Here is a 288,358-nt window from a genome sequence, read left to right as displayed (position 1 = left end):
CATCCACAAGGTTCTTAGTATGTGTGGAGACATACGTCTATCAAGTTAAGGACTGCATATATCTAAGTCTAGGTCTGTGACCTTTAACATGAAAGCTATGGAAGTGATTGTCTAGAAAATTTCAGGAAAATGCTGAGGCTTGAACTGAGGCTCTCAGCTATTGAGGGCTTTCAGCAGTCCAGAGGCAACTAAGTGTTACCTTCTTCTGACCCTCCTGAGGGTTTATGAATACAAAAGAAAATCAAACACATTTCAGCCTTCCTTTGGGGACAAATTCTCTTTCACTATTTCTGGATGTTACCTCAAATGTGTGGTTCTTCCCAGTAAAACTTTCTAACCCAAGGTAAGAGCTGGAATCTTGGGCAATGGGCCAAGCCTGGTGACAGACTCCAAGAGAAGTGTGTACCTGGAACAAAGACACCTGCGGGCCCTGGCTCCTGGCCAACAGGGGACCCGTGCACCTGTGGCTCTTCCCACACATCTTCCACACAAACTCCTCCCCCGTGTACAAGAGGACACTTTAGACAAAAAGAGACCATTCCATTACATATGAAAACCTAGAGAACATAAGCAGAAATAAAAGTGGTGGCAATACACTTCATACTATCCTATCCCACTTCTTCCCTTAACAAGAGTGAATGACAACCACGACTCCAAGTCTATCTCTTCTTTGCTTGTGAAATGAAGGGTGTAGAGGTGTGTGTCAAAGCAAATGAAATAGTACTTAGTATGAGCCACTTCACTTCAATTCCCATCTAATCCTCATAGGAACTCTAAGGAATCTACAACTATCCCTTTTTCACAAATTAAGTAATAAGGTTCAGAAAAGATTAAGCGAATTGACCCCAGGTCCTCAACTGCGAGACTAGTGTCTGGGAACTGCTGACTCCCTTCCACCAAGCTCAAGGTCTGCCATGGTGGATGGGAGGTGGACACGGAGTGACAAGCACATGTCACAACCCACATGTGCACTGGGATCACCAGTTCTCGTAGCCACTAAAGTGATCTTTTCTAAAACAGACGTTATTGGTCCTAACAAAAAAGGACACAGCAACCTTCTGTTCACTATGTAACCGTGAGACCTAGTCTTTCCATTGCCCCGTCCCCACCATACACACCAAAGATAGCAAAAAGCTGGAATCAGCCTTTACTCTCTGCTTTTGTGCAGATTCCAGTTAAGCAAAAGATGCCAGGTGGCTTAGAGGTGCCCCCTGCCAGAGAGACACCAAGGAAGACAATATATTGCCACAGTGTGTGGGAAATCCCACTTCTCAGCGGGGGAGCACATCGTTTCATAACATAAACGTCTGCTTCTGCCCACATCCTTTTCTCTGGCAGGTGCTAATACATGCAGAGCCCTCCAAGGGCTCTTCACATGGCGGCAGCCACAGCCATGGCCAGGGGACACCACATGTGACTAGATGTTTAGCCAGGTACCCTAATGAGCCACCAACTCTTTTACAACATCACAAATAGGCAGTAAAACAGTGCTTTCAGGGCTCTACCTGGATCAATCATTTGATTCCTATAACAACCCCATAAAAGAGATACCATTCCTCCTACTCCCCCACTTACAGATGGGAAAACTGGAGAACAAAGAGGATGTGCAAATTGTAAACTGTCCAAGGATGCACTGCTGGTGAGTAGCAGAAATGGAATTTAAGAGTCTTCCTAAAAGGTGGATAGCTTTGGTGGGGCAGGGAGCTTGAAGAAGAGCTGGTTGTGCTTAGATGGTCAGAGGAAGGAGATGACAGTAAGTAGAAAGAAAAGGAAGGAAGGTATAAAGATTTTTAAAAAATAAGATGGTAGGAAAGAAGTTTGGCTAGACCGCTAAGGCCACCTGAGTGAGGTAAGGCCAGATGGCAAATTCTGAAAGCAAGGGAGAAGCATTTAGAACTGAAGTATCTAACAACTGTCAGCATAGAAACTCCAGGCTGGAGCCACCAGAACTGAATGTGATTAAGTGTAGAAATGCTAATCGTTATGCTACTATTTGTTTTAAAGGAACAATGGCTGGGAGATGAAGGCCTAGGATCCTAACTTCCCAGGGAGCTCCAAGATGCTTGCTACGTTGCAGAACAGTGGTGATTTTAGAGAAACCAAGTCCAGAAGAGAGAGAGAACCCAAGAGTGGAAGGTGCTGGACAGTCGCCTTGCTGAACTAGTAATAAGAGGAAAAATTAATGGCACAGGAGGGAGATTATCAGGAATGGGCTGATCCTGATCCAGAAAACTAAGGCATGCTGCTTTGCTCATGGAATAAAGGAACAATTACTGAGACTCCTCTGATGGCTGGGAGATCAGAGTGTTGATAGGCTGATGAAGCAACAGAACAGGACACTAGCTACAGTCGAGACGGCAACCTTCTCAGATCAAAGAAGCCAATAACCCAACTGGAGCTACAGAGAAATGGTTGATAAATTTGCAGGCAGTGACCAGGACTTAAAGGGCCAGCCCAGGAAGGAGAGCTGGAACAAAACTGAAAGCAGAAAGTCTGGAACGTACACAGGACCTCATGAATGCTGAACCTGAGACTGGACACCGTCACTTCCCCCACCTGCATGTAGTTTGACCCTTGAGATTCTTTCACCCATAAGAAAAGAGCCAGGTGCTTCGAATGACCATGGACCTTGGTCATTTTGCTTGGCATGTGCAGCAGCAGATAACTGGGCAGAAACAAGAAAAACCAGGGTCAACATGGATATGGCCTTCTGAAAAAAATCCTCCTCCCTTACTCCTTGAATTCCTTGGGGGATGAAGGCCAGAAGTTATCTAGGAAGGGTTTGGAGGCAGTCTAAGGAAGCCTTTTGTCTGCCAGCTCCTCCCTAGGGCCAGACCCCCCACACAGGGAGGGGGCCACATTCTGGAGACTCCTCCACAGCCCCAAACACATGAAAGTTACAGATAACAGACACTCGAGTGTTTCATGTACATGGAATAGCAGCTTAGATTATGAATGGCCTGAAGCAATAAAAACAGATAAAATAATGCTTTACTTTTTAAAAGGCCAATAAAATATATCCTACGCTCACTATTTTTCCAAGATGTTATTTTCACAGTTGCCCACTTAAATGCCCGCAACACTTTCTACCTGAGTTCAAAGAAGTAACTGCCCCAGGCCACAAAGCTGTGCCCAGAGAAAACATTTCTAAGTCAGTGACGCAACAAACCCCACAGTTGGTCTTTTCTCACTCTCAGCTCCATTGCATTCAGCTAGCGTCTCATTCTATTTTCTTAAGGTTATTATCATCCTCCAGCCATTTACCAATGATGTTTACTAGAGTCAAAAAATTTGGTTAGATTCCCACATGAGCTGTGGAAAGCAGCCCTGGACTGAAACCCAGGCAGGCCACAGAACCAGGCTGTGATCTCCGCTGTTTAAGGGGCCTCCATGAATTCTCACTTCCCACTAAGAAGTGAGAAGCCAACACACAGTCTGAATGGTTATCACTGGGCTCCATCCATAGACACCCACCAACGACAACTCCAAACAGAAAGCTCTTTCCCACCTTTGAAAATAGGATGCTTAGGCAAGTGTGGGTGGAGAGATAACGCTGGAAGAACTAATGCCGTGGCCGCAAAACAGCAAACAGAATCAAAACACTGGCCTAGATATTACAGCAGGGATGCCACACAAGTTCAAGTGTTGAAAGGAATACTCTGACGTGGTTGCAAATGGAAATATTAACAAGGTCAGGACACAGACATCTTTAGATGGAAGCAGGGCATAAAAGCCTTGATTTTTTTCCAAGGTGTCAGCATTAAGTGCTACACACACAACTTGAAATGGAAATAATCCTTGTTGCTACTTGGTAACCACCTTCCCACCATCAACTGCTTCTTTCTAAATCAGAGGTGTTACTGGTCTGAATTCATTTAAAGAGCTCCCCAAAGAGAGCCTGCCTTTCTGTTTTAGAGATTGCCTAGACTGAGAAAAATGAGATGATTCCTAAGGAGGAGACTGCTTACTGTAAGAATGACTCAGTTTACACGTAATCCACAGGGTTTAAGAGCTGACAGCCTCCGGGTTTCATCAAAGGCTGCTTCCACAGGCTACTTTACCATCTAACTCTCCAGCCTACAGCTTTAAACAGTTGTCCAAAAGGAAGACCTCAGTCAGCTAAAAGTCCTGTCTAATCACTAGCAGCTTCCCTGCCCAGGCCTTATCAGGAAAGGGACAAGCAACGCTTAGTTCCTCAAATGTCACCCTTATCATACGTTAGACCATAAACACACCCCATTCACAAGTGTCTAAGTGTGAGCTGACCTCCATTTCAGAGCAGATGCTAATGACGTGCATAGTTCCATCCAGGTTTTTGTTTTGCATGGATCCTTCCCTTAGGAGTTGGCATTCAAGTTGCAGGTTCCGGGCCTCCAGGTACTGCGCATAGCAGCAGCTCATGTCTAGCATTCATCAAGTAATTAATGTGCTGTCACCAGACAGCTCAAACACCTTTGACTTGAATGTTACTTCCTCTTGCAATTTCACTCAAATTTTAATTGTTGATAAAACTTAATTGTTGATAAACTGAGTCCTGGTCCCCTGCCAGTCTCAGAAGATTTTATCAGCAGTTCCTTGAAATTCTATTGCCTTATGATTATTCTCTAAGAAACTATTAAAAAAAAAAAAAGAATGAGCACTGGGCTAGGAATCCAACACCACGTGTTTTAGTGTCAAGTCTGACGCACAGTGTGAATGACTGTCAGTAAGTTGGCCATAACTGACTTTCCTTTCACTCTTTCAAAAATGTGCATGCCTACTATGTTTCGAGCACTGCTCCAGGAGCTTGTGATGCACTGGGAAGAAAGAGAAGATCCCTGGCCCTGTGGAGCTTATATCCTGCTTCCTACTCTCCTTCCATAACTTTGGGTTGTTAAATCTTGCTTCCCACACATGCAGAATCAGAACTTGAGAGTGAAACATTTTTGCTGATGGTCTAGACTTGTGCTGCCCAATACAGTAGGCACTGCTGTAAGTGCAAAAACACATACTGGATATCAAGGTCTCAGTATGATAAAAGGAATGTAAACTATCTCATTTAGATTTTTTATATTGATTACATACTGAAATGATGAAATTTGATATGGTAGATTAAATACACTTATTAAAATGAATTTCACTTTTTTTTGATACAGGGTCTCACCCTATTGCCAAGGCTGCAGTGCCGTGGTTCGATCGCAGTTCACTGCAGCCTTGACTTCCTGGGCTCAAGCAATTCTCCTGCCTCAGCCTCCTCAGTAGCTGGTACCACAGGCACGTGCCACCACACCCAGCTAATTTTTTAAAAAATTGTTTTTATATAGATGGGGTCTTGCTGTGTCATACAGGCTGGTCTGGAACTCCTGGACTCAAGGGATCCTCCTGCCTCAGCCTCCCAAAGTCCTGAGGTTACAGGTGTGAGTCACTGCCCCTGGTCAAATTTCACCTACTTCTACTCTTTAATGGGACTACTAGGAAGTTAATCGTGTCTCTCATATTTTTACTGGAAAGCACTGATCTAATTTATTGTCATTATATAATGAAGAAGCTGAAGGCTGAAGAGGTAAAGGCTCTGCCAGGACCAGAGCCCAGGTCTCCCCACAGCTAAAGTCAGCCTCAGAAGCAGAGGAGGTAAAAAGATGACAAACAGCCTGGGCACAGGAGATAGCAGCGGTGCTAGCTCTAGCTGAGCAGCTGTGAGCAAGCCTCTAGACACATATCAGGCACTTGATGAGGGTACACGTCATCTCTGCTTCTGGATCAGTCCTCTTTCTGCTACTGCCGTGCTGCAGGTATTCCACAGGAATGACAATTGAAACTGCCCAAGTCCATATAGCACTGGCTAGCTGTGGAGATCCTAATGCCCATCTCTAACTACGACAAGCAGAGGGCAACGATGGACAGAGTATGTTTGGGGATCAGGGGCAAGCAGCCAGGAAAGGTGGAGGGTTACCTCTTCTATCTTCATAAGGGCTAAACAAGTTGAGAGACGCTTACGGCAACGTAAGAGGGCGTGGGCAGTTCCAGGTTCATGGATAATTTTCTTCTCAAAATGTTTTTATAGGAAGCTAAGTATGGTAACAGTATGGGACTTCGTGCTTATTCAATCAAAGATAAAAATTTAAGAACTAGAAAAGAAGGTAGAAGGAAGAACTGTAAGAAAGTATTGGCCGGGCATGGTGGCTCACACCTGTAATCCCAGCACTTTGAGAGGCTGAGGCAGGCGGATCACGAGACCAAGACCATCATGGCCAACATGGTGAAACCCCATCTCTACTAAAAATACAAAAAATTAGCTGGGTGTGGTGGCGTGCACCTGTAGTCCCAGCTATTCAGGAGGCTGAGGTAGGAGGATCGCTTGAACCCACGAGGTGGAGGTTGCAGTGAGCAGAGATCGTGCTACTGCACTCCAGCCTGGCGACAGAGTAAGACTCCGTCTCAAAAGAACAAACAACAACAACAACAAAGTATTAATGAATCGAGGTGTGAAATGAGCGGGTCCCCAGATGGAATAAGGTCAGTCAGAAGCCTGTGGGAAGGGCCTGAAGCTGGATTCAAAGTTTGGTGAGAAAGGAGTATCATTCCTTTGTGCAGATATAAGTATCTGTTCTGTGAGGCAAAGAAGGGCAGTTAGGGAGACTCTGCCATGGGGGGTGGGGGGTGGGTCAAGAGTAAAGAGTCAGAAAGGCACGGTCTTGAAGAGGAGGTTCAGCTTCCAGAGGTGCAGGCAGTCCCTGTGCGCTTGGATGGAGTTCCAAATGCACAGATTGTAGAACTAGCCAGAGGCAGGGGAGGCGGACTCACTTACTGCCCTCATCAAGTTGCTGTCTACGGGCCCCTAAACCAGGTCAGTGATGACAGTGGGAAACAATAAAAAAGAGAAAGAATCAGCAGAACTAGCAACTGAGTGAAGAGAGAGAGAGAAAAGGCTGAGTGAGCCATGTGAGGCTGGTGTCAGGGAGGGTGGGAAGGATGGCAAGTGCTTAAGGGAGTGGGTCTGGAGCTCAGCTTGAGGAGTTTCAGCTGTTGGTCAATTAGCTAGTCACTGCCCCTCAGCTCCAAACCTATACCCCTGTGGCCTCTACTTAAAAGAGGACTCAGCCATTGGCCTGCCTGCCTAGGTCCACCAAGAGAACACCCACTTCAAGTACGCCTCCCTCTTTGCAAGCCGCCAACCGAACATGTATCCAAATGACAGAACACCTTCTGTGTGCCAGGCCAGCTCTATAAGCAGGCACTGGGGAGTCAGCAGTGAGCACAGATTCTGCTTTCCGGCGCTCATATGCCAGTGGCTGAGACTAATGAGAGAAATCCGAGTGCCTCGACTGCATGATAAAGCCAGCCCAGCTCCTCTCGCATCCAGAGCTCTTCCAGAGGCATTTCCAAACACCACTGCCTTGGCGTCCTCAGCACCTGGCACTAGCTACTGCCTAGGAAGCACTTAACTACTTACTGACTCAATCACGGTTCTCCAAGAAATAAACAACACTCCATGCAGTTTTGTGACCAAGACTCCAGGACTTTAGTCTCAAGCTCCGACACTAAAAAACATCCTACAGGGAGAGAGTTGCTTAACATCAGCAATTTTTTTTAAATATTTTTTTTCTGTTGTTCCAAGAAGTTTTCAAACAGTTCTAGAACAGACTGTGGGGGCCAGCTGTACAAAATCTATTAATTCTAAACAATTCTTAAGGCTTCCTTACCTAGTTGAACTATATAAAGATGCTTCCTCTAAACTATTTGAATTCCAAATGCAAGCCTCTTTATGAGGCCTGCAATGAAAGCGTAAAAACGTTTTGAGAGATCTTATGGCCTGAAAACATCACAAGAAATCAGCAGTACTAATGTACCCAAGCAGCTTTAAACACATGAACATTTCTTTAAACACAGAGGTGTCTGCTTCATTGTAATACAATTTATGCCATTTTAACGTACTATAGTCAAAACACCAAGATGGCAGGAAGCATTTTCCTACAGTGCCTTGTTTACCTCAATGACAACACAAAAAGCAACAGACCTTATCTAACCCAAGTAATGTTTTATTCCAAGTAACCTCACATTCCACATTACTCCTTAACTCCTAAACACACACACATGCACACAAAATAGCAGATACACCCAGAGACAGGTGTGAAACCAAGAAACCCCAAAACATAAGTTTAGCTTAACTCATGAAACTAGTTTTGGGCTTCCACGACTTCTCTCAGTAATGCAAAAAAAAAAAAGGTTCAACTCATCCACTGAGAGCCTTTGGGTTGCCATTTCTTTAGTAGGTAACTCCATGAACACAACATTGATCAGAGACAAAAGATGAAGACAAGATCCTATGTACTTGAGCAGTAAAAACAACAAAAAAAGTTTTTTAAATGAAGTTTTTAAATTTTCTATCAAATGTGTCTGGTTAATGGTACTGTGAAAACAAGAGCACTACAGCCCACTTTTAAGTTATTTTTACTGCTGCACTGTTCCTTGGACTTTCAGAAATATGAGGAATTCTGTTCTCTGACCGGCAGCGCAAGATGTGCATGATCTGCCCTGGCCTTGAACACGGGGGAATGTGGGCTGAATGTGTGCACTATGGGGAGATACAGCTGAGGGGGGACGGGCCTCTGGAACTCGGGAGATTTCAGTGGCTATTGTGCTCACGGTAAAACAGAAGAAACCAGGTAGAGATAGCCACAGGTGCACAACTAAGTCATGCTCACTCTGACAAGCAGGCTAAGAGCCAAATCCTTTCCTTCAGAATTACATGAATTTAATCCCTGGATACAAGGTAGGTATTGTGGGAAACATAGCGTAAGAAATATGGCTGTTAATTCTATGTGCTCACTGAAGTTGCTTATGAAATTAGGGATCTTTGTTTTGGTAACAATTTAGAGGCCTCCTGGCAGAGTTTTTTTTTTTTTTTAAACTTTGTTATGGGAGCCCCCTACCCCCGCATAGCTACCTGAACAATTATATACAATATACCAAAATCTTCCTAAAAACTCTTTATTGAGAATATATGTACTCTAAAGCTATGGGTATACCTTAAGAGAAAAAGTTTATTATCTGAAATAAACTAAGCTTGACTCAAGAGGTCATTTTCCATCTTCACAAACAAGAATGTCAAAGGACAGAACCCCTGCAGCCCAGCTCAGAGGTTTCCCTAAAAGCCCAGAGAAAAGTCAGCATTCTTTACTCCCCATCCCCCTCCCCCTTTTCCACTGCAGGGCCTAACGTGGCTGGTCTCACACCCTCAATAATACCCTTGGGGATTTAAGACAGTAAAATTCTGGGTAAGCTCTCCTACCACTCTTGCGGCTGCCCAACTTACTTCCTGGCTCATTTCCTTGCCAATTTACTCACGTTGAAAGGTTGCTGTCGCCAACAACGGTCACCCTCTTTCCTGCACGCAGAGGGCAGCTGAGCCAGCCAGAAGTGTACTTTGGGAGGATCTAATCACCCTAACTTTATTTCCTGGGCTGGTTCAGTCTCCTAACCCACCTACAAAGTAACCTGAAGACCAAGTTGTCACAATACAAATAATTATGCACACAGTATTTATAAAAGCTTTCTTACTATAAGTGCATTTTAAGCACTTCATTTGTATGCACTTTATGTCTCCGTAAGAAAGCAAAAATGTTAAAAAGGAAGCAGGCCCCTACTTAATTAAGCCAGGGAACTGGTTAGAGCCCTACCAAAGCCTACCTACGGACAAAAAAGGGCGAAAGGGAAGGGAGCGGACACTATCCCTCCCGCAGGGTCCAGCCCTAATAGTGGGTTCTCCAGAAGCTCGCCAGGCATTCATTTCTCCAGGGGAGCGCCCTTACTTGGAGGTAGCGCTGCTTGGTTTTCTCGCCCGCCAGCGTTGAGTTCAGGTGTGCAGGCTACCAACCTGTATTCTTCAGGTAAGTCACCCTCCTCTGACTCGCCTCCCACCCTGCTCCCTCCTGCCTCGCGACCAGTGCGAAGGGAGTCCCCGAACTGCGACACCTCCCGGGGCAGCCGCACCGGTATCCGTCCGAGTCGACCCACTTGCCGTGGCTTTTCACCTACGCAGTAAAGCAAGTTTCATTTTCAAAAGGAGAGGAAGCAGGTTTCACAGACACCGCATTCCCAAGAAGTTTCTGAGAGACGCGCAGCGCACAAGTCACTGGCTTGGATCCCTTTGCTGCTCATGGTGTCCACAGTCTGATGTGAGCGCATTAAATTTAAGGATCTCCGCCCTTCTCCTTAAAACTCAGGACTTGGCAATGAGCCTAGGAAGCGCCCCTCCCCTCCCCAACCAGATCCAAGCCCCGGACCGCTGCGTCTCCAGCTGCGCCTAGTGAAACCGCCGAATTCGAATTCACACTCGGCGGGCCGGCGAAGGTGTGCGCGCCCGCGGGAGCGCCGGGGCGAGCCCGAGGGACTGCAAGCCAGGAAGGGAGGCATGGGTGGCGGGGGGCGCCGTCTGATCCAGGTAGGAGCGGAGGCGCCGATCACACACTCTTCAGATGCCCTGCCCGCGCCTGGCCAGCGCGCAGCCTGCAGGACGCGCGGAGCAGGAACTCGCTGGAGTTTGCCAAGCCCCAGGTCTCTGGAAAGTTGTAGCTCCCTTTCGGAGCGTCTCTTCTGGCCCTTTAGGACGGGTGTGTCAGGGGCGGGAGTCCTCGAGGGAGCAGGAGGGGAAAGGAGCACCGGGTCTCGGCACCTGTCCGCAGCTCCCCTCGGGTCCGCCGGCCCCCTACCAGGCTGGGCAAAGACCTGAGCACCACTTAGTGGGGGCGGACCCCCACTAAGTGAGCTCGCGGCTCACTGGGGCTGCTGCCGCATCGCCGCACCTTTAGAGGAGGGGGGTCGCGGACTCACCTGGGCAATAGAAGAGGAGGCGACAGAGGCAGGTCCTTGGCGTGGGCAGGCCCCAGCAGGAGCGGCGCGACCTCTACAGCCCCTAGGCAGCGGCACCGAGTGAGCCGTCCCGCCGCCGCCCCCTCCGTTCTTATACGGCGGGACCACGCCCCCGTCCCCGCCCCTGAGCCGCCCTCCCGGGGGAGCCAGGGGCGGAGCGTGGCGGAGCCAGTCCCCTCGGGACCCTTCCGCCCGGCCCTGACGGCAGGGGCGGGGCGAGGGCTGCCCTCTGATTGGCTCTTCGGGTGAATGGTTGCCAAGAGACGAGTAAATCCTCAGCGGCGGGAAGGGGCGGGGTGCACAGGGAGGCAGCACTGCGCAAGCGCAATAGAGGGGGCTGCGTCGACACCCACTTAACTTCGGAGTTAGTGGGACACCTTTCTTTTTGCTTAGTACGCTTTTCTGCTATTCCTGCCGCATAACTCTCTCTTCCCCAGGCTTTTCCCATCTCCATCCTATTCTCTCGCAGGCCGGTTTTTCTTCCGCCTCTCTGGGGATTTTCGCGTTGGTTCTCCCTGCCCCCAGGAGTGAGGCGGGTAACGCCCACGCCTACCTCCGGTGTGTGTTTTTGAAGTCGGAAAAAACTTAATGGTTTCTGGGCCCCGGGCACCTTTCTGATTCCCCAAGCAAACTGGCTGGAGGCGAAGGCGTGGTCTTCGGGGAGAGAGCGCCGGCGGCTCTCTGGCCCCGGGGACCACCTGTGTGCAGTTAGTGGGACGAAGGGCCTCGGGGAGTCCATCGCCAATGTCGGCAGCCGCAGCCGCTTCGGCCCCATTCGGAATGCCACAGCACTTGGTCCAGTGTGTTATATAACATGCAGGCAGGGCTTGGACACCATCCATTCATAACATAGCGAGTGGTTTACAGCCCAGGTTCTGAATTCAGACTAATCTGAGTTGAGATCTCCATTCACCACTTAAACTTTCTGTAAGGCCTTAGGCAAGTAACTGAACCAACCCTCCAACAACCTGCGTCTCCTATCTGTAGGACAAGACTAACAATGGGACAGCGCTGTAGAATTATATAAATATTAAGAAAATACGTGGGAAACAATTAGTGCAGTGCCTAGTGCCTGTTAGAAAGTGTGTGGCAAATGCTGTATGTATCAGATAGTAGCCAATGTTGGACAATATTATTTATCAATAGACATTATTGTACTTGTATTGATCGTTTACTAGGTGCTGGGGGAAAAGATTACTTCCCAGATGCAGTATTTACATCTCCTCCGCCCTACTCTTCCAACTCTGCCTGAAATAAGTGTGGTTCTCCTGTCTGTCAGACTATGAAGAGTTCTCAAATATGTCTTTCCCAGCGAGGGAGAGGAGAGTGAGTATCCAGGAACTTCAATGCGATAGGACATCAATATGAGTGTTTATAGGGAAAGCCAGTGATCCTATTGTTAGACACGAAATCAAGACATATGATCTGATTTTTTGTTTTACTTTTTGTTTTTGAGGTATAACATTCAGTAAAGCGCACAAATCAAAAGTGTCCAGAATGATAATTTTTTACATATGCATACCCATGTAACTGCCATCCATATCAAGATGTGGAACCTTTCCAGCTCATTCATGCCCCTTCCCATTCAGTATCCCACAAGGATTACCACTATTTTAACCTCTGTCACCATAGATTAGTTTTACCAATATTTGAACTTGCTATGGATGAAATACATAACACGTACAATTTTATGTCTGGCTTCTCTTGCCCAACAGTGCGTCTATGAGATTCATCCATATTGTTGTGTGTAACAATGGTCCATTCTTTTTCACTACTGTGTATTACTTCATTATATAAATATTCAACGATTTGTGTACTCATCCTACTGTTGGTGGACATTTGAGTTGCTTCATGTTTCTGCCTTTGATGAAGCTGCTGCAGACATTCTTACACATGTCTTTTGGTGGACATAGCATTCATTTATGTTGTATATATATATATATATATATATACCTAGGATTGGATTCCTGGTTCATAGAGTGTTCACATATTAAACTTTAAATACACTGCCAGTTTTTAAATTCGTATAACAATTTAGGTTCCAACCAGTGATATGAGATTTCCGGTTGTTTCACATCTTTGCCAGTATTGGTATTTTCAGTCTTTTTAATTTAAAAAAGGGGGGGGGATATGTATTTCATTGTGATTTAAAATTGCATTTTTTGATGATCAAGGATGTTGAGCAATTTGTCAGATGCTTATTGTTCATTTCAATACCCTTTTAATAAAGTGTCTGTTCAAGTCTTTTGCTCATTTGTAGGGAGTTGTCTGTCCTAATGACCTATAAGAGTTCTTTACATATTCTGAATATGAGCCCTTCGTCCAATATATGTATAACAAATATCTTTTCCCAATCTGTGTTGACTTTTAATTATTCTAATGTTATCTTTTGATGAACAGAAGCACTTAATTTTAAAGACATTCAAACTATTAATCTTATCTCTTATGATTAGTGTTTTGTATGTCCTGTTTAAAATAATCCTAAGCCCATAAAAATAATATTCTTTGTTTTCTTCTAAGAACTTCATTGTTTTAACTTTCACTATCTGTAATAAGGCCTTGGGCAAGTAACTCAACCATCCTTCCATAAACTTCCAACCACAATAAAGTTAATGCAAATTATTACATTGGCCTTTCAACCATTTCTACTCTTTCAGTGCCTCTTGGAAACCATTAGTACAGTTAGTCTCAAGGTAGAACACAGGACAGAAATTCTTAACCTAAAATTTGACCCAGCATGGTTTAGTTCCACCTTTTCCTGGGTGAAATTTTGTTCAACTTCCTGAATAAAATTAGGCAATTCTATGGTAGGTGAGAGGTGAGAGCTAAGAGCAGAAAAGAAACTCACTATATATGAGTTTCTCAAATATATATACATGTATATATATATTTTTTTTCTTGGGCCCCTTTGTATTCCTGATGCATTAATGGACTTTTCTAGAATTGTGTTTCAGGGTTTTGTTTTTTTTTTTAAATACACTGTGTTCTTTCTGCCTCATAAAACTGGCATCCTGGAGCTGGCAGGAGTCTTAGAAAGTGGCCAAGTTCTGCCCGTTGGACACAGAACCAGATATTCAAACTCTTCTTCCTAGATTATTGGTGCCTCCTTCTTGCCAAATTCCAGCCCCTGCTGAGCACATCCAATCAGAATGGTTTAAAGACCTTCTTTGCATTCTGAATGATTCACTGGATTCACTGATTAATACCTAGGGAAACCGAGGGACAAAACAGTCTTTAAAATGCAAGCGTACCTCACTTGTAGTGATGATCCTGAAAGAGTTTTACATCTCAATAGATTCTGATTTTAATACTTCAGAAAAACAAAGAAATTCCACCATAGTCCTACTGTAAGTCAAGAAAGACCTTTTGTATAGTGTCTAGTTATCTCCTGATCTATCAGTTTCTTTGAGCAATTTCTTAAGTCTTGAGTTTTTTGTAATAAAAACATTACAAATGTTTATTCAAATGCCCTCGTCTAAATATTTTATTTTTCTTAAAATGATTTTTATGTGAAGTTCTTGTCCACATTTAACACACATGTAGAGAAGTACACAGCTCATAAGAGCACAGCTCAATGAATTTTCACAAACGGAATGAACCTGTGTTGCTAGCATACAGATCAAGAAACAAAGGAACATCAAAGCATTTGTGGACATATTTTATTTTATTTATTTTATTTATTTATTTTTTTATTTTATTTGGTCTTTTTTCATGATATTATGTGTATCAGCAGTTCTTTCTTTTTTTATATATACTTGAAGTTTTAGGGTACATGTGCACAATGTGCAGGTTAGTTACATATTTTAAAACCATCACAGTGGCATTGTGTACATCCTAGTGAGTTTCTGGTGGGGCAAAGACATGACTTGGCTTTTCAATTCCCACCTACAACTCTCACCAGTAAATCTCTCTCTCCTCTCTGGCTCCTGCAGCCCAATATTTTTCTCGGGTGTTGCAGAAAGAGACCTGGGTTTGGAATAAAATGGTGTAAGTTTTATTTGGAGCAAAGTCCAGAAGTAATGGAACCTAGAGCTGGTCATATTTGGTGGGACAGGAAGAGAGGAAGGGGCTGCATCTTCAGGCATGGCTGTAGCAGCAGGCTCAAGTACAGCATGGCAGCAGAGGCACTGCCACCAGAGCAGCATGAAGGGGTAAAGTAGGGATCCAGAAGGGGGATGGTGGTGACAGTGGCAGTGCCAGGGAAAAGACGATGCCAAATATAAGCAGTGCTGACTTTATCCCTCCAATCTAGGTGTCTCTAGACTCCTTTCCTGCCCACCCCACTAGCAGTATGTCCCTGGAGAAAGGATGTAGGCTTGAGTCAGATGGCAGGCAATCCTTTTTTCAGGCAAGGTGAAACCTTAGACAAATGGCTTAACATCTCTGAGTCTGAGCTTCCTAATCCAAAAAATGGAAACGCTAACAGCAATTAGCCTACCTGCTTCATGGGGTTGTATGCTGATCAAATGAAGTAATAATACATATGAAAGCAGTCACCCCATTCACAAGATGTGTCTCGTTGCCAACCTCGTACCCCTTTCTCATTTCACTGTCAGGACACCTTGGGAAGCAAGTCAGATGAGAACAGAAAAGGGTAGATTCTGAATACCTTGCTGTGGCTACCATCACTTCTAGAGCCCCAGATTTCTTATCTAAGGATTAACATTTTTTCAAATCTCCCTTCTGGGAAAAGGGATTTCATAAAAATGCAAATTGTGAATGGATTATTTCATTATATCTCATGACCAACCACTGGGTCCACTCTGAGCTTGCCTTATATTTAGGCCCAGGATGTCTTTCCCACCATCCTGCCAGAATGCCTGAAGCTCCCAGCACTGGAGTCCATTCCAGTTGGGGAACAGATTCTGGTCATTCCCACATAGCTTGCCAGAGGAAGAATACGGCCGACTGCCAGGGATGGCGAACTCCCCTAACACGTGTCATTCTCAGTGTTCAGACATTGGTCTTCCAGTCCTCATATCAGTCTTGATTCTTAGTTGTAAGCACTCAAAAATGACTCTGGCTGATCTAAGCAAAATGGAATTTATTTCAAAGATATTGGTGAGCCCACAGAATTAGCAGAATGCTGGAGAACTTGGCCAATTGGCTCTGCTACCAGAAACAAGGTTGAAAAATCATACTGTGGAACTGGCCCAGGAAAACACCATGAAGGACATAGGCAGCCTTGCCACTCCTGCCTCTGGAAACTGGATGTAATTGTCTCTGCCACCACACTGTCACCTGTAGATAGTCAGAGTCTCTGTGAACCTGTGTCCCTGCTTCTTCCCATCACTGGCTTCTGATTCGAACCTAGAGTGGGTGGGATTCTCTCAAATCAGCAAAGACCAGATGGTATGGCCAAGCCCTGGCTTGGCTGCAAAGAAGGCTGGTGAACAGATCATCTGATATTTTGAGCTTTAACTCTGGGAAGTAGACTTTGCCTCTTAAAGGTAGAGGATACTCCAAACAGAGGAAGGAGGTTCAGATGCTGGATGGCCAGAATACGCACATCTCCCTTCCAGCCTTCCGCCACGGTCTCCTGTGAGCATTGCCTAAACAAATCGGCATTATTTAATCCAGCTAGCTGTGGGACACAGATGCAGTCAGGATTCCGAAACCTCTGCATCTGAGGGCCAGAAAAATGGACTCTTGGGAAGCTTCTAGGAGGAACACCATCCAGCTGACCTCGCCCTGCCAATACTTTCTGCTTTTGGCCAGGTGACACTTTTCCTCTTTAGAATTCCTAGAATAGGCACTCAGTGAATATCTGATGGGGAAAAAAAGAAAAAAAAAGAAAGGAAAGAAAAAGAGGCCTTGGGTAACCACCCCTCCCTCAGGTCCCGGGATCCATCCCTGGCTCTGTGTGATATGGTTCACTTCACTGCTGTGGGCCTCAGTTTCCCCATCTGTTAAAAAAAAAAAAAAAAAGACTCAGCCTGGCTAGCCTGCAGTGCCTCCGGCTCCAGCAGTGAGCGTCAAGGAGCTAAAGGGTGTGGGGCTGTCCCGCCCACGGTGCTTCATGGGGTTGGCTGCACATAATGACAGTGTCCCAGAGCTGGCGCTTGTGTAACAGGCAGATTTACCGAGAGGGGACGACTGTTTGCTCAGCAGCCGAGAAGTCTATAATTAGACTGTCACAACATCAGCAAAAGTACAGGATCAATGTAATCAGAGAAGAAATGGAAAAGAACACGGCATCAGTAAAATCCTCCAGTGGTTCCCCATGGTTTCCGGAGCACTAATCACCCAGGCGAGGTTCAATGTCCCGCTTGTGGGTTTCCTCCTGGGTGATGACCAGGTTGGTTTAGGCCTACTCTGCCTGCCCCTCTCAGCAGCCTGGTTCTCCTCCTCCTCTCTCCCTTCTCCACTCCCTCTGCTCACTGAGTCTTAGCGATGAGAGGCCAAAAGAAACAGGACTTGCACCCCAAACTCTGTAGCCCAAGCACCTCTATTCCTCATGATGTGCGTAGTGGGAGGAAAGGGGAGGGAGGAGAACCAGTCGCTTTAAAATGCAGATTCCAGGGCCTCATCTCAGCCCTATTGAATCAGAACCTCTGGGGGAAGAGCCCTCGTCTCTGCATCCTCAGACGATTCTATGCATGCTAAAGCTTGGACACTGCCAGGCTAAGCCACCCTCCTGCTGGTGATAGACTCTCCCTCTTGTGTCTATTCTGTACCTGGTGTAGTTAGAGCACAGTCAGGCTGCAGCAAGATTCAGGGCAACCCAGGTTAAAGGGCCTTCCCAAAGTCAGGGAATGATAATGGGCTGCTTATTTCCTTTCTAATCACATTAAGAATTCTAAGGTGCCAACATGTTCCTCTCACTAATCCTCATGGCCTCTGAGCCAGGGGTAGTGTCTGGTGTCATTAGTTTCTTTCCACCAAAGTAGATCTGGGCTCAGATCTGTCCCCAAAGGACTGGATCTGAGGGCTTCTAGTCTCCCCTGAGTCTGATCCTCATAGAAACTGTTCTTTAAATCTGTGAACTTTTGCTTTATTTCTTAAAAAAATTTTACATAAATATTGTCAGATTATTTATGTAATCAGATATTGCAGAGAAGCAAAAGGAAGAGATAAATCATGACTAACCCCACAGCAACTGTTCTGTTAATATGTTGGTGTTCATCCATCCACACGTGTGTGTGTGTGCACACTCACACTCAGACTCACACATTCTATTCCTGTCTCAGTGAGGGTCTCCGAGGAAACGAAGGGCACACACTGGAACAGGGGATTGAGGAGAGCTAGTGGGGGCAAGGTTAACGGAAACCTTAAGGCATGGGTGGCCCCATAGGACTGACAACCAATGGGGAACCATTTCCACCTAGGCCTGATGGGATGAGAGAAGAGAAGTTACCAGAACTGGGGAGACTCACTGCAGCTCCGGGGAGCTGCCGCCTTTGGTTGAAGATTGTGGTCACCCTTAATCTGCTCCCAGCAGGGAGGGAGCCAGAGGAGGAACACCTGAACTCTTCTTGCCCTCTGACTGCCTGTGTGTGCCTCCCACTGGCAGAACCCAACCAGGAGTCAGCCTCCAGAGACCCCGCGGAGTTAGAATGTCGTCTAGAGAGGGTGTGGATAGCCAAATGGAGACAGTCTCAGTGTGCTTCTTATGTGTGTTTATGAGTTTCCAATACAGTAAACAATAATGGAAGTAACTTAGATTTTAAAAACTCTTTGTATTCTCAGTAATTGTTAAGAGTATAAAGGGGTCTGACGACCAAAATGTTTGAGAACCATTGCACTACTCTTTTCCTGTGGGGTTTCAGAGCAGGAGGATCCTATTAGATTATGGGATCAAACTGATTGTCACTAATTCCCTTGCCTAAATCATAGATGAATACGAAGCAGATTCTACATTAGAAAACTACAGAGTCTGCAGGAACATGGAGAAGTCATCTGGCCCTTTTTTCTTGGCTTTGGGGAGGGTGACTCCAAGTGGGCTGTGGGCTTCCCTTCCCCTGGCTGCCTCGTGGGCTTGCTGGTGGCCAGGATGGCCCTGCCAGTCTTGTCCAAGACCCCTGGGCCAAGCCCACATCAGGTCAGGGTTGGAAATCTTCCAAGGAAATTGAGAGTATCTAGTTTGCCTCTTTAAAGACCACAACAGTAATATTTATCCTCTCATTTGTGATGGAGACTGAAGTTTATGGTTTTGCATTTTTCAGTAGAAGAGTATAATTTTGATTATTTGTCAAGAATTACAAACATGCTTGTAATATGCCCTAGTTTTTTCAGTCTATGAAATAAGAAGTAAATAATAGCAATTTGCTTTTTAATGGTAGATATTGGGAGTTGTAACAAATGAATTTTAGACACTCCTAGGGAAAGGCTGGAGTAGGATACTACGTAGGGTATAAAATAATTGGTGTTCCTTACTTAAGAGAGAAAAATAGGAAAATGTATGTCATGGGCACTCTAGGCTGGTGCCCAGCATCCATGTTTCCTTCCCTAATTGGGGATCCAGTTAGCCGCTTGAGTAGAATTGACACCGCCAGCCCCAGGGCTGGGTCCTCACTGGCCTAAGCCCATCAGTGTAATTCCATCGCCCTGTGATCATTCAAGGATGAGCAGGTATCTCATGCCTGCACTCAGTGGTTGGAGAAAGAGAAGCAGAGAGCATTCATCTTGTCTGGGCAGGATGCTGGAATGGCTGTGTTGTTTTGCTGCCCTGAGAAAAGCCAGAGTATGATGAATTCTACACACTGGCAAGGGCAGAACCAAAAACTCAAGGACAACCAAGCTAGGAGACCATACTGCCCCCAGCCTCTCATCTTCCAGAAGCCCACAGCTCAGCTCCTTATAAGTGTTTAAGCCAACTCAATTATATTTTCTGATGCTTAGCAACCAAGAGTGTCTGATATAATTAAATATATTTTCCAATTCAAATACTATCAGGGAAAAAGTGGGACTATGATGTTGACCCAAGAAAAACTGTCAAATCTGACCAATTAAGGACAACCCTGATTTTACATCATCAACACTGAAGCTGACCTCCCAAATGACGTCTTCTTTGACTTAAAGTCCCCCTACTTGACCTTCTACATAGGCATTTCCTGTAACGATTTTGTTTTTCTTTCCAAATAAACTCTCCCTCCCTGTTTTACTGTGCGGTGACGAAGCAACAGAAACTTCAGCCTCCACGATCGATGTTTCTCAAGTGTCAAGGAAAATGGAGCCTAGGAGGGCAGCCCCACAAGCAGCGTGATGGGCATTTAAGCCGACGCATGTGCCAGGTCCTAGAACAGAGTAACTTCCCCATCTCAACACAATAAAATGGTGATATGAGAATACCTATCTTATGCGGATGTTGTGAAGATGAAGTGGGCTAATTCACACACAGGAAGTTTTCAAAAAATGTCAGCTAGTATTATTCAGGAGGCTTCCCTCTCTGGGACTGAGATTCTTCTCCTGAAAAAGGAGGGAATCTTCCAGAAAATCTCCAGGGCCCCTACCAGCCTGACATGCAGCTCTTGGCAGAGAATGGAGCTGAGGCAGGAGCTTCTTCAAAGACCCTCTCATTGAGGAGCAAGGGACCCTGACCAGCCATTGCCCACTGTTCACCACGTGAGGTCACAGGGACTGTCTGCTAGGCGGCCCCCAGGCCCCTCAGGGAAGACATTGATGTTAGTTTTGTTTTTGTTTTGTTTTCAGTGTAGAAATTGTAGCAGAGAAACACAGGGCAAGTCCACCCTGATCATCACATACATGGTATATCAAGAGCAGGGCTGAGCACGCAGTCTAAGACATTGTGTCGTCCTGTGGGGCTCAGGCTCCTCATCCATACAATAGGGTCACCCTGCCTGTCACTTGGAGTGACCATGAGAATTACATAAGATAACCTGTGTGACCTGTGAAAGTGTGTGTCCCATCACAGCGCCTGGTGCATATCTGTTTTCCTTCCTCTTTTTGGAACCTGAGGCCACCAGCTACCACTGTAATGAGGAACAGAGTTGGACAGAGCTCTACCTTAGGTTGCAACAGAATAAGCTCTTGCAGCTGGCTTCAGATAATGAAGAGTTTTTTTGAAAGTTGCTAGGGTAATGAGGAGACAGGAGTCTCATAGGGACCCTGGACAAAGGTAAGGGAAAACTGACTTTACAGGACTGAATCTGGGGACTCAAATGTGTCCTGACAAATCTAGGAATCCATTTTTCTCATGGCCCTCTCAGCAGCATATTAATGATTTCTGATTATTAATAAGACCTAACTACTTTCTTTTCTAGAGTCTTCTTCCACCACAAATTTTCAACTCCTTTGCTATCCTTTTTTTTTTTTTAAGACAGGGTCTCACTCTGTTGGCCAGGATGGAGTGCAATGGCATGATTACATCTCACTGCAGCCTCGACCTCCCAGGCTCAAGTGGTCCTCCCACCTCAACCTCCTGAGTAGCTGGGACTACAGGTGTGTACCACCATACCTGGCTAATTTCTTTTTATTTTTTTGTAGAGACGGGGTCTCGCCATGTTGCCAGGGCTGATCTTGAACTCCTGGGCTCAAGCAATCCCCCAGCCTTGGCCTCCCAAAGTACCGGGATTGCAGACATGACCACCACACTCAGCCTCCTTTGCTATCTAAAGTTCAAGCTCCCAGAGAGAATCCAACAGGGTAAGCTGGTACCAGCAACTTTATTTGGGAATGAAGTTTGTTTCTGGCAGCTTCTAGGTTGGGTGTCTTTCATCCAAATGTGCTCAGTTGAGGGCACGGGGGTGGATCAAAGGGCACAGAATAAGGCACAAGTGATTAAGGTACAGCCCAGGGAAACTTCTCTCAGCAGAAGAGATGCCAAAAGCCCGAGGGTTCACGGCTGAATTGAGCTGTCAGCTCCATGGACACATCCGTATCTACAAGCAGCCAGGTGATGCAGCTATTACTCGGCTTTGGCCTTCCCTCCTTTCTCATTGTTTTATTTTGGGGAGAGCCATCCCAGGCCAAAGATCCTCTCCAACCAAGCTGGTGACATTCTCAAAGCAAAAGGAACTACTGTGCTATAAGTCTGTGAGCTGTTATAGCCTGTCTCCCCAGTGGTTCATTTTTGTATGAAAGAGTAAAATAATCACAGGCCTGGCACTTGCAGACCGTACAGGAAAGGTTTTATAACCACTTTGGCCCTCACCTGTGCCAAGTTAGCTAAAGCAGAGGGTGAGATGCCTGTTGCAGCCTGGCCTCTGGGGGTGCAGGTTTCCTGTAACAGCGTTTAGAAATCTGTTTCTATTTCTGAACCATCAGGTTCACAGCCATGTGAACCTGAATGAGGTGACAGCTCTCTCTCATTCTTGCTTACTGGGGGAGATGGGCAGAGGGCAAGACAGAGTAGAGCGCTGAAAGTCGCAGCAGTCAGGGGATGACCCGCCCTGAGTGCTGACAGAAGATGCTCTGATCACTGTGCTATATCTGGACAGAGGACCCACACTGAGGACAAGGCTGCCCTGGAAGAGGATGGAGGGTCTCGTCTCCAGGTGTCAGTCACCCAGATACAAGGCATGTCTCTCAGATTGGAAACAGTGCAGAGCTCCCAGGGAGGAAGTCCTTCCCCTGAGTCTTGACCTGAAGGGTTAAGAGAGGCCCATCTGTGAGCATTAAGTTTATTCCTCCATTGAAGACATTGTTCTTTAAACTTTGAGACCATTGGAACCACCTGGGGGCACTTGTTATAAAGGCGCATTCCCATGTCCCGGCCCTATTCAACCCCTTACTCTGTAGCTCAGGGATGGGACCCAGGGGTCTTTGATTTTTATAAGAAGCCCCTGATAGCCCACGTTCTGCAGGAATGAGTGTTAATTCTAATGTCCTGAAGAAATGCCAGCTTAGGCAGTTCCATTCAAAATCTTCATTGATAAACAAGTCAACCCTAACACCCCTCAGCCCTGGGCATACTCACACCCTCCTTCTTTCTCTTTGCAACCCATCTTGGAAGCCCCCAGTGCTCCATATGCCTGTTTGCACAGGCTATTCCTCAGCCAGGAACACGTCCCCCACCTTCACATCACAGCTGTGCACATGCCCATGCAGCCACCGTGAGTGCTCTTAAGTCTTAGACTTCTGGTTTTTCAAATAGCCTTCCAAAAACCCATGTCCATCATTGGAGAAATAGGATATTCTGTGTTGCCAAATGTCCGGGCACACTGAGAGATGGTACAAATTAGACGCTTCACTGATTTTATGCACGTTAATCTTTGAAGATGCCTACTTTTATTTATTTATTTAATTTTTTTAGAGACAGGGTCTCACTCTGTCACCAAGGCTGGAAGACAGTGGCATAATGATAGCTCACTGCAGCCTCAACTTCCTGGGCTCAAGTGATCTACCCACCACAGCCTCCTGAGTAGCTGGGACTACAGGCACGTGCCATGATGACTGGATAATTTTTTTTTTTTTGAGACAGAGTCTCGCTCTGTCGCCCAGGCTGGAGTGCAGTGGCACGATCTTGGCTCACTGCAAGCTCCACCTCCTGGGTTCACGCCATTCTCCTGCCTCAGCCTCCCGAGTAGCTGGGACTACAGGCGCCTGCCACTACGCTCGGCTAATTTTTTGTATTTTTTTAGTAAAGATGCTGTTTCACCATGTTAGCCAGGATGGTCTCGGTCTCCTGACCTCGTGATCCACCCGCCTTGGCCTCCCAAAGTGCCGGGATTACAGGCGTGAGCCACCACACCCAGCCTGGATAATTTTTATCTTTTTTGTTTTTTGTAGAGATGGAGTCTCCCTATGCTGCCCAGGCTGGTCTCACACTCCTGGGCTCAAATTATGCTCCCAAAGTGCTGGGATTACAGGTGCTAGCCACTGCACTCAGCCTGAAAATGCCCACTTTTATACTGAGCATTTGGCAACTCCCAAACTCTACTCAACATAATTTAATCTTTGGAGATGAAAAAATTACTTTTTAATCTTCCAAAGCTTTGCTGTCCTTATTATAGATAACCATTATCATTATTTCTGAGAATTCCTAAATGGGCATTTCTAATAGTTAGAATTCAGGGTAAACCGGCTTCTACTTCATTGAGCTTAAAGCTCTGGAAAGCATCTAAGAATTATATCTGTCCCACACAAAACCAGCTGGGGAACCTGGGTAGAGAGAAGTTCAGAGCTGTGGGTTCCAGTCTTGGCTCTCTGTAACTTGCTCTATGTCTTGGGTAAGCTGCTTCTCCTCTCTGAGTTTGGGGTTCCCATTCGCACAGCAAGGGTGTTATCCCTAGGTCCCAAGGCCCTTCTGGCCTTAGTCTGTATCTCTTGAGGGGTGGGGGATTGGCCTTCATGGTTCCATGGAATGACACTTGGTCTTTGTTCTAGTTTAACGGGTTAGAGGGCAGTTAGAACTGCCCTTGCTGCCAGTGATCCAGTTCGAAATACGTTTTTATTTGCTTTGCACAGAACAAATTCCCCAGGGCAGCCATCCAAGCGGAGCGGGGTTGGTGGTAATGGAGAAAGCCTGAGATGAGGACATAGTTTCCAGGACCAAAAAAACAATAGCCGAGTCTTCCTGATGCCAGGACAGTGAGAGGAAGAGTGGACAGCTCCTCTGGGCACCCACTTGTTTGGTCACAAGGCGCTAAGCAGCGGCCTTGCACGGTCACGTCTGGGAGGGCAGGGCTGGCTTCTTAGCAGCTGTCATTTCCAAAGTGGCACCTGGCAATGTCAGCCTGAGGGTCTGGCTGGGAAGGTGGCTTGTCCCTTCATCTGGCCTGCCTCAGTGGGCCCTTGTCACACTGATTTGAGGAAAGGCTTTGGAAGGTGGATGATGGGGCCTTCTGAGCAAAGCTAACCTGAATCCTCTGTTGGGTTTGCCTCATCTCCACACTCATACTTTTGCCTGTTTCTTCCTGACTGAATCTGGCCATACACTGGAGAAGTTGCAGCTGAAAGCGAGGAGAGACTGCTTGGTCTGGTAGCGATAGTCACAGTAGTAGCCAACAATTATTAAGTGCCCAAGTGTGCTGGGGCCTGTACCCAGGGCTGTTTCCTGGAGGTAGGATCTATTGTTTCATATGGAAAAAAAGTGAGGCTGGAGCAATTAAATGACCTATTAAAGCCTCAGAGCTAGTAAGCTGAGGAGCCAGGATTCAAACTCAGGCCAGGTGGCTCCAGAGCTGGCCACTTTTGAACAGCAGTGTGTTTTTTAGGATGACAGTGACCCCTGGACAGCTCCTGGGTAGCTCTGGCACCCTCCTTTCCCCCTCCTTTTCCCCGCTTTTCCCCCTCCTCTCCCACTCCTCTTCTCCTCCTCTCCCCCTCCTTTCCCCCTCCTTTCTTGGAGCTTAATGCTGAGCCCTGGAGGGAAGCAGACCTCTACCTGGAGAAGTTTCTACTGTTTACACAGTACAACCTGTTTTGTTCCTTTTTTCCTGAGGGACTTGGGTATAAGAGTCTGGGCTGGGAGCCACAGGCAGTGGGCAGAGCCTCCGCCCATTAAGCAGCAACTCTAGGAACGCTCCCAGGTTGCCAACAGGGGTGATTGCTAAAAAGGTCACTTCTTGAACACACCTCAAGCCCTCTAAATCAGAATTTTAAGCAGCTGGGGGGAATATTTGGGAACCCGTGGCATAGGAAATGGAGCACCCAGCTTCTGGGTGAAAGACCTGGGCATGTGTGCCAGGCAGCCCTCCACATAACCTCTCTGAACCTTTGCTCCCTCTGTAAAATGAGTATAATAATAATGCCTCATTCACACCACAGCTTTATTGGGAGGGGGAACTGTGATCATGTATGCAACAGCTTTTTAAAGAATTTTGGTGACTAGCTAACAATTACTGAACTTTCAACCTCAGGGCTTGACAAGAATTATCTCCATTTTTAAGACATCCAGACAGCGAGGAAAGCTCAGGAATGGCCCAAGGTCCCACTGCTTAGAAGTAGCAGGACCCCAGGCTTGCTCTTGGCTCAGTCTAAATCAGAGCCAACCTCCCTTCCAAATACTGGCTTCACACAAGGGCAATGTCACGCTGATCCAGTACCTGTTGTGAGGTAAGTCCCACATTCTCGAGATCAGACAAAGCAGAGATGCTTAGCAGAGGCATCTCCACACACAGGAGAGCCTGAGAAACGTCTCCTGCTGATCAAAACCGCCACTTGGGGCATGCAGCACACTTTTTACCTGCATGCATCCCAGCCTGCAGATAGGGAACCCCAGCGTGACTAGAATCTTCAGCCAAACCTCAGGCCACGTTGTGGGCAGTGGCTTCAACTGCTGCCTCCCATCCTATGTTTTGTCTGAAGCATTACCAGGGAGCATGGAGACATCGAATCAGATCATGGCCCTGGAGCAGCCTCCCATGCTGATTCTGTTCCCTTTGCCCCCAGCTCCTCACAGCTGAGTCAACATCACCATCTGCAGACTTGCTCCACCCAGCCCTCAAGCCACATTGGCCTGAGAGGCCAACCTTCAGCTGCCTCAGCTCCCATCAAGAAGCTTAGTGACCTTCCTGAGAGCCCAGACACAGGCCACAGTGTACCCATGGCCCAACTGGTACTCCTGGAAACTCCTGTTCTGCAAATGAGCTCTTGTGCCTACATCTCCAAGCATGAGTCTTTCTAGGTCTCCAGTTTGTGTAACATACATTATTTTATGCATAATATTAATTTCAAAAGAGTTGTTAATATTTAACTGAGGACTGACTGGCTGTTGGGCATTGTGCTGTGTGCTCTACCTGCATTATCATAGGGAATCATCACAACTAGAACCATTATTATTCCCATATGACAGATAAGGAAATTGAGGTACAGAGATATTAAGTGATTAGTCAAGTCCAGCAAGTGACAGAGCTGGGAGTGAGCCAGGGCTCCTGGATGGTAAAGGCCATGCTACACTGACATGGCCACCATCCTGTGTCCCTGGTTTAATAATCTGCGCCCCCCCGTTCCAGATCCTGCCCACACCCCAGGGTCCTGCCTTCCTACAGACCAGGGTGTGGCATCCATGGACAGACCCTGTATTAGTCTGGGTTCTCCAGAGAAAGAGAACCAGTAGGATATATATATATATATATACATATTTATTCTAGGAATAAACTCACATGATTATGAGGAACAGGAAATCCCGCAATATGCCAATTGCAAGCTGGAGAACCAGGAAAGCCAGTGATGTGATTCAGACTGAGTCCGAAGGTCTGAGAACAAGAGAGGCTGCTGTTTTAAGTCCCAGAGTTTGAAGGCCCAAGAACCAGGCACTCTGATGTCCAACGGCAGAGAAGATGGATGTCCCAGATCAAGAAGAGAGAAAAAGAATTCACCCTTTCTCTGCCTTTTTGTTCTGTTCAGGCCCTCAAAGGATTGGATGCTGCCCACGCACATTGGTGAGGGTGATCTTCTTTACTCAGTCCATGGATTCAGATGTAAATCTCTTCTGGAAACAGCCTCACAGACACACAGAAATAATGTTTTGCCAGCTATCTGGTCACCCTTTAGTCCAGTCAAGTTGACACATAAAATGAACCATCGCAGACCCCGAGTCCATAAGTCCCATCTTCCTGGACTTGGTTCCTTCAGTACTCCACACGCAAGTCCTGCTGGTTCCTCTCCAGGCCTCGGCAAGTCCATTCACATCCCACCCTAGTCCATGTGACTCCTTAGCTAGGCCCACAGTATTTCCAAAGCCTCCCAACCTGAGTCCCAGCTTCCAAGTTTATCATGCTTCCATCTGTCCTGCTGGTGGCTGCCAAAGGTCTCTTCCTGAATGATTCCTGCTCCATCCTCAGCAAGGCTTTCCAGCCCCTCACTGCAAGGTACGGGGTCAGAGGCAGACTTTAGGCCTGGCATTTAAAGCCTCACAGACTGACCCACATTCCCTTCAGCCTGGTCTCCTCACATTGCCCTTGACCCCTTCAGTCTGTCCAGGCGAGCCTCCTTCCTGTGCCTCATAATATACCTAGTGATTTCTCACTTCCATTCACATCAATGCGTCAATGTGGACGTTGCTCATTCAGACACTTGAAAATATGAATTGAGCACCTACATGTGCTAAGGGTCAATTCAGGTACTGTGAAAATCAAAGAGCCCAGTGCCCATCCTGTGGAGCTTGTAGATGAGCTGAAGAAGCAGAGTTCGGTGTCTTTGAGGAACTAAAAGCCAGGATCTTGGAGCGGGGTGAGCTAGGGGAGTGTAGCTTGAGAGGAAAGTTGAAGAAGCCGGCAGGGCTGGGTCATGCAGGCGCTTGTCAGCCACACAGAGGGCTCAGTGTGACTCTTGTTACAAATGGAAACCACTAGTAGGCTTTAAGCATAGGAGTGACATAATCTGATTTCACAAATACTGCTGTTATTCTTGAACCATTCCTGGGTTCCTGTCTGATCTCTCCACTTCCACTAGACACAGAGCTCCTGTCTCGCTCCTCTCTGCGTCTGTAGAGGCTGGACCACAGGGAAGGGAGCAGGAAAGTTAGTGGGATGCCACAGTGTGGACGACTGACACCCCACAGTGGCCCTTATCAAGCTCCAGCCCCACTGGAGGAGCAGTGTGGGGGTGACACGTGGAAAAGAGTACAGGACAAACCTTGTGCAAGGACCATCCCTCTGCAGGGTTAACAAGCCCCCTGGAAAGAAAAGGTGATTGAAGAACACTGAGGAGGAGCTGGAAGTGTTGAGCAGGAGGTGGATGGAATCAAGGAGGTGGGACTGCACAGGGGGTGATGGCGCCACCCATAAGAAGCCATTGGGGATGTGTGTTGTGCAACAGTAGGAGAACGGAGGGCTGGTCTTAAGTGGGACACATGATGGTTTGCTTGACTTGGGAACTGGGGCCTGAAGCCCTGTGCAGTGGGGTGCTGTTAGATGGCTGGGAAGTCCATGGGTGCCCACCAGACACACAACCTATTCAGAGCAGAGCAGTCCCAGACAGCTCCTTATACCCCGTGCCTGGGGTCATGTGACCCTGCAATTATAGCTATAAATAACCACTTGATCTGTGGCTCAGCACCTCACTCAAAGAGAGCCATCTATAGGCTCATGATGATGATGCCAGAGACCTGTGAGTGGCCTGACACAGAACTCAGAGCCAGAAAGAAATGATCGCCCCAGCTACGTGCTCTTGAGGAGTACCGCTGTGGGTTGAATGGGGAGGACCAAGGCGGCTGAGGTGGCTAAGCTTTTCTCCTGCTCCCCACATCCTGCTGGCAGCCCCCAAAAGTGCCTGAGTACACCTCTGGTCCTTGCACCCTGAAAGCACCAAACACAACAGAGCACACACTGCCACGAGCTGGGTGTGGGCCGGGTGCTGCTGGGCTGCACAGGCGGCTTCTCCAAGGCTTTCTGTGACAATTGCCCAGAGCGACCACACGGACCAAAATTTGCCCAGAAATTCTTCAGCGCAGTGAAAGCCTGCAAGCACTGGGTGGTAAATGACAGGACTGGAGACCACAGAAAGCCACAGGAAAATTCTTGTCAGGGCCAGCAGCAGACACAAGGAGTGAGAGGCTGTGAATGGCTGCCTGGTTGGGAGGGATGAGCAAAGCCACCAGAGCTCAGCGAGATGGTATGGAAAGCAAACGGAGAAACGATGGAACAATGCCTGGAATCCCCACGTGGTGGCTGGCAGGGAAAGGGGAACTGTGCAACCAGATGTTTGCTTTGCCTCCTGGACAGAAAGCACTCCACATGGAAACTTTCCTGGCCCTGTGAGGTCAGAATCCATGAGCAGCCCCTCTTCCACAGAGCAAGATGGTGGGGTCCGCCAGCCAGACCCTCTGTGACCACTTGTGAGGCCCACTGGCTGGAGGGCAGCACCATAGCACAGTCCTTGGCCTCTCCCTCTTGGGTTCCCACTTCTGGATTGGACAAAGTAGGACAACAAATCATTTTCTCTCCAAGTTTACAGACCTGGCTCTAGAAAGAAGACCCACGGGAAGGAAGCCACGGCCAACCGGAGGCCGGGAAATGTTTCCCTTGGTCTGCGGTGGGGGCTGATGTTGGCGTGCTTCCTTCTTGTCCACAACAGGATGGCACAAGTGAGAGCAAACAAAACAGAAGCCAATGCAAAGGGCTTCTTGGCCTTCCTCAGTGAGAACAACCCAGGAATCAAGGCCAGGAATAAGAGAGGGGCTCCTGGGTTTGAGGTGGGGACCAGGAGACCTTATGGGAAAGCTGGCTATCTCCTGGGTCCTGCTAAGTCTGACAGTGACTTGTGTAAATAAAGGGCAGACAGTGTTGAGGGCTTCTGTGTATGGGGTTCATGTGTGTTTTGTCTACCCCAATCCTCTCCTTGACTTCAGCTGTCAGGACTAAGCACCTCTTCTCCCCAGTAGGCCACAGCACACCTCCTTGGAGACCCTTCTCCTTCTTCATACTGTATGTGTCAGGTTGGCTGTGATAACAAGCAACCCCAAAGTCTCAGTGGCTCACAACTATGAACATTTGTTTGTCACTGACATCACAGTGAGTGGGCAGGCCATTCTAATGGCAGCGGATAAAGCAAGCATGGTGGTGGTACAGCTTCTGCTGAGACCTAGCATATGTCATGTGCTTTCACATTCTGTGAGCTGAAGCATGCCATGCAGTGAAGCCCAAAGTCAAAGGGGTGAGGATGTGTATCACTTTCAATGGGAACGAGGGCATGAATAATTGCAAACAGCAATACAGTCTACTTCCCGGCCAACAGACCTTTCTATAGCTCAGCAGTCTCCTCTGTGCAAGTTTGTTTTGTTCTTGTAAGAATCTTAGGAAATAATAGCAATATCAGCCAGGTGTGGTGACTCACTCCTGTAATCCCAGCACTTTGGGAGGCTGAGACGGGTGAATCACGAGATCAGGAGTTCGAGGCCAGCCTGGCCAACATGGTGAAACCCCGTCTCTACTAAAAATACAAAATTAGCCAGGCATGGTGGTGGGCACTTGTAATCCCAGCTACTCAGGAGGCTGAGACAGGAGAATCGCTTGAACCCAGGAGGCAGAGGTTGCAGTTAGCCGAGACTGTGCCATTGCACTCCAGCCTGGGTGACACGGTGAGACTCTGTCTCACACACACACACACACACACACACACAATAAAAATAGCAATATCAATGGTAATTAATATTTACTAGCCCCTTTCGTTATGCCAGGTGTGGTTCTGAGTGTTTTGTAGGCAGTATTTGAGTAACCCTTGCAGCCCTATGAGGTAGAGACCACTGGTATCCCCATTTCACATACTAGAAAACAGACTGAACAGTTTAGTGACTTGACCAGCAGCTAAGGATCTAAAGGTATCAAAGGCTGCACTTATAACCCCAACATTAATCTGCTTTTTCCTATGAGGTAGGATTGGGCCTGGGTAGGGGTAGTGGCCCCATTTGGCAGATATACAAACTGAGGCTCAGAAAAGTGATTTGACTCATCCAAAGATATATATCTTAGAACAGAACTTAACACCCTGGTATCTAGGCCGAGTCCCTGAGTCCCTTTTCTATCCACCCACTGGCCTCCTGGAGCCCTCCTGCCTGCCCTGGCTTTCAAAGGCTTCAGGGCTGTCTTCTGCTCAGCAACTCCTCCCCAACTGCAGGCCTGGGGCACTGTCATCCAGCACTGCAGAGTCTCGCTCTTTGGTGCCCAGCATCAACCACTCCCCACGCCAGAGCCTGTTGTCATCCCAAATATGAGGGGTCAATGCATCCTCTGCACATGGAGCTATGTGGAGTGAGGCCCAGTGACTGCACTATCCCCATCTGTCTCCCTTTCCCTAAGCGGCAACCAGGGTGGTGAAGGAGCCCAGGCCCCGGAGTCAGACATACTCTTGCTCGAGTCCTGGCTCTACTACTGATGACTCGAGGCAGGTTCCTCGACTTCTCTAAACTTTTCTTTCCTTGGCTGTAACATAAGAGCCCCAGAGCTTGGAGTACAGCATCCACTGCAGAGTAACTGGCCTTCCTTTCATCCTTCAGTCCCTTCAATCCAAATCCTGCTGAATTTCTTTGGCCAAAACACTTTCGTACCTCTTACTTGCCACCCCCATTTCCCCATCCCTCCTTCTTGGGTCTGAGTTACTTCCACTGCCCACTCAGACAGGTTCATGCCAAGGTGTGAAATCAGGTGGAGGCACATTCCCATCTGCATTCCAACGAAGAACCCAAATGGGCTGGCTGTCTGTGCTCGCCACATGGACACTCACACACACACATTCCCACACACATACTCGCATGTGTACACAAACTCGGACATACACACACATGCACACATATGCACACATGTATATACATTTATACATATATACACACATACACATGCACATATCCATGTAAACTAACATGTATACACACATGCATACACAAACATACATATGCATACACATACATACACCCATACAGGCACATATCCATGTAAACTCGCATGCATACACAAACATATACACATATGCATACAAACACAGATACATGCACACACATACAGACATGCAAATACCATGCTGACATGTATATGCACATACACATGTACACACAAACACATGCATGCATGAACACCAACACACACATACACATTCATATACATATACACAAACATGCATGTGCAAACATGCACATGAACACACACATATACATGTACACACAAACGCATGCACACGCACACACGTGTACATACATGTACACACCAACCCAAATATGCACATGTACCTACACACAAACACACACATGCTCACAAACACATATACAGTTGACCTTTGAACAACACGAACTTGCACTGGCGAGGGTCCACTTTTACACAAATTTTCTTCTGCCTCTGCCACTCCTGAGACTGCAAAACCAACCCCTCCTCTTCCTTCTCCTCCTCCTCCTCAGCCTACACAACATGAAGACAATGAGGATGAAGACCTTCATGATGATCCACTTCCACTTAATGAATAGTAAATATTTCCTCTTCTATAATTTTCTTAGTAACACTGCCTTTTCTCTAAAGTACTTTATTGTAAAAATACAGTATCTAATATGTGTTAACCAACTGTTTATGTTATCGATAAGACTTCCCGTCAACAGTAGGCTATTAGTACTTAAGTTTTGGGGGAATGATATGGTTTGGCTGTGTCCTCACTCAAATCTCACTTTGAATTATAATAATCTCCACTTGTTAAGGGCGGGGCCAGGTGGAGATAATTGAATCACGGGGCGGTTTCCTACATAGTGTTCTCATGGTAATGAATAAGTCTCACAAGATCTAATGGTTTTATAAAGGGGAGTTCACCTGCACAAGCTCTCTTGCCTGCCACCATGTAAGATGTGACTTTGCTCCTCCTTGCCTTCTGCCATGATTGTGAGGCCTCCCCAACCATGTGGAACTGTGAGTCAATTAAGCCTCTTTCCTTTATAAATTGCCCAGTCTTGGATATGTCTTAATTAGCAGCGTGAGAACAGACTAATACAGGGTGTCACAAGTTATATGTGGATATTCGAGTGCACGTGGGTCAGTGCTCCAACTTGTGTTGTCCAAGGGTCAACTCTATACATATACATATACTCATGCATATATGCACACACACCCACAAACATATACATATACACACACTTATGCACAAACACACACACACATTCCTTACTTGCACAGCTACAGGGTGGGATGTGGCTTGTGGGATCTGTAGTGCTGTCTGTCCAGCCAGTTCCTCCTTGGAGGGTAGGTGCCCTTCTGAGGGCAGGGCCTTGTTCATTGTGGAGCCCCATGCTGCTCCCATAGCCAGAGGACCCCAGCATGAAGACTACCCTTGGTGGTCAAGTCCTACCCTCAGCTGTCAAGTCCTACCCTCAGCTCCATCTTGCAGGTGAGGAAACTGAGGCCCAGAGAATAACAATAGGTAACACACAGTGCTCACAGTATGCCAGGCTGAGTTCTAAGCTCTTTGTATGTATGAACCCATTTAATATTTACGACCATACAATGAGGTACCTATTATTATCCTTGTTTTCCAAAGGAGGAAACTGAGGCATGGAGGGGTCATTGGTTAGTGGTCACACAGCCAGTGGTAGAGTGGGATTTAGGCCCACTGGCTGCAGTGCCTCTGCTCCTGCCCACTGAGCTGTGCTGCTTATCTGCCACCAGCTATATGTGTGAGTTGGGCAGAGGGAATTAGAGCAGCAGAGCGAGAGCTCCATCCCAGCCCTCTGACCCTGGGCTGCCTCACTCTGCTGTCTCACCTGGCTGAGATGCCTGCTACCAGGCCACATGGTAGATAGGAGGGCCTGGGGTGCAGTGGGGTGCTCCACTCCATCCTCCTCCACTGCCCACAGCTCCTGAGAAGCAAGGCCAGCATCAGAGAAGCCAGAGCAGGCCGGACGCCTGGCGTCTTTGGCAGGCTCACTCACATTCTCCTGGCTGTGCTCTTTTGGACTTGATTTAAGTTTAATTCCAGCTGGAATGACTGGAAATACCATGTATTTCACTAGGATTAATGCCTGGCTGGAAGAGCCAACTGCCTCCACCACAACCAGGTACCACGGACTTCAGAGGATTCTTAATCCCAAGGAAATCCTCTGTGACTCAGCTCCAGTGGCTCCTCAGCCCCAGGAGGGCCAGCCCACTTTACAGATGCCCAGGCCCTAGCTTCTCCTTTGGTGGGGTGAGGAGAGGACAGAACAGGATGGATCAGCTTAGAGCAGCCCTGTTCTTCCCACCCCCACCCACAACAACAGCCCAGTCCGCCCGCCCCCATCAGCAAGCTACAGGAAATGGGGAGCAGAAGGGAGGAGCGGAGCAGGGCAGCTCAGTGCCCGGGGACAGGCCAGAGTGCCGTGCAGTGGTTAGGGGCACAGCTCCCAGCTGCTCCACACTTGGAGTTGCTTGGCCTTGGTTGTGTCCTGAAACATCCCCGTGCCTTGCTTTTTTGCCTTTAAAATAGGGATGATGACCACCTCCTACAGAGTTGGTGTGAAGATTAAGTGAGACAAGGTTTCCAAACCCAGCACAGTGCCTGGCACATGGGAAGCTCCACGTCAGTATTGGGTATTAATGTGAAATGTTAGGCTTGTCACACCTGCCAAGCCATGGACATTTTTTTGAGGACACAATCCAAAGTGACACTCTCCTCCCCAAGGCCATTGAGCTTGTTTTCCCTCCTGCCTGTAGGCTCCAGCCTCGCCAAGGTCTCAGCCAACTACGCTAGAGGAAGAACAGCTAGCAGTGGGCTCAGCCCCACCATGGGGCTCCCAGCTTCACTCTGCACTAACCCCCCTGCTGCTCCCCAGGACCAGGCATCCGGAACCGATGCCTTCACCCCACCACCTCGGTTTGCTCCGTTTTCTCTATCCCAGTTCCTATGCTGGTTCTGACCAGGCACCCTCCACCCTGCTGATACCACAGGTGCCCTCTCAGGTAGAACCCTGCTGTAAGCTCCACTTGGTGATCAGTGAGCAAGGAGGGTGCTTGCCTGTCCTTCCCTCTGCCTGTCCCTGCAACTGGGGGGCTGCCACCCACAGACAGGTCCCAACCTGTCCCCTGAGTATCAACTGCCTCCTGGGATCCCTGCCCTGCACCTCACCTCTCCAGGCCTTGTTGTGTGACTGAGAAAGTCCCGTGGTGACTTGCACCCAGAGAGGCAGGGGAGTTTGAGGAAAAGAGAAGGGCCCGGGAAAAGAATGGCATGAAGCAGAACTCGGAGGAATGCAGACAAGACATAGCTTGAGGCTGCAAAGCAGTCAGTGTACAGTTGCCCACGTTGTTCTCTGAGATGAGCACCCTGCTTCCCAGAGCTGCTCTTGAACTCTAGCAACTCAGCAAGGACATTATCAGTGATTACAGCTCTGGACCCTTCATTCTCCAGTCTTCCCTGTCCCTGCAGAAGCTGTTTCCCATACGTAAAATGCCTGCCAACCTTCCCTAATACACACCATGAATGAATTCCTATTTATCCTTCAAAACCCAGCTCAAATGTCACCTCCTCCAGGAGGCTTTCCCTGAACGCTCCCTCCACAGTTAATCACACCCTCTTGTGGTGTCTCACAGTGCCCTCTGCATCTCTGTTCTCTGTGTTGTGCCCTATTGGCTCATATGTCATCTTCCCTTGCTCTACTCAGGTCAGGGAGTGAGTCTTGTCCATCTCCACATCTCTAGCTCCTATCACAGAGGCTGGCACTGGGTGGAGGCTCAGCTAAAATATGCTGAAATGTGTGACACCTTTTGACCCATCTTTCCTGGCCTCCTAGCAAAGCAAATGTATTCCAAGCCCAAGCCCTCTGTGGGGCTGGACACCTTAGATGGGCATCAAGACAAGGTTCCAAGCATCACACGGCCTCATGGAGGAACCAGGACATGCCCACTCTTGAGAAGGGGTGAGTCAAAAGGAAGCATGGAGGCAGCAGTGCACTGGGTGCGTTCAGGAAGGATTCAAGAAGTCCCAAGCTGGCCACTGTGGAGAGGAAAGAGCAGATGCATGTGTGTGCATGAGTGAGTGTCTGTGCATGTGTCCACCTGTGTGTTTGTGTGTGTGTGTGTGTGTGTGTGCAGATCATGGAGGGGGCACAGATTCCAGTTCAATGTTCTGAGTGGGCCTAGGTATCAATCTCACAACCTTCTGCAGGATTGAGCACCACTGGTGTGGATAGAGCTTATTGGTAGCTGGCTCTCCAACTATGCCGAAAGCCCATGGAGGGTGGGGATTGGGCCATCTCTGCATCCCCAGGGTCTCCCTACGTGCCTGGCACTGAAGAGTGCTTGGTAAATGGTGGGTGGATTTAAATGGTGTTGATTCAAACTGAATCACGCTGACAGGATTTGACCTGTCTGTTCCAGTGGGAGTCCCCCAGGCTGGAGGAGCAGGGCCCAGCAAAGCTTGCTGTGGCTTTGTGCTATGATAACCCTGTCTCCAGGCTCAAATGTTCCTGGGTGATGTGTAAGGTGGGACAGTTGAGGCAAATACAGTTGCTGATGCTAGACTCACCTTCCTTGCCAGTCATGTCCAGCTGCGCACCCTCAAGGATGCTAAGTTCCCCCAACTCTGCCCTCACACCACAGGCCCCAGCCTGGGCCTGTATTCAGTGGCCCTAAGCCTGGGGACTGTCAGCCTCATCTGTCTTCAGGGACAAAGAAAGAGGATAGAAAAAGACAGCCAGGCAACTCAGGAGATCACACGAGGTTGGCTGGCAGAGGCCTTAAATGCCTGTGACTGTGTCTGTCACTGGAGGTGCAGGCGGCACCACCTTGGAAATTCTGGAGAACAGAGTTGTGAGGAAAAGATAGACTTTGAGAGAGAGGAAATCCCACGTTTCTTGAGCAAATGCCATGTTTTAGGCACTGAGCCAGCACTTCACCTCTGTCACTGATGCATATTCACAGCAATCTGCAAGGGGCACTGGGTCTTCATTTTACAAATGCGGAAACCGAATCACAGAGCAACTGAGTCATTGCCCAGAGCTGGTGGGGCAGAACTGAGGTTCAGACCAAGTCTTTTCTGATCCCACAGTCAGCGCCCTCAGAGGCAGAGTAAGGAAGGGGCGCTGTGAGGAAAGATGCTCCCTAGAGGAGCTGGGAGACACAGGGTGAGTGGGCCCAGTGGCTGCAAAAGGGTTGTTTTGGCCAGAAGCCGAGGGCTGAGCCTGGGGCTCTGGGCAGAGAAGGCCATGTTTCCCCCAGGCTGAGGGTCAGTAAACCTGTTAGGGGCCTAGGGACAGAAGAGGTCCCAGCAGAGGATTCGAGCCAGGGGCTGGAAGAGAGCACAAAACAGAGAGGAGCTGGGAGACTTCACTTTCAACCTGAGTGCAGTGAGCCCCCATACCTGCAGACCTCTGCTGCAGGGCCACAGACACAGCCTCTCAGGTCTTTGCAGGGTGCCATGTTTCACAACACCTACGGGTGTTCATACATGACCATGTTCCATTGCAAAGGCAGCCTTGTAAAGCTGTCAGGGCGCATGAGGAAACTAAACCCAGGAAAAGTTAAGTGATTGTTCAAGGTCCCACAGAAAGTAGATGGCAAACTCAAGGCACAAGCAGGCCCATCAAAGGACACTATCCTTTCCCTTGCCCACTTGTATCGATGGTCTGTGTGCCTCCAGAAGGCCTGAATTACCAGGCTGGGTTGCCCTGGATGGGAGGTGGGAGGGTTAAACCAGGTCAAGGATGTCAGGATCTCAGCCTTTGGAGGAATAATATCACCCTTCCCCACTCATGCTCCCTAGGGCTAAGGGCTGAATTGGCCAAAGCAAATGGTCCTGAGTTCAGTAAATGGCCATTTGGTTTGAGGGCTGCATTTCATTTTAGCACTGGGGATGGCAAACATGCAGAGTGAAAATCATCCATCCGTCCATCCACCTATCCTTCCATCCATCCATCCATCCATCCATCATCTACCCATCCATCCATCATCTACCCATCCTTTCTTCACTCCATCCAACCATCCATCCATCCATCCACTCATCCTTCCTTCCTTCCTTCTGTTAATCCAACCATCTATCCATCCATTCATCTAACAAACTGAGCCTTGCTCAGAGCTTGGCACTGGGGAACTCTGGGAGGCAAAAGCCAGAGCATCTTGAACCTCTGCAACCCAGTCAGGGAAGTAGATATCAATTGCGTAGCATGATACAAGCAACATTGCAGCAACAAAAAATGCTTCGAAGAACAAAGACGTGGCCTTCTAAAATGAGGATTTAACCTGGTCGAGGAGGTCTGAGGGAAGAGTAGGTAATGAGCAGAGGAGTGGAAGGATCACTAGGAGGGAACAGCATCTACCAAGGTTCCTGGGGTGTGCAGCAGCAGGTCAATGACAGCGACAGAGGCATGTGAGTGTGGCTGGGCTGAGAGAATGGGAAGGAGTGGGGAGCACAGAAAGCCAGAGCCTGGGAGGCCAGACCAGGCAGGGCCCTGGGCCTCACTCTTCCGAGGACAATGGAGAGGAAAGTTGTTGAGGGCTTTGAGTAGAGGGTTAGGAGCTCAGGCTTACATTTCCAAGAGGTCCCGCCCCTGGGTGATTCAGTGCTGAGAGCCAGCTGGCTCCAAGCTCTTCCAGCGCCACCCTGTTCAGCTGCTGAGAAGCTGGCACTACCCACAGGGGGCTTGGTGTCCTGCTGCCTGGGTCTCCAAACCATGGGCCTGGAGGGGCCTCATTGCACACACACACACACACACACACACACACACACACACACACACACACACACGGTCCAGCTGCAGTCACTCAGGGTAAATAGAATTTGTAGGGCTTGGGGACTTCCCTGCACGTGCAGGTGAGCTGAGGCCCCAGTATATTCCAGTAACCTGGAAACAGGGTGCAATCCTAGGTAGAGAGCTTGGCGGAAGTGCTTTCCCATTTCTTGCTGCAGCCCTCCTGGTCCTGACCTGGTTGTTGGGCTAAGCTAGGACTCCACTAGTCTCTTAAAGGGCCAGCTCTCAGATTTTACTGTCTGAAAGCTTCCTATACCATCTCTGTGATATTGGAGTGCCCAGGATCTCTGTGACCACAGCAAACACACATTGGGTGGGCCCACACTGGCCTCCCAGCAACCCTGAAGATGGTAGGCAGAGGTCCCATCCCTGCTCCATGATTCAGAGGTGAGGACTTAGACTCTAGAGATTTGAATGAGCACTGCTCAAGGCCTCAGCCTCAGCCAGGCACAGAGCTGAGCCCCAAAAATCCCAGACTCCACAGGCCACAAGGGAGATGATTGGACAACAGGGGCCTTTCCCCGCCTTGCCCATCACTGTTGTAGGACATTTTGCTGTTGGGAAGGAGGAAGGGGGAAAAGGTAGCCCCAGAATCTTAGCAGGAGAATGACACTCTCCCCTCTATTCTGCACAATTAGACCTGAACAGCTTTTTGGAAACCTAGAAACCAGTGCCAACATCAGTTCAGGGAGAATCAGACCATCCCAGAAGGGCTGCCACACCAGGACAGTACCTGTGCTCCAGTTACCCATGGAGAGGCCAAGGGCAGATGGAGTCTCTGACTGTAGGGCTCCAGGGACAATTTCTTTACATAGCAACCCTTCTGTGGGCTCCAGGTTTTGTAGACTTTTCACCACTGACTGCCAGGGAAGCCACGGCTCTGGGGGGCCACAAATGGAAGCAATGAGGGCCACGAAGAGTTGAAGGACAGACTAAAGTGAGCTTCCGGAGGGGAAAGGCTAAGGCAGCTGGAACTCTGGCTGTTATTAGACACACGTGGTCCTCCCTACCAGCACTGCCACGGCAGAAGGCAAGGGGGCCCTGAGTAACCATCTGTGCCTGTCTAATGAGGTGTCACTGCCTCTCAGCAAGAGCCTGGGGACTCCCATCAGCACCAGTCTGTCTTTCTTAATGTCCCACTCCCTTCTTAAGCATGAAGGTTCCCTGCCAAGACTCCAAACATGGAGCAAACGGGATGGATGAGCACAAGAGGAGGTGAAGGCCCTGGGACAGCTGCAGGCAAGAAGAGGGCCAAGGAGGCAGATGGGAGATCATGCTGGGGCAGGGCCTGTCCCAGGTGGGTGCCAGATGAATGGGGGCAAAGAGAGGAACAGCTCTCCAGTGGTCTCCAGGGATGGGGGCTGCTATGATGGACAGGCCTAACCTGCGACCACACTGTGCCCATGGAGGGTGGCCTGGGAAGACATAAACAGAGGCCCCACAGCCATACATCCACTGACCACTTGGGGGAAGGGGCCCATTCCAGGCCAGAGAGGCTCTCACTGGATGACGACTGACTGAGGTGAATGAGGTTCTGGGCCGGTGTGAGCCATTACCAGGTGTTCAGAAGACTCTGATCTAGCCCTGCCTCCACTCTGCTCTATCCCCACTCCTCCCCATCTCTGAGCTTCTCTCCAGAGCAATTAGGACTACCTCCCACCCCATTCCAACCCGACTCTGGCCTCAAATTGAAAGTCCCTTCCTGGGAGTCAAAATCGCCCGGTCATCTTCTTCCTCCTGCAGCTCTACTGGAATGGAGCTGGGACACCGTCCTCTGGGTGCCCCCCAACAGGGCAAGAGGCCAAGGAGGCTTGGTGTTGACCTTTGCTGTCTCAGACCAGCTGGGTGACGAGGGATTCTGCACACCCTCTCCTCTAACCACAGAACGGTGGGTGTAACACTCAACAGGTGTCCCAGAAAACTTCTTTTCCCAGAGCTCCAGAGAAAACATTTCTCTAGAAGAGGAACCTGAACTGGCAGGACCAGGAGCCCAAGCTTCCCACGCTGGGCACAGATGCCCTCCCTGGTGGTTAATCTCCCATGCAGGGCCTGGTCATAGCCCAGCTCTCCCCAACAGGGGCTCCACCCACCCCCACCCTGCCTTGACCGGGTCCCTGGGGGATGCAGGTCCTCAAAGAGGGCAAAGCTTACTGGCTGCCATGAAGCTGGGAAGGGGGAGGATGGGATGGCACTACCTTCCCCAAAATGCCAGCTTCCAGCTCACTCTCTTATTGGTGATTTCCACCCTGCTCTGCGCTCCTGACCTCACATCCTTGGATTGTCAGAACACAGCCTGCCCTGTGTCCAGACAGGAGGAGAGTGCACATCGAGGGCATTGGGAACGCTCTTCCAAACTCTCGTCCAGCTGTCTGTCCATATTTCCACTAGAGTCTTCCTCTATATCAAGGGTCCCCATGTGGGGTGACCATGACTCCATTTCCAGTGGCCTGTGGCTGCAAGGCTCACGTGCTTGCAAGTGTGTGTGTGTGTGTGTGTGTATCTGTGTGTGTGTGTGTGTGTGTGTGTGTGTGTGTACAGAGAGACCTCTGACCTGGGTATCAGGCTACTCAGGTTTCTTGGCAGTCACCCCCAAGGCCCCAGTATCTCTGTGGGAGTCTAGGGAAGGGGGAAGCCTCTCTAAGGCCTTGCTGGTGGAAGCCTGGAAGAAAAGGAAATCTTTTCCTTCCTAGGCACAAATTAGAAGCTAGGTGAGAAAATGGAAAACTGCCTTCGTTCCCATCCTACCCCTTACCTTTACCCTCCCCCAGGTTCCCAGCCCTAGCGAGCAGATGCAAGCCCCTGGGCAGATGGCTTGGGGGCAGGTTCTCAAGGTCTAAGAACCTGGGAATGGCCTGAGGCCTCCCTACCCCAGGCTCAGAGAAGTCCCCCCAGTACATGGACTAGTTTATATTTATTTATGTCAGTGCTTCCCAAATTTATTATCTCTAGGATGCTTTTTGATGTTTAGCACCTATTAGCCTAGGGCACTAGCTGCCACGGAACTCACAATCATTGTGCCAGAGAAATTTCCAACCTAGAAATGTCCTGTGTAGGGGATTCTCATTTCCCCACTTGGGGTCAAATGATCAAGGGCTTTGCATGCATACCTGCAGGGCTCTCACAGAATCAAAGTGCTTTTTTAAAGAGGTGTTTTTGGGTGTGCATCTGTAAAGCAGCTTTTGTGTTCCCTTATTCAACAAATATTTATTGAGCTCTTTTATTACCTTTCCCTTTGTTAAATAATTGCTTCCTATGTACTTTTCAGCTGGGTCCACAGGAAGCAAGCATTTCCCAGCAGGACCAACACATTCCTGAGCCTTGGGTCCTGGTCCCTTTACTTACTGTCCCCTTCATAAAGTTGGAGGAAAGTTCCAAATAAGTTGCCCTGGCCAAACACAGGGCCCAGCAAGACAAAGGCCCAGGCTGGTGAGAGTTGGGTGTGTGTGGGAAGGGAGGACAGACAGGCAGGAAAGCTGCAGGACAAGGAGGATGGGGCTTAAGAGGCAGCCGAGGGAGCCCCCTGTGATAGGAGGCCTGTGAGGAGGGAGGCAATCCTGCGGGGCATGGTGGGCCTGGCCATGACAGGAAGCTCCACAGGGGCCCCAAAGGCTGATGGAGCTGGGTCCTAGCAAAGGCTGAGGGAGGAGAGGAGGGTGAGTGGTTCTTTCTCTCTATTGGGCAGGGAGCTCCCAAGCTCAGTTCAGGTGTGAGCACCCTCCCGAGCAGAGGGCTAAGGAAGCAGAGGTGGTCAGGGAGGAATGGTGGAAGGGAAGGGTCCATGGGACAGAGCCATGACAGATACCAGTGGCTGCAGCGGCAGCAGGTGTTGAGGGTCCAAGCTGAGCCACACAGCAGCCACCAGCCTACAGAGGCTCCCAGAACCCCTTGCTGGTGACATCAGGCCTAAGCACCCTTTTACGTGGAATTGAGAATGCCTGGCAGAGGTGGGCCTAACACAGTTCTCAAAAGATGAATCACCCAGGAACTGGTTGGAAATGCAGATTCCTGGATACTACCTCGGACCTACTGAATTAGAAATCCAGGGGTGGGGCCCAGGCATCTGTGTTTTTCCAAGACCTCCAGGGGATTCCCGTGCACACTCAAGTTTAAAAACGACGAAACTAATGGAATCCCTGACATGACAACCCCTGCCCTAGCATCCTACCGAGGGCTGGGATCAGGGCAGGCTGGGGCCGTAAGGCTGGGCCTCTGAGAGCCAGACTGAGCAGAACTCAAGGCCACGGGAAGCTGGAGTAGTTTGCCTCTGTGAGTCACGCCCTCCCTGAAGGGAAACCCCACAGATGAAAGGAAGCTGTCCTGCTGGGTTTTGCAGCCTGGCTTCTTGGACCTGGATGGTGGAAGCAGTGCCTCATCCCCTCTACAGACCCACAGGCCCACAGCTGGCTGGGGCCTGGGGCAAAGCCGCATGCAGGGACATCCTTCCTAACTCCAAAAAATGGAATGCCTTATTCAAATGTCTGACAGTCCTACAGCACCTGCTACCATTCATTCATCTAACATTTGTCCCCTACCAACCATGCATCAATTAGTGTTAGACCCTGGATACACCACAGGTAATGAAGCAGTAGGGCCCCAGCTCTCATAGTGTAGTGTGGACTAGTGAAAAAAATGGTGCTGAGCTCTTTATTTATTTGTTTAGAGTCCGGGTCTCGCTCTGTCACCCAGGCTGCAGTGCAGTGGCAAGAAAAAGGCTTACTGTAGCCTCAACTTCCTGGGCTCAAGGGATCCTCCCGCCTCAGTCTCCCAAGTAGTTGGGACCACAGGCATGTGCCACCACATCTGGCTAATACACATATATTTTGTAGAGATGAGGTCTCATCATGTTGCCCAGGTTGGTCTTGAGCCCCTGAACTCAAGTGATCCTCTCACCTCAGCCTCCCGAAGTGCTGGGGTTACAGGTGTGAGCCACTGCACCTGGCCTGCACTCTTTATTGACCTATTTATTCATTTTTCTATCCATGCACATACCTGGCCTTTCCTCTCTCCATCCATCTTTTGGAGCATATGCTGTGCTCCCACCACACCGGGCTAGCACAGTGCTTTCTGCCATGCAGGGCCCAGGTCTCAGTGTTGCACATTGCTGCACCAGCAAAACAGGAAGTGAACATGACCAGCACACCACACCCCCCACAGCCCTGCACAGGATGGGAGGAGAGCAGATGGGCATGGTTAGGCAGAAGCCAGAGGATCTTGGTGGCCACACTGATTCTTAGTCCTGGTCACTCTTGGTAGCACGGGGAAGAGGTACAAGGAAGAGGTACAAGGAATGTACCCTTTACCGGATGCCAAGGAAAGGGATAAAAACCACTTGCCACCTGCGTTTTATACTTTGTCTCATCCAGTGGACAACAGCGCTTCATCAGATTGCCTCAGGTGCTGCCAAAGCTTCTTTCCAGTGCTGTTCTCAGCAGTGTTTACCAGGAACTCAAGACTGGTTGGCCTAGAGTATCTGTTGCCTATCAGCCAGACAGTAGAACAGTATAGTACGGTGGGTGGGTATGTGGCCCGTAGAGTCAGACTGACTAGAATCGGTCCAGATCCACCACCTGTTTACTAACTGCGTGACCTCAGACAAGCCACTTTCTGCATCTTATATAGTTTCCTCATTCCCACTATTAAAATGAGCATACTAATAAAGTCCACCTCCTAAGATTAATACCAGGATTACACTAATAAATATGCATAATTTATTAAGTAAATAATAAATGTTAGAATTTATCATTACTGGCAGGTTTGATGACAAGTCTTATATTTCTTACATACAGGCTTGGCATTTTCATGTGGCAGATGACACCTCAGATCTCAGCACAGAGTCTCTGGCTCGAGACTTCCTGCAGGACTAACTCCCCCTTGACTTGTCTAACTGGCCAAGGAGCATCCATGGGAAGTTGCCTGTGGATGTTCAGAGATCCACAGAATAGGCCCACAGAATTGACTATTCCAGATTACTTGCTACTGTACGTTTTAACAAGTTGAGGCTGGATAAGATCAGTCTTTGTGAGATCATCTGAACATATGAGAGAAAAAACAGAGCTAAGCCTGGTTTCCAATCCTCCTGCACGGTCATCTCCTGTATACCTCTCGTGGGAGTGTCGGGGCCTCAGCCTTTCTCTTCTGGAAAGCTGCTTGGCAGCACACAGGCAGCAGTAAATGAGTTCATGCCCTTTGACCTAGTAACTCCACTTCTAGGAATCTACCTCAAGGAAATAGGCATAGAGGTGCACAGAATTTTATGAGTTTGTCCACCGTAGCACTGTTTGCGTCTTAACATAGGAACAAATGTCAAATACAAGGGAAATGGTTAAAGGAGTTACATGTCTATGACAGAGTACTATATAGCCTTTAATAATCTCTTCAAAGACCAACAATGAACATAAAGTTTAATGGAAAGAAATCAGGCTATAAACCTACTAGCTTCTGTGCCTCCACTTGCTCCTCTGTGAAAGGGAGTGACCTCACCTCACTCAGAGGGTTGCTGTGAGCTTTACTGAGGCTGCCACTTGCAGTTGCAGGTCCTGTGTCCAGTGGAGCGCAGGTCACCAGGTAAGCACTCAATAAACCGGTTATTATCAGTCCCCAGCAGCTCCCATGAAATAAGAACAAACCTTCCCACGTTAACAAGAAGGAACATAAAGCTCAGAGTAGCTGATCAGGGGCCACACAGGTGGAAACAATGCTGTTCCAGCCTCAGAAAAAGTGGGTGTGGAGTGACTCTCCCAGACCACACCTCTCCCATCGTCACTGGCTAGAACGATACACCACACGGCAGAGCACCTGCCAGTTCTCAGAGCAGGTTCTCAGACAGTGTTGCCACAAACTCTCAGCAACCCAGTGACCCAGGCTGGGCAGATATTACTCACAGTGCCCAGCCTGACGGAAATGCATTCAAATCCACACACCACCACTTAGCAGCTGTGCGAGCCAAGGCAACTTGCCCTCACAGCACCTCAGATTCCATTTGTTGCTTTAACCTCTTCTTGGAGATGCTGCAAGAAGCAGGTATGAAGTGTTCTTTCAACTGCACAATGCAAAGTAGTGTTATGGGCCATGTTTTTCAGATAAGGAAACGAAGGCTTGAAGATGCTGGGAAGAAAGCTTTCTTAAGGTCCTGGGATTAGCCAGAGACAAAGTTGGGAAGGACCCAGCTCTTCCAAAGTCTTAATTTTTCTTTTCTTTTCTAAATAGCTTTATAAAATATAATTCACATTCCATAAAATTCACCCCTTCAAAGTACACAGTTTAGTTGTCTTTAGTATTATTTAGTATTTAGTAATTCACAGACTTGTGCAACCATCAGTGCGACGTAATTATAGAACATCTTTATACCCCAAAAGAAACCAGATGCCCATTAGCAGTCATTTCCATTTCCTCCCAATTCCTTCCACCCTAGGCAGCCATGAATCTTTCTATCCTTATAGATTTACTTAATCTGGAAATTTCCTATAAATGGAATTAGACTATGTGAGCTTTTGTGATCATTTAGCATTGTTTTCAAAGTTTGTTCAGGTTAGCATGAATCAGTGCTTCATTCTTTTTTATGGCTGAATAATATCCATTGTATAGATATTTTGCTATCTGTTCATCGGTTGATGGACATTTTGGTTGTATCTACCTCTTGACTATTATGAGTAATGCTGTTATGAACATTCATAGACAAGTTTTGTACAGACATATGTTTTCAATTTTCTTGGGCATATACCCAGGAGTGGAAATGCTGGGTAATCTCTCTTTACTGTAATATTTCTCAGAACTTTTGACATGTTAATGGGCTTTTTCCAAACTTATTTGGCTGGGAAAATCTTTTTCCAAAAGAGCATCTCAGAAGACTTTGGAAAAGTCTGATTTAGTCCAACTCCCTCCCTTAGGGGAAACGGAAGCCCAGAAAGGTTCAGCAACCTGCCAAGATCACACAAGCAGGTGAGACAGGAAGCCATCACAGCACAGGAAGCCAGGAGAAGCTTGTGACTATTTGCATGGGAGAGAACTTCCTAAACATAAAGGATACTGAAGAAGTCATAAAAGAAAAGGAAGAGAAATATGGTTACATACACAAACATTTAAACTTCTGAACCTCAAGTGTATATAAACAAAATTAGCAAGCAAATGACAATGTTAAAATAGAACACCGCATCTGAGCCCTGGCTGCAAAGGAGAATCGTCCCAAGTCCAGTCTGATGCCCTGGCTTTACCTGCAGACATCGATTTAACTTTTAAAACCTCTCAGGTGATGCTGATGTGTATCTAGTAACAAAATTTAGAGGGTCTAATATTATATAACTAGCAGAGGAAGGCATGTTAAAAGATCAGTAAGAAAAGTCCTGTGCTCCAACAGTAAAATGGGCAAAAAAAAAGCACATTTTTTGCCAGAGTTCTCCTTTATTAGGCAAGGCAAATGGAAAAAAGTTCAACTTCACTATTAACTAAGGAATGCAAATAATGCACATGGAATGCAAATAATGTACTTATTTATATATTATAATTTATATATCATTTATAATTATACATAATTTATGTATTATATATTATAATGCAGGTATTATGCTGCACACAGCTGACATTTTCTTATTTAAGCCTCACAACAAGTCCATGATGTATTCCCATCCTACAGATGAGAAAACTGAAGCAGAGGAGGCAGCCCTAGGTCACACAGCCTGTAGGGGGCAGAGCCCCCAGAACTTAAGCCAAGACACCATGCTTACTTAATCTCCGCAATGGGGTGCCTTCTTACCACCAACTCAGAAACGATCTCGAAAGCTAACTCTCCATGATGAGGAGGACACAGGGAACGGGGTGCTCTTGCCCGATACTGGTAGAATTTTTAATGGGTGCAATCTCTCTGGAAAACGACTTGGCAATATGTAGGACAAGTCTTAAAAGTGCTGATGTCCTTTGATCCAGGACTTCTATTGATCTATTCTGAGGATAAGTACAGATGAGGACAGAGATTTATGTGCAGACATCTTCCCTTGAATGTGAGGGTGAAAGGATTTTTAAATTAATTTCCTTTCTAAACTAGCTTATGTTAAGTTCCTCAAGAGAAAGAGCTGTGAAGTGCTCTGGCCCAACATCACCTTCGATCCTCCAGATTCCTATATGGGCCAAGCAGCTGTTGGGCCTACCTGCTTCCCTGTTCCTGATGCAGCCCAGGCCAGGAATCGCTGCCTTAAGTCCAACCAAAATCTATTTCCTGGCCACTTCTAATCATTCTTTGGTTCTCGTTGGATGTGGAACAAGCTTAATTCCTTTTCCTGGTGACTGATTTTCAACAAGTCAGCTATCAACATTTTGATTAGTTTCCTCTGAATAATACCATTTAGAAGGTATCCTTCTACAGCTTATTTAGCTCTAACCCCTACAACAACCAGGCAAAGTAGACTCCTAAACCACTTTCACAGGACAAGAAAACTGGGTTGGGAAGATCAGTAATTTGTCAAAGGTCACACACAGGTACATGGTGGAGGGATGTGGGAACCCAGGCCTGCCTGAGCTCAGGTTCTTTCTACACTTTCTTTCCCTGAAGAGGCTCCAGGTTTTCTGCCTTCTCTGCATGGACTGATGAATGCAGAGTGAAAGTGACTTCTCTTTCTCTTGTTCTGGGCTCCAACGTGGCCAAGGATCAAATAGGGCCAGTTTGGATCCATGTCCCATTGGGCCCCCACACCCTGCACAGCTGCCAAGGGGGAGCCCTGGGCCTGCTGCCACCCAACCATGACTCGGGCATTGGGTTTTTATGTAGCTGGACCTGATTCATACTCATCTTGTTAGAGTCACCATCACTCTGGCTAGACAAAACTTTTTGGACCCTGGTTCTATCACCAACAAATGTTCTCCCTGCAGTCCAGCTTATTAGTCCATTGACAGGAACGTTTCTGAGAAGCACTGCAGTGGTGCCAGGGACTCAGAACTCTGGAATCAGATTTGGGGGTGAATTCCAGCTCTGACACTTGGTAACATATGGCCTTGGGTAAAGGAGCGACGCACTTGGAATTTCAACTTTCTGTCCATAATGGAAATAGTGGCAGTACCTAGGACCCAAAGGTAGGGAGCGTCATGAGCAGGAGGCAGTGACATGGCACAGGGAAGTGTAACAGGTGTCAGGTGGACAGTGCCAATACGAATGTGTGATCCCCACTGTGCGCTGAGACGGAAATTCTCAACTGCTTCTCTTCAATTCCATCTAAGTATGTCCCCTCCGGCCAGCCTGGATCCCATCCTCTAGGAGGGCATGGCTTTTGAGTGTCCCGGGCCATTGAAGAGGAGGCGTTGCCATGCAGGGTCAAGTCCGGAGGCGTGGAGGAACACCTCTCTTCCTAGAGGTCCAGGACACCACGGGATGCCAGGGGCTGTGCCAGTTCTTGGCACAGATTCCATGCACTATGAAGACTCCCCCCTAAGGGCAATGCCATGTCTATGGGAGGCTGTAGGTACCTGAGCAGAGCTGGACAGTGTCCTCCACACTGACTCCCTCTTCTTCCCAAAGACGCCTGGTCTGGGAGGCTCCACTGGACTCTATCTCTTCCTTCCACACTCCCCACCTCAACTTTACCCCCACCCTCAAGCCCACAAGGCAGGGTAATCCCAACCCCTCCTGGGGCAGAATAATTCCTTATCTGTTCTCTTTCCCACTGTGTATATGGACAAACAACAGCCTTAGTATCCAGAACAGTGTGTCACAAAACAGGTTCTCAGTAAATAGCTGTTGAATAAGTGAGTGTGATCAATTTGCATTAGCAAAAAATCTTTTTACCACTCAATGCTCCTTGATTTTATAAATTAAAAGCAATGACTTTCATAACTATTGCTCCTGAAAGGGAGACTTAAAAACCTCTTTTGGAAGTAAAAAATCTGCGTAATGACTTTCTTTCCTTTGTATTCCTGCTGTAACATCCCAATCCTCTTGAAAGCAATGGATGGCTCTGTCTGACCTTGGAGAAGGCTAGTGCAAACATGGAAGCAGTGGGAGTGAAGGGAAAGCCCAAAACACAGTTCAACACGTACTCTTCCTGCACAACAGGTGTATGTTGTGTTAATATTACTATTTATCCAAGGATGCCAGGGGCAATGCCACCAACCCATCATTGAATACGTGAGGTGCCACCATCCAGTAGTTGTGAGTCCATCTCCAGCCCCGAGGTCCTGGAGGTCACAGTCCATGGCTTACACCTATCCCACTCCCCAGCACTTGGCCCAGGGGTGCTGTTTGGATCACTCCAGTTCACGGACATAAAATGTTTAATATTTTAAAAATATTATTCTTAAGTGACCCTTTGCCCATTGGATTCTGTGTCTGCTACAAGAGCGTGGTATCAAGGATTTGGCAGAGAAATGGAGGTCCCTGCTGCAGAGTCCTGCGGGAGAGTGAGGCAAGCCCTATGCTTGGAGGTATATGGCCTGCTTTCCAAGCTGTGTGACTTTTGGAAGTCACTTAATGTTCCCTGAGTCTCAGATTCTTCAGCTGCAATAATAGATTGAGTAACCAGGAACTTTTCTTAGCAAGGGGATCCTCCTGGCTTTGTCCTGATTCTGGTATTTCAGGGCCTGTGACAGGCCAGAGGGTAGGCAGATGGCACACACAGGCCTTCCCGGGGCTTCATCGCTTACTCTGCATGGGTCACATCTGACCCAGATCTGGCAATCATATTCCACAGACAAAAAAAATCAGACGACACTGTCTGGCCATGAGCCAGGACACTGGAAACCAGGTCTCAGGTGCCAAGCTTTTCCTGTGTCCATGAGCACTCCATGCAGCTCAACAGGATCCCCCAAAGGCAGTGTGGTCACTGCCCTTCCCCCCTCCCTGGCCTGCCTGAGCCCCAGCAGGGAGCACCTCTCTGCATTGACTGGACAGATGGCAGCTCCCCCCACTCCACCCCATGTTCCACTCTATCGCCAAGGTGATGCTGAGCACAGGTCTGTGAGAGCAGAAGGCAGGTGCCTGAGCTCTCCCAGGTCCATTAGTTGCTAAGTTGGAACTGCCTTGCAGCTGGGAGCCTGCGGGGCAAGCAGATACCCACAGGGCCTGGGGAGGGCATCTCCCTCGGAGCAGTCTTGGGGCCTCCATGTTTGCTGGCCTTGTTCTCTCCCCATGTGTGGTGGCTGCACCAGCTCACTTGGAGGTGCCCAGGGAGCCCTGCAGGGGAAATGTGGGCAGGGAGACCCTCCCCACAGCTCCTGCAGCAGCTTCCAGAGGCAAGGAACATGGGCTTCTATAAAGCCATCCACTTTATAAAGCCAACACACTGCCCGTCCCCCAAACATCCCCTACTTGCCAGCCACAGGATCTAGAATTCACTTTTTGAGCATCTGCAATGTTCTGCAGACTCACCTAGGCTATAGAGAAACTGATTGTAGTCCCTCTAGCATGGAACTCACAGTCTAGCTGGGGCACTAACAAATAAAAAGAAAACATAATATGGAGCAACAAGAGCCATTTTAGGGGTATGTGTGGGCTTCTTGTTTTTCATCATGCCTGGGGTTGAACCAGGAAGGCTTCCTAGAGGAGGAGGCTGCCGCAGCCCTAGGTTGAGAAAAGCCAGGAGGCCGCGTCCAGTGGCTGTATCCTCACTTACTGCGGAGAACGCCCTCACTGATCAGTGATGTCGGTAACAGAAGAGAGGATTATGACAGCCCTTGTGCTGGATATTTGCTGACCCTGCCTTAGACCTTAGTATGAATGAGTACATCAGATTCTTTCTAAGGAAGTGACAAATGAAACTCATATTGTTTTGATTACAGCAAACATTTATTGATTATTTCTTAAATGTCAGGCATAACCATAGATGATTTCACAACAACCCTTGGAGGTAAGAACTATTTTTATCTCTATTTTCTAGATGAGGAAGTTGAAATCCAGAGAGGTTAAAGGACTTGCCCGTAACCACAGTGGTCAAATGTTAGTTCTGGAAGGAACTTCAGAAATCAACTGCTCTAAACCCTTCTTTGACAGATAAGGAAAGGAAGCCCTAGGAAGAGAGGCATTTTGCTCATGGCCATTCAGAGCTGGAAGGCTGATGGTGAGAGGAGAGAAAAGGTCAGCAGCTCAGCCGGTCTCAGGGAGGGGCCAGGGCTTGTCTGGGAGAATCAGGCATTTGTTTAGAGAGAGATGGTGAGTGAGTCTGTTGAAGCCCACGAATTGTCCCCAGTATCCATTCTCCCTTGTTTCATTTTAGTAATGAACATGGCTGAGTTTAAGATGGGCACACATCTGCCCCACTAGAAACTACATTTCCTAGGCTCCTTTGTGGGTGGGTGTGGTCATGTGACAAAGTGCAGGCTAAAAGACGTGAACAAAGACACCTCCGGGTCATCTTCCTAAAGACAAGTCGTTGGCCTGCACACCTGGCTCCCCTTCCTGCTCTCTGGGAAATGGTGCCACTTGGGGACCTGCCTTGGATACTTTTGGATGCAGAGATCCACTGCTGGGACCCACGGCTGATCCTTGAATAACCTCAAGGCGCAGAGCTGCCTACTCAAGAGAAAAGCACCTTTGAGGGTCTTACACGGGCAATTAAATTGGCCAATTGTACATCCAGCTCAGAAGTGATCTGTGCCACTGCTCCCCTGAGCTAGCTCCATGGACCCACCCAACCACAGGGGCAGAGAAATCTAATCCTGCCACATGCCTAGAAGGGGAAGGACTTTCGGTGAATAGCAATAATGATAATGGAGCTTACTCCACAGTTCTGCCTGGTGCCAGTCCAGTGAAGAGCTGCCCTCTCTTCCCTGAAGCCCAAAAGCCACAGTCCCTGGAGCCACAGCTCACCGCAATTGACCCATAGACAAGTCTGAAGGCAAAAGGCCTCTTAGATTCCCCTCACCACATACCCTGGCATGCTCCAGCAGCTCCAGGCAGAGTTCAAGGGTGTGTGCCCTGGCCTTTGCCTTCCTAGCACTCAACCAGGACCAGACACAGAGTAGAAGTTCAACCCCTAGGTGATGGATAGATGGGTGAACAGAAGGCGGGGTGGGCCAGTAAAGGAAATAATGGCAGAGTTCCTGGGGCCCGCACAAATCTCCCTCCTGAGGGAGGGCTTGCCTGAGGCATGGCCAGCTTCCTTCCCTGGTCTAGATTTTGCAGCTGAATTTGCAACTCTGGTTTCTTAGTCACATGTTTTGGATTATTCTAACTCAACGCTGCAAGCATTGACTGAGTACCTGCCAAGTGCTGGGGGCTTTTCTAGGCTCGTTGGGGCAACAGAAATGAACCAACCTCTTGCTGCAGCTCTTGACCAAGAAGGACTGAGACAAGTATCTAAGAAATGATCCACCCAAGGCAAAATAGCATAAATGCCACAAGACAGGAAGGAAGCATGTGCTTTGGGAGCACCAAGGAAGGAGCAGTGGTTTCTGCCTGCCAGAGGTGGGAGTGAGGGTGGGAAGCGGGTTAGGAAGATTCCCTGAAGAGGTGAAAAGTGAGCAGGGTCATGCATGATGAGTCCTCCTGCAAAAGTGCTTGGGTAGGAGGATTTCAGGTAAAGGGACCTTCTGGGCAAAGCGTGAAGGCAGGCTCAGGAATGCCAGGCTGTGGGTCATGCTGGCTGAGCCCAGAGGGCAAGGACAGCTGTCTGGCAGATGATGAGTTCTCATTCCCAGCTGAGTAGCTTAGTGAGCACAGATCCTCCCTTTGCCTTGAAACAGAGGAGCTAGGCAGCCCTCACTGCTCTCCGGCTGTTTACCTTGGAAAGCCATCTCTCTTTGGAGCTCAGGTCCTCGTCCATGAATGAGGGAACCAGAACTGTGTAGGCTGCCAAAAGCCACCACATGAGGAAGCTGTGTGTGGGAGGGGTGTGTTGTCTTTGGGGGCTCCGGTGCCAGGTTCTGCTCCAACTCAAGGGACTCTGGTACCTGTCAGATAGCTGGCTGGTTCACCGAGGTCACACCCTGGGGCCTGGGACTCCCACTTCTCCCTAAAGGTGAGGTGATGATGTCAACCAGGCCCCTGTGGACATTTCCCACCAGCTCTTCCTCCTCTTCTTACACGTGGTGACAGAAATGTACCCTGGCAGCTGCAGAGAGAAAGGGCCTTTGACTGAGGGGCCAGGGAGGGGCTCAGCTTTATTTGTTGACTATAAAAATGTCAGCTCCTTTGGGCAGCTTCTTGAATCAATATTTGCTGTTCTGAGGCTGAGTTCAAATGCTCAGTAATCCACTCAGCCTGTCCTCTTCCTCCCTCACCTGGGTGAGGGCTCACACCCACACATATTTGGCAGGGCCCCTCACTGACGGGGATGGGGAGCCTACTCCAGGCCCTCCGCCCATCCCTGCGAGGGGCTGTCCTGAGAGCTCTCTAGCCCAAAGCTAGCTTGCTAGGAAGGAAGGATCTGAGAGACAGGATTGCTCTGAGTTTCATTCTGTGCATCTGAAAAATGAACAGAATAGTAACACCTACTTCCCAGGGTAAGTTCAAATAAAGAAGGGATGTGCACAGTTTTCCTCAGTCATCAGGCTATGCAGCATAGCAACAATAATGACAATGACGACAATGACAGTGAAGGTGAAAGCATTTGCTGAAACTTCCTAGGTGTTGCCGTGCTGCTGAGTAGCCTCTAGCCCAGTCTTGTGGCTGTGCTCTGAGAGCACACATGTTCTAGAATATTTTTCCCTGTGACCTCTGCATCAACCACTAGCTCTCAGCCTCCAGCAGCTGCCCACCTCACACTTCTTTCTGGTAATGGGCCAGGGGAATCTTAGTGAAGAAATATGGGGCTGTGAAGGTAGATGGATCCTTGATCTTCCACTTCGCACTGTGTGCCTTTTGACCAGTTACTTAAGCTTTCTAAGCCTCAGATTCTCATCTACAAGATGGACCAAGGCCTAGCTTACAGAGCTGTTGTGTGGCTTAGAGATAATGCATGTAAAGCACCCAGCAGGGCATCTGGCACTTAGTAGGTATTTCTCAAGTATTTATTCTTCCCTCCTGTGGTTGGCGCATCCTGGTCCAACAGAACTTTCTCTGCTCAGACATGGGTCTGTGCATTGGGTGAGACCAGCCTGGGCCCCAGAAACCATAAGGCTTCTTTGCTGGCACACAGGAAGCTCTCACAGTAGAGAGTGCTTTCAAGTTACTCCATCCTCCATCTTTGGCTTCTGATTTGGCTTGGCTGCCAGAATTGGTGCACAGCTTAATACCTGCAGGGTGCAGGGAGAGCCATCAACCCCCTGGGGCAGGTGGAAGCCTTGCATCTGATGCCAAGAGTGGCCTTGGGATGAGAAGTACACATTGAATCTGACTCACACAGCACCTGCCTGGGCTCATCACTTTCCATCTTGTGGTCACTGCAGATGGACACAGGGCCCCGCAACCCCTGTCCACCCATTGCTGTCTGCCATGAGTTTCTGAAAAGACGGCTCTACCTTTGAGGAGGCCTCATGGACAAAAGTCTCATGTGCACTGTGGAGCAACAGTAAAACTTAATCTTGGGCCAAACCAAAAGTGAAGCCATGGAGCCCCTGGGAGACTCAAGGCTCCCCAGATGACACTCTCAGAGCACCCATTCTGAGACTGGCTGGGCTCTGGGCCCAGCTACAGTTGAGCTGATGCTCAGTGAAGCCTGTACCCCTAGGCCAGGGCTGGGGCTGGTCATGAGCAAGTGGGGAGGAGGCAGCCGCTCCTTCTCCAGCCTGTCTGAGGCACAGCCCAGGCAGTACACACCTGAGCTTTCTTCACTGGTGCCCAGGGAGACTTCATGCAAGAGAGTTCCCCTCCAAGATATATAAAAATTCAGGGAGTAAGGAGTACCTTGGCCCACCAGAGGCACAACAAGCTGTCTCTCCTCCTCTCTCTGCTTGAGATTTGAGCAATTTGTCCTAGGTCCCCCTGCCATGGCATGATAGCTATGAGAAGCCCCTGCTCAGGATGAGAATGAGGGAGGGAGAGAGCCAGCTAGTGAGAGCACATGTCTTAAACAGTGTTCCTCCAAGGTTATTCCAGGGGCCAGCAGTGCCAGAATAACCTGAATTGTTTATTAAAAATGCAGATCCCTGGCACCACTGCAGATGACCTAGATCAGAATCTTTAGGGTGAAGCCTAGGGATCTGCACGTTTAAAAAGCACCCCAAATGATTCCTATATACACTAAAGTTTAATGACCCCTGCCAAAATCCCATGTCCAATACATGCTTGCTCTGAGATAATGTGTGCCTTTTAATTGAGGTATACTTTACATATAGTGAACCTCAAACTTGTCAGTTTTAATGAATGCATATCAAGACACAGAACATTTCCATTATTCCAGAAAGTTGCCTCATGCCCCCTCCTAGTCAATTCTACCTCTTAAGCAACCACTGATCTGATTTCTATCATCATAGGTTAGTTTTACCTCTTCTCAAACTTTATATAATTGAGTTCATATCATGGGTACTTTTTTGTGGCCAGCTTCTTTCACCCAGCATATTTTTTGGATTCATCTATATCAAAATGTATATTGGCAGTTCATTCCTTTTTGTGGCTGACTAGTATTTCATTGCATGAATATATCACAGTTTGCTTTTCCATTCTTCTGTTGTTAGACATACAAGTTGTTTATAGTTTTTGGCTATTTTGAACAAAGTGCTGATGACAATTTGTGTTCCGGTTTTTGTGGACATATGCTTTCATTTCTCTTGGGTAAATTCCTATGAGGGTGGTATGGTTTGGCTGTGTCCACCCCCCCAAAATCTTATCTTGAATTCCCACTTGTTATGGGAGGGACCTGGTGGAAGGTAATGGAATCATGGCGGAAGGTCTTTCCCACGTTGTTCTCGTAATAATGAATAAGTCTCACAAGATCTGATGGTTTTAAAAAGGGGAGCTTCTCCGCACAAACTCTCTTCTCTTATCTGCCACCATGTGAGACATGCCTTTTACCTTCTGCCATGATTGTGAGGCCTCCTCAGCCACGTGGAACTATAAGTTCAATAAACCTCTTTCTTTTGCAGATTGTCCAGTCTTGGGTATGTCTTTATCAGCAGTGTGAAAATGGACTAATACAGTAAATTAGTACCAGTAGAGTGGGGCGTTGCTGAAAAAGATACCCCAAAATGTGGAAGCGACGTTGGAACTGTGTAACAGGTAGAGGTTGGAACAGTTTGGAGGGATCAGAAGAAGACAGGAAAATGTGGGAAAGTTTGGAACTTCCTAGAACTTGTTGAATGGCTTTGCCCAAAATGCTGATAGCAATATGGACAATAAAGTCCAAGCTGAGGTGGTCTCAGATGGAGATGAGGAACTTGTTGTGAATGGCTTTGCCCAAAATGCTGATAGCGATATGAACAATAAAGTACAGGCTGAGGTGGTCTCAGATGGAAATGAGGAACTTGGGAACTGGAGCAAAGGTGACTCCTGTTATGTTTTAGTAAAGAGACTGGTGGCATTTTTCCCTTGCCCTAGAGATTTGTGGAACTTTGAACTTGAGAGAAATGATTTAGGCTATCTGGCGGAAGAGGTTTCTAGGCAGAAAAGCATTCAAGAGGTGACCTGGGTGCTGTTTAAGGCATTCAGTTTTATGAGAGAAGCAGAGCACAAAGAGCATAAAGCAGAGTGGAAAATTTGCAGCCTGACAATGTGACAGAAAAGCAAAGCCCATTTTCTGAGGAGAAATTCAAGCTGGCTGTAGAAATTTGCATAAGTAACAGGGAGCTGAATGTTCATCCCCAAGACAATGGGGAAAATGTCTCCAAGGCATGTCAGAGGTTTTCATGTCAGCTCCTCCCATCACAGGCTCAGAGGCCTAGGAGGAAAAAGTGGTTTCATGGGCTGGGCCCAGGGTCCCTGTGCTATGTGCAGCCTAGGGACTTGGTGACCTGTGTCCCAGCTGCTCCAGCCATGGCTAAAAGGGGCCAATGTAGAGGTTAGGCCATGACTTCAGAGAGTGCAAGTCCCAAGCCTTGGTAGCTTTCACACGGTGTTGAGCCTGCGAGTGCACAGAAGTCAAAAATTGGGGATTGGGAACCTCCACCTAGATTTCAGAAGATGTACAGAAATGCCTGGATGTCCAGGCAGAAATTTGTTGCAGGGGCAGGGCTCCCATGGAGAACTTCTGCTAGGACAGTGTGGAAGGAAAATATGGGGTCAGAGCCCCCCTACTGGGGCACCACCTAGTGGAGCTGTGAGAGGAGGGCCACCATCCTCCAGACCTCAGAATGGTAGATCTACTGACAGCTTGCACCATGCGCCTAGAAAAGCCACAGACACTCAGTGCCAGCCCATGAAAGCAGCCAGAAGGGAGGCTGTACCCTGCAAAGCCACAGGGGTGGAGCTGTCAAAGACCATGGGAATCCACCTCTTGCATCAGCATGACCTGGATGTGAGACATGGAGTTAAAGGAGATGATTTTGGATCTTTAAGATTTGAATGCCCTGCTAGATTTTGGACTTGCATGGGCCCTGTAACCCCTTTGTTTTGGCCAATTTCTCCCATTTGGAATGGCTGTATTTACCCAATGCCTGTGCCCCCATTGTATCTAGGAAGTAACTAGCTTGCTTTAGATTTTATAGGCTCATAGGCAGAAGGGACTTGCCTTGTCCAAAGACTTTGGACTGTGGACTTTTGAGTTAATGCTGAAATGAGTTAAGACTTTGGGGGACTGTTGGGAAGGCATGATTGGTTTTGAAATGTGAGGACATGAGATTTGGGAGGGGCCAGGGTCAGAATGATATAGTTTGGCTGTGTCCCCATCCAAATCTCATCTTGAATTCCCACATGTTGTGGGAGGGATCCAGTGGGAGGTAACTGAATCATGGGGGCAGGTGTTTCACATGTTGTCTCATGATAGTGAATAAGTCTCATGAGATCTGATAGTTTTAAAAGGGGGAACTTCCCTGCACAAGCTCTCTTCTCTTGTCTGTCTCCATGTGAGATGTGCCTTTCACCTTCTGCCATGATCGTGAGACCTCCCCAGTCACATGGAACTGTAAGTCCAGTAAATCTCTTTCTTTGGTAAATTGCCCAATCTCAGGTATGTCTTTATCAGCAGCATGAAAATGAACTAATACAGAGGGGAAGTACTAGGTCATATGGGAAATGTGATGGGGTGAGGTAGGCAGAATTCTAAATGGTCCTTATGATCTCTGCCTCCTGGCTCTACACCCTCTCCTCTTGAGTGTGGGCAGGATCTATGACCTATTTCTAACCAACAGAGTATGGCACCAGTGATGGATGTCACCTCTATGATTATGTTACTTTGCATAAGACTCCATCTTAGCCAACTAGAATAAGAGACTCTCCCTTGAGCTACAGGGGCCTCTAGAAACTGAGAGCAGCCCCTTGCTCACAGCCATCAAGAAAGTGGGACCTCAGCCACAACTGAATTCTGCCAATGACCATGTCAGCATAGAAGAGGACCCCAAGCTCTGGAAAGGAACAAAAACCGATGGCAATTTTGATTCTATTCTTGTGAGGCCCTGAGTGGAGGTCTCAGCCAACCTGTGCCTGGACTCCTGCCTACAGAAACTGTGAGATAATTAATGTTCACTGTTGTCCATCACTATGTTTGTAGTAATTTGTTATGCAGCATAGAATACTGATACATGAGGAAAGGAAAATCACATCAATAAATGGGCCACAGACCTAAATGGAAAAGCTAGAAAGTTACTAGAAAAAAACACTGAAGAATGTCTTCATGACCTTAGAGAAGAAAAAAATTTTCTCCAGAGGATTCAGAAAATATTAGCCATAAAAGAAAAAATTGCTAAATTGCAATTTCAGCAAAATTTAAAAAATTTTTCTAACTAAAAGACACAATTTAGAAAATACTTAAGTTACAGGTTGGGAGAAAATATTTGCAACACATAACATTGACAAATGACTTGTATGTGCATGCATAAAGACTCCTATAACTAAAGAATGAAACAAGTCAATTAAAAAGAACATAAAAGAAGAGGGACCAATGGCCAGTAAGCCCATGATGCCCATGACAAAATGCTCAACCTCATTAGGCATTAGGCAAAATGCAAATTAAAACCACAATGAGATATCAGTACATATCAACAGGAATGACGGAAATGAAAAAGACAATACCAAATGCTAAAATAAAAAGAGATCAACAACAATAAATGTTGGAGAGGATGTGGAACAGCTAGGATAAGATCTTATACATAGCTAGAGGAAGTGTAAAATGTGCAGTCACTTCACAAAACTGAAGTTTCTTCAGAGTTTAAATATCTACCTTAGTTTGATTTTATAGCTTACAACAATAAAACCACATGCCTTCATCAGTAACTAGCATTTGAAATGTGTTTTTTAAAATCAATGTTATAAGTGTACATGATAGAAGAGTCAGTTAGACTTAATTCAGTAAGACTTAAATGATAGAAGAGTCAGACTTAATTCAGTAAGACTTAAAAAAGAGGAACTATCAACTCCCTATTTCCTTTTCTCAAGAGGGAAATCATTTCAATTCCATTAGTTTTCTTTTCTTTTTTAACTTTAACTTTTTTGGTTTTTCAGTCTAATTGACTTTTTACTAGTGAAGATAAGGATTTATTTCTGTTTAACCACCACTACTACATGACCAATATCTCTTCCCTTACCCTATTCTTCCAGTGTAGCTATATCTCAATTGTTGGATATTTAATATTTATAATGTTATTACTAAACTCTATTAAGGACTGAGCCTAATAATAATAATACTAGCCACCCTATTATTTTTTCTTTCTTGCCCTACTTTTAGTTTTCTTTGAAGTTTCTTCTTTAATTATTTGCTTAGTTTTAATCTTAGCCTCTAAAAAGTAGAGTCTGAAGCAAAAATTAAAGTGCTGTTACTCTATTTGGGAGATGCAAATCCAGATCACTGAGGGTGAGGAAAAAGGAAGGGAGGCAAATAAAGATGTGAAGCAATGCAAAATGACATGTTACTGCACTTGGCTGCTGCTGCATAAAGAACCACTTAGTGACACAGCGGGTTGTTCAGCAGGTCTGTTCATTTGGCACCCGAGACTTCTCCAGATGGGTTGCAAGAATAAATCATGCTTCAATGTCCACCATAGAAGAAAAGAAGAAAAGTGATTTGTCCTCCAGGCTCCTTCTTGTCTCTGGATTCTTGTTTGGTATAATTCATCTCATGTGAATTTATTCCCTTGTACTTCTAGATTGCATTAACCCAGTCCCTTCATGGGCTGCCCACTTGAGATCCTAGATCTCACACCCTGTGCTGTAGTGTTTTATCCAACCCTGGAAGAGATGGAAGGAGAAAAACTCTGGAGGAATGGCTAGTTGGCCTAGCTTCAAGAATAGCTAGAAGAGGTGTAGGGAGCTTGCATCTGATATAGTTTTCTATACACTTATCACTGATACAACCCCAGCTTTCACCTATCCACTGAAAACTCCTCTCAATCGCTCAAATAAATGAGGGTATTCCATCATTTTCCACTTCCTGGAGCTCTATCTCTGGATCCATTTGACCATACTCCACTCTGGACTGGTTGACATCTACACTTGGTACACAGCTGTTATCCTGAAATCTCCTTTCACCGTCATTTTGAGTTTTTCTCCTTCTGTCTCTTAAGTTGAAACTGTTTCCTGAATTACATATCTTCTTCTTTTCAACCTATCCATCTGACAAATGGCTAATATCTAGAATCACAAGGAACTTAAACAAATTTACAAGAAAAAAACAAACAACCCCATCAAAAAGTGCGCAAAGGATATGAACAGACACTTCTCAAAAGAAGACATTTATGCGGCCAACAAACATATGAAAAAAAGCTCATCATAATTGGTCATTAGAGAAATGCAAATCAAAACCAAAAGGTCATACCATCTCATACCAGTTAGAATGGTGATCATTAAAAAGTCAGGAAACAACAGATGCTGAAGAGGATGTGGAAAAATAGGAACGCTTTTACACCGTTGGTGGGAGTGTAAATTAGTTCAACCATCGTGGAAGACAGTGTGCGATTCCTCAAGGATCTAGAACCAGAAATACCATTTGACCCAGCAATCCCACTACTGGGTATATACCCAAAGGATTATAAATCATTCTATAAAGACACATGCACACATATGTTTATTGCAGCACTATTCACAATAGCAAAGATTTGGAACCAACCCAAATGCCCATCAGTGATAGACTGGATTAAGAAAATGTGGCACATATACAGCATGGAATATTATGCAGCCATAAGAAAGGATGAGTTCATGTCCTTTGCAGGGACATGGATGAAGCTGAAAACCATCATTCTCAGCAAACTAACACAGGAACAGAAAACCAAACACCACATGTTCTCACTCATAAGTGGTAGTTGAACAATAAGAACACATGGACACAGGGAGGGGAACATCACACATCAGGGCCAGTTATGGGGGTGAGAGGCTGGGTGGGGGGGATAGCATTAGGAGAAATACCTAATGTAGATGACGGGTTGATGGGTGCAGCAAACCACCATGGCACGTGTATACCTATGTAACAAACCTGCATGTTCTGGACGTGTATCCCAGAACTTAAAGTATAATAATAATAATAATAATAATAATAATAATAATAAAAGAATCCTTAAAGGAAAATTACCAAATTATCATTATTTCCCTATAAAATTAAAGAGGCAAAACACAACTAAGATAAGGTTTCTGCCCACAACACATTTACAGTTTTAAAAGAGATTAATAGGTTGGTAGGTTTAAGTTATACAAACATTAAGCAGTGACCAGGTACAGTGGCTCATACCTGTACTCCCAACACTTTGGGAGGCCAAGGTAGCCAGATTGCCTGAGCCCAGGATATCGAGACCAGCCTGGGCAACACGGTGAAGCCCCGTCTCTACAAAAATACAAAAAATTAGCCAGACATGCTGGCATGCTCCTTTAGTCCCAGCGATTCAGGAGGCTGAGGTGGGAGGATCACTTGAACTAGGGAGGTTGAGACTGCAATACGGCATGATTTTGCCACTGCACTCAGCCTAGCAACAGAGTGAGACCCTGTCTAAAAATAAATAATAAAAATATTAAGCAAAGCAAGGCATAATTTAGTACTAACTTGATTGATGCAGAACCTATAGGAGATGTGAAGCCACTTTCTTGGTTTATACTTTTGTTTTGGTAAAAGACCTCCTAAGAAATGGTGCATAGTACGAATAGGGTGCATATAGTTCAATTCTGGCCTTGGTATTAAGCCTCAGCCTTAAGAAGGCCAAAAAGCCAAATGCATACTTCATAATTTCTGGCATCTATAAATTTTTACTAATCAATAATCTTGTGACCTTGAGGGTTACCACCATATCTAATTAGTGCTGAATCATCAGTAATGTGAATAAGCCACACCATTCAAATTATTGCTAATATTAGAATATTCACCTTCAAATATCAGTAGTCACTTTAGATGACTTTTGGAGTGAGAATCTACTTGTGTGCTTTATACATTGTAAATCTATCAAGTAAATCTATTACTTGAACATGCACTCCCAAACACAAAATGCATTTGTATTATTCAAAAATTGAACATCTGGTAAAATTTGGCTGTGAATTCATCTGGCCCTGGGCTTTTCTTGGTCAGGAAATTTTTTATTACTAGTCAATTTCATTACTCGCTATTGGTCTGTTCAGGATTTCTATTTCTTCCTAGTTCAGTCTTGGAAGGTAGTACATTTCCAGGAATGTATCCATTTCCCCTAGGGTTTCTAGTTTGTGAGCATAGAGATGTACAAAGTAGTCTCAATTGATCTTTTGTATTTCTGTGGTATCAATTGTAATGTCACCTTTATGATTTCTGATTGTATTTATTTGAATCTTCTCTCTCTTTTTCTTGGCTAGTCTAGCCAGTGGTCTATCAATTATGTTTATCTTTTCAAAGAACCAACTTTTTGTTTCATTGATCCTTCGTATCATGTTTTTTTTTTTTTTTGTCTCAACCTCATTTAATTCTGCTCTAATCTTTGCTATTTCTTTTTCTTCTGCTAGCTGTTGGTTTGGTTTGTTTTTATTTTTCTAGTTCCTCGAGGTGTGACATTAGGTTGTTGATTTTAGGTCTTTCTATCTTTTTAATGTAGCCATTTAACACTATAAGCTTCCAGCACTGCTTTTGCTATATCCCAGAAGTTTTGGTGTGTTGTGTCTCTTTTCATTTGTTTCCATCTTTTTAATTTCTGTATTAATTTCATCATTTACTCAAAGATCATTCAGGAGCAACTTGTTTAGTTTCCACATATTCAAATACTTTAGAGAGCTCCTCTTGATATTGAGTTCTAATTTTATTTCACAGTGGTCTAAAAAGATATTTTATATGATTTTTTTAAAATTTATTGAGACTTGCCTTATGGCCAAGAATATGGTCTATTTTCCAGAATGTTCCACATTCAGATAAGAAAAATGTATATTTTGCAGTTGTCGGGTAGAATGTTCTGTAAATGTCTATTAGGTAGGTCCATTTGGCCTAGAGTCCAGTTTAAGACTTTGCTGATTTTTTGCCTTGATGATCTGTCTAGTCCTGTCAGTGGGGTGTTGAAGTTCCCCACCATTATTGCATTGCTGTCTCTTTTCTTAGGTCTAGTAGTATTTGTTTTATGGATCTTGGTGCTTTGGTATTGGGTGCATATATATTTGGGATAGTTATATCTTCTTGTTAAATTGAACCATTTATCATTATATAATAACCTTTTTTGTCCTTTTTTACAGTTATTGATTTAAAGTCTGTTTTATCTGACATAAGTATAGCTACTCCTGCTCATTTTTGTTTTCTGTTTGCATGGTATAGTTTTTCATATGTTTATTGCAGCACTATTCACAATAGCAAAGTCATGGAATCAACCTAAGTGTCCATCTACAGATGACTGGATAAAAAATGTGGTAATTGTATTTATATATATATATACACACACACACGATGGAGTGCTATGCAGCCACAAAAATGAAATTATGTCTTTTGCAGCAACATAAATGGAGTTGGAGGCCATTACTATAAGTGAAATAACTCAGAAACAGAAAATCAAATACTACATGCTCTCACTTATAAGGGGAGCTAACCAGTGGGTACACATGGACATAGAGAAGGAACTAACAGACACTGGGGACTTCAAAAGTGGTAACAGTAGGAGGGGGTAAGGGTTGAAAAATTACCTGTTGGGTACAGTGTTTACTATTGGGGTGATGGACACGCTGGAAACCCAAACTTCACCATTACACAACATATCCATGAAGCGAACCTGCATCGGTACCCCCTCAAACTATTAAAAAAATTGAAATGCTACAAAAAGTAATGAGCAATTTTACATATGAAAACAATTATTAAAAACAGCCAAATAGCTGAATATATAGGAAATAGAGTGTCTGTTGATTTGAAGGTTAAAAAAGAGTGGATTCGTGACATAAACATAGGAAAAACTTCATATCCTTTTTGAATAAAATGTTAATTAAAAACTAAATGATACAAGAAAGAATAACAAAGATTAGATTATATCATAATTCACATCATTATAGAATTGTTTGAGGTACTAGCACTCAAAACACTAACAAAATAAACTTTAATAACTATATTTAACTTTTTGTTATTTCCCTTTAGGCCGAAAGTATTTCAAAAAAATTTGTCATGGCTTGTGAGGATATGCTTTGCCCTCTCAACACTTCATGAAAAGAAAAAACTCCAAAACCATGTACAACATCATCCATGATTAATCATCTACAATGTAGACATAACAAAGATACAAATAATACATTTCACAATTTTAGAAAAAACTGAGGTAAACAAAACACATATTTTTCTTGCTGATAAAATATCAAAGTAACAGACATCACAAGAGTTCTTTAAGTTTTTTTAGTTTTGAGTCTTCGGAGGATAAAAATGTAAATAATATACTTGTTCAAAGAGTTGCAATAGACTATGATAAATTTTCAGTAATTAAAGATGATGGATTTTTAGCTGGGTGAGGTGGCTCATGCCTGTAATCCCAGCACTTTGGGAGGCCGAGGAGGGTGGATCACCTGAGTTCAGGGGTTCAAGACCAGCCTGACCAATATGGTGAAACCCTGTCTTTAATAAAAAATACAAAAATTAGCCGGGCGTCGTGGCGGGTGCCTGTAATCCCAGCTACTCAGGAGGCGGAGGCAGGAGGATTGCTTGCACCCAGGAGACGGGGGTTGCAGTGAGCTGAGATCGTGCCACTGCACTCCAGCATGGGCGACAGAGTGAGACTGTCTCAAAAAAAAAAAAAAAAAAAAAGATGATGGATTTTTGAGATTTGTTCAAGCTATGAATTCCAGATTAAATAAAAAGATATTTAAAAACACTCCTGATTATATTCTTTTATGCAATGGAGATATGATTTATCATGCTTTGGATGTTAATATAGTTATATCTGCTTTCTTTTGATTAGTATTTCCATGGCGTACCTTATTCCTTCTTACTACTTTTTACATTTCTAATCATTATATTTCAACTGAATTTATTGTGAGCAGCATATAGCTCAGTTTTTACTGTCTGAAGTGGGGGCAGTTGAGATTTTAATAACATAAATCAATGTTGGGCCCTGCCTGTCAGTGCCAGGCCCATGGGCCTCCTATCTTTCTATTGCTTGGATGGCTGCCTGCGGCCAGGCTTCCCACATTCCCTAGGAAAGATCCAGCAGCAGCCTGAGAAGGGAGGCAACAGCAGCTAAGGGGATAGAAGATGGAGGAGACAGAAGCATGTGCAGGTGCATGTGTGTATGAACTTCCATATGTGAACACACATAAAGTGTTAGGTTTACAGAACCTGGCTCAGAAGCAGTCTAGGATAGGAAAGGAAGTAGGCAAGCTTTGAAGAAGCATTTTTCTCTGGAGTGCCTCAGCCTCACCCTGTCCCAGGGACAGACATATTGGGTATGAGAAACCCACCCCTGGGTCCCAGGCTTCAGGACTGGAGCCCTTTTGAGTCTGGTGGATTCATAGGTTCAATGTGTGGGTCCACCGAGTCTGTCTCCTTCTGAAAGCCCTGGAAAGGTGGGAGATAGAAAGTAAAAGGAAGCAGGTCTCTGACAGATGGACCTGACACCTCAGCCATCACTGGTCTCCGAGTGAGATGGTGATGATCTCAGCCTTATGTTCCTACTGAAGGGCCTGCAGAGCCCACAGAAGGCCTCCTTTAGTCCGTGGAACACCTCATTCTCTATGTCTTCCCCATTGGTCAGCTCATACAGGCTGAGTACGGAGTTGTTCTGGCCACTCCTGGAGACCCACTGATAGATGAGTTTTCCCCATTCTTCTGGCCTCCGCCACATGATTAGGAAACTAGACTTGCTCTTATCCAGCCACTGTAAGTTCCCATTCTTCCTCAGTTCCTCTAATACAACCTGGATTGATCCCACAGGAAGCTTCCACAGCTTGATGTTGCTGAAGAGCAGGATCTCCTGAGCATCCATAACCATCATGCTGGACTGTCTGTGCAGGCAGCAGATGGACAGAACCAACGAACACCAGGTGGCCAGCTGCTTCTGCCAAGTGGCCACGTTCAGCTGTAATGTAAAGGGCGGGAAAGCGATACTGCCACAACCACTTGAAATTCATCACCATCATAATAGCCCAGGAAATCCCACTTTTTTTTCCTTTAATTTTTAATTTATGTTTATTTATTTTTTTGAGACAGAGTCTGGCTCTGTCACCAGGCTGGAGTGCAGTGCCGTGATTTCAGCTCACTGCAACCTCTGCCTCCTGGGTTCAAGCGATTCTCCTGCCTCAGCCTCCCAAGTAGCTGGGGCTACAGCCATATGCCACCATGTCCAGCTAATTTTTGTATTTTTTAGTAGAGACAGGGTTTCATCCTGTTGGCCAGGCTGGTCTTGAACTCCTGACCTCAAGTGATTCACCTGACTTGGTCTCCCAAAGTGCTGGGATAACAGGCATGAGCCACCACGCCCAGCCTCATAGAACTTTTGAATCTGTTAACTGAATTTTTTTTTTCACAGTTTTAGAAAATTCTTGGTTAGTAGCTCTTAAAATATTGCTTCTGCCCCATTCTCTTTTTGTTTTTCTGAGACTATTACATATTGTTATATATTAGACCTCATCACTGTATCACATATGTCTCATGGTCTTTTCTGTACTTTCCATCTCTTTTTTTCCCTTCTCACTGAACTTTAGGATGGATATTTTCAGTTAGTCTGTCTTCCTGGTGATGAATTCTCTCTTCTGCTGTATAACTCTCTGGTAGGGAGGTAGAGACGGAGCAGATCATATTAACCCCTATTAATCACATTGGGATTACACTGGTTCAGGACTAGGTTTTAGTCTTTTGTGAACACCTTTTATTTCTGGTTTACCTTACCTCTTAGAGTATAGCTTCTGGGTGTCTTAATGGGAGGTCTAGAGTGTTTACTGGGGCCTTTTCTTGGTGAACCCTGAACTCTAATTTTTGTTTCCTTAGGCTTGTTAGACTGCTGAAAGCTCTGCTCAGCTTTCTAGCCTTATTTAAGTGTCTGCTGCTGCCCAGCTTCCTAGCTTCTCAGCCCTGTGCTGCTTTTAAATTGCCAAATGCCTCAAGGAAAAAGCCCTGCAGAATTCTGGGTTTATCTCAAAATGTATTTCTTTGCTCTGATATTCTCGCCACTCAAGTCTGGCCACCTAACTCTGACTCTGTATCTATTAATAGCTACGTAATGTCTTCAAAGAGATTTATTTTTGTCTTTTGTCTTGCTCTTATAACTTTTTTTTTTTTTTTTGGTGCAGGGGTTGGTCTGCAAAAAGCATTCCCAGAAGTATAAACTTTAATAATGTTATTTAATGTGCTACTTCTGTATCCTGAACATTAGCCATTTGGATGTGCAGAAACAGACTTTGTTCTTAAAGATTGTCACTACCGAGAGAGGTGGCTCAGGCCTGTCATCCCAGCACTTTGGGAGGCCAAGGAGGGTGGATCCCTTGAGGTCAGGAGTTTGAGACCAGCCTGGTCAACATGGTGAAACCTTGTCTCTAATAAAAATACAAAAATTTGCTGGGTGTGATGGCATGTGCCTGTAGTCCCAGCTACAGGCTACTCAGGAGGCTGAGGCAGGAGAATCGTTTGAACATGGGAGGCAGGGGTTGCAGTGAGTTGAGATTGTGTCATTGCACTCCAGCCTGGGTGACAAAGCGAGAATACAATGGATTAATGATGAATGCTTGCAAAGAAATGAGGTGGGAGATCAGGGTAAGGCAGTTTGACCAAGAGAATGGTGAAACTGACAGACATACTCATAAAGTAGAACACAGACCTATAGACTGACCATGGGAAAAACGTGGTGAAGGTAACGAGTGATTTAGGAATCACAAGCAAAACATTTTGTACACATCCTTAAGTTGTGTATTTAAAATGTAATTATAACAGTATATCTTAACTGAATTACAGGCCAAAGCATGAAGATAGTGAGCCATTCTCATCGTTCTGCTTTAAAGAGAAACTGCATGGCTTTGAAATTGTTTTGTTATTTACTTATATGAGATGTGAAAACAAGTGGAACAGCAGCCATCACATATTAAAAAATTGCTTGATTTTAAAAAATACCTTAATATTGTATGCTTCAGGTAATAATAATAATGATAACTTGTTAGCAGGATTTGCTAATGCCCAAAAGTTGATTGGAGAGAAATCAATTCATATGCTGGACTCTGCTGGAGAAGTCATCAAAATCATGGATCTTGAGAGGATAACTTTTTCTTGAATTATCCTTATTGAAAGACCCACCTTTCATTCTACTTAAGAAAAGATGCTGACACTGATATGCATGCAATGAAATCTTGAATACAGATGGAAATTTATAGATTTTGCTATTCTGAAATCTAGTTACATTACTTTATTTACATCCTTGTTTATCCAAGGATTAAAGAAATACACAATGTATGTGAGGGCAAAAATCTGAAATTTCCTTCTGAAATATTCAGATAGCACAAAACTTCAATATGCTTCAAATAGCATCTTTACCAGCAATCAAATCTTCAAGTAGGAGTTGAAAGGGAAATAAGCATTACCTTAGTTACTGCGGAGAAAAGAAAAGATTAATTATTTGGGAGCAACATCACCACTAGTGTGCCTTGTACTGGCAAGAAGATACTAAAAAACAGCTTGTGTCCTCACCAACCTCAGTTCAAAGTTTCTATTTATATGACAAATGTAATGACACAGGAGTAATCCAGCAGATTGAAGTGATGACAAATTATTATTAGTGACTTCTAATGACAAATTTTAAAAACTGACCTCTTAAACTTAATAATAAAATTATATTAATAAGTAAGCCTTAAAAATAAATTTTCTAGTTTACTCATGTGTCTCGGGGTTTCATTCCATTTCATTCATTCATTCAATGGTGACTTATTGCTTCAGCTAAATACTGATCTTAGTGTAGCCATCTCTCATTAGGTGGTAAATTTTTTAAGACCTTGCTTGTCTGAAAATGTCATTTATTTATTTATTTATTTATTTATTTATTTATTTATTATTTATTGATAGATAGGATCTTGCTCTGGCTCCCAGGCTGGAGTACGGTGGCCTGATCACAGCTCACTGCAGCCACGACCTCCCCAGCTCAGGTGATCCTCTCGCCTCAGCCTCTCGAGTTGCTGGGACTACAGGCGTGCACCACCACTCCCATCTAATTTTTGTATTGTTAGTAGAGAGGGGGTTTCACCATATTGGTCAGGCTGGTCTCGAATTCCTGACCTCAGGTGATCCACCCTCCTCGGCCTCCCAAAGTACTAGGATTACAGGCCTGAGCCACCGTGCTGGCCTTGAAAATGTCTTCATGCTCCTTACACGCTTGATAATTTGGCTGAATACAAATTCTAGGTTGAATATCATTTTCCCATGGAATATTGAAAGCAATGGTCCACATGTTCTTGCTTCCAGGGTTACTTTTGAGAAATCCAAATCCATTCTGATTCCTGATCATTTTTATATGACCTTTTTATCCCCCTACTCTCTCTAGAAGCATTCCAAATTTCTTTGTTCATAGTGTTCAGAAATGCCACAGTTTCAGATATGTAGTCTATTTTTTTTTCTGTGATAGGTACTGGAGAGTCCTTTCAATTTGTAAAATCATGTCTTTCTTAGTTCTGGGAATTTTTTTTAAATTTATTTTCTGCCTCTATTTTCTCTTTTAGGAACTACTATTATTTGGATATTGTTCATTTTCTCAGGAACTGCCTCCTCCAGCTTAAACTTGAGAAAGCTACTGTTAAAATCTAAATGCAGGGTTTTATATTTATCCCAAAATTTTCTTATTTGTTGGGGGAAAAAACACTCTTTACATAAAGAAGGAGGAAGACTAGTGGGTGGCAGAGGATGAAAATATAGGCTGGAGTTGGCCAGTTTCTATTCTCCTGACTCCCTCCTATTACCAAAACGAGTTCAAACCTGACAGCACAGAGAGCCTGAGCCCACACCAGACAACCTGGTTTGCACTCTCAGCTCTGCCACTGACACTGGGTGAGCTTGGGCAAACCATATCAACTCTCTGGATCTCTGTCTCCTCTCAGTAAAAAGAAATGTGAAAAATAATATCCGCACAGCCTAATAAAATAATAGCATCTCCTCACATGGCAAGTTGTGAAGAACTTGTGAGAGCAAACATCTGAACCAAGCAAGCTTTATTTAAGTGGAAGAGATTATTTTTATTGGAATAACATGAGGGTTGGTAGTTTTCAGATACCGTGTGAGTTTCTCTCTACTTTCTGAAGGAGCAGAGCCCCAAACAACAACTCCAGAAGCAGGTTTTCAACGTGACAGCTTGACAGCCACCTGCCTCAACGGCAGGATTAGGAGGCTCAGAGGCCCCGTGAGCTGATGACATCACTTGGAAGTGAACAAAGGTCAGACTTACACAATTCCCAAACCCTTGATGTTGGGTTCACAATGCAGGCCAGGTTTTGATTTCCCTGTTTGAGACCAGAGGCCAGTGGCTGTCATTTTAACTTTATCTCAGCATAACTGAAATGGCCTTTTCATCTCCCCAGCCCGCCCAGCCTATCCCCACTGCCACTGCCACAGCCTTAGAGCAGGCCCAAGCTAGCTCAAAGCTCCCAAGCCCAGGACTCCATCTTGTCCTCCTACAGTGCACATCCCATGTTACAGGTGGTTGCAGTCAGTATCACCTTCCTACAGCACAAGTCTGATCATGTCTCTTTTATGTTGAAACCCTCAATTTGTGTGGGATGGGACACTTAACTTTTCCATATTCTTATCATTTAGTTATGCCTCACATAAACAGCACATCACTGTTTCACCTTAGCCTGATCATTCCTGTCTTTCCTCATTCTTGCCTTTTATAAAAATTACCAAGCTATTTCCTTCACTTCATTGTGTTCTCTCTCTACAGATTGGGAATGTTTACATGCTGTTTCTATTCTTTTAGTGGTTACTGCAAAGTTGACTGTACGTGTTTATCATAAAGTCTTGCAGTCAATCCACATCTTCATTCCTCTCCTAAGATTTAGCTCCAGTGCTCCTGCCCTGAACTCAGAGTATTGTTTAGAATATTTTAATTCTGACTTAATATCTTTGCTCTTAACTTCTCCTTCATTTTTCTTTATTCTTATATTTATTTCCTGCACTCTGGAAACATTCTCTTTCAATGTGTCTAATCTTTTGTTTAATCTATTGACTGTGTTTTTCATTTTGGTGGTTATATTTTTCATTCCTAGAATTTCCATTTGTTTGTTATTCAAATCTGTCATTTTTGTTGGTTTTCTGCAGTAAACTCATCTTTGCAATTGCATCCTTTTTGAAATAAAGACAGGAGGCAGGGTCAAAGATGAATTCATCACGAAAATTTAAAAATACTTAGAAGTAAGTGATAGTGAAATCACTACATATCAAAGCTTATTGAAAGCAGCATATGTAATATTTGACGTTTTTTCCAAATATTTGAAACAAATTCAACATTAGAAGCAAATACTTGAAAGAAACCTTTCAAACAAATTTGTACAAGCCTTAAACACTTGTATTAGGAAAGAAGAAATTAATCAGGTAAGTCTCCACCTTAAGAAAATGAACAGAAACCTTAAAGACAATAGGAGGAGGTAAATAATAAACAGTAGAAATTAATGAAGTAGAAAGCAAAGAAAAATAGAATTAACAAAGCTGAAATCTGATTCTTTTGAAAGAATAATCTATACTCATTATCTTCACCTCGACAATTTGGCTTTTACCTCTCTGTCATTCTATGAATGTTACTATGGCAAAAAAAAAAAAAAAAAAAAAGGTTCTAATAACTTCCTGGGTATTGAATATTAAAGAACTATTGTTAGTCCTTATCTAATTTGCCTTCTGGGTGGAATGGGTATTCTTGACTACTTCCTGAACTTCAGACTCAAATATCCTACTGCCTGTTCGAAATCCCCACTCAGATAGCTAGTGAGCATTTTACACTTATGACCAACATTGACTCCATGAAGTCCTCCTTCCCCGGATTTACTCCTCTATTTTCCCTATATCAGAAATGTCAACTGTGTTTTTCATTTCTCCAATGGGAAACATTTCTCAAGTTCTCTTTGCTTCCCTTCTTGATTCTCTTAAAGTTTATTCTAAACCCCAAAGCCATAATAATCTTCAAAAATACAAATTAGATCATATGACTCCCTTCCAAGCTTCTAGTAGCTTCCTACCACCCTTAGAAAAAAAAATCCATACTCCTTACCTTGGCCTTCATGATCTGGCCCCTGCTTGTCTTTCCAGCCTAGCTCTCCCCATCCTTCTGCTCGTCGCCGTCCTCCTGCCATCCTGGGCCATCACATGTGTTTTTGCCTCAGGGTCTTTGTGCTTGCCACTCCTTCCCTCTGCCAAGAATACTGTCGGCCCAGAACTCCCATGGCTCCCTCTGTCCCTCCATTCAGGTGTCTGCACAAGTATCTCCATTTTAGACAGCCTTCCTTAACACTATGTTTAATACAGGATACACATGCCTTCCCCATCCGCACTCACTGTTTGCACCCCTCACACTATTTTACTTTTATTTGCAATACCCATTACAATTGACATTCTATTTGTTTATTCATTTGTAGGTTATCGTCATCCATCCTTGCCCTACTAAAAGTACACAAATTGTCTTACTCACCAGTGTGTCTCCCATGTCTAGAACTGTGCCTGGGACATCATGGGCTTAATGACTATTTGGCAAATGTGTGAATTACATGATTACATGAATTAATAAACAGACTAGATTTGGAAGAGAAAAAGAAAGATAGGACCCATAGATAGAAGGGGTTGCAGGCAGTGTTTTAACTCTCTGATGCCACCTTCTTCATGAAGCTTTCCTAATTTCCAACTCTCTCTGCCCACAGCACATTAGGCCTGTTCTATAGCACAGAGTCCACCTTCCAGCTTGGGTATGTTTAGACTGCTGTGATATTCTTGAGAATAGGTGCCATCTTTCAGTCACCTCTGCACCTCTGGTGCCTATCCTAGTCCTTGCCATAGAACAGATGCTCAATCAATGCTTGTCAAATTGAATTAAACCCATAATGGCTACACTCACTCCAGCCAAAAATGTCTTTAGCTTAACTGTTAAATGAGTCACTTTCACCAACAAAAACCAGATTTTAAAATTATTGACAAAAAGACTAAATGGAATGAAGCTCTTTCTAGATAATTTTCCTGCTTCAAAGCAGCCTGAGAGCAAAGTAGAAATGACAATATATTGATAGCTTCTGGATGGTAGGGACTAAATACAATGAATCACTGTAAATCCTACAGTAACTCAGCACTAATGATTACCAATGTGATTTGTAAACAAACAAATGTTGCATGACTTTTTTAAAAGCCCCTCCCCCCTTTGCAGTTTTTGAATTTGCAAAGTACCCCCAGAAACGATCACTAGGTCCCCCTCAAGCTAGATGATTAAAAATGGCTAGTTTCATTTAGGAGGAGTTTTGTGGTTCTTAAGTCCAAGAAAGTGAAAGCTCTGGGAAGCATCACTGCGTGGCTAAGGTGTGCTGAGTGGCTGTGGCTGTGCTCTCTGCAGCCTTTGCTCTTCCAGTGTTGCTGGGAGATCAGGAACCGTATCAACCAAGGTCTCTTCTGGCATCCACTGGCTCCTGGAGAGGCCAAGGAGTATTCTGCTCCCTGCTGTTACTTTTCAAGAAACTTTGCTGGCCCGTGAACAATAAGCCATGGGCTCTGGGTGAATGAGGCTGCTGCACCTCTTCAGGCCGTCTCCCTTGGGCCTCCCCACAACACCAGAAATGCACTTTGAGCTGTGTATGCACAGGTGATCTTCAATACCCTCTTCCTGAGCTAGGCTGACAGTGAATGTGGGTGAAGAAAGAAGGAAAGGAATAAAGTATGTGAGAAGCACCAAGTGCCTTTGAAATCACAGATGTTTGTCAAGTGGAAAAATACCAAACCCTCAGCATGTTTCACTTTGTGTTTCTTGGAAACATTTCATCAAAGGGGCAAAATAAAATGTGCCATCTCTACTGGAGCCAGGTGTGAGCTGCTTCCTTCTTTTCTCCACAAACAGGGTTGCCATTTCCCAGTATTGGTCTGAAGAGTGCTGAGGCCCTGAATGCCCAGAGGGAACTGCGGATTGCGTCACACGGGTGCCCTTTCAGGAGAATATCCCTGCCTGACATGCCTTTGGGAGGCTTCCAGCAGTCTCCAGTTTTCTTCTCAGTCCTGACGTCTTCAGGGACTGTGCTGTGGACAGTGCCGAAAAGAGCTGGTCCTGCACAGCTCCTGGAAGCTGCAGCCCACCCTTGCCCCTACCCCAGGCAGAGGGTAACCTCAAGGCCATGACTTCCTCCTCCTCTGGTGCTGCTTCCTGTGAGCCAGGAGGGTGGCCTGGCCAGGCTTCTGAGGTCCCAGTCAGCTGCAGACCCTTGTGGGGCAGCCCAGAGCTCCAGCGAAACTCACCCAGCCTGGGCAACAACCTTATACCAAGCTGTGGAAGAAGAGGCCCCCCAAGCTCTGCAGGGGAGTGAAGGATCCCTGTAACATTTCCAGTGGGCACTGGCTCTCAGGAATGGTTGGCTTCGTATTCTAAGCTGAAGTGGTGAGGGCTGGGCCCACAGGCGGACTCAACCAGCCATTGTTAGAGGTGGTATCGCCTAGTGGTTAGGAGTGCAAGCTTTTGTTTTGAATAACCGTGGGGAAGCCCCTTAGCCTCTCTGAGGCTCAGTTTCCTCACCTGAAAATGCGAGTGATGCTACTACCTCCCTCAGTTTGTTATGAGAAATACATGAGATGATGTTTGCAGTGTGATTAGCAGAGTGCCTGGCATTTTAGAAGGGCTTGACCTATAAGGGTGTTATTGCTAAGCTGAATGAGAAGAGCCTGAGGTGTAGAGAGATATATAGTCTTCACAGGACATGCGGCAACTACCCTCCACTTACAAGAGTCGTGGTAGACTGGAAGGTGTTGAGTAAGGCTGGAGCCAAGTGGTGATTGTGACTGAAGTCCTAGACTCCTCTGCCCCAGACTCCAGTCCAACAGGACAAACTGTTCCAGAAGGAAGGATGGTCTGAGCCTCAGCTGGTCGGGCCTAGTGATGCCATGTGGGACAACCTATTTAATCTTCATAACCACTCTGTAATAGGTGTATAATTATCCCATTTTTCAGATGAAAAAATTGAGGCTCAGAAAGAGATGTTATAGTTGTGGCCCAAGATCATACAGTGAATATGCAACAGACACTGTTCACCTAAACACAAACTTCAAAGCTTACATGAGGCTGTAAAGCAAGGGGACACTAAGAACAGGTCTGGGGTGGTCCAGCAATGGGGCTGTCTGGAAGTGGCCCCTGTCCAGGGGTTTCTGTGGCCTGGCCTCTAAAACCCCTGCTGTCTGCTTATTCTTCAAGCCTAGGCCTCTGACTTTCTGCAGACTATCTGAACTTCCATATATCCTTCCATAAACACCTTTTATGTAAGTAGCCAGAGTTGGTTTTTGCTCCTTGCACTGAAGAACTCTGACAGTCCAAAGCCTCAGCAGGCTGTCTCCTCAGTGATGCCGCCTGCCTTGACTGGGAATAGGAGGTGGGTGATGCTTTGGCCCTACAGGGCTCAGCTGGCTACCTTTGGCCTTGCTCTTTCTCGCTTGAAGTGCCTTTTGCTAAGCCCAGGAGTGCAGGGCTTTCTGCTGGTCTCCATTATGTTAGCCTGGCTGCATAGTCAAGTGGGGTGGGACTCCAGCAGAGAGGGCTAGGGGCCACCCAGACAGTAACTCCTATGATATATAACCCCTCTCACTGGTCACACAGTGACACATGTAGCCATAGATCCCTGCACTCTTACAAACAATGCCAGCTTCACATCTTCCCCCTTCTCCATTTGCATGTACACCCCACATGTGTACATTCTTTGTCCCTCTGGCTCCTGTGGCCCAGTCTATTTCTCTTCCCCATCAGCCAATTGAGCCACCTACCCATTTTGGTGCTGGAACAGTGTGAGCTGGGAAGCAGGAAGTGGTGGGTGATGAGGCTAGAACAATGTGGAGGGGCTAAGCTGATACCTCCCTGTGAGGACAGGGGACCTCTGAAGTGCAGTATCGCATATACGATCTTGGGGTGCTAGGTGGGGACTGCTGCTCTCTGTAGCTCCCTGCTCCCAGAAGTTAGCAGAACTGTGCTGTGGTTGGAGTTCTGCATGAAGAATCCCTGAATGACCCTACTGCTGCTCCCATTCTGCGTCTATCTTCTTCATTTTTAGAGACAAGGTCTCAGTCTGTTGCCTAGGCTGGAGTGCAGAGGCATGATCATAGCTCACTTCTGCTGAAGTTATAGCTCAAGCAATTCTCCTGCCTCGGCCTTCGGAGTAGCTAGGACTATAGGTGTGAGCCACCACGCTTGGCTAATTTATTATTTTTTGTAGAATCAGAGTCTCACTATGTTGTCCAGGCTGGTCTCAAACTCCTGGCCTCAAGCAGTCCTCCCACCACAGCCTCCTGAAGTGCTGAGTTACAGGCGTGAGCTACCATACACAGCCTTCTTTTCCTTCCTCATCGGGGGTCCTCTCCTTTTACCATACTGCTTTCTGCTTCCTAAGGCGGATAAGATAAAACAAACAATCCAATCTCCAGGGACAACTGCCTGGCTTCTCCTTCCTCAAACCCAGCAGATTATAAGGCAGAGGCTCTGCCTTGTTCCTCTTCCTAGAGCATCCCATAGACACAGGAATTGAAGGTGAGCCTAAAAGGACTGGGAGTGCAGGTGGGTGGCTGATTTCGATGCTCCCCTCCAGGCACAGTTGAGGAACTCAGTGTCCTGGATGTTTCTTCCTTATTAACAAACGCCTTCAGGTCAAGGTAGCCTGGAATGCTGGGCAGTTTACTTCTTTGGGTTCATTCCTCCTAGATTTTGGTCTGGTCATTCTTCACTAGGCTTTTGGTTCTTCAATGCTTTTAAAAGATTTTTCTTTTTAAGATTTTTTTCTTTTTTTTTTTTTCTTTTTCTTTTTTTTTTCTTTTTGAGATACAGTTTTGCTCTTGTTGCCCAGGCTAGAGTGCAGTCGTGCAATCTTGGCTCACTGCAACCTCTGCCTCCCGGGTTCAAGCAATTCTCCTGCCTCAGCCTCCCGAATAGCTGGGATTACAGGCGCGTGCCACCATGCCGTGCTAATTTTGTATTTTTAGTAGAAATGGGGTTTTGTCATGTTGGTCAGGCTGGTCTTGAACTCCTGACCTCAGGTGATACGCTTGCCTCGGCCTCCCAAAGTGCTGGGATTACAGGTGTGAGCTACTGCACTAAGCCTCGTTTTAAGATTTATTTGGCTTTTCAAGTTGTCCTCAGTCGGGGGGGTTGGTAGAGAGTCCACAGGTAACATTATTAGTCCAGTTTGACAGAAAATAAAACAGGCAGTTTCCCTATCCTTCAGACTGCCACTTTCCTATAAAACTATTTCTTATCCTTTTTCTCAAGTTCTTTCGCCTTAAATGCCGACATCTTCTCCCCTATTCCCACTCTTAATAATCTTACTTCCTATTTCGTTGAGAAAATAGAAGCAATCAGAAGAGAACTCCCCTGTGCTGCCCCTCGTACTACCTGCTTCTCTTCCCGGTGCTCAGCTTCCCTCCGGTTACAATGAGGGAACTGTCCAAACACTCCGGCGAGGCCACGCCTACCGCCTACCTAAGGACATGGTTCCTGCAATTATCCTCTCTCCTGCAATACCAAACTTTTCCTCTCTGAGGGAGTATTCCCATCAGAATAGAAACAGATTGTAATATTGCCCTCCAAAAGAAAAATCTCTTCTTGATCCTCTATCTCTAATGCCTGGCTACCACCTGTTTTTATGCTCCTCATCGCAAGTGAAACTCCTATGAAGGGTTGTTTACACTCATTGTCTCTACCTCTTCTTCCATTTCCTCTTGAACTTCCTCTGAGCTGGCTTCTGCCCCCTTATTCTACAGAACAGTTTTTGTCAAGATCACCGATCATCAGCACGTTGCCAAACCCAATCCAATTCTCAGGACTCATTTTACTTAATCCATCAGTGGCTCACTCCCTCCTCCTTGGTTTCTGGGGTTTCCCCCCGAGTCCCTTGGCTCTCTCTGGTCTTCTCTGCTCCCTTCTTATCCCACAGACCTCTAAACACTGGATGGCCTCAGGGCTCAGCCCTTGGGTGATTTCTTTTCTCAACCTCTAAGTGGCTTACCCTAAGGGATCTCAAGTCTACAGGCTATATATACCTTGACAAATGTCCAAATTTGTATCTCCAGCCCAGACCTCTCCAGAATTCCAGGTTCACATAGTTAACTACTTACTCTCAGTAAACAGGTAGATGTTTAATAAGAAATGAAAATTTAACATGTTCAAGAACAAATTCATCATTGCACCCCTCCTAGATCTTAATCTTCTCCATTCAAAAATGGTCACTGCATTCTTCCAATAGCTCAGATCAAACACACTGGAGTCAAACCTTTTCTTTTTCATGCCCATAATCAATCGCGTCAACTTTACCTTCAAAATATAGACCATAGTTGTTCTCCCTCATCACTGGTCTGAGCCACCAGCATTCCTCACCTGAATTATTTCAGTAGCCTCCAAACTGGTGTCCCTTCTCCCATCATGGCTCCCCTACCATCTGTTTTCCACACAGAAGCCAGAGTGACCCTTGGAAAACAGAGCAGATCATGTCACAAGTGTGCTCAGTCTCCTGGGGCTTCTATTTTACTTGGTGTAAAAGTCAAAAATTTTTTTTTTCTGAGACAGGGTCTCACTCTGTCGCCCAGGCTGGAGTGCAGTGGCACGATCAAGGCTCACTACAGCCTTGACCTCCCAGGCTTCTCCCACCTCAGCCTCCCCAGTAGCTGAGACTCCAGGTGTGCATTACACCTGGCTAATTTTTTTGTAGTTTTAGTAGTGACAGGGTTTTGTCGTGTTGCCCAGGCTGTTCTCGAACTGCTGGGCTCAAGTGATCCTCCCACTCAGCCTCCAAAGTACTGGGATTACAGGCGTGAGCCACTGCGCCTGGCCAAAAGTCAAACTCTTGATAAGGGACTACAGGGTCTTCCAAGATGGGACCCTGTTACTTTGCTGGTCTCCTCTTCTACCTTCCCCTAGCTCATTCTGCTCCAGCCTCTTGCTCTTCTTTGAATGGGTCGTGCATTGTGGTAACCCTTTGGCAGCCCTGCCCAGAAGGACTGGGTGCTGTAAACTGCAGTGCCCTCCTTGCCTCCGTGCCGTCAATGACTCCTTTTCCTAGAATGTCTTTCCCTCATTTGTTGCAGCTAGACTCCTATCACAACCTACAAATTTCTCATTGCTCAAATTTCAAATGGGTAATTCCTCTCTGAAAGCTCAAGTTACAAATTTCTCACCACTCTCTCTTCATCACCACGTAGCTCTTCCCTACTTCAAAAGGTTCAATTCCAGCCCCCAAACCTCACCCTTAATTAGGTAGACTCACTTCCCCTGTTCCCTGACTCATCTTCCTTCTACACTCTAGTAGCATTTGGTACACACCTTTACTAGCAAAACATAACCTTCGGCTTGCCCATCATCCTCTTCCGGCTTGGAGGCTCCAGAGGTTCGATGTCATGGTTGGCTCTGGATCTCCAGTGCCTCACACAGTTTTTGGTACATATATATTCAATAAATGTTTAAAGAAAAATAATTTCAAAAGGACTTAGGCAGAGTTATGTCCTAACAACTATGGACAACTAAAATTTATGTCAGGAAATAAACTATTCCACAACACACCTATTGTTCTACATGAGCTAAAATCATTCATAGGGTTCAAATCAGAATTTTTCTAGGATTCTCTTCTGTCACGAGATTACATTTTTCATCTTCTAATAACTCTTAACTATTAGCTCAATGTCTTTAAAAGAAGGCAGTCACATTTTAAAGGAAAGGGGAAAGTCTTTTTACTCTTCTGTTTGTAGAACGTTTCATCACTGACTTGGTTCCAGTGGAGGCCCCAGCAGGCTGCTGGTATAGTAGGCTTGCCTGAACAACCAAGAACCTTGGCATCCTACCGTCAGTCAGAGGCAGGGTGTATTGACAAACTTAAGCAAGGTGTTTCACTGTATCTCCAGCCTCCCAGGCTTCAATCAGCTAACAATGGGAAGGAGGGAGAGGCGAGGGAGAGAGGGGAGAGCGGAGAGGGGAGAGGGGAGACGGAGGAGAGGGAGGAGAGGGAGGAGAGGGAGGAGAGGGAGGAGAGGGAGGAGAGGGAGGAGAGGGAGGAGAGGGAGGAGAGGGAGGAGAGGGAGGGGAGAAACATACTACTGCCCTCTAGTGGCAAAAATTTCTAGACTCTTACTGCTGAACTGCTTCAAAATGCTGAGCCCACACCAAATTCATTTTGAGTCATTCGAAGTTTTGATGAGTGATAAGTATTTTTGAAAGCTATTCCCAGGGGAGTCCCTTAACCTCTTTTTAAGTAAGATTCACTTTTGCATCTTATGGGCTCTTTGGTACTGGGGGAGGACTGAACGCTGAATTTAAAAGGGAGAATCACTCTTGGGGATCTTGGTAGGTGCCCCTGTTGGACCCCCACTCAAGGCCTTTAAGAGCTACAGGAGAGGGCTGTCTTATAGCTCTCAGTAAAATGGATGTCCTTGTTCAAGTTCAAGGCCAATCTCCCTACCTGTGCTTTGGATCTCATAGTCCTGGCCCCTTCATCAAGTATCTTTGCCTTATCAAATAGCTCCCTTTCCCCTTGTTTTCAAATTCAATTAACTCTTAAAATTCAGTTCCAGTGTCAGTTACTTTCCTCATTATCCTCCTCCCTCCCAAATCTATGTTAAGCTTGATTAGGATCGTACTCTACCCATATAATACTGAAAGCCACAATATTAAGCAAGCCAGTCCTGTTTGAGGGTACAGATTTTGATTTCTATATATATTTTGAAGCCTATGAAAGCTTCTGGCAAACAGTAGGTGAAAGCTCAAAAAATGTGTGGAATAACTATATTAATGATCTCATGGATTACATTCCAATGTTCTAGTCCAGTTCCGTTTTACAGAAAATAAACTGAGGTCCAGAGAAGCTGAATAACTTGCCTAAGGCCTTACAACCAATCAGTCAGGGGAAGACCAAGGACTACAATTTTGGATTCCTTACTAATTAAGGATCCCTGACACTAGGCCCTCCCGACACTCTGTGAATCATTGTTTGCTGTGTATTTTCTACATTTGCAGAAAAAGAAAGCAATACGTGCCATCTTTTTTATAAGGCGTAGACTTTTCTTAGTGTGTATGGTTTTGATAAAGCTTTTATTGATAGAAAACTCAGAATCAAGAGTAATGGACTACAATCACCCTTAAATGAGGCAGCCTGGCCTGGTGGAAAGAGTATCGGCCTCTGAGAACTAGGGTGTTTATTCAGTAAATTTGTTGTTAAGAGGAATAAAAAGATGACTAGGATACTGTCTACATCCTTAAGCAGCTGATAACCTAATAGAAGAGGTAAAGACATGTCCACAAATGATTATTATAAGGCAGAATGTGAAGAGTTGTAGAAGTTATGAACTAACTATGGATGTACAAACATGGAAGAATCACTCAAAGTTTGGGAAATCAGGAAAGGTTCTGTGAAAGCTTTTAGTCTTGTGAGAACAGGAAAGATGTGTAGGGCTTTGCTGGAATTGGATAAAGGCCTTTCAGATGGGAAGAGTAAAGCTTTAAGAAGGCTGAAAATAGGCCAGTCACAGTGCCTCACTGCTGTAATCCCAGCACTTTGGGAGGCCGAGGTGGGCGGATCACCTAAGGTCGGGAGTTCGAGACCAGCCTGACCAACATGGAGAAACCCTGTCTCTACTAAAAGTGCAAGATTAGCCAGCTGTGGTGGTGCATGCCTGTAATCCCAGCTACTCAGGAGGCTGAGGCAGAATTGCTCGAACCTGGGAGGTGGAGGTTGCGGTGAGCCAAGATCGCGCCATTGCACTCCAGCCTGGGCAACAAGAACAAAACTCTGTCTCAAAAATAAAAATAAAGGCTGAAATTTGTAGAGGAACTTATAAAGAATATGAATAAAGGTATCTATATACACATCTATCTATTCATTTCTGGAATGGCAAATGGCAGAGTGAGAAGCTCAGCAAATCATTTCCCTCAAAAGGAATAAAATGGACAATTAAAAAACTCGAACCATTTAGGATTCTGGAAATTGACCAAAGGCATACAACAAAATGAGAAGTATTTATCCAAGAAAAACTCCTGAACCAGGAAAGAACAGTGTGTCTGTGATGTTTTAGCCCAGAGCTGCTCTCATCCCCTTCCAGCTCCATCAGCATGGCAGCTCTATCAGGGCAGGACAGGCTGTGAGGGTTACCTGATTTGGAGTAGAATGCAGAAAAACTCCGTGCTCCTGGGCATTGTTAGAAATGAAAGGAATCTCAGTAGCAAATGAACAGGAAAGGCCAGTGCAGTTAGCCTGAGGTTCTGGTTGGGGCAAGCAAGAGATTGACAGACAAGCCAGAAACTAACAGGGAGATTCGCGGAATGAAACAGCCATAGTGTACTTGCCACACATCTCTGGTGGCATGGAAGGATGAATGCAAGAGCAAGGTTGAGCACAATTTAAGAGAAACCAGAGAAAGCCCTAGCTACCTCTGAACATTCCTGACTAAATGTGAGACCTTAGACATAAGGCCTTGGGTGAAGTAAAAGCTGGGAAGACTTGTAAACTGCATAAACTTTGAATGTGTTCTCCAGCTTACACACGGATCCACTGACAACACACAGAAGCCCTTCCTAGTCAAAGGTATTTGGGTACAACCTCTGACAAATCACTTGTTGACCACTAAACTATACTGACAGAGGGCTGACTCCTAGGAAGCCAGGCTTAAAAAATATAAACAAGATTTTAGAAATACAAAACTAAGCAAAGACATCAATGACTGTGCAACATGGGGAAAAGAGCCTCCAAAGAATTAGTCTACACCAATCACTAAACAAACAGAACAGCAGTTGCAACAACTACCACCTCCCTGGGTCACAGAGATGAGATCAGAACCCAGAGTTCTACAATAATGTTATCTAAAATGTCCAGTTTTCAACAAAAAATTACAAGATATGCAAAGAAACAGGAAACAGTGGCCTACTTTCAGGAAAAAGAAGTACCTGAATTCTACCCCACTAGATGCCAGAATCACCCCCTACCCCCAGTCATGACAATCAAAAATGTTTCCAGACATTGCCAAATGTCCCTGAAGGGAGGAAGGGCAAAGTCACCCCCTGGCTGAGAACTACTGCTCTAATGCTAGTTATCACATAGTGTGATACTGGGATAAGAAAAGACATATATCAATGGGATAAAATTAAGAGTCCAGAAATTAATGTCAGTTGATATTTCACAAAGGTGCCAAAGCAATTTATAGGAAAGGGATAGTCTTTTCAATAAATACTGAGATAACTGGGTATTCATGCACAAAACATTGTTAGACCCTTCATATACACGAGGAATTAACTCAAAATGAATCATAGACCTAAATGTAAAAGCTAAAACTATAAAACTTTTAGAAAAAAAATTAGGTCTAAACTCTTAGTGACTTTGGATTAGGAAAGAAAGCACAATCCATAGAAGACAACATTGATAAACTGCGCTTCATTAAAATCAAAATTTTTTGCATGTCAAAAACATGAATAAAAAATTGAAAAGACAAACCACAATCTTAGGGAAAATAAATATAGAATATATAAAGAACTCTTACAACTCAATAAGACAATTCAATTTTTAAAATGGGCAAAATATTGGAATAAACATTTTACCAAAGGCATGAACAGCTACTATCACAGACAGTCAACACCATTAGTCATTTGAGCAACATAAATTAAAGCCACAATGAGATACAACTTCACACCCATTAAAATGGCTATAATAAAAAAGACAGATAATAAAAAGACAATAACAAGTATTAGTGGAGATGTGGAGAAACTGGTACCCTTGCCATCATACATTGCTAATGAGAATGTAAAAGCAGTACTATGGAAGACAGTGTGGTAATTTCTTGAGAAGTTATACATAACTTTACCATATGACTCAGAAATTCCACTCTTGGGTATATACTTGAGAAATGAAGACATATATCCACCCAAAGACTTGTATGCAAATATTCTTAACAGCATCATTCATAATAACCAAAAACTGGAAACAATCCAAATGTCTATCAATTAGTGAATGGATAAATATGGTATATCCATACAATGAAATTCATTTAGCAGTAAAAAGGAATAACTCTTGACAGTTGCTATAGCATTGACAAACCTTAAATGCAAAACATTATGCTAGGTTAAAGAAGCCAGATGCAAAAGACCACATACTGTATGATTTCATAATATAAAATGTCCAGTTAAAAGGCAGATCTACAGAGACAGAAAGTAGACCAGTGGTTACCAGTGGCTGGGATGGAAATGGAGATTGACTGCAAATCAATACATGGGATCTTTGTGTATTGTGGGATGGTTGTACAGTTTTATAAACTTACTAAAAAATCATTAAATCATACACTTAGAGTGGGAATATTTTATGTAAATCATACCTCAGTAAAAATTTCTTTTAAAAGGAAATTGCAAGAAATTGTTATGTCCTTACGATATAAAGATAACTGCTATTAACTTTTTGTATATATTTTTGCTGTGTATCCAACAAAAAGTGACTTCTGCTATAGTTTTTAAAGTGCTTGGTTCACATGCATTATTAATGTATTTGCATATTAAACTTTTTTTTTATAACCACAACAAAAATACACGTCTTATTTCATAGAACCATGAAGGATAACACTGGAAGACTTGCCTTCATTTTACCCTCCCTTTTGGGTTTCACTTTCCTTGTGCCTAAAATGAGAAGGTATAATTAGATGTTTCCTTGGCTCTTCACTGCCCTGTTTTAATTGCCCTTATTATTTTTTTTCTGTTCCTTTAGAAATGATTACTGCAATCTGCTAACAAAAATATGTAAAAACAACTAAACCTTTAAGCTAAATTTGGGCTAGGTGCCTGGATTTTTCTCATTTAATTATCCTAGAAATCCTGTATTATCCTTCTTTTAGAGGCAAGAAAATTGAGATTTAGTAGGGTTAAGAAATTTGTCTTAGAAAGTAGATTCAAGGTTACCAGGTAATATGGTTTGCTGTGTCCCCACCTGAATCTCATCTTGAACTGTAGCTCCCATAATCCCCACATGCTGTGGGAGGGACTTGGTGGGAGGTAATTGAATCATGGGGGTGGGCTTTTTCCCATGCTGTTCTTGTGATAGTGAATAAGTCTCATGAGATCTGATGGTTTTATAAAGGGCAGTTCCCCTACACAAGCTCTCTTGCCTGCTGCCATGTAAGACATGCCTTTGCTCCTTCGCCTTCTACCATGTGAGGCCTTCCCATCCATGTGGAACTGTGAGTCCATTAAACTTCTTTTTCTTTATAAATTACCCATTCTCGAGTATGTCTTTATTAGCAGTGTGAGAACCGACTAATACACCAGGAGTTGGGGGAGGAAAGGGAGCACTGGGGAGTTATTGCTTAATGGTTACAGAGTTTCTGTTAGGAATGGTGAAAAATCTAGAAATAGGTAGTGGCAATATGTTGCACAACATTGCTGATGTAATTATTAATGACATCAAATTGTACATTTAAATGGTTAAAATAGCAAATTTTATGTTAGATATATTTCACAATAAAAATAAAAGAAACTTGTTAGGTCAACCAAGAAGTAAGGGTGCAGGCTCACTCACTATCTGAACCATTCTGAGCACTATTTGCATAATGACAGTTCCTTTGCAATCCAATGAAATAAAGATGGATATTTCAGTTATCTGGCAAACAAAGAGAAGCCCAGATTTTATCAAATTATAGTCACTTAGAGCTCCTTATTTTTTAAATTTTTTCGGGTCCTGTTTTAGTTGTTCCAGAAAATATGTCTGCAATTAATTTTGATACATCCACAATGTAATTTCTTAAGTCTAAAATTTTGATCAAGTTGAAATCCACTGTGCCAGGAAGAATTAAGAAATCAAGGATGTAAACTGGCTGTTATTTCAGAAGGTGTTTACCACTACCTTATTTGATGCTCCCCGGGTAAGGGGTTTTAAATATCCTTTACTTTTACAGTATTGACAGACTAAACCACTATCTATAGTCCAGCTGATACTATTGCTCAAGGCTTTTGGGCCTATATTTGCCCAAAAATCACTTAAGAAGGGTCAGGTCAGATTTTAATGTGACAGAATGAGGTCCAGTGACTGAGGCAGTCTTTAAGCTTAATGATCTCAGAGGCTGAACTGGACTAGGTCTTAGAGATAACATCACAGTAATACTATAAGGTTGCCACATAAGTCTATGGTTTGTTTTCTCAAAATCAGTTGGAATAAAATACGACTCTCTAAGCAAGCTCTTCATCTTTCTATAACATCAAGAATGTAAAGATTAGCTGATCCAAAAGAAATACTCTCTGAACGAGAGACTGAAGACCACCAGTTACTGTAAAAGCCAACGTTGCTCTTCTATACATAGGAAGAAACTGAACTGTCGTCAGCGGGTAAAAATGAAGGCTAAACAAAGAATTTTCACTTAAAGAACATCTTTATTTGAACTTTAATATACAATATTACCTTTAATTTATAAAAATCACATACTGGAGGACATGACTGGAAACCAGTTTAGGAGCAGCCAGTGGGTACCAATTTAGGAGATTATACTTACCCCACTTATTAGTTTAAGAAAAAATTCTATCAATGAATTTGAGACCAGTGATATTGAAGGATGGCATTTCAACTTCCAAATCCAGTAATTAAAATTGAAGATACTTTAATTCAGCAAAAACTTCTAAATTTTCTTTAAAAATATTTTTCCCCAATGAAGAACTGAGCTTATCTTTATTATGTTTTCTGGTATACATCTTACAGAATTTTGTAGAAATAAAACAGCCACAAGACATTTGCAATTATTTAAAATCCTCTGCATATTAATATGTATGTGTATAGGTGTGTGTGTTTGATCCCCACAGTTACATTCACACCGAGCTGAAGCAACCTGATAGCATGTTGGACCTGGAAAGGCAGTTCATTTATAATGTGGAAGAGAGACAGTAAGTCTCTGCTCCCTCTATCATCCTGAATACAGGCTTCCCCTCCTCTAAAATTTCCCCAAATAGTGAAATATTTGATAAACTTTTTAAAGAAAAATCTATTATCTGTTAGCATGATTGGAGCACTGCAATGTATATGCTAGTAATATGGTGTGTAATTTCACAAGCAATTTTATGAGTTCTGCAATTGCTAGGCTCAAACCAAGTTTGAAATGGATTAGCTGTTAAACAGTGGAAGTTTAAGGATGAGGTATGCTTTAGTTGAAAATGATGCATATAAACATTCTGAAATAATGCTACTGACTTGTAAAGGATTGAGAGTTACGCAAGAGAAAGGGATTCTCCTTTTGGATACATCTTTTCTCTGCACTCCTCAGACTCAGGCTATTCTAGAGGTAACAGGGGCAGTACCGTTCTGCAGTCTAAAAAAGGAATAGTGGCTGCCAAATAGCAGATGAGTCACATAACCCATTTTCTGTTGCTTAGAATTCTTCAAAAGTTTGCTTTCTGCAGCACAAAGATCAGACATTCTATCATATTCTTGCTGTAGAGCTCTAAGAGTACCCAAGTGGGTGAATTTCTGCAGCTCTAGCAATCCAGAATCCTGGTCCAAGGGTCAATGAGCAGGAGAACTTGGAGAGTATATTATTTTGACAATACACAGACCTTCTTTTTACATAGAGAATCTGAAATTATGGCATTAAATGACAAGGCAAAGAAAATGGCTGATAGCATACCCATCTTCCCTTACCCTATTCTGTTTCTTTCATTATAGTCAATCGTCCTGAAACCTGAACAGACTCCAGGAAGAGTATATCTACTTTCAAGACAACAAAATATTATAGCTTTAGGTTATACAGATACACACAACCATATATACGCACATCTTTTTGATTTAAAAATGAATTATGTAAATCAAAACAGAAAAGACGCAGATCAAAGGTTAGAGGGTCTAACACAAAATAAACTTGGGATCAGGGTCACTAACTATGACCCATGGACCAAATCCAGCCCTCCCCATCTGCTTTTGTAAATAAAGTTTTCCTGGAACATAGCTACGCCCATTCTTTACATAGTATCTCTATCTGTTTTCGATACTTCAACAGCAGAAACGAGTAATAAGAGAGACTGTATAGCTCTCATAGCCTAAAATATTATCTGGAAGCTGGCTGAACAGTTATAGATCAAAAAGAGCATGTCCATCCTGATCTGAATGAGCTAAAGAAACAGAAAATCATCTTTATCAGTGTTCTTGAGCCAGGATAAATGGATTAAAATATCTCCATATCATATATAGTTACTCAAATATTCTGCTTATTTGTGCAGCCGAAACCAGTTTTCAACTGTGTTTGTTAACAAAGAGTATTAAAAATTATCTGTGTATAATTGTATTTATATACATATATAGATCTTGATCTCTCATATATCTCATATATATATCTCTCATATATATATATCATATAAATATATATATATATATAGAGAGAGAGAGAGAGAGAGAGAGGAAAAGATAGGACCTAGCCAATTTGAGTATAAGGAAACCTAAAGAAAAATAACTCAAAATACTATTACTAGGAACTGTTATTTGGAACTTTGAATATTTTAGTATATTTTTCTTTATATTTAACAGCATGGGACTATTAATAGGGCCCATACCAGAGCAGACACAATTTACAACTGCAAGTTTTACCCATGAATTATGTGACAAAATCTTTTTGAATATAAAATAACCAGCATTTCTATAAAACACTGCTTTTTAATTATGCAATTAAAGTGATATAGCAAAATAAGAATGTTTTTATTTCTAAAGTAAATATTTTAGTCAAAGTTGCATCAGAAATCAAGTATTTCTTTGACATTTTCAAGAGGTTTTAGTTATTAACTACAATTATAGTTGTATTATATAGTAACACATTGTTTTAAAATATATTATAAACCTTTTCTTTTTCCTCTTTAATTTATATGAAATATAAAATTAAGAATTTTGTAACACGATTCATATTGGAAACATTTAAAATGTTGTGAGCTACTCTCATACAGAAAATGCTGTGGAATCACATAAAACATTCTAATGATTGAAAGTGCCAGGCACAATGCTTGGCACATATTAGATACTTCACAAATGTTCGTTCACACATTCTCTCATTTACTCATGCACTCATTCAAAAAACTCCAGGCTTAAGGAGAAACTGCATTATAATGAGAATGGCAAACACAATCTTTTATCAACAAATTTGGAGTTTTGACAAAGACTTTGGCAATGGAGAGTGGAGAAGATGAGAGGATGATGATAATATTTCAAACTGCTTGGTTAAAATCTAGCAAGTATAGCCCTGAGTTGCTCTATATGACATCATAGAGGATCAGGGTCAATACTCCATAAAAAGAATGCATTTCCCTTCGATACCCAGGTTTTATTTTACATATAAACACCTGCTTAAAGTCAGGAATACGCTGATGTTAGAGAGACACAAAATGTGCAACCCACAAGAAAGTAAGAACCACCTGACTGGGGACTTATTTTTCTGAGTTGAGACTTCTTTTTGGTTAGGGCCCCATTCCCTTGGTTTTAACAACTTAATACTGGTTGAATAATAATAATAATAATAATAATCTGGTTTAACATAAAAAGTGTGATTCTAAAATGAAGAGAAATAAATGTAGAAGGAAGAACAGTGTTCAAAATTCCTATTTTTTTTCGATTATGCACCAACTGATGTATCTATTCTGCACATTTGTGCCAAAGGCACAAGGTAAGGTGTCAGCTCTTTGAAGAGGCACCTGGAAAGGACCATTTCTGGGCTTTTTGCAGAAGATCTTATAAATGCAATGAATATTTAACCTGAGTATTAAGGTCTACAAAATGCAAAGAGCTGTAAAAGACAGAAGAAAGTAAAGAATATTCTTGGAAGCTAAGCATTATATGGGATAAGAATTGATCTTGAAGGAAATAATTTAAAAATCTATAACAAAAATAAAACATGACACTGGCAAGTCATTTGTAGCTGACTTTAATTGCCTTTGGTATTCAGGAGAATAAAAAAATGGAAGTACTTTTATAAGCTCTAGTCTTTCCATCACATAGAAGGTAAGGAGTGGTGAGGAAGACCCTTCCATTGTCCCTGTCAAATTCTTTGTTTGTACCAGAACTGGCTCTGCTTGGATACTTCCCTGCCTTCTCTTAAGCTTCAGTCATCTGGGTAATACAAATAGAGTACTTGGAAGTAGGGGTTCTGTCTCCTCATCCCTTGAGAAGTTCCCGCAGAACCAAGAAGGTCCCTTTACTCTGCATTCTTCTAAATAAGGTAAAAGAGAATTCAGAGAGTTCATTGCCATCTGCACTGCTGCTCTGCATCTTTGCCAACTCAAGTTTTTCACTTTTTCTCAGTGATTCATAAGTGGGCTTGTGCTACTTTTACGAGGAAGGCTAACATTTTTTAGAACCAAATACTTTCCCTTTTCCCTTCTACAGTTACAGTAATATATATATATCTTTCTCATTTAGAAATTTAAATGTTCAAGTAGTAAAAGATATTACAATGTCAAAACATGTGCTATAATTTAACTCTCTTAAGGACTATTGTAACTGGCCCTGCATCCTTATTTTCTACTGAAATTTTTTTGCAGTGAAAAATTTTATACTGAAAAAATTTGCAGTGGTTATCATTTACGGATCAGTAGAACTGTCAAAATTAACGATTCGTGGTATAAGATGATCAACCTTAGAAAATACTATATTAATTAATTAAGTCTTTCCCCAACTTAAAACCTAAGTTTAAAAGAAAAGCTTATCAAACAAGAAAATAAGCCTTCAGAATTCCAAGGTGGGCTTCTTGTACAAACTTTGTTTCAGGAAATCTTCAAATTCAGAGTAAATGTTGTACTAATTATACTGTTTCTAAGTTTTATTAATGTCAATGGAAGATGCCTATATTAAATGAAAAGAGCAAAAGTATCTTGCACTGTCACATAAATTTAAGGACAGAAAATTTATAAGCACTAGATATTTATCTTACAGTTCCTGATAAAATTTAAGTTCTTTTTGTCAAAATATAAAGAACTAGTAGTTTATTTAAAAAGAAATATCAATGCAAAACCTACTGATAGTAAGATAAAGTTCCTTAGATGTATCCCAATTTTAGTGTAATATGATTAATTACACCACTCTTTTATCACTGAAAATTATTTTGAAACTATTCTGATTCTTCAGAATTCTATAAATATTCTTGGAGAAAATTTAAAAAACATAAAATATCTGTGAACAACTCACTCATCTGATGAGATTATAAATAAAAGATCCCCTGTCCCTATTCCAGATAGAATATTTTAGAAAGTTTCACTGTTTGTTCTGCTTTAGTAAGTTATAAAAGTAATTTATTTAGCTTATCAAGGCAAATTTAGAGCTGCCTAATAGTACAGTGATTTTTGCCAAGCCACATAAATAAAGTTGTAAGTTGAGTGACTCTACTAACTTTATTATGAAATTAAAGTGAATAAAATTTACTTGGTAGATGTGTTGGTCTGGAAAAATAATGTAGCAACAAAACCAAGGATTGCTCTTAGGTTTCAAGGCAACAAACTGCGGCATTTCCCCCACTTTCTGTCATGCTACCAACACTAGACTGAACTACATGCACAAAATCCCAAACCCAGGCTCATAAGTGGTGATTATGATAAATAGCAGTTTCGATGATTCCATAAGAAGAAAAAGACTTGAGTATTCTTTGTGAGATCATGCCCCCAGAGAAAATTAAACCAAGAAATTTCAATGAAATAGACTGGGATTTGAAATGGTTGCCAGTCTGGTCATCCAATGGGGAACTTGAAAATTCAGATAGGGATAGGTACTCCTGTTTCTTTTTTGAGTCTTCTTGTTACTGATATAATTATACTATTCTTTTGTTCTTGTTTATTTTAGTTCATTCCATTATTAAAATGGAGAAAAAGTGATAAGCAATATGTAAATATTTGATTTGAATGCTGCTCCACTGTAGGAGGAAACAAATACATAATTGGTTCCAAAGGCCATCTTGAACTCCTGCAAGGTGCTCTATATTCTTGACTTGCTTTCAGGAAGTCTAGCCTCCAGACTTCAGGACTCTAAAAACAATACAGTAGTAACAGGTATCATTTCTCATATGACCACCTCATTAACGATCAAAGCACATCCAGGTCTCTGTCCTACACATATCAGAACATGTTTTGGTCAGGTATAAAATGGAATAATTTCAAAGTTGATGTATCTACAAGTTGAAAAGTCTTAGGGGGAATAGTTTCACCCTGTCATGTTGACATAGAGGTCCAGGTTTTCAAAAGCCGCCTCTTCAAACTAATTTCTGTAGTGGTCCATGTAAACAAAACACAGGTGAGAATGGTCCTTCTGGAACTGCTTTCATCGAACAGCAGGATTACCTGAAAGTGTGGTGTTGGCTAAATGTAACACAGGCAGAGGGTGAGCCTCTGTATTAAACACCCAGTGGTCTAAAGGTAAAAGGTCATCACCGGAGAACAGCAGATACAAATATCTGAAAATAAAAAGGGGAGAAATGAGCTTCAGTTAGAATTCAACAAGAACATGAAGTGAGCTCACTTTTAATGGCACAGAAAACCAATAATGTATTTTGAGCAGCTTTGATGAAAAACATCAAAGAAATAAACCTCAGACACCCAAATGATCTAAACACAAAGACAAGAGGTTTCAGAATAGTGTATAAGAAATCCAGTAAGATGAACAACTAGACCTACTGAAATAAAACAGTTTAAAAAAAAATCCGGCCAGGTGTGGTGAAGAGAGCAGACACCTTTGTCTTGTTCCTAATCTTAAGAGTAACACATTCAGTTTTTCAATATGATGTTAGCTGTAGGTTTTTCATATATGCCCTTATCAGGGTAAGAAGTTTCCTTCTATTCCCAGTTTGCTGAGAGTTTTTATCAGAAATGGGTGTTGGATTTTGCCAAATAATTTTTCTGTCTACTGAGGTGGTCTATTTTAGTTCATTGATTTTCAAACATTAAATCAACCCTCCACACCTGGGATAAACCCATTTAGTCATAACATATTATCTATGTAATTTGTTGTTAGAGTTGATTTGTCAAAATCTTGTTTAGTTCTATCTATGTTCAGGAGGAATATTGGTTCTGATGAGGACTCTGCTGTCATTCATTTTTTTCCATAAGTTACTGGGGTACAGGTGGTATTTGGTTACATGAGTAAGTTCTTTAGCGGTGATTTGAGAGATTTTGGTGCACCCATAACCTAAGCAGTACATACTGCCTCATATTTGTAGTGTTTTATCCCTCGCCACCCTCCCACTCTTCCCCCAAACTCCCCAAAGTCCACTGTATCATTCTCACACCTTTGTGTCCTCATAGCTTAGCTCCCACGTATCAGTGAGAACATACGATGCTTGGTTTTTCCATTCCTGATTTACTTCACCTAGAATAATAGTTTCCAATCTCATCCAGGTCACTGCAAATGCTGTTAATTGGTTCCTTTTTATAGCTGAGTAGTATTCCATCGTATAAATATACCACAGTTTCTTTATCCACTCATTGATTAATGGGCATTTGGGTTGGTTCCACGCATTTGGGTTGCAATTGTGAACTGTGCTGCTATAAACATGCGTGTGCAAGAATCTTTTTTGTATAATGACTTATTTTCCTCTGGGTAGATACCCACTAGTGGGATTGCTGGATCAAATGGTAGTTCTACTTTTAGTTATTTAAGGAATCTCCACACTGTTTTCCATAGTGGTTGTGTAAGTTTACGTTCCCACTAGCAGTGCAGAAGTGTTCCCTGATCACTGCATCCATGCCCACATATAGTGTTTTTTGATTTTTTGATTATGGCCATCCTTGCAGGTGTAAGGTGGTGTCGCAATGTGGTTTTGATTTACATTTCCCTGATCATTAGTGATGTTGAGCATTTTCTCATGTTTGTGGACCACTTTTACATCTTCTTCTCCCACTCTGTGGGTTGTCTGTTCACTCTGCTGACTCTTCCTTTTGCCATGCAAAAGCTCTTTAGTTTAATTAAGTCCCAGCTATTTATCTTTGTTTTTGTTGCATTTGCTTTTGGGTTCTTGGTCATGAAATCCTTGCCTAAGCCAATGTCTAGAAGGGTTTTTCCAATGTTATCTTCTAGAATTTTTATAGTTTCAGGTCTGAAAGTCCTTAACCCATCTTGCGTTGATTTTTGTGTAAGGTGAAAGATGAGGATCCAGTTTCATTCTTCTACATGTGGCTAGCCAATTATCACAGCACCGTTTGTTGAAAAGGGTGTCTTTTCCCCACTTTGTTTGTTTGCTTTGTCGAAGATCAGTTGGCTGTAACTATTTGGCTTTATTTCTGGGTTCTCTGTTCTGTTCCATTGGTCTGTGTGCCTATTTTTATACAAGTACCATGCTGTTTTGGTGACTATGGCCTGAGGTATAGTCTGAAATCAGGAAGTGTGATGCCTCCAGATTTGTTCTTTTTGCTTAGTCTTGCCTTGGCTATGTAGGCTCTTTTTTTGTTCCATATGAATTTTAGGATGTTTTTTCTAGTTCGGTGAAGAATGATGGTGGTATTTTGACGGGAAATGCATTGAATTTGTAGATTGCTTTTGGCAGTATGGTCATTTTCACAATATTCATTCTACCCATCCATGAGCATGGGATGTTTCCATCTGTTTGTGTCATCTATGACTTCTCTCAGCATGTTTTGTAGTTTTCCTTGTAAAGGTCTTTTGCCTCCTTGGTTAGGTATATTCCTAAGTGTTTTATTTTTATTTTTTGCAGTTATTGTAAAAGCGGCTGAGTTCTTGATTTGATTCTCCACTTGGTTGCTGTTGTTGTATAGAAGAGCTATTGATTTGTGTACATTAATTTTGTATCCGGAAACTTTGCTGAATTATTTTATCAGTTCTAGGAGCTCTCTAGAGGAGTCTTTAGGGTTTTCAAGGTAAATGATCATATCATCAGCAAACACTGACAGTTTGACTTCCTCTTTACTAATTTGGATGCCCTTTCTTTCTTTTGTCTGATTGCTCTGGCTAGGACTTCCAGTGCTAGTTGAAGAGGAGTGGTGAGAGTGGGCATCCTTGTCTTGTTCCAGTTCTCAGAGGGAATGCTTTCAACTGTTCCCCATTCACTATTATGTTTGCTGTGGGTTTGTCACAGTTGGTTTTATTACATTGAGGTATGTCCCTTGTATGCCGATTTTGCTGAGAGTTTTAATCATAAACGGATGCTGGATTTTGCCAAATGCTTTTTCTGAATCTATTGAGATGATCATGTGATTTTTAGTTCTGTTTATGTGGGATATCACATTTATTGACTTGCATATGTTAAACCATCCCTGCATCCCTTGTATGAAACCCACTTGATCATGATGGATTATCTTTTTGATATGTTGTTGGATTTGGTTAGCTAGTATTTTGTAAAGGATTTTGGCATCTGGTTCATCAAGAATATCAGTCTGTAGTTTTCTTTTTTGGGTATGTCCTTTCCTGGTTTTGGTATTAGGGTGATGCTGGCTTCATAGAATGAATTAGGGAGGGTTACTTCTTTCTCTGTCTTGTGGAATAGTGTCAAAAGGATTGGTACCAATTCTTCTTAGAATGTCTGATAGAATTCTGCTGTGAATCCGTCTGTTCCTGGGCTTTTTTTTGTTGGTAATTTTTAAATTACCATTTCAATTTCGCTGCTTCTCTATTGGTCTGTTCAGGGTATCTATTTCTTCCTGATTTAAGCTAGGAGGGCTGTATTTTTCCATGAATTTATCCATCTCGTCTAGGTTTTCTAGTTTATGTGTGTAAAGGTGTTCACAGTAGCCTTGAATGATCTTTTGTATTTCAGTGGTGTCAGCTGTAATATCTCCTGTTTTGTTTCTTAATGAGGTTAATTGAATTTTCTTTCTTTTCTTGGTTAATCTTGCTAATGGTCTATCAATTTTATCTTTTCAAAGAACCAGCTTTTTGTTTCATTCATCTTTTGTATTTTTTTTGTTTCAATTTCATTTAGTTCTGCTCTGATCTTGGTTATTTCCTTTCTTCTGCTAGGTTTGAGTATGGTTTGTTCTTGTTTCTCTAGTTCTTTGAGGTGTGATCTTAGAATGTCAGTTAGTGCTCTTTCGGTCTTTCTGATGTAGGCATTTAGGGCTGTGAACTTTCCTCTTAGCACTGCCTTTGCTGTATCCCAGAGGTTTTGATAGGTTGTGTCACTACTGCTGTTCGATTCAAAGAATTTTTAAATGTTCATCTTGATTTCGTTTTTGACTCAATGCTCATTCAGGAACAGGTTATTTAATTTCTATGTATTTGCATGGTTTTGAAGGCTCCTTTTGGAGTTGCTTTCCAGTTTTATTCCACTGTGGTCTGAGAGAGGGCTTGACAGAATTTCAATATTCTTAAATTTATTAAGGCTTGTTTTATGGCTTATCATATGGTCTATCTTGGAGAAAGTTCCATGCACTCTTGAATAGAATGTGTATTCTGCGGTTATTGGATGGAATGTTCTGTATATATCTGTTAAGTCCATTTGTTCCAGGGTATAGTTTAAATCCATTGTTTCTTTGTTGACTTTCTTTCTTGTTGACCTGTCTAGTGCTGTCAGTGGAGTACTGAAGTCCTCCATTATTGTTGTGTTGCTGTCTATCTGATTTCTTAGGTCTATCAGTAATTGTTTTATACATTTGGGAGCTCCAGTGTTAGGTGCATATATGTTTAGGACTGTGATATTTTCCTGTTGGACAAGACCTTTTATCATTATATAATGTCCCTCTGTCTCTTTTAATTGCTGCTGTTTTAAAGTTTAAAGCAACTATCATTCTTTTTAAAAACTTTTTCTTCTTTACTTTTTTTTTAATCAATTTTACTTTCTTTCGCTAATATTTTTACAAAATGGTTTCACCTCATAAAAGATGTGGGCCATCCATAACATTTCATCATAAAAGAAAACATACACCATTTAAAATATACTACCTCCCTTTCTGTTACCATGTTTTTATTAGTAAATATGTACTTATAAAAGGGATTTGAACAGTGATTTTCCAAGAATAATGTGAAAAGTAAAAATAGTTTTATCTTTTCTCCAGTATTCATTGCCAAAGTATATGCGCTGCTAAATAACAAGTTTTCTTTTATTCTTAGATAGTTCATGTTGGCACTTTTTGAGTTCTTTTAAATTATGCATTTTCACTGGGTAATCAGATGAGCTTCTTTATAATAGGTTTTTGTCTTTGTTTTATAGTAAACTCTTGCTTTTTCAGAATTTGGATCAATCTTCAGTGGCAAATATTTTTATTTTTATGAAATTCATGAACTGTCATGATATAAAGATCCTCTGTAAAATTACTTTAAGTCTTTCCATTTCCTATATCAGATGGTTTAAAATTCCATGGTTGATTCTTGCTGCCATTTTTATATTTGTTCCTGTTTACCTAATTTTTCTTTCTCCTCTGTTGCTTTAAAGATTTTTTTCTTTACCCCTGGTTTTGAGCAATTTGATTATAATGTGTCTTGGTAAAGTTTTCTTCATTCATGTTTCTTGTGCTTGGAGTTTGTTTAGCTTCTTGGACCTGTGGGTAAATAGTTTACATCAAGTTTGGAAAGTTTTTTGCCATTATTTCTTCAAAAAAAAGGGTTTTTTGGGGGGTCCACCTTCTTGTGTTCTCTTCTTTGGAGATTCTAAGTTCATGTATTTTAAGCCACTGTAAGTTGTCTCATAGCTCATCACTGATAACTTTCTATTTTTATAAGATTCTTATTTTTTGCTCTTGTTTCATTTTGGATAGTTTCATTGCTAAGTCTTCAAGTTCACTAATTTTTACTTCTGCAATGTCTAACATGCTAATAATCTCATCTGGTATATTTTTCAACTGAAACATTACAGTTTTTGTTTAGGGAAATTTGATTTGGGTTTTTATATCTTCTAGGTCTCTACTTAACTTTTTGAACAGAGGGAACATAGTTATGATAAATATTTTAACTGTCATTGTCTACTAATTCTAACATCTTTATCAGTTCTAAGTTGGTTTTATTTTCATAATTATTGATCACATTGTACTGCCTCTTGGCATGCATGGTAATCTTTGACTAAGATGCTAGACATTACAGATTTTACTTTGTTTTATTTTTATATTCCTTTATATAAACCTTGAGTTTTGTTCAGGGATGTAGTTAGATCACTCAGAAACAGTCTGATCCTTTCAGGTCTTGCTTTCATTATTTGCTACATAGGTCCAAAGCAGCAGGTTATTCCCCACTATTGAGGCAGGACCTTCCTGAGTACTCACTCTACCCAGTGCCACTTGAATATGAATTTTTACAGTCTGGTTGCTGGTAACAGGCACTGTTCCTGCAACCCTATGTGGCCCTGTGTGAGTGCCAGAAACTGCTGCCTTTAATCCTCTAGGATGATTCTTTCGCTCACCTCAGGTAGGTTCTTCACATGCATGTGATGATCAGCACTCTGCTGAACACTCCAGTGCATTCCCTTGGTTATTTCTCTCTGCAGCTCTCTTCTCTCTGGTACTGTCCTGTGAATTCTAGCTACCTTAGTTTCCCCACACTCACAGCTTCATCTCCTCAGGGAGCACGCTGGGCTTTGTCTCAAGTCCTCTCCCTGTATCATGTCCTGGAAACTCTATCAAGACAGCTGGGGCAATTACAGGGCTTACTTCATTTGTTTCCTGTCTCTCAGAGATTACTGTCCTTCATTGCCTCCTGTCTGGTGTTTCAAAACCATTATTTCACATATATTTTGTCATTTGTTTCAGGCAGAAGGGTAAATCTGGTTCCATCTTTAGAGTAAGCAGAAGTTCCACTCATCCATTGTGAGAGACTGTGTCAAACAATTTGCTGAATGCCATGTAATTATGTTCATGGAATACCCTACTCTCATGTCTATTACTAATCCAATCCAAAAAGAACATTAGATGGTCCAGCAAGAACTTGTTCTTAGAAATCCTTTCTGATTCTTCATGATGACTAGTTCCTTTCTGTCTTCATACCATGACTTCCTAGAATTTTGTGAAAATGGACATTAAATACATCTATATTTTCTTCAATCCAACTGCATTTGTAGTAGCAATTTAAAATAACCAGTTACTTTTCTTCCTTTGGGGTTCTAGTTTCATCTTAGCCATATTTGTTTACCTGGAATATAATCTGTTATTTTAAATTACTGCAAGAATCCAAATAAATTATATATCAAGGTACTATTTCATATGTGATTTTGCAATTAATATTAATATTTTAGGAATAATGGAGGGAAGCAGTGGGATAGGAGAAAGATAATTTTAAAGAAGGGAAAAGTTTGATTGAAGGGGTTAGAGGAGAGGAGGTTGGAGTTAAAGTATGAGTGCTTTGCATTTTATCTTATAATTCCCTTTTTAGCATGCCATTGCTTTCCTTATATTTTTTTTATTGTGGTAATAAACACATGACATAAAGTTTACCATCTTCACCATTTTTCAGCATATAGTTCAGTAGTATTAAGTATATTCACACTGTTCTTTGCAAAACTAAAACTCATTTCCATTCCCCTCCCCAGGTCCCTGGTAACCAACATTCTACTTTGTTTCCATAAATGTGACTACTTTAGAGACCTCATAGAAGTGGAATCACACCATATTTGTCTTTTTATGGCTAACTTATTTCACTTAGCATAATGTCCTCAAGGGTCATCCATGCTGCTTCCCTGATTTTGATTCTAGAGCTCTTATTTCCTACTACTTCTCCTAGTGAATGTACTTTAGTCGGTCTAGTTTCTTTAGTGTTTTTTTAAAGGTATTTTTTCAGGCTGAATCCTTCTTTTCACAAAGCTACTTTCTGTTTTACCCCACCTATTAACATCTTACTAATTCAGCATCATTTTAGTCTTTCTTCATGACTACTCTAGCCTGCACCAAAATTCCCTTCTCTGAATTTCTAAAACATTTATTTTCTATTTAGCACTGAATACAGTTGTCCCTCAGTATCTATGGGGGATTGGTTCCAGGACCTCTCGCAGATACAAAAATCCTTGAATGCTCAAATCCTTGATATAAAATGGTATAGTATATTCATATAACCAATGCATATGCTCCCATATACTTTAAATCTATGTAAATAGTTGTTATATTGCCTAGGGAATAATGACAAGAAAAAGGTATATACATGCTCAAAACAGATGTAATTTTTAAAAAACTATATCTTCAATCCATGGTTGGTTGAATCCATGAACCCATTGATATGGAGGGCCAACTGCATATATACTTTGTACTTTTATTAAATTTGTCCATGCCTAAAGGTAAGAGATTTCTAAACCAGACTCCAAGCTATTTATGGGTAGAGTATATGTTTCATATACTTTAATTCTCAAATACAACTCTGAGAAAGCAGGTACTTATAAGTATGTATTGATTTGACTTAGCTTGTCTCCAGGAGTAAGTGAGCAGAAAACAGCAGAATAGGGGACTTGATGCTACTCTTTTCATCCAGCTGGAAAAACAGTTCTCTCATGGTAGGAGGCTAACTTCAAGATCCAGTTACAGACAAGATAAAAGATAAACAAAGGAAATAGTGGCTTTGTTTTTCAGTCTTCTCTAACCCTTTTTTCCCCTCATCTGAGAATCCTCAGCCACAATGATCCCACTGATTCTCTCTCTCCAAAATATATTACTTAGTCACTTCTGCTCAGAAATTTAAAAGTCATACGACTATTGATGTTTTATGGACAAAGCCACTAACAGAGTTGTCTCTGAACTTACTTCAAAACCTTGCTCAGGGAATTTGCTTTAATAGTCTGATAGCTAGCTAACTGTGCATTCATTTGCTTATACTGAGAATAACTTCATAAGCAAATGAAGATAACAATAGCAGTAAAAAAGAGAATTAAAACTATGAGAGGATACGACAATAACATCAGTACCAATACCTATTCTGGATAATTTACTAGTTTTCCCCTCCCTTTGGTCCCCAATATTTTATAAAACTTTCTTTTTCTTCTTTTTTTTTTTTTTTGAGATGGAGTCTTGCTGTGTCCCCCAGCTGGAGTGCAGTGGCGTGATCTTGGCTCACTGCAACCTCTGCCTCCCGGGTTCAAGTGATTCTCCTGTCTCAGCCTCCTAAGTAGCTGAGATTACAGCCATGCACCACCATGCCCGGCTAATTTTTGTATTTTTAGTAGAGATGGGGTTTCACCATGTTGGCCAGGCTGGTCTCGAACTCCTGAACTCAGGTGATCTGCCCGCCTTGGCCTCCCAAAGTGCTGGGATTACAGGCATGAGCCACTGTGCCAAGCCTGTAAAACTTCCAAACACAGAAATGTTGGAAGAATTTTACAGTGAAGTGCACATATACTTAACCTCCTAGAGGTAAGCTGGTATCACAAATTGGTATCAAGTTGGTATCACAAATCTATTACTCTATTCATTTATTACTAGCTTTCTTTACAATACTACAATATGTTCCCTTAGAAAAAGTAGCTAAGTTAGCAAACCAAACTAAATATCAAGAATAACTTGCTTAGTAAAATTGTTTGCAAAGGAAGAACTAGAAGACAATGAAATTTTTTAAAAAACCGGACAAACTTAGGGCAATAAACTGCAGGCAACAATATTTACCTGAGTTTTGAGAGAAAAACTGTTGCCACAAATTTTAGCTCCTACATTTCTGCTTTTAGAAGCACCAGATTAAAAACATTTAGAATTTTTATTTAATAAATAGCAAATTATTTTATAATATTTATTTAATAATAGTAAATTAGATGAAATTACTTTTAAGGGATGAATTTGAAAATTACTAGAAAGAAAAAATTAAGAGCAAGATTAAGTGTAGCCAAATGGTAAACAATTCTTTTTTTCTGATTCCTTTCAAAAACACATGATTAACGGACCATCAAAAAGTGAATGGACAAATAAAATGTGGTGTATCCAAACAAGAGCATAATACTCATCAATAGAAAGGAATGAACTATTGATAAATGCAACATGGATTAACCTAAAAAAATATTATGTAAAAAAAGCCAAACATAAATGTTATTGTGGTGAAAGCCATGTAACATAAAATTTACCATCTTAACCATTTTAAAGTGTACAGTTCAGTAGTGTTGAGTATATTCACATTGTTTACCTTGTAAAACTCAAACTCTATACCCCTTAAACAACAATTATCCTTTACCTCCTCCTTAATACTGCATGATTCAAATTATCATGAAATTTCACAAGCAGCAACCTATAGTGACAGAAAGCAGATAAGAGTTTGGGGGTAGGTAGAACTGACTGCCAAATTAGAACGGGAATGTTCCATGCATCAACTAAGGCTGATGTTTACCCAGGCTTAAACATTTGCCAAAATGCAATAAACTGTACACTTAACATATTTCAATAAAGCTGATTTTAAAAGTTTTTTTTAAAAGACTAATGAACAAGGATGAAGAATAGCCTTATTTGTGTATTGCTACATTAGTAAAATTTGGGTTGTAGCTCCCTCTACTGTAGCAAAAGAAATTGGCAAGCATATTTCAAAGATTAAACTTTTGAAACTGGAAAAATGCTTATATTAAATAGTAGAAGTGAAATTCACTCTGTGTGTTCCTACGTGTGTGTGTGTGTGTGTGTGTGTGTGTGTGTGTGTGTGTATCCCAGTGCCTAATATTTAGATTGCATTGTATCAGGACATAGGAAGCACTTAAAAATGTGAAGACCACGGTTCTGGTCTTCCAGTATACCTATTTGAAGAGACTGAACTACATAAATACAGCAGTTAAGCAAAGACTTGCCCACCTGACTTTCTGCTAGGTTCTCTGCCAGTATAGTTAATTTCTTAATCCCTAATTGTCTCCGTAAGTGTTTTTACTGGGTCACAGATGTCAGTGGTTATCAAAGTGTGATTCCCCCAGACCAGCAGCATCAGCATCACCTGGGAACTTGTTAAAAACGCAAATTCTTAGGCCCCACTCTAGACCTATTAATCAGAAACTCTGTCAACAGAGCCCAGCATCCCATGTTTTAAGAGGCCTTCCAGGTGATTGTGATGCACACTCAGGTTTGAGAACCACTTTTCTAGGTTACCAACTTTGTGTAACTTCTAACAACAGTTAGTTGGTACTGTTTCTGCTTTTCTCCTTTATGTGGGCATCTGGACCTTTGACTCTCTACTGAAAACAAATCCACAGCCCTGACATCCTCAGCTTTCACATTTTGCCTTGGGTCCCTTCTTCTTGCTTTATCAATTCTTTGACTCATTATCAGACACCTCCTAAAACTAAGTGAATTCTGAGATCAAGCTCTAAGCCCCAATCAGGAAATAAAGTAGGTCTATTATTCTCTTCTCTTTCCCCCTCCTACTCTTATTATATACAAGATCTTATAAAATTGCTGGGGTTTTTTAGCTGTCTCCTTTGAAATGAAATGATTCAATCCTATATTCAGCAAACATTTAATACTGAAATACATAGTATATGAGTGGCCCTACCCAAATATACAAAAATACTGTAAACTCTTCATGTAGTTTATATTCTAATTGGGGAATGCTTAAGAAAATTATGTGCTATGTTGGAAGATAGGTGCTATGAAGAAAAGTAAAGCAGGGAAAAGTAAGAGGGAGTAAGGGAACAATTTGAAATTGTATACAGGATGATCAGGTAATGCCTTAAACACAACTGATAAAATGATATAATTAAAAACTAAAGAGGGATCAGAGTAAAGATGCAAATAGCCAAGTTCTTTTCTTGCCTAAAAGACTAAAAATTTATCAACAAATTCAATACATATTTACTGAGTGCCTCATGTGCTAGGTGCTGGGGAGATCATAGTAGTTAAAAGGAAAAGTCCCTACAGCTATGAGGCTTACATTCTACTGGAAGATAGATTAAAAAAAAAAATCCATCTAGGCTGAGCATGATGACTCACACCTGTAGTCCCAGCACTTTGGGAGGCTAAGGTAGAAGGATTGCTTGAGCCTAGGAGTTCAAGACCAACCTGGGCAATTAGCAAGACCCGCATCTCTACCAAACAAGAACACCACACACCTATGTCAGATGGTGATATGGATTGGCTCTGTGTCCCACCCAAATCTCATCTCGAATTGTAATCCCCATAATCCCCATATGTAGAGGGAGGGATGTGGTGGGAGGTGACTGGATCATGGGGGTGGTTTCCCCCATATTGTTCTCCTGATAATGAGTGAGTTCTCATGAGATCTGATGGTTTTATAATGTTTGACAGTTCCTCTTTCACATGCTCTCTTTCCTGCCACCATGTAAGATGTGCCCGCCTCCCCTTCTGCCACGATTTAAGCTTCCTGAGGCTTCCCCAGTTATGCAGAACTGTGAGTCAATTAAACCTCTTTTCTTCATAAATTACCCAGTCTTGGGCAGTTCTTTATAGTAGTGTGAGAATGGACTAATACAGATGATGTTAGTGTTATGAAGAAAAATAAAGAAGGGCAAGGACAGAGAATAATGAAGGGTTTGGATAATATACATAGGGCATATTTTTACAGGCAGGCACTCAAAACAGCATAATTATAAGTTAGGGAGAGAGTGAATGAAATTTTTAGGACGTAAGTTATTTTATGTCAGGATTATTTTACATTAATTGATGTAGCCCTAGCATACAAAACAGCTGGCACACATCAGGCACTTAACAACAAACATTTGTTGGATAAATCATTTCATATATTACATTTGTATTGTTTATATATTTTAATCACTATTTACTTAGTAGAAAAAGAGCTCACATCTTGATAAAGAACAAAGAGGTGGAATTAAGGATTCCAGAAAGCACTAGTTTAAAAGGATGAGCAAACACTGAAACTTTCATTCCATTTACTTCCTAAGAATCTGATTGTTTGACTTTTCATCTGTGTTCTTAACTTACAGAAAACAAGTTTTAAGTGATTTACTCTGTTGTCTAAGATTTACTTAAAACAAAAGGTTTGTTCATTCAAATCTTACTACACATTATCAGGTAGTGCCTAAATGTCTCCATACTTCTCAGAATACCCATCTGATTTTAACCATTTCTAATTAATTTTCTGAAACTCTCTGAGAAGTTTTCTGAAAAGTTCGCTCTCTCGGCTTATTTTGCTTAATTATAGTTATGTCAAATGCACATGCCACTGCCCTAGTCATCCATTTTACTTCTAGGAATCAAACCAACATTTATCTTCACACAGGGAGCAGAGATATATGTAAAAGGACATTCACTGAAGCACTGTTTATAAGAGCAAAAAAACAGAACCAAGTTCTATATCTAACAATAGGGTACTGATTAAACAAATTATAAAACATTCCTCAGTGGATTTATATATGCCAATATGGAAACCTTTCCTAGATAAAAAGGTGAAAATGCAAGTTTCAGAATAATAGGTATATATAATCTTATATATGGAGAAAAAAGGCTAAAGGATATATATTATATATATTTTTATACGTTTGCATATACCCAGAAAATTTCCAGAAGGCTATATCAAGAACTATTTAATAATTATTCTCTTTGGGAAGTGAGATTGGATGTGAGGCACAAAGAAACTCATTTTTTTTTGGTCATTTCTTCAGTTCTGCACTATTTAACTCATTTTGCAATATCCACATGCTATTTTTATAATTCAAAAAAAGCTGTATTAAAAACAACTTGATTTTTTAGGAGCTACACATTACAGTGTTTACACAACTGATTTTAATATGACAAGTGCTATGCTGTTATGTATATATAGCTCAACAAACACATTGATTGCATGCATGCTTGTTCTAACTCAAACACTAAACTAAAGCACTGAAAATATTAATATTTCACATAGACTATCAGGACAAATGAAGTACTGATAATACACACTTAAGGATATTTTAAGAATATACTTCCAAGTCGGGGCAGGGGCCACAGGTGGACCTTGCTTCCTTAACAACAACAACGAAAAAGAATATACTTCCAGTGTACTCTCACTTAGAGTGTTTGAAAGTGACTAGATTCTTACATCCTTGCCAACACCAGAACAAAAACTTTTAAATCTTAAGCAGTGTGACAGTAAATAAAACATAGTATCTGATCTATTATTTCATTTATTTCTTACAAGTGGATCAAGCATTCTTCATGTGTTTACAGCCATTTCTTTTCTAAGAACTGCTACTACCTTTTTTAGTAGGCTTAGTATTTTTTCTTAATAATTTCTAATTTTAAGAAATGTTTTCCCAGTGTACCATCTGTTTTTTACTTTACTTAGTGCTCTTTTTTTTGTACAGATGTTTTTTATTTTTATGTAATTGAATTCTCAATCTTTTCTTCAATGATTTTTGGGTTTTGTATCATGCCATCTTCATCCCTAGGGTTGAAAAAAACTTTCCAATTGTTTCATGATTTTATTTCTTTTTTTAATATTTAAAGCTTTGCTCTATAGAAACTTAGTTTTGGTACTTAGCAGGGATCCAGCCTATTTTTTTCAAAATAGAGTATTTTTAAAGATGTTTTTAAATATTTACAGAGGCAAAAACAAAAAGTATTTTTAAAAACTAAAATAACTTCAATTAAGCTAAACTACAGTTCACATTTTGATATTGTTGAAATACTATTAACATGTTCATCTATGTGTTACATATGTACATGTGGACTTAATAGCCCACTTAATATTATACTGTGAAAAGTCTATAAAAATGCAATTGTTTTGGCTTCATGATACTATTGTGGATATGCCATAATTTACTTAACCATTCAGCTATTATTGAACAAATAATGACTTATTTTTATAACAGCAATAAACATCTCTGTACATAAATCTTTGTCCATAACTCTGATTATTTAAGATTACTTATTCTTAAGTATATAAGTATATATAAGAATATAAGACATATTCTTATATAGCTTTCCAGAATTTTACTATATTCAAAGTTTGAATTTCAAGAGATAGGGAGGAAAAAAGCACACAAGCAAGAGACACAGACATAATTTCTGCCCCAGAGACTCTGATACCAGTGAAAGTAGACATACTGTGGTGATAAATTTGATCTTAATTTTATGCTATTTCTCTTTCCTTTAATAACAAATTTGTTAAGACTATGTTTCCAACTAACTTGTGATTTCTGAGCTGCCTAATGCCTGATATATATGAACTCAAAAAAAAATGGTTGAAATGTATCCTCAAAATGTATACTTTTCTCAGTTTATCAGATCTTTAAATAAATGTGAAACAGAATTGAGGTAAGGTGCAATGAAAATCTAATTCAAAGAAAGATCTAGGTGAACGGGTGTAGACACTAAGGTACATATATAAAATAATACACACCTTCAAAGTTTTTGATAAGAGGCTTATGACAGTAAATGGTATAAAGTGATAGAACCATAGAGAATCCACGTGGGAGATATTCATTCAACAATTCAAGTGCTGCTACTAAAGAACCGCTCCTAGGAGTCTTGGTGTTCTATCTGCTAATTTCCTTGCAATTCTTTCAGCTTAAGAGACTTTTGACCAACTGCTATTTCACTGAATCCAATGAATAAGACAATCCTTGGAGGGACAAAAGCCATTATCAAAGAACATATTTCTCTTTCTTGCAGCTGGAGAGGGGACAGTAGTACCATTTAGCTCTTCTTACAAAACAATCAAGACTCCAACCAAGTGTCTTTAAACAAGTTCATATGTTAACTAAAAGCTATTCATGGCTTTTCTTTCTTACACGACTCCTCCCCTTATTTAAAAAGCAAGCTGACCTGTATTTATTAGTAATAATGCACCTAAAATCTTCAGCAACTAATTCTTGTCTCAAAATACTCAGAAATAAACAGTCTATACATTTAATCTTGAAGAAATCTCTCAGAGCCTCTGTCCTCCTCAATCTCAATATAGTATCCCTTTATCTTCCTTTCACTTCTTTCCTGTATTTATGTCTTCTTTTTTGGTTTATATCCAGTTTTCATGGAGCATATGTTCCAAAAACTTACTGAGAAAGAGGATTGGAAGTGGATTTTTGATACCTTACATGGCTAAAAACCCAGAATTCTAAGTTGGAATTAATTTTCTCTCATGAATCAACTGCTCCAATGCTTCTAGCTTTCATGACTGTTCTTGAGAGGTCTGAAGCCACTCTGAATCCAGATCTACGAGACTTTATTCTATTCTCTCTCCCTGTGGAAGCTGAGATCTTTCCTTTACCCCAGTGGTTTTGAAATTCCAAGGTGCTGTGCCTTGGTGTGGGTCTGTTTTCATCTTCTGTGCTGGGATCTTGACGGTGTCTTTCAAGCTGGAAACATATCCTTCTATTTTTGGATATTTTCTTAACCTTGTTATATTCATATTTTAAACTTTAAAAGTCAAAGTATAACACACATACACAAATATGCCAAATCTTACATGTTTATAGTTCAATAAACATTTCTAAGTCAATACTGTTTATTAATATTTAAAAGTAAGGCACTAACATGCTGATTAGAAACTGTAGTCAGGTTGGCACTGGAAACTTTAATATTATCTCTGATTCTTCCTTCTTACTGAATCTCCTCATATCTAATTAGATATTCAGGTTTGTCAATTCTACCTTTAGAGCTCTCATCTCATTCTTAATATCCCATGGTCTACTTTATAGCTATTACCCTGAATACCAGTTCATCCTATTGTACCCACCTTGCCTTCAAGTCTGGTTCAAATTCTACTACTTCCAGGAAGTCTTCCCTTGTTTTCCAGGTTAAGCAAACTCTTTCTTCTCGAAAAGACTTCTGCATTTTGTTAATATTTCTCTTATGCACTTAATGTATTTAAAATTTGTTGTATATATTGCTTGTGTTTTATTTCCTGTACTAGAGTATAAGAGTTTTAGAACCTTTGAAGGAATCTATCTCTGACCTTCCTCATTACATAGTTTTTGTTATGCCATCAGTATATATGCTAGATAAATATTAATACATGAAGTAAGGTCTATTGAGGGAAATAAAAAAAAGTAGGAGACATGGCCTCTTCTGGGGAAAAAAGTATGCCTATAGCAATAACTACTCCATGGTATAGCACCTATGACAACACGTAAAAGGTAAAATGAGCCTCAACTTACGTCAAGAATACAGGTTTTTTCATTTAACTTTGCCACTGCCGTGACAATCAGTTTCCATCTCTGGTAGCTAAAACACATTGATTGTTGCCTTTTAATGAATCTGCAGTAAATTCCCACCAATTGGTAGAATACATAATCTTAAACTGACAGCTTCTGACAAAGCCTATTTAAATTAACTGATATTTGAGAAATATTTAAGAGACCATACTTATCTTCATTCCTCTATAAAGTTTTAAGCTCTATTTTTACAATAAAACTACAGCTACATTAATTTAGATCTTCACAGAAATGACTTTATTCAATTGTATTTTAATATTATGCCATCAGTTTTTATAAAGAGTAAATCAGATTGAGTGTTTTTGTATCTTCCCTAAGATCACTGTTCCAAACAAAATAAATATTTTCAAAATATTTACCATTACCATTATGTATTAGGTTGAACCATACTAAATTGCCAATATTCAAATTACCCTTTTTAAAAGGGTAATTTCATATGGTTCACTTAATAGTTCAATATTTTTATAGAGTTATCCAATTTAAGTCATTTTATAATTTAGCAACATAAAAAATTCTGTCTCATTTGTCAAAGTAATATGCTCCCTCAACTCCCAAAAATGATAATGACACTGTGCAGAATGATTCCTTTTTGCTTTAGCTGCCAGGAAGTGCAATGCTGAATGTACTACTCAACTGTGACAATTTTCTTAGCCTAGGTGATGTTATAATTATTTGTATGTTTCTTTTTGTTTGACCTTTTTCACTTTTATTGCTCCAGATGTATGTTTTTCTAAAAGCAAAAATTGTAGCAAATATATATATCTATATATATAGATAGATAGATATACATAAATAACTGGTTACCTAGCATACTGTTGTGTTGAGAAGAGTTCTGACTGAACTTGGCAAGGTAAAGTACCAAGATTAACTGGTGATATTCCATACAGGTACTAGAAGGGGATGAGGCAGCATACCATCTATTTCCAGCCCTATGCCATGCATGTACTAAAGTGCTCCAAGTTGTAATGATGAGAGATTTGAGAATTAATTATGAAAGCCAGTCTGCAAAGAGGTGAAATTTGAACTGAAATTAGAAATGAGAGAGAGGCATTAATTGATAGAAAGGATAAAGGCATTCCTGCCAGAAGCAATGAAACATAAAACAGACAAATGCAAGAGAAGAAACTTTATATATATGTAAATATTTGAATGTACATTAGGTTGGTTTAAGAATAGAATCTAGGATTAAAAGAGTATTCATTCTCAAAATTATCACTCCACAGATAAGTTATTAATTACAAAAAGAAAAAAGATTGTTTACATGACAGTAATCAAATATAACCTATGCTCAAACTTAAAATCACCAATAATGGGCTAAACTATTATGTGTCTCTTTAAGGGATGCAATGATAAGAACACAGATCCATATAATGTTCATGCTGAAAATGTTTAACCTAAATCTGATCATGTGGAACAATTAGAAAAAAATCTAAAATGGGGAACATTCCTCAAAGCAACTAGCCTGAATACTTTAAAAATGTCAATTTCATAAAAGATAAAAGAAAAACAGGAAAACTCTGTGCTAGATTAAAGGAGACTAAAGAGACGATGACAACCAAACGTAACAAATGATCCCGTACTAGATCCTGAATTGGCATTAAACAAAAATAAAGTACATTATTGGAACAATTGGAGAAATTTGAAAATGGGATTACATATTAGACAACATTATTATATGAATATTAAGGTTTGCAAGTGTGAGAACTGAATGGCGATTATGTAAGATGATGACCTTTTCTTGAAAGCTACTGTTGAAATATATTGCTGGTCACCATCAACTTGTCCAGCAAAATAAAAAGCTAAAAAAAAAGTAAAACTATGTGTATATGTGAGTGTATACAGAAAGAAAGAGAAGGAAATGTGGCAAAACTAGGTGAAAAGACACAAATAATCATTGTCCTATCTTACAGTTTTTCTGAAGTTTAAAAAAAAAAAAAAACAGGAGAGATACTACACAATCTGGGCCAAATTCCATAGTTTACAGACATGTAAACCAAAAGCAAAAAATTTTATTTTGATAAAATAGCTAGTGTACAACTAAATAGATGTAGCTAGTGTACAACTAAAGTTCCCATCACTTTATATTCTAGTCTAGTGCTCTTTCAACTTCTACAGTCTCCAGCCTAATCACAAAGGATAAGTCAGAATATGAAACATCTAGATGTAGGAAACTGAGTACCAGGCAGATGTTCTAAACCATCCCAGCAGTAATAAGGGGCTGGATTAGGGTAAATTGTAGAAATGGAAAGGAGGGAGCAAAATAAAAAAACGTAACAGAAAGAAGCATAAAGAATTGGTGATATATTAAAAGGAGGAAGCAGATGATTCTATAATGTATAAGCTAAAAAGACAGGAAAACAACAGTACTGGGGTAATAAAAGAAAAATTAGAATAAGATAGACATTTAGAAACTTAGTTTGAGAACGGTACATTTTAACTGTAATATATGAGAATGTAAACTACAAGTATACTAGAATGTAAAATCCAGAAGGCAGGAATTTTTGTCCTGCTTGCCTACTGAAACATCCTCAAGTGGCTTGAACAGTGCCTGGTAATACACATTTGTTGAAAAAATAAAATGTTTACAAGGCATTCATGTACAGATATGCAAGAAATACAAATAATAAATTTAAGAGCGAGTATGAAGAGATATTTATTTGGTCAGTCTTTAGGGAAGTGGACATATTTACAATCTCCATCTCTTCCAGGTCTGTTTACAGAGACCTCTACCTGGGGTTTTGAGTATAAGATGAAAATAAAGTTGTCTACTCTTTTCCATTGTTCCTTTTATGTGTATCTTTACAGTAAGCCTCATCGGGTGGATGAGTGGCTATGGTCATTTAGTACTATCAAAACTGCATGATCATTCCTAACAGATTTCATTAGCTACAGTAGGGAGCTCAGGTATGATTCCAGGACCAGCATTGTGAGTAACACATGGGAGCTTGTTAGAAATGCAAATTTTTAGGCTAAACTCCAGATCTACTGAAACTTTGTGAGTGTGGACCTAGTTACCTGTGTATTACGAAGCCTTCCAGGTGATTTTAATGCACATTAAAGAGCAAAGAATGAAAAATTTTAACAGGTACTAAGTACTTTTTTGATAAAATACCTACCTTATAGTCTAAGTCATTCTTTTTGAGATGTAGCTAAAAATTTACACACCCAATTACATAAAAAGATATTTACAACAAAATTTAGTGTAACCTGTCACATAGTTGTAATTCATCATCTAGTGATCACACAGCAAAACGAGTCTAGTATAAAAATATTTTTTAAAGCTATATACTTACTTTAATGTTTCAGCAAGAAAAAAGCTCTGCTGTACATCATCATGTGTAGGAGTAGAGGAATATACATCTTTGACTCCAGAAAACCCACCACTAACTCGGCAATACTTTTCAATGGCCTATGAAAGAGATCAGACAAAATAAGCAATTCTGTAGAATTTCAAGTTTTGAAGGACAACAAAACTTTGAAGGACAATAGTCAAAAGCTCATAAAGATTTGTATGAAAATTTGATGGTTTAAGAATAATATATTATCAAAAGGAAATATTCTCATACTGGAAAAATTAACTCATACGAGAAACAGGATGTTTCCTATAGAACTTCTCTGTCTCCAAAACTCTTTAATCTTTTTAAGACATCTTATATTTTCCTAACTTAGAAATCAAATTTAGGCTATTTTTTCTAAATGAGGGGTCTGTCTGGCAAAATAAAGGTCCATTAGTTCTGGCAAATCAAGATGGAGGTCAGTTTCAATTAACAATTTTTATTGCAATTTTATCACTTCCAAGGACAAACAATAGCCCACAACATGCTAAAAAATATTACTTAGGAGCACTCTATAGTAATAGCAGTAAGAGATAATATTTACTAAATACATACTATGTGCCAGACATTGCATTATCATAATCCTATGAGTTAGCCATTACAGGTGGTACCAACTGGCAGAAAGAGCCCACCTACTACAATAACAATTACAATATAAAGAGTTAACAATTATAAGGTATTTACTATGTGCTGAATGCTGTTCTAAGAGCTTTAAATACAGTCACATTTGAATTTCAGAACTCTATGAGGTTAACAGCCTCACTTTTCAGATGGGAAAACTGAGGCACAGAGTAATTTGCTCCACATTATTAACTACTGGGCTTTACTGCTTGACTGAGAGTTAAAATTCTTACTCTTTTTGCATCTTTGGGCATGCCTAAATAAAAAATACTGAATCAAATGGAATCTATTCACAACCTTATTTTTTAATTCAAAGCAACCAAACAGTCTGCTTATGCAGGTACAGCACAGTCCAGAATTCAACCAATCATGAAAAGTGGAAAGCACATGTGGTAGTTTTGTTTTTCTATTCTACCTAACCCTGCGAGGTCATCCAATGAAGGCATGGTTACTTAACTAACCATCGCTGTCTGCCATGGCTTGTTGTTCCTAGTCTTGCTACTTTTCTTACTCTTCTGGGCTTCTCCTTCCTATGAAAAGCTAATTAACATTAAAAAGGTGTTTATTTAATCAATCTGCTCATTTTATAGCTCCATTTTGATTATAACTAAATTTAAGGGGGTTTGGTGCTTTTCTCTAATATATTCTAAAGAAATTTTGGATACAAGAGTTTTTAAGTACTTTTCTTCACAATAATCATGTGTCTTCACCACCATATGAACTATCAAAATGGTTTAAGAATAATAAGAAAGTAGTGGGGAGGCATGACTAATCTTTAGGACATTTAAAGTCATGAGGGCAAGTTTGGAAGTTTGAATATGTAAATAGAATAGCTAAGGCTACAGAAGACACGCTATACTGCTATTCTGCCTCACCCAGCCTTCCCTTTGCTTTCTTCGCACCCAAGAGGAGAGGCCAATGGTGATGCATGAGCAAATATTATTTAAGATATGACACTGCCTCTTTTGCCTCCATTCCTCCCTCTTCTCATCACTTCCACTGCACACTTTTGAAACTTGAATTTAGAGTATAACTACTCTAGTTCTTGTTCTTGACCGATTATACATTGAGTTTGTGTTTGTGCATATAGGCTACAAAAGCAAAATTCTACCTCCTATAATTCAAATTTAGACAGACATGGGCTAAAGTTTGACCCTGTCACACCTCTCCTTAACAGACAAAAGTAGGGCCATACTTGAAGAAAGCACACAGGAAAAAAGGACATTAGGAAAAGGATGAATTATCCTAAAGTATTCCTCAATGACAAAAAGTGCTTCTGCCACCACTTTCCACTCCTCACATGATTCAGACATATCCCCCTCATTCCTCTAAATAAGGAGCATTAAATATCAGGGGACATTCAAGTGAAACAGATGCATTATATGATTATTGTACCTATTTCCCTTACATAAAAGATTGCTTAATTTACGGAAGCATTAGTAAGCTACTGCTAACAATAGAAGTGTGTGTGTATTCTATTCCCAAACCACTGTGGCAATAGTTTGGCTGTCTTCTCAACTGTGGCAGCACTCTCCTACACAGAGAATTTCACTAGTAGCTGTGCTCCCAATTCTGGAGCCAAGGGGCCAAGGAAAAGCAGCATCAATAAATGCTGCATCTGTTCCTGTCCTGTGTAACCACTTGTTTCCATTAATATCCTCTTATTGTTAGAGTCCAGGAGGACTATCTAGGTCTGAATGACAGGTGAAAAATAAGTGTACTCCCCTTAGTTCAAGATCTCACATTATTCCTAGGTTATGGCTGTGGTCTCCCAAACCCACCAATTTGTGGATTACAATCAGATCCTTTTGCTTTGTTACTCCCCACTGAAAAAAGCCTTCAGGAGTTCCTTCCCCCTTATAAAACATTTAGCAGTTCTGTAAGGAATTCTCAAAAGTCAAGGAGCTTTTGCAGGTAGAAGATGCTAAGGAAAAAAGAAAAGTAAGATCTGAAGGGCTTCTTGGATAAGCAAAGAACTTTCTGTTACCATTTCCCATATGACAGCACTTAACGCAGTAGCTGACAGAAGTAACTAAGAGAGTGTGTATTACGGGGAGGGAGTTGTGCACACGTCTTATTTCCTGAACAACTAAGAACCTTTGATTTGGTGTGTAAGGCTGTCTACATAATGGCTCCAATCTTCTCTCCCACTTTGCCACTGTGAAACGTTCTCTTTACATAAATTGGTATACATCTTGCCTTAAAACATATCTTATACATTCCTGTCTGGGCAATTTACCAGCACTACTGACCTCATTTGGGATGTCCTTAGTCATTCTATCTAGATTGTAAGTTTAAGTTAAACAATTTGAATACGAATCGTCACCATAATTAGTGTTATTTATCACAATTAGTAAATCTCAAAGAATAAAACAACCCCTTACCCCAGGAATAAGCTATACTTTCATAAAAGACTAATAGTTTTTTCCTCCCTAGGTACTGATAGCTATGGATTCCCTGAAAGACTTTAAGAGTAAACCACTTGCTTCCTTTACTTAACTAACCATTAAAAATTCCTCCTTTGAAATATATGTATTTATATATTTTTAATATATTTTAATATACATCGTAAGATTTATTTCTACTGCCCAGAAACTTAAATTGACTAAGAGTTTCTTCATCAGATAAATAAAAACTGCCCTACAGATACTAAAAATGAGGTAACATGGGTGAGGGTACGTGGCATCATAGGAGGGCATGAGTTAACACTCTTGCAGGTAAAATGGAGTATTGGCTTATTTACCAGTGCTGCTTCCCAGCCCCACTGCCTGTATCTTGGATCGTGAGTGAATCGCCATAGGTACCAATAGGTTTCAATTACTTCTGGACGGAGGATATAATACTTTTCAGCCTGCCGGACAGCCACAGCCTCCACTGCACCATCAAACTTGAATGATTCAGGACCTAGCTTTAATGCTGTAACATGACAAAAGAAATAACTGAGCAAAATAAACCATTTAAGTTTGTTTGCAAGGACTTCTTTCTTCCCTGAAAGAATAGAATATGAAGTAATTTTTGTTGTCTATTTTTATTGTTGCTGTTTGCACTCAGTGCAAAATGAGTCATTTTAAAAGATCCACATTTGGTTTTCTTAAAATAGACTTATAAACATTCCTGTTATTCTAACATAAAATGTTTCTCAGAATAATGTGTATCAACATACTGCTAAATCTAATTCTACCAAAAAGAGTCTAGTAATCTTTTGGAAACAAATGCAAACTAGACATCTGCACATCATACAGTCCATTGTGGTCTAAAATAAAAGTATATAGATAATGACACTGTGTGGATTTTTTTTTAAAGGCAAGGTAATTTTAAAGACATTTTGCCATAATACACACATATAAGAAAACATTTTAGAGCTTAGATTATGAATTGATTTAGTTGTAGATAATTACAGTATATATTTAGCTGGAATAACTACTAAGGAAAAATGAATGGATATTTTAAAATATGGTGGCCAAAAATTATAGCACAGCTATAAGAAAACACAGCAGAGGATATAATAACCTGCTGGAAAGTTAGCAAAACTAGGATTGTACTTTTTAATTAAAGGATCTAAATTGAGATTAAAGACAAGTAAAAACAACAGAAGACTTGAAAATACAGGACACAAATCAAATAATCATTTTTTGGTTTACCATAACAAAGAGGGTCATGGGTTCATCAACTTGCAATGTGAAAATGACAATCAGAACAAGAATCAGCATCAGCAATGTCATTATGAAACATTAAAATCAGAAATATAAGGAAATCCTTTCAAACTCTGGTACACTATGAATTTCTGAAAAGCAGGGAATGTATCTTGTTCATACTTTAACCTATAAGCATCTAGCATAATACTTGGCATATAATGGCTGTTCCCTGTTTCATGGAGTAAATATTTAATTATAGTAACTATGATATACCATATTTTAGAATGTATGCTATATGCAATTCAATTATTTTAGGTCTATTATTTGATTTTTGGTCAAAATCTGCAAAATAACAATCCTTATTCTCATGGATCCTAATATAAAATTGAATATCCATCCTGGTCCTCAATGTTTTACTAATTTTAGCTATATTTTAAGGCATAATTGGCATTCTGTATCAACACGATAATTTAATTTAGCCTCTATTTCGAACTCAGATCACTGCCATTATATGTATTATACACCAACACTTAAACTACCCTAAAATAACACTACTTCACCGTCCTCTTGACTTATATTATTTCAAGAAATGGAGCCCTTATTTAGTTAATGCGAGAACTGAAGAATCAATTTTGCCATAAGTTTAATTCCTTACTGTATAAAAATAACTTGACAGATTTATGAACTAGCATAAATTTTAGGTCAATCATATTTGTTTCACGGTATCTGATGATAAATTAACCCTAAAACAGAAATTCTTATTTAATAAAATCAACAATTCAACTTCCGAAATCAAATAGAAATTTCTAGTTTTTTGGCTTTCAGGGAGCTCATTATCTATTACTTCATATAGAAACTCACGTTTTTAAAGCCAGAGAAAACCTTGGAAGGTCTAGTCCAGTGTTTTTCAGCCCCCTTTTCATTATTGCACCCCTAAGAAACCTTTTGTCTTTTTTAAAAAAGCCTAATTGCCTTCTCCCTCCACAAAATTTTAATACCAAATACATACTGTGTATCTATTTATGACTATATGTATATCTGTGCTTTATACATAAAGAGAGTAAAAATTTTCTCAGCCCCAACCAAAACAATTTTTGTCACCATTTAGGATTCATCTCCCTTTCCAAGTAAGGACACTGAAGTTCAGAAAATATTTGCCCAATGCAATGTCAGAGGATCTTTTTAGTTAAAGCCATAAACAATTCCAAAAACTACTGGTGAACTAATTGAAAAACTACTAGTTAGCCAGATACCAATAAAGATAAATATTGTTATCTTTTGGTTATTCTTCTTATCACAAGAGGATAGGCAAGGCAATATAACTGAAATCAGTCAATTTTATGTTCTTTTAAGTAACTGTTTTTATAGAAGCTGAAATGGCAAAAATAGATTCTTATATTAAAATAGTTATTCCATATATTCCCAAATACTCCACGATTCTTGTCTTTAAAACAATTACTTCAAAATCTTTAACAGAAACAGCAGCAGAATTCAGAATTTAAAAAATAATGCAGAGACACATTTCCAGAATTAAAATTCAAGTTCTTAAGAAAATGATTTGCCTTGTTGGTGTAAACTATTTGGAAGTAAAAAGTGCCTATATATTCTCCTTCTTATTGCTGAGCACATTTTTAACTTAGAGATTATTTTAGACTATATAATTAGCCTTATTAATATTCTTACCAGTTCTGTCATATGACTCATGACAAGTACGTGCAATTTCTGCCCCTAGCTCTAAATAATGACCAGCTTTATCTGCTCTGGAACCATCTGCTCCTAGTGCAAACATTCCCCCAGCAAAGCAGGCCAAATGCCCCATCTTTTTTTCCAAGTGCCCATTCTTCCATTCTCCAATAAAGGTAAGACCTCCACGAGACTTCTTAATAAGATGTTTTTCTATAGCCTATAGGAAAGAAAAGATATTCAAAATTTTAGATGCAAACTATTAGTGTTCAAACTTACTATATCCTTCTGGCCATTATAAAACCTGGGTAATATGATAGTCTATAAAGTAGTAACTTTCCCAAACTGAGACTTAATTAACAGCAAGTGTTGGAGTGGGTGATCAAATTGCATATAATCTGGAACCAATACCTGAATCACTACCATAATAAGACAGAGTGGAAGAGGAGAGACTTGGCCTAAAGATTACCTTCTACATAATATTATCTTTAGTCCCTTACTTCTCAAATTTAGGCATTTGTTTTGGATGCTTTGTCATGGATAAGAGAAGCCATATTATAAACACTGTCTACCCTACTGGAATATACATTTTTCTCAAAAGATGTAGGAATGGTGAGAGAAAGAGTCTATATTAAACTTGAGTATATCAGAGTATAACAATCACATTTCAGTTTTAAAATGAGATTTTCAAGAGCTTTGCTCCTTTGGAATATGTTCTTAGACTTTGCTGAGATGAGCTATTTTCTACCTTTAGAGGTATTTCTATGGAAAAGTATAAGCAATGGCCATTAACTCAGTTTTCTTTAGTAGAAACTATTATACATGATTAGTGGTTAACTTTTCCTTCTGACAAAAAGGAGTATTTTTACTGTCAGTTGTTCTCTGACAAGTTTAGTAACAATCAGCCTTGGAAAATTTTACTCTGTATTCTCCATAATTAATGTGAGTTTAACAGAACTGGAGTGACTATGCCTTACTCATCACCTGTATTCCAGAAGGCATATAATGTAGTGTGCACTCAATACATGTTTAATTATTAAGTAATTTTATAAATGAATGGTGCTCTTAGATAATTGTATTTGATGTTGGGGAATGAGAGGTGGCTGATAACCAAAATGATAATTATCTTTGGATTATAAGTTTTTGTCATTGTTTTAACCATAGTACTCTGAAGCACAAAAAGATTAGTTTTTTGAGTATGGGGTGGTATTTTTCATCTTTTTGAACCTCATGATAGTACCATGTTTTCCACATATAAGGTATTCCAAAAACGCCTAAAGATGGTATCCATATGTTTGTCATTTCTGTTCATTATAACCTAAATCTTACCATCTTACAATTAAAAGATATCCAAGCATATCCACCTGGACTTACTAGAACTAAAGTAAAAGGCAGTCAGTTAGGGCTTTTTACCAATAATTTTAAAAGAAAGTAGAAACAAAGGATATGGGTATCTGTAAGGACAGGGGAAGGTAGGATGGGTATGGAATAATTTAAGTAAAATAGCTCAGAAAGACAAAGTTTAAAAATAATGTATTTCAAATTACAATGAGTCTTAAGTGGTCATTCCTATCTCTTTCATACATTCCATATGTCATTTATTTTATAATACGCTAATAGAATAGTTTTTGAAAATAATTAACACTGCAAAGACTGCATACTTGAGATCATGTCTCAAAGTGAAAGCTGATCAACTGTTATTAAAAAACATTTATTAGGTACCTATTCTTGATTTAATAAACTAATAAAACTAATAAAAACAGGGAAAAGAAAGCAAGTACAGAAATATTTGCAAGATACATAACATATAGCAGATGATTCATGAAAAACAGTGTGAATTTATAAGGTTAACTTTCAAAGCAGTTATCATGCCTTTCAAAGCATGTATAATTTAAAAAAAATGACAAATACAATTTTTTTCCTTTGGAAAAAATTAAGCAAAAGTCAAAATAGTTTTAAAGAAAATTACAAGAAAACAGACAAAATTAATTTATTACATGGTATATGATATATCACATGTTCTCAAATATAATATTAAATATATTCATGCATTTATCAAATACTACGGAATACTTATTATGTTTCAAGTATCGTGCTAGGTGCTGAGATAATGATAAATAAATTAGTCTCTGCCCTCAAAGGAGGCCACAGTCTAGTGGGAATTACTAAGAGCTATTTTCAACAATATGGTTCTAAGAATATTAAATTCTTCCCAGATAATAACCCATCTTGGATCATACAACTTTCTACGTTTAAATTTTAATAAAAGAGAATAAAGTTCTCCTACTAAAATTTATATTCTTGGTTGTACCTTTAGTTCAATTTATTATTTAACACAATATCTCAATAAACACTTGTTGAGTACCTATAATGGGCAAAACACTGTGAGCCACATATTAAGTTCAACTCCTGTGCATTTTTTAAAAACAATTGTAACAAATTATGTGCCTGAACAGTAGGGATATAAAATGGATAAGATTCTTGGTTTAATGAAAAAAACAAACCAAACAGAAATTATAACTCTGACAACTAATTACTGACTACATCAGCAGAGTTGTTATATACAAAATATACAACTTTTAAAAAATAACTAAAATTGTTAAGTGGGTATCAGTTTATAATAGAGCAGGAAGCTAATAACCTGCTAAACACACTTAACACACTTTTGACTTACTTTTCTATTTCACAGTTTTTTCTTAGAAATACTCCATATAAATTCTTCCTAGAATGAATCTTGTTCCAATTATAAACTGTCACAATATCATGGTATGAAGTCGTTTAAATATGAAACAATATAATACAGTGGTTAAAAGCACTGGCTCCGCAGCCAGACTGTTCAGTTCCACGCCCCATCAATTACCAGCAATGCAACCTTCAGCAAGTTACTTTAACTTCATTGTTCCTTAAGGTCCTCATGTGTAAAATGGTGATAATGATTAAATGATCTCATATATGTAAGAAGGGTTAGAACAGTGCCTGGCACGTAGAAAATACTATATAAGTGTGTTGTCATTATTTAAGTATTTACCCATAAGGCTCTCAATGTGTAGATTCAAGGGTTCATTTGAAAGAAAAATGTTTATGAAAATGTATATAAAGTCAGAAGTTTTTCCAGTCTCTGTAAACATTAACTAAAAGTAAATAAAATCAATTTTCATGAATACACTAAAATAAATTCTTATTTTATTTTATTTATTGTTGACATGGAGTCTCGCTCTGTCACCCAGGCTGGAGTGCAATGATGAGATCTCAGCTCACTGCAACCTCTGCCTTCCAGGTTCAAGCGATTCTACTGCCGCAGCCTCCCAAGTAGCTGGGACTACAGGCATGCACCACCATGCCCAGCTAATTTTTGTATTTTTAGTAGAGATGGGTTTTCACCATGTTGGCCAGGCTGGTCTTGAACTCCCGACCTCAAGTGATCTGCCTACCACAGCCTCCCAAAGTGCTGAGATTACAGGCGTGAGCCACTGCACCTGGACTACAATAAATTCTTTCTTCAAAAATTTCTTTAAAAATGTCACAAATAAAAGAAGACTTAATATGAGGCTTTTCTATTAAAATAGTAACAAACTCTATAGTGAATGCATATAATAAAATGCTTGTATGTATTTACTGAATGTCTATAATAAAATGGTTATAAGATATTCATCTAGTCACTACAAAATACACTGTACATTCAATCCATTAAGTAGAAAAATGTTCTGGAAATAATCACCTCAATAGCATCATCATACATCTTTCTTGCCTCATGGTCTGTTTTATCTGACATCAACCATGCTTTCAGTAAGTATTCATAAAAACTGTCTCCCAGGCCACCGACAGATGTATGATCTGTAACAAAGGAGAAAACAGAAGGATAGAGGTAAAGGGAAGGGAAGACAAGACAAATAAAGTAACATTTTCAATTATAATGACTATGTTAGAGGTCAATAATTTTAAAATTACATTGACAACCCTATTTCCAACATACTTCAAATTTAGTCCCATAAGTAATCACACATAATCACTTTCCTCTATATGTGTATCCAATTTGCTAGAAAATCTTTTTTCTCTGGATGTGGTGCTTCACATACTTAGTAGTCTTTTTCTTGAATTAGTTTGTTCACTGTCATAGAGCCAAACTTTTCCAGAATTGATAATTACCTTTTATATATTAATAGCTTTAAATAAATAAGTTATGTCTAAATATGAAAGCTCAACTTAAAGCTGATGTTAAGCAAAAAGAGCTCACTCTTAGACATGTTCCTATACAATGGTTAATGGTAATTCCTAAGCCAAAGATAATAAATTAAAATACATCTACAAAAAGAAAAAAAGTCCAAGAATTCCTTTATAATATCACCTTGTATAACATAAGTAGCTGTTGACTTGCTCCCCTTGATTACTATTCATACAAATTTTAGTACACACAGGCATACCTCAGAGATACTGCAAGTTTGTTTCCAGACTACTGCAATGTAGCAAATATTGCAACAAAGTGAGTCACACAAACTTTTTGGTTTCCCAGTAGGAATAAAAGTTGTGTTGACAGCACTATGTTTAAATAAACAATGTTCAAATCTTAATTTTAAAAATACTTTATTGCTAAAAATGCAAATGATCTGAGGCTTTCAGCAAGTCATACTCTTTTTTGATGGTGGAGGGTCTTGCCTTGATGATGATGGTTGCTGACTGATCAGGGTGGTGGCTGCTGAAGGCTGGGGTGGCTGGGGCAATTTCTTAAAATGAGACAACAATAAAGTCTGCTGTATTGATTGATTCTTCCTGTTTGATTTCTCTGCAAGACGAAAGATCTCTCTGTAGCTTGTGGTGCTGTTTGATAGCATTTTGTCCACAGTAAAAATTCTTTCAAACTTGGAGGCCACTCTCATATCCTGACACTGCTGCATCAACTAAGTTTACGTAGTATTCTAAATCCTTATTGTCATTTCAACAATGTTCACAGCTTCTTCACCAGGAGTAGATTCCATCTCAAGAAACCACTTTCTCTGCTCATCTGTAAGAAGCAACTCCTCATCCATTCAAGTCTTATCATAAGACTGCAGTAACTCAGTCCTATCTTCAGGCCCCACTTCTAATTCTGGTTCTCTTGCTATTTCCACCACAGCTACAGTTACTTCCTCCACTTGAGTTTGAACCCCTCAAAATCACCCATGAGGACTGGAATCACATTCTTCCAAACTCCTGTTAATGTTGATACTTTGACCTCCTCCCATGAATCACAAATGTTCTTAATGGTATCTAGAATAGTGACTCCTTTCCCGAAGGTTTTCCATTTACTTTGCTGAGATCTGTCAGAGGAATCACTATATATGGCAGCTATAGCCTTACAAAATGCAATCCTTAAATAAGACTTGAGAGTCTGAAGCACTCTTTGACCCATGGGCTACAGAATGGATGTTGTTAGCAGGCATGAAACCAACATTAATCTCCTTGGGCATCTTCACTGCATAAAATGGGTGACCAGGTGCATTGTCAATGAGCAGTAATATTTTGAAAGAGATCTTTTTTGCTTAGCAGTTCTCAACAGTGTGCTTAAAATATTCAGTAAACTCTGCCATCAACAGATGTGCTCTCAACTGAACTTCGTTGTTCCATTTACAGACCACACAGGGAGTAGATGTAGCAAAATTCTTAGAGGCCCTAGGATTTTCAGAATGGTAAATGAGCACTGGCTTCAAATTAAAATCAACAGCTGCATTAGCCCCCAACAAGAGTCAGCCTGTCCTTGAAAGCCAAGCATTGACTTCTCTTCCTCTATGAGATGGCATCTTCTTCCAGTAGAAACCTGTTCCATCTACATTGAAAATCTGTTGTTTAGTGTAGCTGCCTTCATCAATTAACTTAGTTAGATCTTCTGGAAAAAAAAAAATCTTCTGGATCACTTGCTGCAGTTTTTCCATCAGCATTTGCTGCTTCACCTGTCACCTTTATGTTTTGGAGGCAGCTTCCTTCTTTAAACCTCATAAACCAACTTCTGTAAGCCTCAAACTCTTCTCCTACAGCTTCCTCACCTCTCTTAGCATTCACAGAATTGAAGAGAGCTAGAGCCTTGCTCTGGATGATGCTTTGGCTTCAGGGAATGTTGTAGCTGGTTTGGTCTTCTACCCAGACCATTCAGACTTTTCCCATGCCTGCAATATGGCTATTTTGTTTTCTCATTATTCATGTGTTCACTGGCACAGCATTTTTAATTTCCTTCAAGAACTTTTCCTTTCCTTTCACAATCTGCCTAACTGGTGCAAGAGGCTTAGCCTTTGGCCTCTCTTGGCTTTTGACATGCCTTCCTCACTAAGCTTAATTACATCTAGCTTTTGATGTAAAGTGAGAGACATATGACTCTTTTACTTGGAATATTTAGAGGCCATTGAAAGATTAATATTGATGCATACTAGGTGTACATTATAGGGTTATTAATTGGCCTTATATTAATATTGCTGTCTTTCAAAGAATAGGGAGGCCAAAGGAGAGAGACAGGGAAATGGCTAGTTGGTAGAGCAGTCAGAACACACACAACATAATTTATTAAGTTTGTCATTTTCTATGGGTGATGTTCATGCTGCCCAAAACAAACACAATAATAATATCAAAGACCACTGATTACGGATCACTATAACATACATAATACTAAGGAAAAAATTTGAAATATTGCGAGAATTACCAAAATGTGACCCAGAGACACAAAGCGAACACATGCTGTCAAAAAAATGATGCTGACAGATTTGCTCAGCACAGGGTAATCACAAATCTGCAATTTGCAAACACACACACACACCAAACCCTGCAATATCTGTGAAGTGCAGTAAAGCAAAGCATATAGCTAAGCATATAAACATATGGGTATGCCTATATTTGTTTGTCCTAGATATATTCTTACTTCATCCCACCTATACTTTTAAACCTATCCAATTTGACACTACAGCTCCCAAGGCAACCCCACTCCTTTATCCTGGATTTTCTACAAACCCTGCCCTATATCCTTGAACTCTGCTTCAAAACTGACATCCTCCTCTCTGCATTAAAAAAAAAAAAAAGTACATTTCTTATAACCCTCATTCATTCATACAGTAATATCCCTGGTTTTTAAATTGGTGAGGAAAAGACAGATTATTCAGTGATTTATGGCAAAAAATTGGCTATCCATTATGGGAAAGAAAAAGCATACTAATATTCATATATTTAGCTCACAAAATACATTTGTGGATGATTAATGATTTAAAAGTAAAATGCAAAAGAATAAGTTTCCAGAACAAAATATAAGGACATATCTGGTCTTCCTAAGTAAATGATCTTAAGCGAAATACAAAATGAAGGAGTCATAAAGGAAAAATGGATAGCTTCGTAAGTTAAAGCCAAAAGACAAATAAATCTAAAAGACTAGAAATTGGAGAAGAAATTTGCAACATACATAACAAGAAAAGGATTACTCTCATAAACGACGACTCCTGACAAATAAGGAAAATTAAAATAGGGTACACACAACAAAAAAAGAAACATCAATTTATAATTAACATAAGAAAGGATGCCCAATTTCACTAGTGATCAGAAAAAGGCAAATTAAAACAGTGAGATTCCATTTTTGTCCTTTAGATCAGTGAACATTTTAAAAGACTGATAATATCCAATGTTGGCAAGATTATGGTTCCCAGTTGTTGAAACTGAAGGACAATTTTGCAGAAGCTAACAAAATTTAACCTAGGAATTGTAGTTCTGGAATTATCCTATAACAATATTTGCAGAAATATACAAATATAGATGTAAAAAAACTTAATCAGAATTATTTTCATTAATAAAAAACTAAAGATAACCTGAAATGTTTAGGGAGGAGGCTAAGTTATGATATAAACATACTATGGAGGACTGCACAATCATTAAAGAGAATCAGGGTGAATCTATAATCCGACACTAAAAGATATCTATTATATGCTGTTGAGTGGGCAGAAGGAGCAAATTTCAGAATTATCTATATAGTTTGATACTTCTCAAAATGTGTTTTTAAAGAATGTTGGTGTATACATAGAAAAGATTTGATCTCAAACTCCTGGGCTAAGCGATGCTCTAAGGAAGGAGCCCTTCAATTTTAACTTTAGACACTTACAATTATCTAAATACATGTAACTTATATAATTAAAAATCATCTTTCATTGTAGAAAGTAATAAATGGGGGAAAAAAGCTATCTTTCACCTTAAGCAGTATGTCTGCTAATATTCCCATAATTCACTTTTACCTCATCTCAAATGCTACTACTTCTCACTTCTTTTTTTAATTTAATGCTAAGTGTATAATTTTGATGTTTACACATGTATATACCAACAAAGCCACAACCAAGATAAAACTATAGTACATTTCTGGCATCATAAAAGTTTTCCTCATGTGGCCTTCACAGTCAATACCTAATGATACCATTTTTTTCTAATTTCTATTATCACCATAAATTTGTTTTGCCAGGTTTTGAACACTATATAAAATGGCCATTTGCAGCCGGGTATGGTGGCTCACGCCTGCAATCCCAGCACTTTGGGAGGCCGAGGTGATCAGATCACTTGAGGTCAGGAGTTCCATACCAGCCTGGCCAACATGGTGAAACCCCATCTCTACTAAAAATACAAAAATTAGCCAGGCATGGTGGTGCACCCCTGTAATCCCAGCTACTTGGGAGGCTGAGGCATGAGAATACCTTGAACCCAGGAGGCAGAAGTTGCAACACTGCACTCCAGCCTGGGCAATAAAGTGAGACTCTGTCTCAAGAAAAAAAAAAGCCATTTGCTTTCAACTAAGATTAATGATATTCTTTATTTTCCATCTAAATATCTAAAAGGACACCTCTGCTTTATGAAAGCTTCCTGAATGTCGAACATTAAGTGGCTGGGTATTACAGAAGTCACTTGGAGGAGTAGAAGACAGGGCAATAATAAGATGTCTTATTCTACATTTCAGATAGAACAAGAAATTCACAATTAAATTTTGAATAGCTTTCCATACTCATCATACTTACATTAATAATTTTATAATGATGGTAATATATGATGGATTTATACAATAGATTATAGTTAGAAGCTAAATTAATTCTAACAAATTGACACATTTTATAATCACAAAAAAATCATAAAAGTTAACACATAACTTGTAAAATATTAAAACAATACAGAAATGAATAGAGTAGATAGGGAGAGTCCCTTATACTTAATGGGCATTTGGGATGGGGTAAAGGTTAGTGGTACCTTTTCGGCACATTTTTTGGTAATGAACAAGAGAGCAGTGATTTTACATTTTAACTATTTTAAAATATGTATATATCAAAACAACTATGACAAAATATTCCCATCAATATTACAACCTCTATTTTGCGGTTATGTTAAAATGTCTTGACTCATTCAGTGACGCTACCATCTTATCAGCTGCCCAGTCTTTTCTTAGACATCAACTGCGTAAAATCATGCTACATTTTAGTTGTCCTTATGTTTTAACAATGACTTTCTTGTATAGCTTTTAGTTTTCTCCAGATTTTCTAACTGGTTTCCTATTGTCTCCCATCACTTTCCCTAATCATTTATTGTATCCTAGCCTATCAACCATGTTACTTATACTTGAGTCACCCCTCCCTCCTTACTCCGCTAGAGACCTTCCTCCCAATCTGGTCATTTTCTAGGGATACTCCACAGCTGTCATCTTGCCACTTCTCTTTTCTTGCTTTCCAGAGTTATGCCTATTGCTTCTTCAGTGCTAAGTCTTTGTCTACACCTGTTTTACTGAATCACATTCTGAACTAACTTCCCACAAAAGTGTGTGGGATGCAAACCCTTTCATCCGAAAATGTCATTGCTATGCTCTCTCACTTAATTTTATTTCATACGGGTATCAAATTTAAGGTTGGAAATAATTTTCCCCCAGAGCTTCTTGAAAGTACCATTCCAATACCTTCTAACATCCAGTATAATTGATAAGAAATCTGATGTTATTTTTAATAGGCTTAATATGTTCCCAATCTTACTTCCTCACACTCAGCTCTCTTCTCCAAGGTTTAGAATCTTCACTTAAACACTGATTAAATTTAGGTATAGTCTTTTTTTTATTTGTTTGTTCTTACAGTCATTGTGCTAGGTACAATGTGCTAGGTACAAACTAAAGATCAGTATCTTTCAGCTCTGGGAAAAATCTTTTCTACTATTTCTTTGATATTTTCTGTACTCCACTTTCTCAGTTATCTCCTCTGAAATGCTCATTAATTGGAAACTGAACCTCCTGGACTGAGTTTCTATTATTTTCTCTCAAATTTTAGTCTTTTATTCTCCCTGTATATTCCAGGAACTTTATTAAATCAATTTTATCTTTAGTCTCTTCACTGAAGCTTTAATGTCAGCAATCATACTTTTAATCTGAACTCTTTTTTCATTCTCTAATTGCTTCCTTTTCATAGCATCCTATTTTTACTCTATGAATATAACTTCTCCGAGTTATTTGACTAAAATGGAGAATTAAAAATGTTTATAGAATTGTCTGTCTCCTGTGGGATCCCTTTTTTGACTATATTTTTTACTGTGAAATTTAACATGTATACAGAAAAGCATATAAAACATAAATGTTCTCCTTATTATACAGAATACTTGTATAACCCACAGTCAGAACAATACCTTCCATGTATCCCACAAAATCATAATTCCCACCCACCAAAAAAGTAACCAATATCTTAACTTTTGGGGTAACTACTTCTTTGAATTTTTAATACATTTACCATCTGATACCCTCTCCCAATTACTATGAGCTTATTTTGCCTATTGGTATATTTAATATATTAATTAAATGTAACCGTATTGTCATGTCCAGCTTCTATAGCTCAAGATTCAACCATGTTGTTATATGTAACTATGTATCATTTATTTGCATTTCTGTATGATATCCCACTGTAGTAGTCAACCATTATTTAATTATCCGTGCTTAAGAATAAAGTTCTGGGTAGCTAGTGTGGGTTTCCTCTACTGAATAGCAGGTGTTCCTCCACTGAGTAGACCTAATTGTCACTAATTCTATCCTCTGAGTGGGAATACTGACTGGCTGCTTTCTATGTAGAATACTTTGAGGAAGGATGGGCTAACTGGTAGGCTTTGTTTCAAAATCAGGAATGGATATTGCGGGACTGTGGACCTGGTTAAATTTCACAATGAAAGGAGACTTTATTTTGGGAAACTAACATCCATATTGAAAGCTTTAACTTTCCTCAATGAAATCATGTGATTTTTTTAAAAAGAGGGCTGTATAGTTATTCTAGTGGTAAATACCAGGGATGGAGGTGGAACATAAGGATTTCAGGTAGAGCCAATGTTCCATATAACGACCTTGAATAAATATCTGGTTTTTGCTGTACTTTGAATATATTTGTTTACCGGTATCTATTGTTTATGAACCCAAAATCTCTCTGGGATTCCATCAGTTATCTTTCCTGTAGTCCCTCTGTAGCCATTCCCAGCCACTCTATGTTCTGCAAATTTGTTGAAATATCTTGTCCATTATTACCTCCCCCTTGCCTTCAAATCTTTTTATTATTATGAGTTTATGCCTATTTATAAATATTTATCTACTTTCATTTCATTATGGTCTCAAGAAAGATGAATGGCCACAGTGGTGACATTATAGTTCAATCTTCTTCCATGAAGCAGAAGTACTACTATAACCTTATCAAGTTCACTACTTCTTTGATAACTGCAATTAGTTAATACTATACATGTTTAACTTCTTATTCCTCTGTCTCATAATCTGCTCCCATTGTTTGTCCTATCATGAATAAAAACCAAAGCACATGGAAGCTAAAGGAATCTTGGTTTAATCCCTGTATTTATTTATGATATGGAACTTGTAAGTTTATAACCACTTTGTTATTCAAGATGATTTTACATAGAAAACCTTTTTAAAATGTGTTGCACACAAAAACCTTTGAAAAATCATAAAACATTTAACCCTTGAACACAGATTTGAATTGCGTGGATCCACTTACACATGAATTTTTAAAAATAAATATATTGAAATTATCTTTAAGATTTGCAACAATGTGGAAAAACACATAGACAAGCCACATGGCCTAGAAATAGAGAAAATATTAAGAAAGAGTTGAGTGTGTCACGAATGAATAATATATGTGTAGATACTAGTCTATTTTACCATTTAGTATCATGAAATACATACAAATCTATTATAAAAAGTTAAAATGTATCAAAACTTACATATACACAGACATACATGGTGCCATTGATAGTCAAGAGAAATGTAAACAAATGTAAAGATGCAGTATTAAATCATAAATGTGTAAGATTTATTGCAGTACATACTTTACTACTGTAATAATTTCACAGACACCTCTTTTTGCTATGCAGTGAACTCAAGTGTTAAGAGCATCCACTTAAAACAACTTGTGACACTAAACATCTCCGTGTCTTCAGTAAATTGCATATTGCAGTAAAAAGTGATTTCTCATGGTTCTTGTGTATTTTTCATTGTTTGGCACAGTAGTGTAAACCTTCAAAAACACCATGGGACCCATATGAAGTGCCACTAGCAATCTGAAAGTGTTCCCAAGAAGCAGCGAAAAGTCATGATATTACAACAAAAAGTTGGACTGTTTGATTTGTACCGTAGATTGAGGTTTGCCACTGTAGTTGCCACCATTTGACACAGACTATTCATCTTGTAAACAGACAACATAAATTTACAACATCAATAAACACAGTACAGTACTGTGTATGTATTTTCTCTTGCTTATGATTTTCCTCATGACATTTTATTTTCTCTGGCTTACTTTAAAAATACAGTATATAATATATATAACATACAAAATATGCACTAGTTGACTATGTTATTGGTAAGACTTCTGGGTCAATGGTAGGCTATTAGTAGTTAACTTCTGGGGGAGTCAAAAGTTATATGTGAAGTTTTGATTACACAAGAGGTTGGTGACTCTAACCCCCCTGTGTTGTTCAAGGGTCAACTGTGGTTATACAATGATTATTTGTCAAGATGCTCTTAAAAGTTGATGCAAAATCCCACCCCATACCTGAAACACAAACCAATGATAAACTAGGTATTGATGGAACGCATCTCAAAATAATAAGAGCTATTTATGACAAACCCACAGCCAATAGCATACTGAATGGGCAAAAACTGGAAGCATTCCCTTTGAAAACTGGCACAAGACAAGGATGCCCTCTCTCACCACTCCTATTCAACATAGTGTTGGAAGTTCTGGCCAGGACAATCAGGCAAGAGAAAGACATAAAGGGGATTCAATTAGGAAATGAAGTCAAATTGTCCCTGTTTGCAGATGACATGATTGTATGTTTAGAAAACCCCATCGTCTCAGCCCAAAATCTCCTTAAGCTGATAAGCAACTTCAGCAAAGTCTCAGGATACAAAATCAATGTGCAAAAACCACAAGCATTTCTGTACACCACTAACAGACAAATTGAGACCCAAATCATGAGTGAACTCCCATTTGCAATTGCTACAAAGAGAATAAAATACCTAAGAATACAACTTACAAGGGATGTGAAGGACCTCTTCAAGGAGAACTACAAACCACTGCTCAACTAAATAAAAGAGGACACAAACAAATGGAAGAATATTCCATGCTCATTGATAGGAAGAATATTCCATGCTCATTGATAGGAAGAACCAATATCATGAAAATGGCCATACTGCCCAAAGTAATTTATAGATTCAATGCCATCTCCATCAAGCTACCAATGACTTTCTTCACAGAAATGGAAAAAACTACTTTAAAGTTCAAAGGAACCAAAAATGAGCCTGCATTGCCAAGACAACCCTAAGCAAAAAGAACAAAGCTGGAGACATCACGCTACCTGACTTCAAACTATACTATAAGGCTACAGTAACCAAAACAGCATGGTATTGGTACCAGAACAGATATATAGACCAATGGAACAGAAAGAGGCCTCAGAAATAACACCACACATCTACAACCATCTGACCTTTGACAAACCTGACAAAAACAAGAAATGGGGAAAGGATTCCCTATTTAATAAATGGTGCTGGGAAAACTGGCTAGCCATATGTAGAAAGCTAAAACTGGATGCCTTCCTTACATCTCATACAAAAATTAATTCAAGATAGATTAAAGACTTAAACCTAAGACCTAAAACCATAAAAACCCTAGAAGAAAACCTAGGCAGTACCATTCGGGATATAGGCATGGGAAGGACTTCATGACTAAAACACCAAAAGCAATGGCAACAAAAGCCAAAATAGACAAATGGGATCTAATTAAACTAAAGAAGTTCTGCATGGCAAAAGAAACTACCATCAGAGTGAACAGGCAACCTACAGAATGAGAGAAAAGTTTTGCAATCTACCCACCTGACAAGCGGCTAATATCCAGAATCTACAAATAACTGAAACAAATTTACAAGAAAAAAAACAACCCCATCAAAAAGTGGGCAAAGGATATGAACAGACACTTCTCAAAACAGTCTTCTTTTGAGACATATATATATGTCTGTATATGCAGCCAACAGACACATGAAAAAATGCTCATCATCACTGGTCATCAGAGAAATGCAAATCAAAACCACAATGAGATACCATCTCACGCAAGTTAGAATGGCAATCATTAAAAAGTCAGGAAACAACAGATGCTGTGGAGGATGTGGAAAAATAGGAACACTTTTACACTGTTGGTGGGAGTGTAAATTAGTTCAACCATTGTGGAAGACAGTGTCACAATTCCTCAGTGATCTAGAACTAGAATTACCAGTTGACCCAGCAATCCCATTACTGGGTATATACCCCAAGGATTATAAATCATGCTACTGTAAAGACATACGATGAGTTGTAAATGATGAGTTGATGGGTACAGCAAACCAACATGTCACATGTATACCTATGTATCAAACCTGCACGTGTGCACATGTACCCTAGAACATATATATATACCATTCTAAGCTAGTGGGCCATATAACAACAGGCCACAGGCTGGTCTCCCATAGTTTGCTAATTGCTGATTTGGATGTCACCAATATATAGGGCAAATTTTGTCATCCTGTAAAAAGAGATGAGGTTGGTGAGGCAAAATGGAAAGGGTTAGAAGAAAAATTTCTAGGAATATCAACATTTAAGAAGCTGTGTAAAGAACATGAAACAAATTTCCATCCTTTGAAACTGGACTGGCCTTGCATTTTGCTTTGTTTAACAGAATCTGGTAAAATGTAACAGTGTGCCAGTTTCAATCCTAAGCCTCAAGAAGCCTTGCATGCTCCACTTCTTTTTGTGGAACTGTCACTGCTATGTAAAAAGCATGGTATCTCCTGATAGATGATGAGACCACATGAAGCAGAGCTGAGTCCTCCCCAGTGGGGCCAAGCTAGCCTTCAGCCAACTTGTCATCTACCTGCAGACACATGAACAAACCCAGATAAGATAAGCAAAGCCCAAGCCAGATCAGCACAATCACTCAGGCAACCTGTTGATTCCAGAGAAATAAAAAATTGTTTTAAGCTACTAAATTTTAGAGGGGTTTGTTATACAGCAATACCTAGTACGTTGTCCTTTTTTTGGACTAGTCTATAGGACAGTAAGAGGGTCAAATTATTTTTAGTGAAGTGATGGGGAGCAGAGCCCAGAATGCAATGTATTGAGAAGTGAACAGAAGGCAAACAAGAAAAATAGACTATTCCTTTTTTTTTTTTAAATAGGCTTTACCAAGACATGAAGAAGAGGTACAGAATATTTGCCAGAAGGAATCTATGGCATTGAAAAACAGTTGAAGTAGAGAGAGGAACCTACTGGCTATGAGAAAGGAACCAAGAAGTTTAATATAGCATAAGTAAATGCAAACACCAAAAAAGAAAAAGTTCAAGAGTTGAGAGAAGATAGGATCCAGACAGAGCACAGGTCAATGGATAAATACTGGGCAGAACAGTGGATGCTGGATTCTCTGAGACTGGAGAAACAGAAGATCAAGTGGGCAAATAAATGAGTTGATAGGTAAAGAGATTTCTTGCAGAAGGATCTTTTCTTTCATCTTGACTTAGGTCATCTGGGTGGGGTTGAGGGAAAGGTGTAGGTAACGAACCATTAGGAACTCCTAGAGGAAGTGTTCTAAAAATTAAAGCAAAAAATCTAAGAGGATAGAATGGAGTGTGCAAAAAGCAATAATGAACAGAGGGATTAACTCTTTGAACCTCAAGTTCATGATAAGGCTAGGCAATGGGGTAGTGAAAGTACACAAGTTTTCATGTTGTTCAGAGGGAAGATACAGTAATGATTAAGTCTAGATGTTGTTAGAAAAAATATAAACAAGATATAAGTTAAAATTCAAGGGCAACTGTTAGAAAAAGATGGAAATATACATATATGCAAATACTCAAATGAGTAAAAAAATGAGGCAGCATGGGGTAGGATATTTTAAGAATGCCCAGTAAATAGGAAGAAAAATAACATAATAGGAATTGACTTTTTTTAAAAAAAGTGCTTCTGGCTAAAATAGAGTAATGGGTACTTGAGCTTAGCCTGAAACCTAAAACAACCAAAAACTTTGGACAAAATACATGAAACACTGGTTTTCAAGACAATGAACATCAGACAACAGAGGATAGTAATCGCTAAATGATGGAAAACAAACAAGGTGAGTCCCATTATTGCCTGTAAATTACTGCATCAAGAAAATTTTCAGGCAAAGGCACAGAGAGAAAAAATTAAGGCACAGACCTATGGACTCTCTAAGTTTCAGAAATAAGGCTGAGTCTGGAAAGACTGGGGAAGCTACAGTTTATAGGATAGTATACCAGAGAGAACAGATGTGCAAAGAAAGAGAACCCCAGAGATCTGCAAAGGATCTCCCTTGAGTATTAAGCAGAGTACTGAGCAGCACTTGCATGTGAAGAAACTAACTGAGACAATGGAAAGAACCACATGAAAGGACTGGTGGGAACACTGCCTGTGCTTACAAAGAGCCTACTGGGAACAGTGGATGTTCATACCAGCCAGACAAGAAAAATTCATAATTCACAGGACATTTAGTATAGTACTCAGGAAGATCTTGCCTCACTGAGCAATGCACCAGATTCACCTAAAAAATCCTAAAAGCAAAACAAGAAACAGGTCAAATTATTTCCAAGTAACTTAACTGTAACCCTAAGCAAAGTTCAAGAAGATTTCTAGGGATAAAAAAATATCCAGCACATAGAATCTAGTCAAAAATTACCAGGCATGCAGAGGCAAAAAAAAAAAAAAAAATAATGCACAATAAGAATAATGATTGAATCAAAATCAATCCCAAACTGATCAATTGATCAAACTGATCCAAAGCTCAACATCACTGATCATTAGAGAAATGCAAATCAAAACCACCATGAAAAACCATCTCACACCAGTCAGAATGATTATTAAAAAGTCAAAAAATAAAAAATGCTGGTGAGGTTACAGAGAAAAAGGGATGCTTTTATACTGGTGGTGGGAGTGTAAATTATTTCAACCATTGTGGAAGACAGTGTGGTGATTCCTTGAAGATCTAGAGGCAGAAATACCATTTGACCCAGTAATCCCTGTTACTGGATATATACCCAAAGGAATATAAATCATTCTATTATGAAGATATATGCAAGCTTATGTTCACTGCAGCACTATTCACAATGGCAAAGACATGGAATCAACCTAAATGCCCATTAATAATACACTGCATAAAGAAAATATGGTACATACACATCATGGAATACTATTCAGCCATAAAAAGGAACAAGATCATGTCCTTTGCAGGGACATGGCTGGAGCTGGAAGCCATTAGCCTCAGCAAACTAATACAGGAACAGAAAACCAAACACCATATGTTCTCACTTATAAGTGAGTGCAGAATGATGAGAACACATGGATACATGGGGGAACAACACACACTGGGGCCTGTTTGGAGGTATAGGGGGAGGGAGAGCATCAGGAAGAATACCTCATGGATGCTGGGCTTAATACCTAGGTGATAGGTTGATCTGTGCAGCAACCTACCATGGCACCCGTTTACCTATGTAACAAGCACATCCTGCACATGTAGCCCAGAATTTAAAATAAAAGTTGAAGAAGAAAAAAAAGAAAGAAAGAAAATGCAAAGGACCTAGAGAGCAAAAACGACTATTGAGAAAGAACAAATTTGGAAGGCTAACACTATTTGACTTCATTTATAATAAATCTACACTAATCAAAACAGGATGGTATACACTGTGTTGATTGTGTAGATTTAATAACAAACAGAATAGAGTCCAAAAATAAACATACACTTAAATGTACAACTGATTCTTAACAAAGCTGCAAAGGCAATGCAGTGAAAAAAGGAAAGCCTTTTCAACCAATGATGCTGAAATAATAGAATATTTATATGTAAAAAAAATAAACTTTGATCCCTATAGAAAAATCAACTCAAAATGTCTCACAGATGTAAATATAAAACCTGAATCTATAAACTTTTAGAAGAAAACATAGGAAGATATCTTTGTGTGCTTGGGTTAGGAGTGCTTGAGTTAGGCAAAGATTTCTTAGATATGACATAAAATATAATTCATAAAAAGCAAATTGGAAAAATGGACTTCCTAATTAGAATCTTCTGCTTTTCAACACTATTAAGAGAATTAAAAGATGGGGTGAAAATACCTTCCAAGAATATATCTGATATAGGAATTGTATCCAGAATATATACTGAAATCTCAAAACTCAACAATTAAGAAAATAATGTTTTTAATAGGCAGTAGACAAGAGATTTGATCAGATAATTCATCAAAGAAGATAAATGGATAGCAAAGAGTATATAAAAAAGATGTTCAACATCGTTAGTCATTTGGGAACTGCTAATTAAAACCAAAATGAGTTACCACTACACATCTATTAAAATGGCTAAAATTATAGTTCTCCTTGAAGAGGTCCTTCACATCCCTTGTAAGTTGGATTCCTAGGTATTTTATTCTCTTTGTAGCAATTGTGAATGGGAGTTCACTCATGATTTTGGCTGTCTATTATTGGTGTACAGAAATGCTTGTGATTTTTGCACATTGATTTTGTATCCTGAGACTTTGCTGAAGTTGCTTATCAGCTTAAGGAGATTTTGGGCTGAGGCGACGGGGTTTTCTAAACATACAATCATATCATCTGCAAACAGAGAATTTGACTTCCTCTCTTCCTATTTGAATGCCCTTTATTTCTTTCTCTTGCCTGACTGCCCTGGCCAGGACTTCCAGTACTATGTTGTATGGGAGTAGTGAGAGAGGGCATCCTTATCATCCTTATCTTGTGCCAGTTTTCAAAGGGAATGCTTCCAGTTTTTGCCCACTCAGTATATTAGCTGTGGGTTTGTCATAAATAGGTCTTATTATTTTGAGATACGTTCCATCATTATCTAGTTTATTGAGAGTTTTTAGCTTGAAGGAGTGTTGAATTTTGTCGAAGGCCTTTTCTGCGTCTATTGAGATAATCACGTGGTTTTTGTCATTGGTTCTGTTTATGTGATGGATTATGTTTATTGATTTGTGTATGCTGAACCAGCCTTGCATCCCAGGGATGAAGCCGACTTGATCATGGTGGATAAATTTTTTGATGTGCTGCTGGATTCGGTTTGCCAGTATTTTATTGAGGATTTTTGCATCGATGTTCATCAGGGATATTGGCCTGGAATTTTCTTTTTTTGTTGTGTCTCTGCCAGGTTTTGGTAACAGGATGATCCTGATGTCATAAAATAAGTTACGGAGGATTTCCCTCTTTTTCTACTGTTTGGATTAGTTTCAGAAGGAATGGTAGGTACAAGCTCCTCTTTGTACCTCTGGTAGAATTTGGCTGTGAATCTGTCTGGTCCTGGGCTTCTTTTGGTTCATAGACTATTACTGCCTCAATTTCAGAACTTGTTATTGGTCTATTCAGGGATTCGACTTCTTCCTAGTTTAGTCTTGGGAGGGTGTATGTGTCCAGGAATTCAAACCACTGCCCAAGGAAATAAGGACACGAACAAATCGAAAAACATTCCATGCTTATGAATATGAAGAATCAATATCGTGAAAATGTCCATACTGCCCATAGTAATTTACAGATTCAGTGCTATCCCCAACAAGCTACCATTGACTTTCTTCACAGAATTAGAAAAAACTACTTTAAATTTCATATGGAACCAAAAAAGAGCACATATAGCCAAGACAATCCTAAGCCAAAAGAACAAAGCTGGAGGCATCACATTACCTGACTTCAAACTATACTATGAGGCTACAGTAACCAAAACAGCATGGTACTGGTACCAAAACAGAAATATAGACCAATGAAGCACAACAGAGGCCTCAGAAATAACACCACACATCTACAACCATCTGATCTTTGACAAACCTGACAAAAACAAGAAATGGGGAAAGGATTCCTCATTTAATAAATGGTGTTGGGAAAACTGGCTAGCCATATGCAGAAAACTGAAACTGGACCCCTTCCTTACACCTTAGACAAAAATTAACTCAAGATGGATTAAAGACTTAAACCTAAGACCTGAAACCATAAAAACCCTAGAAGAAAACCTCGGCAATACCATTCAGGACATAGGCATGGACAAAGACTTCATGACTAAAACACAAAAAGCAACGGCAACAAAAGCCAAAATTGACAAATGGGATCTAATTAAACAAAAGAGCTTCTGCACAGCAAAAGAAACTATCATCAGAGTGAACAGGCAACCTACAGAATGGGAGAAAATTTTTGCAATCTATCCATCTGACAAAGCGCTAATATCCAGAATCTACAAGGAACTTAAATTTACAAGAAAAAAACAACTCCATCAACAAGTGGACGAAGGATATGAACAGACACCTCTCAAAAGAAGACATTTATGCAGCCAACGAACATATGAAAAAAAGCTCATCATCACTGGTCATTAGAGAAATGCAAATCAAAACCACAAGGACATACCATCTCACACCAGTTAGAAAGACGATCATTAAAAAGTCAGGAAACAACAGATGCTGGAGAGGTTGTGGAAAAATAGGAATGCTTTTACATTGTTGGTGGAAGTGTAAATTAGTTCAACCATTGGGGAAGATAGTGTGGTGATTCCTCAAGGATCTAGAACCAGAGATACCATTTGACCCAGCAATCCCATCACTGGGTATACACCCAAAGGATTATAAATCATTCTACTATAAAGATGCATGCACTCATATGTTTACTGCAGCACTGTTCACAATAGCAAAGACTTGGAACCAATCCAAATGCCCATCAATGATAGACTGGATAAAGAAAATGTGGCACATATACACCATGGAATACTATGCAGCCATAAAAAAGGATGAGTTCATGTCCTTTGCAGGGACATGGATGAAGCTGGAAACCATCATTCTCAGCAAACTAACACAGGAACAGAAAACCAAGCACTGCATGTTCTCACTCCTAAGTGGGAGTTGAAAAATGAGAACACATGGACACAGGGAGGGGAACATCACACACCGGGGCCTGTCGGGGGGTGGGGAGGTAGGGGAGGAATACCATTAGGAGAAACACCTCATGTAGATGATGAGTTGATGGGTGCAGCAAACCACCATGGCACGTGTATACCTACGTAACAAACCACGTTCTGCGCATGTACCTCACAACTTCAAGTATAATTTTTAAAAAAAGAAAAAAGAAAATAAAATGAAATAAAATGGCTAAAACTAAAAGACTGATCATATCAAGTGTTGGCAGGTATATGGAGAAACACTACTGATAGCAATGTAAAATGGTATATGTACTCTGGAAAACAACTTGGTAGTTCCTTAAAAAGTTAAACATACACATCTACTATTTGATAAAAGCAGCCTATTCCTAAGTATTCCCCGAGAGAAGTGAGAACATATGAAGGTGTGTAAGTCAGTGTTCATAGCAGCTTTATTTGTAATAGCCCCAAACCAGAAACAACCTAAATGTCCATCAACAGGAGAATGGATAAACAAACTATGGTATTCCATACAGTGGAATTCCACTCAGAACTACTGATATACACAACATAGATCAATCTCAAAATAATTACGCTGAAAGAAGCCACATAAAGAGTACAAATAAAGGATGCCATTTATCTAAGATTCTAGAAAAGGCAACCCAAGCTTTAATGACAGAAAGCAGATCAGTAGTTGTTTTGGGGGAGGGGGAAGGGAGGAGGTTGAGAGAAGGAACATGAAAGGGTATGAGGAAAAGGGTGATAGATATGTTCACTATTTTGATTGTGATCATGATTTCCATAGGTGTACACCTATTTTAAAACACCAAGTTGTACATTTTAAATATGTACAGTTTATTATATGTAAATTGTATCTTAATAAAGCAGTTTTTCAAAAATAAACAAAACCAAAGGATATTTGGAATTAGTCCAAATCTATCAGTAACCTCCACCAATTTAGTTGTTTTGACTTAGTTTTTAAAACACTGAGACTCTCAAACTGAAATTTTTAAAATCTATATAAATACTATTTTTACTAAAGATATATCTAAACTAAAATTGCCTAGGAACTTGAGAATAAAGAAATGGTCAAAATAAGAGCTGGAGATGGATAGAGGGGTTACATAGAAAACTTAAGGAGAGTAAAGAATAGGAAAGTAAATTGATCAAAGTAAAAAAAAAAACTCATGGAATACTGGTGATCCACATAAAACTGGAAATTGTACGTTTATGGTAACTTTAATCTGTACTGTTATTTTCACCAGCAATGCTTAGTTGACTCTGTACGTAAATGGGAAAAGTAGGTGGCTGGGTTGATACGAGTTTTGGGATTTGTTAGATAAAATAGAAAGAGAAAAGTATACATACATATATTCTCAAATAAGTTTGGATCCTATGCAGTCAGGTTGAATACGAAAGGAAGCAACAGGTAATCCCACTTGTCCAACCATTCAAGACCTTTACTCCACTGTTCTCCTGTTGTACCCAGCCAGTTAAACATCAACTGTGGATCAGCCCAGCTGTCAGTCTGTTTTACTATTACCTCCAAATTTACCGTTTTCACCATCAACATGAGCCTCAACACTGCCTGTCAACTTTTCTATAACTCCTTCATTAATGTTCTTTCCTATTTCCTGAAGAAGACATTTGTTATTTGTCTTAAGTCCCCTACTGCTCTACCTTCTCTGCTATCAGCAGTTAAATGCCTTCTAATTCACAGAGAAAATATGGACCACTCGGTGGAAGAAATCTGTAAAACATGTCTTTCAATTTTCTGTACTTCCGCCTATCACGTAAGGTGACCAGGGAAGACTTCATTGAAAAGGTAACTTTTGAGTAAAAAAACCTGAAGAAAGTGAGGGATTGAGCTATGTGAATATCTCTCGAAAAATCATTCCAAGCAAAGGGAGTAGTGGCTGCAATAGCTCTGTGGTGGTGAAGTGCCTAATGGATTCAACAAGTGACAGAAGGCCAATGTAGTTGGAGAAGAATAAATGAAGGAAAAGAGATAATAAGAGCCAGATCACAGGGCCCCAAAAGGACTTTAGCTTTTACTCTGACATGAAAAGTAATGAAGAGTTGAATAAAATGGCATAATGTGACTTACTTTGTAAAAAATTACTGGCTCCTGTATTAGGAATAGACTGAAAGGGGCAGAGGCAGAAACAGAAAGGCCAATTAGGATGCTATTATAACAATCCAGGCAAGAGATGGTGACTTGGCTCAGGGTAGCGGCAATTGAATTCTAGTCATATTTCAAAGGCAGACAGAACAGAATTTGCTGAGAAACTGGAGTGGGGTGTGAGATAAAGAAGTAAAGGATGACAACAAGATTTATGGCATGAGCAAGAATAGACCTGCCATTAACTGAAATGAGAAAGACTGGAGGAATAACAGGTTTTGAGGTGGATAGAATTATTAGGAAGAGCTCATTTACAGATATATTAAGTTTCAGGTATCTATAAGATATTTAAGTAAAAATGTCAAGTAGATAATTGGATATATGAGTACAGAGGCCAAGGACAAGGTGAGGACTAGAGTTCTAGATTTGAGAGATGCCAGCGTGTAAATGGTATTTAAAACTATGACACTGGAGAGAAGAAAGAATGGAGGACTGACCTCTACAGCAGGGTTGTCCACCAATCTTTTGGCTTTCCTGGGCCACACTGGAAGCACTGTCTTGAGCCACACATAAAATACACTAACGCTAATGATAGCTGATGAGCTTTTTAAAAATTGTAAAAAAAAATCTCATGTTTTAAGAAAGTTTATCAATTCGTGTTGGGCTGCATTCAAAGCCATCCAGTGCCCTGGGTTGGGCAAGCTTGCTCTAAGGCATTCCAACACTAAGAGGCTAGGAGTAAAGGAGAAAACTAATAATAATAATAAAAAGACTGAGTGAAGCATGAAGCTAAGTAAGGCTATGAGAAAAGCAAAAGAATGTATTGTCCTAGAAACTAAAAGTGCTTTAAGAAAAAAGAAATTCTTACCATTATATTACATCACATCATGTATTTGTTTATTTCATATCTCTCCAGCAGAATGTAAGTTCTCCAAGGGTATTAGGGACACTGTCTACTTGTTCACATCTATAACCTAGCATCTGGAACAGTGGTTGATATTTAGTATCAGTGAAATTAATGAATGCAAACATCCTGTAGAGAAAATATATTCCTATAATACTATCACACATAAAATTGATATTAATCTTTTAATGGGTATTTATATATATACCCTAATATTTTTCCTTTTCCCTAACAGGTGGTTGCAAGAGAGATTACTATATTTAAATAGTTTATTTAACTTAGGATTTTCTTTTTCTGTTTTCATTGAATAGGTAGGAATTTATTGATAAGAGGACATAGAGAAGGCGGAAGGTATTCCAAATGGGAAAAGGTGCAGTTAAAATGGGGAAACGAATATTTCAGAAATAGTCAGAACTGACAAGACTTAGTGAAGAATGAATGTAGGATACAAAGGAAAAGATAAAATCTATGATGACTACCACTCCCACAGACAGCTATCCTAGATCCAGATCCGTATTATATTAGCTTTCTAGTATGTCCTTCTGCTGTAAGCCTTTCCTTTTCCTAATTTAGCCTATTTATTACAATGTATTTTATAGACAGTTTTAACAGAATAAAACTAATCTTGTTCCTTCATTAGTTTTCTCAAAACCTGATCCGGTTTCTTGTCAGTATCTGAATATGACACCTTATGGTATATGCCTTGTTTAACTTTTAACAGAGTATATATATTCACTGAGTGCAAAAGGAAGAATGTGAATTAGAAATGTTATAATAACAAATCATATTAAAACAAAATTAACCTTATTATTGAACAGAGAATTTACATTTTCTTGTCAATTATCTTCAATAAAAACAAAATATACAAACAAAAAAAAAAACCTTCTCAAGTGAGAATTCTGTCCACCTTGCTTTACAGACCATCTGAAATTACATTAAAGCAAAAGAATACCACTAAGGAACTTGAAGCTACTTATTTTTCCTGTAGAGTATATGCCTACATGTCAAATTTGATAAACCATGTCACTCTAAGGTCCTTTTGATATTCAGAAATTGATTAACATATTATAAAATACTCCTAAATAGCAATGATTCATATGATTTATTTCAACATGTTATACAGTTAATGGCAGGTTTCTAACAGAAGCTATTTCTTGAAGTCTTCTTATGGGAAATTCTAGAATAAAAACTAATTTGAAGCATTTTCAAACGTATTATAAATATGATCCACATGAATTTTCTATTAAATAAGTACAATGAGAACAGATAAAGATGCATAGAGAAATTAAATAAATTATCTAAATTATTAAGCAAGACAATCAATTCATTTTCTAACTCAAAGGGGCATAACATGTCCATTCTTGTTTTTTCCACAATTATAAATTTAGTAATATAAAACAATGAATCAGTAATGACTGATTTCCTATATTTTCTTCACTTTAATCATTAAATGACATAGGCTAAGTATTGTGCTTAGAAAACTAGCAAAAAAAAAAGTTTTAGAAAAGAAAAAAAAACTAGTAATTTGCCTTTAAATCTAGGTTTCTTGCTATATTCTTTTACATCTGTTGCCAAGTACTTTTCCTGAAGGTAATTACCAGTAATTATTCTCTGTGATTGCTATGTGCATGTCACAGACATTATCATTACTCTAATTATAATACAGTTAGCCAAAGCTGAATTGTTAAATTTCAGTTCAATTAAATGTTTGTTTTGCAGACTATTTATAAATATGACAGATGCATATAGCTCAAAGATAATAATAAAATTTGATATACTTTTCAGAGGCTGATATAAAATATACAAAAACATTAAAAGGAACAAATTGGACAATTTTGTAAGGACTACAGCTGCTAAAAGGATATCAGGGCAGCTCGCTAGGATTTTAAAGATCTTCTGCCAAAATAACCAGTGAATAGCTCTTTCTATAACATTGAAATTAAAAACTGCTGAGAGTGAATATATTATAAAGTAATTTGAATTTATTTTGTGAGAAAAAAACAGAGGAATAAAAGTTATCTTTTTTGTTGTAAATTTTATTGTGATGAAATGTATATAACACAAAAGTTGCCATTTTAACTATTTTGACAGTGTACCATTCAGCAGCATTAATTATATTCACAGTGCTGTAAAACCATCCCCACTACCTATTTCCAAAAATTTTCATCACTGCAAATACAAACTCTAGCAATAACTCTCCATTTTCTTCTCCACTTTCTTCTCATCCAAAGCTTCTGGTCAACTCTAATCTACTTTCTGTCTCTATGAATTTGACAACTCTAGATATTTGATATAAGTGGAATCATACAATATTTGTCCTTTTGTGACTGGCTTTTGTTGATTAGCATAATGTTTTCAAGGTTTGTTTGTATTATAGCATGTATCAGAACTCCATTCCTTTTTATGGCTGAGTAATAGTCCATTGTATGTTTATACTCACATATTGTTTACCCATTCATCTGTTGGACATTTGAGTTACTTTCTCCTTTTGGATATCATAAATAATGTAACGAACACTAGGCTACAAGTATCTGGTTGAGTCTCTGTTTTCAAATCTTCTGGGTATATACAGAGGAGATGAAGTGCTGGGTCATATGGTAATTCTATGTTTAACTTTTTAAGGAACTGCTAGGTTTTCACAGCAGCTGCACCATTTTACATTCCTACTAGCAGTGTACAAGGGTTCCAACTTCTCCACATCCTTGCCAATGCTTATTTTTCATCCTTTTGATTACAGTCTTCCTAGTAGCTGTGAAGTGGTATCTCAGTGAGTTTATTTGTATTTTAATGTTAACCATCTTTTTCATGTACTTATTTTCCATTTGCATATCTTCTTTGCAGAAATGACTATTCAAGTCCTCACCCATTATTTAATTTGGTGATTCGCCTTCTGTTGTTGAGTTGTAGGTAGTTTGTCTTCTGTTATTGAGTTGTAGGAGTTCTTTATATATTCTGTGTATAGACCCTTAAAAGACATGTGACTTGCAAATATTTTCTCTCATTCTGTGGGTCGTCTTTCTTTCTCATAGATAGTATGCTTTGATGCACAAAAATTTTCAATTTTAATCAAATCCAATTTATCTTTTATTTTTGTATTGTTACCTGTGCCTTTGGTGTCATATTGAAGAATCCAGTGTCAAATCAAAGGTCATGAAGATTTTCCCCTATATTTTCTTCTAAGAGTTTTACAGTTTTGGTTCTCAAATTTAGAGTCTTTGATCTGTTTTGAGTTAATTTTTGTAGATAATATAGAGTAAGGGTTCAACTTCATTATTTTTCACATGGCTATCCAGTTTTCCCAACACAACGTTGAAGAGAAAGAGTTCTGTTTTTTGGATTTGGTTTTGTTTTATTTTGTTTTTTGAGAGAGGGTCTCGCTCTGTCACCCAGGCTGAAGTGCAGTGGCACAATCTCGGTTCACTGCAACCTCCACCTCCTGGGTTCAAGTGACTCTCCTGCCTCCATGTCATCAATGCTGTACTTTTGATCATTTTAAGGCTGGCAATTCTCAAACTGTGATTTACTTTTCTGAGTATCCTTATACTGGCATGGAAAATGGGATTCTCTTTTTATTTAAAAATGTTTTTAAGCTAACATCAAAAGTAATAGATGTTCATAATCAAATCTGGATAGTAACAGTAAATGAAAAGGAGAAAATAAAAACACAAATTCAAAGAAAACCACACATAACACTTTGGTTTCTATTTCTATGGTGTTTCCTCTCCTTTTCTAAATATCTTTCTAGATATGTCATTTATCTATGTCAGGTATTCTAAAATATAACTTTTAATGGCTGCATAGTATACTATATCTGGACAGGCCAAAATGTATTTAACCAAATCCCTATTACAAGACATTTAAAAACTGCCCTGTCCAATGTAGAAGCACTAGCTACAAGTAGCTAATTAAATGTAAGTTAATTAGATTAAAATTTAATATGTAATTCCACAACCATACTAGCAACATTTCAAGTGCTCCATGGTCACATGTGGCTAGTGACTACTGTATTGGATAATACAGATAATAGGAACTTTTCCTCATTACAGAAAGTTCTGTTAGATAGAACTGCTTTAGATTGCTTCCAAATTATCCCTATTATAAACAACCCCAAGATTATTGTAAATAAACTTTAATATATAGCTCTGAAAATTTATTTGGAATAAATTGCTGGAAATGAGTTGCTGGCTCAAAAAGCATACAAATATATATACTCTGGAGAGTGGGTACAGGAAGACGTTACCCCCATGCTGTTCTCTTGATAATGAGTGAGTTCTCACAAGATCTGATGGTTTTATAAGGGGCTTTTCCCCGCCTTGCTTGGCACTTCTCCTTCCTGCCACCATGTGAAGAAGGATGTGTTTGCTTCCCCTTCTGCCAAGATTGTAAGTTTTCTGAGGCTTCCCCAGCCCTGTGGAACTGTGAGTCAATTAAACCTCTATCCTTTATAAATTACCCAGTCTCAGGCAGTTCTTTATAGCAGCATAAGAACAGACTAATACAGAGGTTAACAATAATATACAGGAAAACTGACATCTTTTTTTGTAGTTTCTGTTTTACGTGACATGCTTAGAAAAGGCTTTCCTGATTATATATTCAACCCTTTTTTTAGTAGTTTTATGATTTCATCTTTTACATTTAAATAGTAATACCATATAGAATATACACTGGCATATAGAATATACACTGGCATATAGTCTAAGACAAGAACTGAACATAATTTTTCATATATATTATTATATCATTATTTTATCATAATATTCTCAAATCTCAATACAACTCACAGGGGTAAAGATTTATGATTGATAGAATTCATCCAAATTACTAAGTAGACATCCAATCCAGTCACTCTTATCTGAAATAAGAAAACTACGTTTTTACATTTTAGAAATGCAGCTCTCAGGGTTTTGTTTTTCCAGAAAATATCATTCCCACTCAGTCTAGGCATTAGAGCTTTTATCTTCTTCAAAATAAAGAGAAAAATGAGTCATATGTAAATAATTTCAGGAAACAGGAAAAGTAAGTATAAAAAGAGTCAAAGAAGATTGAGATCTATTCCCAGATCCATGAAAGACATAATTATATTGACCTATCTGCTTTCCTTTCATAAAATAAAAGACAATTTCCTAGAAAGGAACAAAAAGACAATTCCAGGGCAAATGTTTTCCTATTCTTGGTACTCACACCAGCTTATTTTCTTACTGGCAGAATCAGCAGTGTTTTCAATACTAAAATTAAATGATCATTACTTTTGTCTCTTATTTACTACTTATGATTTCATTAGTCTCAAAAATAACTGAATCATGTTTTATTAGCGGCAAAGTTGCAATCTCTATTATTTGTTTTTGTTTTCCTAACTTTTAAAAGAGAATAGCATTGATAAACCTACAATTACTAAAATTCTGTAAGTTCCACATTTCCACAGAAATATTAGTTGTTACTTTTAAAAATCAATTCCTTCGAAAATAAATGAGTTCTAATAAGAAAAATTACCCTCTCCCTAAACAAAATACTTTCCCCTCAGGCAGAGGGAATCATTTTTACCACAGTTTCATATAACAATTGGTTCCTTCCTGTACAGTAACATTTATGTGTCAGCATATCCTGCCAGCCTGTGAATTCAGGCCAAGCCCTATGTTCTTTCTCCATCTCAATCTCTTCTAAGAACTTAGCACAGAGACTGGTAAATAATGAAGGCCAGGATGCCCTCTTCTTAAAATGAATGAACAGACATGGCTTATCCAAGAACAACTGCCCCCCTTCTAGTAAATACTCGTTTGTTTTTCATACTCCTCCTCTACCTCCCTCTCCTAAGCTGTGCTTTTATTTACATGAAGATATAATTTATTAATAAGAGTTTTTAAGTACAACCTTCAAACTGCCACACTATATTTTAGCAATACAGGAAATAAAATACTCTTAGGAGACATGTTATTAACATTTCCATTTTATAAGTGGGAAAACTGAAGCTAAGAGAGATCAGAAACATGCCTAAGAACAGCACCAGCAGACCACAAGGATTTCTAACTGAGGGTTTCTAACTCCATGTAGTGTACTTTTTACAACATCAAGCAAAGAGTTTTCAGACAAATAATTTTTTAAGAAAGCCTCAGGTATACTAGAATACTTACACTGACCCCAGCGCCCTGTTCTGGGGTTCAAATAATTTGGATAAAGACCATTTGGACGATCCATTTTCTGAAGTAGTTTCCGAATGTGCATAACCTGAGTAAAAAAAATTAAGAATGCAATTAATAAAAATAAGTGTCATCAAGGCTTAGTTTTAATGTAGGCTTTGTGTTTTTTCTTACTCAGAATCTACACCTATTCCCTGCCTTTGTGTGTGTGTTGGAGAGGCGGGGGGAAGTCAGGAAAGCCTTCTATTTCTTAAATGACTCATTTTTATAAGATGATATGTGTTCATTATTTTAAAATCAAGCAATAATAAAAATAATACAGAGAAAACAGCACAGATAGAAACCATTTTAAATCTCAACATGCTACTACCTAGAAATACCATCTGAAACATCAGTTATTTTAAACATCATTCTAGACACAGTCAACACATATATATTCAAATATAAGAACGGAAATAACTTCACAGGAATTGAATCATAAAATGCCATTGTATTTTGAAAAGTTATTAATTTGAATTGAACAGATAAAAAAGTAAATGAAGTAAAACAAACTGTTGAACTTTAAATATTGTTCCCACAATAGATATCTTTAAGTTCCTGAAATTCCAAATTTTAAAATATCTCCCTGAGAGTAAGGGGGAAAGAAAAATCATGAAATATATTAAGAAGCTGGAGACTTTCCTAGGGATTTATTTTGATTCAACTCTAGATTAGGTGAACTTTGTAAGTGCTTTTAAGGGGGCCCCTGGAGGTGGGAGGAGGTGTTATGTTCCTTGTACTCTTATTTGTTTGAGAATATTGTCATTACATTTGATGAATAACCTGGCTGGTATAAACTTGGGAAAACCTTCTTTTTCAGAGGACCTGATATATACTTCACTTTTCTGGACTTGAGTACAATATCAATTCTTCTGCCACAAGGTTTCCCATCGTCATTCATTTGGCTGGATTTTGTCTTTAAGTAGTTTAGGAATGGACTCAGGGATGCTGTCTATATTCCCTGTGTTCTTTCACATTTGAGACCAACACTATGTATAACAATCTCAATCTGAAAAATTCCATAGACCACTTTTTAGATAGTTCTGGATGATGTTATAAAAGGTGAGAAAGTTAACTCTTCTGTCATCCAAAAACTGTATACTATTCAATTTTTTCTTTCTTATCTATCATTTTCTTTCTGTCTCCTTTTATTTCCACACATTTACTAGCTTTTCTCAATTTTGTCTTCTAAGCTCCTTATATTTTGAACACTGTTTTTCTTTGTATTGCTTCCATTTTGGCCTTCATTTTGTTGATAACTATTTTTTCTTATACTTTGTTACTGATATCACATCTTATTGTCTCTGAGCTCTTGTATCTCTGTTTATATACTTGTTCTACAGAGATGAAGACTTTACTATGTTTTCTCTCATGGTGATATTTGCTTGGAATTTTCAATTGCTCTTTTACGTATTTTGTGCCCACAATTTTCTCTCCTTTTCCTTTTTTCTAGTAATATCTTTGCATAAATTCTGTACCTGTTCTTTTTTAACAAATTACTCATTACTATTTTCCTGAATGAAAGTTTTGACATAAAACACCAGGTAAGAGTCCAGACATAAATATGTTTTTTTTAGACTTTGCTTCTCCCCAGCCACTTGAGATTGGAAATGCAGCACAATAGTGAATCTGTCATTCATTCCCTTCCCTCACCAAAGTCCGCAGGTGCAAACAGCTTGTCTGTGAGAATCCTTACTCAATTCTGTTTTTCCAGCTTCTCAACACATTATATCTAGTAAGGTCCAAAGAAGAACTCACCATTAGCCTGTGATCCTGTTCTCATTGCTGCTCATGAGAATTTGAGTTTTGTATGTCAAGTTACACCATCTAATTTAGAGAACTGTGCTCTACTGGCTTTGTATTTTTCAGTCTGCAGACCCAAACATCCTCTCTTCCGTTTATACCAAACCTCTCTCTGATCTTTACTGCTTATATGCCTACTTTTCTTCCGATTTGATGTTATGAAGTATCAAGTATCCCTTAATTTTGTTAGAAATGGAATTTGCAGTGTTCTGTTTCTTTTTTTTTTTTTTTTTTTTTTTGACAGAGTCTTGCTCTGTCGCCCAGGCTGGAGTGCAATGGCTCGATCTCAGTTCATTGCAACCTCTGCTTCCCAGGCTTGAGTGATCCTCCCACCTCAGCCTCCCGAGTAGCTGGGGAGTACAGGCACGCCCCACCACACATGGCTAATTTTTGGTAGAGAAGTGGTTTCACCATGTTGCCCAGGCTTGTCTCGAATTCCTGAGCTCAAGCGATCCACCCACCTCGGCCTCCCAAAGTGCTGGGACTACAGGTGTGAACCACTGTGCCCAGCAGTGTTTCTTCTTCTTGCAGCTTTTAGGTTAATTCCTATGATTTAGGTCTTCTACTTCAGGAAGGCCCATAAGTTAAATTATGTTTATTTTACAAATCTATTATCTTTTTAATCTCTGCTTTTCCTTTGTTTTGACTATGACTATCTCTTGCTTTTATTCCATGTAAGTAATTCAGTTTTTAACTATGTGCAACGAGTTCTTTGTTGTTTTCCATTAGCTATGGGGATACATCATTTTAGGTCTCAGCTTGTTTCTTTAGCTTCACAATATTTTTATATCACTTTATTGTTTTATTTTGGTTCTGAGTTCTAACTCTATTAAATTTAATTTCTATTATGGTATGAATTACTCATGGTGACTTTTTTTTTTTTTTTACTGTTTTTAAAATTTGAAACTGGATTCTTTATCAGTCTTCTACATGCTATATACCACTCTGCTTTTGTTTCTAGCAGTATGTTTGCACAATTGCCATGCTTTCTGTTTTATCTTGTTCACATTTACCAGGGTCAGTTCTGACCTGAACTTTGTTGATTTCTCCTTGAGTTCCTCGTGTGTGTGCGCGTGTGTGTGTGTGTGTGTGTTTCTCCCTTCTTGGATACAATTTGAGATCTGGAGTACTAGTGTACTTCTACTTGATCACTTGAAGCCTATGTGTTCAAGAAGGATGAGAGGTGAGAACTCTGCTGGAGCTGTAGGCAATTACATATTTGACGCCCTGGGCACTGGTCTCCCTGGCAAGACAGATAGGGAATACTAGGAGTTGGTTGACTCTCTTTTCCCAGAAAGGTTTCAGGATAGGGTAGGAAGCAGACTTACATCTCATTCCAGAAATCAGAAATCTTTTCGTTTTTGTTTATTTTGGTTATCAAATATGACATGAAGTTACATCTTTTCCTTCTTTTATTGCCTTTGATGAATTTTTACTGTCTTTAATATTTTTATTAATATAACTGATATAAAAATAATTTTTAACATAATTAATATAAAAATATTTAATTTTTATTATTTATTTAGTCAGGACAGGGAAAATTATGTCATCTAGTTCCATTTTCCTGAAAATTCTTCTCTGTTGATGAAGTACTTCATACACAGAAAGGAATATACATATATATCTCGACTCTACTCACATCTTAATTTAAGAAATACAACACTACGAACACCTTTGATGGTCTGTTCACTGCCCATTCACATACTACTGCCTATATCCCAGATGTATCTGTAGTCTTGAGTTTCATATTTGTCATTATCTTGACTTTGTGAAAGCAAATTATACGAATTGGGTCATTCTTGTCATACCCAACTAAATCAGAGTCAAGGGGCCCAGCAGAAAATCACCTGCGGCACATAACGCCAGCTCCAAAAATTACGTTTTCCACAAGCTCAGCTGCTATAACCCTAAGATTATAGTTTTATCTACTGCCATCACCAATCAGAGCCAGACAGCTTCTAGAAGCTTTACTCATGTCAACACATTTCCTTTCAAAACTATACATAACATTTCTCTACTAATAAAACTTCCAACCTTCTCTTTGTTCTCTGGATGTACTGACGACCAACCACCCTACTCTGTGTGTATGCCCTGAATTGGAGTTCTGTGCTTCCAAATAAAACATTTAATTTAGAGATTCATCTCTATATATTATTTTTACTTCAACAATTTATCAAAACCATTTTGAATCCCTAACCAATATGCTGTTCAGCTTTGTTTTGAACTTTATAAAAATTGTATCATATTCTTTTAACTAACGGATATAAACATAATTCATTTTTCACTACTATTTTGTATTTTATTATATAAATTGCCAATATAAACAATGCTTCTATGTATATAATGTAAATGTACATACCAAACAATGGAATTGCTGGGTTATAGGGTATTTTTACTAGGTAATATTTTTTGTTTCCCATTGTAAAAATCCTTCTTTACCCCAAGGGCATATATTTTTTTATTCTCAAAGTGTCAGGGTTTTATATTTTAAAGTTAAGCCTTTAATATTCCTGGAATTAACTATTATAATCCACAGTGCGACACTTGTTAAAACAAGTTTCTACATATATGTAGGTCTGTTTAAGAGCTATCTATTCTGTTTGTCAGTCTGTTTGTCCCTATTAACAAATACTATACTGTCAATGTTGATAACTGGGCAATGTAAGTCCAGCCAGTGTGTTTTTCCTCACAAGTGTCTAGAATGTTTCTTTACTGTATAAATTCTAGAAGTGTCTTTTCGAGTTCCACTGGGAGGAAAAAGGCCATTAGAGATTTTATTGGCACTGAATTTATGCTACAAATCAATTTGGGGATGACTGAAATTTTTATGATATTGTTTACCTATACATAAATACGATATCTCTCCATTTATTTATATCCTCTTCAATATCATTTAATAAAGTTTTGTATTTTTAAATTATTTTTAATTTTTATGGATATAAAGAGTTGTACATATTTTGATACTAGCATATAATGTATAATGATAAAATTTGAGTAACTGAAACATCCATCACTTCAAACATTTATCATTTCTTCTGTTGGAAACATTCTACGTCTTCTCTTCTAGCTATTTTGAAATATACAACAAATCATTGTTATAGTCACTCTATTGTGCTATCAAACATTAGATCTTATTCATTCTATGTAACTGTACTTTTGTACCCACTAATCAACCCCTTTTTATCCTTCTCTCCTCACTACCCTTCCAAGCCTCTGATAACCACCATTCTATTCTCTACCTCCGTGAGATCAATTTATTTTAGCTCCCACATATGAATGAGAACACATAATACGTGTCTTTCTAAGCTTGGCTTATTTCACTTAACATAATGTCCTCCAGCAGTTCCATCCATATCGCTGCAAATGAAAGGATTTCATTCTTTTCCATGGCTGAGTAAAAATTTGAACTTTATCTTTTGTTAGATTTATTTGTAGGAAACATATAAACTTTTGTTCTATTACATAAGATATCTTTTTGCAAAATGACATTTTTTTGCCTTTTGAAGCTGGTGTAGAGAAATGCTACTGATTTTTAACATCCATATTGATCATCTATTTAAAAAAACATATTAAACTCTTATTTCTAGTAATTTAAATATAGACTGTCTTAATATCTTAGGTCAATAATCACGTAATCTGTGAATAACTACTGTTTTCTTTCTTCCTTTTCAATTCTTTTTTTTTTTTTTTTTTTTTTTTTTTTTGAGACGGAGTCTCGCTCTGTCGCCCAGGCTGGAGTGCAGTGGCGCGATCTCGGCTCACTGCAAGCTCCGCCTCCCGGGTTCATGCCATTCTCCTGCCTCAGCCTCCCGAGTAGCTGGGACTACAGGCGCCCGCTACCACGCCCGGCTAATTTTTTGTATTTTTAGTAGAGACGGGGTTTCACCGTGTTAGCCAGGATGGTCTCGATCTCCTGACCTCGTGATCCGCCCGCCTCGGCCTCCCAAAGTGCTGGGATTACAGGCGTGAGCCACCGCGCCCGGCCCCTTTTCAATTCTTAAACATCTGGTTGTTTTTCTTGTCTTACCAGGCTGGGTAGGTACTGCAGCACAATGCTGCATAAAAATAGCAATGAAATTTTTGAAAAATGTAATAGTGGTTATAACTTCTCAAATAACAATACATATTTTAAATATGTTCTAAATAGAAAGGACATTTCTTTGAATAACTTCAAAAGAAAAAATAAAGGCTACAGCCCTAAAAAACATATATCTAGAAAGGCAAACCTTTTAAGCATTAATCAAATCTTTGGGCCAATCTTAAAGGACTCTTTATAATAAACAAAGAATAGAAGGCAAGAAAACAAACCTTTTTGTAGTAAGTCAGGTCCCCTGTCAAGTAGCTGAGGTGGATGAACTCCATATGTAGTGTACCAAATTCAGCCAGAATGCTGCTACCTGCAGATGCCCAGCCCCAGTTTCGCCCTACTCCACTGAATGAAAAGGAAAAGTAAAAGGAGACACAGGATTGGGAAAAGACCAAAACATTTGTTTAATGAATATGTAAATTTTAAATAGATCTCTTATAAATTATTATATCTGACACGATAGCTTATTTATATCTAAAATTGTATTAAAAATTTAAATAGGTAATAAATCCATGTTCTAAAAATTAAAACAGTAGTTTTTAAATCCAGTAAATACATTTCACCCATTTTCATCTCCATTCACCTCATCAGGCTCCACAGAAAATCACTTTCATTCGTTTCTTACATATTACTACAGAATGTTTTATGCAAATGTAGGCAATCCAAATATATATTCTCATTGTCCTCCTTTCTTAAACAAAACATAGCAAGTTGGTGGTCTTTCCATATCAGTTCACAAACAACTTTCTCAGTTTTTTTTTTTTTTTACAGTTGTACAGAATTCCATAATATTAATGATTCTCAAGTGGAATGCCCCACCCTAGAGGCACATGAAAATGTGTGGGAGCATTTTGAGTTGTCTCAAAATTTGAATGTGCAACCTCCACTTATTGTGCCAGGTCCAAAGTTATAAACTGCCCTGTAGTGAATGATCGGGACAGTATCATACAATAAAGAACTGGCTTGCACCAAACGATGATAGTGCCTGTGTGAAAATTAATATATTACATAAATATACACAATTTAATAAATTCCCTATTGATGGTCCCTTGGGCTATTTCCAATATTTTGTTACCATGAACATTTTTCAGTGAATAATCTCATAAACATTTCATTTGTGCAGATATAATCTCTAGAATGTGCTCTTGCGTTTTATTTTTTTAATGTCTAGTAATTTTTTATCTGAAGCCAGACTACATGAATGAAAAATTGTAGAGGCTTTGAATGACATTATCTTCTAAAAAGGTTAAATTTCTTCTGAACACAGACTGAGTAAATGCAGATTACATTGTGTTTTAGGTTTTGTTAAAAATAGTCCATTTCCGTTTTTACCCCAACTTCCAGAAATGGCCCTGGGAATTACAGTTGGAAGCCAGGGGTATTTACCAAGGGCACCTAAGCAGCCTAACCTCTGTTTCCCCACTAGCATGTGGCTGTTAAATTTTCTCCTTAGCCCTTAAATTTCTTCTGCTATTTTCTGCTGGGTTTCTTTGAGTCTTGCTTGCCCCATATATGTGGTTATGGAATCACCAATGACTTGAGGGAAATTTGTCCATAAATTTTGGGCTTTTCCTCTGCAATTTCTTTCTATATGAGATTTTGTCCCTATGTTTCAGTCATTTTAGCAGCTCTGGGGCCTGACCATTGTCTCCTCTGCCCGAAATGACTGCCACTTTAGATATGGCCTCTATTGCTCTGAACATGTTTTAGAACATATCCTCAGGGAAAAAGCCAATGTTTATATGGCGATGACCTTAGGATCATAGCCCCTCAAATTCTATCTGAGTTAATTGCATTTCAGTGTCTTCAAACCATTTGGTTTTATATATTTTGTCTAGCTTTCATGACTGCTTTTGGTAGAAGGGTAGTCTGATAAACAGTATTTCCTGGTTGGAACTGGAAGTCTAGATGATTCAAGCAGCAGAGTTCCTGGATTATTCCTATAAGAACTCTAGACCATTCTGTAGGGTCTTGTCTTATTTTTTGGGAGAAGTATAAATATAAATATTTTTGCCAGGCGCGGTGGCTCACGCCAGTAATCCCAGCACTTCAGGAGGCCGAGGCGGGCAGATTACCTGGGGTCAGGAGTTCAAGACCAGCCTGGTTAACATGGTGAAACCCCATTTCTACTAAAAATACAAAAACTTAGCCAGACATGGTGGCAGGCGCCGTAATCCCAGCTACTCAGGAGGCTGAGGCAGGAGAATCGCTTAAACCCAGAATGCGGAGGTGGCAGTGAGCCAAGATTGCGCCATTGCATTCTAGTTTGGGCAACAAGAGCGAAACTCTGTCTCAAAAAAAAAAAAAATATATATATATATATATATATATTTCTCATCTTATATTCACTTGTATTCTGTCAATTCAATATGTTATATTTTATTTGTGTTTAGAGAACATTAAAATAGATGTAAGAACATATCACAACCTTGCTTAAAGTTCCTTCATTGTTTGGTGCTATTTTTAAACTGTCTGAAAATATGGAAGGCAAATACCACTAGGATATTTTATAGCTAGAAGTGAGAATCAAAGAATAAATATGGATATAGTAACTACATAAGACAGTAATTCATTTCACAAATGTAAGTGTTTACTATGCTGTGAGAGAGTGGTGAACCTGACATATACTATTCCTGCTCCTACAATAAATAAGATCATTTTAAATAGTGATAGTTGCTGTGAAGAAAATTAAAAAGGAAAAATAGAATGTTGAGTACTAGAGATAGAAAGTGAGTTAGAAAAAAGGCTTTTTACATATTATGTTCAGAGAAAATGTTTCTAAAATGATATGATTTGAACTGAGACCTGAATGATGAGGAGCCACTAATGAAAAGATCTGGAAGAACAGAATTCCCAGTAAGGGAAACAGCAGATGTAGTGGCCTTGAGGGAAAGGAAGGAGGCTAGTTTGGCTAGAGTTCAGAAAGTAAGGGGAAGTGAATGACACAGGATGAGGTTAGAAAGCAAGGTATAATCTGGACTATGAAATAATTTTGTAGGCCATGGTAAAATTTTAGTCTTTAAGTGTGATGGAAAGTCATGAATAACTTTAAGGATTATAACATAATACTTAAGGAATAAAGCATACCATTTAGAAAGATTAACTAGGTTTCAGCATAGCGGATGAATTATAGTGTGGTCAAGTATAAAAACAAAACCTAGGAAGTCCAACAGTTTGCCATTCTCTATAAAAAGAACATCTCGCCAAAAGTCAAAAAGGAACACTTTTCAAAATACTAAATTCTAAATAAGGTTTTTAAATTTTTTGCATAGTGTCACAGGAAGAATCTAAAATATTAAATTTGATACTTACATATATCCTAGCATCTCAGAAAAATAAGAAAATCCCTAAGAACAAGATATAACACTGCTGAGGACAAAATTTCCAACTATAAAATGATGATGAGCTGCCAAAAAATAACCGGATCATCATTTCATGCAAATGTTATGGTTTTTTTTCAACTGATCAAAATAAAAGGTCTGGATACTAAAATTTACGTATATACTCAGAGAACCTGAGTAACAAAAAATTTGCAATGAATACCAAAAAACAAAAACAAGCAAGCAAAACGTATGTTTCTCTTACCTGACCACCAGCAAAAGGAAAGATTCTAAAAATGTTTGGTAAACTCTTGACAGTAAATCACCCTAAGTGGTCTACAATCATATTAAATTGTTTTGATAATGAGTCTTCTATATTTTGGTTTGCATTTTGTTCAAAGTCAGTTGAATATATTTAATCAATGTATTGAAAGAATGGAGTAAAGCTTTCAGTAAACTGCAATTATTAGAAACAAAGCTTGCAAACACGCTGATATTGAAATGCATTCCGACAAAAGCAAAGAATGAACTCAAGAAATTAAAACACTCAATGTGTAAGCTTAAGTTGAAGTATCTTCATTTGTAGGAATAATGGTTTGATGGAGCTCCTATTTTCAATTAGATTTATTTATATTGTATACTTCAATGGAATGAAATTGAGAAGCCCTATGATTCTGTATCATCTAAACTGGATGATCATTTAAAATAATTACAAATAAAAGTCAATGTAAAAATATCTCAGATTTGTGGAAGGTATTCTGAATGAAAGCAAAAGAATGGGATTTGTAAAACTATCTGGTCTGAAATATTTAAACATTTTAATATGCAAAAATTTAGAATTGAGAATATCCTAAAATTAAGCAGAATTTGCTCTGAGCAACTGTAGGGAGAATACCTTCTCTAATAAAAGCATAAAAGAGTCAATTGAAAGTGCCAATAATTTCAAATTTAGATAAATATACAAGAATGTATGTTTTTAATAATTTCATTTTAGAAAATAGGTTTATAGCAGAATTATTTTACAGGATACCCAATAAAATAAAACCAATTTGTCAGTGATTAAATACTCAGAAAATTAAATAGTTTTAATGATTTCAGCTCCCCCATTCATTCTTAAATTGTACTCTTATGAATAACACACTATATGGTCATTCTCATTATATGATGCCATAATCTGGCTTATAAAATATTTTTAATATAATGTAAATATTTTATCTATGATATCATTTATGTGGCAACATATTGTTTTACCTTATGGACTACCAAATTTGCTTAACAAATGACCTTACTCTTGAACGTTCAACCTGTACTTATGATTTTGTGAAATACGCCATGATAAACATAATTTTGTAGATGTCTTCCTTAGTCCATACATTCGATTTCTTCGGGCACATTAACAAAGGTTGAATTGCTGGGTCAAAAGAAACAAGCTTTAAGGGCTTTTGACAGATAATACACTAGTCTACAAGTAAAGCTGAAATGTAAGAATGGCTTTCTTCTCACCTTTTTATTATAGCAGATGTTTTAAAAATTTTTTAAGTAAAAACTTCCTTGTTTGACAGCAGATGAATATAACAGCTTTAATTTTTATTTTAAAATGAAGTCTGATTTTTGTTACATTTTCATTTAATTTGAGAGGATATGTAATATACTCATGATTTAAAATTTAAATGGCACTGAAAAAGCATAAAGTAAAAAAAAAAGTATCTCTCTAAGCCCTCTACCTCTTCCAATCACTCTCAGTACCAAAGCAATCTGTTAACACATTCTCATCTATCCTTTTGGAAAACTGCATAAGCATAATTTGAGTTGTCTATTACATTTTAAATACTCACTGGTCTCTTCTAATTTTAATTCTGTATTTTTACAAACTTTTTTCTAAATATGTTTTCAAAGTTAAGATTGTCCTTCAATTATAAGGTAATGTTATTTTTTGTTATTACACAGCCCCTCAGCCAAGCGTAGGATCTGGTTTATTTTTAAGTATATACTGACGTATAATTTACATACAAAAATGCATCCTTTCAGGTACACCATTCAATGGGTTATGACAAATAAAAACAAAGACTGGTATACAAACCAAGTCAATCCTTCCAAAACATGTCCTTATCCCTTTTGCAATCAACACTTCCTCCACCAAGTCTCAAACAACTCTCAATTTGCTTCCTCTCACTACTGATTAGTCTTGCATGTTCTAGAATTTCATACAAACATCATACAGTATATGCTCCTGTGTTTGGCTCTTTCACTCAACATGTCTTTGAGATTCACCCATATTGCTGTGTGTCTCAGCAGTTAGATTCTTTTTATGGCTAAGTGGTATTCCATTGGATGAATATGACAACTATTTACCTATATCCTGTTGATATGATAAACATTTGAAAAACAGTCAAACTGTTTTCCAAAGTGTCTCTACCATTTTACATCCTACCAACCTAAGTTTACTATCTTGCCTTTTCATTGTCTATTTTTCCCATTAGTTGTTTCCTTCTCTATTCCTGCCTTCATTTGGATTCAGTAGTTTTTAGTATTCCATTTTCTTTACCGGCTTATTTTTTTATGACTGCTCTAGGCATTACAACATAAACCATTAACCTTCCCACAGTAGACCTTTATATATTATACCACTTCACATATAATGTAAGGGCTTCACGTCTCCATACTATCCTCTGTGCTACTGTGGTAACAAATTTTTCTCCTATGTATATTATAGGCCCCACTATGCGAGTTATTATTTTTGCTTTAAACAAAGACCAAAACAGAAAAAATAAGCCTTTTATATTTATTCAAATATTTACTGCTTCCAGTGCCCTTCCCTTCTTTGTGTAAATCTGTTTTTCCATCTGGTGTCATTAGAAAGTTCCTTAAAATTTCTAACAATACAGGTATGTTGGCAATAAATTCTCTAAGCTTTTGTTTGCCTGAAAATGTCTTAATTTCACCTTTGTTTTTAAAGAATATTTTCAGTGGCTATAGAATTCGAGATCGACTTTTTTCTTTCAACACTTTCAAGATGCATTCGATTGTTTTCTGGATTGTATTGCTTATGATAAGAAGGAAGTATTTCTATTTTGGTTCCCCAATGTAAATGTCTTTCTTCTCTGGCTGTTTAACTTTTCTTTTTCTAGTCACAGATTTTCAGACGTCATGTTTCTTTATATTTATCCTGCTGGGTTCCATCAAATGTTGGAATCTGTGAATTTACAGCTGTTTAACAAATCTGAAAAATTTCTAGACATTACTTCTTTAAAAACAGGCATATCTCAGAGATATTATGGGCCTGGTTACAGACTACCTCCATAAAGCAAATATTGCAACAAAATGAGTCACACAAACTTTTTCGTATCTCAGTATATATAAAAGTTATATTTACATTATACTGTAGCCTTTTAAATGTGCAACAGCATTATGTGGAAATAATGTTCATATCTTAATTTGAAAAATACTTTATTGCTAAAAATGCAAATGATCTTCTGAGACTTTCAGCAAGTCATACTCTTTTTTGATGGTGGAGGGTCTTGCCTTGATGATGATGGTTGCTGACTGATCAGGGTGGTGGCTGCTGAAGGCTGGGGTGGCTGGGGCAATTTCTTAAAATGAGACAACAATAAAGTCTGCTGTATTGATTGATTCTTCCTGTTTGATTTCTCTGCAAGACGAAAGATCTCTCTGTAGCTTGTGGTGCTGTTTGATAGCATTTTGTCCACAGTAAAAATTCTTTCAAACTTGGAGGCCACTCTCATATCCTGACACTGCTGCATCAACTAAGTTTACGTAGTATTCTAAATCCTTATTGTCATTTCAACAATGTTCACAGCTTCTTCACCAGGAGTAGATTCCATCTCAAGAAACCACTTTCTCTGCTCATCTGTAAGAAGCAACTCCTCATCCATTCAAGTCTTATCATAAGACTGCAGTAACTCAGTCCTATCTTCAGGCCCCACTTCTAATTCTGGTTCTCTTGCTATTTCCACCACAGCTACAGTTACTTCCTCCACTTGAGTTTGAACCCCTCAAAATCACCCATGAGGACTGGAATCACATTCTTCCAAACTCCTGTTTGATACTTTGACCTCCTCTCAAGAATCACAAATGTTCTTAATGGCATCTAGAATAGTGACTCCTTTCCAGAAGATTTTCCATTTACTTTGCTGAGATCTGTCAGAGGAATCACTATATATGGCAGCTATAGCCTTACAAAATGCATTCTTTAAATAATAAGACTTGAGAGTCTTAATCACTCCTTGACCCATGGGCTGCAGAATGGATGTTGGCAGGCATGAAAACAACATTAATCTTGGGCATCTTCACTGCAGAAAATGGGTGACCAGGTACGCTGTCAATGAGCAGTAATATTTTGAAAGAGATTTTTGCTTAGCAGTAGGTTTCAACAGTGGGCTTAAACTCTGCCATCAACAGATGTGCTCTCATCTGAACTTTGTTGTTCCACTTACAGACCACACAGGGAGTAGACATAGCAAAATTCTTAAAGGCCCTAGGATTTTTAGAACAGTAAATGAGAACTAGCTTCAACTTAAAATCATCAGCTCTATCAGCCCCCAACAAGAGTCAGCCTGTCCTTGAAAGCCAAGCATTGACTTCTCTTTAGCTATGAGATGGCATCTTCTTCCAGTAGAAACCTGTTTCATCTACACTGAAAATCTGTTGTTTAGTGTAGCCACCTTCAACAATTACCTTAGCTAGATCTTCTGGATCACTTGCTGCAATTTCTACATCAGCACTTACTGCTTCACCTGTCACCTTTATGTTTTGGAGACAGCTTCCTTCTTTAAACTTTATAATCAACCTCTGTAAGCCTCAAACTCTTCTGCAGCTTCCTCACCTCTCTTAGCATTCACAGACGTGAAGAGAGTTAGGGCCTTGCTCTGCATTAGGCTTTGGCTTAAGAGAATGTTGTAGCTGGTTTCATCTTCTACACAGACCACTCAAACTTTCTCCATGTTGGCAATATAGCTATTTCACTTTCTCATCATTCATGTGTTCACTGGCATAGCACTGTTAATTTCCTTCAAGAACTCTTCCTTTGCATTCACAACTACTCTGACTGTTAGGCACAAGAGGCCTAGTTTTTGGCATGCCTTCCTCACTAAGCTTAATTACTTCACATGCCTTCCTCACTAAGCTTAATTATTTCCAACTTTTTTTTTTTTTTTTGAGACAGAGTCTTGCTCTTGTCACCCAGGCTGGCATGCAGTGGCGCAATCTTAGCTCACTGCAACCTCCGCCTCCCAGGTTCAAGCGATTCTCTTGCCTCAACCTCCCAAGTAGCTGGGATTACAGGCATGCACCACCATGCCCAGCGAATTTCTGTATTTTTAGTAAACATGGGGTTTCATCACATTGGCTAAGCTGGTCTGGAACTCCTGACCTCAGCTGATCCACCTTCCTCGGCCTCCCAAAGTGCTGGGATTACAGGTGTGAGCCACTGTGCCTGGCTGGGTTTTTTTCTGTTTTTTTGTTTTGTTTTGTTTTTTGAGACAGGGTCTGGCTCTGTCCCCCAGGCTGGAGTGCAGTGGCACAATTTCAGCTCACTGCAAGCTCCGCCTCCTGGACTCACACAGTCCTCCTACCTTAGCTTCCCAAGTAGCTGGAGCTATGGGCATGCACCATCATGCTGCATTAGTCCATTTTCACACTGCTGATAAAGACATACCTGAGACTGGGCAATTCACAAAAGAAAGAAGTTTAATGGCCTTACAGTTCCACGTGGCTGGGGAGGCCTCACAATCATGGTGGAAGGTGAAAGGCACATCTCACATGGTGGCAGACAAGAGAAAAGAGCTTGTGTAACAAAACTCCCCTTTTTAAAACCATCAGATCTCGTGAGACTTATTCACTATCACAAGAATAGCACGATTCAATTACCTCCCGCTGAGTCCCTCCCACAACACATGGGAATTCAAGATGAGATTTGGGTGGGGACACAGCCAAACCACATCATTTGGCCCCTGGCCCCTCCCAAATCTCATGTCCTCACATTTCAAAACCAATCATGCCTTCCCAACAGTCCCCCAACGTCTTATTTCAGCATTAACTCAAAAGTCCATGGTCCAAAGTCTCATCTGAGACAAGGCAAGTCCCCTCTGCCTACATGTCTGTAAAGTCAAAATCAAGTTAGTTACTTTATAGATACAATGGGTGTACAGGCATTAGGTAAATACAGCCATTCCAAATGGGATAAATTGGCCAAAACAAAGGGCTACAGGCCCCATGCAAGTCTGAAATCCATTGGGTCAGTCAAGTCTTAAATCTCCAAAATGATCTCCTTTGACTCCATATCTCACATCCAGGTCACACTGATGCAAGAGGAGGACTCCCACAGCCTTGGGCAGCTCTGCCCCTATGGCTTTGCAGGGTATAGCCCAACCTCCTGGGTGCTTGAACTGGCTGGCATTGAGTACAGCTTTTCCAGGTGCATGATGCAAGCTGTTCGTGGATCTACCATTTTGGGGTCTGGAGGACAGTTGCCCTCTTCTCCCAGCTCCACTAGGTGGTGCCGCAGCAGGTACTCTGTGTTGGGGCTCCAACCCCACATTTCCCTTCGGCCCTCCCCTAGCAGAGGTTCTCCATGAGAGAGAGTCGTGTCCCTGCAGCAAACTTCTACCTGGACATGCAGGTATTTCCATACATCCTGTGAAATCTAGGCAGAGGTTCCCAAACCCCAATTCTTGACTTCTGTGCACTGGCAGGCTCAACACCACATGGAAGCTTGAGGCTTGCATGCTCTGAAGCCATAGCCTGAGCTTTAGGTTGGCCCCTTTCAGCCACAGCTAGAGAGGCTGGGATACAGGGCACCAAGTCCCTAGGCTGCACACAAGGGGACCCTGGGCCTGGCCCACGAAACCACTTTTTCCTCCTAGGCCTTGGGCCTGTGATGGGAGGGGCTGCCATGAAGACCTCTGACATGCCCTGGAGACATTTTCCCCATTGTCTTGGGGGTTAACATTCGGCTCCCTGTTACTTATGCAAATTTCTACAGCAGGCTTGAATTTCTCCTCAGAAAATGGGCTTTTCTTTTCTGTCACATTGTCAGGCTGCAAATTTTCTGAACTTCTATGCTCTGCTTCCCTTATAAAACTGAATGCCTTTAACAGCACCCAAGTCACCTCTTGAATGCTTTGCTGCTTAGAAATTTCTTCCGCCAGATACCCTAGATCATCTCTCTCAAGTTCAAGGCTCCACACATCTCTAGGGCAGGAGCAAAATGCCACCAGTCTCTTTGCTAAAACATAACAAGAGTCACCTTTGCTTCATTTCCCAAGAAGTTCCTCGTTTCCATCTGAGACCACTTCAGCCTGGTCTTTATTGCCTATATCGCTATCAGCATTTTAGGTAAAGCCATTCAACAAGTCTCAAGGAAGTTCCAAACTTTCCCACATTTTCCTGTCTTCTTCTTCTCCAACCTCTGCCTGTCACCCAGTTCCAAAGTTGTTCCACATTTTCAGGCATCTTTTCAGCGATGTCCCACTCTACTGGTACTTGCTGCTTCACCCATCACCTTTATGTTTTGGAGGCAGATTCCTTCCTTAAACCTCGTGAACCAACCTCTGCAAGCCTCAAACTTTTCTCCTGCAGCTTCCTCACCTCTCTTAGCATTCACAGAAGTAAAGAGAGTTAGGGCCTTCCTCTGCATTAGGCTTTGGCTTAAGAGAATGTTGTAGCTGGGTTCACCTTCTACACAGACCACTCAAACTTTCTCCATGTCGGCAATACGGCTATTTCACTTTCTCATCATTCTTGTGTTTCACTGGCATAGCATTGTTAATTTCCTTCAAGAACTCTTCCTTTGCATTCACAACTTGGCGGACTGTTTGGCACAAGAGGCCTAGCTTTTGGCCTATCTCAGCTTTTGACATGACTTTCTCACTAAGCTTAATTATTTCTAGGTTTTTTTTTTTTTTTTTTTTTTTTTTTTGAGACAGGGTCTGGCTCTGTCACCCAGGCTGGAGTGCAGTGGCAGGATCTCAGCTCACTGCAAGCTCTGCCTCCTGGGCTCAAGCAATCCTCCCACCTTGGCTTCCCAAGTAACTGGTACTACAGGCACACACCACCATGCTCAGCTAATTTTTGTATTTTTTGTAGAGGCAGGGTCTCACTATGTTGCCCAGGCTGGTCTCGAACTCCTAGGCTCAAGCAATCTGCATGCCTCAGCCTCCCAAAATGCTGGGATTACAGGTGTGAGCCACCACGCCCAGCCTATTTCTAACTTTTAATTTAAAGTGAGAGACATGCTATTCTTCTTGTCTCTTGAATACATCAAGGCCACTGAAAGGTTATTTATTGGCATTGTTCTGTCTCAGGGAGTAGGGAAGCCCAAGGAGAAGGAGAGAGAAGGGAGAATGGCCAATCTGTGGAGCTGTCAGAACAGAGACAACATTTAGTGATTAAGTTTGCCATCATCTATGACTGCTAGTTCATGGTGCCCTAGAGTAATAAGAAAGATCACCGATCACATATTACTATAACAGATGTAATAATAATGAAAAGTTTTAAAATATTGTGACAATTATCAAAATGTGATATATGCTGTTGGAAAAATAGCCCCGATAGACTTGCTCAACACAGGGTTGACACAAATCATCAATTTGTTTAAAAAAAAGAAAAAGGAAAAAAAGAATATCTGCAAAGAACAATTAAGTGAAGCACAATAAAACAATTCATGCTTGTAGTTTTTCTGCCACTCCTCCCACTCCCAAATTCGCCACTCCCATCACTCCATTACAGGTACGTTAAGCCATCTGACACCGCCCCATAGGTCACTGGATATGCTTCTCTCCATACTCCAGCTTTTTATTTCTCTTTCTGTGCTTCAGTTTAGGTGGTTTCTATTGTTTTGTCTTCAAGCTTACTGATCTTTTCTGATGCAGTGTCAAATCTGCCTTTAAGCTTGTCAAGTAAATTTTTTATTTCATATATTTCTCACCTTTAGAAGTTCCACTTTGGTCCTTTTTAAAATCTCTTTTCTCATTCTTCACATTTGCCTTTAAATCCTCAAGCACACTTACAATAGCTATGTAAAGTCCTTTACTGCTATCTCCATCACCTCTGTTATTTCCATGTCTGTTTCTATAAACAGATTTTTCTCTGGGCTACAGAATAATGGGCTACATTTTTCTGCTGCTTCTTTGCATGCCATAAAGTAAAGTAATTTTGGATTGGATTACGGATATTATAAAAGTATATTGTTGGATATCTGAATTTTATTTTCTTTCTTTAAAACATGTTCAGTTTTCTTTTAAACATATTCAGACAAGCAGAGAGCCAAATCATGAATAAGCTCCCGTTCAGAATTGCTGCAAAGAGAATAAAATATTCAGGAATAGAGCTAACAAGGGAAGTGAAGGGCCTCTTCAAGGAGAACTACAAACCACTGCTCCAGGAACTCAGAGAGGATACAAGCAGATGGGAGAACATTCCACGCTCATGGATAGAAAGAATCAGTATCACGAAAATGACCATACTGCCCAAAACAATTTATAGATTCAATGCTATTTCCATTAAATCACTGACATTCTTCACAGAATTAGAAAAAACTATTTTAAAATTCATATGGAACCAAAAAAGAGCTCAGATAGCCAGGACATTCCTAAGCAAAAAGAACAAAGCTGGATGCATCACATTACCCAACTTCAAACTATACTATTAATAGCAAAAAAATTTGCAATTTATATGACAAAGTACTAATCTAGCTAATACACAAAAATACCTTAAGGATTGATTTTTTAAAAAATAGCCAATAAAACAAACAAAGGACATAAAAAGGCTATCTACTGAATAAAATAAATTCAATCTCACTCAAAAATTAATAAACATTGGAACAAGATTTTATATTTACCTATCTGATAAATAAAAGTAAACCATATTTTCAAAAGGTTCGATAAGAGCCATTCTCACACACTTATTAAGGAAATGTCAACTGGCATATCCTCTCTAGAAGACAGTACCTATCAACAGAAAAAATGTATATAATTCTTTGATCCACTATTTCTACTAAAGTCATACCAACACATGTCTATGTACACATACACACACACACCATTCCCAAAATATGCAGGATACTTCTTCCAATATTTTTTGATAGTATTAAAATCTAGAAATAATCTAATAGTTCACTAATACAGAATTAATTTTAAGTCACAATATTTTCATAAGCATTATATTACGAAGCTCTTAAAAATAATGAGATTATATATAAAGTGTTGATACAGAATAATTTTTTAGATCTATTGCTAAATGATGTAAAATGTCAATATTGTCAGACTGAATAACAAAATTTGTATTATGAACCAAACTATATGCTGTCTCCAAAAGCAGGACTATAGTTAAAACAATACAGTGAAGCTGAAAATAAATGGAAAAAAAGAGATAAACCATGAAAACAGTAAGCATAAAGTAGAGCAGCTACATTAATATCTGATAAACTTCAAGACAAAAACATTACCAGAGATGAAGACACAGTGGAATAACACAACGCTCAAGTAATCAGAAAGCATATAATAAACGTGTAAGTACTTAAGAGTAAAGCTTCATCAAAATGCATGAAGCAAAAAATTGACGGAAATAGAGAAGAGACAATTCCACAATCATACTTGGGATATTTTAACACTTCATTTCAGGAATGCATAAAACAATTATACCAAAAAAAAATCAGGAAAGATACACATGATCTAAACACCATTAACCACCTTAACCTAACTGATATATACAGAATGTTACACCCAACAACTGCAGAATACACATCCTTATCAAGTGTATTTACCAAGAAAGACCATATGCGGAGCTATAAACAAGTTGTAATAAATTTGAAAGGATTCAAATTATAGAGTAATTTTTATGATCACAATGAAATTAAATTAGAAATCAAAACAATAAGATATCTAAGAAACATCCTAAAATTTGGCAATTGAACCACACAATTATAAAAAACTAATACATTGAAGAAAAAATTCTACAGGAAATGAGAAATTATTTTGAACTGAATAATAACCAAAAAAAAATCAAAATTTCTGGAATGCAGCTAAAGCAGTCCTTGGAGGGAAATTTATAGCTCTATAGAAAAACAGTAGTTTATGGGGGGAAAAGAGAGAAAGATACAAGATCAGTGTAGAAAGATACAACCTACAGTTCCAATGTAAGGAGCCAGAAAAAGAGCAAAGTAACTCCAATAAGAAAAGAGAAGGAAATAATAAAAATAAACCAGAAATCAATAAAACCAAAAAAAAAGTAAAAATTAACAAAAACAGAAGTACTTTTTTGAAAAGATTAACAAAATTGACAAATGCCTCATTAAACTAGTAAAGAGAAAAGAAAGAATACAAATTACTAGAATCAGGAATGAAAGTGGTTGTTGCTATAGAATCTACAAAGATGAAAGGTAAAACAAAGTAACACAAGAACAACTTTACACCAAATTTTCTAATTTAAGTGAAATAAAGAAATTTATTTAAAATTAACTAAAACTGACACAAAATAAAACAAAATCTGAATATAAGATATATGTTTATATATCTCATATATAAATATATATAAATTTATATATAAATTTTCTTTTATATGTATACATATAAATTTACATATATACTATATATATATACACACAGACACACACACACACACAAATATGAAAATTTGGGCAGGGTACAGTGGCTCACACCTGTAATCCTAGCACCTTGGGAGGCCAAGGAGGGAGGATCACTTGAGCTCGGGAGTTTGGGACCAGACTAGGCAAGACAGTGAGAGCCCACCTCTACAAAAATAAACAAAATTACCTGGGTGTGGTGTCACACACCTGTAGTCTCAGCTACTAGAGAGGCTGAGATGGGGGGATCACTTAAGCCCGGCAGGTCAAGGCTGCAGTGAGCTGTGATTGTGCCATTGTACTCCAGTCTGTACAAAAGCGCAAGACCTTGTCTCTAAACCAGCCCCCTCCAAACACACACACACAAATTTTAATTTGTTATTAAAAACTTTCCAACAAAGAAAATTTCTGGCTCAGGTAGTTGCATTTAGGTCCATCTATCAAACAGTTAAGAAAGAAGTAACTACAGCACTCCACGAATTAATTCTGCAAACAAAAATTTTAATAATTTAATAATATCTCATTTAATAAGACCAGGTAACTCACACCAAAATCTGACAAAGACATTCCAAAAATAAAATTCCTACCAATATCCATCATATAATTTCAAAGGGTATTAGGAAATAAAATACAGCAAAATATAAAAAGGATACATTATGGCCAAGGAATATCTAAGGAATTCAAGGTTGATTTAACATTTGAAAATCTTACAAGTAATTTACCATATTAAAAGAATAAAGGTGAAAAACCTTATGATTATCTCCATAGATGGAAAAAAAGTATCTGGCAACATTTAACATCCATTCATGATAAAACAACAACAAGAACATCTCAGTGAAATAGGAATAGAAGGAAATTTCCTCAATGTGATAAAGGAAATTGATATAACTGATGAAAACTCCACAACTAATGCCATATTTCAATTTTTTTAGAAAAGCAGTATTTCAAAGCTTTTATGGAAATCTCGAAGAATGTAAAAAATATAGATGGAGATGATTTTTTAACCAAGACTGTAAACTAAAAGTTATAAAACATATATTTGTATATATAAAAGTTTAAAACTTATGAGTCATAAATTATTATAAAGACAACAGACCAACAGAAGAGTAGAGAGAGAATTAATTATATAATCTACAAAACACTTTATAAATTAATTAGAAAAAGACAAAGAACTCAAGCAAGACTTAGGAATAGAAAATTCATCAAAAAGCAAATCTACATGCCCAATAAATTTATGAAAAGGATGTTCAAAATTCACTAGTCAGAAAATACAATGAATATTTTATAGCAACCATCGTGTCAAAAATTAAAAAGAATTTATACCTGCAGACATTTAGAGACTCTCACATATTGTTGGTGGAAATGTACTACAGCCTTTCTGGAACACATTTTGGCAATATCTATTAAATTTAAAAATACATATCCCTTTGATCCAGGAACGCTACATCTAGAAATCTGTCCCACAGATTTAAAAAAAAAAAAAAAAAAGCATATGCTTTTTGATCCAGCAATTGTATTCTTGAGAACCATTTTCCAAGAAATAAAATTCCTACTACACAAGAACATGTATAACAGGATGCTATTGTAGCAATGTTTGTGGTAGGAAAATAATGGAAACAAATACCACTGATATGAAAATTAGTGAATAAATTATAGTATAACTATCCCATTTCTCACTTGGTATTCATCACAAAGATTTATTTAGATCTTTATTGAGTAACCTGGAATCGTATTTCCATGGAGTATTATTGAGTAAGAAAGATAAGCAGAAAAGCAAGCCATTAAAGTGATAAACCAAATAAACATTACAAAAAAAGTTCTGCTTTTGTTTCTGTCTGCTGTATCATATTGTAGAAGATAAATATGATAGATTATTAAGATGGGTTGGCTTTCAGTCATCAAGACTAAGGGAAGGCCTATGTGTGGGAAATGCGTAGACCCCAGCCAAAAAAAAAAATTTTTCAAAAACAGGTAAATAATGCTAGGTGCAGTGGCTCACACCTATAATCGCAGCACTGAGGTAGGAGGATCACTTGAGCCTAGGAATTCGAGATCTGCCTAGGCAACAAAATAAGATCCCTTCTCTGCAAAAAATTTACTTAAAAAGTTTTAAATAGGTAAATAATTACATACATGATATAAAAACTCAAGTAAAATTATGTATTTGTTTACATACCAAAGAAATTAAATTAAAATTAATCTTATAAAAAGCTCACAATATGGTCCTTGGAAACCTTTTTACTTTAATCTCAATCTTAAATTAGAAGTTCTGCAATTTAATCTTGATTTTCAAGTTCTTTTCCTCTATGTAGACAAAAAAAGAGCCTCCAGTCTGTCTTCCTGTCGGAATTAAGTTTTAATTATTATCTAAGTAGATAATAATGTCTGATTCTGACGATGATCCTGAAGGAAATATCACAAAATCTGTCACAAAACTAAGGAAAGAGAACAAGCGTATACACAACATCACTTGGCCATATCCTTCCATGGAGCTTGCTCTGGAACTCCAGCCAGCTTTTTCCTCACCAAAGAGGTAATCTGCACTATACATAGTGCATGAAATCAGAGATAGTAAAGTTAGATTTAATGTTCAGTATTAAATGCTGCTGACATCTCAATGTAAATCTAAACTCAATAAAGTTCTTCAATTAGAAAAATTTTACTAAAGTCAAGTTGTTTTTAAAAATAATGTCATAGATTCACATCTCCAGAAAAATAAATGTTCCTAACTTTTATTCTAAAGGGTCTGAGTGCAAAGAGAACAACAATCAAATTTTTAGGTAATTTCCAAGTTCCAACATTATGATGAATAAATTTTACTAGGAGAAAAAATGAGCACAACAAATTTCAGTCAGCACAAATTACTTAAATGCAAGTTCAAATATGTTGACATTATTCAAATGTTAATTGTATATCTTTACATAATTTATAAAGTTGTCCAAAGAAAACATTTCATCTATTTCTAAGTAAAAAAACCAATGTTTTCGATTAGAATAAAACAGATTATAAAGATTGATGCTTAAGAGTTCACTTTGAACTTCACTAGTGTAGATGCTATAATAAAAACCCCGCAGTCAACATCATAAATTATGTCTTTCTTTATCTTTAATATGACATTCAGCAATAGGAAGCCCTCATTTCTAGGTATATTATTTTCTATTTTCACTTAGAAGATCAGGAGGTGGTATATAAAAAGAAAAAGAGGGAGGATGTACTTTGACTCTATTCTAGCACTAAATGGAAATGAATAAGCAAATAAAAGAAACAAATATTGTATACCATACAGGTGAGGAAGAGAAATCTAGACTTAGAGAAACGAGTAGTAAAAACTGCAATGAAGTTAAGACAATTAACCTGTTTCAAAGGACTTATTTTAAAAATCAGAAAATGTTTTAAAGAAACACATTTATGCATATACACAAAAGAAAACAAAGATTATATAGAGAGAGAAAAACAATATGTCTTTAAAAAAATGTGGGGGTGACTCATTAGAAATTTCTAAGACTAAAAAGGTCAAAATAATTCTTCCAGAATAAGAATACCCACATAGAGTTACCTTTTCAAATTCACCATTGCCCAAGGAATCCCAGTAGGCGTGTTAAAGGCAGGAAGGAGTTTCTCAGCCAATTGCACTGCTTTCATCTTGAATACCTGAGATTTAAAACATGAATATTCATAAATTATAGCCATTAGTAAGCATTTACTTATTGCTCTCTCTCTCATAGTATACATAGCACAAGGTACCGGGTACACGGGAGCACAGGGTGGGAAAAAGCATCTCATTGGTACCAGGCAGCATTTGGCAATCAGAGAGCATGTTTGCAAACTGGATACTAAGGAAAGCTAACCATGCAAAAGGCCTAAAACAACAATTAATTGAAAAGGAAGGACATAGTTTTGGTGTTGATAGTCTATTTTCATCTGGCAAAAAATTTAAGAAGAAACATTAGGCTATGGACTTTTCATCCAAGGTAAACAGGTTTAGTTCAAAATATAAGCAAAAGAAAGAGGTAACTCAATTTGCATAAATGCCCTTAAATTACTCTGAACATGTTATGTCTCAAAATTTTCCATCAAGGTTTAATCATATGATAAAAAAGGAAAGAAAACATTTGAGTTCACATACTAAGTTTACTTTGAGAGTTATAAATGTTTCATTTGTCAGTTCCAATTGCTGCTTTTTTGGTATCCAAAAATAATTGCCTAAATATCAGTGGTTTCCAAACTTTTAAAATCATATAGATAGTAAAATTTCTACTATTTCCTTAGCATGTAGTATTATCAAGATGTATGTAGAAAAATTTCTACTATTTTCTTAGTACATCCCAATAGGTAAGTGTGTGTACGTAACTTTAGAGACCACTGACTTACAGATTCCAAACTGTGACTGGGTCATAATGTTCTATTAGGAAAAGTAGCACATTCTCTTATATGCATCAAGCCTATCCCCTCTCAAATGGTCTCCAAATTGACTAGTTATTTAAAATTCCATCTTTTTACTGCAGCCAAATACTTTTGATAAAAATATTATTAGATTCTTCTAATAACATAATAAGTAGTTGAAGATCTGGAATGAATCAAAATTTTGAGTTGAGATTATATTATAACAAAGCATACCAACATTACTGGGGATAGAAAATATTAGAGAGAAATATGTACAAGTAGATAAGGAAATATCATAGAGGTAACGCATCCCCATTACTCTCTCCTTCATGCACTCTCCTTCATTCACTGTCCCTCATTAAGATGTTCCAAAGTTCCCTCAACAAGGCACAAGCTTCTTAGCAGAACTTTTAATTAGATATATTCACACATCTACAATTTACCATTTCCTTCAATATCTACTTTAACATCAAAACGCCAAAGAAAAACATTATAATTTAAAGTCAAAGTTGTAATAATGTTCTCATATTCATCTCATTAATTAGGAAAAGCAAATGTAAAATCAGTTCTCTCTTTATTAACATTTACATGTTAGTAAAGACAAGTTACCTTATAGAGCAAACAGTATTGCTTCTGTTTACCATAAAGACAAAGAAATCAACTTTCTTATGTAGAAACTAATATTAATACTATATCTTTGTTAATCACACATTTTGTATCATATCTTTTCTACATATAAAATTAAAACTGATAAAATGACCTATGAACTTTTTCTAAATAGAAAGCATGCTCAATTCACTTCCAGAATAAACCAATAATATATTGTCTAATTTTCAACTAAAAATATTGTATCATTAATAGCAATTAACATATAAACAGTTATAGTAGACAGGTCTAAAAGAAAACAACACCCTAATGTCATTGAGAAAAAATCCCTTACATAGTATATAAATCTTAATTTATAAATATATAAACTCTTTAACAATATATTTTAGACTTATCTTCCCTATTTTCAGAAAAATATTTTGGTAGGCAACAGCAAATTAGTTTTCAGTATGCAATGCAGGCAAATAATACAAAATCCAAAAAGTATCAAAAGTAAAAAATTAAGTCTCTTTTTCAGTTCTGTCCCTCAGCCACACAATTCCTTTTACAATGCAACCACCTGTTAGCTTCTTTGTATTTTGTGCCAAATCAGTCCCATGGTATACATGGTTCCTGGTCATGTCACATAAAATCCTCATTCCCAAACCTCACAAAAACAGAAATTCTGTTGCAATTTACACACACTCAGAGTCTTTGTCTCTCTCTAACACAGAATATCACACATTCTAAACTTGTTACTTTAACATATTGTTTTGTACCTTGGAGAGCTTTCCAAAGCAGCCTACAAAGGACTACCATCTCATTCTCTTTGGTGGCTGCAGAATTTCCTCTTTTATGGATACACTGTAATTTATTTACTCAGTCCTCTATTAATGGACATTTAATTTGTTTCTACAGTATATGGCTATCTAAGATAAATTCCAGAAGTGAATTTGTTGTCTCAATCAGTATAAGCATTTGAAATTTTGGTAAGTTACTACCAATTTGCCCTCCATATATGCTTTACTAATTTATACTTCTACCAGCAATTTATGAGTGGCTTTTTCATGATATCCTGTTAACACAAAGAGCTTTAAAGTATAAGTAACGAAAGTTAGGCTGGGCGTGGTGGCTCACCCCTATCATCCCAGCACTTTGGGAGGCAAAGGTGGGTGGATCACCTGAGGCCAGAGGTTTGAGGCTGGCCTGGCCAACATGGTGAAACCCCATCTCTACTAAAAACACAAAAAATTAGCCAGGTGTGGTGGTGCGCCCCTATAGTCCCAGCTACTCAGGAGGCTGAGGCCGGAGAATCATTTGAACCCGGGAGGCGGAGGTTGCAGTGAACCCAGATCACACCACTGCACTCCAGCCTGGGCAACAGAGCGAGAAAAAAAAAGTAAGACAACACAATAGGTAACACAGAACCACTGTAGATTCTTGAGGAGGGAACTGACATTAGGATCTATATATGCTTCTTATGCTTGTTTTCTCTATTAGAGTACTTAAGTTACTAAGATAATATTTTTGCAGCCTATTCTCAATCTAGCAGTCAATGTGGGAGTGTTAAATAGAAGTCAACAGTTTAGAACCCTCAAATGGCTCCCTATCTCAGAGCAAAAGCCACAGTCCTTAAAAAGGGTATATACCTATATCAAAGATGTATCCCCATTACCTTCTATGGCTTCACCCCCTCCTTCATGCACTCTCCTTCATTCACTCTGTCCCTCAGTCACTCTACATTAGCTCCATTCGCCTCTTTTGTTGTTCTGTAAGGATGCCAGGTATGTTTTCGTTTCACTGTCTTTTTATTTGCTACGCCTATTAAATGTTCTTACAAAAAATATCCTCACCCACTATTCTCCTTCAGGTCTCACACAAATGTTACCTTTTCATGGACTCCCTAACCATCCTATTTGAAATTTAAAATCCTTTATGCCCCATCCCACTTTATTTTTCTCCTTGGTGCTTACTGCTAACAGTGTATGTTCCATCATGTATAATGACAGAGATAGTGCTAAGAAATGCATCATTAGGCAATTTTGTCATTGTGCAAACATCATAGGGTATACTTACACAAACCTAGATGGTAAGGCCTACCACACATCTAGGTTATATGGTACAGCCTATGACTCCTATACTACAAACCTATATAGCATGTTACTGTATCGAACGTTGTAGGTAATTTTAACACAATGGTAAGTATTTGTTTACCTAAACATAGAAAAAGTACAGTAAAAATACAGAATACAAGATTAAAAATGGTATATCTGTACAGGGCACTGACCATGAACGAAACCTGCAGGACTGAAAATTCTCTGGCGAGTCAGAGGATGAGTGGTGAGTGAATGTGAAGGCCTAGGACATTACTGAACATTACTGTAGATTTAAACACTGTACACTTAGGCTACACTAATTTATTTTTTACAATTATCCTTCAAAATAATTAATTAACTTTGGCTTACTGTAACCTTACCATATAAACTTTTTAGGGTTTTTCTTTTTAACTCTTTGACTCTTTTATAATAACATTTAGCTTAAAAACACAAATATATTTTACAGCTGTACAAAAATATTTTCTTTCCTTATATCCTGATCCTATAAGCTACTTTCTATTAAAATTTTTTTTTTTACTTTTTAAACTTTTTTGTTAAAAACTAAGACACAAACACAAACATTGGCCTAGGCCTACACAGGGTCAGGATCATTAAAACATCACTAGGAAATAAGAATTTTGCAGCTCCATTATAATTTCATGCAACCACCAACATATCCATTGTTGACTGAAACACAGTTATGTGGTACATGACTGTGTATGTGTATACATACATACTCTCTCACTTATCTATCTTATTTATTTATTGCCTATTACCCCACAGTAAACCATAAGCCATAGGGGTACAAGAATTTGTTTGTTTTAAATTTGTTTGTTTTCAATGCTTAAAACAGTGCCTAGCATATAGCAGATGCTCAACAAGTGTTGAATAAATTAAGACAAAAGGTGCAGAGATTTAAAATAAACAAATTATCTCCTCCCATTTCCATACCAACTCTATCCCCCTAATATGTGATATTAATATACAAGGGCTTTAAGGACTTTTTAATATGTTCTACAAAAATGTTGGGATAATGATGATGATGATGATGATGATAAACATATTAACTCATTTAATCCTCACAACAAGCCAGTGAGATAAGTATTAATTTTGCCCCCATTTTACAGAGTAGAAAAACTGATATAAAATGAATAAGTAATGTATTTCCCAAGGTCATACAGGTAGTTAAGCAGTTAGTCTGAATTTAAACCTAGACAGTCCAGCTCTAGAGTCCATGTTCTTGACCACACACACACACACACACACACACACATGCACACACACTCCTACACCTTGCATTATCTAATCTTAATTTTTATAGTTAATATTTAAATTCCTCAAAAATATTTTATTAATTGATGTGTATACCTCTTTGTCTTTTATCTTGTACCTTCCCTCTTGAATGACAGATTCAAATTCTGGGTTGGTAGCTATTTTATCTCAGCAGTTTAAAGATACTACTCTAAAATCTTTTGACTTCAATTACTACTGAGAACTCCACTGTCAGCTGTCATTCTTTTTTAAGTAATCAGCCCTTTCTCTTTGGTAGCTTTTAATATTTCCTCTTTGTTCTTATCTTTTCACATATTATTTGTTCCATTAAACTCATCTGAGACTTCTGCCAAATATTCTCTGAAACCTCTCAATCTATTTTCATCTCTCAACTCTTTTGCTTATTTTCCCTCTTTGACTCTCTATACTTCATTCTGGATAAATTTTTCAGTATCACTGAGAGAGCACAAGTACCCTTAAAGGCTAGATGGCTGTTCCTCAGGACCAAGTGAAGGTCACTGCAAAACTGAGGGTTAACACAAAGAGACAGAAACACATTCACACACACTTCCCTCTTAAAATGAACCTGCAAATAATAATTTTAAAACTCATAATGAAATCTAAGATTTTATTATATTTGCAAGCTAATAAGTCAGCCTTTCACAGTTTTATAAATGTTGGCAGAAGACACAAGACTACTGGGTCAGAGATAAAAGGCTTTATTATTTATAGCAAAGTAGCAGCCAAAGCTTCAAGTTCATTTGCATTGGACTATACATGCCCCACCTCCACCCCAATCACACTGGGATGATGCACAGGGCCCATGATGAATGCCTGTACACACAGTGGGTTACATTATAGGAGAACATTCAGCTTGTGGTATCTCTTCTATAGTAAGCGAAAGTAAGCCTGTTTATCCAGGGTAAGACATTACCTCATCCCTACAAGCACAATTGTGATTATATGGATAAAGAGCAGTCAGGGACTTGCATTCCTGGTACTTCCAGCACAAATGTGCAGGAATATGCTCAGGCCCCAGTGCTGGATTGCTTTTCTAAGCCTTCACATCAGCAAGGGGAGTCCCTTCCTATAGCAGCAGCTGGATCCATTTGGAAGTTTTTCCAATACTTGTAGAACCAGTTTTATCACCCTCAAAGACATCAGTCATTATCACCCACCCCAAAGACATCAGCACCAGCAATAACCTGCTAGCCCACTCTCTTCAGGGGTCTGAGTTTCAGCTTCGGATACCCCTTCCTCTTAAGGTTTCTAAGTTTTACTAATTAAAACCTCTTCCCCATATTATGTCAACCCTGTTTGCTTCCTGTAGGAGCCACCTCTATGATTCCTACAGAGTATTCTTTTTAATCTAGCATTTACCTAGTTAACAACTTCATACCTAATTAATCTTTATATTAAATTTTCTCTGTTCAAGTAACTAGATGGATTCTGTCTCTTGACTAGACTTCTGAAAAATAAATAATCCATATACATTTTTTTTTGAAACGGAGTCTCACTCTGTTGCCCAGGCTGGAGTGCAACAGCGTGATCTAGGCTCACTGCAACCTCCACCTCCCAGGTTCAAGTGATTCTCCTGCCTCAGCTTCCCGAGTAGCCAGGATTACAGGCATCTGCCACCACGCCTAGCTAATTTTTATATTTTTAGTAGAGAGAGGGTTTCACCATGCTGGCCAGGCTGGTCTCAAACTCCCAGCCTCAGGTGATCCGCCCGCCTCGGCCTCCCAAAGTGCTGGGATTACAGGCATGAGCCACCGCGCAAGGCCAATAATCCATATTTTATTATCTATTACAAAATATTTGCTTAGTTTCAAAAATAGAAAAAATAAAAAAGTTTAAATCATAAACAGTTCCTCTATCTTGAACGAAATACATTAATGTTTTTATGTATTTCCATCCTTTTTTTCTATACATAACATACAATTAAGTAGCTGGATTTTTATTCCATGTTTGGCTGCTACTGACATAATAACACAACTAACTTTTCCAGTTTTACAAAATTGTCTAATTTACTATATCCATATCCTCTCCTTTCTATTCACTCCTCAACCTATTCCAACATGGCTTCTGCTGCCATCATTTCACTGAAATAGATCTTATTAAGGATTGACCACACATGTGAGCAAAAGCATTTTGTTATTATCCACGAGTTCTTCCTTAAAATACATTCTTCCTCTGTGTTCAATAATCCTATAATCTCCCTGCTTCCTTTGGTTTATCCTCATCTATCTGGCCTTTGATGTTGTATGTCTTGGGGCTTAATTCTAGGCCCCTTTCTCTTCCTATCCTAAATTGTCTCTCTGGACAATTTCACAATGTGCTTGATTTCAATTATCAGCTACCCAGCAACTGACTCTCAAACTTATATCTCCAGTCAATACTTCTCCATTGAACACCAGACCCATTACATCTCTCTACTACTTATTTTCGCTTAAATATAAAAAAACTCCTCAAACTCAAAATACCTAAAATTAACTCATGATCTTCCCCCTCTAATCTAGTATTCTTTAAGCATTTGATATTTAATAACTATCCCACCATCAATCTAGCACCAAAAACAGAAACCTGAGAGACAAAAGCAATTCCTTCTGTTTTATACCCCCCTCCAAGTATCACCCAATCCTTTTAAATTTATCTCCAAAATACCCTGAAATCATTTATATCTCTCATCTCTACAACACCATCTTAGTCCGAGGTGCCATTATTTCTTGGCAAAATACTGTGATGACTAGCTGACTGAATGGATACACACACACACACACACACACACACACACACACACACACACACAGCTGTAACCAACTACTGGTCTATAACTTGCTTTAGTCACTGAATATATCAAGCAGATTTTTCCTAGTTAAAATATATAAATTTAGGTTTATAGTTGAATTTTATCCTATGGTAACAGATATATCAATTTATTCAGTCACTCTCCTATGGATGAATATTCAGGTCTTTTTCAAATATTTTCTACTACAAATGGTACTGCAATTAAACATCCTTTTGAGTATACCCTTGTGTATCTACTCTGTTACTTTTAGATAATAGATTCCTAGAAGTGGGTCGCTGGGTCAGAGTATTTTAAATTTTAAATATTTACTTCACACAGCCAAATTATTTTCTGAAAAGATAGTATCAATTTATATTCTAACAATTTATCACACATTTGTTAAAATGCAAAGTATACATTTAATTACATATTATACATACAACATAGGTACATTTTATTGCATATAAATTAACCTCAGTAAGGTCTTGAAAGTCTCTACCAGGCAAAGAATGTGGAAGGGTGAGAGACTATTACAGACAGAAAATCGTGATATAGCTCTATAAACACAGGGAGATAAAACAATGTGGTCTAAATAAATAGTTTCACAATACTGTGGTTTAATATAAGTGTCAAGTCTGGAGAATCTTAGGAAATAGTAAATAGATCCCTCAGATGATCTCTTTTACAGCTTTTGACCTCTTTAGAAAGTACTCCCTCTACTTTCTATGGAAACTGTCATTCTACCTGTCTGACAAACAAGAAACTCCATTCCATCTATTACCTTAAAGCTGCTGCAAATGCCATATAATCACGTTTCCAAGCCTCCTCTGCAACTAAGGTAGTAAGCAACACGGCCTTTCTTTTGTTACTCAGGTAGTATGCAAATTAGGTTAGGTAAGGGGAAGTTAGAGACAGGAGACGGTGGGGAATCCGTTTAGCAATTCAGCTAATAGGTAGTGGCAAGTTCATCTCATTTCCAAAAATTTTTAAGGACAGTATCCAGTATCAGTGGGACCATCAGTGCAAACTGCAAAGTGTGTGCAGTAATGACTACAACGAATCAGTATTGCGACGGCATTCCTAGCTACACAGAATTTAGAAAAAAAGGAGACATACAACTGTCATTATTTGCAGACAATATGACTGTGTATCTCAGAAATCAAAAGGAATCTAGCAAAAAAACTATATAAGTGAATATGAACAAGGTATTTTTCTTGCTTTCTTGCAATGCTAAGATTTTCATTACAATGTTAAATGTAAATAGTGAAAATGGAACACCTTCCTTTATTCCAGATCCTTGGGTAAAAACATTTTAATATTTTATAATTAACATATAGTTTGCTGTAGAGTTTTCATAGGTGTCCCTTATCAGAATGAAAAATAATAATTACCTTTTAGTACAGGTTGAGTAGCCCTTATCTGAAATGCTTAGAACCAGAAATGTTTCCAATTTTGGATTTTTTTAAATTTTGAATTATTTGCATTACACCAGTTTAGTATCTCTAATCTGAAATCCTAAACACTACAATGAGCATTTCCCTTGCACTCCATGTTGGTGTTCAAAAGTTTAGGATTTTGGAGCATTTCAGGTTTTTGGATTGGGAATAATCACGCTGTACTAGTTTACTGAGTGATTTTAATCATGAATGGGTGTTGCATCTTGTCAAATGCTTTTACTAAATTTATTGCAATAATTATATGATTTTTCTCCTTTATTGTTGATTAATATGATTAATTACATTAACTGCTTTTTCAAATGTTTAACTTTGCTTTCCTACAATAAATTTTTCTTGATATATTATCTTTTATATTATATAAAAATATAAAAGATATTTTATATATCTTTTATATTCTTATATATAATATGTATATCTTTTATATTATTGCTAGCTATGCTTTACAAATATTAATAGTTTGTTCAGGATTCTTGCTAATGTATTTAAAAAGTATACTGGTCTGTAATTTTCTCTTGCTATATTGCCTTTCAGGCTATGATGTTAGTGCTATGCTGGCCTCTGAAGTAGAGTTGCAAAATGTTCCCTATTCCTCTGGGGAAGAATGATATTTCTTTCTTATTTGATATAATTCACCAATAAAGCCATTTAACTTGGAGTTAATTTTGTGAAATAGCTTTTTATTACCAATTCAATTAATACTACAAATGGCATACTTCTTGCTTTACCTTGACTCAGTTTCAATAAGTTTTAGAAAATTTGTTTTGTCTATGTTATTAAATTTTGCAAAAAAACTGCTTATAATATTCCATTATTATGCCTTTAATGTATGTGGAATCTGCAATGATAGCCTAATATTGGCAATACCATTTGCTCCTGCTATTGGTAATCTGTCTTCTGTTATTTCTTGATCAATTTAGCTAAAAAGATTTATCAATTCTGTGGATACTTTAAAAGAATCAACTTTGTAATATTTTCCTTGTTTTGTCTACATTATTAAATTTTGCAAAAAAACTGCTTATAATATTCCATTATTATGCATTTAATGTATGTGGAATCTGCAATGATAGCCTCATACTGGCAATACCATTTGCTCCTGCTATTGGTAATCTGTCTTCTGTCATTTCTTGATCAATTTAGCTAAAAAGGCTTATCAATTCTGTTGATACTTTGAAAGAATCAACTTTGTAATATTTTCAATTTCCTTTGTAATTGCTTACTTAATGTCTATTTATTTAGAAACATATTGCTTAATTTTCAAATATTTGAAGTTTTTCCTGATGTCTATTATTGATTTCTAATTTAATTCCATCATGGTCAAAGATCGTGCTTGTTTTTTGTTTTTGAGAGACAGGGTTTTGCTCTGTTGCCCCAGCTGAAGTGCAGTAGTGTGATCACAGCTCACTGCAGACTCAACCTCCTAGGCTCAAGCAATCCTCTCACCTCAGCATCCTGAGTAGCTGGGACTACAGGTACAGGCTACCACACTCAGCTAATTTTTGTATTTGTTGTAGAGATGAGGATTTGCCATGTTTGCCGAGGCTGGTCTTAAACTCCTGAGCTCAAGCAATCCACCCACCTCAGCCTCCCAAAGTGCTGGGATTACAGGCATAAGCCATTGCACCTGGCCATACTCTGTACTATTTCTAACTTTTTAAATTGACTGAATGTGTTTTATGATCCAGCATACAATTTATTTTTGGTAAACATACCATGTGCACTTGAAAAGAAAGTGTATTCAGCAGCTGTTGAGTAAAGTGCTCTATAAATAAATATCAATTCATTTAAAATAGCTCATACTGTCATTCGGGACTTCTACATCATCTTTGATTTTCTGTCTGCTTATTCTATCAGTTGAAGAGAAGAATGTTGAAAGATCCAACAATCTTTGTGGAATTACCTTTTTAATAAAAAATTAAAAAGGAATCTCCTTTTAATTCTTCCATTTGTGATTCATACATTTCAAAGCTCTGTTATTTGATGCCTACACATTTGCTTATGTTTTAATGTTGTGATTATGTCTTTCTAATGAATGGATCCTTTTTTTCATTATGAAAGGTCTCCTCTTGTCTCTGACAATACTTTTCATCTTGAAGTATACTCTGATATTGATGTAGTCATTTAAACCTTTCTACACTTGCTGTTCATATACTATGTATCTTTTTTCCCATTCATTTACTTTCAACCTCTCTATTAAGTGTGTCTTTTTTAGACTGTGAATAGTTTGGTCTTGCTTTTATGTCGTTTTAACTATTTTTGCCTTTGACTTAGAATATTTCATTCACTAAAACTTAATGGCATTATTGATATTACTGGATATAGGTGTATGATATTATTTTTGGTTTTCTGTTCGCCATTTCCATTGCTTTTTGTTGTTGTCCTCTATTCCTTCCTTTCTGTTTTTTTTATTTAAATATTTTCTAGGCAGGGCACAGTGGCTTTCATTTGTAATCCCAGCACTTTGGGAGGCCAAGGCAGGAAGATCTCTTGAGCCCAGGAGTTCAAGACCAGCCTGAGCAACATGGAGAGACCCCACCTCTACAAAAAATAAAATAATTAGCCAAGCATGGTGGTGTGCACCTGTGGTCCCAGCTACTCAGGAAGCTGAGGTGCAAGGATCACTTAAGCCCAGGAGGTTGTGGTTCCAGCGAGCCGTGATCACACCACTGCACTCCAGTCTGGGTGACAAGAGTGAGACTCTGTCCCCCCACCCCCCAAAAAAAATATATATATATGTATATATATATATATATATATAGAGAGAGAGAGAGAGAGAGAGAGAGAGATTTACAGTTTATTTATTGGTGGTTAAGCTATATGTGTCTGCAATATTTTTCTTTAATGTTTGTCCCAGGGATTAATTATGTCCTTAACTTTTCACAGACTATTAAGAGTAATATGGTGTAACTTCATATAAAATGGAGAAACCTTACAATCTTGTAGTTCCATTTCCTCCCTCCCTCTTTTATTCCACAGCTGCATGTATTACATCTATGTATGTTATAACCCAATATAAAATGCTATGGTTTTTGCCTAAGCATTCACATAATTTTAAAGAAATTTTGAAAAAGTAATCTCTGTGGTTTCTGATGAGTGTTCGGTCATCAGTCAAATTAAAGTACCTCCACATATAACGTGTCATTTCTCTATGAATACTTTCAAACTTTTCTCTTTGTATTTGGCTTTCAGCTGTTTGACCATGATATGCCTACATTTGGTTGGTATTTATCATGTTTAGGATCTACCTAGCTTCTTGAAATTCAGGTCCATCACCAAATATAGAAAAAATATAGTCATTATTTCTTCAACTATTTTTTACAGCTATCTGCTCTCTTCATACAGGATTCCAATTATATGTATGTTGGAATACTGTCCTATAAGTTTCTGAAGCTCCATTCATTTTTAATAAATATTTAATTCTCTTTCTTCACACTGGATAATTTACACTGATCTATCTACAAGTTCACTGACTCTTATCCTTCCAATGACAACAGTCAACACGATGACTTTGTTTTAGACACTGAAGTTTCCATTCTAGAATTTCCATGTTATTTCATTTCTGATGAGATTTTCATCTATTTGGTCATTTCAGAAATATTTTCCTTTATGTCACTGGGCATAGTTATAACAGCTGCTTTAACATCCTTGTCAACTAATGCCAGTATCTGGGTTACCTTAGAACAGGTCACCATTGATTCACTTTTGGAAAAAAAAATGGATCATTTTCCCTATTTTTTTCATACATTGAGTAATTTTAAACTGTATCCTGATCACTGTGATTGATAGGCTTTACAGGAAGCTGATTCTGTTATATCTTCTGAGAAGTGCTCATTTTTTGTTTTAAAAAGCACTTAAATTTGGCTAAACTCAAAATCTAACAATGAGTCCAAGAGCTATGACAGCCTAGTATATGTATATAATTGGAATCCCAGAAGTGGGGCAGGGGGCTCTTGCAATATATAAAAAGACATTACATATAAAGGAACAAAGAATTAAAGAAGATTTCTCATCACAAACTATGCAAGCTATAAGATAATGTAGTGACATTTTTAAAGTATTGATAAGAAAAAATACAGATGGTCACTAACTTATGACAGTTTGACTTAGGATGGTTCAACTCATGATTTTTCAACTTTACAATGGTATGAAAGCAATAAGCATTCAGTAGTAACTATACTTCAAGTGCTCGTATGGCCATTCTGTTATTCGTTTTCAGTATTCAATAAATTACACGAGCTATTCAACACTTTACTATAAACTGGGCTTTGTTATATGAATTGGCCCAACTGTAAGCTAATGTAAGTGTTCTCAGCATGTTTAAGGTAGGCTAAGCTATGATATTTGGTAGGTTAGGTGTACTAAATGCATTTTCAACTTAGGATGTTTTCAATTTGCAATGGGTTTATCAGGACATAATCCTATCGTAAGTCGATGGATGTCTATATTTTAAAAAACAATAACTGAGAATTTTTTAGAAACTAATTAAAGATATCAACCCACAGACCCCAGCAGCTTAAAGAACCTCAGGCAAAATAAATAGTCCTACTCATACCCCCGCCGCCCGACACATACACACACAAAGTAAAAACCACTCAGACTCTTCATACAAAACAAAATATAAACAGAAAATTTTAAAGGCAGCCAAATGAAAAAAAAAAGACCTATTACATACAGAGGAATAAAGAATTAAAGGAGATTTCTCATCAAAAACTATGCAAGCTATAAGATAATGCAGTGACATTTCTAAAGTGTTGACAGGAAAAACTGTAAACCTACATTTTATACCCAAAGAAAATTTTTCAAAAATATAGTGGAAATAGATTTTCAGACTAACAAAAACTAAAAGAACTCACTACCAATAGACCTATACTACAAAAAATGTTAAAGGAAGCTGTTTCCACAGAAGGAATAAAATACCTGAAAAACCTGAAAAATCAGAAACCTGAACCTGCAAAAAGAAAAGACCAACAAAAATGACTGAAATGAAGATAAAAAGGCATTTCTTTTATTTTTAATAGTTCTAAATGATAACTGATCACCTAAGGTAAAAATGGTAGCAATGTACTATGGATTTGCAGCATAAAACTGAAATCTATAATAACAACAACATACACAAAAAGAGAAAAAGAATATTGTTAGCTATAGGTTTTTTGTAGATGCCCTTTATCACCTTGAGAAAGGTCCCTTCTACTTCTAGTTTGCTGCAAGTCGTTATCATGAATAGACGTTACATGTTGTCAGATGTTTCTGTGGTTATGTAATAAGATTATATGATGTTTTTCTTTAGTCTGTTGACATAGTGAATTATATTGGTTGATTTTTGAACATCAAACCAGCCTTGCATTCTTGGGAAGAAACCCCACTTGGTCATGCTGTATTACCCTTTTTATATATTGCTAGATTTGATTTTGTGATACATTGTTGAGAATTTTTTGCATCTACAATACACACATGAGATACTGATCTATAGTTTTACTTTAATACCTCTGTGTGTGTGTCACATAGGATTAATGCTGGCCTCATAGAATGAGCTGAAAAATTGCTCTTCTTTTTTTTCTGGAGAAATTTACATATAATCGATATTAAATATTTGGTAGAATTTGCCAGTGAAGCAACTTGGGTTTGGAGTTTTGTTTTTTCCTTTCCAAGTTTTAAAACTTTGCATTTTTTTATAGATAGAGTTCTGATACTTCCCCCTTCCCTCCCCCCTTTGCCCTCCTTTTCTTCCTTCCTTTCCCCTTCCTTCCCCCTTTCCCTTCTCCTCCCTTCCCCCTCCTTTTCTTCCCTTCCCCCTCTCCTGTTTTGTCTCCTTCTTTTGGAAAAAGAAATCGGTTTTATTTCTCTTGGCACAGAGCAATATATGAAGGTGGCTATCTCCTGACTCCATATATCTCTTACATAAAGATGTCCTTCAAATATGTCCAGTTACCTACCACATTTCAGTGTTAGAGAACTGGCAGTTAGCAGATGAAGCAGCTCAGAAGATTCTTAAAGACATTTCTGTGGGGAGGAAGTTTTGGGTCAAGTGGAAAAGATGAGACCCAAGAATGAACGTTCCATCCTTCCTGGGGAAATCTAAATCCCAAAGATTTTATGAAGAAAGGCACCTCTCTGAGTGACCTTTGAGAGGAAGAGCCCAGACCTACTGTTTGTATGTAAGGCTGAGGCAGATGGAGAATAGGGTATGCAGCAGACTGCAGAGTCAAGGCAGAGGAGTGAAACGCATATAGGAGAGCTGAGGGGACTGAAAGAGACTAGAGGTCCAAATCATAAATCCCACTCCTTCCCAAGTCATGAGCAAAAGCTCTCCCTCTGGGACTAGTTTTTCCAGCAACTATCTTCGTTCCAGGGCACAGAAAGGACAAACCAGGCAAAAATCTTATGGGTACGAAAGGTGGAGAGTTAAAGGAGCAGACCAACAGAAATAATAAACATTCTTGGATTACAGTACTTTTGAAGCCATATGCCATGATTGTGGAAGAGAATAAAGCTATCACTGCAATTCCTAGGATCAGGAACCAGGCAAGGATGCCTACTCTGCCCATTACTATTCAACTTTGTAGTAGATGTCCTAGGCAATGCAGTAAGGCAAGAAAAAGAAAAGGACCACACAAATAAAACCATTCTCTGCCTCAGGAGAAGGAGCAGGAAAAGAACAAAAATAAATAAATAACCATTCTCTATACAGAAAAATAAAACTCATCTCTATTTACTAATGACATGATTGTTTATAAGGTAAATCCCAAAGAATCTATTAAAGTATATTTTAAAGCTACTAGAATTAATTAATGAAGTTAGAAAAATCACAGGGTAAAAAGTCAATATAAAAATCAATTGTGGAAGGCTGAGGCAGGAGAATCGCTTGAACCCGGGAGGCAGAGGTTGCAGTGAGCTGTGATCACGCCATTGCACTCCAGCCTGGGCAATAAGAGCAAAACTCCGTCTCAAAAAAAAAAAAAAGAAAGAAAGAAAGAAAAAAAGAAAAATCAATTGCACATTGCACAACAATGCAAATGTTTTTAATGCCACTGAACTGCACACTTAAAATGGTTAAAATGGTAAATTTTATGTTGTGTACCTTTTAGCACATTTTTTAAATGATAGTATCACAAAGTTTTCTAGAAGAAACAAAATGTCCTGAGACAACTGAGAATTTAAGTCTTTATTAAAGGTTTTTAAAAAATCAAATGTATTTATATATACTGACAATGAACAATGGGAAACCAAAATTTAAAATACAGAACTACCAAAAACATGAAATATATATAAATTTATCAAAATACATACAAGATCTGTATGCTAAAAAGTAGAAACACCAATAAAAAAATAAATAAATGGAGAGATATACCATTATTCATGGACTGAAACACTCAATACTGTGAAGATGTCAAATCACTCAAAATTTATAATCCCAGTTAAAATCCCAGTAGATTTTATAGAAACCAACAAGTTGATTCTAAAATTTATACAAAAAGGAAAAGTAACTAAAACAGCCACAACAATTTTGAAAAGGAATAAAGTTGGAGGACTCACACAACCTGATTTCAAGACTTTCTATAAAGCCATAATAATGAATACAATGTGGTAGTACCAAAGACAGACACATAAATCAAGAGAACAAAACAGAATGTCTAGAGTAGACCCACACATACCTAATCAACTGATTTTCAACAAAGGTACAAAGTCAATTAATGAAAAAGTAGTCTTTTCAACATCCATATGGAAAAAAGTAGACTTCAACTTATACCTCACAGCATATATAGGATTTAACTCAAAATCAATTACAGACTTAAAAGTACAAATAAAGTAAAACTATAATAGTTTTGGAAGAAAACTTGAGAGAAAATCTTTGTGATGTTGGATTAGGCAAACATTTCTTAAACAAAATACCAAATGCATGAACCATAAAAGACAAAATTAGTAAACTGTACTTCCAGATTAACAACATCAATTCTTCAAAAGATACTGTTAAATCACTGGAAAGACAAGCCACAGATAGAGAAAATAATTGCAAATGTATAGATTATAAAAGACCTATGTCCAAAATATGTAAAGAACTATCACAATTTAATAATTCAAAAAAAACAACAAAAATTTTTAAATGGGCAAGGGATTTGAGCAGCTAATTCAAAAAATACATATGACAAATAAACATAGGAAAAGATGCTCAACATCACTTGTCATCAGGGAATGCAAAATAGAACCACCACAATGAGATACTACTATGTATCTATTAGAATGGCTAACAATAATAAAGAGACTCACAATACAAAGTACTCACAACAATGAGAGGCAATTTTTGGAAAAGAATCTGACAGTTTCTTCCAAAGTTAAATATACACTTAACCTTTGACTCAGTAAATCCCATTCCTATGTATTTATCCAAGATAGATAAAAATTTATTTTCCCACAGAAATCTATAGGCAAATGCTTATAGCAGGTTTATTCACAATCTCCAAAACTGTAAATAATTCCACCGATAAATATATAAAATGCATAATGGAGTACTGTAATACAGTAAAAAGGAATACACTACTAATACAGGGATAAATCTCAAATGCATTATGCTAAGTAAAAGAAGCCAGCATTCTTAACTGTAGAGACAGAAAAGAGATCAGTAATTATCAGGGGCTGGCAATGGGATAGGGTAATTATAAAACGGTAAATGGAAATTTTCTAGGATAATAAAATTCTGTATCTTGATCATGCTGGTGATTACAATACTATGCACTGTAAAAACTCATAAAACTATATACTGAATTTTACTGTACATAAATAATACCTCAATAAACCTTACTAAAAATAACAATTCACAATGATTTTATTCCTATAAGCCAGGTCAGAGTTTCTCAAAATATAGAACCAATGTTTCCAAAATCACCTTTAACAAGGAGTATTTGGCATGAACAACGTAGGATAATGGTCTCCACGCTAAACCCACTGAATCAGTCCTTTGGGCAGGGCTTGGAATCCTCATTTTTATAAAACACCCTATGTGATTCTAATACATACTAAAGTTTGATAACCTCTTGGCCAGAGTATATATCATTTTTTTCTATTTTATTAAATGTGAATTTAAATGTTCTGACTATAGAAATATAGGTTAGAGGTATAAACAAATCACACAATATAATTTGACAATAAAATTACACATTAAGATAAATGTAATCTAATATTATATATTAAATACCAGCATCTTTAAACAATTTCTTCTAAAAAAAAAAGTAGTACATAAATAGCTCACTCTTTACACACAAAGGAACAACAATAAATGAAATATATAGATAAAAGTATATAAAGTCATAAAAATCCATACGAAAATGGGAATTTTTGTTTTGTAATAACACAGACATAGGAAAGGCTCTCTAAGGACCAAAATCTAGAAGCCAAAACACTGGGGGGGAAAAAATCCTTTAAATGATTACTTCAACATTAACAAAAAAAAAAAATTAAACAAAATACAGCTAACATAGATATATATCTTTATAATACATATAACAAAAGGTAAATTTTCTTAAATCTACAAGGAGCTCTTACAAATTGTCTAGATCAACAAACCAAAATATGGGTGAAACAGTTTCTCAAAAAACAAATAAATGACTTATAACCTCTTCCTTTAGTTTCTCTTTCTCCCACTCTTCAACCTCATTCTTTAACCTATTTCAATAGTAAAAGGGAATTTCCTACGCCCACTTCTCCATCACCTTAGGTCTCAAGTGTCTCCATGTGTTCTGTACCAAGATTTCCAGAGAGGAGAATTCAGAGTTGTTATTATTTATAGCCAAAAACTGGATTCAATTTCTAAACAGTAAGTTTGAATTACTAATTTTTGGTCTTAGGAGGATCCATATTAATTCTTTCTGATTTGTTATTTAATTTTGTCCTTATTAGTTTATTTTCCCCCTTTACTTGGGCCATGGAATTAATTGCAACGGCAAAATCCTGGAGAAGGATCACTCTTGCAAAGGAGACATGGTGTATATAAAGCTAGGATCTGTGATGAATTCATGTTTTATTGAGATCCTCAAAATGGAAAAATTATTATTCCCAAGGAATAGTTCTGCCTGAAGCATCCAGTTCTAGACTGGTTCAATATTACCAATTTAGAAAAATAATATGCTTCTAGGGAAATTGTTCATTTTATTAAATTCCAACCCTCCCCTCCAAAACAAACAATGCATTGCTTGATTTTGCTCACCTCCTCTCCTGATAGGTAATATGCTGCAAGTAGGCCTCCAATAAATCGAATGTTGACTTCAAACACAGACACCTCTGAATTCTGTGAAAAACATATTGAAAACATTCACAAATACGTAATGCTTTATAGTTTTCAAAATATTATCAATACTTCATTTGTTTTTCACAAACACCCTGTGGAAAATATTTTTCTACTTTCTGCATCTTCATTTCTCATGCAACTGCAATCTCTCCTCTCGTTTGTTAATGTTACTGAAACTTCTCTACTGCTGTCACCACAGCTCCCTAATTCCTGAAACCAACAAGCCATTTTTTATGTACCTTACACAGTACTGCGAACTTATCAGGATATTTAACACTGTTAACTATTACCCTTCCTCATGAAAGCCTTCATTTCTAGAATTCTGGGTCATGATTCTAGAATAGCACTCTTTACTGGTGGTCCTTTTTCTTCTGTTCTAATCACTACAGCATAATTTTTACTTCCATCTCTCCTCCTGGATTTTAAGTATTTTTCCTAGAATATATAATAAGTGTTAAAGGAGGCACCAAAAAAATGGCAGAATGATGGATTATTCAATAATAATGTTGAGAAAATTGCCTCCTGGGTAAGAAATTAACATAAATACTAATTTCACAAATATCAAAATGAAATCTAAATTATTTGGAAATAAATGTTTAAAAAAATTTTTAAAGTAGAAGTGTGGCAATATATAAATTTCCCTGAGAAAGCAGGTACTTAAGCATAAAACCAATAGTTTTGATAAATTGATGACAGACATGAAATTTTTCTAAAATGCAAATTACCTATAAGAAAAAGAATCATAAACAAAACTAAATGGCAAACAGATGGAAACGGCACAAATATAGTAATATTAATAACCTTACTAAATAGAGTCTCTGTTTGTATTTACATATTGATATAGATATTGCTAGAAATATTCTAACACATGGAAAGAAAAGCAGAAGTGGCAGAGAACATAATCAAAGAATCTACAGAAGATATACAACTAACATAAAAACATTCATAGTTAATTTTAATAAAAATTAAAAGGAAACTGTATTACTCTAAAGTCTTTCCAACATTCATAGGCAGGCACATCATCTGCTAACATATTTCTTCAGTATAGAATTTTTACAATATAATGTAATTTTTTGATAACACGATCATCATTCCATCCCACCATGAAAGCAAAGTGCTTAATATTACTTCATATATTCCCAACATCTAACATACTACAGGGCACATAGCAGACATTCACTAAATATGAGGAGGAAGGAAAAAAGGATGGGAGGGCCTCCATCTCTTACCAGAATTGCAACAATAACCTTCCAACCAGTCCCTGCTTTAATACTTACTCTCCTCCCTACCCTCTATTCAGCACACTATAGTTAAAATGAGCCTTTTAAATCTTACATCAGTTTAGATCACTACTCTGTGCAAACCCCTACGATGCCTTCACGTAACACTCAGAGTAAAATGACCAATAAGATCCAACATGCTCAGATCCCCTACAACCTCTTTGACATCTCTTGTATTAATATCCCTTTGATTCATTTAATTATATGGGCCTACTTGCTGTACCCAGAATTGTCAAACTTGAGACTCCTATGTCAGCTTTACAATTGTTACCCTATTATCTGGATGCTTTCCTTTCACATAACTGAACAAATCACTCTCACTTCCTATAGGTTTCTGAATGAATGTCACCTTATCAGAAATTTTTTCTGACCATCTAATATAAAATATTAATACCAATTACCTTGCATTATTTCCCTAATTAACACATCATCATCTAACTATATATAATCACACAGTAATCAAATAGTTTCATTTGTAAAACAATCTTCCTTCACTACAGAAACAAAAGGTATCAGAAATTCTAGAGGGACAGAATGGAAAAATAGGATAGAGACATTTTTGAAAGAAGTAATAACTGAGAACCTACTAAACTTGATGAAAATGTAAGTCTTCAGATTGATGAAACATTACGAGTCCTTTAAAGAATAACCCACACATAGACATATAGTAATAGAATTACAGAACAACAAAGCAAAAAATAAAATATTAAAACAAGGGAAAAAACAGATTGCCTTTTTAAAATTAAACTGAAAACACACTTTGCAATAGTATAACAGAAGCAGGAAAGACAAGGGAACTGTACCTCTATTCTCAGTTTTAATATCTATTAAGACAGAGTTGTATATCCACATGGCTCCCCTTGGGTCTCTTCTCAGAAGTGTCACTTTAACAAAGAGTTCTTCCATGACCACCCCATGTAAAATACTAATAGCAGTACCCCACCATTACTCTCCACAGCACTTATCATCACCCTCTGATGTACTATATATAACTTGTTTACTGTTTTGTTCCCGACACTAGAACACAAACACAAAAAAGAGATAAAACTCTGTTTTGTTGATTACTACATCCACAGAATCTAGAACAGTGCCTGTTGCATTTGATAAATGTGTGCATTTATTTATCTATTACTTAATTTGGAAGTTTAAAATATAACGGGATCAACTAGACAACAATGACACATAAAACAAAAGGGGGATGAGTTAAGTTAAAGCATTCTAAAATCCTTATATTCTTCAGAAGGAGGATCTTACTCTGTTGCCCAAGCTAGAGTACAGCAGCATGATCATGGCTCCCTGTAGCCTCAACCTCCTGGGCTCAAGCAATCCTCCCTCCTCAGCCTCCCAAGTAGCTGGGATTTATTTTCTGTAGAGTTCAGGTCTCACTATGTTGCCCATGCTGGGCTCAAGCGATCCTCCTGCCTCAGCCTCCCAAAGTGCTGGGATTACAGACACGAGCCATGACTCCTTGTCTGAAATTGATTAATTTCAAACTGCCTACTTAGGGTTATCCTTAAAGTTTATATATACTTATATATAGGATACTTTGATGAGAGAGAGAGAGAGAGAGAGTGTGTGTGTGTGTGTGTGTGTGTGTGTGCACGCCTACTTTGGAGTTACCCTTAAAGTTTAAACATATACATTGTTTATTGTTTTGCTCCTGACACCAGAGCACAAACAAAAAAGAGATAAAACTCAGTTTTAATGTATTTTTATAAAACATATATATCATATATATATATATATATATATTTAAACTCAAGGATATCTCCAAAGTCAATAGAAATGGAAGGTATAATGTTAAACTAGTAGAGGGAAAAAGATGATGTAATTTAATCCAAAATAAGGAAAACAAACTAAAAACAAATGAAAAGTACGATCATAATATAGGTAGCAAAACAAAGGTGAAAGACCTAACTCCAAATATGTTATCATAGTAAATGTAAATATATCAAACTTAATAGTTAAAAAGACTCTAAGGTTGGATAAAAATAACAAAATCCAAATACATACTATATATGCAAAATAAGCAGCTAAAACATAATGACATTTAAAGGTTGAAAGAAAGGAACAAAAAATGACTGTGCTGATGATTACACTACTTCTCTCAGGTTCAAATCCATTCTTCTATACTCTACTTTGGTATATGGGAGTTGGAACTACACAAATGCATTTAATTTACCAACTGGCTCCCTTTTAGGCACTAACATTAGGAGGTTCTAAAAAGACAATACAAGACTGGAGGAAGAAGAGTCTTATTCCCTCCTGTTTACTTCTAGTTTCTGATAGTGTCACACCAGCCAGGGTTCACCCTGGCAGTGGCAACTGCTTCCAGAGTACTGTTCCCCTATCACACATACAGACACACAATCCCCAAATCAGCCTCATGGTTTCCTTTACAGATATCAAGCACTTGGCTAGGTGTCTCCTCCTCAGAGTTCTGAGTCTCAGCTCTGACACAGTCTTCCTGAGGTACCAGTAACACCTGGGCAGCACAGGTACCAGTTCCATAAAGCCCAAGCTACTGCATTTTAATGATCCCATCCTCTTCCCATTGTTCTTATAGCCCCCACAGGTGGCAGCTGTTTCCTGTTTCCTAGAGTTAATACTTCTGGTGATATCACAATGCTCTCTTTTTGCCTTTTTGGTTCCCCATTAGTTGGATAACAATTCTAAACATTAAATCCTCTAGTTAAAATAAATGGCATAGTCTGGTTCCTGATTGAACCCTGACTGATAATAATGATATACAAGGGAATTATTAGCCATAATAAAGCTGTCCTGTCAATGAATGGGAGTATTGCACAGATGCTAATTCTCCCCAAATTAATCTGCAAATTAAATGCAATCCTCCTCAAAATTTCCACACAGTTTTCCAGAACTTGAAAGAACAAAAAGCTGAGAACTAAGATAATTTCCGCAGAGAACAAGATCAGATACCAACAGAGAACAGATTCAGATACAGACATCAAGCTTCTTATAAAAAAAATTGTAGTTAAGATAGTTTAGTATTGACATATGGATAAAGAAAAAAGCCAATGTTAAAGAATAAACTATAATATGACTAATATATGACTAATGTGGCATATAAAAGTAGCAGGAAAAGAAATGGTACTAGGATCAACTAATAGTGGCCTACTTCATCCTACATTTAAAAAAATTCAATTCCATTTGGATTAAAGACTAAATACAAAAGCAAAACTTTAAAACCTTCAGAATAAAATATAAGAAAATATATTCATGATCTAGGAGTAGGGCTTTCTTAAACAAGATACAAAAAGCACAATCTGTTGTATAAAGGCTACATAGCTACACAGAAAAAAAGACTACATTTCTCAGCTTTCCTTTGGAGTTAGTTGAGGCCGTGTTAGTAAACTCAAAAAGCAAAAATGGGGAGACTACCTCCTGAGAAGTCTTCTTAGAGAACAGTCACATTCTTTCTGTCAACTGGATAAAATGTCTGGATCTTTAGGAACCATTTTATATCATGAGGTCTAAGATATACACTGAAGCTGACAGAGCAACAAGACAAATGATCCTAGATCTCTGATGATCAAGGAGCCACCCAAACCAGCCCTGAACTGCTTAACTCTGTACTTGATTTACATGAAAAAAAATAAATATCTATCTTGTTTAAGCTCTTTTATATTAGGTTTTCTATCACTCACCATCAAACCTGAATTTAATTGATAATAAAAATTATTCTCTTTGAGATACGTCCAAATTCTACAGTAATATAAAGGAAAGTAAACCATTTTTGTCTAGTTAGCTCCAAGAATGGCATCAGAGAAGAAATAATTATGGACTTATATCACAATTTAAATAACAAAGAGTCTGCCAGAGAGAAGTACATAGAGAAGTAGTGAAGGATAATACAGTCAAAAGGAAAAGCAAGCACAAATATCACAAAAGATGTGAATATGACAAAACAGTCCACACATCTTTTAGGTGAAGACTGGTGATAATGAAAATAATTGCTACCATTTACTGAGCATTTAATATGTACCACATTATCTCAAATAATCCTCACAATACTATAATGGAATAGCAATTTTATGACAGGTTTAGGAAGATAAGGAACTTTCTCAAGTCACACACCAAGAATGCAACTGTGCTGGGCGTGTGACTTAACAACTATGCCAAACCTAAGCAGTGCCACTTGACCATGCTAAAGTGCCAGAAGAATGGGTGTAGGCCTAACTATGAAAATTCATCGAAGCTGTGCTAATTACTCAACTTTAAAATATATATATATATATTTTTTCCATTCATGAGAGGTCAACCCTCATGACCTAATCACCTCCCAAAGTCCCCATCTTCTAGTACCGTCACATTAGCGATCAGGTTTCAACATATGAATTTTAGGAAGGCACAAATGTTCAGACCATAGCAGTTAGACATTGTGTCTTTTCATGGTCAATCTAAGAGATTAGTTATCAATCATACACTCACCACACTGAAATCAAGGTTGTCTTCAATCCATCTTTGCCCATCTAGGAATTCATCATGAAGTCCCATGATATAAAGGGTATCCAAAGCATCTACTATGGTAGCACCCATTTGTGAACTTCCTATATTTGGGAAGAAAAAAATTATCATTAAAAAGATCCCTTTAGGCTCCTGTTCTCTTTGGGGGGAAAAAAAGATTCCCTTCACATTCAGTGTATTTTAATTATTTATGTATAAAAGTAAACTAAAGTAAGAGTATAAGGACTAAAAATTTAGAATACCCAATATTGTTCCCTTTTACATTAGAAATTATATATATATATTAGATAATATACATAGTTTAATATATTTTACTAAAAATAGTACTTTACTAAAAATAGGAAGATAAAAGAAAACTAAAAGCATACTTTTCCTTAATTTTCTGCCTGGTCAGAATATGAGATATCTATCTACTTAACTGAGAAAGGAAAAAAAAAGAGGATTAATTCAAGAAAAGAGGAGAGTAGTTCACGATGACAAAGCTAAGTAATAAGACAACCATGTCCTTCTGGTCTGGTCCAAATTCATAGAAAGGACAAAAAATATATTTAAAAATAATAATAAATGTACAACAGGGCTGGATAACCACAGTGGAAAAAAAAAACAATCCTTAACAATCAACAAGCAGGTAGATCAAATTGAAAAAAGGAAACCATCAAACAAAATATGAGTAGAGAAAATCAAAATAATAAAATGTATCCACTTTTAAGAAATAAATAATCCTTATCATTAAAAAAATGTTCTGAGGGGAAGAAAGCAAGAGAGAAAGGGAGGAAGAGAGGGAAGAATTAATTCAAAACCAGCCTAACTGATACCAAAACTATATAATGAAAACTTAAGAGAAGAAAACAGGCCAATCTTACTAATGAATATAACTGTACAAATCCTAAATAAACTAGGTTTGTTTTGCTACTAGTAGAGTAAAAAATCTAGTAGTACAGCAAAAAAATAAATATCAGGGAGCAGATGGGTTCACCCCAATCCCATTAATGCAATTATTATTTGTGTACTATGAAAATGCAAATGATCCACACAGCTTACTGCCTGCATTAACATGGCTTTACTCTATTACATTGTCTTCAACAACATGAATTTACTGTTCCAGGAGCTCTTGCCCAGAAAGATAAAAGTTGCAAAAAATATTTATTGTTCATTCCAGGAACTTCCTGAAAGACCCATCAACTCTACAACAGAAAGTATCAAATGATGATTTATACCCCAAAACTCTGAAAGGTTATGACTCCAGTGAGGTAGTGATCTCCTTACCAAAGTAATAATTAACAGCTTTGTCTTATCAACAGGTTTTCTTGGTGACATTTTCAGAGCCAGCATTCAACATTACTTAGTTCACATTTTCCATTTACTATTCTCCTCTTTTCTTTCTTTTTCCATTCCTCTTTCTACTGAGTAGAAATTGTTTTCTTCCAATGATTTAAAGCTACACAAATTTGTTCTTATGATGGTTGTTCTTAATTTACATGCCATTTTCTTGTTCATGTGTTCCTAATAATTTCTTCAACTTATCAATACATCTATCTTCTCTTAGCTAACAAGACAAATACTCCAACACACTCTGATAAATACCTTGGTCTTCTACCTACTCAGTTCCCTTCATGTTGATATTATCTAGAAAGTTATGTGTTGTTACATTCCTCAGCTTTTTATTACGATAAAAATGGTATCAAGCCATTTAATCACTCATATATCTCTATCTCTTGCATAAATTCTTGAATATGTATTCTCTTTTAATTTTGGCATTTCATCCAAAACATTTACCAAACTTATTTTAAATCCTTGAGACTACTGTTTGTGTCCTTATTTTAATTTTTGTAGATAGTTCTGCTCCTCCAGTTACCTAGTTATTTATTTAGTCCTCTAAGTACATATTTCTCTAAGGTATTGACTATTCTGGAGTGGAAAAAGGCCTGACCCACCTATTCTGTACCAGTCTTGGTTAGTTGCACTAGGTGCCATGAGCTAAAGGCTTCAAGGAAGAAAAGTGTAAAATTGAAATTACTGGCTATCATCATGATTGTTTACCTAGAGGAAGTCAAGATTTGAACAGGAAAAAATGAAAAAGCCTAACACTATTCTTGGGTCAAAGAAGCAGCAAAACATGACATTGCAAAATATATAAAACATCATAAAAATTTAGTATGAGAGCAAGGGAATCAACTAAAGCAGTTCTCACAAAAACACTTAAAATATTTATACTAGTTAATAAGAACAAATGAAAATAACTGAATATTCTAAGAAAGAAAAAACAAATTTGAGCAAAATAATAGAAGAATGAGAAAAACTAAAGGCAGAAATGGATGAATTAGAAATGAAGAAAATTATTGAAATAATAAATTCAAGAAATGGTTCCATGAAGAACCATACAATGAATCTACCATTAACCTCGTTTTTAAAAGGTAGACAAGACAAAAACACAAAATAAATAAAAATGTAACAACAGACAAGCATAGAGAAAATTTTTTAAAATTATAAAAGGCCCATTTTATTCATATATTCATAATAAATTTGATCTTTCTCGAGAAATACTATTTTTGACTTATGAAAGAAGAAACAAAAAATCTAAACAAACAGACCGAAAAACATAGGAAATAAAGAAGTTTTCAAAGAGCTACCCGCTATCAAAATACCATATTCTGGAAGTTTCATAGAATGACTACTACTTTAATTTTAAGGATGATAACTCCTATTCTATACAAACTTTTATATAACATAGGGGAAAAGATCTTAAAATTCAATTTGTAAATTCTTTATATCATTGGCGGAAAAAAATCGAATTTACTAAGAAACATACAACTACACCTGATCTCATTTGTGAGCACCAAGGAAATATTTAGGAGTGGAATTGCTAGGCTATACAGTAAGTTTATAAGAAACCGACAAACTGCTTTCCACAGTGTACCATTTTACACTCCCAATACAATGTATAACAGTTATAGTTGCTCTAGCATCCTTGTCAATATTTGGTATTGTTGATCTTCAAATTTTAGACATGTTAATGGGTGTGTAGAAATATTCCATTGTGGTGTGAATTTTACTTTCCCTGCTTATTGATGTGCTTACTGGCTATTCATATACCTCCTTGGGTGGGGAAGTATTTATATATTCTGGATACATCCTTATGTAAATATTTCAAATATCTTCTCCAAGTCTTTGGTTTGTCTTTCCAATTTCCTGATGTCTTTGGGGAGCAGAAATCTTCAATTTTCATTAAGTCCAATTTACCAACATTTTTATTTTATACTTAATGCTTTTTGTATTCTAAAAAATCCTTGCTAACCTCAAAGTCATAAAGATGTTCTCAAGTGTTTTCTACTGAAATTTTTTTACTTTTAGCTTTTATATTTAGCTCTGTGATCCATTTTTCTATACAATGTTGAAGGAAGAGGCAAAGCTCATTCTTTTCCCATACAAATATACAGTTGACCCAGCACCACTTGTTGGAAAGGCTATCCTTTTAATCACTGAACCTCAGCATCTTTGTTGAAAATCAATTAACCATGTATGTACACTTCTATTTCTATTCTTTTCCACAGATCTCTATGCCCATCCTTATGCTAAAACCATACTGTCCTGAATTGTAGCTTTACTGTAATTTATAAAATCAGGTAGTGCAAATCCTTAAACTTGGTTTTTTTTAAAAAATTACTTGACTATTCTAAGTGCTTTGTATTTTCATAGATTTTAGAATCAACTTGCCAATTTCTACAGAAAAGCCTAGTCATTTTGATTGGACTGCTCTAAATTTAAACATAAATTTAGAAAGAATTAACATCCCAACAATATTGAGTATTCAAATTCATGAACATGGCATTTCTCTCCATTAAGTCCTTTCAAATTTCTCTCAAAAACAACATAAAGTTTTCCGTGTACAGGTTCTGTACATATTTTGTCAAATTTATACACACATAGTTCTTATTTTTTGATACTACTGCAAATGACTTTATTTTTTAAACTGTGTTTATAACTGTTTGTTGCAAGTATACCAAGACATATAATTGGTTTTGCATATTAAACTTGTATTCTATAACATTACTAAATTTGTTGATTCTAGCACCTTTTTTTGGTACATTCCCTAGGATTCTCTCTGTGGGCAATTATGTTGACTAAAAATGTAAAGATAGTTTTACTTCTTCATTTCCAATCTTTATTCTTTTTTTTTTTCTTTTTCTTTTTTCTGCCTTAGTGCACTGGCTAGGATCTCCAGTACAATGTTACATAAAAGTGAGAGGGTAGACACCTTTATCTAGCTTGCAATCTTAGGGGAAAGCATATAGTCTTTCAATATTAAGTATGTGGGGGGTATTTTGCATTTTTTGCTTATTGTTGTTGTTTTGAAATTCTCTTTATCAGGTTAAAGAAATCCCCTTTTTAGTTTAGTGTGCTGACAGTTTTTATCATCGATGGATGTTAAATGTTATTAAATGCTTTTTCTCCAACTACTGGGATAATCCTATGATTTTTCTCTTTTATTATACTGATATCTTAAACTACACTAGCTAATTTCCAAATGTAAAACCTACCATGTATCTCTATGATAAACTCCACTTAGTCATAATGTAATAATATACACTCAGCCTTCAGTATTCACCAGTTACATATCCACAGGTTCAACCAACAGTAGATGGAAAATATTTGGGGAAAATAATTTTAAAAATAACAACACAGCAATTTAAAAAACAAAAATTTTAAGACACAGTATAACAACTATTTCTATTGTATTAGGTATTCTAAGTAATCTAGAGATAATTTTAAATATATGAGAGAATATGCTTAGGTTATATGCAAATATTATATACTATTTTATAAAAGAGACTTGGGCATCCATGGATTTTGGTATTCTCTGGAGTCCTGAAACCAATCCTCCATGGATACCAAAGGACAACTGTATTACTCAATAAGATTTACTAAAATTTAATTAAATATTCTTATGTCTATGTTCATAAGGGATATTGCTCTATAGTTTCCTTTTCTTATAAATATCTTTGTCTGGTTTTGATACTAGGGCTTTAGTGGTGCTCCTAAGAATACATCATCTTTAATGGACAAACACCTGACAAGAGTACCTCAAATTACATTAAGCAAAAGTTGGCAGAACTGAAAGAAGTCCAAAATAAGAGTTGAGGACTTCAACATCCCTCTCTCAGTAACTGACAGAACGAGACAGAAACCCAACTAAGATAGAGACAGCCTGAACAACCCCATTAACCAATGGGATCTAACTGACATCAGTAGAACATTCCACACAATAACAGCAGAATATACACATACCATTCTTTCTAAGAACAAATGGAAAATTCACCAAGACAAACCTGTGTCTAAAAGCAAACCAAAAATAATTTAAAAGAATCAAAATTATGTGAAGTACATTCTCTGATCCTAACAAAATTAAAACGAGAAATCTGTAACAGAAGGATTTTTTTAAACTCTAAATACTTAAACTTACTCAAGGAAAATTTTAAAACACTGAATTGAATGAAAATGAAAATATATCAAAACCTCAGGAATGCAGCAAAAGCAGTAGTTAGAAAGTTTACAGTAATAAATACATTAGAAAAGAGGATCTCTGGTCAATAATCTAGGCTTCTACTTCAAGACACTAGAAAAACAAGAGCAAAATCAACCTAAATCATGCAAAAGAAGAAAACAATAAAGAGTAGAAATCAAAGAAATGAAAACACAAAGAAAATATTACAAAGATCAATGAACCCAAAAGTTGTTTCTTCGAAAAGATCAATAAAATTAATAAACTTCTAGCAGGACAAGAGAGGAGACAAAACATAAATCACTAATATTAGAAATGAAAGGGGATTATTACTACAGCTGCCACAGACATTCAAATGACAAGGCAATACTCCAAACAATTCTATGCATATAAAAATCAATAACTTAGATAAAACCAGACCAATTACTCAAAAACCACAAATCACCAAAACTCACCCAAAATGAAACAGATAAACTGAATGGTCCTTACTATTAGAGAAATTAAGTTTGTAGTTTAAAAACCTTCAAGAAAAAAAAAAATTCCAAATGCAAGTGGTTTCTTCAGCAACATATACCAAACATTAAAGAAAAAAATAAAACCAATCCTAAACAATCTCATCCAGAAAACTGAAAAGCAGAAAACACTTCCCAAATCATTTTCTGAGTCCGGCATTACTCTGATATCAAAACAAGACAAAGATAATACAAGAAAAGTACAGAGCAGTATCTCTTATTAATATAGAAGCAACAATCTTCAACAAAACATGTACAAATCAAATCACAGTTAAGTCAGAAATAACAAAAGGAACATATTTACATATAAATACACACACACACACACACCTGGAAAATAAAATGCACCCTTCAAAAAGCATTGTAAAATCAAAGAATACTTTTTACAAATTAAAATAATTTCTTCTACATGCAAAAAGACCTATCCCTAACAAAACTTTCTACTTTCTAGAACATTTAAATAGAAAGAACTCATTCTGCTTTTTTTTTTTTTTTTTTTTTTTTTTTAAGAGAAAGGGTTTTGCTATGTTGCTATGTTGCCCAGGTTAGGGCACAGTGGCTATTCACAGGCATCATGATCATGGCGCCCCATAGCCTTGGACTCCTGGCCCCAGGCGATCCTCCCATCTCAACCTCCTGCGGAGCTGGGACTATGTGCCACTGCACCCAGCCATTCTAACTATTAATCATTCTTAGAATAATTAGTATCAGTGCTAACTTACATCCAGCAACATTTCCTTCTCCCCTCTCCCGGCTCCAGAGCCAGGCCCTAACTAAGCAAAACAAAAAGAACATGTCCCATCCTCCTAAGCACAGCATTTGGTTCAACAATGGGCACAAGACCTAATCAGAGACAATAAGAAACAGTGAGTATTTCAATTATATTTCTAAGACATCCGAGTGCTCTCTTCTCTACAATGTTCTCTTTCCCACAGCTGTGGTAGTATGAAGATATGAAGCTTCAAGTTGCTGCAGCCATCCTGCTAAGAAACCAGCTTGATTATATCAACACACAGGAAAACAGAAAAGATAAAGTAAAAAAGCTCAGGTAGAATCAGATATACACCAGGAATTCATTCAGCTGATTAAGTTTTCTTTTTAGTCTAAGCCATTTTGCAATGGATTTTCTGTTATCTGCACGTAAAGAGGACTCTGATGCCAAGAACTAACTAGACAGAAGTCAGAGGAGCCCCTATCTCAGTTACCATATAAAAGAATTGTTTAATAATCAAGGCTAACAAAAAGAGTGTTTTAAGTTAATGTTTTCCCTAAAATCTAGAATATTGCAAGCAAAGGTTCAGTATCCACCTACATATTCCTATTCTGTAAGGGCATATTAAATTTGAGATGTCAAATGAGACACTGAGAACTACTTACCACGCTTCTCTTAGACTTTTACTGTTTTTTTAAAAAAGAAAAAGATCAAAAAATAGATTAAAAAAACTCAAATTGTACTTACTGGCAAGAATTTGAGATACACAAAAGAAACAGAGTAAGTAGGAAACAAAGTATTAAACTACAAAAAATAATCCTTTAACAAACTGACTGCATAGCTACAAACATAAGACAAAACATAATAATGGATCTATTCCTACTTAGCTTATCTGGCTGGAAAAGAAACTGTAACCACTCAAAAATTCAATAAAAAATAAGCAGCACCTAATTTTGACTATTGAAAATTCTGTAGATTTTCTTTTTCTACCATTTCACTATAATTTTCTTCGCAGAATAGATGTTTCCTAAGTGTCAAAATTAATTTTCTTCTATCTTTAAAGTTTACTAAAGCATCGATATTTATTTGATAAACAGATAGGACCAGTATCTATTTGATAAATATAATACATTAGATGTTCTGAGAAATATCATTTGAAAAAAGTAAAAAATTGACATCCAATTTTTATTTTCAATACATTTTTATACTCCAATCTTTTTAAAAGGCTCACAATTTACCGTTGAGTTTAACATAAAAATAGTTACTTGAAGGGAGGTTCTAAATTTAATTGACTATTAAATTTAATGTCTTTATTGCACTAACGCCTCATATTGTGACATCCACAAAGCCGTAAGAACTTTCCAGTCCAAAACTCTGTTAAGAAAATATACTTTATTTCATTACATAATGGCTGATAAATTAAATATCATATTATGAAGTCTCTAGTAGTCACTGATTACCTAGAGGAAACTTTTTTCCTTTACTCCTCTACCACAACATCTCCCAAACCCAACAGAAATTATTTTTTAAGACATTTTCTTTTTTGACCAAAAGCAAGCAACAATGAACAAATTATAAGAAAACTCACAGCATTAGAAAAATCCTTCCCTAGTGTCAAAAAGAAAATTGCTGTTATTTGAATTACTGTGATGGTTTACTACAGGTAATAAAATCAGATTGCATATAACTAGTTTGTGACTTTTTAGCCCATTAAAATTTTCTCGCCTTCATCTATCATTACTTAAAAGATAATCATCAAGTCACATCAAGAAGCATTTAAAATGGGGGAAAGGAGTGAAGACTACAAAGAGTAGCTTAACAATTCTGAAGACTTACCTTTGGGTTTAGTAAAAGTTGTTAAATTGGTTAAGTTAAACTGGGAAGTTTTACAAGTGAACTGAGCTCAGGGAAAGTAGGATGAACAAACTCAAGATGAACACAGCTCTTCCCCAAACCTCCATTCACAGAACACATTGTTAATTTTTCCTTAGGAACTGTGAATGTACAACATAACCCACTGAATTCAGTAACCCAATCATCCCAGGTATGTCACTTTTTTAAAAAATGTACACAGAACTACAAGAATTTCCTATCCCTCCCCTCTTCCTCTGTAATGTGAATATCAGAATAGGTATTGTGTTGAAGAAAAAAATGACAAGTAGGTGCCTACTTTTCCTGACACTAAAGAAAAAAATGCCAAAAAAAAGCTTTTAAATACTCAATAAATGACTAAAGCATCCATATGTAAATAGAAAATCTACCACATATATGTGTACTCCAAAGCAACTGGAACTTAATCGTGACTGACACTTGCAAAAAATCATACATGTTTCTTCAAATTATAGTTCCACAGAAATACTCAGATTTTAGAAAGTATTTTGAAAAGTTACATCTTGTTTTAAAAGACGGAGGTAGAAAATGGAAATAGTAATTAGAAAAAGTAAACTTACCAAATATGTTAGGGGAGTGTCCTTTCCTTGCAATAGGTCTGAGTTCATTATGTCCCCACCCATATGTCCTATAGTTATCCCAAGCATGTTTCATCATCTGAAAAGAGAAAAATTATAATCCATCAATTTAAATTTTTCACAAACTGTTTTTTTATTTCATACAATTTTAGGTTCTATTACTATATCCTTGCCCATTCTTCCAGATCTATATTAGTACATTATTCAATTAACATTTGTATCAGTATGAAAACATACATAACTATGTTTAATCTCATCTATATGACAGGAAAAAAATGGGCATAATAGACAAGTCCTCTTTCTTCAGGAGGTACATATTTGTTTGGCATTCTTTCCTTTTGAGAAATGTTAGTCTTTTGGGGGACAGCTCCCCTTTCCTCACATATAACAGAGCTGTCAATCAAGAGGCTCTGCTTCTACCACCAATTAACTCACCCTAGCTAGAAAATCCCCTATCCTTAGACCAGAGATCAACAAACTAACTCTGCTGTTACAGCATAAAAGCAGTCCCAGATAATATGTAAATAAATGGACATGGTTGTGTTCAAATTAAAATCTATTTTATTTATTTATTTTTGTTTGAGATGGAGTCTTGCTCTGTCGCCCAGGCTGGAATGCAGTGATGCCAGTTCAGCTCACTGCAAGCTCCACCTCCCGGGTTCACACCATTCTCCTGCCTCAGCCTCCTGGGACTACAGGTGCCCACCACCACACCTGGCTAATTTTTTGTTATTTTTAGTAGAGACGGGGTTTCACCGTGTCAGCCAGAATGGTCTTGATCTCCTGACCTCGTGATCAGCCCACTTTGGCCTCCCAAAGTGCTGGGATTACAGGTGTGAGCCACCATGCCCAGCCTAAAATTTATTTTTAAAAAACAGACAGCAAGCAGAATTTGGCCCACAGGTTGTAGCTGTCAACCCCTGCCCTAAACAAAGTTGAGTGGATACATGTGATTCAGGTAGGAACAATCAAGTTCTTTTTACACATATTGTTATTGACACCATGAGATAAAGGGACTTTTTTATTCTGCAATCTCATGGTCTATGTAATATATAATCCTGGAGCTGATAATGGCTCTCTGCCAGCATGGAGAAACTAGCAAAAGGAAAGAGAGACAGATGCTTAACACTCACAATAATATCTACAGGCTTGGATTCAGCCAAACTTGAAGCCCTTGTTTAGAGCCATTAAACCAATAAATACTATTTGTATCACTTAGTTTGAGCTGAGTGTCTTACAACCCAAGGAGTTCTGAGTTATACAATAGCAGAGTATTTAATTATATATCAGATGAATTATATAATAGTAGACCAAAAATCTATTCATTTAACAGCATACTATTCATTAAACATTTCCCAACTTGCTTTATGCAGCCAGCATTAATCAGACACCAAAATCAAGCAAAGATATTACAAGAAAACTCAAGACCAATGTATCTCAAGAACACAGATGCAAAATTCCTTAAGAAAAATTAGCAACATCTAAGACAGATAGTATACCACGACAAAGTGGAGTTTAACCCAGGAATATAAGACTAATTTAACATCCAAAAAACAATGTAATTTACCATGTTAACAGAATAAAGGGAAAAAAACATACAGTCATCTAGAGAAAAATGAAGACAATGCATCTGACAAAATTCAACACTCATTCATGATAAAACTCTCAGTAAACTACAACTACAAGGAGACATCCTCAACCTAATAAACAGCATCTTTAAAAAACCTACAGTTGACACAACATAGTTAATGGCAAAAGACTGGATGCTTAACCCCTAAAGTTGGGAACAAACCTAGTACGTCCATTCTCGCCACTTACTTTGAACAATATATTAGAACTCCTAGCCACTGCAGTACGACAAGAAAAAAAAAAAAAGGTATAAAAATCAAGAAGGAAAAAGTAAAAGTATCTCTTCACAGAAGACATGACTATGTATAAGAAAAACCACAAGCAATCTACAAAAAAGCTATAAGAATAAATAACTTCAGTAAAATAACAGGATAAAAGTTCAGCAAACTAAAACATGTTTCTATATGCTGAGTTCCATGGGTACTTCTGGTGAGTCACTGAACCTGAGGATCATCTGGGGGTCCCCTGAACACACATGGTTATCTATCTGAATTATTATGTATTTGAAAAAAGTATTTCAGTACGTTGTAATGACATCTGAAAAAAAGCAAGTCAGGCATCTGAAAAAAAATCTATCACTGTCTCTCCCAACACTGTCCGAAGGAAGTGCCTTAAGTAGTCTACATATAAAACAGACTCTAGAGGTGAGGTAAAATCAGAGCACAGCTCTATTTCTACTCCATCAAGGTCAAGGTTTTATAATAATTCATAAGGCTAAGCTTAAAGTATCTGCTATACCTTCCATATACATTACTAGAATATATCCAAATAGATATTTGATTACTTGAACTAAATTTATCTTACTTTATAATAATTAAACCTTCTGAAATATTGTTGGTACAATTACACTCTGATAAAATATTTTTCTTCACAGGCAGTATAATCACAAACTCCACCCAGAATTTTTAGGAGTTCTAATTAACAAAGTTTAACTCAAATATTCACTAGATTTTTCCCATCTGGTATTCTCTTTACTTTTAAGTAACTACAGAATAACAAACTGAAAGACTTCTGAGGCTAAATAAATTTAAAGAATTTTGAAATCAATTCTTTCCCATTTTTCAATCCATGGAGACTTTTTGGAAGGAATGTATTCTTAATCTACAGTATAGTTGAGGGATACCATGACATGTTCCTTAAAAAATTGGAGATATAATGCTAGCTCTTTAGAAGCATGTTTATGAGGTGATCTGCATAGTATCTAGCAGAGTCCCTTTGTAACTGAACATTTAAGAAACTGCTTAGACAATAAGTTATATACAGATATATTATTAATAAAACGCTGAATTTCAAAAGATCTCTGAACAAAGAATGAGTGGCACTAACCATCCAAAAGTTGTATCAAAAATATTTTAAGTGTCCAATAATTACATTATAATTAACATTAAAAAAAAAAACAAGAAAGAGTTCTAGTCCTTATTACCAACCTGGAAACTATACTACAACTATGACCCAAGAACAAACAGATCAAAACAGGATACCATAGATTATATATATTTGTTTGTATCCAAATACAAATCCATAAACACTCCATATCACAAAACTCAGCTTATTACCTCTTTAATTTTTTCCCTTTTCTCTCTTATGTCATTATCTTCTGGGTCTCCACCACTTACTCCTACAAGTTTGGGAATAGGGACTGGTGGCAGTGGCTTGTTCTCTTTTATCTTCATTTCTTGGACTACCTTATTTTTCTCTGTCTGAATTTCTGCTCGAATTTCCTCTCTTGACTTTCTTAATTTTTCTTTTGCTTCTTCCAAGGCCTTCTCATGATCAGCTCGAATTTTATTTCTCAGACGTTCTTCCTCTTCCCTGTGAGAAAAGAAGGAAATAAAACGTAACAGTGAGCCTACTTAAGAATGTCAACCTTTAAATATAAAACATAAAGGTTTCTCCATTAAACCCAGGAACTTGTTTTCTACTTTTGCCATTAAAAGGAAAGAATTATCAGTGAGACACATTCAGATCTGGAATGAGAAAGAAAAGGAACCCTGGATGCCTAAGATCAAACTCTGTTGATAATCTCTTTATACAATTTCCAGACTAAGAGCAGAGATAACAGTAACTTATCCATAGACACTTGCAAAAAACAGACACCAGTGAAAACTAAATGGAGGAGAGAAAACAAAAATAGAATAACTAACAGAAAAGAGACAAAAATATAAACATAAGGCCAAAGAAAAAGAGGAAAAGATAAGAGAACAGGAAGTTTTTCATTTATATAGTACAGCATATGCTTCTAAAACCTTAAGTTTTCAAAAGTGCATAGATATTATAATGTAACATTCCCAACAGATGTGGGCATGACTACTTAAAACTCTCTTGAACTCTTGTTAAAAACAGATTCCAATTTAGTAGGTCGATATGAAACCCATGAATCTGTATCATGAAGAGCTCCTCAGATGATTCTGGTGTACACACAGATTTGGAAACCACTACTGCAATGGACACCTACACCGTTTTCCACCCAGCCCTACTTTTGTGAAAGAGAGTTCAATATTCCCTCTATATCCACCCCAATCCACAGGAATGAATACAAGAGTGGTACTTACTGTAAACCACTCTTTTCCAAATCAGTCAACCAACGATGACTACTCTAAGGGTAAACACCTAACCCAAGAGTCAATAGGTCATCTCTCCAGAAATTTAATTCAAGCTCTGCAGATGGCTGAACTTATAACATTGCTAGTGAGAATGTAAAATGGTGTAAATTTTTCCACTTTGGAAAAGTTTGTGTTTTTTTAAAACACTAAAGATGTAACTATCATAGAATCCTGCAAATGTACTTCTCAGCATTTATCTCAGAGAAATAAAGACTTATGATCACTGAAAAAAAAACAAAAACCTTTATACAAGCTGGTCACAAAAAGACAAATACTGTATGATTCCACTTGTAGAAGGTACTTAAAGAAGGCAAAACCCTAGAGACAAAAAGTAGAATGGTGGTAGCCAGGAACTAGAGATGGGATAATGAGAAGTTATTGTTTAATGGGTACAGACAGAGTTTCAGGTTTGCAAGATGAAAAGAGTTCTGGAAATGGATGACGGTGATGGTTGTACAACAATATGAATGTATTTAATGCTACTGAATTGTATACATTAAAATGGTTAAGACGGTAAATTTTATGTTAATTGTATTTTTCCATAATGAAAAAAAATGGAGGACAAAGGACTATACACAAATGTTTATAGCCCATAATAGGCAAAAACTGAAATCAATCAAGATATCCTCCAAAAATAAACAGTTAAACAAAACTGTAGTATATCCACACTATGGACTACTACTTAGCAATAAAAAGGAGTGAATTGTTTATACACACTCCTTGAATGGATCTCAAAGGCATTCTTATCCGAGTGAAAGAAGCCAATTTCAAAAGGTTATATACTATATGATTCCATTTATATGACATTCTCAAAAAAGAGGGATGGTGAATAGATTAGTGGTAGCCAGGAGTTATGGATGAGGGATGGGCTAACTATAAAGGAATAACACAAGGGAGTTTTTTTTTTAATGATAGAATTGTTACATATATAATTATGATGGTAGTTACATGAATAGCACATGTGTTAAATCATAAACCTGTATGCCAAAAGAAAAATTCACAATCTAATATTATCTAGTATTAACAATAAAATGTTAAACACTGGAGAAAAAAATGAGTTATTAGCACTGAAAAGGTGCTGATAAGAGAAACAAGAGAGCCGGGCGCGGTGGCTCACGCCTGTAATCCCAGCACTTTGGGAGGCCGAGGCGGGCGGATCACGAGGTCAGGAGATCGAGACCATCCTGGCTAACACGGTGAAACCCCGTCTCTACTAAAAATACAAAAAATTAGCCGGGCGTGGTAGCGGGCGCCTGTAGTCCCAGCTACTCGGGAGGCTGAGGCAGGAGAATGGCGTGAACCCGGGAGGCGGAGCTTGCAGTGAGCCGAGATCGCGCCACTGCACTCCAGCCTGGGCGACAGAGCGAGACTCCGTCTCAAAAAAAAAAAAAAAAAAAAAAAGAGAAACAAGAGAGAGAAAAGGGAGAGGGAGGTGAAGTAGGCTAGACGGTCAGTAACACAAAAGGTCATTCAGCAGGGAGGAAGAATCCATGGGCCCTACAGACAGACTGGATTGATGTGGGAGGAATAGGGCAGGGAACTAAGGTTGGTCCCTGAATGAAACCATGAGAAACTGACATGAGGGCTGATCTGTTCAGGCGACTCAGGCAGACAAGGGCATCATCAGCACATAGGTGCTGATTGAAGTCTTATATAAGATATCCAAGGCAGAAACACCCAAGAGCCTTCCAATCCCAGCCCCACATTTTACCAACAGAAAAACACGGTGCTACTACCCCCAGAGAACAGATCATAATCCATCTATGTTAATCAAGTCTTTCCCAGCTGTCCTTGCAGCTAAGGGTAGCCATAAAACCCTATTTCAACCAAAGAGAAAAAAGGGAACTACCAGGAATTTTCCTTTACGGATTAACAAATGGACAGAGCCAATTGAGAAAAGGACATTTACCTGCTAAGTCTAAACCCACCCAACCACCTATTCCTGTCTTCAAATGTATTTGTGAAGCCTAAAGCTAAGAGAGCCATCTTGCAATCAAGAGACAATAAGCCTGAGGTCAAATGGCCAACATGGTTCAGGACAGAAGAGAAAGAGGGAAAGTGCCTGCTATCATGAGTTACCGCCACGGCCCTCAATTGTCCCCAGATTTCAGATTCTATGGAGTAACTATCAATGGGTATTCTGACATTTCCAGCTGAGAATTTCCCCAACTCACCCACTCACTGTGCAAGCAGTCACACAGATTCAGAAAAACAGAGGACCTGGAAATGGGCCCCAAAGAAGAGCAACATCAAATGGGGAAGACTGGCTCTTTCAAGGGTAATTTTCTGTCCTGATGACAAATGGGGAGATTGCCCCAGGAAAACAAGCTTTCCATTTCTATCTCCACGTACCATGTTATCCCCAAGTTATTGCTAAATGGCATGTGGAATCCCCAACCATGTTTGCAATAGCTCATATGTTATCACTCAGAAAGCATCTTCACCTACCAGTGAGCTTCCACGAACAGGTATTACACACCATTTTCTAGAGCCCACCCTGTGGGGGGCAAGACATATATGCCACAAAACATCCCATATCCCCTCACAGAGCTTCACCACGCACATGGGCATTTTAAAAGCCCTGAGAAGTTCTGCAATAGAGTTGCCTAACACAACACTTCTTGAACTTACTTAGTCATAGTCCTCCTTTTCTGCATACTCTTTTTAGCATGCGATGGAACCACAATAAGGAGGCTACCATCATGCCTCACCTAAACTACTGTAATACGCTTCCAATAGTCTTCACGCATTCACTCTCCAACCACTCTCCAACCCACCCACAAGCTATTCTCCATCCATACTATAGACCCAATGTGCTTTCTGAAATTATTCAGACTATGCCTCACTCTCACTTAAAACACTTCATGGCTTCCCTTATCCTAAGGAATTCTATTATATTATGGCCTATTAAGAAATTCTGTATAATGTAGCTTCTATCTATCTCTCAAGCTTCATCTCATACATACTCCTCTAGCTCTCTGTTCTACAGCCACACACCTTCTTTCAGTTCTTTTTTTTTTTTTTTTTTTTTTTGAAATAGAGTCTCCCTCTGTCACCCAGGCTGTAGTGCAGTGGCACGATCTTGGCTCACTGCAACCTCTGCCTCCCAGATTCAACAGTCTCCTGCTTCAGCCTCCCAACAAGCTGGGACTACAGGCACACGCCACCACGTCTGGCTAATTTTTTGTATTTTAGTAGAAATGGGGTTTCACCATGTTGCCCTGGCTGGTCACGAACTCCTGAGCTCAGGCAATCCGCCCACCTCAGGCTCCCAAAGTGCTGGGATTACAGGCATGAGCCACCGTGCCCAGCCACCTTCTTTCAGTTCTTTTACACACCATTTTCTTTCCCATCAATAGCCCCATATGCATGAGGTTTCCTCGCTTAAAACACTCTTACAATTTCTTCTTTACCTTCAAGTCACTGATCAATCATAACTTCTTCAGGTATCTCCTAGATTAGACAAATCTCCCTAATATACAGTCTGATGGCACCATGTATCTTTCCTTCATAGTACTTAACCACATGTGATTCTTTGAGTAATGCCTGTCTCTCCTGATGACTATTAACTCCATTAAGTTCAGAGACCCTATCTGATTTTTGTTCCAACATATCCCTCAATGCCTAGGACACTACTTGGCATATAATAGGTGTTTAAAAATACTAAAATGCAAATACAGATTCTAAGACCCCATCTGAAGTAAATATGATATAGAAAGTCTATATACCATCATGAGGCTACAAACAGTCAAAAGAGTTGTAAGGCCGGGTGTGGTGGCTCACACCTGTAATCCCAGCACTTTGGGAGGCCAAGGCAGGTGGATCACGTGAGGTCAGGAGTTCGAGACCAGCCTGGCCAACATGGTGAAACCCCGTCTCTACTAAACATACAAAAATTAGCTGGGCATGGTGGTAGGTGCCTGTAATCCCAGCTACTCGGGAGGCTGAGGCAGGAGAATTGCTTGAACCTGGGAGGCGGAGGTTTCACTAAGCTGAGATCGTGCCATTGCACTCCAGCCTGGGCCAACAAAAGCGAAACTACGTCTCCAAAAAACAAAAAAAAAAAGGGTTATAAACAGCGGCTCTGACTACAGGGTAGGCAATACAAATGCATATTAAATATTAAAATCCATATTAAAATTAATGACAAGGTGTTATGGTGAGACCCCTTAATAACACTGCCATGTAACAGTTTTCCATTTTCACTTACTATTGCTATTAACTTCGTGTTAGCATCAGTTGTTCCTCCACAGGTGCAAAGTACATTTGATAGCAACATGTATAATAATTTTTATAATTATTTTTAAAAATAAAAAATTGAGCCCTCTAAATGTTTGCTCTAAAGGAAAGCTCCAATCATCTTATCCCACTTGTTATTGTTACAGCAGTCAAACTTTGCTAATCAGAACCTATATTGTTGCAATATTGTGAAGAGCCTTATTCAAACACATTTTGAAAATCTAAATAATCTATAGATTTATTTTTATTTGTTCCTCAACAAGCACTATTTGCTTAAGAGTTTAGTGAGTAAACTATTTCAGAAGAACCAATATCAACTAGAGGGCAAGAAAAGACTAACCAGACTGGTCCTAAGAGAAACTCCAGAGTTCCAGGAAATTCAGTCAGACCTCCTATTAACTGGGATCCAAGAGGAATCATTTTGCAGTTAGAAAAAAAGTATACTTAACCCAAAAGTCAGGAGACAAAGATTTTAGTTCCATCTCTGCCCATGCCTCACACTACAACCTGGAACAATCACTAAAAAAAAAAAACCTCTATGATTAGTACCTTCATTAACAGAGATAGGAAAACATACACTGCTCTGACTATACCACTTTAAAAGCACTATAACCCTTTTTTGCTAAGTACTTCCTTGCACTTACCTTGGAATCAAGTAAAAAGTAATGTTCTATACACATGTAAGTCAATAATTTCAATCCTTCTAACCTCTCTGTTCCAAATTACAAGTTAATGCAGCAATCTTTACAACTGCCAAAGCAAATAATGTGCTTTATTTCTTTTCCTTGAGTTTTCACAATAATTATTTAGTAGCACTATGAACTTTCTTGCTAGTTTTCTTCTCTATATGACTCAAAATTTTATTTTCATTTTGATCTCCATGCAAATGGTTCCTCAAATTTTGCTTTGGCAGCCAAATTTCTAGATTTTTAAATTACTCCAGCTGGGGGTTTTATTTTCAGTTGGATGATCTTTCTCTTATATACATATTTTTAAGATTGTTTTTAACTTTGGTATTTTCAACAGATAATTATGTTAGACTTTCATTTGTAAAGATCATTCCTTTTCATCAGTGTCTTGTATCTTCCTGTGTAGTAAAGAATTTGGCCTTGTCCAAAGAGAAGTCTCACCATTGACTTCAGCTTGTGGGAGGTAATGTGTCACAGATGATAGAAGTGTGCTTGTTTATTATGGGTGCTGGCCATACCAGATCTTCAGGTAGGGTTGGCCACAACTAACAGTTTTAAAGCAAAAGCTGGCCATGTCATAAACACCAACAATATGGCTTAGGACAAGGCTCTGGGTTACACAGTATCAGTCCATTGGGAGACTGAGTTCAACCATACAGGCAATTGAGTAATCAATCAATGATGCCTACATAATGAAGCCCCATAAAAACTCTATACACTGAAGCTTGGATGAGGTTACCAGGTTGGCAATCATGCATACTGTCACACATTGGTGCTGGAAGAACATGTCCTGACTCCATGGGAAGAGGACACTGGCAGATCAACATGTGGAACTTTCCTGACTTCACCCTATGTGTTTCTTCCCTTGGCTGATTTTAATCTGGATCCCTGTAATCTGTAATCCCTTTGTGAGTTCTTGCAAATTATCAAGCCAGAGGGTGGTCTGGGGAGCCCTCTGAATTTGCAAGTGGTGCCAGATGTGAGAGTGGTCATGTGAAGAACTGTGTCCTCAAACTTTGCAGTTTGGCTGAGTACCTTCCAAGGTTTCCAAAAAAATCTAGTTTTATATCTACAAGTTCTCATGAGATTTGAAGTTACTCTTTTCAATTGTATCTTAATGTGTAATATTTAATTAACTTTTGGATATCCCATAAGTAATATAAGGTTTTGTTTGTTGTTTTTGTTATATTATTTTGTTTTTTTGTGTTTTGTCCTTCAACACATCCCTGATCCTTGAAGAGCAAGGGCAAATGACAACAAAACTAGTAATTGTGGCTTAGATGTACAAGGCAATGGCTTCATCAATTACATATATTATCTTATTTAATTATCATACCAACTTATGAGGTACTCTCTATCAAACACCATTATTCTCTACCTTATTATGAAAAAATTAGGGCACAAAGAGAAAAATAGTTTGTTCAGGGTCAAGGAGCTAGTAAGTAAAGAGTCTAGATATAAACAAATGCATTTTGACTTCTTAAACACTATGCAAATACTGAGAGAGATAAATTTTATTTAAGAGTTTTCTCACACTTACTGTGCAGATACTGAAAACTGTCTCCCAAAATCTTTTCTTTCTTCTTCCTTAGTCCTAGAGCCCTCAAGTTTTGGCTAGACCCATGATCCTGCTAAATAAAAACTCTATTTCTCAGCCTCTCTTATTGAAACTGTCCTGCAGAATTCATATGTGTGAACAGAAATTAACTTCTGTCTTGCTTAAGCTGCTGCGGCTCTTGAATCATGTTTGGAAGCATTCTGGATGATTCTAATTTACATAGGGATACATAAAATTATGCTGGAATTTTGGTTGGCAGAAATTTTCCTTTATATTCACTCTTTCCTTCTCTACTGGAGCTTTAACCTTTACTTACAAATATGAAGTTTCACCCGTCCTTTAAAAATAAATAAAAACTCCCCTCAAAACTGCCTCCACTTCAACCTTCATTGGTGTTTTCCTTCCTTCACTTTACCTTTTCAAACAGTACTACACTTGTTGTTTCCACTTCCTACACTTTACATCACTCTTCTATCCACCACTGTTAAAAATTGATCCTTCCTTTGAAGCTCCCTCTTCCTCAAACCTGCTTTACCAACAGGCCTCTGATCATTGGCTTTATCATCTTCAATGTACCCTCAAAAGTACTGTGTTCCAGCCTTTTGGTCACTTCTGCTCTTACACTCATTCAGTAGAAACAGAAGAAGAAAGTGAATGGAGAAAAAGAGAACTTCTTCAACCTAATAAAAGATATTTCCAAAAACTACAGCAAATCACATTCTTGATAATCAAATTACAAAAGTAATTCTCTCTCAAAGTGAGGGAAACAAGTAAGGATGCTCACTATCACGGCTTCTATTTGATTGTACTAGAAGTCCTAGCCAGCAACATAAAAAGAGAAAATGAAGGCCAGGCGCAGTGGCTCACCCCTGTAATCCCAGCACTTTGGGAGGCCAAGGCGGGCAGATCACGAGGTCAGGAGATTGAGACCATCCTGGCTAATACGGTGAAACCCCATCTCTACTGAAAATACAAAAAAATTAGCCAGGCATGGTGGCAGGTGCCTGTAGTCCCAGCTACTCAGGAGGCTGAGGCAGGAGAATGGCGTGAACCCGGGAGGCAGAGCTTGCAGTGAGCCGAGACTGCGCCACTGCACTCCAGCCTGGGCGACAGGGCAAGACTCCATCTCAAAAAAAAAAAAAAGGAAACCCACTGTCTTTTGTCACAGGCAATACGAGTTCTACATAGAAAACTCAAAAGAATCAACAAATAAATAAGAGCGCAGCAAGGGAAGGAAACTGCGAGCAGACAGCAGGTACTCAGTAAACATAATTTCCTTCCCTCCCTATCTATTGGGTCCCATCACTAGACTCCACACATTCAAACTTCCATTGATACATTATTTCTTCTATGATAATACCACTATTTACATCAGCTTTCATTCACATCCATTACTACCTTGCTAAGATTTCTAGACCATCTTCTTCTGATTAAGGTCTAAGAATATGAGAGCCCTTTAAAGACTTTGGCAGATAACTATTGTTAACAATCATAAGTGAATTTTACATTGACTCTCATCGCCAAATTCCAAGAATAACTCCCCATTCCTCCATTTAATGACTAAAAAAAATATGCTGAATGAATCAACAATGTAATGCTACCTTTTGAAAGATAAGTAACAATGGCCAATACTAAAAGTTTTTTTATGACAAAGTTAGATATTAAATAGCCTTCTCAAACATCCTATATTTTAATAATATTCAAAAGAAATTTCAGAGAATCCAGGAAAACACACACACAAAAAAAAAATAGTTGAAGCAGTTATATAAATAGTTACTTGTGCACAATACAGGCCAAGAATGATTTTGGGAAATGACTATAGGATAGTCAGCAACTGATACAGAAAATAAGGAAACAACAGCATTCTACACTGCTTTAGTGCCTGAAGGAATTTAAGACCTTCCAAAAAGAAATGCCACGCCTTCAAGGTAATAAAAAGATCTCCTTAAACTTGGAAATAACCAAGAGGTTAATTAAAATGGTGTTATTATAAGGGAGATGTTTACAAATCTGGTCTAAGATGATTTTCAACAGCAAATGAACATACTCTACCTGCACAGAATAATACTGTCTTACAAATGACCAAAAGTTTCTGAACATTATCATCTTAAGAATCACAGTTTCCAGTGTACTGACTGTAGTTAAAGGCCAAACAGGACAAATTGTATCACATTTGGGATCACCACTCCTTAACAGTAATCCCATTCCTAAAATAACACGTTAATGAAGAAGCCCAACTGTTTCTCAATATGAATTGGTTGGCCACATGAAAGAGGCTAAAAAGGATTTAAGGCTAAGCACTGAGAAATCCACAGAACCTCAAGCTTTTATACCAAATCCAATTACTTTGGTCATGTGGCACCTACAAAATACTAAGTGCTTTAGCACTCCCACTTTAATAATGCAGCCATGGACCATCAACACAAACTTACTGTCTCTAGTTAGGTATAGGTCACTTATTTGGCTATTAAAAGGTTTTGTTTCTGTAGAAAGCAGTTATAGATTATTCTAACTAGGGTTTTCAAAGGATTTCAGTTTGCATTTATGGTAATTTCAGATTAAATCAATGGTTATCTGTCATTCAAGTAATTTCAGCTTAACTCAGTAAAATTTACCAAATGTGAAAGGCAAGGGATACAGAGAAAAAGAAGGCACATGATTTGCCCACAAGAGTTCACAATCGAATGAATACATAAACAAAGTAAGCACAAAATGTGTGAAAGAGAAAATAAATACCACAGACAGCTATAGAAAAGGTAAGATATACATAGAAAAGAATAGTTACTTGTTAACCATACAAGTATATGACTTGAAAGCAGATTTACATAGGGAAACAGCGAAAGACATACATGATCTTCAAATAAAAATTAAAAGAATAAGAGTTTGCCATGCAGATCAAGTAATAAGGGCATTCTAGACGAAGACAGCAGAGTGTAAAAAGACACAGAAGAAGTAACACAATATACTATAGCAAGGAAGCTAGAGAAGACAAAAGCTCAATCATTAATTGAGCTAACAATGCAGCCGGGGAAAAATTCAAGGCACTAAAGAACTTCAACTTGAAAATGGCATGATTGTACTTAAATGTTGGAAAGAACGCCTCCTCAGGATTGACTTGGGGCAAGGTGGGAGTAGAAAGGGAGGGGATATAAGGCTGGAAGTAGGAAAAGGAGTCAGGAGGTCACAGCAGTCCTCCCAGGCAAAAAATGACAAGGGCCTAATAAAATGTATTTAAAGTAGATACAGAGAAGAAGGACCCATATAAGAGACCTTAGAAAGCTAGAAATTTAGGCAAGTGATTAAACATGAGAAGGAAAAGGAATTAATTAACAATAATAGATTTTTCACAATACTGACTGGATAGAAACGGGTGCCATTAACTGAACCAAGAACAAAGAAAGAAAGGGTGATTTGGGATAAAGGGAAGGAGTGAGAAAGAGATGAATGTGTATGATTTTAGACCTGTTAAGTTTAAGAAGTCAACAAAGCTCGTAGGTTCAGATGTCAAAGGCTGAAAACACAGATTTGGAAATCATCATCCTATGTACAGGAGGCATAGCTCCCACCTAACTGTACAGTTAACATGGGTAAATTTTACAATGTGTAAAGTAACTCAATAAAGTTTAAGTGAGAACAGCTATATTAAATCTAACAGTAACTTTTAGAGCAGGTATAAAAAGGGTCACTTTGTATTAATGAGGTCAATATGTCAAGAGAATATAACAATGATAAATGTCACACACCTAATAACAAAATTTCAAAATACCTGAAGCAAAAACTGATAGAAATGAAAGAAGTAAACAAATTCACAATGTTACAGGTAATTTCAACATCCTTCACTCAATAACTGATCAAAATAGAAGGAAAATCAATAAGGACATAAAAGACTTGAACAACACTATCAACCAACTTGACCTAATTGACATTTACAGAACACTATAACAAAATATACATTCTGTTTAAATGCAAACGGAACATGTACCAATACAGACCATTTTCTAGGTCATAAAACAAGTTTCAATGAAATTAAAAGTATTCAGACCATATAAAGTATGTTTTTTGCTACAATGGGATTAGAGTAGAAACTAGGTAACATAAAGGTATCTGGATAGTCTCCAAATATTTATAAACTCAATAAAACACTTCTCAATAATCACAGGTCCAAGAAGAAATCAAAAGTAAAACTAGATGACTGGTGATCATTGCAGATAATTGTGAATATACTAAATATACCAAACTCTGAATAAACCACTGAATTGTATACTTTAAATGGGTGGATGGTATGGTATGTGAATAATACCTCAATAAAGGCATTTTTTAAAAAGTGAAATTTGAAAGTGCCCTGAACCGAAAGAAAATGGAAACATCAAACTGTAGATAAAGCTAAAGTACTTCTTAGACTGAAATTCATAGCACTAAATGCCAATATGAAGAAAAAAAAAGAAAAGTTAAAGAGAGAATTATAGCATTAACCAATCTACATTAGGGGGAAAAAAGATCTTATATCAAGAACCTCAGCTTCTAACTTAAGAAAATGGAAAAAAGAGAAAATTAAACCCAAAGTTAGAAGAAGAAAGAAAATAATAAAGATAAAAGCAAAACAAGAAATAAAATATAAAACAAAAGAACAAAGAAAAACCAATACATCCAAAAGCTAGTTATTTGAGATCAATAAAATTGATAAATTTCTAATAATGACGAGAAGGGAAAAAAGAGAAACCACAAACTACCAATATTAGCAATGAGAGAACTGATATAATTACAATCCTACAAATACTCAAATGACAGTAAGAAACTATTATTAGCAACTTTATGTCAACAATTCAATAATTTACATTCCTTGTTTAAAAAAAAAAACTACTCAAGTGAACTCAGGAACTAAATTACCTTAACAGCCTGTATCTGTTAAAGAAACTGAATGTATAGTTAAAACCTCTCCACAAAGAAAACTCCAGTTCAGATTATTTCACTGATGAATTCTATCAAGCATTTAGGTAAAAATCAATACCAGTTCTATGGAAACTCTTTCAGGACACTGAAAATGGAAAACCAACTCATTTCATGGGGCCAACATTACTCTGATACCAGAATCAGACAAATATAATAAATAAATAAACAAACAAACTAATATCCCTCATAAACACAGAAAACTACTTTTAAGATTACAGAATAATTACCAAAGGGTGTCTAACATTCAAAACTCAACCATTGTAACAACTTGCTACATTAAAAGACTTAAAAAGAATGACCTCATGATCATCAAGAGATGCAGAAAAAGTATTTGACCAAATCCAATATCCATTCCTGATGAAAATTCTCAGCGAACTAGGAATGCAAGGGTATTTCCTAATGTGATACAGGGCACCTATTAAAAACCTAAAGCAGCCATCATACTCAAGGGTGAAAGACTGAAAGCTTCTCCATTAAGATCAAGAACAAAAAGCTACTCAAAAATCTATTACAGGTTCTAGCAGTGCAATCAGACACACAAAAAAAACAAAAAAGAAAAAAAAGGTATAAACCTTATAAGACCTTTAAATTGCTTTGTTGTAGTTCTAAAACACATAATGAAAAAAATACTAAAAATCACTACCCCAGTATACAGGTTCTAAATAAAATAAGGCCTGGCCTTCCTGTAATGCAGTGATCCCCAACCCCCAGGCCACAGATCAGTACCAGTCCAGGGCCTGTTAGGAACTCGGCTGGCAAGCAGGAGGTGAGCTGTGCAAGCAAGCATTACCACTTGCATTCCACATAACTGTCAGATCAGCGATGGCATTAGAATCCCATAGCAGCGCAAACCCTATCTTGAACTGCTCATGTGAGGGATCTAGGTTGCACACTCCTTATGGTGATCTGAAGTGGAACAGTTTCACCCTGAAGCCATCATCCCCCACCCCACCCACTGTCCATGGAAAAATTATCTTCTATGAAACCAGTCCCTGGTCCCAAAAAGATTGGGGACACCTGCTGTAACAAATCAGAAACTGAAGAAGGTATAAAACCCAAAGGAAAAAGAAGAAACTATCATGCACACAGTAACTCGTTCTTTCTTTTAGCTTCAATATTTTATGAGATTTTGGGGGGTTGTTTTAGATGGGATTTGGTATTTTACGTAGTCATTCTCATTGACATTTTGAAGAATAAAGGATAAAAGTTGAAGTGGATTTCTGATCACCATAAAGATCCTTTACCAAAAATTTGTATATTTTCATCAAAAGCTACCATCAGAAAGAGGTCAGAAACAGCACTGATACACCAGGATGTTGATTATCAGAAATCACCATCAGTACAAAGCAAAAAGTCATTATGGGTTATCTGTGAAGACATGAAAATAATTTATTGTAAATAATACTTTTAAAAAGGTTTTGGTACACTATTCATTCTTTTCTTGTGGAGTAAAACATCACCCATTCAGTCTTTGTGCAGACCTTGGCCCCAAGCTGTTATTAGTACTACAGGCATCTGATACAGTTTAATATATGACCCCACTAAATCTCATGTTGAATTGTAATCCCCAATGTTGGGGAGGTGGGGCTTGTTGGCAGCTGTTTGGGTCATGAGATGGATCCCTCATGGCTTGGTGCTGTCCTCACAATAGTGAGTTCTCATGAGACCTGGTTTGTGACATGTCCCACTCACTCTCTCGCTCTTGCTCCTACTGTGTGAGATGCCTACACTCCCCCCGCCCTTCACTTTCTGCCACAATTATGAGCTTCCTGGGGCCTCTTCAGAAGCAGATGTTGGCACCATACTTCCTGTACAGCCTGCAGAACTGTGAGCCAATTAAACCTCTTTTCCTATAAATTACCCAGTCTCGGGTATTTCTTTATAGCAATGCAAGAACAGCCTAATACAGCATCTTTACCATGTCTCCCCTGCCTACATATATCTAAGGTAGTAAGAACCCCAAAACAAAATTGTTATAGCCATCACTCTTGTTATTATAGATAATTTCTCAAATCTCTGCCATCCCATTTTCAGGCTTTGAACCTTCCCTCTCTTCAAGTGTCTCTAATTTGTCTTATTGGCTCACATCTTTCCTTTCTGTCCGGCCTCTCCAAACTGACAACTTGTTTCTGTAGTCAGCCTAGATTTACCTGGTTTGTTACTAAGATATTATCTCTCAGACTGATTCAATTATAGACTAAATGTTTGTGTCCCCCCAAAATTCATATGTTGAATCCCTAATTCCCAAAGTGATAGTATTTGGAGATGATGGGGGGAGGGGGTATTTGGAGATGACGGCGGGGGGTGGGGGGCCTTGGGAGGTACTCAGGATTAGATTAAGTAGTGACGGTGGGGCCCTATAAGGAAAGGAAGAGAAAGAGAGCTGTTGTCTCTTTCTTCACAAGCACACATGGAGAAAAGACCATGAGAGGACACACAGAGAAAGTGGCAGTCTACAGGCCTGGAACAGGGCTTTCTCCAGGAACTGAATCAGCCAGCATCTTCATCACTTCTCAGCCTCCAGAACTGTGGGAAATAATGTTTGTTGCTTAAACCAGCCAGTCCATGGTACTTTGTTAAGGCAGCTCAAGCAAACTAAGTAAGACAGCCACCAACCCTGAGTTACAAGCCTTGAAGCCCAAAAACTAATGGCACACCTTTACCTCCATACTTTTGCATTTACTACTACCTTTTACATTGTTTTAAATGTACTTTATTTGCATTAGTGAATCTACTGATACGGAATGATCCACACCACTCATGTAAGATAGAAATGAGATAGCTTATGCGGTTTGTCCTCACAGATACCAAGAACCACATACTGTCAGCACCACCCAATTGAAATCATAACAATCACTATCAGTCCCAAACCAACCGCTACTTTTATTAGAATCACAACTACTGGCTACACAAAGACTGCTGAAAGGAACACACCATACTGTTTTCTACAGCAGCTACACCATTTTACATTCCCCTCAGCAATGCACAAGGTTTCCAATTTTTCCATATCCACTCCAACACCTGTTACTTTGTTTTTTTTTTTTTTTTTTTACAACAGCCATCCTAATAGATGTGAAGGGTTATCTTATTGTGGTTTTGCTTTATATTTCCCTAATGATTAGTGGTGTTGAGCATCTTTTCATGTGTTTATTGGCTATTTGTACATCTTCTTTGGAAAAATATCTTTTCAAGTCCTTTGCCCATTTTTAAACCAGGTTTTTTGTTGTTGTTGTTGAGTTGTAGGAGTTCTTTACATATTCTGGATATTAATGCCTTATCAGATATATGATTTGCAAATATTTTCTCTCATGCTACCGGGCACCTTTTCACAGTTTTTGTTTGTTTGTTTTCTTTTTAGAGACAGGGTCTCACTCTATCACTCAGGTGGGAGTACAGTGGCACAATCATAGCTCCCCACAGCCTCCTGCTTCAATGATCCTCCCACTTCAGCCTCCCGATTACGTGGAAATATAGGTGTGTGCCACCACATCTGGCTAATTTTTTTATTTTTTTCTAGAGACAGGGTCTCTAGAAACAGGGACTCTAGAGACAGGGATGAGCCACTGAGCCCAGCCAAAGCCAGAGTTTAAAAATAACATTTTTGGAGCTTGAAAGGAATCAAGTCCCTTGAACTAAGGAAAGAAAACAGCAAAGCAACGAAATGAGAAATAATCCTCAGCCAGAGGGTGCAGACAGTGAAGCAAAGGAAGCTAGTAATAACTTTTAGTCCTTCACCAAGATAGCCATATAACCTGGTTTTTCTTAAATGCACTACTGGCATTATGAGGAGGATAATTCAATTATTTATTGTGCACAACCACCAAGGCACCATGGGATGTTTAGCATACCCAGCCCACATTAATTAAATGCAATAGTGCCCTCATCGCCATCATTCTAACAACCAAAAAATATCCCCATGTTTCCAAGCTCCCTCTCAGGTGAACAGTACCAACCCCTACTTTAAACCCCTGAACAGAAAGTGCTGAAAGGATAGAGTCTAGAAGGTCTATTTATATCTACATTTCTAAATAGCACAGCACAAATAAAAACTTCATCCCCTTATTTTATTATAAGTCACTGTAATAAAATGTAGGATTCCTTTCGGTTTCCTTTATGTTGCTTAAGCTGCCAAAACATTCAGGAATTAATTAGTATAATGGTAACAGAATCCCTCCTCTTCCTACAGAAGTCAGAAAAATTCAAGATACTTAATCCTCCTAACATCTAGCAGCAAGGGTATTGCCTATCACCTATGTGTAAGCAATGAGATGCTATGGCTGGTACTATATACCTGTAAAGAAACAAGGACTCAATTTAAGAAATCACTCTGGAAGCAGACACATCCAGTATCCAGAGGTAGCAATGCCATAACCAATGCTCATTAATCAGCAGCACTGACAGTGGTTCTGTGTATCTGGCTTCACTTAATGCCTATTTACTAAACCTAGTTCTTCAGACTTTTATGTCAATTCTGAAGCAACCTAATAACCTTCCAATAAATACCTTTTCTGCATGTGTTACAGTCTAACATCCTTCCAATAAATACCTTTTCTGCATGTGTTACAGTTGCTGTCTACTGTCTGTATCCAGGATTCCTCTCCTGTAATTATTTGTAATACAAATGGAAAAGTATTCTGGGAATAAAATTTAAGCACATGCCTTTAACTCATCACCCCACCCCCTCAATTCTTGCTAAGGCAAGTCAAACAATACAGAACATAAAATTTTGATCCATCACAACGTCCCTGAAAAATAGAGAAGGATCCTACCTATATGATTAACACTCCAAGTTACTCTGAATATGGTGTAGATGAGAATAGGGTGGAATGCAGGAAGGCAGTCAACCAGACCATAATTACTACTACACATTCAGATAGAAGGCACTGTCAGGAATCTAGGAAGAGACCTGGAACCTAGCAAGGAACTCACCTATATAGGTTCTTCTCTTGGCAAGTCTATCACATGTCTGAGTTGAGAACTGGTATATCCTCCAGCACAGGTGAAGAGAGCTTGTCTCTGTTACTACTGGAAAGATGCCCTCCTGCTCATCTACCTGGGGCAAAACCTCAGACTGATCGAGTCATAAAATTCTGCAAGGCTCTACTGAGAAAAGGCCCATTTCAACAGGCATCCATTTTGTCTGAGGTGAGCTGCTGGCTATTCAATTCTAATTCTACAAGGAAGAGGTCCCTCATAGGCTGTTCCACTGACTGCTTATCAAGACCTAATCAAAGTTCATACGCTAAAATTCAGACAGCCAGACAGCATCAGTAAGTAAACCAAAATTTTCAATTCCAAATCCACTCTTCTATATAATTCCAAATTCTGTCATCTATGCTTCATGATGCTGGGGCTTAGACTCTGCAAATTACATCTTTCTTTTGTCAGCTGGTTCCCTACTAGGTACCACCAACAGGAAGCACTAAAGCAAAACTTGAAAGCATAAGGATGGTATCTTCATAACCTGATTCTAAAATACTTATGGAAGTCAATTTAGAAGATATAAAAACTATAAATATATACATTAAACAACAGAACCCCCAAAATATAGGAAGAAATCATTGTCAGAAATGAAGGGAGAAACAGACAAAGTCACAATAATAGAAACTTCAATACCCCCATTTTCGATAATGGCTAGAACATCTAGAAAGATCAATAAGGAAAGAGAAGACTAACCAACATATGCAGAGCACCTACCCAGTAACAGCAGAACAGACATTCTTCTCAAGTGCATATGAAATATTCTCCAGGACAGACCACATTTTGAGCCACAAAATAAGTCTCAATAAATTTAAAGAGATTAAATCATACAAAGTATCTCCTCTGACCCCAATGAAATGAAGTTAGATATTAATAATAGAAGGAAAATGAAAAATCTTAAATATGTGGATATTAAACAACACACTCTTAAACAACCAACATGTCAAAGAAATCACATGGGAAATTAGAAAATACAGATAAATGAAGACAAAAACACATACTAAAACTTATGGGATGCAGCAAAAGCAATCCTCAGAGGAAAATTAATAGTAGTAAATACCTACATTTAAAAGATCTAAAATCAATAATCTTTACAACTTAAAGAACTAGAAAAAGAGGTGCAAACCAAGCCCATAACCTGCACAACAGACAAAAACATGAAAAATTAGAGTGGTGATAAAACAGAGAATAGAAAAACAACAGAGAGAATCTAATGAAACCAAAAGTTGGTTCTTTGACAAGATCAACAAAATTGACAAACCTCTGGTTAGATGACAAAGAAGAAAAACAGAGAAGATGCAAATAACTAAAATCACAAATAAAAGTGGAGACACTGCAGCTGACCTTACAGAAATAAATAAGATTAAAAGAGAATCTTATGGCCTGGTTTGTTTGATGTGTGCATCTGTAGTCCCAGCTACTCAAGAGACTGAGGCAGGAAGATAACTTAAGGCCAGGAGTACAAGGTTGCAGTGCACCATGATCACACCTGTGAATAACCACTGCACTCCAGCCTGGGCAACACAGACTCCCAACGCTAAAAAAAAAAAAAAAAAAAATTTTTAAAGAATATGATAAACAATTATTCACCAAAAAATTAGATAATCTACATGAAGTGGACAAATTCTTGAAAACAAACTATAAAAACTGACACAAGAAGAGAATCTGAACCAGGTAAAGAGACTGAATCAAGAAGCAAAAACCACCCAAAATAGAAAAGCCCAGAACCAGATAGCTTTACTGGTGAATTCTGCCAAACCTTTAAAGAAGGATTAACAGCAATCATTCTCAAGCTTTTCTAAAAACAACAGAAGAGGAATGATTTCCTAATTCATTTTATGAGACCAGTAATTATCTTGATACCAAAGCTAGCCAAAGACATTCCAAGAAAACTACAGACTAATGTCCCTTATAAATAGTGATGCAAAAATCCTCAAAATACCAGCAAACTGAATCCAACAGTATATTAAAAGAATTACAGGCATAGGCAGGTAGACTTTATCCCAGAAATGCAAGGATGGTTCAGCATAAGAAAATCAATCAATGAATGTAACATATCACATTAATAGAGTGAAAGGACTTATGCTCAAACTAAAAATAGAAGAGAATTTCCTCAACATGATAAAGGGCATTTATGAAAAACTCACAGCTAACATCATACTCAATGGTGAAAGACTGAAAGCTTTGCCCCTAAGATAAGGAGTAAAACAAAGATGCCCACTTTCACCACTACTATTTGAAACTGTACTGGAAGTTCTAGCAAGAGCAGTTAGGCAGGAAAAAGAAATAAAAGACATCCAAATTGGAAAGGAAGAAGTAAAATCAATTCAATTCACAGATGACCATGATCCTACAGATTGTAAATCCCAATGAACTCATAAAATGATTAATAGAGCTAATAAATGAATTTAGCAAATTGTAGTGCATAACATCAACACTAAAAATTAGTTGTGCTAATAAAAGAGGATACAAACAAATGGAAGAACATTCCATGCTCATGGGTAGGAAGAATCAATATCGTGAAAATGGCCATACTGCCCAAGGTAATTTATAGATTCAATGCCATCCCCATCAAGCTACCAATGACTTTCTTCACAGAATTGGAAAAAACTACTTTAAAGTTCATATGGAACCAAAAAAGAGCCCGCATTGCCAAGTCAATCCTAAGCCAAAAGAACAAAGCTGGCGGCATCACGCTACCTGACTTCAAACTATACTACAAGGCTACAGTAACCAAAGCAGCATGGTACTGGTACCAAAACAGAGATATAGATCAATGGAACAGAACAGAGCCCTCAGAAATAACGCCGCATATCTACAACTATCTGATCTTCAACAAACCTGAGAAAAACAAGACATGGGGAAAGGATTCCCTATTTAATAAATGGTGCTGGGTAAACTGGCTAGCCATATGTAGAAAGCTGAAACTGGATCCCTTCCTTACACCTTATACAAAAATTAACTCAAGATGGATTAAAGACTTAAATGTTAGACCTAAAACCATAAAGACCCTAGAAGAAAACCTAGGCATTACATTCAGGACATAGGCATGGGCAAGGACTTCATGTCTAAAACACCAAAAGCAATGGCAACAAAAGCCAAAATTGACAAATGGGATCTCATTAAACTAAAGAGCTTCTGCACAGCAAAAGAAACTACCGTCAGAGTGAACGAGCAACCTACAAAATGGGAGAAAATTTTCGCAACCTACTCATCTGACAAAGGGCTAATACCCAGAATCTACAATGAACTCAAACCAATTTACAAGAAAAAAATAACCCCATCAAAAAGTGGGCAAAGGATATGAACAGACACTTCTCAAAAGAAGACATTTATGCAGCCAAAAGACACATGAAAAAATGCTCATCATCATTGGCCATCAGAGAAATGCAAATCAAAACCACAATGAGATACCATCTCACACCAGTTAGAATGGCGATCATTAAAAAGTCAGGAAACAACAGGTGCTGGAGAGGATGTGGAGAAATAGGAACACTTTTACACTGTTGGTGGGACTGTAAACTAGTTCAACCATTGTGGAAGTCATTGTGGTGATTCCTCAGGGATCTAGAACTAGAAATACCATTTGACCCAGCCATCCCATTACTGGGTATATACTCAAAGGACTATAAATCATGCTGCTATAAAGACACATGCACACATATGTTTACTGCGGCACTATTCACAATAGCAAAGACTTGGAACCAACCCAAATGTCCAACAATGATAGACTGGATTAAGTAAATGTGGCACATATACACCATGGAATACTATGCAGCCATAAAAAATGATGAGTTCATGTCCTTTGTGGGGACATGGATGAAATTGGAAATCATCATTCTCAGTAAACTATCGCAAAGACAAAAAACCAAACACCGCATGTTCTCACTCATAGATGGCAATTGAACAATGAGAACACTTGGACACAGGAAGGGGAACACCACACTCTGGGGACTGTTGTGGGGTGGGGGAGGGGGAAGGATAGCATTAGGAGATATACCTAATGCTAAATGACGAGTTAATGGGTGCAGCACACCAGCATGGCACATGTATACATATGTAACTAACCTGCACATTGTGCACATGTACCCTAAAACTTAAAGTATAATAAAAAAAAAATTAGTTGCGCTTCTACACACCAGAAATTTAAAAACCAAAAAAGAAAATTAAGAGAACAATTGCATTTGTGATACCATACAAAAGAGCAAAATACCTAGGAATAAATTTAATGAAGAAGGTAAAACATTTGTATGCTGAAAACCATAAACATTGCTGAAAAATTAAAGAAGACCTCAAAAATGGGAAGATATCCTGTGGTCATGGTTGGAGGACTTACTATTATTAAGATGATAATAATACCAAAACAATCTACAGATTCAATGTAATCTCTATCAAAATTCCAACAGTCATTTTTGCAGAAATTGAAAAGCCAATATTCAGATTCATAAAGAATGGTCAGTGGTCTCCAAATAGCCAAAGCAATTTTGAAAAAGAATAACAAACCTGGAACACTTCTCAATTTCAAAACTTACTACAAAGCTACATTAAGCAACACAGTGTATACTGGCATAAGGACACATATAGATGAATGGAATAGAACTGAATGTCCAGAAACCCACCCATACATCTATAGCCAACTGATTTTCAGTAAGAGTGCCAATATTATTCAATAGGGGAAAATTTGTCTCTTCAACAAATGGTGCTGGGACAAACAGATATCCACTAACAAAATAATTAATTTGGACCTCTATCTCACTCCATACACAAAAATTAACTCAACATGAATCAACAACCTAAATAAGAGTTAAAACCATAAACTCTTTTTAAAAAAATCTTAAGGAAAAAACTGGGGTAAATCTTCATGACTCTGGATTTGGCAATTGATTCTTGGATATGACACTCAAAGCACAAGCAACAAAAGAAAACAGATAAATCGGACTTCACCAAAATTAAAAACTTTTGTGCAAAGGACATAACCACCAATTTAAAAGATGGACAAAGCCTGGATAGACGTTCCTTCAAAAATGCAAATGGTCTGCAAGCACCTGAAAATGTGTTCAACATGATTATTCATTCCTATTCATCATTACTCATTCATTCAATTCATCATTAGATACCACTTCATAGACACTAGGATGGATTTTTTTTTAATGAATAAATATTAGAGAGAATATAAAGAAATTAGAACCTCTATATTGCTGGTGGAAACACGAAACATTTCAGCTGCTACAGAAATGTCTGGTGGTTCCTCAAAAAGCTAAGCATAGAATTATCATACGACCCTGTAATTCCATTCCTAGGTATATAACCAAGAGAACTGAAAACAGGTACTCAAAACGAATATAGGCGCACAAATGTTCACAGCAACACTATTCACAATAGCCAAAAGGTAGAAACAACCCAAATGCCCAACAGCAGATTAATGTATAAACAAATCACATATATACAAACAATGGCATATTATTCAGCCATAAAAAAGAAATGAAGTGCTAATACCTGTTACCTGTTACAGTGTGGATCAACCTCAAAAACATTATGCTAAGTGAAAGAACCCAGACAAAAAAGGTCTTAGATTGCATGATACTATTTATGTGAAATATGGAGAGCATGTAAATCTATAGAAACAGCAGACTGATGGTTGTCAGAGGCTAGGGGGAAGCAGGGAGGAGGAAATGGAAAGTAACCATTTAATGGGTATAGAGTTTCCTTTTGGAGTAATGAAAATGCTTTTGAAATAGAGGTGGTGGTTACACAACCATGTGAATGTTGTAAATGCTACTAAGTGCTCACTTTAAAATGATTAATTCTATGTTAAATGAACTTAACCTGAATAAAAAAATAAATGCTTATGAAAGAGCTTAGAATTAAGAGCAGAAAATTTTGAAGAGCAAGGTAGAAGAGCCCACACTATCTAATGTCAAGATGTATCTAAAGGCTATACTTAACAAAACGGCACGTTATTCCAACAGAAATATACAAAAGAACCAAATGAAATCAAAAACAAACCTATGAATATATGAAAATTTATATTGCAGAAATGACATTACAAATCCATGAGAAAAAAACAGACTCTTCAATAAGTCACACAGGGACAACTAGATACCCATACGGAAAAATATAAATTCAGTCCCCACCTCATCATACACAAAAATCAACAAGTAGATTAAATCCCTAGGTGTGAAAAACAAAACTTTACAACTATCAGAACTGAAAATACAGGAAACTGTTACTTCAGAGTAGAGACCATAAATGAAAACATTAACAATTTTAAATACATTAAAATTTTAAACTTGTGTAAAACTAAAAACATCATAATCAAAATTAAAAAATAAGGTATTCACAGGAGGAAATGTGTAATGCATATTAACACAGAATTCATCCAGAATGTACAAATAACTTCTACAAATAAATAAGAAAAAGGCAACAACCCAAAAGAAAACTGGCAAAAAACTGAACAAGTAACTCAAAGATTAAGAAACTCAAATAGCCAATAAATATGTTGAAAATACGTGTTTCACCTCTAGTAATCAGGGAAGTACAAACAAATTGACATCAGGTTGGAAAAGAGTTTTAAACTCTAACAATATCATGGTTTGTTAAGATGCAGGTGGAAGTATAAACTGGTATAATAACCACTTCAGGGGCTGTAAACAAAAAAATTTAGAGTCAACGATACACATACTCTACAACCCAGTAACTATAGTTCTAAGTTTTTACCTTGGAGAAAAACACATGTGCCCAAGAACATATGTACAGAATGTTTTTGCAACAACAACAAAAAAAACTAAAAACTAAAAATCTATCAACAGGGAAATACACAAATAACTTGAGGTTTAATCACTGAATAGGCAGATAATGTATAATTGAACCAGAGCCCAAACATCAAATTGTAAAGATAACATGAAGGGGAAAACAACTTGCAGAATGATAAATAATGTTTAAAAACATGAAAAACTGTATATAATTTATATCAACAAATACACATGTTATGGAAATATAAAACCATGCACTGACAATGACAATGTCCAACTCAGTATAGGAATTTACCTCAAGAAGGGTAATCCAGCTAAAATAAGAAAATGTTAGGATTTGACAAAGCTAACGAGTAGTTACACTGACATTCAGTAATATTATCCACTAAGACTTTTCATGTACACTTATAACTTTTTTATTTATTTATTTATTTATTTTGTTATTTGAGATGGAGTCTCACTCCGTCGCCCAGGCTGGAGTACGGTGGCACGATCTCGGCTCACTGCAAGCTCTGCCCCTCCCAGGTTCACACCATTCTCCTACCTCAGCCTCCCGAGTAGCTGGGACTACAGGTGCCCACCACCACGCCTGGCTAATTTTTTTTGTATTTTTAGTAGAGATGGGGTTTCACCGTGTTAGCCAGGATGGTCTCGATCACCTGACCTCGTGATCCGCCCGCCTTGGCCTCCCAAAGTGCGGGATTACAGGCATGAGCCAATAACTTTTAAAATAAGAATGATACATTAAACTTAACCTACCAGATATGAAGGCATACTATTATAAAACTATGAAATTAAAATAGTGTGGTGCTTTTGGGAGTAACCAGAAAGATTCACAGCACCAGAAACAAAACGAACAAAAACAAAAACAAAGAAACCCTTTGTATATATTGGGATGGGATATATCATTTATTTAACTAATACCCTGCTGACAGACATCTAGGTTACTTACAATATGTCATGTTATAGCTTCAGGCGACATTCTTGAACACTTCTTTGTGCATTGATTTGTGAAACTTCAGTTTCACACGGATTTGTGAAAGAAGTGATTTGAACACTTCTTTGTGAAAATTTCCCAAGGATAAATCCCTAGGATTGCTGAATCAAAGAATATGCACTATAAGTTAGTTGATATAAATAAATTGCTCTTTATGAAAATTCTATCAATTTACATTTACACCAACGGCACTGAAGAAGAGCCAGAGGCTCAATGTTCACCTTACCCAGGGTGTTACCAATCTTTTTATGTAGAGGGAAAAAAATCTAGGTCATGAAAACATATTTATTAATGACAACACAAATTAATAGAAAATAATCCTCATTTATTATATTTAACAGATACATACCAAACACATACAAACTTTGTATCAGATGCCACCTGACTGCCAACTAATTGGAAAAAAGTCAGGTATGCATGTATAACTTTATAAACATACAGATATAACCATATATAGCCATATGTAAATATGTTTATGTATATATGGCTAAATATAAACACAGTTGTTCCTTGATATCCATGAGGAATTGGTTCCAGGACCTCCCTTGGAAACCAAAATCCACAAATGCTTAAGTCTCTTATATAAAATACTGTAGTATTTGCATATAACCCATGTACAACCTCTCCTGTACTTAAAATTAACTCTAGATTACTTATAATACCTAATATAATGTAAATGCAATGTAAATAGTGATTACTGTATTGTTTAGGAAATAATGACAAGAAAAAATAGTCTGTATATGTTCAGTACAGACACAATCATCTTTTTTAACTTTTTCTGAATATTTTCAACCTGCAGTTGGTTGAATCCACATATGTGGAACCTATGGATACAGAGGGCCAACTGTACATACAAATGTACCAGATCTCAACTTCACACAATGTTAGGAATTCTTTTCAGATGCCAGAGCCTGATTCCTTACCAAAAAGCTTCAAAATATTTGTCTCTTTTTTCCAGATGTCAGGCTGTAACTGAGGTCTGAGGAGAGTTGGTGGGTGAGTGGCAGGTAGTTGGAAAAACACTAGAGGAATCATAGTTTCAACATGGCTTTACTCTCTGGGCGTGAGTGAGCCTTGGCGCGAGCCTTTTGTACCACGTTAGCAGGGTAATTAGACCTTTCACAGACCATAGTGGCTCCAAGCCAAGCACACACTCACATGGGTGATCACCTAATGCGCCTCACATGACATGGTTACATAATAAGCGGAGCTGTATGCCTGCACTCCAAACTCACTGAGTCATGCTGGACCGGATGTCTGCCTCGACCTATTCTTGACCGCAGCATCCATCTTCCTTATACCAGATAACCCAGACCGTATATTAGAAATACATAAATTAGGGCCGGGCGCAGTGGGCTCACGCCTGTAATCCCAGCACTTTGGGAGGCCGAGGCGGGCAGATCACGAGGTCAGGAGATCGAGACCATCCTGGCTAACACGGTGAAACCCCGTCTCTACAAAAAATACAAAAAATAGCCGGGCGTGGTGGCGGGCGCCTGTAGTACCAGCTACTCGGGCGGCTGAGGCAGGAGAATGGCGTGAACCCAGGAGGCGGAGCTTGCAGTGAGCCAAGATCGCGCCACTGCACTCCAGCCTGGACGACAGAGCGAGACTCTGTCTCAGAAAAAAAAAACCATAAATTAATTATCTTAAATACATCTTAGAAAAAGAAAACAAAAATGGGGAAAGATAGAATAACTTATCTGAACTCTTGAAAAATGCCAATGACCTAAATGCCTGTATCAGAACCTCCCATAGGTGGAAAGTTATCTCTAAGACCCCTGGAATCTGGCTCCAAACATAATAATATGCTTTAAGAAAAATATTAAGACGTGAGTCTAAGATCTGAATTTTTCAATAGTCAAAATTAATCTTCTGTAACATTCACTAATAATCTCCAATATTTAGCAAAATGCCTGGTACATAATAAACACTCAAAACACTTGCTGAACAAATGATTGTGACTAATATTTTTTAATGGTAATATCAACATCACTAAGGGGAGGCCAAGAGATCTACATAACAGGTTGATTATATAAATATTTTTTTAAAAAGTCAAAAGGAAAAACAACACCTGTGTTCTTTGTAATCTCCAGATTACTTAGTTTCCTCTTTTTTTAAAAAAACGATTTGTATAACTTGTCCCAAAAGTTGTTCTTAAGATATGGAGAACAGGAGAGAACACTTTCAGTGGTATCTCTCAATATTAAGGTTAGGAAATTATAGTCCTTCCCATGAGAGGTGTGTTTTGTTAAAAAATTAAAATAAATTTTTTTAAAAAAGGAAATCATAGCCTTAAATCAAAGAAAATTGTGCCACAGGAGTAGTAAGAGCCTTCAAAGGGTCTGAGGCCTCAGTCAAGGACTGTATTCCACACAATCTATCCTAAAGTCTCAGGTAACAGGTGAAGACGTGTAATTGATAACTGGGCTCAAGAAATGACACCTGAAAACAATTTTGTAAATATACCCACTACATTCAGGCTGGCATATAAAATGCTCGATAAACTATACTTTAAAACTAACAAGAAACAAGAATGTATAAAAGTCATTTCGTTCATTTTCACATTTTAAATCGGTATAGATTTCATTATGTAAATAATAATATTATGTAAATAAATTTTAGTAATTTCCAAAGTGATTTTAAACTAATTTTTATATACAAAAAAGACACTAATTCCTTTAGAATACATTTTATCTTTGTAATATTTGAGATGTATGAACTAAATTACTGCACACTCTTCAGTTCCCTACTTCATAAAATTACTTGTATTTCATATGCATGAGCTAGAAAAAAATCTTTAAAGATTCAATCAATTCCCTCATTTCATAAATAAGAACATCAAGGCACAGAGAAGTTGAATAGCATATCTAAATATACTTCAACAACCAAGGACAATGGTGAAACTAAAGCCCCTGTCTCTTAACACTGAGTCCAATGTTCTTTCTAATATATAATGATGCCTTCCTTCTGGACTACATTAAATTCAAAAACAGATCATTGGAAACAATGCCCTTTGAAGGAGATTTTTTTTTTTAACGACAAATCCTAATACCCAATCTGAAAATAAAATTCCAGTGCAGACTTCATTACAACCATGTTCTAACAGGAATAAAGTTCTAGCAAAAATTCAATAGCAGTGAAAATAAACTTTTCTGACAGAATTTGCACAACTAGGGAAAATAAAAGTAGCAATATGATTTTCCTATCCAAGAAATATGTGGAGTCAGCCCAAACCACAAGTTAATTTTTTTTAAAGAGGCAGAGCCTCTGTCTCTCAGGCTGGAATGCAGGGACACAATCATAGCTAACTACACCCTCGAACTCCTGGGCTCAAGTGATCCTCCCACCTCAGCCTCCGAATACAGGCAGGCACCAACCACCATGCCCAGCTGTGTGCATGTGTGAGTATGTGCAGTGACAGGGTCTCACTATGTTGCCCAGGCTAGTCTCAAACTCCTGGCCTCAATCAATCAATCCTCCCACCTCCATCTCCCACATAAGTTAAATATTCTATAATTTTCAAACAATAGTAAACAAAACATTTGCCCAGTTAAAAATAAATTGGCTGCTCTGCCTATAATCCTTTGTGTCTTTCCTCCTCTAATAAACTTGCTTTCAGTTAAAAAAAAAATCAATTAATGTTTACCATGTACTACTGATTTCTAGAAGATACTTAGCTTCTGCATTACCAACTTTCCAATCTTAGGCATGAGCTCCAATTTGAAAGTATCCATATCGATAAAAATAAGATTCGGTTGGGTGCAGTGGCTAACACCTGTAATCCTAACACTTTGGGAGGCCAAGGTAAAAGGATTACTTGAACACAGGAGTTTGAGACCAGCCTGGGCAACAAGTAAGACCCTATCTCTACAAAAATTAAAACTTAACCTAGCATGGTTGTTCACACCTGTAGTCCCAACTCATGCCCATAGTTTCAGCTACTCAGAAGGCTAAGACAGGAGGATCACTTCAGCATAGGAGTTTGAGACTATAGTGAACTGTAATTGTGCCACTGCACTCCAGCCTGGACCACAGAATGCACCAAAAAAAAAAAAAAAAACAAATGCAGCAAAGGCATCTACACCAGTCTGTTGTTGACAAACGTCAAATACAAACAAACCTCACAATAATTCATGTCTGAGTAAAGGGAAGTGGGAAAAATAACCATGAGCAATTTATAAGGGAAATGGAACATCCAGCAGACTTTAATATTAGCGCATAAAACAATGTGACGTCGCCCAAACAGGAGCAGAAAGCCCTAAATAAAAAACAGGATAGAAAAAAAAGGTCCAGAAGAGGGATGAGACAAAGAAAGATGACAAGAAAATTAAAATTGCAATAGTGAGATTTGAAATCTCTACTCTTGTAACAAAACTGAATCAAGCAAAAAAAAACACAAATCATAACATGAAGAACTTGAGAAACTCACTAAAGCACACTGCAGCCTGGACTAGCCACATTTTAAGTGCAATAGTCATATATAACTAGTGGCTATGGTACTGGACAGCGCACAGGTTTGAGTGATTACGTCTAGCACAATGCCACACAGCTAGTTAGTAGAACTAAGATGCAGCCTTATTTATAACTCCAATGCCTTTGAGGAAACTATCAAAGGTAAACATATACCTGACCCTCAAGTATTCAATTCAGACTAACAAAATTCTGACTGGAGGGTGAAACTTATTAGCTATTCAGATAAACAGCTCATAAGCTGGGGTGTTTTTTTTTTAACTCACAAAGCCCATCTATAAAATGCCATTATATAAAACAAATATCAGTTTAAAAAAAACAGTAAGTTTTTAATTATTGAGATCTATTATGTACACAAAGTATATTTACGTATATTACTTTATGTATATTAGCGTATAACAACATGTATATTATAACAACTTCTGGTTTGGGGTACTGCAAAATCATAGATACTATAAACAACCATAATCAATACCAAACTACACATTTGATATATCCTTATCATCTATAAAGTGTATCTACAGTGTTTGAAAATTCTGGATTATTTATGAACTACTTAATAGAAGGGAACATATTGGTTTCCTCATGAAAATATACTAAATTCATGTAATACCACTATTATCTATAAATTAGGGCATTAATTAAATATAGTATGTATTTCTTACTAATCCATGGCCATGTCACCCAGAAACCTAGACATTATCTTGGACTCACTTTTCTTTCTATTTTGGCCCCATATTTAACCAACCACCATTTTCTGTGAAACGTAATAGTTTAACACCTCTTGAATCAACCACTTTTCTCCACTAATTTATCTCATTCTCCACTATCACCACTGCGATCTAAGCCAATATATCCTCTGTGACCCAGTCCCTCTTAACTTGTTATCCTCCTGCTTCTTACCATCCAGTAAGTAATCATTGCAACCAAAGTGATTATTTAATTTTTTTAATTTAAAATGATCATGTCATTCTCTTGCTTTTATTACAATCCTTCAATAACTTCTCTTAGTATTTATGATAAAAACCAAAATATTTAACTACAAACTCTCTAGAATCCTGACTAGAATTTGCAAACTCAACAACAACCAGGTTAAATATTGATTCATTTGTATTTACTTATTTCGCACTCTGAGTGGCACATGCCCGCCCCCGCCCCCCTCCCAAGGGAGCAGCTGCTACTGGGTTGTGGCTTGAATATTACCATCTGAAAATACATTGGATGTTGCCATAACCTTTAATTTTTCAAGAAAGATCAGAAATCCAGACTTTAACATGAAATCTCCTGATCTGTGAATGCTGACAACTAATTCAAACTTTTGTAACAACAATAAGGAGGCCAAAAAACTTGCAAGCAGGCCAAACCTGACCTCTCATCTAGTCTCATCACCTAGACCCACACACTCTACAACAGCCATACTTAACATTTCTCAGATTCTTAGTGATGCCAAGCTTTTTTTCCTTAGGGCTCTCACACATGTTGTGTCTTCTGCTTTGACCCTCAACCTCCCCTCAACCTCCAATTCCACTTCACTAAGCAATCTCCTACTCATTCTACGATTCTGAGGCACACTTCCTCAATGAAGTCTTCCTTATTCCCACTGCCCCTCCACACCCCCAACTCTATAGACTAGGTCACACATTACTTGCTCCGAAAGCACTGAGTACAACTTCATAACATTCATCACACCTCAAAAACAAAATTATTTATTTAATGCCCATCATCTCTCCCTAGATGGAAAGTTTCATAAAAGCAGGGCCTGCCACAGTAGGCATACATTTGTTGCCAACCAGTTTGGTTATAAAATGTTCCTTTAGACAATAAGATCCTAGTATACTTTTAAATATTAATCAAACTGTACCCAACTTTTCAGAAAATATACAGTATTTAAAGGAAAGTAGATTCCGAATAAAAATATTCCATTACAATTATAATCACTGATGATAATAATAGTTAACATTTATTGATCATTTACTAAATGCCAGGAACTATGTTGAGTGCTTTGCATGTACTATCTCTTTCAATAAAACAATCTGTAAAGTAGATACATGCCACTGTGATACAAAGGAAACAATATAGAGTTTTAAAATTTCTCAGTATCATAAATCTAATCAGTGGCAAGCTAGGGTATGAATCTATACAGTCTGACTCCAGAACTTAAACACCAAATTATTATACTAATCTATTAATAAAGAAATACTAACTAAACAAGTATCTCTTAACTACTGCAAATAAGAAATGGTGACCATGACTTATTTTCCATTACTTATTAGTTAAAGTAACATTCCTCAGCCCTCTATCCTGTACCCTTACACACACACACACACACACACTAAATGAAGATAAACTGTCAATTTGTTTCTTCTAAATTAGGTAAGTTCTGACCCATACCCAAAATACGTATGATCTTAGTACCAACTGTAAAAGTGCTATTTTTCTGAATTATTTTTAAATAAGTTAATGTTTATACATTTGATGTTTTCTGTTTCCACATTTTAAACATACACTTAATTTAAAAAGTATTTCCTTGCTCAAAGTAAAAGAAAGTTTATTACTACAGACTCTTTTCTGATATAGTAAACAACAGCAAATAATACGCTAAAGCAAATGTCAACTGATATAACCACAGAAATACAAAGAGATAACACAAGGATCCTTTGCCACCTGAACTCTCACTATTTGAATTCTCGTTTTCCAAAACTCAGGAACCGAACAGATTCCAAAAACTGCATTGGAATCTATCCAGACTCACATGTATCACTTGCTATCCAGACTCTTACTAGCCAAAACTCAGGGCATGGCTCACAAACCACCCCTGCTATCAGAACAATAACCAATCTCTCATTCCAAACTCAGGAACCCAATAGTTTCAGATAGCTAAATACATATGCATATATATCCAAGGGCTTTATAAATTTAAGAATTCTTGTTTAAACTATTTATACAGACTGTTAAAAATGTGAAAAAAAGCACATATCTGTATTTTCATTCAAATTTCATATTTTAACTCCATTTACTGAGAATTTTTGTGTAAATGTTTTTAAACTAAAATGTGGTCATATTATTTTAAACTTTTAGACCATGCAAAATGTGTCTTTTAAACTGCTTAGTACATGACAGATACTATTAATAATAGAGCTAAGTAATGTTAATGTGTGGCTGCTGTGAAACAGCTCTAAAAACAGCCTTAACACATTTTTTCAATATATTTCATATGTTATACAAATACCATGGGAAATAAGATTTTCAAGGAAAACTACTTTCACCGTTAATTTTTCAGTAACATATTTCACAGATCATATTAGTGTTTTCTTAAAGTCACAACAAGCAAAGTGCAAAATTAAAGAAACAAATACAGGAGTACAGTAGTCGAAAATGGCAAAAATTCCAAATTAACTTAGTTACAAAAGAATGGCATGAAACAATATTAGAAGTAACTACTCCATAAAATTCATCCAAAAGTCAAAGAACCATCACACAAGTAATGAATTAACTAGGTTGAGAAAAAAAGAAAAACCAGTTCTCATAAAACAGTACATTTTCCCAAATATTTAATGTAGGCTTACAAGTGAACCTAAGCTTTTTCGGTGCTTGACAAAAAGTTAAAACTATCATCAGATGGGAAATGAATTCAAGCACATGATTTTTTTTCCCACATACTCAAGAATTATTTTAAGAAACAAGGAAAAGATGGCAGGTTTAAGAAAAGTCAACTACTTTCCCAAACTCTTGAGTACAAATATAAAAATTATAAAAATTGTAACTAGAGCTCCCATTTTATCCTAGTTTGGCTATGCTCTCCCCAGAGCTCACTTTAGATTTAGTGATCTGAAAGAATGTGAACCCCTTAATCAACCAAATTCTAATAGTTGCTTGACACAGTCCATCTATTACATTAAAAGAGAGAGCAAAATTAAGTTTCACAAAAATAAATCTTGTCTACAAGCCTTACAAAGTGCAATAACTTAGGATTCAATACCTTTTAACTTAACTGATTTCATATAGAGCACCAACACACATCTCCAAAAAAAGAACAAAAATCAGGATATTTTCACGTTAAGAAATGACAGGTATATTCATTCTGCCCACGTTTGTCATCCTAAAAAGCTGATTCACTACTAAGCTTCAACTACAAGCCAGAAAACGAGAGCCCTCTGGGAGAGCAAACCCAAAAGAGCTGTCAAGGTTCTATGCTTTGATTTCACATGGTGGCACAATGACTGACTGCAACACGTTACTAATAAATGCAGGCACAGCTTATGTCACCATTTCTTTAGGTTAAGTTTTCATACCTCCCTTCCCAGATGTCCACATTAGACACAACTCTGAACGCAAATGTTTTTCTTATATAAAACCGAAGAGAAGAACGACTTAGGTAGGACTCCAGTCCTACCAGTCTATGGACTCTACCATAGACTGGAGGTAGAGTCCCTCCAGTCTATGGTTTTATTCAGCCAGTCTTGAAGTAACAATACAATATTTACGACTCGAAAAATTACATTTTACTGCAAGAAAAAAAAAAAGACAGATTCGATCCAATCACCGTACCTTGCTCTGCCAAATGTTAGTACCAGAACTTCTGAAATAAACAAACCTGTGTCTATGTTCATCGGGTCCATGGATCAGGAAGACTCCGGGGTTTTTAGCCCCTTTACCGGCATCTACATGTGGAATTAACACATCTTCTAAACCCAAATCAAAGCGTTTGTGTTTTGAAGAGTCTGGAAGGAAAAAGAATGCCCCAAAACACAGAGTGATGAAGGCACTAAGAATAAGGAGAAGAATAAACTTCTCAGAAAGTCTCAAGGTAGCCCTGTGATGTGGGAAGGAGGGCGGCCCCAGGTTCAGAGGTGGTATCCTACGTCCAGAGAGGGGCAGCAGGGCTGGGGTAGTCATCGTTTACGCTCTTGGAGAGAATACTTTAGAAAGTTCTCATCTTATGTCAAATGTAGAATACATTGAACTGTCTTCAAAATCTTGGCCGAAATGGGAAAACTCAATTTTGCTCCTCTTAAAGGATTGTTGTGCTTTTTAAGAGGGCACGTCATTCACGCCCATCCATTCCCACTCAGAAACGTGTGTGACCTCCCCCAAACGATCACAAGTTTAGGTCCTGCGATATCTTCTTTAACATCTGTACTTCATCGGATAATTACAAGCCTCCTCTTCATTCCTAGGGGTAGATCAGGCAAGCCACACTGCAGAAAAGCTGCAAGGTGGGTTCTTCCATTCCTGCACCTCAGTGAGATGCTCAAACGTAGTCTTCCGCCCCGAAAGGGAGACTGGCGACATCCGAGGAGTTGTAGAAGGTTCACTTGATCTCCTTCGACGCTTCTATTCCAGAATCTCTTAACCTTAGCGGTGGAAAAAATAAGGGTCTCCCACGGACGTCTGCAAACAGGGAGGAAGGTCTCCCACTTCGCTGGGAAGCCGAAGCAGCGGCGCTGGGCGAAGTAGCAGGAAGGAGTTCTCGGCCGCCCGCGCTTCCCGGCGCTGCCTGGCACGAACCTGGCGCCCGGCTGAGTCCCGCTGCTGCCCACTCGACGGCTGGCGCGAAGGGCAATCGCGTCCGAAACACCTGAGCCCGGCCAGCCGCCGCGGCCGCCGCCGCTGTTGCTACCGCACGGGTCTGTCAGGGAGCGGAACTTCCTCCTCCGGCGGCCACTGAGAAGCCCCGGCGTGTCCTGGGGGAGGGGAGGCGCGGCGGCCGCCCCCGCCGAGCTCCTCCTCCTCCTCCTCCTCCTTCTCCTCCTCCCCGCGGCCGGTTCAGTGAACCCCAGCGCCTGCTCCCCGAGCTAGGCCGCCGGCCGCAGTGGCCGAGCCCCCGCGCCTAAGAAGCCGAGCCGGGGCCCACGCTCCGAGAGCCCGGGGTAGGCGCCTGCTCATTCCTCACTCAGCCCTGGAGCGGCGGGAGGCCCTGGGCGCGCGGGAGCAGCCGCGCCTCGGGCGGGCAGAGGTCGGCCGCGTCTCCTTCCTGCCCGGCCGCGGGGGCCTCCTCCGCGCCGCCTCCGGTGGCTCGCAGCTGCTGGCTCTGGCGGCGGCTGCCAGAGAGGCAGCGCGCCCACGCCGCTCGGGGCTGCGGCCCGGTCCCCGTACCCTGCCTCCCCAGGCCTGGTGAGCGCAGCAGCTGCTGGGCCGACACCCGTTGGGCTCACGCCGGAGAGGAACCGGAGGGCGGGGGCGATGGGACCCGGGCCGGCCTACCGGCCCCGACTCGCGAGTGGGCGTCCCCGGGCGGCGGAGTGTGAGGTGCGCGCGCACGCTCCCGGCTCCGCTGCCGCCGCCCCTCCCCCACCCAGCCTGGCTGCCCGGGCTCCGGCCTCGCGCCGCTGCCGACTCCAGCAGCCCGAAAGCGTACTGCTGCCGCCGCCGTCTGAGCGCGAAAGAAGAGAAGGTCGCCGATCTGCGCTGCCACGAGAACTTCACCGGTGCCCAGGGCCTTGCCACCGCCAGTTCGTGGGGTTGACCCAGCGTTTGGGCGAGAGGGAGCGAGGGGTTGGGTCGCGAAGGTTTCGCTGAAATGTAGTGTCACCGGAGTTAATGGCTTCTGATGGCTTAGGTTAACGTTTACTGTGATTCTGTGGAAGTCTTGTCTTCAGCGATAGACCGTCAGGCCCGAGGATTCAGCAACAGGGTCTCAAACTTCCATGCAGCAGCCCATGCTCACGTTATTGGGCCCCCGAGGCTCGATTAATAGAGCACCAACATGTGCCATGTTACGTTTTTAAAATAAAGTAGTGACCCTGCTCCTTCAGCTGGGCTTCCTTTCAGAGGAATCTAGGTACCCCCGATATGACAGGCGTCTCTTCATTGTTCAGTTTCTGGGGCATGTTCTATCATCTTCACACACCTCATCAACCCCCTTCCCATAAAAGAGAAAATGGATGAATAAGGAGGTGCTGAAACCCAAAAAGGCGACAATATTGTTTACGTTCAGGCTTAAAAACAATCTGAATCCTGTTCTCCGTAGTATTGAGGAGAGCCATGTTGTGATTAAGTGCAAAAGATTTCCTTGCAAGATACATAGACTCTTGCATCCGATTTACTTGCAGGTTGTTTTTGTTCTAATATTGTCATTCCCTGTACACATCCTTTACTGATGACTGAGAATTGGAGAGGAGGCCCTTAAATGTCAGGAGAGTAAGTCAGCCTTAGCTTAAAAATCAAGCAGAAGTCTCATGTTCATTGGCACACTTGTAACTACATTCCAGTCTCCCAGTCTGCATTATTTCTAGAAGCTCTGCATATCTAACTGCCTACCACATGACAAAAGTCATTGTCATTGATCCTGCTTCACCAAATAAAAAGTAAAAATATTGAGGGCCACCTCTCACCAGTTCACCCAGGGAGACTGGTAAGCAAGGAGTGCCCGGTCCCTAGTGAGATTTATGTTGAACATTTGTGAAGAGTAGATATAAGAAACTTTTAGCCTTCCCAATGTGTCTTTATAAAATGTGCCAAATTTAAGAATAAGTCTCTAATGTTGAGACTCCGTAAGCCAAAGTGGGGGGGGGGGGCGGTGGGGAGGCGGGGAAGAACACACTGTTTTCCTACTGTTGAGATCATTAGTTTCCATGAAAAGTTCAGGGGAAATAAATACTGAACTCTGAATGAAATAGCAAGTTATATAAATCTTGAAAAATAAATATTACCTAGGTTAACACTAGACTTAACCACAAGAGATTTCAATCATGAAACCTGACATAACCTAGTTGACAAGTATAGCTTAAGCAAGTAAGACCTCATTGCTGATGGAGAAGACCCCTTTTCCTTTGCTTGTCTGTTTTGCAAAATTCATTTTTCCTTCATGAGAGTAAAAACAATTTAGGGGTTATTGCAGATGTCCAAATGCAGCTAGCAATTTTAAAGTCATTGATGATACCATCAGTTATCACACTCCTACACCAGCAATGAAAATACTGTATACATAGTATTACATATATCCACTCTTCTAAAGGCAAGTCTGAGTTTTTAAAGAATCATGTTGTTTAAAAAAAAAAAGTTGCAAATGTATCTATTAATTATAATTATATGCACTTAAAAACATAGAAAAAATATTTGAAAAAGATTGCAACTATTCTGTTAAGATACTGGTTTTACATATGATTTTCTCCATTGTATTCTGTTGTATTATATTTACAATTAAATAAAAATTATAAAGGAACTGGTGCCTGAAAAAGTTAAGGTCAAATTTCAAATAGGTAGACTCGGTAGTATCAAGATGAACACACAGACCGGCCCATCTGAAGGCAATCAGCAGAAACAGTATGCAGCCTGTTCTATGTATGTGTGTATGTGTGTGTACACGTACAACAGGGAAGGATTTCATTCCAGAGAGTCTAAAAAGAATATTTCATTTTCAAAGAGTAGTTACCCTTTGATCAGAGATTCCAAAGTGATGATTTCCCTTTTACAAATCCATATAAATTAATATTTTAGAAATTAGAATTAATAAATTACTAACAAAATTTACTCCTGCAGATTTACAGGACCACTCCTAAGATCCACTCATATTGCAATGTGGAAGTTACTTGTATTTGTTCAACCATGTGTTGACTTTTCTATTATTGAAACCATTTCACACCTGTTATACACACACGCATGCACACACACACACACACACACACACCCCTAGCTCTGTTTTAAGTGAAACTGAAGTGCTACAGGAAAAAAATAAAAGCTGGTATACAAAAAGAGGCTTTTGATTTACTTATGTAACCTGTTCCAACTGGTGCCCAAAATGTACAAGGAAGATATTGGAGGAGAAATTACTCGACGTGACCACTGAATGTGTAGGGAAATAACAGGCTTCAGCCTTGCTCCTTTCAATCTTGCTTTCCTCTATGAGGCATTTTCCTCAGAGGTCAGGGATAAACTGAAGTTCAGTGCTGTGAAGCCCTCAAGTTAGATCCGTGAAAGTCGGCAAAGCCAAAAAAGCTTGGCTGCCTCTCTGAGCCAAAGTACGTGAGGCTCATTTGCTTATAAAAGACTCATTTGTTGGAGGACTACTATTTGACAAATCCTGTACTAGGTGCTGGAGATTTGGAGAAATAAGTCAGAATCCTTATGCTCAGTGAGCTTGCAGTCTAGTGTGGAGGAGTAGATGAACACTGACGATTACAAGACAGTGGGAAGAATGCTGTTGGAGCAAAGTGTCACAGGCTTTATGGGAACACTGAAGGTGCCACAGAGTGAGAGGAGGTGGACTGGGAAAGTTAGGGAAAGTTCCCCAATCCAGTGTCACCTGAGCTGAGCCTTGAACCATAAGAGAAGGGTCGTGCTCCAGCCTAGGGAGCAGAGCATGCGCAGGCACCCATAGCTGGTTTTTCCTGCCATTTACGCAGAACACTTCCTGCTCTACTCGTCCAGTAAATAGCTTGCCTGGCCCTAATCTCACAACACTCTTGAGCTGGGAAAGTGAAAATGGTGGGGCAGTGCTATTGCATTGCAAATAAAATGGGTTCAGAATGACTAATGGGTATTGCCAACATGTTTCTGTAATCAAAAGACATAGATGGTATTGGTGCTTTCACAGGCAGTACCCTCTTGTTTCAGGCAATGTTTTACCTCTTTAAATCCATTAATAAAGTGAAGCCCTTTAAATGTATATGAGGTACTGAACTAGGAGTCAAAAGACATGGATTTCAAACCTAGCTCTACTCCTTACTGAGTTTCCTTATTTATAAAACATACTAGTCCTTACCTATTTTATAGGACTGTTTAAGGATCAAATGAGCTATTGTTTCTAAAATGCTCTAAAGACTTGTTTGTTCTATTCAGAATAATAGGTTGCTGATGGTTGTGTTTGTGTGACTTGGAAACATGAAATTCCAGTTTGTCTAGCATTCCTTTAGAAAACTATCTTTTCCCCGGTCTTAGTCTATTGGTCTAGATTGGGATGACCTCTCAACCACCCACTATAGCATTTGCTCCCACCATTAACTAGATCCAGGAATGTTACCCAGATTTGACTAACCTGTGTTCCACATTTCCCTGGCCATAATGATTGGTTTGGAAAAGGGCAAGTGACACAAACCAAGCTAATCCAAACCCTCCTTAGGTCATTTCCTGATGTCATCAGCAAAAGTGGTATCTCTTTACCTTAGAATTCCCAGCCCTGAGCGTGCTATAACCTTAGAGCTGCCAATGGCCTTCTTGCCACCATGTGAGGAAGTTTGCTACTAATGAAGCAAACAGAGAAGAAAAGAGCTGAAACAGTGAGAGAGAAAGTATCTACATGGTATCACTTGAGCCCTTGGCAAGGGTGGATCTGGGTCTTGTGGGGCCGGAAGCATACCTAATTTGAGGAGTCCTCTTTAAGAAAAATAATACAAAATGAATTATTAAAGTGGATTTTAGGGCGGGTGTGGTGGCTCACACCTGTAATCCCAACACTTTGGGAGGCCGAGGCAGGTGGATCATGAGGTCAGGAGATTAAGACCATCCTGGCCAGCCTGGTGAAAACCCGTCTCTACTAAAAATACAAAAATTAGCTGGGTGTGGTGGCGAGTGCCTGTAATCCCAGCTACTCAGGAGGCTGAGGCAGAAGAATCGCTTGAACCCGGGAGGCAAAGATTGCAGTGAGCCAAGATCGCGCCACTGCACTCCAGCCTGGTGACACAGTGAGACTCCATTTCAGGGAAAAAAAAAAAAAGGATTTTGCTAAACTGAATTCCATTACAAGTGAGTATGTCTTAGTAATGCTGAGACCACACCACCACCACCCGACCCACGCGACCAATGGAGCAGTGTGACGGATAGGAAATCAGAGTAGAAAAGAAACCACAATCTTAACCAATCGTGATTGAAATATTTTTACAAGATTTAGAAAAACATGATTATGTATACATGTTGCTAGGACCTCTCCCAGAGCCTAAGACAGGACCGAGCAATTAGTAACCCAGAAATTTAAACTTCATTGGGCTTATTGTAAATCTACTTCTCTGAATCCAGGTATATCTAAGGCTATTTCATCTTTTGAATTTCTCGGTTATATAAGTCTATACATTTCTTTTTCAGTCAGAATTAGTTTCTGTGGCTTACATTCAAGAGTCTTGACTAATACACAGTGTGTCTTTACATGGAGGTATTGTGGCTGGTAGTAGTATGTGAAGCTTCAGTAGTTTTACAAGTATAAGTGATCAGGGACTAGAAGGAACCTACTCTTTCAGGTAGGCAACAAGCTTGGGCAGGGACAAAAGCAGAATGAAACCAGCAGAGATGTCTCTGTGGTCGACCAGGGAAAGAAAACCTAAAACTGGGAGGGCTGGACAGATGTGACTGCAGAGGTATATCAAAACTAGCAACCCCTACAGAAACCTTCAAAGTTGGATCCTCTTATCCACCTTTATGAAAAGGAATTTGACTCCAAAAGAGGTTAGGAATTCTTTATAAATCCTTATATTAAAATTGTTTTAAATCCATTCTAGGCAGCTAATTTGAGAATATGTTTCATTGATTTATATATTCATTCATTCATTATTATTGAGCACTCACTCTCTGTTGGTGTTATGCAGTGTTCTAGGCATCCAGAGATGAATAAAACATGAGAAGCAGCTGTATATGATGAAAAGAACATGGGCTCTGGAGCTGGAGAAACCTGGGCCTAATCTTGCCTCTGACATTTACTTGCATAATATTGGAAACAAAGGAAATCTTACTTGTTCTTAATTTATTCATCCATAAAATCAGGATAAAAATACACACCTCATAGGGTTGTTATGAGGATTAAACTCAATAATGTATGTGATAGTGCTTCCCCCCATAGTTGGGATTCAATAAGTATTAACTATTGTTTTTATTATAGGCATTAGAAAAAGTAAGAGTTGGTAGATAAAGAGAGGAAGGAAGAGCCTTTGAAAATACTTACAGGGACCAGGTGTGGTGGCTCACACCCGTAATCCCAGCTTTGGAAGCCTGGGCAATGTGGTGAGACCGTGTCTCTACAAAAAAATTTAAAAATTAGCTGGGCACGGTGGTGTGCGCCTGTAGTCCTAGCTGCTTAGGAAGCTGAGGTGGAGGATAGCTTGAGCCCAGGAGTTCAAGGTGTAATAGAGCAAGTCCTTGTCTCAAAAGATAAAAGAGAGGGAAGAGAAAGGAAGGGTAGGGGAGGAGGGAAGGGAAGGAAAGGAGGGAAAGGAAGAGAAGGAGGGAAGGGAAAGGGAAAAAGGGAGGGGGGACAAGGAATAGAGGAAGGAGAAAGGGCATGGCATGTGTTAAGGGAAACTCCTCTCCCATAGCTTGAGCCCAGGAGTTCAAGGCTGCCATGAGCTATGATGGTACCACTGGACTCCAAACTGGCAAGAGCTTGTCTCCAAAGAAAGAGACAAAAGGGCCAGGTGCGGTGGCTCACACCTGTAATTCCGGCACTTTGAGAGGCCAAGGTGGGCAGATCACCTGAGGTCGGGAGTTCGAGACCAGCCTGACCAACATGAAGAAAACTCGTCTCTACTAAAAGTACAAAATTAGCCGGGCGTGGTGGCACACGTCTGTAATCCCAGCTACTCAGGAGGCTGAGGCAGTAGAATCTCTTGAACCCGGGAGGTGGAGATTACAGTGAGCCAAGATTGCACCATTGCACTCCAGCCTGGGCAACAAGAGCAAAACTCTGTCTCAAAAAATAAAAATAAAAGAGACAGAGAGGGAAGGAAGAAAGGAGGGAGGGAGGAAGGAAGGAAGGAAGGAAAGAAAAAGACAAGACTTAGAGGAATGAGAAGGAGCATGTCCTGTGTGTTAAGGTGTTAAGGGAACCTCCTCTCCCTTGGCACCATGTTTCCATGGGAGGAGAGGGGAATTTCTACTGGAGTGCTAGTTCTGCTTTCTTATACCACTATTCTTCACACTCAGGAGTGAGTTACTTGATTGGTGAGTACTGTTACATTCATTAGCTCATAGTTCTTGACTGGATGGAACTAATCTAATAAATTCATTCTTTTTTTTCCCTTTCTGCCCTAGATCAGTGCAGACAATGATCTTAGTTAAACATGTTTGGCAGCAGACCCAAACTTCCCCTTTAGTGGGCTGTTCCAAGGCTAGATTCTGTGGGGGTTGAGAGTCAGCAGAGAATGTTGGCAAGCCCTTTTGGGTTACAGATCTATAACCTAGTTTTATTAGCTTATCTGTAATGAAGCATAAGGGTAGATAGATATAATATAGATATCAATTTTTTTAAGTCTCTATTTGACTTTCGTCTGTTGTCTTATTTCATCCAAAGTTGGGGGTTGGGAGACAGGCATGCAATTTATTGACCCTCTGGAAACTGAAAGTAGTTCATTATGGCTAGAACATAAACTGTAAGGTAGCGATGGTGAGAGGTGAAAATGGAGAAGTACACACAGAAATATGTCTACTCAACTTGGTGCAGTAACACCATGCTTTCATCTACTCCTTTTCCTCCACACACACAGAAATGATGGCTAAAAAATAGAGAAAACCAAAAAGACATAACCAGGCTCAAGAACAAAATGATCATTTTCATGGATCTAAAGTGGAACCAAACAGAAAGCATTCAGCAAGCCTGGAGCTACAAGCTCACTGTGGTCTCAGGCTCAAAAGCCAAGATTATTGTCTCCTGCAAGGTGAAAGGAATTACAGATGCTTCAGTTGAGGGCAGGAGCCAGACTTAGTGCTTGAAGCCAGGAACTCCTGAAAGGAGGCTGAAAATAAACCGCTGCCAACCCACTACCTGGGAAAGTAGAAGAACAAAGACACAGCCTTGGAGTCAGGAACCAAGCCAAGCAGCTGGCCATGTGACTTGGCCTGTGGCATCACTAGGAATAGGAGCATCAAGATGCCAGCTTTAGATCTAATTCTAGAATAGAGGTCTGGGGAGACACATGGAGGCAAAATCACTAAGCATGGAGGTAAAATCACTAAGCATGGAGGTGAGCCCAGAAAGAGTGAGAAAAAGAAAATAAACTAAAACAAAACAGGAAAAAGCAAATAAAAACATTCCCTCAAAATGAGCCTGACCACCAAGTTTCAATCACATAAAAATATCTAATACTATGAAAGCTAGCTAACAAAGCGGACACTCAGAGCATGTATTTACTCCAAATAAAAATAATTCTATGGAACTATCTGGCAAATATTTTTAAATTAAATATTTTTGAATTTGATATGCAATAAATGGATGCATAGCACCCATTTTGAAAGGACAAGAAATTAAGGAACAGATACAGGCTGAATTAAAAAACAGGTAAATATGAGAAAGAACTAATAAAAATTTGAAAAATAAAAATATGGTCATTGAAATCAAAAGATATATGGAGCTAATCAAAGTCAAAGAGAAAAAGTAGTGAATTAAAGGGATGTACTAAAGAATTCAGCCAGAGGGGGAGGAGCCAAGATGGCCGAATAGGAACAGCTCAGGTCTACAGCTCCCAGCGTGAGTGACGCAGAAGACGGGTGATTTCTGCATTTCCATGTGAGGTACCGGGTTCATCTCACTAGGGAGTGCCAGACAGTGGGTGCAGGACAGTGGGTGCCGCACACCGTGCGCCAGCCGAAGCAGGAGAGGCATTGCCTCACTCGGGAAGCTCAAGGGATCAGGTAGGTCCCTTTCCTGGTCAAGGAAAGGGGTGACAAACGGCACCTGGAAAATCGGGCCACTCCCACCCGAATACTGCGCTTTTCCAACGAGCTTAGGAAATGGCACACCAGGAGAATATATTCCGCACCTGGCTTGGAGGGTCCTACGCCCACGGAGTCTCGCTGATTGCTAGCACAGCAGTCTGAGATCAAACTGCAAGGCAGCAGCAAGGCTGGGGGAGGGGCGCCCGCCATTGCCCAGGCTTGCTTAGGTAAACACAGCAGCCAGGAAGCTTGAACTGGGTGGAGCCCACCACAGCTCAAGGAGGCCTGCCTGCCTCTGTAGGCTCCACCTCTGGGGGCAGAGCACAGACAAACAAAAAGACAGCAGTAACCTCTGCAGACTTAAATGTCCCTGTCTGACAGCTTTGAGGAGAGCAATGGTTCTCCCAGCACGCAGCTGGAGATCTGAGAACAGGCAGACTGCCTCCTCAAGTGGGTCCCTGACCCCTGACCCCCAAGCAGCCTAACTGGGAGGCACCCCCCAATAGGGGCAGACTGACACCTCACATGGCCAGGTACTCCTCTGAGACAAAACTTCCAGAGGAACGATCAGACAGCAGCATTCGCGGATCACGAAAATCCCCGGTTCTGCAGACACCGCTGCTGATGCCCAAGCAAACAGGGTCTGGAGTGGACCTCTAGCAAACTCCAACAGACCTGCAGCTGAGGGTTCTGTCTGTTAGAAGGAAAACTAACAAACAGAACGGACATCCACACCAAAAACCCATCTGTACATCACCATCATCAAAGACCAAAAGTAGATAAAACCACAAAGATGGGGAAAAAACAGAGCAGAAAAACTGGAAACTCTAAAAAGCAGAGCGCCTCTCCTCCTCCAAAGGAACTCAGTTCCTCACCAGCAAGAGAACAAAGCTGGATAGAGAATGACTTTGACGAGTTGAGAGAAGAAGGCTTCAGACGATCAAACTACTCCGAGCTACAGGAGGAAATTCAAACCAAAGGCAAAGAAGTTGAAAACTTTGAAAAAAATTTAGACGAATGGCTAACTGGAATAACCAATACAGAGAAGTGCTTAAAGGAGCTGATGGAGCTGAAAGCCAAGGCTCGAGAACTACGTGAAGAATGCAGAAGCCTCAGGAGCCAATGCGATCAACTGGAAGAAAACGTATCAGTGATGGAAGATGAAATGAATGAAATGAAGTGAGAAGGGAAGTTTAGAGAAAAAAGAATAAAAAGAAACGAACAAAGCCTCCAAGAAATATGGGACTATGTGAAAAGACCAAATCTGCATCTGATTTGTGTACCTGAAAGTGACGGGGAGAATGGAACCAAGTTGGAAAACATTCTGCAGGATATTATCCAGGAGAACTTCCCCAATCTAGCAAGGCAGGCCAACATTCAGATTCAGAAAATACAGAGAATACCACAAAGATACTCCTCGAGAAGAGCAACTCCAAGACACTTAATTGTCAGATTCACCAAAGTTGAAATGAAGGACAAAATGTTAAGGGCAGCCAGAGAGAAAGGTTGGGTTACCCACAAAGGGAAGCCCATCAGACTAACAGCGGATCTCTCAGCAGAAACTCTACAAGCCAGATGAGAGTGGGGGCCAATATTCAACATTCTTAAAGAAAATAATTTTCAACCCAGAATTTCATATCCAGCCAAACTAAGCTTCATAAGTGAAGGAGAAATAAAATCCTTTACAGACAAGCAAATGCTGAGAGATTTTGTCACCACCAGGCCGGCCCTACAAGAGCTCCTGAAGGAAGCACTAAACATGGAAAGCCACAACCAGTACCAGCCGCTGCAAAATCATGCCAAAATGTAAAGACCATCAAGACTAGGAAGACACTGCATCAACTAATGAACAAAATAACCAGCTAACATCATAATGACAGGAGCAAATTCACACATAACAATATTAACTTTAAATGTAAATGGACTAAATGCTCCAATTAAAAGACACAGACTGGCAAATTGGATAAAGAGTCAAGACCCATCACTGTGCTGTATTCAGGAAACCCATCTCATGGGCAGAGACACACATAGGCTCAAAATAAAAGGATGGAGGAAGATCTACCAAGCAAATGGAAAACAAAAAAAGGCAGGGGTTGCAATTCTAGTCTCTGATAAAACAGACTTTAAACCAACAAAGATCAAAAGAGACAAAGAAGGCCATTACATAGTAAAGGGATGAATTCAACAAGAAGAGCTAACTATCCTAAATATATATGCACCCAATACAGGAGCACCCAGATTCATAAAGCAAGTCCTGAGTGACCTACAAAGAGACTTAGACTCCCACACAATAATAATGGGAGACTTTAACACCCCACTGTCAACATTAGACAGATCAACAAGACAGAAAGTTAACAAGGATACCCAGGAATTGAACTCAGCTCTGCACCAAGCAGACCTAATAGATATCTACAGAACTCTCCACCCCAAATCAACAGAATATACATTTTTTTCAGTACCACACCACACCTATTCCAAAATTGACCACATAGTTGGAAGTAAAGCTCTCCTCAGCAAATGTAAAAGAACAGAAATTATAACAAACTGTCTCTCAGACCACAGTGCAATCAAACTAGAATTCACCACTAAGAAACTCACTCAAAACCGCTCAACTACATGGAAACTAAACAACCTGCTCCTGAATGACTACTGGGTACATAACGAAATGAAGGCAGAAATAAACATGTTCTTTGAAACCAAGGAGAACAGAGACACAACATACCAGAATCTCTGGGATACATTCAAAGCAGTGTATAGAGGGAAATTTATAGCACTAAATGCCCACAAGAGAAAGCAGGAAAGATCCAAAATTGACACCCTAACATCACAATTAAAAGAACTAGAAAAGCAAGAGCAAAGACATTCAAAAGCTAGCAGAAGGCAAGAAATAACTAAAATCAGAGCAGAACTGAAGGAAATAGAGACACAAAAAACCCTTCAAAAAATCAATGAATCCAGGAACTGGTTTTTTGAAAGGATCAACAAAATTGATAGACTGCTAGCAAGACTAATGAAGAAAAAAAGAGAGAAGAATCAAATAGACACAATAAAAAATGATAAAGGGGATATCACCACCGATCCCACAGAAATACAAACTACCATCAGAGAATACTACAAACCCCTCTACGCAAATAAACCAGAAAATCTAGAAGAAATGGATAAATTCCTCGACACATACACTCTCCCAAGACTAAACCAGGAAGAAGTTGAACCTCTGAATAAACCAATAACAGGATCTGAAATTGTGGCAATAATCAATAGCTTACCAACAAAAAAGAGTCCAGGACCAGATGGATTCACAGCCGAATTCTACCAGAGGTACAAGGAGGAACTGGTACCATTCCTTCTGAAACTATTCCAATCAATAGAAAAAGAAGGAATCCTCCCTAACTCATTTTATGAGGCCAGCATTATCCTTATACCAAAGCCAGGCAGAGACACAACCAAAAAAGAGAATTTTAGACCAATATCCTTGATGAACATTGATGCAAAAATCCTCAATAAAATACTGGCAAACCAAATCCAGCAGCACATCAAAAAGCTTATCCACCATGATCAAGTGGGCTTCATCCCTGGGATGCAAGGCTGGTTCAATACACGCAAATCAATAAATGTAATCCAGCATATAAAGAGAACCAAAGACAAAAACCACATGATTATCTCAATAGATGCAGAAAAGGCCTTTGACAAAATTCAACAACCTTCATGCTAAAAACTCTCAATGAATCAGGTATTGATGGGATGTTTCTCAAAATAATAAGAGCTATCTATGACAAACCCACAGGCAATATCATACTGAATGGGCAAAAACTGGAAGCATTCCCTTTGAAAACTGGCACAAGGCAGGGATGCCCTCTTTCACCATTCCAATTCAACATAGTGTTGGAAGTTCTGGCCAGGGCAATGCAGGAGAAGGAAATAAAGGGTATTCAATTAGGAAAAGAGGAAGTCAAATTGTCCCTGTTTGCAGATGACATGATTGTATATCTAGAAAACCCCATTGTCTCAGCCCAAAATCTCCTTAAGCTGATAAGCAACTTCAGCAAAGTCTCAGGATACAAAATCAATGTACAAAAATCACAAGCATTCTTATACACAACAGACAAACAGAGAGCCAAATCATGAGTGAACTCCCATTCACAATTGCTTCAAAGAGAATAAAATACTTAGGAATCCAACTTAAAAGGGACGTGAAGGACCTCTTCGAGGAGAACTACAAACCACTGCTCAATGAAATAAAAGAGGATACAAAGAAATGGAAGAAAATTCCATGCTAATGGGTAGGAAGAATCAATATTGTGAAAATGGCCATACTGCCCAAGGTAATTTATAGATTCAATGCCATCCCCATCAAGCTACCAATGACTTTCTTCACAGAATTGGAAAAAACTACTTTAAAGTTCATATGGAACCAAAAAAGAGTCTGCATCGCCAAGTCAATGCTAAGCCAAAAGAACAGAGCTGGAGGCATCACGCTACCTGACTTCAAACTATACTACAAGGCTACAGTAACCAAAACAACATGGTACTGGTACCAAAACAGAGATATAGATCAATGGAACAGAACAGAGCCCTCAGAAATAATGCCGCTTATCTACAACTATCTGATCTTCGACAAACCTGAGAAAAACAAGACATGGGGAAAGGATTCCCTATTTAATAAATGGTGCTGGGTAAACTGGCTAGCCATATGTAGAAAGCTGAAACTGGATCCCTTCCTTACACCTTATACAAAAATTAACTCAAGATGGATTAAAGACTTACATGTTAGACCTAAAACCATAAAGACCCTAGAAGAAAACCTAGGCATTACCATTCAGGACATAGGCATGGGCAAGGACTTCATGTCTAAAACACCAAAAGCAATGGCAACAAAAGCCAAAATTGACAAATGGGATCTCATTAAAGTAAAGAGCTTCTGCACAGCAAAAGAAACTACCATCAGAGTGAACGAGCAACCTACAAAATGGGAGAAAATTTTCGCAACCTACTCATCTGACAAAGGGCTAATATCCAGAATCTACAATGAACTCAAACCAATTTACAAGAAAAAAACAAACAACCCCATCAAAAAGTGGGCAAAGGATATGAACAGACACTTCTCAAAAGAAGACATTTATGCAGCCAAAAGACACATGAAAAAATGCTCATCATCATTGGCCATCAGAGAAATGCAAATCAAAACCACAATGAGATACCATCTCACACCAGTTAGAATGGCAATCATTAAAAAGTCAGGAAACAACAGGTGCTGGAGAGGATGTGGAGAAATAGGAACACTTTTACACTGTTGGTGGGACTGTAAACTAGTTCAACCATTGTGGAAGTCAGTGTGGTGATTCCTCAGGGATCTAGAACTAGAAATACCATTTGACCCAGCCATCCCATTACTGGGTATATACCCAAAGGACTGTAAATCATGCTGCTATAAAGACACATGCACACGTATGTTTATTGTGGCACTATTCACAATAGCAAAGACCTGGAACCAACCCAAATGTCCAACAATGATAGACTGGATTAAGAAAATATGGCACATATACACCATGGAATACTATGCAGCCATAAAAAATGATGAGTTCATATCCTTTGTAGGGACATGGATGAAATTGGAAATCATCATTCTCAGTAAACTATCGCAAAGACAAAAAACCAGACACCGCATGTTCTCACTCATAGATGGCAATTGAACAATGAGAACACATGGACACAAGAAGGGGAACATCACACTCTGGGGACTGTTGTGGGGTGGGGGGAGGGGGGAGGGATAGCATTAGGAGATATACCTAATGCTAAATGATGAGTTAATGGGTGCAGCACACCAGCATGGCACATGTATACATATGTAACTAACCTGCACATTGTGCACATGTACCCTAAAAGTTATAGTATAATAATAATAATAATAATAAAGAAAAGAAACAATAGTGAAATAAAAAAAATTAAAAAAAAAAGAATTCACCCAGAACAGAGTTTAGAAAAATAAAGGGATTTTTAAATGTGAAAGAAAAGTTCAGATTCCTGGGGTTAGATTGAGTGGTTCCAACATATGTGCAATAGAAGTTCTGGAAGGAAACACTGAAAGGAAGAGTAGAGAAGAAAAAGAAATGGCTGGCCAGGTGCGGTGGCTCAGGCCTATAATCCCAGCACTTTGGGAGGCTGAGGCGGGTGGATCACCAGTTTGAGACCAGCCTGACCAACATGTTGAAAACCCCTCTCTACTAAAAATACACAGAATTAGCTGGGCATGGTCGCTTGAACCCAGGAGACGGAGGTTGCAGTGAGCCGAGATCATGCCATTGCACTCCAGCCTGGACGACAAAAGTGAAATTCCGTCTTAAAAAAAAAACAAAGAAAGAGAGAATTGGCTGAGGTTTTCTAATGAAAACATCAGAACGTCACGTGTACTGAGCACACAGATAAAGATAAACTAACACTTTTGTCACATTATAGTGAAAGTACAGAACAATAAAGATAAAGATAAAATCACAAGTTACCAAAGGGGAAAAATACTGATTATCTACGAAGGAACTATAACTAGATTCCTCAAAAGCAACAATAGAAACAAGAAGACAACTAAATGATAGAAGTGCTGAATGAAACACTATCAACCAAGAAATTGATTTCCAGATAAACTACCATTTAAGGGAGAGGACAAAACAGATATTTTCAATCATGAAAGACTAAGGGAGCTTACTGCCAACAGACTGACGCCCAAAGAACTGCTAAAGAAAAATAAGCCCAGAGGGAAAACATATAAGAGATACTTGTGAGGGAAGAAATTAAAATATGTGGTAGAATTAAAAATAATAACCACTTTTTGTTTAAAAAAATAACAAGAGGGAAGGAAGTGTAAAATGGGTAAAGTAAGCTAAGGACTTTGTCATATTTGTTTGGAAGAGGGCTAGAAATAATGACTTTGTCTGAATACTTTGGTTTTTGTTTTGTTTTGTTTTGTTTTGTTTTTTAGAGACAAGATCTCACTATGTTGCCCAGACTGGCTCAGAACTCCTGGGCTCAAGGGGTCCTCTGCCTCAGCCTCCAAAGTAGCTGGGATTACAGGAACATGCCACACTGTGCGTAGCTTCTCTGAATACTTTGTACTTAAGATAGTTTATATTAATAAAATATCATCTAGAGCTTCTAAATAAGCAGAGAGGAAAGAGTGGCCAAGTGTTGGGGAGATCCGATATAGAAAACTGATAACTTAACAGAAAGCAGAAAAAGTTTTAAAAAATAAAGTTATAGGCCAGGCGCAGTGGCTCACGCCTGTAATCCCAGCACTTTGGGAGGCGGAGGCGGGTGAATCACGAGGTCAGGAGATCAAGATCACCCTGGCTAACACGGTGAAACCCTGTCTCTACTAAAAATACAAAAAAAAAGTTAGCCGGGCGTGGTGGCAGGTGCCTGTAGTCCCAGCTACTTGAGAGGCTGAGGCAGGAGAATGGTGTGAACCCGGGAGGCGGAGCCTGCAGTGAGCTGAGATTGTGCCACTGCACTCCAGCCTGGGCAACAGAGCAAGACTCCGTCTCAAAAAATAAAAAATAAAAGTTATAGCAAAGAAAACAAATATACGAACAAAGTAGAATTAATTTCAAATCTGTATTAATAAGCACAATAACTAAACAGATTTGAATTACTTTTAAAAGACAGAGATTATCAGCTTGGCTTAAAGCACCACAAAATTAGGCCAGGTGTGGTGGCTCACACCTGGAACCCCAGCACTTTGGGAGGCTGAGACAGGTAGATCACTTGAGCCCAGGAATTCAAGAGCAGCCTGGGCAACATGGCAAAAACCCATCTCCACAAACAATACAAAAGTTAGCCTGGTGTGGTGGCACACACCTGTAGTTCCAGCTACTTGGGAGGCTGAATGAGAGAATCACTTGAGCCCAGGAGGTTGAGGCTGCCACTGCACTCCAGCCTGGGAGACAGAGCAAGACCCTGTCTCAAAAAAAAACCCCCACAAAACTAAACAAAAAGACTTAATATGAGAGAATAAAAAGAGATGAATTATCAAAATACACACAAAAAGAAAGCTGATGAAACATTACTAATATCAGACAAAAAATAGTCTTTTAAATCAAATGTATTAATAGAAATAGAGGGTCACTACCAAGAAGTTTAAGGTACCTAACAACACAGCTTTCCATTATAGAAAACAAAACCTCTAGAATTACCAAGATAAACTGACAAGCCCACCATATGAATGAGAGATTTTAACAATCAGAAACAGCTAGATCAAGCAGACAAAAAGCAAGTAATAGTGAATTGAATCATATAGGGGCTGAAAGAGGCCACATTAAGTAGTTGGGTTTTATTTTGAGAGCAGTAGGAAGCCATTAAAGGGTTTTTAAGCAGAGGAATGATTAGATCAGATATGCATTTTTAGAAGAGTCACTCTGGCTATAAAATGGAAAAGGACTTCAGGGTGGTCAGACTACATAAAGGCAGAGAAACCCGTTAGAAAACTTCCTGTCATCTAGCATGGAAATATTAATGGCCTGAACTATAGCAGTATTATTGGCAAAGAAAGAGCAGGCATTTAAAGAAGCATTCAGATAATGTAGTTGATTGGATGGCAGCAGAGGGGATCAAAGATAACATACGTAGTTCTCCCCTAGACAACTTGATACATGGCATTGTGGAGGAAAAGCACATGTGGTGGGTAGGGGAGAGAAGAAGATATTGCTTCCCTTGTTTTTGATTATAGCACTTAACTGCTAGTCCTTCAATTCTGACATTCAAACTTGTTCATTAGAAAGTTAAATTATATTCAGTACACAAGGAGTATGTAAATCAATTTTTAAAAATATCTATCTAAAAGCATTCTATTTTAAACTACTGATGCTTAGGGGATTTTTCAGTAATCTAGAGGAAATCACACCTTAAGAATGTCAGAAGCATGTATGTTCTAAATAATTTTTCAAATAACAATGATAGTTCTTTATGATTAGATTTTTATTGCAGTTTTGTTTTTTTTTTAATGGAGTCTCACTTTGTCACCTAGGCTGGACAGTGGTACCATCTCAGCTCATTGCAACCTCTGCCTCCTGGGTTCAAGCGATTCTCCTGCCTCAGCCTCCTGAGTAGCTGGGATTAAAGGTGCCCACCACCCTGCCTGGCTAATTTTTGTATTTTTAGTAGAGACAGGGTTTCACCGTGTTGGCCAGGCTGGTCTCAAACTCCTGACCTCAGGTGATCCACCTACCTCGCCCTCCCAAAGTGCTGGGATTAACAGGCATGAGCCTCCGCACCTGGCCAGCTTTTCTTACTTTCCTATACATAATGGATTTTCAAACACTCCTAAATGCTTAACTACTGAGGTAATAAACCAGCCATGACTGCTTTCCTTTGTGTACAGCTGCTGTTAGGATCAAGTAAATCCAATCTGTTGACCTGTGATTTCTTACAGTCACAGATTTCATAGCACATACATTCCCTTCTTTTTCTTAGTTGCTATTAATTACTTTAAACTAATGTTTGAGTTTACAATGTGTGTTTATCCTTCAGAAGTGATTTTGCATTGACTGGAGTTAGGGAGGTGGGTACATATTATACATCCAAACTGAGGTTACTTATAAATGCTGGAAATTAAGGAGCTATTATTCCAAAGGTACTTTACTTATTATCTTCCAGCATGAAGAAGGTTTAAAGGACTTACAGATTTCTAATTATTAATTTTAAGGTTTTGTGTTTATTTTATAGCAATTCCAAAATGCAAATGAGATATAGATTTTAAAGTTCCAAATGTGTTGTGCAACTGCAGCCTATTAGGCTAAAAAGTTGAGTAAAGTTTTAGCCTGTAATGCAGAACAGGACTGCTCAAATAGCCACAAAACCTTTTGGTTTGGTTTAATTCCCATTAAAGGGAATTTGTTTGGAAGTCTGCAGACTGGAAGTTTCCTGGTAGTAATAGAGCTATAATGAGATGTTTGACTCTAGTAATGCCTCTTGAATGATGATAAAGATGTGTTTTGAAAAGACAAAATCTTTTTGTATCTGACTTTTAATGTTAACACTTAGTCGAGGACTGATATTGCATTAAATTTCACACACACAGTCCGCTATTTGTTATGAACCATTATCATATAATTTTGCTCCAGACCATATTGCTTCTTCAATTGCAGCCCTTTCCATTGAAGGGTAGTGCAAGCGAAATAGCAAGGTGGGCTCTTCTCCTTTAGTGACAATCGTTATATTTTGTCACCCAACCCAAAGCATCGTTTCATTCTCATCTGCTACATAGGCATCACTGCCTTAATGGAGACTTGCTAAAAACACAGAGGTGCTGCTATCAAGATGTTGTAGTTTTCTTCTTCTCTATAATGTAAGCTGAAAGAGCAGATGCACTATGCTTCTCTGGTATTTTTCAAAATTATAATCACTTAATGGTTTTAAACAGCATGGACAAAATTAGGCCAAGAGAATTAAATTATAGTTCTTTACATTTCCAGTTAAGCCAGAAATGTATTACAGTTGAGTTGTTTTTGTTTTTATGTTTTTTGGTAATTTTTCCTTCTAATCTTCATGCTTCCTAGAAATGTATATGCAAGAAAGGAAGGAAGGAAGAGAGTGATGCACCAGTGGATGTGAATAATACACAAGATTTACACACACTAAGACAGATTCATCAAGATTCAAAGATAGAATCAGCATCCAACAGGAAAAAAATTAATTGCATTTCCTCAGAAGCAATGTTAGTCATAATAACATAACATATAACATAATAACAAGTAACTTAGGAAGGTCTTTTAGTGCTTTCTCTTATTTTTCAGCAAGATATTCACGAGGTCCCCACAAGATGATGACTATCTTTTTTTCTATCAATTTAGGTAAAACAAAGACTCCTCAAATATCTGTCTTGCTGTTTCATACAAAGTTGTTTTCGACATCTAAACCGAACCTCTCTTCTGCCTTAACTTCTCTATCTACTGATTTCTGTAGGCAACAGGGAAATGGGTTAGTCACAGCGGCTCCTGGGCATCAGGTTCACTTAGGGTAATGTAATAGTAGAAGAAGAAATTAATTCTACTGTATATATAAAAGCAGAGCTGGGGACTCCAAGGTAACCAATCAAACTATGCAAGGCATAAAGATAGAAAAAGGAATATTGGGGAGCAATGTGAATGCAACCTGTAGGGAAGATGAACCAAGGGGCACAGAGCTGAGAGTCAATTATGGGTGAGGGACACAGAGAGAACTAACTTAAGCCAGGTCATAACTTCCTATAAAAGATGGGTCTCTTGATGATGCTGAGGCTAGGAACTATAGACCCCCAAATATGCTTATTTCTAATTAAATTACCAAATAGGAAGCAATTAAATCCCAAGACTTCATGGAAGCATTCATTCATTCTACTAATTTAATTTGTTATCATTATCATTATTGATGTCACGCATTCTTTACCTTTCACAGGCAGGTAAAAGACCTCCATCCAATTAACCCATTCCAGGGGTTCTCAGTGCTATCTGTGTATCATAATCACCCATGGAGTTTGTTTTGTTTTCTTTTGCTTTTAAATCTGCATGCCTCAGCTTCTTCCCTAAGCTGCTAAATTAGGATCTCCTGGGGTAGAACCTGGTCGTATAATGAACCCTAAGGTGCTTCATTAGGAACAAAAGACTGCCACAGTGTCACTGCCATTCACCTTTGGCTGAGCCTTTATGGAGCTCTCTCTGCAGGGGAGCCAGGATTCAGGCTTGGGAGAAAAACAAACAAAACAATCCACCTACAGGCAGTGACTCCACTGCCGTGATAGATCACAAGGTTTGAGTGGGGTGCCTTTGCTTACTGCTCCATTGAAGGTAACCAGCTTTACAACATCTGGTTGTTTGGCAAAGGGATAGAGGTAATGAGTCAAAAGCACTGGGGGCGGATGTGGTAGGTTTATTTCTGAGATTGCCCATAAATGGTCTTGATTCATATGTACCAGAGAACAGAACTGTGGCTTTATCTTTCATAATTTATGTATATGATTTCCATGAACTTTTAAAAGTTCTAAATTTTCAGCAATGATGGGAGGAGAGGTATGGTCTGGGGTAGAGGACTACGAATAAGAGCACAGACTCTAGGCCCACACTGCTCTGAGAGTAAGTGCTGACTGTAGTACCTACTTGCTGCGTGAGCATAGATATCTTAAATTCTTTGTGCTTCAATTTCCTCATCTGCAGCATTAGGAATAATTGCTCCTACCTGATAGGATTATTATGAAGACATAATGAGTCTGGACCTCACCAGCTCAAGAAAATAGTCTGGCACAAAAGTGTTAGGTGTACAGAGCCAAATGATGTTATTAGGAGAGATATTTTAACCCCTCTGGGACACCAGGATCCCACAGTGGACCTCCATATGCATCTACACATACACACATGCTATGTCTTTTTTTTTTTTTTTTTTTTTTTGAGAAGGAGTCTTGCTCTGTCGCCCAGGCTGGAGTGCAGTGGCACAATCTCGGCTCACTGCACCCTCCGCCTCCTGGGTTCAAGCGATCCTTCTGCCTCAGCCTCCAGAGTAGCTGGGACCACAGGCACCCACCACCATGCCCGGGTATGTTTTGTATTTTTAGTAGAGATGGAGTTTCACCATATTGGCCAGTCGGGTCTCGGCTATGTCTTACTTGATGTGTTGGGACCCAGTCAGAGCTGCCCCTCAGCTCACGTTGGGGCACAGGAACATGAAACAAACCTGGAGGAGCCTTAAGTCCCACTCCTTTTTGGAAAACTCTAATCAGAGAAATGAACATCATCATCCCCAGAGCTTATTATTACTGCTTTGCAAAATATTTGAGAGTCTGACAGCACAATTCCTCAAATAAATTCAAATTCAACCTAACACTCCCCAGACAGACATAGTGGGTTTCTGTGCTGAGAGACCACAGTATTCTGCCTGTGCCCTTATTTATCACATAGCACTTAGCACTATAGCAAACTCCTTGCGCTTCCCCCAAAGTGCCTTGCTCTTTTCTACCCCTGGGCCTTTGCAGAGGCTGTTCTTTCTGCCTGGGATGACTGTGTCACCCCACACCCTCTACATTGTGACATGGAGTTGCAATTGCCTACGTACTTCTCAGCCTTCCACTCAGCCTTGCTAGCCTCACAGGCTAGCAGCTCTGTGAGGTCCAGGATGGGGTCGGTGTCACTGACCTTTATCCCCTCAGCACCTAGTATGGTGAACAACACATAAGAGGCAATCCAAAAATATCTGAGGAGCAAATAGGTAGATAGCTCTAACTATTGATGGATTAGGACTCTGCCACTTGAAGCTGTTAACTTAAAACAGGCTACTTCTCTGATCCTCAGTAAAGTAGAGCTAAAATAACTGTCTTGTAGGTTTTTGTAACGACCAAAATAGTATGAGTAAAGCAGCTGGCAGAGTTAGCGTTAATAGTCAGTACATGTTTTATAAAGCAGCATAGCCAAGTGCAACCAAACCTTTCAATTTCCTAATTGTGTCCCTTTTCTTATTTAATAAAAATGGATGTTACAACTATAATTGTAGCTATCAAAACCCCAGAAAACAGGGGAGACAGGATGAAAGGTCAGTGGTTACTGCTCTGCAATTCTCTCAGGTAGACATTTATTAATACTGATTGATATTCATTAGACAACTTATAGAGACCAGGCAGAGCATAAAGGGAAAATCCCCAACTGATAGCTCAGCCTGCCTTCATGCCAGCTCCTCCACACAGAAATTAACCCAACACAAAAATCAACATTTGCAGGACTAAAGTAAAAGATATAATTCAAAGTCCAGCTGCACGTGCCTATCTACTTGCTGAAGGAAGAACTTAGGTACAAGGACAAAATAACTGTCAGTCTCATCCCAGATGCCATTTAAAAAACCCATATCTATTTGCTTTTTTTTATTTTTTTTATTTTTTTATTTAAGACAGGGTCTTGCTCTGCTGCCCATACTGGAGTGCAGTGACATGATCACGGCTCACTGCAGCCTCGACCTCCACAGCTCAAGCAATCCTCCCACCTCACACCCCCAAGTACCTGGGACTACAGGCTCATGCCACCACATCTGGCTAATTAAAAAAAATTCTTTTTTTGGTTGGCATGGGGTCTCACTATATTATCCAGGTCTCAAACTCCTGGGCTCAAGCAATCCTCCTGCCTTGGCCTCCCAGAGTCCTAGAATTACAGGTGTGAGCAACTGTACCTGGCTTCTACTTGCTTGTGATGATAATATTTAACATTATTTTATGCCAGGCAATTTATATACATTGTCTCTTTGGATTTTCAGAACATAGTTATTTCCATTCTAGAGAGAAGGAAACTTGGGGCTGTCACAGAAACTGTAGAGTTCTAGAAATATGCCCACAATCAACTGGTCAGTAGAAAACCAGCTTGCCTAGCCATGCAGCCTGAACTCATAACCACTGCACTGAACTCACCTCCCAAGATGCCAGCCTTCTCTCCCACTGGCAAGGCAGGTCTGCCCCCTCTCTGCCCTCCAGCTTCCCATCATTCTGACTCTCATTCTGAAGTCTGGTTTCCTGAGGCTGAGCTCCTCTAGTCCCTGAGTTAAGCAGCATCTCTCTCAGTCTGATTAATCCGGGTGATATTTACTGCTGGCTCACAAGACATCTGGACTGTAGGGAACCAGGCCCTTGCCCTTCTCGCAGTGAAGACAATGCAGTGATTACATGGCAGGATCACACAGGGTGTCCCCATCTCTGCTTATTTAGGCACCCAGGCCCCAGCGAGCTCCCTCACTAAGGAAGCACAGCCACTCAGGAGATGCAAGAGACTACTAACTGGCAATATGAGCTTACGGGGGGAAAGAGAGCCAGGAATAAGGCAGGTTATTAGGGGCATGTGTTCACTGCATTGGGGCTAAATGATGTGGATTCTGTTAGGTAGCAAGCTGCCACTTCCATTCCAGTTGCGCTTGTATCTTTCTCACTTTGAAGTGCAGCCTCTCTCCATCTCCCACCTGTGAGGAAAGGTGCTCTGGGCTTTAAATTGCAAATAATGGATATCTTGTACTGCAGAAAATACCAGTAGTCCTAATTAAGAGACCTTAGAACATCACAACAATCTTATTTCCTCATACCACATCCAAAACATGTTTAAAAGGATACTACTCTCTGGAATGACAAAATTATAAAGTTTACACCCATTTGAATGCTATTTTTTAAAAAATGAGCATAATGAGGTCTATTCTCTAAGTGTTGACCATTTATTCTCCACACACTCCCTCCACCACTGCCCTAGTCCCTCACAGATAAGAAGATGAAGAATGGCCATATAGTGTTGTTTAGAATACTCTCAAACCCGCATTTGGTACTGATTCGGCAGGTGGAATGTTTATTTACTAAGAAAACCCTGTTTCACTCCAATACATTCCCTTGGTTCTATTTCCTAGAATGAGCAGGAGAAAATCAAAAATAAAATATCACTGCATTTCCCATTTTCATTTTTCTGCATGAGGTTAGCAGAGAAGAGAATCTGCTTTTCAAAGCAATTGCATCTGTGGCAACTGGTTGGAGTCTGAGACTGTCAGTCCCCAGCTGGTCTCAAGGTAGTCACTGAAGCAGTGAGCTGTGCCTAAGACCTTTGCCTTATTTAGCTGTTATTCTAGAGAGAAAACCCACACAAGAAAAGATCACGGAAGAGGCACTGGCAGCAGATTTTTTCAGGGAAGAGGATGGTGATGGGAATGGGGGTGCAGAGATTGAGGATTTTAATCACAGATTTTTTTCCTAAAGAATTTTGCGGTGGCAAAATGAGCTAGAAGATAGGTTGGTATTGATATTGCTAGATCCAAGAGGTAATAGAAACATGTCCCTCACCCTCTCCTACACACATACCCACCTCCCTCCAACACCCAGCTATTTCTGCCCTAGGTTTTGCTTTCGCTTTGGAGGAATATTTTTCTTATGTCAGGTGTATAAATATAACTATGAAACACTGCCTGTTTCTCTCATCCCACAGTGAAGCTACCTTCATGCTGAAACAAAAGAAAACTTGATTATTGTGTTTATTACTCCCAAAGGTATATTAAGATTAGTTGCTGAATTTAGTATTTTTTTTTTGAGTCTTCATAAAAATAAGCCCCATTTAGCCAGGATACAGCTCTTAATTGAAGTAAATCCTATCTTGCCTAAAGTAATGAGAGACAAGTGAGTCCATAAGTTTGACTTCCCCTATTTAAAATTCTTCTGTATCCACAAAGTGTACATAAATCTTTATGGAATGACCTATTAACTGCCTGCTGCTGGGACCAAGCTTTGGACTTTGTTTCAGTTATAAAATAAGGTCACTCTGCTTTTGGTAAAAATTGATGTAGCTGCTTTGATAATTAAAACCTACGGAGTCGTGAAGAGCTGATATATTTAAATCTCTAAAAAATAATGTGGAAGCTATAAAATTGCAAAAGGAGAAGGCATAAAGGTCCCCTATGGCTGCTCATCAGATTAAATATTAGTAATAGGGTATTTATGTCACTCTTTAATAAAAAATTTCCAGGAAATTTTTGAAAACTTTAAATTCAAGTCCTGAATCACCTCTCAGCTGGCTCCATTATATAAGATCACCTACAGAGGGGGCTACATTTCTGAGGGTATCATTTAAATAAATACATAACATAAATTCACTGATGCTGCCAGTTGAGGAGCCAAGACTCAAAGTGAATCATCCTGGCCCTTAATGTGGGTTTTTACCCACAGATATAGCTACACCTTGCAAGCTTGTATGCCCCAACCCACTATGTGGGTTCTATCTTTTTTTCTGCTGTAATTAGAGCAAGTAGCTTCTGGCTTAAGCGTGAGAAATCCACCTCAAGAAGCGCTACCTAAAAATGAAATCCAACAAATGCTTGGGCAAGTTAATTAATCTTTTTGTGTCTCAATTTCTTCCTTTCTAGAATGGGACAGATGAAGATAATAAGTACAGGTAATAATGAAATTGATCATGATAATGATAGGCATCTTGTATCAATACATGTCACTTTTTTCCTTGCCCACTCCTCAACATTTGTCTCCTAGTCTCCCTCCATGCCTATCATTTAATCTCGTGATTGTAGTGCGTCATCCCATGTAATTCTGCCTACAGGAAGAGAGTATACTGGTGGTACCAGCAACTGCATTCTTTCCGGTTCACATGGCAGTAATGTTTCTGACAACAAACAAACCAGCTTACTGGTTTAGAATTCAGTCTCCTATGGGTTTGATCAGAGTACTTCGGTTGACTTGGATTGCAACATTCTGGGACATTGACAAGCTAGGGACAGATCATATAACCTGGGGACTTCATGAAGTAAGGTCACCTGTGAGGTTTCTGAGGCCATAGTCAGCCTCTTCTCCCCTGACAACACACACTAGCTTCAACACATGCTCATTTTAAATGTCAACCTCACTTACTGGCTGTGTGGGCTTGAGCAAGTCATTTAATCTTGCTGAGCCTGTTAACTCCTCTGTAAAGTCTACTTGCCTTACGGAGTCATGGTGAAGGTCAGTGGGGATGTGAGAATACTCTATAGACTGTAACATACTATATAAATGTAAAATATTATTCTAAAATTATTTTACATTAAAATCTAGTAAGTCTTATCCTCAGTATGGTTCCCACTTCATTCTGTCAATGTGAGAACAAAAGAAAATTGAAAGGATTCAAAATTCAGAAAACCACATTTGTAACAGTACTTGAGAAACACTGTCTTGAAGCTTAAAAATACATTTATAAAGTTTATATTAGATACATTAATTATGTTATTACATGTTGATGTTTTTTATGCCCATGCGACTGTTAACAATCCAGACAGTGGAATGTTTACACCAATGAAACAGTTTTATGTTAATTAGCGTATGTGTAGCTTCTGGTGTGATCTGAGCACAGCTTTCACCTTGAGCTTTATTGGTCTTCTATTTATTTACCTTGCCCCAATCATTAACAATTATTTTCTGAGGCATAAATGGCAACTATAGGATCCCCAAGTGACCCATCTTTACTTTGCCGTAAACTAGATTATATAGAGGAATAGCTAAAAGCACTGAATACCAATGCCTTGGGTTTAGAATTTTATCACTCTCTCTGGCCACCGAACCTACCAGTTATAAATTACCTTTTATTGCCTTCTAGAAAAACAAATTAAGTACTGGGCAATTTAAATTCTACATGCAAAACAGCTATCTGAGAAGTAAAACTCAGCTGGACAAATGCGCATTTTTAAAATCATGGGCAAATGAAGAATATGTTTGTTTGAAAGTAGCTGAAATGCCTGACTCTCAGTCGGTCCTGTTCCTGCCACCAGCAGGTTCAGTTGTGTAATGATCTCATGATGCACACACGAAGTGTCAGCCATTTCTCTCACACCTCCCCCATTTTCCCTCAAGAACAGAGGGCAGGGAGTAAACAGCTGATGTGGCCTACAGACTTAGCCCATGTGCTTATTTGGATAGCTTTCTGCATTTCTGTTCATGCTTATCTTGATTGGATGTGATGTCACTTCATATCCACTTTCAGTCTTTAATTAGCTTTGCTTCTTCCTTTTGTGAGCTGTCTTTGCTTACTTTCAAACATTGAGTTTATCCTGTCACCTTCTTTTATGTTTTGCCTTATGTTTGTGTATCTTTTGCTCCTGCCGTGTTGCTGCTTCTTAATTTTCCTAATCTGCTTTTTAGAGTTTTTAAATACCTTTTTTTCTCTGAGTTCCCATCTTATTTTCACTCCATTCCAGGTGGATGAGGTTTACATCACCCTAAGAGGGTCAAGAACTGTGTTTCCCACCGTATACAGAACACAAATCATGATTTGAGCCTAACTGACACTGGAGACGATTATCAGTGGTACCCAGACAACAACATTAAATGGCATTGAATCACATAGTGAGAGAGTTATTCCCTTTCCACTTCTATCACACTCCTGCTCATTATTCCAAGGAGAAAGTTTCCATTTGGTCCTTGTATGGTCTATCACTTGCTAATCTCCCTTTTTGAAAGAGAGAAAAGGCCTCAGGCTGAGAGCCTTTGGCTTGTAATGGTATCTAGCTAGGGTTTTACAACACTGTTTTGGTTTTTATTATGTAAGTACTTGTTTTTATTGTTACCTCCTATTTATGGCAAATGATATTGGTTTTCTTTAACAGTCATGATATGAAGTTTCTTCCTTAAAAAAGTATATGTAAGTTTAAAATACTCACCAATTTAAGGAAAAACATTAAATACAAGGATGTGGCCAAAATCTTGAAGGTGGTAGTACTAGAATGTCAGAAGTTTGGGAAGTACCAGCCTGGAATCACTCCATCAACTTTGTTTTCCGTTTGTTTGTTTTTGAGACAATGTTTCATTCTCTCACCCAGGCTGGAGTGCAATGTTAAACTCACTGCAACCTCCGCCTCCTGGGTTCAAGCCATTCTCATGCCTCAGCCTCCCAAGTAGCTGGGATTACAGGTGTGCACCACCATGCCTGAGTAATGTTTGCATTTTTAGTAGAGATGGGGTTTTGCCATGTTGGCTGGGCTTGTCTTGAACTCCTGACTTCAAGCAATCCACCCACCTCAGCCTCCCAAAGTGCTGGAACTACAGGTGTGAGACACCATGCCCCACCCCCTCCAACAGCTTTTGTTATCTTCCTATTGCTTTATAGCATTATATGTTATTTTAAAGCATACTTGCTAATAACATCTAGGCCTAGAGACAACTCATTCCACTTCCAAATTTTTCCAGTTGAAATTATACACAGATTGTTTCATGGTCTTTTTTTATTCCCTTCAGTCATCATAAGGTTTTCACAGTCTCCTCAAAGAGACACTGATAATCAGTGATTGTCCATCAGGTTAATATTCTGGGGCAGGTATCGTGTACACTGATCTGGTTTAATTCATCTATTTAGAGTGCTAAAATGTACACCACTTTTTTCACCCATTTTTCCCCCCACTGCCATGAAGAGAAGGCATACAGGCCGTGAGACTTCAAAACTTTGTCATTTATCAATTAGGAATTAGTTCAGGTGTTCTCATTTACCCAAGCAATACAATCTTTGCAAACTTTTCCCCTAGAGGGAAAAGGATCATGCAGCTCTGTTTTATGTTGTTTCCCTGAAGACCACTTAGTCTCATTGACAGAAAGGGAACATTTGTTTTTAGGGAATTATATTCCCCTTAATCTCTTTTTTCACCTAGCAGTGGAATGCTCTAATACTTCTAAGTTTACTCTTGGGGACCCAGTAGATGCCTTTGGCTCCTTCACAAGCCTATCTCCTGTAGGCTTTGGGCTGCAGGAGTGGGTGAAGAGAATGTCCAGATCTCTGTGATACCAACATGCTGCCCATAGTGTGGAGGAAGTACTTGTAATAAACTGGAGTAGGTTCTTATTCATGCAGCTGCTCCTTGTGTGTCTGGAATTTATTCCTTCCAGTGGGTTTTGGTCTCGCTGACTTCAAGAATGAAGCTGCGGACCCTTGTGGTGAGTGTTACAGCTCTTAAAGATGGTGTGTCCGGAGTTTGTTCCTTCAGATGTTCAGATGTGTCCAGAGTTTCTTCCTTCTGGTGGGTTTGTGGTCTCGCTGACTTCAGGAATGAAGCCGCAAACCCTTGCGGTGAGTGTTACAGCTCATAAAGGTAGTGTAGACCCAAAGAGTGAGCAGCAGCAATATTTATTGTGAAGAGCGAAAGAACAAAGCTTCCACAGCGTGGAAGGGGACCTGAGCAGGTTGCTGCTGCTGGCCGGGGTGGCCAGCTTTTATTCCCTTATTTGGCCCTGCCCACATCCTGCTGATTGGTCCATTTTACAGAGCACTGATTGGTCCATTTACAATCCTTTAGCTAGACACAGAGCACTGATTGGTGCATTTACAATCCTCTAGCTAGACAGAAAAATTCTCCAAGTCCCCACTTGACCCAGGAAGTCCAGCTGGCTTCACCTCTCACTTGGTCCTATCTTTCCATTTCAAGCACACAGCCCCTGCCATCCACATCCACTTCTTCCCTTCCTTCTGGAAATTCAAGCCTTTGGAACCCTACCCACAGCTCCAAAGTGCATAAGGATGCTGCTTGTGATGGCTCATGCGTGTAATCCTAGTACCTTGGGAGGTTGAGGCAGGAGGATTGCTTAAGGCCGGGAGTTTGAGACCAGCCTGAGCAACAAAATAAGTTAAAAAAAAATTAGTGGCCAGGCACAGTGGCTCATGTCTGTAATTCCAGCACTTTGGGAGGCCGAGGTGGGTGAGGCGGGTGGATCACGAGGTCAGGAGATGGAGACCATTCTGGCTAACACGGTGAAACACCAACTCTACTAAAAAAATACAAAAAAAAAATTACTGGGGCATGGTGGTGGGCACCTGTACTCCCAGCTACTTGGGAGGCTGAGACAAGAGAATGGCATGAACCCGGGAGGTGGAGCTTGCAGTGAGCCGAGATCACGCCACTGCACTCCAACCTGGGTGACAGAATGAGACTCTGTCTCAAAAAACAAACAAACAAACAAACAAAACAAAACAAAACAAAAAATTAGCTGGGCATGGTGGCACACACCTGTAGTCCCAGCTAATTGGGAGTCTGAGGCAGGAGGATTGCTTAAGCCCAGGAGATTGAGGCTGCAGTGAGCTGTGATTGTGCTGCTGCATTCCAGGCTGGGCAACAGAGCAAGACCCTGTCCTCCCACAAAAAATGCAGGTTGGGGTAACCTTTATGCTAAAACCACAAACCCTAATCCATCAGATTCTTGCAAAGGGAGGTAGGTCAGGTATGGGTCATGGGGAGACTGAGAAGAAATCATTGCTTGGGATCCACTCTCCTGCACTGCTTGAACACCAAATCTCTCCATGTTCTTTTTCAACTCTACTCTGATATCCTTAAATCTCTGCATGCCTAAGGACTGCTATTGTGGTACGACCAGTTCATATCCTGGCCCACATTGCCATGTCTGACTCACTGTAATGCTAGTTTATATTGGGAATAGTAAAGATGGGTTTTCATCCTGATCATTTTCTGTTTGCATACAGCCTTGTTCTCTGCACCATCCATGAAAGCACAGTTTTGTTTAGCTGTTTTATGGGCACCCTCTTTCACATTTTTTTTCTTGGCCAACTGACCCTTGAAGCTGGCAGAAGTCCACTTAACCAGCCTTCTCAGAAGCCCTAGGGTGAAGTAAGGCCTTTGCCTTTCTAGCAGTTAAGTGACTGTCCCAATTGGTCTGGGTGACTCCCCCCTGATTTGGACAGGCATTTCATGCTGCTTGTCTCTAGTCTTGGCAGCTGGAGGGAATTAGGAGCCTGTCCTGGGACTGGCAGCTGGGGCTTTGATTGAAGTGTTCTGTTCCAGGCAGCCTCAATAATTGCTTGTTCACAGAGACTCTAATCCATGCTTTCTTCTTGACCATCTTCCACCATAGGATTTCCAGTTTTAAAAAGTAACCTTTTAAAAAATTTGTTCACTGATAATTTAGCAATTTTACGTGTGTAGCTCTACAGTTTATAGGACTTCCACATACCTCCTGAAGAGTTCTTGAACATTTTACCACTCTTATTGAAGTACAATATCCCTTAGGATATATATGACCTCAAATGTCAAGCCTCTAAAGTTCTCCATCAACCCCCTTCAATTTCCTAAATGAGATAAAGCTCGTAAAGTGCTCCACACAATGCCTGCAACCTAGTAAGCAACCAGTAAATGTAAGCTATTGTTAGGATTGTGTTTGAGGCTATTATTACTTCACTTCTGGTACATGCAGTTTTCGCAGTGTCACAGGTTTTCCCTAGCCAGAGTTTAAATGTCTCTCCTCCCAGGGCTGCTGTGGTGATACTCTTGAGAAACACACCTAGCTTTTGCCCCTCGCCTCCATGGTTTCCACCATGTCTGTTCCAGAACTTGAGCTCATATGCATATGACACATGGCCTGCTTAGGTTTAAATCCACTGGGTGAACTATTACTTAAGGATTTGCGTCATGTCTGACATTCCTTGTCTATCTTGATCTAGGAATAGCTTCAGTCTGTACAGACATTCAGTATTCAGGCTGGGCACGGTGGCTCATGCCTGCAATCCTAGCATTTGGGAGGCTGAGGCGGGTGGATCACCTGAGGTCAGGAGTTCAAGACCAGCCTGGCCAACATGGCCAAACCCCCATCTCTATTAAAAACACAAAAATTAGTCAGGCATGGTGGCATGCTCCTGTAGTCCCAGCTACTCGGGAGGCTGAGGCAGGAGAATCGTTTGAACCTGGGAGGCAGATGTTGCAGTGAGCCAAGATCGTGCCATTGCGCTCCAGCCAGGGTGACAGAGCAAGACTCCATCTCAGAAGAAAAAAAAAAAAAAGACAGGGCTGAAAGATTAGTTTACAGATACTTTCCCAACATCCCTCCAGGGGTGCAAAGTATTAAGCCCTAGTAAGGCTACATTTGCTTCCTCCCCCTTCCTAAAAAACTTGCCAAGCATTTTATCCCTTTCCAGGGTCTTTCAAGGAACCTGTCAGGTATTTTTCACTTCAGGCTCTTCACTATTCACTGGCAGTCACAAACAAGCTCAGATTCCACACCCATTTCCATGCATTAGGCCTCCTGCAGTATCACCATTTCCAAATACTAGTTGACCATAATTCTTAGAGGGAATAATTTGTCCTTGCAACAGAGGTGTACAGCATTAGGATTCAGGAAAATCCTGGATGAACCCTAAAATGTAACAATATTCAGACTTCTCTTGCCTGGGAGGCCTCATAGGCATTTATACCGAAATTGCAACATCTCTGAGCGTGCTCTTCCTGCCCTTACCCTGTCCCCTTGCTGATTTGCCCTAAATCCAAACTTTTCTGGGTTCCACTGTTTAACTGTTTCCATGAAGTAATGTGAGTGTTTGTGCACATCCACTCCAGCTTGCTAATGAGGCTGGCACTGAGAAACTGCCCAGCTTGATAAGGTGTGCTTGGGAATTTCTCTCCCTTGTCTTCTTATTCAAGTTTTTAGGTGTGAAGATCCACCTGGTTTCCACTGTCTTCTCCATGTCTCATGTCTCATTCTCAGGGTTCTATGACAGCTCATTAATCTTTTTTTTTTTTTTTTTTCGGAGACTGAGTCTTGCTCTATTGCCCAGTGGTGCAACCTTGGCTCACTGCAACATCTGCCTCCTGGATTCAAGTGATTCTCATGCCTCAGCCTCCCGGGTAGCTGGGATTATAGGCACCCACCACCACACCTGGCTAATTTTTGTATTTTTAGTAGAAACAGGGTTTCACCTTGTTGGCCAGGCTGGTCTCAAACTCCTGACCACAACTGATCTGCCCACTTTGGCCTCCCAAAGTGCTGGGATTACAGGCATGAGCCACCGCGCCAGGCTTAATCTTTTTCGAAATGCAAAGAAGATTACCAGAGTCATATTCCTTTAAGGATGTCCCACACCAGAGCCACCTGGGCCTCAAAGTGTTAGAGCTCTTTGATTATGCTCCCCTCTTTCAACTATCCCTCTTTCTCACTCTGACACACACCCCACGAACACTGAGATTCTATCACAGGCAAAGGTGACTAGACTGGGTTGGGTCAATGACAAACACTGAGATTCCCTTACAAAGCAGAGATGACTAGGCTGGGGTTGGTCAATGGACTTCCTAAACTCCGGTCTTCCTATTGCAAAGCTTCAGCATAATGCAGAAAGTCTCATTAGAAAATAATTTAAATACTAGTGGAACTATGGAGAATAGAAGCACAGCTATACAAAATAAAATATCTATTGCTCATCCCAAATAAGCTCACGTTTGTTATGCCTAAGCAAGAGCTTAAGAGAGGATATGCACTTGGCAAATATAAATGTAACACAAATACACGGCAAGTCCCCTGTAGCCCTCTAACCCAGTCCCCAATGTTTACTATACTGAGATGTTCCATAATTTTGCTGAGAAAAGTCACATAAACTCAGTTATAGTTTCCTGTCAGGTAAGTATCCTTCAAAAATAGTAAAGCACCACTTCACACAGAAAACCTAGTTTTCCACCAAGAATCAAATAGATTTCACCTGCCCTTTCATTCTTGCTTTTCTTCCCTCTCCTATGACCGAAACCCAGCTTCAAGAAGGAATGACAGGGAGCTCTGGGGATCTGGTCACTCAGATTCATCACATCAGCCCTGACTATCAAACAGTCCAAATGCTTTACTTCCACATTCATTCTTTCAATTTTTGAAGCCTCAAGCAGTGAATCACATTATTTTCTTCCATCAAGTCCCCAGGTAGTAATTTGTGAATTCTGTTGTAATTTGAGACTTGCAGGAAATATACAGTCCAGGATAGATACTGATCCCCAATTCTGTTTCTGATTGGCTGGTGACTATCACTTTGTCATGTGAGACATGGCCAGGCCATACAGTCCTGCATTACTAGCAGGGATTTGGCTTCAAATAGCCCAGCAGTCCTTTGGTGAGATCTACCTAAGGTCTAGAAACCAAAGAAAATATTTCTCCTTTCCTTGAAGGTAAGAAAGGATAGAAGAAAAAAAAAGTGAAAGAAAATATTTCTCCTCTTTTTCTTTTTGCCTTTGCCTATTTTTTTTTTTTTTTTTTTTTTTGAGATGGCGTTTCGCTCTTGCTTTCTAGGCTGGAGTGCAATGGCACAATCCTGGCTCACTGCAACCTCCGCCTCCTGGGTTCTAGAGATTCTCCTGCCTCCACCTCCCGAGTAGCTGGGATTACAGGCATGCGCCACCACGCCTGGCTAATTTTTTGTATTTTTAGTAGAGACAGGGTTTCTCCATGTTGGTCAGGCTGGTCTCGAACTCCCAACCTCAGGTTATCAGCCAACCTCGGCCTCCCAAAGTGCTGGGATTACAGGCATGAGCCACCACGCCCAGCTAACCTTTGCCTATTTTTTTTTTAAAGAGACTAAAGTTTGCTATACAAAATTCAAATTTTTATATAATCAAATTTACTAATCTTGTCTTTCATAACTTCTGGGCTTGGGGTTATATACATACATATATATATATATATATATATATATATTTTTTTTTTTTTTTTTTTTTTTTTTTGAGACAGCGTCTCACTCAGCCGCCCAGGCTGGAGTGTAGCAGCACAATCTTGGCTCACTGCAACAACTGTCTCCCGGGTTCAAGTGACTCTCCCGTCTCAGCCTTCCGAGTATATGGGATTACAGGCACCTGCCATCATGCGCAGCTAATTTTTGTATTTCAGTAGAGGCTGGGTTTCACCATGTTGGCCAGGCTGGTCTTGAACTTCAGACCTCAGGTGATCTGCCTGCCTTGACCTCCCAAAGTGCTAGGACTACAGGCGTGAGCCACCATGCCCAGCCAGGGTTAAATTTTGTAAAGTCTTGCCCATTCTATAATTATAAAAATATGCATCCATGTGTTCTTCTAGGATGTCTGTGATTTCATGTTTTACATGTAAATCTTTGATCCATCTGGAATTTATTTTGGTATAAGAGATGATATAAGGATCCAGTTTTACTTGTCTTTTTTTTTTTTACCCCAAAATGGCAAATCAGTAAATCCCATCACCATTTATTGAATTAATCTACCTTTTATAGAAGTCCTTTAAATAGAATCTTCTCCATGTACATTTAAAATGACTCAATTGATATAAGTTCTATGTATGGCTTATAAAATTCCTGTTCAAAACATAATACCAGGAAATAGCCATGATTGTGGACAGTTATTTAACCCCTCTGGATCTGTTTCTACCTGTAGAAATAGAGACAGCAATATCTACCTTGCATTGTTTTTATGAAGATTTAAAAAAAATAAAATATGTAGATGCATCTACCTCAAAAAAAAATGTGAGTTTCTCTTTCTTTTCAACTTTCTGTAATAAAGCAACATGGGCCCTCAGTTAGAATTGAAGATCAAACTTGGCAATAAGACTTGGTTTCTATATTTATTTCCTGAGCATATGGAGAGAGCAAAGGGGGTCATGGCTTTTTCAATAGTGACACATAATTGTTTTCCTCTCAGTTCAGCATCTAGAGAAGTATCCTATTTAATCCTCTTGAAGCACCAAACTTATTCCCAGTTCCACAAATATTTCAACAAGCTATGGTGCTAGGGACAAGTGATATCACATAGATCTGAGTTTGAATTCCAGTTATGCTACTTACCAAATATGTTACTCAACTCCTGAGTAATTTACAATAGCCCCTATGTCACAGGGTTCTTGAAAGGGTTAATTAAGACTCCTCGTAAAATATAAGCGTCATAAGGACAAGAACTTTGTCTGGTTCATCACAGTGTCCTAAGTGCTAGAACAGTGCCTGGTATACATTGCGGCTCATTAAATCAATATGGAAGGGAAGGGAAGAGGAGGAGAGGGGTAAGAGCACTTAGCTAGGTGCCAAAGTGAGTGTACTAAAACTGCTAGCTGCAGGCAGTGGTCAGAGGTAACAAAGATGCAGTCCTGGCTTCAGGGGCTAAAATCTGGATCTGAAAACCAAGGTTATAGCACTTCCATACTAAGCATAATGAAACACATAATACAATACAGCACAAACAAAGTGCTTTGAAAACAGGTGGTAAGTAATAATTCCAGCTGGAGGATCAGGGAAACACTTTATGGAAGAGGGCTGTGTTTAAGCTGGACCTTAAAAGATAATACAATTTTTGACAGAGGGGAAAGGGGCAGCTTTCCATGCAAGGCAAAAAAGTACAAAATTGGGAAAATATTTGGCATGTTCCAGGACCGGAGCTTAATACAAGTGATGAAAGTGCAAGTCAGGCAGAAGAAAGAACATCTAGAAGGTCAACCCCAGTGACCTTGAATGTTCAGCTATGGTGTTTAAGACAACACACAGACTTGAAGGTTTTTGAGTTGCAGAATCACAGGCACAGGCCCATATGACTATATTATATTTATTTACTTATTATTTCTATTTATTATTCAGAAATCAGTGTGAAAGGTAGATTAGATGGGATCTGGTCACTCAGATTCTTCAAATCAGCCCTGACTGTCAAACAGGCCAAATGCTTTATTTTCTCATGGATTCTTTCAATTTTTGAAAGATTTTCAATATTACATTGGAAACAAACATAATATAATCATAATAGCTCATGGGAAAAGTCCAAACTCAGGAGTTGCAGAGAATAGGGAAAGAAGGAAGAGATTTAACAGTGAGAGGGGAGGACAGGGTCAGAGTAGTTGAAAGATCACTGGGCAGTTAGGCTGCTGATGATGTTGTTTTCTGAGGTCAGGAATTCATGAAGACAAATGGGATCAGTTTAGTTTGGGAAATGTTGACCTTAAGGATGTCTTTTGAACACTCAGTTGGAAATAGGCTATTGATGCCCAAGATGTTAGAGCAGGAGAAATGGAGATGTGTCAGCATTGCTCCATCATTAACAAGATCAATGTTGCTTTTCTAAGATGTTTACAGTCAACCTAATATGTGCATATCAGAATGGAAGCATCTCAGATCAATGAAGATAGGTGAATTATTTAATAAACAGTGTTGGGAAAATTGGCTGGCTATTTGGTCAAAAAAATGTGGCACCCATCTCATACTGCACATAAAAATAAATCCCAGATGAATTAAATGTGGAATTGAAAACACAACAAAGAAAAGTATTTAGGTAAGGAATATACACACAGACAGACACACACAGACACACACGTATTGACAAAGATATACATAAACACATTTACATCTGAATTTATTTCCATATCTACATATATCTACTGAAATCCATGAGTTCACACTGGTATCTCCAATATCAATTCAACACCACAGTGTTCATTCTAGTTTTCTCCCTTTCCTTATTTCTAACTCTCTTCTACAACGAGAACCTTAGTTCCCATTATTTTTAATTTTTTTATTAGATCAAATCCCCTGTATATAGCCAATCTCTTATCATCATTGCTGCCCCTGTCCCTGAGTAGAGCCCCCATCCCATCTGGGCTCTGACATCCCACACCAGGCCACCCATCTGAATGGATGTCTACCTTTCTCTGCTCCATACAATGGATTTAGGATGGAATTGCTCAGAAAGGAGAAGGGAAGAGAAAGAAGAAGGGAAGGGAAAGGAAAAGGAAGGGAAGGGAAAGGGAAGACACTTCCATTTTTTGTTTATTGATTTATTTGTTACAGAAAATAAATACCCCAAATTGCCAAAATCTACCATTATATATATATATATATATATATATATATATATATATATATTTGATTCCATTTCATTCAAGTACCATAAAAAGTGTACTTTTTATGTTTAATCCATTCTGGGAAAAATGAAGAGGTATTTCCCAGAGCATCACTTCCACCCAGGAATTTATAATCTCATTGAAGAAGTTAAACAATGCAGATTAATAACACAAACCAAAAATAAGCAGTTCAATAGAATAGTGGCACGAGCTAGCACTAGATCCCTGGTTCTCATAGACCCAGGTAGATGAATACACATTTTCTGCAAGCCTGACTTATCTGGGGTTTGGCTCTGACAGAATAATCCTAGCCTGCTAGGGAAGGTTGAAGACTCACCCTTAATAAAATGCAGGCGGCCTAGAGCAAGGGTTCTTTCCAAATTATTGTAACCACTTCTTCTTGCCAATGGTTTTTTTGTTTGTTTGTTTTTGACATGGTCTTGCTCTGTTGCCCAGGTTGAATTGCAGTGGCATGATCCCGGCTCACTGCAGCCTTGACTTCCTTGACCTCCTAGACTCAAGAAATCCTCCCACCTCAGCCTCCCAAGCAGCTGGGACCACAGCCAGGCACAACTATGCCCAGCTAATTTTTAAATTTTTGGAAAGACGGGGGTCTCACTTTGTTGCTCAGGCTGGTCTTGAACTCCTGAGCTCAAGTGATCCTCCTGCCTCAGCCTCCCAAAGTGTTGAAATTGTAGGCATGAGCCATTGCACCCAGCCCTTCCTTCCAATTGAATAAAAATTGCTACCATCCCATATAACACAGAGCAGAAAACCATCTGCAAATCTTAACGGATCATTGTCCCATTCCCAAGCAGGGCGGGGTCTGTGATTCCAAGCCCTACACTGCTCACACGCCAAATGAGAACATGGGAAAATGAGCATGGGAACTGACAGTCTCCCCGCGAATGTGGGAACTGACAGTCTCCCTGTTCACTTTGTTACATAAGTGATACAAACTCTTTTTAGAAATTATACACAGGCAAAAGAGCAAACATCACACATAGTCTTACAACTTTTAGAGTAAATGCTTCCAGAATTTTTTTCTATGCATTTGTAAGGTAAGTTTTATAAATAATTGCTATGCATCAGTTTCCTCATCTGTAAAATGAAGATGATAATAATATCTGCCTCATTTGAGAGACTGAGGACAAAACATGAGTTTAAAAAAAGAGCGCTTCATATAGCACCTAGTGCATCTATAAAGGTAACACAATCTATATCTTTCTAGCACTTATCTGTCTAGATTCAGCTACATTTTTTTTTATAAAATAGATGGAAGTATTCATATTTCCTTGTAGTTTGCTTTTTTCACCTAAAGATATAGCATGATCTTCTTCCCTTGTGGGACAGTTCGAAAAGGGCAAAGAGACCGTTAGATCCTTTGAGTGACATTTTAAAGTGGAAAGTGGTGTGGGGAAATGGGCCCTAGTCCTTCAAGGGTATTATTTCGAGGTGATGAGCGAGGTTAGGGCAAAGCCTGCATCTACTACTTCTTGGACCTACAAGCTTAGGAATGCTGCTTGTATATACTCTCAGAGTCTGAGTGCCAGGCAAACCTTGAAGCTCAATCCTTTTCAATTTTGTTGTTGTTGTTGTGTAAGCAATAAAACCATGTTTCCCCCAACAAAATCTTATAAAGAACTCAACAAGTAAAACCATTCTGAAACATCAGAATACATTTATTTTATAAGCTTGAATGTAGACTATTTGTTAATTGTAAGGCTTATCAATAAGATCAATAAGGCTGTTTGAGAAACAGAAACTGAAATCCAGGAATATGGATAATGATCACAGTCTTTGTCAACATCAGCTTCCATGAAATGGAATAAAACATTTGTGAAAATTTTGCAGTACCACTCTCATAGAATGAAGTACTAAAACTAGTGCCCCAACACCCTTATTTTACAGATGAGAAAATTAAGGCTCAGAGATATCGCATACTTTTTAAATATTAAGAGCACCAATAATAAAAATACTCTGATAACAGGAAGAAAATATTTTACTGAAGAAACTATCTGGAATGGTTAATATGTATTTTCCACAAAATATGGTTCTTTTCCGTTTAAATGATTGCCATATCATTCTCCAATTAATAAAATGGAAATGGTCAATTAACTTAGCTGCTGTTTTTTGTTATTTTGCTTTAGTCTCATAGCTTGTAAGCCCTGAATTGTGCTGACTATGTAATTTGTATTTTATTCTGTTCCTGGATGTAAAGATTTACTGATTATCTCTAAAAATTAAATTATGCATTTTAACTTATGACTCAGCATCCCACTTTCTACATATCAGCTGTTCTTGTCTATTAAATATCTATCTCATCATCTGTAATTTCAGTTCTTTTCTCATCATGAGGCTTGTCTGTAAAATTCAGGAAGCCACTATCTACAAACAGTCTCCTGCACTAATGAAACAAGGCCAAGCTTCGCAGACAGAAATTTAAAAGCTGACTCCAGATTTTACCCTGCCACTGCCTCCTTCCACATGGAGAGTTGATGGACAACTCCTTAGTGTAGTTACAATTATTCCACCCTGTCTATATGAGGACCGACACACCCCTGACCTCCACATGGATCATAGTTTCTCAAAACTTTGCATATATTTTGTCTTTTTAAAAAATATGATCCAAAGTCATGTTTTTAAAAATCACATTGTGAAATACAGTATACATGCAAATAAATGTATCAGTGGTGTTTATTTATTTATTTTTATTTATTTATTTTTTTGAGATGGAGTCTCGCTCTGTCGCCCAGGCTGGAGTGCAGTGGCGTGATCTTGGCTCACTGCAAGCTCCGCCTCCCGGGTTCACGCCATTCTCCTGCCTCAGCCTCCCGAGTAGCTGGGACTACAGGTGCCTGCCACCACGCCCGGCTAATTTTTGGTATTTTTAGTAGAGACAGGGTTTCATCATGCTAGCCAGGATGGTCTTGAACTCCTGACCTCGTGATCCGCCTGCCTCAGCCTCCCAAAGTGCTGGGATTACAGGCTTGA

At 39.1% G+C, this 288,358-nt stretch overlaps 2 protein-coding genes and 1 pseudogene across 3 annotated transcripts in view; all 3 read right to left on the bottom strand.

Moving 5' to 3' along the window:
* The window catches only part of TENT5C (terminal nucleotidyltransferase 5C), a 22,505-nt gene extending 11,409 nt beyond the window's left edge, over window positions 1-11,096 (bottom strand). Inside the window, exon 1 of one of the 2 annotated variants that reach the window (XM_003806293.5) lies at window positions 10,813-11,096. The gene's annotated coding sequence lies outside the window, so the exon portion shown is untranslated. The other variant, XM_055114441.2, reaches the window with a different exon arrangement.
* Window positions 11,097-66,845: 55,749 nt separating this feature from the next.
* LOC129397565 (vacuolar protein-sorting-associated protein 25-like) lies at window positions 66,846-69,071 on the bottom strand (annotated as a pseudogene).
* Window positions 69,072-87,749: 18,678 nt separating this feature from the next.
* Window positions 87,750-247,963, bottom strand: MAN1A2 (mannosidase alpha class 1A member 2). The gene is made up of 13 exons (XM_003806289.7): window positions 246,314-247,963; window positions 212,035-212,290; window positions 208,832-208,928; window positions 199,622-199,740; window positions 193,809-193,889; window positions 174,589-174,683; window positions 156,335-156,458; window positions 150,179-150,272; window positions 123,321-123,436; window positions 119,603-119,822; window positions 117,028-117,200; window positions 113,622-113,737; window positions 87,750-93,798 (listed from the first exon to the last, which is right to left on the bottom strand). Exons 1-13 carry the CDS (start codon window positions 246,613-246,615, stop codon window positions 93,666-93,668), a joined length of 1,926 nt encoding a protein of 641 aa, XP_003806337.3. The 5' UTR covers window positions 246,616-247,963; the 3' UTR covers window positions 87,750-93,665.
* Between the last annotated feature and the right edge of the window lie 40,395 nt (window positions 247,964-288,358).

This window comes from Pan paniscus, chromosome 1, assembly GCF_029289425.2.
Source record: "Pan paniscus chromosome 1, NHGRI_mPanPan1-v2.0_pri, whole genome shotgun sequence".
Taxonomy (NCBI): Eukaryota; Metazoa; Chordata; class Mammalia; order Primates; family Hominidae; genus Pan; species Pan paniscus.
The sequence above is the reverse complement of the archived record's forward strand: the minus strand, read 5'-3'. Positions and strand labels throughout refer to the sequence as shown.

Bases quoted from the DNA above. Each gene is read 5' to 3' on its own strand.
- MAN1A2 (XM_003806289.7), bottom strand. From the start codon at position 246,615: ATGACTACCCCAGCCCTGCTGCCCCTCTCTGGACGTAGGATACCACCT. The intron at 199,741-208,831 runs GTAAGTTTACTT...TCCCAAATATAG, and splicing joins ACACTCCCCTAACATATTTG to GAAGTTCACAAATGGGTGCT. The intron at 117,201-119,602 runs GTAAGAATATTA...GTCATGTTACAG, and splicing joins TGAGTCATATGACAGAACTG to CATTAAAGCTAGGTCCTGAA.